Below are 284,689 nucleotides of genomic sequence, written 5' to 3'. Positions count from 1 at the left end.
CAATTTCGGCTCACTGCAAACTCCGTCTCTCAGGTTCAAGCAATTCTCCTGCCTCAGCTTCCTGAGTAGCTGGGATTACAGGTGTGCAACACCATGCCTGGCTAATTTTTTTGTATTATTAGTAGAGACAGGGTTTCGCCATGTTGGCTAGGCTGGTCTTGAGCTCCTGACCTCAAGTGATCTGTCCACCTTGGCCTCCCAAAGTGCTGGGATTACAGGCATGAGCTACCTCGCCCAGCCCCAAATCTCATCTGGAATTGTGGCTCCCATAATCCCCACGTGTCGTGGGAGGGACCAGGTGGAGATAATTGAATCATGGGGTAGGTTTCCCCCACCCTGTTCTCGTGATAGTTCTCAGGAGATGTGATGGTTTTATAAAGGGCTTCCCCCTTCACTGAGCACTCATTCCTTTTCCTGCCACCCTGTGAAGAGGCTCCTTCTGCCGTGATTGTAAGTTTCCTGAGGCCTCCCAGCCATGCAGAACTGTGAGTCAATTAAACCTCTTTCCTTTATAAATTACCCAGCCTTGGGTAGGTCTTTATTAGCAGTGTGAGAACGGACTAATACACTCCGTTGGTGAAATGATTTGAATTTCTTGCACCCCTCCCTCTCTCTATCTCTACTGTTTTCCTCGAGAACCCAAGCTGGTTTGGTGGCTGCTTAGTGGTGTGGAAGAGGACCGGGCAGCTAACCTTGCCTCTTATTGTGCCTTTGAAACTGAGTGTCACGAGTGACGACCCAGCAACCCGAGCTGGTTAGGTGCTGGGTCTCAGTTCACTTTAAAATTTCTAAATGCATCAAGCCTCGGTTTTGCTTCTGGATTCCGGGGCAAAAAATTATGCAAACAGTTAATATCCTTGATTTATCATTTCATCTTCCTCTTTTGTGCTTTACCCATGGCCTGGCATACATGCCCAGTAACTGCTGCTGGCTGGATTATGATGGTTTCTAGATCCTTCCACACAACTGACCACAGCAGGTTACCACGGCAGGTCCCTTGTATTTAGAAAGAGAAAGTCCAGTGCCAAACAAGAACCCTGTGACAGTCCCAGGACGCTGGGCAGAAATCTGTTGTTGTTCCAGAGCATTCATTTCACCCTCCTTCCATGCGCAGCAACATCATTAATGATCTGACCGCATTTCACGTGGCTTCCTGAGGCCTTTCCTTTGCGAGCGAGGCCTGGCCTCTTCCCCGAATCAGGAAAACTCTGAATTTAACCTATAATCATGCTGTTCTTGGTAACACCAGCGTCTTCCCACAAAAGCTCTAGAAATTGGTTAGACTTTCCAAGCTTTTTGGAAGATTAAGTCCATTAATTTTCATTGAGAAGAATATCAATTTTCAGTGTTTTCAGAATCCTTGGATGAAATTTTAGATCGACAATCTTGTGATACTCATGTACTTTCCCTACCCATCCCCCATGCCCCTTAGGAGACCTTTTCTAAAAAGTGAGACATTAGTTTGGGTTGCAGTTCACAAGGAGTAGTGGGAAGGGCCAAGAAGACTTGGCTTTGAATCCCAGTCCCACCATGAGTACGAGGAATGCATTTAATCTACCTGGCCCTTCGTTTCCTTATCTGGTCAGTGAGTAAACTATTGCCTCCAAAGTTTACATTGAGAATCAAATAAGATTTTTGTAAGGTGCTTGACACAGATTTTCAACAAATGCAAGTCCCCTCATTCCTGTGATCTCCTTTTTCTTGTGCCCTGTTTGCTCATAACAGTTTTCCAAAATCGAGTCTATTGAGAGTTTGAAAAAGCAGGAATTACGTGTTTTCTATTTGATGCTTTATATTTATTTATTTATTTATTTATTTATAGAGATAGGGGTCTTCTGTGTTGTTCGGGCTGGCCTCAAACTCCTGGGCTGAAGTGACCCTCCTGCCTCAACCCCTGTAGTAGGTGGGACTACAGGTGTGAGCCACCCCACCTGGCTTGGTGCTTTATTTTTAAGCACGTTAACCTTTCAGTAGTATTTAAAAAGCACCTTACCCACTGTGCTGCTATTATATACAGGCATCTGGAGACTGATAGGTTAAGTGAACTGGGGGCTCACTATGGAATATTGTGCAGTGGTTAGAACCAACATATTAGGTCTGCAAATTATAACATGGATAGATATTAAAAGCATAGTACATAGTGAAGAAATAAAAAATACAAAGTGGCATTTAACTTAATACCATTTATATAGGTAAAAAATTTATGCACCCTCCTGGAAATCTACCCTATAGATGTAAAAGCCCCAGTATTTATGGATTCACGTGCATAAATATGCAGCTTTATTTGTAGTGATAAAAAACCGTGTGCAACCTAAATGCCCGTCAGTAGAGGGATGGTTGGGTGAACTGCTGAACATCCATCTATCCCATGAATTACTAGACAGCTATTAAAAAAGAATGCCAGAGATCCGGATCTACTGCCCTGGAAGGATGATCATGACATATTCTTAGATGAGAATAGCAAGCCACAGAGCTATGGATTACGAATCCAGTTCATTAAACCAAATCTCTCTCCTCTCTCTCTCTCTCTCTCTCACTTTCTCTCTCTCTGTCTCTCTCTCTCTCTCTCTCTCTCTCTCTCTCTCTCACACACACACACATTTCTGTAACTACCAGTTTAAAGGATTGAGTGATCCTGAAGACGTGTGGAGAGATAGACCCTGCCCATGCTGTTAGCAGTGGTCACCTGCTGGGGGTGCAGGGAGATAAGAAAAAAAGTCTATCAAAGACTAAAGAAAAGAAAAGCTCATTATAGAAATGTTAAAAATCAGGACACAAATATTCTATCATGGATATTACTTACAATGCGTAAACAATGAAAACGCAGATGGACAAGGACCTGATTGTAACAGGAATAAAAGTAATACTTGGGTAAGAGGATTATGAGCAAAAGGAAAAATACATGAACACAAGACAGAGATATCCAGACAAACAAAATAAACATTAAACACCTTAGGATAGCAGCCTATGTGTGGGAGGAGAGAGGATGGGAGTGAGTAGGAAGATCAAAAGGAAATTTAAAAAATATTAAAGAGAAGGCACGTGTACAGCCCAGTGACATTGAATGGAGGTGGGAGTATGATGAACTCAACACTCTGCACCTAAGGTTAAAAAAAGTCAAATAAGAACTTTCCCCTAGAGTAGCTTATGTAAAGAACAACAATACTAGAACTTACATAGAGCAAGATGTACCCTCGACTTTAGGGTCCACTTTTCCACAGAGCGTAATTCAAGGATGACTGCGGTGAGCCACGTCCCCAGAGGTAGAGTAACTAAAATTTAGCAAGAGTCTGAGTAAGGACTAGTAAGTGTCATTATTATTCCATGCATGGGAATTCCCAGATCTGTCCTCCATGGACTCAGGCTAGCGTTACCTGTAATGATCAGCAAGAGAAGGAACGAACGTTCAGCCCATCAATGCCGTTGCTCTTGTAAACCAGACTAGATCACCCTGGGGAGAATATTAGCTATTAATTAGTTCCTTTAAATAGTGCCTTTGAACTTTTGGAATTAAAATTAATTGATGGTCTAAAGGAATGCCATGTAATTTCTATGGCATTGAGACTTTCTTCCCCTGGGATTAATCTGACTTTGTTCTTTCCCCCTCATTTTCCCAAGCTTGGATCTTTTTAACAGCCGATTGCACTTATCTTTTGAGCTTTGAACCCTGCCCCAGTGGATAAGTAATTTCATTTAGGTAAACAGTCTCCAGAAATAGATTCAAACAGTGAGCAAACAGCTTGTTTGTGATAACAGGCCCTGCCTTGCAGCCTGGTGTGTGAGGCTAACGGTCTCACGTCTGCTGATGGCGGTAGCTGACTTCCCCTCTTTGTAAACTGTCCCCCAGATGTGTTGCATTCTCTCAAGGTGGAAGGCAGGTCTTGTAAATAAACTGGGTTTCTCCAGGACTGATGCAGGGACCAGAGAGTCACATATAACGGCAGAGTGGTTTGTCCTGTCGGGAGGGTCTCACTGTCTGGTGTCGACCATCCTTGTCATGAGCCCGGGGGTTGCTCAAAGACCGAGATAACACAGTTGCCTTCCCTCTGCTGGAACGCATCCTATATATGACACTCATTATAGTTAATGGGCTGTTAGCTTTTCCATTAAGGGATTCTTCTAAGGGTTTATAACCTGGTAATAACAATAATTTGCTTCAGGCGGAAACTCCTGTAACAGGTATGAACAGCCCAACTCTTATCAATGTTGCTTGGGCTGGGGGAGTTGGGTCTGCTCCATACAGCATGCAAAAGGAAACTTGTCCAGGAACTAGAGGTTTTTCCCTTATTTATTTTCTTTTACAGTCACAATTGTAATAGCTGTATTTGGTATAAAATATTTCCAGAGAGGACGGTGTCATTGAGAGTCCTGAATGGGGCCAGCACATCTGCCATGAGAGCTCTGGGAATGTTGTGTGATTGGTGGTTGTGAGAAGCCAGATGCGGAGATCAGTCAGGAAACCCGAATGCTGATTCCAACTCCACAGTATATTAGCGTGGCTACCTGAAGAGCAGAGAGAACCCTAGCCCCCTTCTTAGCACAACTCACAAAGGCCTGAGTGGTCAGGCAGCCCACACAAAGTCCATGAAGGATCCACATTTATCCAAATACTGAAAGCTCTGGGCTTTGAAGAAGGCCATCCAGCATCCTATAGACCACAGGCAATGTTCTTGAGTGGCTTGGCCTGAGACACTTACTAACACAGGGCTAGGCTTCATGCTTGAAAAGAAGGTTACATGGTGTAATATTATGATATAATTATAATGATGTAATATTATGGTATAATAACCAAATATATACATTTGGTTTCTGCTTCTGGTTCCTGGCACATAGCTCCTAAAATCCTTGGAATCTCCAAAGTGATGTGTATTTGCATGCTGTCACGATGAACTGGTATATGTGTGTGTTTTAGGGTAGTGGTGGGGCCTGGATAGCCTCAGGATGGAAGCTGGTTGCCAGAGGAACCAACTATGTGATTAGAGGGTTGGAATTTATAGTCTTCTGTCCTCAACCCCCACCCTCGACCTCTGCCCTGAAGGAGGAGAGAGGGACTGAAGGTTGAGTTGATCACCAATGGCCAATGATGTAATCAGTCATGCCTATGTAATGAAGCTGCCATAAAAACCCAAAAGGACAGGATTCGAGAGCTTCTGGATTGCTGAACACATGGAGGTTCTTGAAGGGTGGCCCATCAGGAGGGGGCATGGAAGCTCCGTGCCCCTTCCTGGGTACCTTGCCCTGTATTACTTCATCTGGATGCTTATCTGTGTCCTTTGCAATACCCTTTATAACAAATAGGTAAATGTAAGTAAAGTATTTCTCTTGAGTTTTTTTAGAATATGAAGAATATATATATATATTCTTCATATATATATGAAGAATATATATATATATATGAAGAATATATATATATATATATATATATATATATATATATATATATAAAAGAGTTTTTTTTTTCTCATGGTTCTGTGAGCTGAGAAGTTCAAGGGCATGGTGCCAGCTTCTGGTGAGGTCTCACATGCTGCGTCATGATGTGGTGGTGGAGGTCATGGGAGAAGCAGACATGTATGAAGATGGAAAAACCTGACAGACACCCTTGTTTCCCTGAGTTCTGTGAGCTGTCCTAGTAAATTAATCCAATGTGAGGAAGGGGTCTTGGGAATCCTCAAGTTCTGCTGATTGGTCAGAAGTACAGGTAATACAACACAGGGCTTGCAACTGGCATCTGGAGAGGGAGACAGCCTTGTGGAACTGAGCTCCTAACCAGTAGGAGCTCTTAACCAGGTAAAGAGTGTCAGAGTTGAGTTAAATTGTAGGACACTCAGTTAGTGTCTTCTGGAGAATTGCTTGATGTGTGGGGAAAACCCCACATACGTTTTGGTTATCAGAGGTGAAATATCTTGTGTTGAGTGTATGAGAGTGGGAAAAACAGTTTGGTTTTTCTTATCTCTTACACAAGAGGCACATTAGGAGAGCCTTGTGCCTTATGAATATGAAGAGTCCCTAAACTGAGTGGAAGAAGTGGTTAAAGAAGGCAATCAGGGAGGTGAGGAGTTCATCCTGGATAACAGATTGACAGGACAAAGGACGTGAGGAAGGGTGTTCTATCTATGGAGGAGGTGAATGGCTCAGAGTCCCACATGGCACAGAACAACATCAATGGTGCTGTCAGGAATGGACAGCCCTGAAGAGGAGAGGCTGGTTGGGAGAAGCACTGATTTCATGTTCTAAGGTGTGCAAACATAAGTTACCCTGTGTATGGGCTTCAAAGAGGGTGTGACAAGAGGAAAGAGGTGGTGCCAGGACCTGGCAGGCCCAGTCCTCACACTTTCTGCTGACTATTGGGGTAATGCCTGCTGGAGTCAGAAAGAAACCTGGAGTGTCTAGGGTTCCAAATCCTGGACAGGTTTTAGAAGGATTGGTAGGTCAGATTGCCCTTTCACCTCTACATCCATGTTTTCCTGTGGAAGAGCTGGTCCGGCCCTGGGCAGACTGGCTCCCATCCCAGTGAGGTGAGCTCCCCGTGACCTGGAAGACATGCTTAACAGGAGAGTCTCTGACCTAATTAAGAGGATTTTAATTTAAATCTGAGTCTTGAACTGTTTAGTATGTAAGAAGAGGCGTTCCAAGATAGAAAAAAACAGTAAATGGAAGAGGCACGCATTTTTCAAGAGAAAAGTCTGCTGTAGGGGCCATTGCCAAGACAATACTTATGTTCTCAGATGTCTGTGTGTTAATTGCATTTTTAAATAGGCTTCACCTTCCAGTTTTAAAATAATACACATTCACTATAGAAAATTTAGGAAAATATAGGTAAGGGTAAGAATGAAGCTGAAAGAGCTCATTATCTCCCCTTCCCCCCTTTAGCTGTAACTACTGTTAGTCACTTGCTAGATTTATTTTTCATATTGTGTTTTAAAATGACATTTATACCACTAAAAGTTGTGATATTTTAGATAATGGGAAAAGCAAGAAGAAGAAAAATATACTCATTTACAATGCCATCTCCATGTTAACATAGTTTTTAACTTTTTATTTTGGAAAACTTCAAACATATATAATCTTTTAACTTTTTTTTTTTTTTTTGAGACAGGGTCTCCCTCTGTCAGCCAGGTTGGAGTGCAGTGGTGCAATCATGACTCATCGCAGCCTCGACCTCCCTAGGCTCAGATGATCCTTCCCCTGAAGCCTCTCAAGTAGCTGGGACTACAGGTGTATGCCACCACATCCAGCTAATTTTTGTATTTTGTGTAGAGACAGGGTTGCGCCATGTTGCCCAGACTGGTCCTGAACTCTTGGGCTCAAGCAATCCTCCTGCCTTGGCCTCCCACAGTGCTGGGATTACAGGCATGAGGTACCACGCCTGGCCTCCTGTTAACATTTTGATATATTTTATTTCTGTCTTGAGTGTGTGTATATTATCTATATATGTATATATAGGCACATATCCATATAGCTATACACACAGACATATAGGCAAAACTAGGATTATATCACATATTAAAGAGTTTCATTTATTTTTTTTGAGACAGAATCTTGCTCTGTCGCCTGGGCTGGAGTGCAGTGGTGTGACCTTGGGTCACTGCAACCTCTGTCTCCTAGGTTCAAGTGATTCTCATGCCTCAGCCTTCCAAGTAACTGGGATTACAGGCTTCTACTACCATACCCAGCTATTTTTTTTTTTTTTTTTGTATTTTTAGTAGAGTCAGGTTTCATCATGTTGGTCAGGCAGGTCTTGAACTCCTGACCTCAAGTGATCCTCCTGCCTCAGCCTCCCAAAGTGCTGGGATTACAGGCATGAGCCAGTGTGCCTGGCCAGATACTAAACAGTTTTGTATGCTACTTGTGCTGCTTGAAATGACATTGTGATATATCTCTAAATATTCTTGGAAACATTTGAACAGGGGAAGCAAAACCGTTTCTCAGATTACCCTAGACTTGGTGGGAAAAGACTCATAATGACACTCAGTAGTAGTGAGGGGTGGGTATTCTGACTCTAGAATGTAGAAGGCACTCAATCCATGTTGTTGAGTGAATACATTATTTGCTCAAGAGAAGTAGACTTAATATAAGGAGTGAGGAGGCCGAGGCAGGTGGATCATGAGGTCAGGAGATCGAGACCATCCTGGCTAACACGGTGAAACCCCATCTCTACTAAAAATACAAGAAAATTAGCCAGGCGTGGTGGCATGCGCCTGTAGTCCCACCTACTTGGGAGGCTGAGGCAGGAGAATGGCATGAACCCAGGAGGTGGAGTTTGCAGTGAGCCGAGATCACACCACTGCACTCCAGCCTGGGTGACAAGAGAGAGACTCCGTCTCAAAAAAAAAAAAAAAAAAAAAAAGTTGCATTGTAAGTAAAGACATACAATACGATAAACCGATAAACCTTATGTCTCATGGAACTTGAATTTTTAGGTCATGGATTTTATATTTTCAGCCTAGGAAAGGGACAGAAGAAAAACACCTCCAACTTCTTGGCTACAATGTTGATTTCTGGTGGTCAGGAATATTCTATTTCCCACCTGCAGACCTTTCTTCAGGGCCTGCTATTCATGTTTCTTTGTGCAAAAGGCCACCTCAGTCCATGGCTGTAAGTAGGTCATTCTGGGCTGCTGGAATCCTGGGAGAAAATGGTCACATCAGGAAGGCAGTGAGGAATGTGTAGTTGCCATTGGAAGGGCATTCTGGATGGAGCGGTCTAAAATACCAGCATAAGGAAGTTTTCCTCTGAGCAGAATGTGGCTCCGTAATTGTGATGATGGGTAGAGTGGGGTTGCTATTTTGTTCACTCATTTTCCATCCAACATGTATTGAGAACTTAATATGTGCCAGGTCAAGGGATGCAAGGATGGAAAAGACAAATCCCTTTCTGAGGCAGCACAGAGTAAAGTATAGGTAACTGCAAAACACAGGAAAGTGCTCTGAAAGAAGTGTGTGAATACACATTGGGGCATAGAGGAGAGAGTGTCCAACTCTGCCTGGGTTGGATGAGAGGAGGTGATGCTTCAGCTGCCTGCGAGCTGGCTGGAGGAAGTGCCTGTATGGTAGCAGCTGAAGAAATACCAAGAACACAGCGTGGCGCTTAGTTGGGGCCAGAGACTATTGATTAGTGTGTGATCGATTTGTATCCTACATCCTGATTAGTAGCTTCACTGTGTATCCAGACAACCATCAGAAATCTGAGCATCTTCCTAGATTCCTATTCCTTATGCCTCTGGTATTGATGGATGATATTGTGGCATTGGATTGGATGGATGGATGATACCCATCCCATCAGGTATCAAACCCTGGTGCTGCCACCTCTGGAGAGCCCTTGAGGCAGCCTCATTCTCTTTACCTCCACTGCCTCTGTCCTTGTTGAGGTCTTCATGCCTTTTTAACTAGAATACTGTGCCTTGAAACTGGCCATCCTACCTCCCATCTCATATTGCTTTCATTAGTTATCTACTGCAAGGTAACAAAACATTTCAAAATGCAGCAGCTTAGAACAATGGGCATTTATGATCTCACAGAGTCTCTGAGGGTCAGTAATCTGGCTTTGGATAGTGGAGAGGAGTGATTTAGCTGGGTGGCTCTGTTTTTCATGAGGTTGCAGTCAAGCAGCTGCTGGAGCTGCAGCCTCTGAACTGTTGACTAGGACTAAAGGATCTATTTTGATATGCATTCATGTGGCAAATAGCAAGAGGTTTCATTTCCTTGCCACTGGGCCTTTCCATAGGGCTGGTTGTGACATGGCAGCCAGCTTTCTCTAGAGTGAGTAAGGCAGAGGGTGGGGACTGAGGGACAGAGATTGACCAAGATGGAAGCGGCAGTGTCTTTAGAGCTTAGTCTTGGAAGTGACATATCATCCCTTCTATTGGTCACACAGACCAACCCTGGCACACAGTGGGAGGAGAACCAGACAAGGCTGTGAAGGCCTGGAGGTGGGGTGCATGTGGTACCATTTTGGAGGTCCCTGTAACCCATCTTTTTCATCATTTACCCTTGCCCTTTGGATCCAGTCCAGACTCCTTATCACAGCACTTAAGGCTCTTCATGCCTGACCCCTGATGAAAATGTCCCCTTTCATTTATTGATTCAGAAACTCAACAAGGCCAGGAGCGCTGGCTCACGCCTGTAATCCCTGCACTTTCAGATCCCAAGGCAGGAGGATTGCTTGAGACCAGGAGTTTGAGACTAGCCTGGGCAACATAGAAAGACCCTGTCTTTACAAAAGTTAAAAAAAAGTAGCCAGGGTGGTGGCCCATGCCTGTAGTCCCAGCTATTCTGGAGACCAAAGTGGGAGGATAGCAGGAGCCCAGGAGTTCAAGGCTGCAATGAGCTACGATTGTGCCATTGCCCTCCAGCCTGGCGACAGAGTGAGACTGTCTCTAAAAAAAAAAAACACAAGAAACTCAACAAATGTTTTTTGAATATGACCATATTTTAGACACCGGAAACAAAATAGATTAAAATCTTCCTTCTTGGGGGTTTTACAATCTCATGAGGGAACACAAGAAACACAATAAGCAAATATGTAAGTGATATATTTATGTAAAAGTATATAATATAGTAGACATTAACATTCTTGGCTGTCAGAAGATGATAACTACCATCTAGGGAAAAAATATATTGGGATAAGAAGGATCAGGGTGTTCTTGGGTGGAAGTCTGGCTGGCAGTGTTTTTTTGTTTTTTGTTTTTTTTTTTAGATGGAGTCTCGCTCTGTTGCCCAGGCTGGAGTACAGTGGCACAATCTCGGCTCACTGCCACCTCTGCCTCCTGGGTTCAAGCAGTTCTCCTGCCTCAGCCTCCCAAGTAGCTGGGACTACAGGCATGTGCCACCATGCCCAGCTAATTTTTTGTATTTTTTTAGTAGAGATGGGGTTTCACCATGTTAGCCAGGATGGTCTCAATCTCCTGACTTCGTGATCTGCCTGCCTCGGCCTCCCAAAGTTGTGGGATTACAGGCGTGAGCCACCGCACCCGGCCTGGTTTGTAATTTTTAAAGACAGGGTAGGGCACTAAGTGGGAGACAGTTAGATACAAATTGGAAGTGGTGAGGGCATGTGCCATATGGATGTCTGGGGAAGAAGCTCTGCAGAGGCCCTGAGATGGGTGTGTGCCTGGTGAGTTCACAGACCAGCCAGGAAGTCAGTGTGGCTGGAGTGGAGTGAATGATGGGCAGAGTAATGGGTGTGAGGTCAAAGCAGTTGTGGGGAGGGGAATATCAGGTTCAGGGACCTTATAGGTCATGGGGCACTCTGAGTGAAGTGCAGAGAAGAGTTATGACCTGACTTCACATTTGTGGAGGCCCATTCTGACGCTATGCTAAGAATGCAGCTAAGGGGTCAGAGATTGAAGCAGAGTACCCTGTTAGGAGGTTATTGGAAGAATCCAGGTGAGAAAGGGCAGTGGTTTGGATCAGAGGGTTGGCCAGGGAGGCGTGAGAAAGGAAATGGTACCGTGGTACTGCAATTATTACCTAAAATCCTATTTCTTTTCAAAGTGGTGCTACTTGTTGATGGCATAGGGTGGCTCCGATGTTACTGAAAATCATACCCAAAGAAGATGATCCATTTCGCTAGTACTGATTGATCAATAAAGGATTCTTTATACCTTAGGGTTAAATTACTTGTTTGTTGAAACCTCTGCAGCTAAAGGCTCCCTCTTTGGAAAATGTTAGTTATTTGAGGGCCTGAAATTGCACAATCAGTTTTTGACTTGCCCTGTCCCTTCGAACGAGAGAGAAATACAAATGTAGTTACTTGTGTATGCAGTTGTGGTACCTGGTGTTGGAAGCTGTATGGGGGAGGCTGAGAATGTTGATCATAACTCACTGGCTTTGTAATTAAACTCTCTTTTTATTAAAGCTGAAATTCTTAAAGGCCCCTGCCTGTGTGGGACTGGAAATTATTTATCATAGAAATTGTCTGCTTTGCTATAAAAATGTTGATATATTATTCTGTTCATAAGATGTAGACACTGTTTTTTAAAAAATATCTCTAGCTGTAGATGTGCAGACATCATATGAACTTTCTTACTAATGTCACATTTATTGAGCTCTGTATGTGTGTGTGAGACTAATGTCTCAACCTTTCTTTTAAAATTTTTGCTTATTTGTTACAATGTTGGCTGTGGCCTTGTAAAAAAATAAATAAAATAAAATGTTTAAGTATCTGAAGCACCGAGTGGATGTTTCAAACTCACAAGAGCGGTTAGGGATCAAAAAGAAGTATACAATATAACATATCCCTTTGCCAAGTCCAGTCCATTTCATTCCGTGTCCCTAGCACTCCAGTGAAGGTAGCAGCCATCAGTTAAATAAACAAGCATTTCTACTGATGGCAGCAGCCTCAGTATGCTTACATCCACCATGTTACTCTCTACTGAGGGACTTTTGCTGATAGAGCCTTAGTTGAGATTATCTAGAGAGTTTTTTCTTCTATGTGGAGCCAATTACCATGTAACACATATGAAACTACAACAAACAGACATTGAAATATATTAAAAAAGATTTATTTTAAATAAAAGGATGTGAAATGGTGGACAATGTCCTTGTTACTGATGCATTTCTCACAATTTTTTTTTTACCACCACTTTAATTAGAGTGTTTAATATGTTTGGATGCAAGTCCATCACGTTTGTTTTGTGTTTGTTCCAACTTGTTTGTTTCTTTCTTCCTCCTTTCTTGCCTTCTTTTGGGTAAATCGAACATTTCTTAATATTCCATTTTATCTCTTCTATTGAGTTTTTAGCTATACACACTTACTGTGTGTGTGTGTGTGTTCAAGTGGTTGCTCTAGACATTACAACATGCATCTTTAACTTATTACAGACCACCTTCAAATAATAATATATTACTTCTTTACCATTACTGTAGATAGTTAATTTTACACATGATCACAAGGGAAAAAATCAATACTATACCTATTATATTTATGTGAAGATTAGCTGTATTCAGATTTGCATTTTATAATCAATGTGGGTGCAGAGCTCTCCTCTGCCTAATCACAGAATTGATTATGCAATTCACAGACATTTGTGTGGTTGTTGGTTGCCCGCTTACCTGAGTATTTCATTTCTTTGAGACAATTACTCTTTTGTTTTTCTCTTTTGAAATAACTAATGCAAATTAAGAAGAAGAAAATGAGAAATGTTAAGCAGAAATCTTTTTTTTAAAGGGAAGTTGAATCAGGGCCGGTGAAGTAGCAGCCACGGTTCAATGGCCCTTTTTACAATGAAGGCGATGACAGATTTTACCTCACAGTCACTGGTACCATTTTATTGAGGTTTGAGTTGACTTAACTCATAGTCTGAGAATGTGAACGGATTTGAGAGGCTCATCTTAGGGGTTGACTTCCCTTGGCATAGATCTATGTGTCTTTTGCAAATAAATCCCTTCTTGCCGTCCTACATGACACATGTGCCATGTCCTATTTAGCCCCTATGTGTCTATCACAGAAGTCAGTGTTATATGGATCAGGGGGCATAGGTGACTTCTGGCCCAGTGTCATGTAGCTAACTGGTTAGCACATATTAGTAATCAAAGGTGGATCTTAATGAATCCACTATTTTATTTGGATATATTGAATGCTCTCTTTGCAGACTGGTCCTCTATGGAAACCAGTTCTCTTGACTACCAAAGGAATAAATTAAAAAAAAAAAAATGGTACCTGTACAAATAGCATGGTGAAATGTTGCCCTTGCTCATAAAAGGCTTGGTTGGAATCTCGTGTTGAATCTTGTAAAATTCCATTTGTTATTATTTTACAATGCACAGGAGTTCATGTTACATATCACTGTGTGTGCATTTAATTTTCAAAGTTGCATTTTAGTGGCCTGTCATATCTTATGGTAGGTTAGACATGAGTAGTTACTTTGGCTGATTAGCAAAATTAAAGGTAGAAAAAGCTATACACAGTGAATGTGTATAGCTAAAAACTCAATAGAAGAGAAAAAATGGAATATTAAGAAATGTTCAGTTTACCCAAAAGAAGGCAAGAAAGGAGGAAGCTGTAATTGGGATGACTAAGAAAGGAAGGAAGGGTATGCCTTCTTATTCAGAATTGACTTTTAAAGCACTTTTGCCTGTTTAACACATGTACACAGTCAGGTTCCTAATGTCATCTGATTACTCTTTTGCTTTTAACTGGCTACCTGGTATAGTTGCTTTCCAGGTTCTTATCAGGAAATACAATCTCAAACTCACTGCCATTAATACCTTTCGAAAGCTCTGCAGAGGGAAACAATATTTATGGAGGATTGCCTGAAGTATTTGTTGTCCATCCATTTTTTAGATAAGTCATCATCAACCTGTTGTCTTACAGACCCCTGGGAGAATGCAGAGTTATTGCAAGGTTGTCTGCAAATCCTCTACTGAAGGTATTATTATTTCTGTCATAGTTATCTGTAAGGACACAACAGTGACATTGAATATTTTGTTTAAGGGAACAGAGTCTTTTCCAACACCTAGGTCTTTACTTAAAAGGAGAAAATCATGTGATAAATGCAATCAATAATGGGATCTGGAATGGGAGTTGCCAGGCTTTGAACTTAACTATTTGTGCTTTGAGCCTCACTTGAGCATCACAGGACCATGGAACATTGAGTGCTGGAAAGGACCCCATGGGGTCTGTTAGGCCACTGATGGCACATTTACATTGTGAGTGCGGGCAGTGTGGCATTGCCTACTGGCGGTGGTGCATTTTCTGGGATGCTCAAAACTGTTATTTGTAGTTGACAACAATAGTGATGGCAAAAACATTTGCTTTAAGCATCAATTTTTACAATGTCAGTAAGGAAAGTAATTTTATTATTTTATTTTATTCTGTTTTTTGAGATGGGTCTCACTCTGTTGCCCGTGCTGGGTCTCACTTTCTCCTATTCAGTGCCGTTCACATCGGCTCCTGGTGATTATCATTGCCACCAGCTAATCTAGATCTCAGAATTCAAGATTCTTGGATTATTGTTCTGTCTTCCAGCTATTCATCCTGCCTCCAGATTCTTTCCTCATTAGTCCACTCTACACCCAGCTTCCAGAATAATCTCTCTCTCTCTTTTTTTTTTTCTTTTTTGAGATGGAGTTTCGCTCTTGTTGTCCAGGCTGGAGTGCAATGGTGCGATCTCGGCTCACCGCAACCTCCGCCTCCTGGGTTCAAGCAATTCCCCTGCCTCAGCCTCCTGTGTAGCTGGGATTACAGGCATAGGCTACCATGCTCAGCTAAGAATAACCTTCTCAAACACATCTTTGTATGAGTTCTTTCCCATCTTGCCAGCCCCCATATACGATAAATTCAATACCAAGAAACCTGCTTTTTACCGTTTTCAAAATTGCACACTGACCTTTCCACTTTATCCTTAGCTGTGTGCATTCCAACTCATTCCCCTATTCTGAAGAACTGACCTTTTAGCTATGGGTTGTTGAATATGCCAACTGCATTTCAGCTGCTTAGGCTTTGCAACCACCATTGCCCTGTTGTAAATTTTTTATTCCACGTGACCACTTACTTGCAACCTGTTCTTTCTGTATGAATCATGTCAAATTCTAAATACTCCAAAAACCATTGTTGAAATGAAGATTTCTCCTCTGAACACTTGTACCATTTTTTAGGCATATATGGTCTTATAGTCTTATATATTTCCACACTCACATCTAGGTCAATATGTGCTATGGTGCCCTAATGAAAGCCTTAACTTCTTGGGGCCAGAGATGGTAGATATTTGGCAAATATTTCTTGCCGATGGCCAGAGCTTGAGGTACTTTAGAGCGGGGTACTCCCTGATGGAGTTGTGTTATTTGACCAATTAGTTTCAATACATTTTTTTTTCCCTTACTGTTTATTTCTTCATCCTTAGCTTCTCTTTGTAATGGATGGAAATATGAGGCTTCTTTGTACATTGCCCTTTGTATCAGTCTACTTGGTCTGCCCTGACAAGGTACCATGGACTGGGTGGCTTAAACAATAGACATTTATTTTCTCACAGCTCCAGAGGCTGGAAGTCCAAGGTCAGGGTGTTGACGGGGTTGGTATCTGGTGAGGGCTCTCTTCCTGGCTTGCAGACAGTCGCCTTCTCACTCTGTCCTCACATGGCCTTTCTTCTGTGTTTGTGAAGAGAGAGAGTTCCCTGGTGTCTCTCCCTCTTTTTTTTTGTTCATTTCTTTTCCCATTTTTTTTCTCTCTCTCAGCAGAAATAACTACTTCTTCTTATAAGGATACCCCTCCTATCAACTTAGGCCCACTCTTTTGACCTCATTTAAACCTAATTACCTCCTTAAAGTCCCTATCTCTAAATACAGTCACACTGGAGGCTAGGGCTTCAACATGTGAATTTTAGGGGGTATAATTTAGTCCATAACACCTTTCAAATTGAGTTCGTATTTTTCAAAATAGCGTTTTATTTCCCTTTGATTATAAAATAATACTGTATCTTCCTCTCCTCCACCCCCGAAACAAAAGCCAAACAACTGAGTGAATTTATTATTAAAATCAAGAACAGAAAGGCCCTGGTTGTGGGGGCAGCTGCCGTGCACCAGTAGCAGCAAGGAGGCAGTCACATGGTGGTTTGGAGCTCAGGCTTCCCAGCCGCACTGCTGTGGTTTCAACCTGACTCTGCCATTTGGCAGCTGTGTGACCTGGAACATGTTACTTAACCTCTCTTTGTTTCTGTTTCCTTATGTCCAAAATGGGAATGATAACAATGGTTCTACCACATAGGAAAGTGTTGAGTGTTGTAGGGGAGACTAAATGAGTTAATATGTGTAAATCCCCTGCAACATTAGCTATTGTTATATTTACCTTAGATCTCTCCTCATTTTAAATGCCCGTAGAAGTATGTGTGTGTCTCTATAGCACCCCCGTCAGGCAAGCAATAGTAGGGGAACATCATTGAATGCTTCTGTTGATTCAAGGGTACCATATTGCTTTCAAAAAAGTGCCAGTCTAAATCTGTAGAAGCCCTGATGCGGAGGATTCTGGCCAAGGTCACACATGCCTCACCTACCACGTGTGCCCAATTCCCCAGAGTTCAACAAGTGTTTATTTGTAACTAACATGAAAGATTATGGCCAGTGCACAAAAAAAGGTGTGTACAGTCACTACTGTGAGCACAAAAGAGGGGCTCTTGGGCTTAGGTTGAAGGTGCTGGTGGCATCTGGAAGGACTTTCTGGAAGTGGTGGTGTCTGAACTGAAGTTTGAAGCATGAGTAGAAATTGGGATTAAAGTATCCATTACCAATAATATGCTGAATTGATATTGTTTTCAGAAAAAATTCAACGGTAAAAAATTCAATAGTATTTCTTTGCAGTGAAAATTATCTTATATTAGAATTAGCAGCTGTTTAGAAGTAGACAGCAGAAGAATCCAGCAAAAATAGCAGACACCATGACTTGTAAAATATTCCTAATTTTGGCCAGGTGCAGTGGCTCACACCTGTAATCCCAGCACTTTGGGAGGCTGAGGCGGGCGGATCATGAGGTCAGGGGTTCGAGACCAGCCTGGCCAATATGGTGAAACCCTGTCTCTAATAAAAATACAAAAATTAGCCGGGCGTGGTGGCGGGCACCTGTAATTCCCACTACTCAGGAGGCTGAGGCAGAAGAATTGCTTGAACTTGGGAGGTGGAGGTTGCAGTGAGCCGAGATTGTGCCACTGAACTCCAGCCTGGGCAACAGAGCAAGACTCTATCTCAAAAAAAAAAAAAAAAAAAAAAAGAAAGAAAGAAAATCCTAATTTTAAAATTGATTTGTTAAAAATGAGTCAAAATCTTATTTTTATAGGACAAACAGGAGAAAGCAATCCCTTATTTAGTTGGTAATTTTAGATATCATCCAACTATGAATTTCATGTATTCATTCCATGGATATTTTTGGCTACCTACTGTGTACCAGGGGACTGAGGATAGAGTGGGGACTGCATCAGACTTGTGGTCTTTGCCTTCATGAGTGTATGGGAACTAGAGGAAGACAGATTAAAAAAAAAAAAGTATGATGACTATTAAGCCAGGAGAAGCAGAGGACATAGTAGGAGAAGGTCCTGGAAGCCTTCAAAACATAATAAAAATTACTCATAATTCTGTTGTTCTAACCACACTTAATTTCTTCTCTATCTCTTCTTTTTTGCATTTTTTTCCTCTTTGCATGCTCACTGTTTACACTCTTCCAGTCATGGTGTAAGGCTTCCTCGGCATTCATTACTGTGGCTTCATTACCATGGCTAAATAAATCCCAGCTGTTATTCACCCTGGAGCATGTTACAGAGTTGCCAAAGCGAGAAGCATCTCCCGTGTACATCAATTTTCAGTGGTGGCTCTTATTTGTGACTTTGAATTTGGGGCTTACATTTGATACCATTGTTTGTTGCCTCTGTTCACAGTGACTTCATAATTGCTGCATGTCTCTCCAAGCTGGCAGTGACCCTGGCATCTCATTTTGCCTCAGATTCAATTGCTTTGGAGCATGACCATCTGTGATCATTTAAATTATTGTTCAGCAAATAATCCCTCCTCTCCCCTCCCACCACAGGCAGAGTATACTTCTCTGTCTTGTTGACTTTGGACTTGGCCATGTGACTTGCCTCGGCCAAAAGACTAATAGCAGAGGTACCATGAGCTGAGGCCCTAAATGTGCTTGCACATTGCTCTTGGATCTTGTGCTCTGGGGATCCAACCTGGGGAGTGATTGTCCCAGGTAGCCATTGGTCTGGGGAGGATGAGAGACATGTGGAACAGGTCTATACTCAACCCATACGCAAGTTCAGCTGATCTTACCTAGAGTGGAGTCACTTAGGGGAGCTCAAACTCAGTCAGTGTTTTGCTGTAGAGCACTGAGTTTGGACAGTTTGTTCTGCAGCACTGTGGTGGCAAGAGCTGACTAAATTCAGTATCTCTTTGATGCCCCTCTCCAGGGCACCTCTAAGTGAATTTTGTATATGCCATAGGGGCTGCATATTAACACTACTTTAAATGAGTCTAACCATTTTTACATTATGTAGTACTATGAATTTATTCAACAATCATCATATTAAACCTTTACTAGAGACAGGCAACATGGGAACAAGAGAGATGAAGAGTACAGCCCCCGATCTCTTGGACTTTAAAGTCCAGTAAGGAAGATGGGCTTAAGTGACCACATACATAAATGCATAATTACAATGTGAGATCAACCCCCGAACACAATTCTGTAAGTGCATTAACAAGGAAACCTGACCTAGACTAGGGAGTCTGAAGGTTTGCTATGGAAATCTATGGGACTAAGTTCCATATTTATCCATATGGATGAGGAATAATACTAATATTAGCAAAATATTTAATTTAAAAAATACCTTACTTTGGGAGGCTGAGGCGGGCAGATCACGAGGTCAGGAGATCGAGACCATCCTGGCTAACACGGTGAAACCCCGTCTCTACTAAAAATACAAAAAAATTAGCCGGGCATGGTGTCAGGTGCCTGTAGTCCCAGCTACTCAGGAGGCTGAGGCAGGAGAATGGCGTGAACTCAGGAGGCGGAGCTTGCAGTGAGCCGGGATCGCACCACTGGACTTCAGCCTGTGCCACAGAGCAAGACTCCATCTAAAAACAAAAACAAACAAACAAAAAAAAAACCTTACTTGTTGCTAGATGTTGCTTTAAGGGCTTTAAAAATATTGACTTGCTTAGTCCTCAGAACTCCTTTGTCACTGGCAATTAGTCCAGCAGAGAGCAAGGGTGGTTTCCGAGGCTACATCCTGGGCTGAAGGAACCACGAAAGGAAAGGCCTTGGAATATGTGAGAACTCTGCACATTTGGGGCACTGAAAGATACTCATTGTTGCTGAGGGCAGAGAGCCTGACGGAGAGGATGAAATGGTGAGGATGGCAGGGTTAGCCTTGGAGGGCCTTTGTTTGCATTAGCAAGGATTTTGATCTTCCTGAGAACAACGAGAAACCACTGAAGGGTTTTAAGTAGGACTCGGAATAAGTGGTGTGATAAGATTAACATTTAGTACAGATAGTTTAAGATGCTCATTGGAGAATGAATCAGAGAAACTCAAGAAGGGATGAAGGGAGATCAGTAAAGGGGATCTTGCAATAAACCAGGTGTGAAATAATGATACTTACATTAGGGTGATAGACATGGAAATGAAGATAAGACATATTTGAGTGGTATTAGGAGATGACATTTGCAAATTTAATTATCGTCGTCATCATCATCATCATCATCATCATCATCATTCTCACTCTGTTGCCCAGGCTGGAGTGCAGTGATGTGATCATAGCTCACTGTAGTCTCAAACTCCTGAGTTCAAGTGATCCTTCCACCTCCTGAGTAGTTCAGACTACAAGTGCATGCCACCATACCCAGCTAATTTTTAATTTATTCTATTTATTTATTTTTTGTAGAGACAGGGTCTTACTTTGTTGCCCAGGCTGGTCTCGAACTCCTGGCTTCAAGTGATCCTACTACCTTGGCCTCGCAATGTACTGGGATTACAAGTGTGAACCATCGTGCCCAGCCAGAGTTTAATTATTTAGTAGAAACTCTCAGTATTATTTGTTAGATTCACTGTTGAATGTCAACATTTTACACATATCTGTGTAATCTCCATGTTAGGCTTCCCACGGGAGGCACAGAGCTTGGAGAAAGAAGTGGTTTTCTGGTTCCTCTTCAGAGGATGGAGAGGAGACCTTCTGCCTGCAGTGAAGGTGGGTGCTGGTGGCATTGAAGGTAGTGAATGAATCTCTGACTGGAGAGAACATGTTCTGTGTTTGCCCCTAGTGGTCACCACTTGGAAATGATATAAATCTGACATATAGAAGTCCATAACATTTCCACAATTCAGTATTGAAAGCCCCATCTGGTTTTTTTGAGATAGAGTCTCACTCTATCGCCCAGGCTGGAGTGCGATGGCTCAATCTCGGTTCACTGCAAGCTCCGCCTACTGGGTTCACACGATTCTCCTGCTTCAGCCTCCCAAGTGGCTGAGATTACAGACACCCACCACCACGCTCAGCTAATTTTTGTATTTTTAGTAGAGACAGGGGTTTCACCATGTTGCCCAGGCTGGTCTCGAACTCCTGACCTCGAGTGATCCACCTGCCTCGGCCTCCCAAAGTGCTGGGATTACAGGTGTGAGCCACCGTACCTGGCCTGTTCTTGAAATATTATCATTTTAGATTTTTGTGAAGGAATCAAAGGCTTACGTTGAGAACACTGAATAATCTTGAAGGATGTTTTCAGTGCTGAGGCTTCCCACAGTGATTTAGGATGGATTTCATGTTGCTTTTCCTAGGTTTGGGAGGGTATTCAGCTTTTCTCTGGGAGCTAAGTGTTTGTCCACTTAATGTTCCTTAGTCTTAAAAGTGTTCTTACCTGAGTGTAAGCGCCAAACCTAAAATAAATGCAAATTTAAGTGAATTTAACTCCATTCTGTTTGCCTTCTCCATCTAAAAGGAAATCTGATTTTAGATTGAAAGGCATTTTGGAATATATTATAATATTTTAGGTGATAAATAGGTTATGAATAGTTTGCTTCTGGTAGGTTTTTCCTGAGCATTTAAAAATTGAATTTCCAAGTAGAGTTATTTGATTATAATTCCGAGATACCAATACCATTTCATATAACACCTTTAATACAAAGCTTTCTAAGAAAAAAAAGGGAATGTACCTAATATACAAGGCATTTTGTATCAAAAACAGTTTTAATATTGAAATAATGATATTTGTTATATGAATATATGTACATCATGTATGTATTAGTTTCCTGTTTCTATGACAACACATTCCTGCACATTTGGTGGCTTAAAACTTATATACATTTATTCTTTTACAGTTCTGGGGGTCGTAAGTCTGAAGTCAGTTTCCCTGGGCCAAGATCAAGGTGTCGGCAGGGCTGCACTGGCTCCGGAGGCTCAGGGGAAGCATCCGTTTTTTGGCTTTTCCGGCTTCTGGACCCACATTCCTTGCATTCCCTGGCGCTGTCCCCGTTCTCCATCTTCAAAGCCAGCAGCGTGGCACCCACTCTCTCTGACTCCGCTTCCACCGGCTGGCATCTCACAGCTTTCTTCTCTTCTGTGTCAAATCTCCTGCCACCTCTCTCTTATAAGGACACTTGGATTGCATTAAGGTCCCAGCTAGATTATCCTGGATTATCTTCCCACTTCAAGATCCCTAATCACATCTGCTAACTCTATTCCGCGATGAATGGTAACATTCACAGGTTCCAGGGACTGGGACGGGATGCTTTTGCAGGCCATTACTCAGCCTGCCGCAAGGTCTGAAGGCAGTGCTGTCCGATTCCATTGGCTAGTTATGACTGTGCGCCGAGGCAGACTCGACAACTAGATACCTTTTTATAAAAATGTGGTAACATGCATATAAGATTTCCTATTTTTACTGTTTCCAGGTGTAAATTCAGTGGCATTAAGTGCTTTCACACTGTTGTGTAACCATCACCACCATCCACCTCCAGAACTTTCTCGTCTTCTCAGACTGACACTCTGTACCCATTAAACAGCCATTCTCCATTCTCCCCTCCCCCAGCCACTGGCAACCACCATTCTGCTTTCTGTTTCCATGAATTTGCCTATTCTAGGTACCACATATAAGAGGAATCATACAGTATTTAGCCTCTTGTAGACACATTTTTAAAAGATTTTTTTGAACTTGTTCCCTTAATGTTCCTTAGCCTTAGAATTGTTCTTACCTAAGTGTAAGTGTTAAACCTAACATCTATATGTAGATCTATACAACAAATATTCTCAAATCATTTAATTTGTGACATGCCTGCGGGTCAGGGCAACATCTAATGTAAAAGTTAGATGCACCTGAAAAGAGTCACCAATATTCCTGCCTATTAGAATTTCCAAGGATAGGCAGGGCGTGGTGGCTCCTGTCTGTAATCCCAGCACTTAGGGAGGCAGAGGCAGGCAGATTACCTGAAGTCAGGGTTCGAGACCAGCCTGGCCAACATGGTGAAACCCCATCTCTAATAAAAATACAAAAATTAGCCGGGCATGGTGGCACGTGTCTGTAGTCCCAGCTACATGGGAAGCTGAGGCAGAAAAATCGCTTGAATCCAGGAGGTGGAGGGTGCAGCGAGCAGAGATTGTGCCACTGTATTCCAGCCTGGGTGACAGAGTGAGACTCCGTCTCAAAAAAAAAAAAAAAAAAAGAATTTCCAAGGATAATTTCTAGAATCCGCAGGATGCCCTGACTTTTATTATCCCAATAAAGAGAAGGAATGTCAAAATTTCCTTTTATTTTATTTTATTTTATTTTTTGAGAGTCTTGCTCTGTCACCCAGGCTGGAGTGCAGTGGCGCGATCTCGGCTCACTGCTACCTCCACCTCCTGGGTTCAAGTGATGCTCCTGCCTCAGCCCCCCAGTAGCTGGGATTACAGGCACTCACAACCATGCCTAGCTAATTTTCCTATTTTTAGTTAGGGATAGGGTTTCACTATGTTTGCCAGGCTGGTTTCGAACTCCTGACCTCAAATGATCTGCCCACCTTGGCCTCCCAAAGTGTTGGGATTACAGGCGTGAGCCAACATGCCAGGCCCAAATTTCCTTTTAAAGGCAGGATTGATGACAATGGCAAATATTATTTGTGGAAACATTCCCAGGTTTCCCATAATCTACTTTTGCTTTCTCTGTTAGAAGAATTGGATGAGGATGGGATTGGCTTACAGCACAGGTGCAAAACAAGTAGCTCCAAAATAAACACAAACTATCCCAATATTCCTCTCACTCAGCAGAAGTGTGGAATAATGATGTAAGCATAAGTGGTCATGAAAACTCCTGACAACTGTTTATCTGGTAAAAGGAGAGATAGGCAAAATTTCCTCACCTTTTGACTATGCAATTTACACAAGTAGACAGAACACGTTCCATCTACCCCCACCAATAAAGTTATTAGTGGTGAATTTGTTGAGCTAGAATGTCACATTGTAGGTTATTTAAAAAGTGGGTATCAATAGATTGATTGGCTGCTCATCCATTCATTGATTCTTTTATCACATATGTATTGAGAGTCCACTCTGCCAGGCTTTCTGTTCTAGCTCTGAGGATTCAGCAGTAGGGAGACAAGGTTATGGCTCTCATGGAGCTTACATCCTTTTAAGGTAGAGAAAGATAGATACATAAGTAGGCAATAATTGAACATATTATGCCGGACTGAGATAAGAGCGGTGAAGGAGATAGGGTAGTATACTAGGAACCGTGTGGGTTGAGAGACGAGGGGTTCTGTTATAAAAAAAACAGTCCCGGCTGGGCACCATAGCTCATGCCTGTAATCCCAGCACTTTGGGAGGCCGAGGCGGGCAGATCACGAGGTCAGGAGATTGAGACCATCCTGGCTAACGTGGTGAAACCCCCATCTCTACTAAAAATACAAAAAGTTAGCCGGGTGTGGTGGTGGGCGCCTGTGGTCCCAGCTACTCCGGAGGCTGAGGCAGGAGAATGGTGTGAACCCGGGTGGCGGAGCTTGCAGTGAGCTGCGATTGCACCACTGCACTCCAGCCTGGGAGACAGCCAGACTCCGTCTCAAAAAAAAAAAAGCTGTCCCACATCATCCAAAGGAACCAGCCAAGCATGAGGAGAAACAACAACCACAATGGCCATGAAATGGGAGGAGCTTGGTGTGTTTGAAGAACAAGGCCAGTGTGTGAGGAAAGAGTTGACTAAGACAAGTTGGAGAGGTTGGCTGCAGTCAGATCCATCTATTCATCCGTCCATCTGCCTATATTTAACCACTCGTCCATTTATTTATCTACTCCCCCCATCAAAAATCATTTGGGACAACTTATAAAAATATACAAGATAAAACAGACAAATGAGAGAAGGGGAGGCCAACTGGAAAAATAAAGTTGGGAGAATATTAATATGTAAACAAACACATGTCATGACACCTGTAGTTACGAAAAGTAGTCTGAAAATTCAGTTCTGAGTTTCCCAGCGGTCAAAACAAAAGAAAAATACCACCAGATATGTGATTCATAGTGTTCATGACATAAAAATAAACTATTTTCTTAGAAGAAACATTTCACCCCATCCTGAGAGTTGAGAGCAACTTCTTTATGGCATCCGTGGTGGTTTTGTATTGTGTCAACTTGGCTAAGTGGAACCACAGTTCCCAGGACCCCCTTCCCTCTGTGGCTCTGGGCAGAATTGGCTGAAAGAGAAAATGGTGGAAGACTGAGAAAGCAGAAATGAATCAACAGCTATTTGCTGTAGGTTAGCAGAGATAGATGTAGTTGAGGAAGAGACACAGAGATGCCAGTAGGTTCCAACTTATTTTTGCTCTCCTCTCTCTCTGCATCTAGCTCTTTCTGCCTGAAGACAAGAGCAACTCCACTTTACCACCAGGTGCAGCAGCAACAGCCTTCTATAGTGTCTCCATGCCAGCCTCTAGCATCTAGATGTTCCCAGCTTTCTACAGTGCCCTGTAAGCTCGCACTCTCTCCCTCTGCCAGTGTCACAGGAGGGTCGGTTAGTGACACATCCCTGATCTTTCAACCTCCTGCCTCCCTCAACCGTGTAATGTCCAAGTCCTATAATAGATCTTTCAATCTATGATGCTTATCGTGGTTCTGCTTCCCAATTCAAACCCTGGCTGAGATGTGGTCTTATGAGGGGACATTCCATGGTGTGCTGAAAGTCACCCCACAGTATCCCCATGATAAACATACAGAATAGCTGTGAATTTCTCTTAGAGAGCCCAGGACATGATCAAAACTGGATTGTCTGCCAGGCTGAAGAGACCCCAGGGTGAACAGAAAACGATGGAAGCTGCTCTCTGGCCTGCCAGCCAATCACATATTCCTTTAAGACTACCTACCATGCCAGTTCCGAACTCAGCTGCAGGCAGCCATCAGGTACTTATAAAGTAGCTGTCATGACTGGGGAACTGAATTTTAAATTTTAATTAAGTTTAAATGTAAAAACTGATAACTTGAGTCTGTTATTGAAAAACCTTTAGGTATGGCTCAGAACAACTTGGGTATATTTTCAATTTGAAATTTTATGAAACCTAAATCGGCCGGGCATGGTGGCTCACGCCTGTAATCCCAGCACTCTGGGAGGCTGAGGCAGGCAGATCACTTGAGGTTGGGAGTTCGAGACCAGCCTGGGCAATATGGTGAAACCCCATCTCCACCAAAAAATAAAAAAATTAGCTGGGCATGGTGGTGCATGCCTGTAATCTCAGCTACTCAGGAGGCTGAGGCAGGAGAATTGCTTGAACCTGGGAGGCAGAGGTTGCAGTGAGCCGAGATCACGCCATTGCACTCCAGCCTAGGTGACAGAGGGAGACTCCGTCTCAAAAAAAAAAAAAAAAAGAAAAGAAATCTAAATCCATATCAATTATTTCTGTTGAAACAGTTGAGATGGCCTGTGAGTGTAAAATAAATTCTGTATTTTGAAGACTTTGTATGAAAAAATATCATAAAATACCTAATTCATAATTTTGTATATAAATATTTTAATTAAATAAAATATATTGGTAAAAATTCAACAGTTTCTTTTTACCTTTTTACAAGAAAACTTACATTACGTATGTGGCTGGCATTGTATTTCTACCAGACAGCTACTCTGGAACTCAAGGCACCCTGGGTGGGATGACTTGTTATTTGTACGTCTTTCCGTCATCCACAGGGACTGACTCGCCTCCTGGAAATATGGCTGGAATTAGTCTGACACTGTAAAGAGGCACTGTAACTATGGGCTATCCAGTTTGGGTCAGACCTTATCTACATGCCATGGGTAATATTTTCGCTGAACCTAAGACATGAGTGAGAGACAAAAATACAAGCTAAGAGACACATTCACAATGGAGGCAAAGAAGAAAAAAAGATATCTATCTCACTTTTTTTTTTCCTAGGAAAATTTTTGTTGGGGAATTTAAATCTCCATATTCATTGCTGCTTGAGAGTGATCAAGCCTCTACGGGGACATCTCAAAATTCTGGTATAAAAAGCCCTTCTTTGTTGAAAAGAAAAGGAGACAGAGGACATTTTTATAAATGCAGACGTTAAGTAAGCACAAATTATATGCAAATAGAATTCCTTCGGGTATGTAATATTGAGTCTAGAGTAGAAATAGCTTTGGTAATGTGGCTACATTAATTGGTGCTTGTGAGGGGCAAACTGAGGCACTTTTGGATAAGAACACAGCTGATGTGACTTCTAAAACTTTCTTCATTCATCAACAGACTTTTTTGGTCCATTAGGCCCAGGGCCAGGCAGGGTGGTTGGAAGAGGGGCTTAGGGGAACCACCCTGATCATTGATTGCTCTGATTTTTTACCATACTTACCTGTGAACTCTTCTTTCTTTTTTTGAGTTAGAGTCTTGCTCTGTGGCCCCGGGTGGAGTGCAGTGGCTTGATCTCGGCTCTCTGCAATCTCCACCTCCTGAATTTATGCAATTCTCCTGCCTCAGCCTCCCAAGTAGCTGGGATTACAGGTGCCCACCACCACGCCTGGCTAATTTTTATATTTTATATTTTTAGTAGAGATGGGGTTTCACCATTTTGGCTAGGCTGGTCTCGAACGCACGACCTCATGATTTGCCCGCCTCGGTCTCCCAAAGTGCTGGGATTACAGGCGTGAGCCACTGCACTAGACTTCTCGTCTTTCTTCCCAATTATGTGTGCGAGTCTATTTATAAAGGCATTGCGCGTCCCTAAGGAGTTAGGGGGCTGGCAGGCTGGCTTGGGTAGTGGCTCCTAACTGTAGATAATTTGCACTTTTGTGTTCTCTGTAAGAGGAGGGAGGGGTACTATGAAGTCTGTATCTGACCCAAACTGGATGGCCCATAGTTACAGGATAGGAATGAGTGAGGAGGGGTGGGTGGTGGTGGGGTCTACTCCGCTTGGGTTTCTAGCATTGTCACTGGGTGAGCAATCAATGATCAGAAAAGCACCACCCTTGTCTTCTAAGTGAGGAAAAATAAATATAAGCCAAAGGAAAAATTTAGAGAAAAGGAAATTATAACACTTAGGAGTAGTCTAGGTGTTCCCTGACATCATTAATCATTCATTTGGCTTCCTTATGGTTCTTCTCATTTAAAAAAAAACAAGTGTGTAAGAGGGAACAAGGAATTGGCCATCGGGGTTGAAGGAAGAGCCACTTATGATGAATGGTGGCTCCTTGTGGAAAGTGCTTTGTGTTACAATTTTAAACTTATTTCACTGAGGATTTCAAGCAAAAAATATACCCTTTATCGATGTGCTTCAGCCTCTTTTGCTTCTTTATTCACCTGGCTCCTTGGGGATAACAGAGGTCACTCTGGGAAATAGATTATTGACTCGTACTAAAATGTTACTACCAGAAATGGTAAGGCTGGGTCAATTCTAGTGAATGCTGGTCACTTGGAAGAGTTTTAACAAACACGAAATTTAAACTGTGAGTGTAGTCCCCTAGGTGATTAATCAACAATCAGTTTGGCAAAGGAATTGTTTTCTTCAATTCATCGTACTTACCTGCGAGTCGTGACGTCCTTTCCTCTTTCTTCCCAATTATGGGTGTGAGCCTATCTATAAAGGCATGGCGCACCCCTAAGGAGTTAGGGGGCTGGCAGGGCTGGCTTGGGCATTGGCTCTTAACTGTAGACAATTTGCAGTTTTGTGTTTTCTGTGAGAGAAGGAAGGGGAACTATGAAGTCTGGCTCTGTGGCACTGCCCCCTGAATATTAGCTCATTCTGCTCGGGGAGGATTTAAACTGTGCTTACACCTCTTGTAGCCTTGCTTAGGAACTAGCATGGAGTGGTTTCCGAAATACAGTGTGTGCGCTGTGGGCATACAAAAGGAAAATGTTAGAATTTCCTTTTCTATTTTTATCTCATTCCCCTTTATCTATTTTTTTAAGCAAATGTTTTATGCTGTACCTAATCTAGTAGAGTACATGTTCACAATCCCTTATCCACGATCCTGATGTTTAAAAAGCTCTGAAAATCTGAAGTTATTTTGTAATTCATTTGGCCATTCAGCCTGAACTGACCTGAACTGGTGTGGCAATAGTCTTTATTTAATGCAATTGGTAGGAATAATTAGAATAGTCATGCATTTCTTTGTAGAACTCTTAATGTGTTTTCATTATGTGACGCTGCCCTGGATCCCCACTGGGGTGTTACATAATGTATGTTATTTGCACCCTATTATCTTGCTAAAATTGGAAAAATCTGAAGCATATTTCGTTCTAAGCATTTTGGGTAATTATTGTGGACATGTAGTTGAATATAACTTATAGATGAAAAAATAGGCATATGTTGTGGGTGCAAGCTCAAGGGTTTTTTGTTTGTTTTGTTTTGTTTTTTTTTTTTTTTTTACTAACACGGCGTGTGAATCTTGGAGCCCACTGCACCAGACCATGGTGACTCTGACGTTAACCTCATCAGGACCCAGGCCTCCTAACTCATCCAGCAGGCCAGGCCAGGCAGTGACTCTTACTGAGCGCCCTTTGCTTACCCACCTTGCTTAAAGACAGGTGGGAGAAGGACAGATGCGCTGTGCAAACCAAAGACAAAAAGAATAAAAGGTTCTATATATCTTCGTTGGAAGAGTCTCATAGCCTAGAGCCTGACAAGACATTTCTTAGGATGGAGAACTCATGGCTGAATTCTAGAAATTAAGGTCTATTTTCTACCCATGCAAAATATTGTGATATTTTTGGACAATTAATGGAAGCAATTGTTTATATTTTGAATGAGAGACAGAAAGAGACAGAGAGAGAGAGAGAACAAGAATATAGGTTTGTAAATTATGAATTAAGTAGAAATTTCCAGTTTCTTAACTCTCATGATGTAATGATGAAATCATAGTAACAAGAGGAATTGAATGATTTAAAGGAATGTGAACAATTGGTACAGTATCTCGAAAATTTTTTTTTTTTTTTTTTTTTTTGAGATGGAGTCTTGCTCTGTTGCCCAGGCTGGAGTGCAGTGGTGCAATCTCGGCTCAGGGTTCACAACATTCTCCTGCCTCAGCCTCCTGAGTAGCCAGGACTACAAGCGCCCGCCACCACGCCCAGCTAATTTTTTTGTATTTTTTTTTTAGTAGAGACAGGGTTTCACTGTGTTAGCCAGGATGGTCTTTATCTCCTGACCTTGTGATCCACTTTCCTTGGCCTCCCAAAGTGCTGGAATTACAGGCATGAGCCACAGCGCCTGGTCTCAAAAGTGTTTTTAAGGAGACTTCCTCAGCTTTTTCATAAGTCATCACAATGTTTATTTTATATTCAGTGCCTAACAAAAGAAACTTTGTGCAATTCTGAAGGATTTTGCCTACAAACTTTTGCATTTGCCTTTGTGGCCAGGATGCAAAATCCTTTCTGCTAAGGGGCTTGGACATTTGTGATGGTATTTATTCCATAGTAGCAGAATGCCTGGTGTAGTATTTGCTCCTGGAGTTTTTTGGTTGACTCTGGGGGCACCGAGTGTCACTCTGACTCCAGTAAGTAATGCCAATGGCACAGGTAGATGGATCTGACAGGTCTGAGGACTAACAGCATCTCAGTCGCCTTTCTCCAATGAAGGCTATACATCAGCACTTGGAATCTGCTGGAGCCGAAGAGGGTGACAAGGGAATAACATCCCTTTCTCTTCCATCGACAGGGGTAATAACTCCTCACTCCCTAGGGACAGATTGTAAAAGCCAATAGCCAGGAGCTGTGAAGCAGGGAGGGTAGAAGAATTGAAAATTAAAGAGGGAGTGGAAATTTTGCGTAAGGCTTTAGTGAGATAGAATAAACCATCAAACGTCAATCTTTTAATTGCCTTGTTGTTGACACGGGTTTGCAAATGTTCGTTTTGATTGCTTATTTTAAGTCGATTGTTAAAAGTCATGTATATTACATAAATGTGGGTTTATGCTTTATTGTGTAGGTTTTACTAGTGAATGTTATAATAGCCTGATATTTAATATCTAAATTTCTTCAAGTCATTGTTTTAAAGTCCTTATTGACAATATATTTTAAAATATCTTTTTAAGTAAGATGCATCAAATGCATTAGGCTGCTTAGTTATTTAATCTGATGTCTTTATTTCCTCTTGCATACCTGTGTATTTATTACAGCTGAACATGAGGGTATTTGGTGTATGCATATTACATACAGTATTTCCTGAAGGTTAATAAGAATTTCTATTTTCAAATAACCATCACAATGACTTCAGTGCCCTGTGGACATCAGTCTTCTGGTGGCAACCAATAGCAAACAGATAGTTCTTAAGGTCTGTAGTACTAAGAAGAGTTTCACATTCATGGCACCACATGAATAAGTGAGTTTTGGGACCCAAATGTTGCTTTGAATTAAATGTGGTACAAAGAAAAATTTGACTTTTTAGAATATCGTACTGTTTGGAAACAGATACCTTTGGACGCTGCCTGCTTTGCAGGAAACACACTTATTTAGTTTTTAAACTAGGACTGGTGTTTAGTTAAATCTCCTGCGGACTCAGTTCACTGAAGGTGACAGAAGTACTCACTCGAACTCAATGAGAAGTCGACGCGACTGTAAATTTTTCAGGCAGCGACAGGAGATCTTGTTATAGGAGTCAGAACGGGGGTCAGGGCAGAGCCTGTTGATGATTGAGGAAAAGAGAAGTAAATTCATTCTGCTTCAGGCACTTTGTCAAGTGCCAGTAGCTTACCATTGAGAGCTAGTCACCCGTTCTAGTCTTACAGCCCCAGAGGTCACTCATTTGATATAAATCATAGCACCGCATAGGCGCGGCAACCTATTGCCACTCGGGATGAAATAAAAAAGAGGAATGCTGCTTTCGGAATGGAAATGACTACGAATATCCCACCACATGTTGCTGTTTAATGCAATATGTGGTTAGATATTGATCTCCCGAATCAAGTCATTAAAATGTGCAGTTTTTGTTTATTGGAATGAAGCAATTAAATGGTTCAGTTATGCCAGACCTTACCTTTTCTGATGAAAACTATTGATTTCTTGCCACAGCTTTATAAGCGACAATGTTTTTGATTACTCTTGACAAACCTCCTTGGAGTGTTAATTAAAATCGTACCAGATGAGCAGGTGTGGGAGATCATTAGATCGCCCGGATCACACATCTCCACTTCATATTCTGCAGCCTTGCATAATGAATAGGGCACAAGAGGGGAAAAACAATATCTTCATCAGCAGAATTAGCATCTTCACTTTTTAAAAAACTAGGTGACATTACATTTTATAGTACAGATGCTGTTGAATCATTGGCTCATTCCTACCACTACATTTGATCAAAATTTGCTTTTTATGTTTTGCTTTAATTTTTTGAGTATCTAATGAGTTGCTGTTGTTGGTTCTGAGGTAGAAAATATTTAAACACTTATTTACACAGAAAATTGAGGAATCAAATAAAGCTCTTTCACTGCTTATGCAGATGAAGTCATGAATATTAATGTGGTTCATTTAACACTTAAAAAAATCCCCTCAGTAAGATAGCCTCGATGTGATTTTTAAAAATCTTTTACTACTTATTTTTGGGACCTGTATAAAATATGATTATTTAGAAATATGCTCTCTTGAAGACTGCAGTCTGTTGATTTACAATAGAACTTTTTTTGTGGCTATTAAAAGATTGTTACATTTGAAAAATCAAAAATACTTAAATGATAATTTATAAAATCAGAAGCAAATGATATTCAGTTTTTGAGAAATGAATAATCTTTACATTGATGCCATTTATTATGGAAGATGATTTAATTATTACTTCATTAATATGGGCATTGAAATGGACTTTTTTTCGTTTTTGTATAATGCAAGGAATTTAGCTAATTGGAATTAGATTTAAAATCCTCTGTGAACTGGTGTCTATAGATAGAAAGACAGCTTGTATTTCTCAGAATCATAGGACCTGAAGAGAACTTTAAGAGGTCATCTAATCCAATCCCCTGCTGCCAAAGTAGCTGTTTAAAAATGCACTATTTTTCATTAGTCTGGAATTTTAAAAAGGATTAATGAATTTATAAATGTATTATTTACAATGTTCTGATCATGTACGTCTAACTGGAGCTGTTAGATTTTGAAATAATAAGTTGTATGTGTGTGTTTTAAAATATTGACTTCTTCTAGTAGAATGATTTATGGTTTACAAAGTGTTTTTCCATTTATATTCTTTCATTTGATTAATAACCAAGTTTTACATCTCAGGAAATGTCTTATAATTTTTTAAATGAAACTCTGGCTCAGTTTACCCAACTGACTTAGAAATATTTATATAATCAAATTATTTGATGTTACATTGTTGTTTCATAGCTGCTATTATGGATAGCTTCTAGAAAGCATAAATAAACCCTAAATTGTTATTTCTATCTTATAGGTGAATGTTATTTATGTTTTGTAGGTGAAATATAAAGTTCAGATAGAGCTTCAATCCAATTTTCTAGTACTAAAATCTCATTTCCTATTTCTAACAAGTCCCACAAATACTAATTGTGCTCTACCAACCACTTAAGCAAAATATTACAAATAATATACATATAACTTTGTAGAATCTCAGAATTCTAATCTTAGAAACTATATGTGCTTTGTATTTCTGCATAACAAGCCACCACAAAACATAGTAGTCTATAAGAAAGAAATTATTTAGTTTGCTCATGAATCTTCAGCTTGGATCTCATCTCTGCCCTATGTGGCATGGGTGGGTCAGCTGACTCGGGGCTAGAGAATCCGTTTTCAAGATGGCTCACTCTGATGGTTGGTGAGTTGGTCCTGAATGTCATCTAGGAATCAAGCCAGAGCTGGGGCCAGGGACTTTCCATGTGGGCCTATCTGTGAGGCAGCTTGCGTCTCCTCCCAGCCTGATGGCCGGATTCCAACAGAACAAAGCAAAAGTACATGGCATTTAAAGAAATCTAGCCTTAGAAGGTGCACAGCATCATTCTCACTATATTGTTCGTTGAGGTCGTCGTAAATGTCTTCTCAGGTTCAAAGAAAGGGGGCACAGACCCCAGCACTTGCAGAGAGGAGCACCAAGGTCAGAAGAGCTTCTGGAATGGGAGACGTTATGGCCATCTTTTGAAGACACAATTTGCCACAGAAACTATTTGTTCACTCCCTTCATGTTACATATATTATCTTGGATATGGCTTAATTTGAGAGAGGTAAAAGTAAATGGAAAAAAACAAACGTGATTCTAATAATTCAACTATAGTTATTCTTTAAAACTATATGCTTTAAGTTTTATTTCAAAGAAAAGGGCATAAAGATAGGTCATTTTAAATAAGTTTTGAGTATAAAAACACTTTGAAATCTATTATGTTAGATACAAAGGCAATAAAGACTATGAATTTTTAAAAAATCATAATAATTGTTTAATCCACATCTACTTCACCATCCTTTGGAAAATCAGTTAAGTTCTGATGAAAATTTCTGTTTCTGAAAATTTTAACTATTTGGTCATTTGTTACTGTTGTTTATTGTTATATTAGAAACTCATAGTGGTTTTTTTTTTGTTGTGACAATTGTGCTTGATGTTTGCTAAGACTCAAGATTGCTGCACTGTAGAATTACAGATGCAGAACCCTTAAGGGTTTTTTCATTCATTCAATGAACATTTATTGTGCTTCTATGATGTACTGTTCTAGGCACTTCAAAAGTTATCCTGAGAGTAGTGCACAATACATGCAATAATACACATATACACATGTATATTTTATTTACCAGACGTAACAGAGAATACTCTTCCAGTAATCTTCTCTGTGCTCTTTTTCTTTTGAACTATCGAACACGGTTTTTTGCTTAATTTGTAATCATGAAAAAATTAGGAGATAAACGCAATCTTTAGAAACTATTGGAAAAGTTGTCTTGCTCTTGACACGTAATTAATCCATAAGTGGAACTAAGAATCTTTGGTATAATTTGTTCAATACAACATAGAGATCTCTCTCAAAAATAACTTATTTATCTGTCTATTAATGTATCTTAAAAATATATTGTCATAGATCCTTATTTGCCTATATAATGACTTTACATAATTAAATTTTCAGTAGATTTTTGTCTAGTGACCAATTTTGATCAATAACCATTTGTTGAAACAATTCACTGTAGCAGGCATCTTTGCATGCACTGTCTCGTTTAATCCTTAGATGAAATCTATGATGGGATATTAGTATCCCCATTTCATAGATTAGTCTATCTGGTTCTCAACGTTTCCCCCTTTCCTACAGGCTTTTCCTTACCTGTTTCGTGCCACCTAAGATAAAGAAGGAAAGGGTGACGATTGTGGTACTTGTTAGAACCAAATGTTATCTAAATCATGGTACCCAGAGTTATATCAATCATAGATTTCACCTATACATAAACTTTCTCCCCTTCATTTCGACTTTTCATTGAGATCTGGCAGGACACCAAACACAAGAGGTATCATTATGTTTCCAGCATGAACAAGAATCTGAGATCAAGTTGTTATGATACAGGTTGAGCATTCTGAATCAGAAAACCTGAAATTCAAAATCCTCCAAAATCCGAAACTTTTTGAGCACTGACCTGATGCTGCAACTAGGAAATTTCACACCTGACCTTATGTGACAGGTTGCAATCAAAACTTTGTTTTATGCACAAAAGTATTAAAAATATTGTATAAAATTACCTTCAGGCTATCTGTATAAAGTGTATGTGAAATATAAATGAATTTTGTGTTTAGACTTGGGTCCCATCCCCAAGATATCTCATTATGTATATGAAATATTCCAAAATCCAAAAGAATCCGAAATCCTACAACACCTCTTGTCCCAAATATTTCACATAAGGGATACTCAACTTGGACATCATCTAGTTTCTATGTTTTCTGTAGTGAGGTAAAATTGCATTTATTAAATCATTTTTAAATGATGTAGTAAAAAAAAAAAAAAAAGAAGTCAGAAATATAATTGTATCTCAAGCGATCCCAGCTCCATCATGCCTCATCTGTGTTTCACCAAGCAGCAGCAACAGCAGTGGGTTCGAAGAGCTCCAGAAGTGCAAATTTAGCATTTCGCAGATGTTCCAATAAAGCCAAACTGGCTGGTAAGTGAGTCAGGGCAGATTTTTAAGCCCTTTCTTTGCTCTGCAGGGCGCCAACTGTGCTTGTGTAATCTTTATACAAAGTAATGTTGATCTGTTTCGTTCTCTTTTTGCAGTGGCATTTTTCACTTGAATGATTCTGCTTCGTGCAACATCAGGATAAGCACGCGGAGGCTTCTTTGCATTAGAAAGTAAACATACGTATGCACAATTGCACACCACACAGTGGTTCGTGCGGGTGGAGGAGATTGTGCTTTTAAGGAATAATCTCTCCTCTTCAGAAAACTAACCGCTTTATATGTTTATCGGGCAGATTTTCTTTGGTGGTGTTTTAATGGCTTGTTTGTCAGACATGTTGCATATTAAACAAGCAAAGCCTGGCTTCTCTTAGGATCCAAGGTCCTCTTTATTCTCTCCTCCATATTGGAAATCATTCCTGTCAGCTCGTGCTCTCCAAGCTGCCTGGAAGAACTTTGGCATAGTTTTCCTAACCTTTCAAACAGTAAAAGCAAAACTCTCCTTTGATAAAAAAGCCGGAGGACTTTGGCATGTAGCCATAAAGGATGCAGGCGACTCGGCTGCGATCTGACAGAATAATCCACAAAACACTGAAAAGTTCTCGTTAAGGTCCCCAGAGTGGGCTGAGGCACTTTGCTTGTACTTAACATATATCAACTGTCACCCGGCGGCAGTCAGTGTTGAACTGAACACAATGGAACATCCAGATGGTCTAAACAAAGCGAACAAATGTTCACTGCTATTAAAAGCTGTTTACATCAACTTCCAGGATTTCATGTAGTGAAGTTTATATTGTGTCACTACTGAGGTGCTTAGCTCTGTCTGCATTGAAGAGCGGCCTTTTAAAAACTCCTGTTGCTTATATGCTCATGCTCTCAGCACCTAGTGGAAAGTGAAGTTGAATAGTAAGTTAGGAAATTGCATAATGTCAACTAGTCATGCAATTTCAGACATTTTAAGTGATTTGCCCCCATTCTGTTATATTGGTCATCTATTGCAGCCTCAGCTCCAGACCCAATAAACACAAAGCAGACCCTCTTCTCTGATGGGGGTGTGTCATGGATGGATGGATGGGTGGGTGACCGCTATCTGCTTCTGCAGACAGGGCCTCTGAGTCTCGTTGGCTCCTCACTGGGGATGTTTACGCAGTAATGGTTTTGTTTTCTTCCTCTAAGATGCTGCGATATCAGATCCTGTCTTATTGGGGATTAATATACATGAGCGATAAACCCACACTTTTTCTGTCTTCTTCCTTTGACCTCTTTATGGCATCTCTTTTACAAATTCCAGACACACTGCCTACATTGTTAAAGATTTGTTGTTGCCATTAATAACAATACTCATATAAAAGGTGTCCAGCTTATTTATGGTTAAAGAAGAATCTACAAAAACTGTCCCTCTTTATTAATCACTACCAATTCCTCTTGGCATAACATAGCTAAACGAATAAGTAAATACTAAAAGAATACTATTTATTAATTTGCTCTACAAATCATAGTATAACAAAATAGACCCTCATACATGCAAGCTCATTAATTAAAATAATTATTTTCTATATAAACATCATTTTAACTCAATTTTATGTTACATTTGTGTTAAATTTTACACACCCCCAAAATAATCGTATATCATTTGTTGTCATTTTTGTTGTTACCATACTTTTTTATTACCATGAAGACTTTTTAAAGAGACGTGATCTCATAAATGATTAAACTCAAACGTTTAAGAAAATATGATTTGTTGGCCTTATTTTCACCAGAAATGAACTTTTGTTTTAAGATCAAGATGGATATTGAATAATGTCATATGCCATGATACACAGCTGAATTTTACTGATGATATGTATGTCCTCAAAGAAAGATTGATGTGGGCTCCTTATGAGCTCAGTAAAAGTGGATTGATCTCTATTGCATGGGGAAACTTCTGTCTTCACAGTTGTTCTGGTAAATGGGATCATTTCAATACATTTGGTAAGGAACGGGTTTGGATCTGTATTTTTTTATAGGGTTATAGGCCTCCTTCCTTGCATAATCACATGAGATTCAAAGTTTCAGATCCCTTGCTTCAGTTTAGAGAAAAATATATTGTCTATAAAAAGCCAAACTAGTATAGTAGACGGCGCGTACACAATGATACTAATACACAAGGAACAGCACAGCCCTCTCTAGAGAGCTTTTAAGAGTTGGGAACTTTTCACTGACAATAATTTTGTTAAATACTGTGTCAAGAGGCAACATGAAAGCTATGAAAACATCATGTGCACCTCTATAATTTGGATTAGGGAGATACTTGTATTGGTTGTTGGTATGTGTGGTATTTTTCACAAATGTCTCAGAGCAATTGGATAGGATTTTGGAAATATGGACCGTACAGATGTGAAAATAAAAAGTAACAAAACAAGAGCTTCAGCTTTTGCCGGGGGTCAAGCACTATGCCCACTTCAGACGAGCCATTCCAAGCCTGTCTGTCAGTCCCAGCGCAAGCTGCTCCATTTCCTGTTTATGCCTGTGCAGAGTTCCACATCCGGGCGAGCTTGCCTTCAGCGGCAGGTTTTTCCGCACGCCCCAGGAGAGCTCTTCCTTAAAATGGCTCATTATTTATCATCTAAGTAAGCCATTGGAATTTTGTTAATTCCTGTTTTACTTAGCACATGCAAAATGCTATCATTATCTAGGAGAAGATAATGTTAACTTAAAATTGTTACCCAGAGTACTAATTAAGTGACCTTTGCAAAACAAATCTGGTCAGGGAGTCTATGAAGTAGAGAAGACAGATGCCAAGTTTATTGCCTTCCAGGCCCTTGGGTATATAACCTAGGGTTAACAGCAATTAAAACCTGGCTAGTTATTTGAAGAAATGCTAGCACTTTATCTTTACTCAATTGCTTAAAATGTAGAAATCTCTTTGGCTTTGGCCAAATATTGAATTAGCTGAAATTTACCCGGCATCCTCCTCGTTCATCTCGTCTCTTTCTAACTCATAGGTATCCAGGTTCTTCGTTATTTCTGTCCCATCTACACGTGGAGAGATTAAGATAAACTAGTTCACACTCCAGTGTAAATGATGCTTGGCTTAATAGCCTTTCCTAGGGATATTTGTATTTTAAAAGAAGACAAAAGTCTAAGCTAAGAAAATAAAATTCTCAAATTTTAGGCGTTAGTTTGCTTGGTAGGAGAGGTATTTCTGAGGGTAAGCAGAAACTTCTTAGCACCCCTGTATATCAGTCCCCCCGTAGATCAGCCCCTGAAATTGATCCTTAAAGCCAGGTCTACATTGTATTGCCTTCCATTCATTAGATGGTATGGCACACTTAAAAAAAATTCAAATTTAGAATTTAGTACATGTTTATGTAGTGAGAAGCTACAAACTTGAGGTTTCTGTTTTTTCCCCCCCTGAAAATCTTCTGATGACCTCATTTCTTATTTATTTATTTATTTTATTGTTTTAGAGATGAGGTCTCCCTATGCTGCCCAGGCTAACTTGAACTCCTGGCCTCAAGCAGTCCTCCTGCGCAGCTGGGACTTCCAGAGGGCACCACCTCACCTGGCTCATTTCTTAATTCTATCTCAAAAGAAGGAGTCCCTTGTTTGCCATTTTTTTAACTTATTCTTTCTAAAACATACTACTTCTTTTCAAACATTTTTTTGAATTACATAATATCATTTTTATCAATGTTACATTTTCTTTTAAATTTTATTGACTCTTTAAAAAGTACCACAATAAGTTGAATTATCACCCCAGTTTCCAATTTTTCCCTTTTCACTTACTCCTATGAGCCAACCAAGGGTGTTTTGGGTAACATGTGCCATTCAAAAATTTGGGGAATGAAAAAGTATGAAGTGTGTAAAATGTTTGCTGATAGGCTGTTATTAAAAAGCAGGGTAAAATGAACATTCTGATTGAAGATTTTTGCTTATTAATGATTTTGATTCTATGACATTCACAATATTTATTTACAGCTTCTGCCTTAATTATTACACTAAGAAACATTTTTGCTTTGGAGTAATTGATGGAGAAATCTTTCAACACATTGCACTCTGATTTATAAAAGAGCACAAGATTAAAGTTGGGAAGATTGTATTAATCTGACACTAGGTCTCCCTGTAACATACCTGATATATGGTGTGATCACAGTAAAGATGTAATTAAAAGTCAAGAGAGTATATCCCAATATAATTGCAAAAAAAAAAAAAAAAAACCACCAAAGATTTAGTGGCTTTGCAAATAATTAAAAATGCAACACTTATTTATCCTTTTTCTCTTTCTTAAAATTTTTTTTTGTTTTACTTTGCCTTTTCCCACACATTCTAACACTCATTTATTTTATTAGGGCTGAAACACATCCAAGTCCAAATATAAGATTTGATGGAATTAAAAAGCTTGTAGCTAGAATATTATGGTACCCTCTTGTCACTGGGCCTTGAGAATGTATTTAGTAATCAAAGGCTTGTGGTCTGTAAGGGGTCTTCTAGTTCTAATACTGTATGATTTGGCTACTTCCCCCAAGTTACTTCCCCACTCATCTGTAGATCTTTTTTCTGACAGTCCTTATTGTACCAAGGTTGCCCCATTATCTACAGCTCAGAACTATTTACATTTAGAATACTGAACAATATTGCTTACTTACTGTCTGTTTTTTACTAAAAAATTATTCACGAATTGTCATGATTCTGTGTTATATGGCTAATTGATTAGAAGGCAGTAAAAATTCAGTATCTCAATGAGTACTCCACAATCAGCCATATTTATAAACTTAGTTTCATAAAAATAGAGTATGATGCTCTGTTGGCCATAGAATGACTAAACACTGAAATCCTTCGAGAATCACACTCATGTTGCGTGACGCATCAGCACACATGTTTTATCTATCATCAAAAGGGCATCCCATTTAAGGCTTTTCCCCATGGTAATCAAGGTTAAAGTCAGAGAAAAATTGTATTCCCTTCAGAGGGTACATCAAGATGAGCTGAATAGTTTCAGAAGACTGGCCTGCTGGACCAATTCTTTTTTATGATAATATCATTTTAACTAAATTTGACTTTCCCAACTCACTGCCAAGATGTTTGTTGACTCTTTTCTCAAGCAAGCCTTGATTTCTAGTAACTTTAGCATGGAGGAAGGAGTATAATAAATATTTCTCTTATTATTACAATTTATCTTTTTTCAATTGCTTGTTAAAAAGACTGTTATAAGATTTATTTGCTTCATTGCTCACAGTTTCAACAGATTTTTAGTATTTTAAAATCATTTTAATTCATTCTTTAAATGTTAGAAGCTGTAAAATAAGTTGTAGTGTTCACAAATCAATTCTTAGAAATGGCCAGTTTTCCTAACTTTGCTTTTGACACTTCACACTTCTTGTCCTTTGGAAAGCCATGAACATTTTTTCAGTCCACGAACGGTTATTTAGACCTATTATGTGCCATTCATTAGGGACACAGTGCACAGTGGAGTAAGTCACAGTTTGGGAGCCTAATGTTTAATTAGGGGAGGTAACAACATTCACATTACAGTGTGAAGGCAAGAGGAGCAAGTAGGTGCTAGGTGCTGGCTTTTAGTGCAGGTTGAGTAGCCCTAATCGGAAAATCCCAAGGCTGAGACACTGCAGAACGTTTTGATCTCCAACATGATCCTCAAAGGAAATGCTCATTGGAATAATGAAAACATTCTGGGCTGGGTGCGGTGGCTCACTCCTGTAATCCCAGCACTTTGGGAGGCCAAGGCAGGCGGGTCACCTGAGGTCAGGAGTTCGAGACCAGCCTGGCTAACATGGCAAAACCCTGTCTCTTCTAAAAGTACAAAAATTAGCCAGGTGTGGTAGCAGGTGCCTGTTATCCCAGCTACTCGGGAGGATAAGGCAGGAGAATTGCTTGAACCCAGCAGGCAGAGTTTATAGTGAGCTGAGATGGTGCCACTGCACTCCAGCCTGGATGACAGAGCAAGACTCTGGTCCCAAAATAAATAAATAAATAAATAGGATCCTGAAATCAGAATTCTGAAGCATTTCAGATCTTCTGAAATCAGAAGATCCCAGGCATTTCAGGTGAGGGATATTCAGCCTGTACCTGGAAGAGTTGGGGAGGAAATGAAACCTGACTGAGTCAGTAAAAATTAGTCATGTGAGTGTGCACAATATGGAATAAAAATTTCTGGCGGAAGAAGCAGCCTGTACAAAAGCGTGAAGGTAAGAGTGCAATGTAAAGAACTAACTATGGTGCACGCGGGAGAAGAGGAAGAAAGGGCTTCAGTCGGCAAGGCAGGGCTTGAATTGTGAAGGCTCTTTCAGCAAAATAAGGAGTCCCTGAAGGATTTTAGGTGATCAGATGATGTGATTAGAGAGGGGAAGGTTCGTAGTTAAGAATTAAACCATGTGGGTTCGAATCCTATCCCTGCCTGTCACATTAAATGCTTTTGTTTTCCTACTTGTATACAGGGTATAACACTGACTCGAAGGGCTGGTGTGGGGATTAGATGAGTTAATACATGTAAAATACTTTAATAGTGCCTGGCACACATGTTCAAGAATTCTGTTGTTATAACTCTGGATTGGATGGTGAGAAGCTGGGGTGGGGAAATGGATTACCCTTTTGTATTAATCCAGGGGAGAAATGATGAGGATATTACTAAGGCAACGGCAATGAGGATGGGAAGAGATGGTAACAATGGATTAGTGATGTAGAAGGTACAAGCAGCAGGATCTGGTGATCCACTGGACGTGGTGGGGGGTGGCAGGGAGAAGATCTACTGCAAGAGAGGAAGGGTCACAGCTGGCTCCTAGGATTCTGGCTAGGGTTTCTGGGTGGGTGGTGGTGGTAATCAACTGAGATAGAGAATGTAGGAGCGGGAGCAGGTTTTTGAAGAAAGACACTGAGCTCAGTTTCTCTTTGAAGTGTTGGTGCTTTGTCACTTAGTATCTGGCATATGGGATTGAAGCTTAGGAAAACGGTTCTTGCTGGAGATATAAATTTGAACTCATCAGCTATGGGTGGCAATTGAAGCCATATGCATCAGAGTACTTTGGACCGCAAGTAATTGCAGAAATACAACCCAAAAAACAGAAGAGATTTATCAGCTCAGAAAAATTAAAGGGCACCAGAGGTAAGGTGGTGGTCAGTCTTATTTCACTTGGGGCTCCAGCCTTGCTTTTCTGATGTCCTCTGGCCTCTGCATGCCTTCTCTGTGTTGCCTTCTCCTCTGACTGGGGGCTGATGGTTCCATTAGCTCCACGCCTCATCAATGGGTGCATTCAACAATGCCCCCCAGAAAAGAGACCATATTTTGAAATGTCTCTCTTAAAAGAACAATGCACAGAAGCCTTTTCCAGGACACTGACCATGGGTCCCATGCCCATTTCTGAATCAATTTACTGGGTCAACAGATCACTGCGGTTCCTGAACCTGTCACTGGCAAAGAAGACAAATTAGCCTAAGACCAGGCCCACCTCCCAAGCTCTGGGTGGGCCCACTGTTCTAGGCACATGAGGGAGAGATGGACGGTTGAATGAGAACTGACATTCTGTCAGGAAAAGGAAAAAGATAGCTAACTCACAAGGCACACCATACTGTGGAAGTGGATGAGCTTCCCAAAGACACCGTGAAGCATGAGAAGAAAAGAAGGGCTAGGACTGAATCCAGAAAAGAGTCAAGCTTCAGGGGTGTTTGAAAAAAGATTCTTGGGTCATTTGGAAAATGCACCTTAACTTTTGTTTGACTCTCTGGTTATATCAAGCAGGGTTATTTTGCATGCTACAGAGTGGGTTGAGAAAATCAACACAGGGGCTGGGTGAGGTGGCTCACGTCCATAATTCTAGCACTTTGGGAGGTTGAAGCAGGAGGATTGCTTGAGCCCAGGAGTTGGAGACCAGCCTGGGCAACATAGGAAGACTGCTTTTCTACAGAAAATTTAAAAAATTAGCTGGTTGTGGTGGTGCATGCCTGTGGTCTCATCTACTTGGGAAGCTGAGGTGGGAGGATTCCTTGAGCCCAGGAGTTTGAGGCTTCAGTGAGCCACTGCACTCTAGCATGGGTGACAAAGCAAGATCCTGTCTCAGAAAAAAAAAAAAAGAAAAAGAAAAAGGAAAAGAAAGAAAAGAAAAGTAACATAAGAAATAGGTCATCGAGAAAAAAGGGTATTATTGAGTACAGCGAATCATGATAACTTGTAGGAAATCTTGTTAGGTCATGTGCTAATATATGAGTAATAACTGCATTTATTGAGCTTATATGTTTACAATATTAGTAATACCTGCATTTATTGAGCTCTCTGTGCTAGGTTTGATGTCAAGTCCTTATTTAGTCTTTCCAGTAACCTTTGAGAATTTTACACTCTTAGGAACATCATCATTTACAAGTGACAAGACTAAGGCTCACAGATTATGTAGCTCAAGGTCTCATACTTAGTAGATGGCAGAGGGGAACTTGAACCCAGGTCTGACTGCCACCAACATGTGTGCCTAAGCACTGCTCTTCTGCATTTTTGTAGGAGGAAATTAGCTCATTATTTAGGATCTGCTGTGTCTTCCTAACTCTCTGATCTCCTTGGAGCCTTTGCCTTGGCCACCTGTAGAGTCTTTAGGTTGATGCTTACATGTTGGTGGAGTTTCTAGGCATTCTGCTTCTCCCTCTGATAGGTCACTACAGTTCTTAAAGTTGAAGGGGAGGCAGAGGCTATTGGCAAAGGCAAGATACTGTGTGGATTTCAGAGTTCCTTGTCATTTGTTGTATTTTCAATCTGAACAGAAACCAAACTGAAGTCTCCAAATCCTAGGATTCGAGAGGGAGTCATTTTTGCAAGGAGTCTATGATTCCCTATGTTTGTGGGGAAGCATTTTATGTGGAAAACCAAAAACCCATGGCCTGGTATATACAGAGCTTTCAGGAAATGGCAGCTGTAGGCCCATGACTGAGAAGTTTGGCTTCCCACAAAAGCTGGGCCTTGTGCTGAATGTGACTGATACTGATGGAGTTTCAGAAGGATTGCAGTGGAGACGAGTGTATGGTCAGAATTACATTTTCTAGCCAGATTATCAGAGTCTATTATGCATTTATATGGCCAAGAAGGCAGGCAGAAAGAGCAGTTGGGAAGCAATTTGTGATAGTGTAGGAGAGATTTTGGGGGCTATTGTGTTGATTGTAAAGATGGAATTGGTGATCAGGAGTAGGGTGGGGAGAGAGGGTACAGATTCATGCAACATTTGGAAGGTAAGAGGATTCTAGGCTGGCTTTCAGATTTCTGGCCCAAGTTACCAGGGGAATGGCAGTAAGAACACTGAACTATCTGTAGAGAGAGGCTGGGGAGATGACGGCGAGGTCAGGTTTGGACAAACTGAGTGTGAGGAACCCATAGGGCAGCCATGTGTAGGGGTCCGGGCGGAGGTGGCCTCATGCACAGATCCTGGGCTCAGGGGAGCAGGTGGAAAACAGTGCTGTGTGGAGTATTTGCCATTCAGTGAATCTGGGCAGGATGAGAAGCTGGGCCTCTACAACTAGTTCTTGACTCAATTATTAAATTGGCTTGAATTTTCTCTTTAAAAATTTCTGGAACCCAATCCGGTACCTTTCGGAGAGGAAGCAGAGGAAGAGAAGGGTTTACGTTGTTGATTGGCAAAGTAATAAGAGACAGCCTGCCATTTCTTCCTTAAAAATGCGAACCTTTAAAAAAGCCCTCCATAGGAAGTGGTGGGTGAGGCAGGGAGGCGCGTGTGTGTCTGAGCTCCTCAGCATGGCATGTCCCTTGGGCTCCAGGACAGTTTCTTTCTCTTCTTGGAGGCGATCGGCAGGTCTCTCTCTTTTTCTCAAGTGACTCAGCTGTCTCGGCATGTCGGCTTCCTGAGTTCTCTTGGTCCAGAGAATGATGCGTTATTCTGGGAAGAGCCCGTGAGCACATTAAAGAAAGACAGAAGATTAAAAACTGGCTGTTTTTGTTTTCCTTTCAGGCTCATTTTTACAAGGTTGCAATTCTTTAAAATGTTGTATTTTAGAAAAATAAAATAATTTCCTACGTACTGGAGCCTAGCTTGTAAATAAGTACCTCTTCTCCAGATTTGGGGATAAATAGACTTCTCCACTCACACTGACAACTGTGTGAGGAAGAGCCTCGTGAGATGATGGAACTCCATTGATTTTTCATAAAAGCTTAATAAGATGATACAGGTCAAAAGCTTTGTAAAGTTTGCTATAAATTGTAGTGAGGAATTGAGCAAGATGTAATTGGATAAGAAAATGTAAATGAAACTTGTACAAGTGTGGCAGAGTTGATGGAGAATATTGAGAACAAGGCCCCTCTTGACCATCTCAGTGGTATTTTTCTAAACAGGTGTCTGACCCTTAAGTGCAGGGGCTTTGACTCCAGTCAGCCCCTTATCACTGATGGGTTAATATATTGTTACCCATCGGTTTTTTTAATGTCATTAAAATTCATCAGATACAGTTTATGGGTGCAGATCAGATAGGACAATCAGTGTGTTTGCTTTTCACTCAATTTTCAGGTTGTGCTTGTGGTGATGTTGTCCAATGCCATGTTAAAGAATAGTGTAAATGCTCTTTTGTTAACCAGCTACTGTTCAATTTCTAGTACCTGTAATTGATGTAGTATTGATTTGCTTTAGATTCTCTGAATAAATGCAAATACATTTCATTTTTATATGATACTATTTCTTTTTTGAATGATTGCTATGCTTTTCACTTTCCTAATGTATCTTTTTAAGATTTTCAAAAGTGTATTTTCTTGCAATGGCATTGAGAGTGATATCAATCCTAGCATTCCTTTTTTTCTTCTTATTAAAAAGTGATGCTGCTCTCTTTAAAGATTGTTGGATAGCGTCTGTCATTGATTTAAATTTTATTGCTCAACAGTGTACACTGTACCTAATCGATGTCTTTATAATCAATTTAACATGAAATGTCATGCACCAACTAATAATATTTCTTACACACACAAACTAATGATATTTCTTACAACTGTTGTTTCTGAGGAGGTATGAAAAAGGTTTGTTAAAGCCAATTCCATGTGAATTTGTTTGCCATAATCTTTCTTGATTGTCACATAAACTTTCTCTTTCCCTTGGTGAAATTTAGGATATCGTAATATGGATGATTTCAGAATCTGTTCTCTGATCTGCAAAAAGCAGCTAATTCCTATTCTAGTTTAAGAGACCCAGACTTAAGTGAGACTGAGAGGGAAAAATGACTCAGGCAAAAACATTTTCAAATAGCAGCCTTATAATTTAGGCTACCAGTAAATTACTAGGAAGTTGTGCAACTGCTATTTAATGGACATGAACTAATTATAGCCTAAGAGTGGTGAGTCTCATCCTGCGGATATACAATATAATTCCTTTTAGAGAAGCAATAACATATTGTTCATAACATGCCATATTAGCTTATATACCCAAAATTTCAAAGAGATTTCTCAAAAAGGGGTATGGCAAAGAATTAGCATGTAGCAATCTGAGCTTTGGACTTTGAACTATTCTTTGGTAGCTCTTTTGTAAATGGATTCACATAACTAAAAGTTCTGAGCCACAATTCTCTAGTCTCCAATATTTTTATCTATAACAACCACTTTTATTTACAAATGACAGCAATAATTACAATAGTCACCAATGATTAAGCCTTTTCTCTTTTGCTAAGGGCCTGATACACCTTGGCTCACTTAGCCCTGCCAATAACCCTGAAAGAGTATTATTCCATTATTTTATAACCGATGGAAAAAATAGTAGCTCTGAGAGGTTAAGGAACTTGGCCAAGTTCACACAGTAAGTGGAGGAGTCTGGATTCAAACCCCGGTCAGTCCATGCAGTATCACTCATTTCAGCTTGGGATGGGTAATTATAATTGTACCATTACTAGTTCAGGGGTTGTGACAGTGACTTTTCCTGTGCCTTGTAACTTTCAAGGGTTTTGGATGCTTTTGGAGGGATAAAAGGTTTCCTCTTAAGCTCCAAAAGTGATGTGTTTTGTAATCTTGATCAAAGATTGTCCTCAGAGCAGGAGTTTCATGCCATTGTATCTCCTGGGTGCTGCTCCAGGTCTTGGAACCTGTGGACAGGTTCCAAGAGGAGAAAGGTTTCTAATGTCTCCCTAGTGGAAGGCATATGTATCTAGATATTGCATTTATGTCTCACAAAATCCAGGAAATACCTAGGAGTACAAATTTCTGAACCTGTTGGTTGATTTGAGATACTCTGGTAAAACTCAAGTCCTTTTGGCTCCTGTAAGAACTCAACTTCTCCATAGTTCTTCTTGCTAAGAAACTTGTCCATTCTAGACATCGATCCTTGTCAGGAATTGAGATTCCTTTTTGCTTCTTTGGGTAGATCCTCACTTCTTTATGTGCTCAGGTACAGGTAGAAGATCCTTTCTCCAAGGAGTGCTCCCCTTCTACCAGGTCAGCTCCTCAGCCATCACCTGGACAGCTGCTGAATGTCACCTAGAGTTTATTCCTTCCTTTCAGAGTGTAACAGCCTTAGTATACTCCAGGGTGACTTGGGTGTAAAAGAATGCAAAGTGAATAATGTTATTATCAGTAGGTGTCATGTAAACCTAGTGGTTTTTCTAGCTGATTTTTAAGCATGTCTGGAATTTTTCATGACTTTATTTATTTATTTATTATTTTAATTTTTGTAGAAATGGGGTCTTGCTTCATTGCCCTGGTTGGTCTCAAACTCCTGGCCTCAAGTGATCCTCCCGCCTTGGCCTCCCAGACTGCTGGGATTATAGGCATAAGCCACCACACCTGGCCTCATGAATTTTTTTTTTTTTGAGACAGGGTGTTACTCTGTCACCCAGACTGGAGTGCAGTGGCATAGTCATAGCTCACTGCAGTCTTGAACTTGGGCTCAAGCAAATCTCCTACCTCAGCCTCTGAGTAGCTGGGACTACGGGTGCATGCCACCAAGCCTGGGGGATTTTTTTTTTTATTTTTAATAGAGATGAGGTTCCTCCATGTTGCCCACGATGGTCTCAAACTCCTGAGCTCAAGCGATCCACCTGCCTCGGCCTCCCACAGTGCTGGGTCATGATTTTTAATTGTTTAAATTTTTCGATACTTCAATCCTTCATTCATTCATTCATTCATTCAGCGTCTACTATGTGCCAATGAAGTTTTAGGCTCTGGGGACATGGCTGTGAATAAGACAGAGAAGCCTCTACACTCATTGAGCTAACATTCTAATGATGGTGGAGTGACACAATAAATGTAGAAATAAAAGATCAGGTAGTAATATGAGCCATGCAGAGAAGTGTGACAGGTGAAACAATACCCAATGCTTCGGTAGCGCATTTAGACTGAAAGGCCAGGGGAGGCCTCACTGACCTTTAAGCTGAGATATGAATGGCAAGAAACATCCAGCCATATGAAGACCTGGAGGATGAAATTTTAGGCAAGAAAGAGCCATGTCTCTCTTTTCCTTTTTCTTTCTTTCTCTTTTTCTTTTTTTTTTTTTGAGATGGAGTCTTTCTCTGTCTCCCAGGCTGGAGTGCAGTGGTGCAATCTTGGCTCACTGCAACCTCTGCCTTCCATGTTCAAGAGATTCTTCTGCCTCAGCCTCCCGAGTAGCTGGGACTACAGGTGCGTGCCACCATGCCCGGCTAATTTTTTTATTTTTAGTAAAGGCAGGGTTTCATCATATTGTCCAGGCTGGTCTCGAACTCCTGACCTTAGGTGATCCACCCACCTCGGCCTCCCAAAGTGCTGGGATGACAGGCGTGAGCCTCCGCGCCAGGCCAGCCATGTCTCTTTAAGGAATGGAGAGAGGACAGGGAACTGGAACATGCTGGATGACGGGGAGCAGAATTTAATCGAGGTTCAGCTATTTGTGTAGGAATAATTCCCCACTCCTCTCATTGTATGTACTAAAAATTGAGTACATCATGTTCACTTATTCCAGAAAAATGTAGTGAGTGTGTCTGCTATGTGCCCAGCACTGTTAAGTGCTGAGTGTATAGTAGTAAGAAAGATGGAGTACCTGTCCCCAAGAAACCTCAGCCTGGGGAGGGGGCTTGAGAAGGAAGCAGACATTTACGATGAAGGGTGATAGATGGTATGATAAGGAAAAGCGCAGTGGGCTGTAGGAAAATCATCTACCCTCGTCAAGCGCTGGACTATTGAGAGAGGCTTCCTGGGGTAAGCAAAGCCTAATTTGAGACTTGAGGTACAAGTAATAATTGGCCAGACAAAGGATGAAAAGACAGCATTTTGGTGAGGAATCACCTAAGCCAGGGTCAGGATTTGAATGAGAACAGAGCTTATTATGGGGATTGCATAGTGCCGTGTGAATGGAGTAAAGGGGTGGGTTTTTACAAGATGTGTTAATTGCACTTAATAATGTAATACATGGATCCTTTTTGTTTGTTTGTTTGTTTGTTTGTTTGTTTTTGAGACAGAGCCTCACTCAGTCACCCAGGCTGGAGTGCAGTGGTGCCATCTCGGCTCACTGCAACCTCCACCTCCTGGGTTCAAGCGATTCTCGTGCCTCAGCCTCTTGAGTAGCTGGGACTACAGGTGTGTGCCACCAAGCCTTGTTAATTTTTGTATTTTTAGTGGAGACAAGGTTTCACCATGTTGGCCGGGCTGGTCTCGAACTCCTGACCTTAAGTGATCTTGGCCTCCCAAAGTCCCAGGATTATAGGCATGAGCCACTGTGCCCAGCCCATGAATCCATTTTTAAATTCCAGAAACAGTGTATCATCACGAGAGATTACAGAGCATAAAAGGAGGAAAGAAATTTAAAATGTTTGTAGTTTTCATAGCAAACTTTTACTCTGGGGGTAATTCTTGTATCCTAGTGACAGTTTTATAGGCTCAAATTTTCTTCATGATAGAAGTCAATGTTCAGAAAGGAGAGTCTGTAGTTTCTTGCTCGATCCTGGCATTTACTTTTGTAATACACCCCAGGTAAATCATGTGTCACTTGTTTTCAGTAACTGATACAGCACTTTTATAAACAAGTTATCTTGGTAACAAAGGATATAGCACCAGCAGGAAGGAAGGTCAAGAAGAGACGAGGGTAACTGGGGAAACATATAATGCCTGACCACGTTTTTTTTTTTTTTCCTGGGGAGAAGTGTTTTGCCTCAGAAAAGTGTCACGTGGGCATCACTTTGTTCCATTTAATGTATGCATTGATGCTGAGATTTCGGAAGTACAGAGTTCTGTTGTTTGTATCTGCCTGACACACACAATCATTGGAAAGTGAAAAAGGAAAGGAATCTGTTCATTGTATGTGAAGCAAAAATGCAACATCCTGACCCTGACGGGAAACTCAATTTTCGTGTTGTTCTTGTCAAGCATTTGAGTGCGTTGGAATACTCCAAGGGCTGAAGGCACACATTCGGTGTGGTGAATGGAATTAGGTTTAGTGAAACTGATTCATTGTGCAGTCTTGCTAGATTGGAAAACTATGGTATTTAGTCTTCTGTTAATATATGCAATACATTAACAGAGTAGCTGGCAGATCCTTTTTGAAAATATCATCTCACAAGGACATGTTTTACAAATTTAAAGATGAATGCTTTGCAATGAATGTGCCTTTTCTTATATCATGAAAATTCAGTTGACTCTGAATGATTATCTGAATGGTTTGCAGGAAAAGTTGGAATTAAGGCAGAGTCTTCTGTTGATGAGTGTGAACTTTTGTGTACTAGAAGTAATTACTCGTTTATGTGTGTACAAAAAGACAAGTCTCCTTAGGAGACTGCATATAGAAATATCTGTTTCCCAATAAGAGTTCCAGAAAAATCCATTGATTTCTAATTTTCTATGAAGAGTCCAGATGAAAATTACCAAGTATTTTGTAGTCTTTATTTTAGTGTGTATTTTAAACTATTATTTATGAAAGATAAAACTGCAGTTTTGTATATATCTCTATATATCTAACTATATCTGCATATACCTGACTATACATAAAAGTGATACGGTACCATTTCAACTTAGAACTTTAAAAAGAAATGATTATAGTAGAATGGTGAAAAGAGGAGCCAGAAGTTCTGGGACACAAACGTTTTCTTTTGCACTCTGATTTCAGGAACTTATGTCAGAACTTCCTTCATTTGTACAAATAACCAACATAGTCAGGTGGTCCACAAAGTCTGGACCCAGGCAAATATACAGGATGGCATTAGGAACATCTTCAATCTTTACTAAGAATTGTATTATATGATTTGTTTCCTGACTTTATGGACAGCCTGTATTAAACAGCTGCTTTGTGAAGGTGCTGTGCAAGAGAAGCACACAGCATGTTGCAGCATGCCTGCTCCTGCAACCCAAAGGCTGTGTCTTCACCTGCTCCCACCACTCTTCTGCCTGCCCGGGGCAGGTGCATGTACCCTTTCCAAAGTTTCTGAACTTGAAATTATTGGGCAAATACATCTTAGAAAGGGAAAATGATAATACAAAGTAGCAGATAATGAAAATGAAGGGACAGTCAGCTATAGGGGATCAGAGGCAGGGGGAAGTCATCACAGGCTTGGGTGAGTCAGGAAGGCTTCCTGGAGAAAGTGGGACTTAGACTGAGCATTTTGGGTTAAGTACAGATGATGAGGATGGGGTGGCCCTTCTGGGCAGAGAAAAACGTATGCTCCTGTTTGATCGCCACTGAATGTAATTTGTGAACTTCTCTAAAGGTGCTCCAGGAATCGCAGGTGCTACCCAGCACTTCCTGTGCCTCATTTGTAAAATCGGGGATTGAGTCTAATCTCAGAGGCCCCTTGTAGCTCTGTGGTTAATTGTGATTTATAAGCAACAAGGCTTCCTGCCTCTGGTTACCTTCAAGAACAAACGACAAAAACCATTTGACACATTTTTTTCTTCAGTACCATCTTATTGCAAACCTCACATTTCTGATGCGAAGATCTTTGTCATTCTTCCCTTTGCCAGGGCGAATCTTCTTGTCCCTTCCCCGGGCCTTTTCTTTATCTGCTGATTGAGACTAAACTGATCATTTAGCACATGGCAGGAAGCCGTGGGTGCTGAATCATCATTTCTCGCCTAATCTATTCTCATGCAGCTGGCTCCCTTGCAGTCCTTCAGCCTAGATGAAGAGAGAAAAGAGGGTGAGAGAATTCAATTCCCAAGTCAGGCACTCGAAATGAGAAAAGGCTTTCCTGCCTGAGAGGTGTTCAGAGGAATCTGGTATGACAGATTTGAGCCAAAGCTGTGAAAAGAGTGAAAGACACCAGGATAGAGAAATCGGGGTGTTGCAGAGTGGTTGATTGGGTGCTTCTAAATTTCACAACGTGAAAAACACTGACAGTATAAAGCTATGTCTTAGAAATTTCAGAAGCAGGCTGTCACCTCTGCCTAGAACTGCATTACCCCTCCCTAAATAACACGAATTCTGAATTTTCTGAAGAATTAAACTTTTTTTTTTTTTTGAGACAAGGTCTCACTCTGTCACCCAGGCTGGAGTGCAGTGGCACAATCTTGGCTCACTGCAGCCTTGACCTCCTCAGGCTCAGGTGATCCTCCTGCCTCAGCCTCCCAAGTAGCTGGGACTACAGGCATGCGCCACCATGCCTGGCTAATTTTTGTATTTTTCGTAGAGAAGAGGTTTTGCCGTGGTGCCCAGGCTGGAAAATTAAATTTTAACAATTGAATTCAAGGGAGTGTGAGTATTAGAATATTAGGGCCTTCTTAAGAAGGCTTGCTTTGAGGTCAGATCTCTGGCCCCAATGTCTTGTTCTCCCATTTTGTGTGTGTGTGTGCATGCACACGCACACAGGAAGCATGTGATTGCTCTTCAAACCATTTTCAAGTGAGTGGAACTCTTGTTAGACAGTCAAGATTTGTCATGAGGATACGGACTAAAACATTTTCCTGTTTTTATTGATACTGATACTGTTGCAATTGGTGCAACTCCAGTAATCCAATTTCTTGGTCAACTTTCATTATGCTAAAAATAGTGAATGCTTAAGGCTGTTACATGGAAGATCTGAGATTTAGGTCTATCTCTAAATCCGTCTTACATATTGGAAATCTCTCAGAGAGGACATACAATGTTATATACAACACACACACACACTCTCTCTCTCACACACACACTGATATGCCAACAAGGAGGAGAAGTTAGAGATACAGGGGATTCAGACATCTTATACAAAAAATCAAACTTGCCCAAGAGTTTCTTGAAGGACATTTTGGCCTGGACAGTGTAGAATCCTTTGGAAAGGTGGGTAGAAAATGCTTAAGCTACCATTGGAAAAACAACTGCTCTATAAATGTGCAGCTGTAACATTAAATTGGAGATCCCTGGGATACTTATAGAATCATAAATTCAGTAGCAATATTACTTTTAGGAGATTTGGATAAAGTGGTTTAAAATGAACTTAGGAGCCAGGTACGTAGTAGACAGTGGGAGGAGGATGACCAAGGAAGCATCTCGTTGCTTACTTATCAGAGGCCTTGCATCCTCGTATTTCGTTTGAACACATATTTTATTGTGGAAACTTAAAAAAAAATTATATTTACTGAGAATAAGTTTTAAAAATACAAAACTTATCTTGATCTTTCTAGCTGTTGCTATGGTCTTGAGTAATACATCATTAAAGCTGTGGCACTCCAATGATGTATTAAAGTAATATATCATAACAATGCCATGGCTTTGATGATATATTAATGTAATACATCGTTAAGGTGCCATTGGCCTCATGATGTATTACTCAAAACACTACCAATTTGTTAGATCAACACACAGAGACCCGTGTGTTAGGAACAGAAGAATGGCAAATGATTTTGGTCCAAAACACAATTGAACTTCTTAGAGATGTCTCACCCACAAAAGCAGTTCTGTTAAGATTGGATGGGCTTCAAAGACTTGCTCAAGAATGGTGGGGTTGAATCACAGTGAAGGGCAACAAAGACGTCTGCTGTGACTGCATTAGCAACCTGTGCCTGGGGCCAAGTTTTCACGCGGGGGAAGAAGAACATGCCTATGTTTTACCTAGCAACAAACAATGTGGTTTACTTGCATGATTTCATTAAATCCCCACTGAAATACTATAAACAAACTCAATTTTAGAGATCAGGAAGCTGAGGTGCAGAGAAGTAAAGTGAGGTCTCATAGCTGATAACTAGTGGAGCCAGGACTTGAGTCTATGTCTGCCTAACTCTAGAGCTGGGTTGGGTGGGGTCATTCTAATTTTGTGCCCCCAATTTAGGAATTATTTTTTCTATCTTTAAAGAAAAACTTGGGAGTGAGCTGGCTTCCTGTCTTCTCCCATACCCTCCCTCATCCTCCATCCTTTTAGGTATACAATATGCAGAGAAGATACTTGGAAAAATAGATCTGGAAAAACATAGGCAATGCTAGACAGGTATTTGGCAGTTGTTTTTTGTATTTTCTCAGGGTCCTACCAAATGCCTAAACAGTGGTTGAGGGAGGAGTGGCCCCGCGTAGGGGGGACTCTGCTGGTGACCAAAAGCATAGCTTTGCCCCAAGCTCCCCTATTGTTCAATTGAAAGGCCTCCTCCCTAGCTTCCTTGCTTCCACTCTTGCTCCCACTACAAATCCATCCTCTACACAGTAGCCAGAGTGATTACTTAAAAATGTAAAATGTCATGTCATCATTTTTCCCTAGTTCTTTTCAGAAACTTCCCACTGCACTTAGAATAAAATCCAAACTCATTACCCTGGCCTCCAAAGCCTGGACTTTCTTGTGGGGCTTCACTGGTCTTCTTTCTGCTCCTTGAACAGGCTCGTTGCTTTTGCACAAATCAACGGACTTTTGCACTAATCTATGAAATTGACCAGCTTTGTGTGGTTGTTTCTTTCTTGTCACTCAGGTGCCACTGAAATGCCACTTTTTCAGAGAGGCTGTCCCAGATCACCTGTTCACTCTTGACCACATTCCCTGCTGTTCTCGTCTTCTCACTCCCTAATATTTGATAGTTTATCTATCTGTTTATTGTCTTTCTCCTACAACTACCAGTGGAAAGTTTGGACCCTGCCCCTCATGTTCCTGGCTGTATCCCCAGGGCTTACCACAGCCTGGTACATAGGAGGGGCTCAACAAAGATGACTAAAACCAAAGACTTATTTATTTAAAAAACAAAAGACTCGTTTATTGTGTAATTGACCATAGTGAAGATTCAAACATAAGGTTTTACAGAGCTAAACAAAAATGAGATAGAAAATAATACAAAAGGAGTCTGAAAAAGACATTTGACACATGTGTATAAAATAAGAAATGGGCCCTCTCCACAGGAATTAGAAGAGACTGAGAGAGAGCTGAACTAGGATTTACTGAATGCCGAGGCAGACTTTGCAGGGCTCCTTCCATGCATGACCCATTCTGAGCCTCCGGGGGAAGGGTGTGTGTGTGTCACACGGTTGTATGTGATTACATTTATTTTCACGTGGTCATATATTTGTGTGACATTTGGTGAGAAATTTTAACCATACCACTCCACTCTCATACTTCTTCCCATGTTGGGTGATTTGGGATAGCTGTGGGTATTTTGTACCCACAACCATCATGGGTATTTTGTATTTGTACTTTTATACATTTTTCTTAAAGAAGATCCCTGAATTATACTAGTTTCAGGCCCCCCCCAATTTAGATCCATTCCTGGTTGAAAGTATGTTATGGAAAGGTTAGAATGGGAAAAAGGAATATGGTTGCTAACATCTTGATCAATCTATATGGTAGAAACTTAATTAATTTTAAGTAACCATTTCATTTTACAGTGAAAAGGAATTATAGCTTATGACTTATTATAACTATTTCTTGTCAGAGAAAAAGCTCAAAGCCTGGAAAATATTGGGAGGTTTCTAGAACTTTCTTCCCCTTTACAACTCACATGTTCTTTACCTTATTTTCTGGGGGTCTTGTAAAGCAATTGACTTTTTAATCTTGGATAAATTAACTCACATTAAGATGTTATTGATTTAGTGTTTCCCTTCCCAGAGGAATTTGTGGTTAGGGAATACTCGAGGGATGGCAATGGAGTACGAGTAATTTAGGGCAACATGGTACTTAGAGGCAAGAAAAATTTAGACAGTCCTCAAATTAAGATAAGTCCTGACTGAACTGGCCCTTAATTACTAAATGAACTAATTAAGGCAATATTTGCTGAGTGTCTTCCCTATGCTAACTGTTGGGGATTCAATGGTGACCTAAATCAGAAGCCACCCCTGTTCTCATGGAGTATCCAGTATAAACTATCATCCCCACCCCTCATCTCCCCAAGAGAAAAACCAAAAACTGTGTGACACAGACCTAGGCAGAGCTTGGCAGGCAGAGCCCAGGCAGGACTTTACTGGACAGTGACCTGGGCTGGGCACCTTTGTGCAGGGCACAAACCCAGTAGGGTTGGCTCTGCCCACAGTCAGCTGTGGGAGACACAAAAATCAAATAATTGCTCACTCAGCCAAAGCTGGGAGGGAAAGGTATAAGGTCCCTACTAGCTTATGACCGAGATCCTTGCCTGGACAAGGGCATCAGCAAAGGGTTCCCTGAGAGGCTGCCCATGGCACGGAGATTTGAGAGATAAAGATGAGAGTCTGAGGAGAGTTCAAGGGGAGGATGTGGTTTGGAGGTGAGACCTGGGGAGTGTACCAGACAGAGGGAATAGCATGTGCAAAGGCCCAGAGGTGGGAGGGAGCACGACAAACTTGGAGGACTTCCAGAAAGCCTGTAGAGCTAGAGGGCACAGAGAGATCACGGAAGCTGGGGGAGAAGGCAGGGCCACAGCATGCAGTCCTGAGACCCTACTCAAGGGCTTCATCTGAGGGGCAAGGGAATATTTTTTGAAGGAATGGTGACATTCAGCAGACATCGAAAAGATATATCTGGGCCAGGCGTGGTGGCTCATGTCTGTAATCTCAGCACTTTGGGAGGCCGAGATGGAAGGATTACCTGAGGCCAGGAGTTTGAGACCAGCCTGGCCAATGTAGCAAGAACCCATCTCTAAAAAATAAAAAAAAAATTTTAAAAAGACATTTCTGGCTTCAGTGTGGACATGTGGCAGTAGAGGTTGTGGGGAGACTAGTGGGAGGCTCTTACTGTATCATGGTTTGGGTGAGAACACTGGCTTGGACTAGGGCAGTGACACAGGCAACCCCTTCAGCTTTTTGTGGTTACCTGTCACGGTCATTATGTGTATCCTGGACTCTTTTCTCAAACCAAACAAATCAGTAAGACCTCAAATAATAAAGTCTTCAATATTATTTTCTTTTTTTGCTTGAGTTTTAAAGTATTTTCTTCATATTTCAGATATAAGTTCACTCAATCCATCTCACTACAAGAAACTTGTTTTTCCCTGATTGTCTTTTCACAAGACTCTTTTGATCTGTACTTACAGCATTCTAGTTTGTCATAGAAACTCTCTTTTTATTATTTACATTAAGTAAAAATTTCTATCTTCAGATATATTAGTCATATAGTAAAATATAGCAAATTACTCCAAAACTTAGTAGTTTAAAATAACAGTGAACATGCATAATATACAATTCTGTGGGTTAGGAACACAAATGGTTCTGGCTCCAGTTCTTTCAAAGTGATGTTGACCAGGCGTGGTGGCTCATACCTGTAATCCCAGCACTTTGGGAGGCTGAGGTGGGCAGATCACCTGAGGTCAAGAGTTTGAGACCAGCCTGGCCAACATGGCAAAACCCCGTCTCTACTAAAAATACAAAAATGAGCTGGGTGTGGTGGCAGATGCCTGTAATCCCAGCCACTTGGGAGGCTGAGGCAGGAGAATCATTTGAACCCTGGAGGCGGAGGTTATAGTGAGCTGAGATCACACCACTGCACTCCAGCCTGGGCAACAGAGTGAGACTCCATCTCAAAAAAAAAAAAAAAAGTGATGTCAAGTACAGTTGAGGCCGCTGACATCCACCGATGCGGAGGGTCTGCTTCCAAGTAGCTCGCTCACATGGTTGGCAATTCAGTGCTGGCTGTTGGCAAGAGGCCTCAACTTCCTGTCCTGTGGACCCCTCTTTGTGTGTCCTCATGACATGGCACCTAGCTCCCCATAGTGAGTGGCCCAAGAGAGAGCAAGGGAGAAGCTGCAATGTCTTTTCTTTTACGATCTGGCCTTGGAGATCACACTCCATCATTTGTACGATACGTTATTGATGATGCAGGCCAGCCCTACTCAATGTGGGAAGAGACTATGGACTACTTGGAGCATGAGTACCAGGAGGCAAGAATCCCTGGGGGCCATCTTGAAGGCCGGCCACCATAAAAGGTGAGACACAAAATAATACATCCTCATATGCACATGGACAGATATCAAAGACCAATTAGACGATGTATCTTTCCTAATCTTAGGAATTACACTTCAATTTCTAAATTGTGTATAAAGTACTCAATTTAGAAATAAATTAGTACTATAATTAGCACTATTTATAGTACTATAATTAGTATTATAAATTTAGTACTATAAAGTACTAAGTTCAGTACCAAAAGGTCATGTTTCATGTGTCATTCACAATTGCTAAAAGATGAAAAGAGAAAGCTTGACTTTCCAGTGTAAAAAAATGTGAAATTACAAAATTCTAGCATGTAAAAATAAACCTATTTGGTTTTAATTAATAATGAATATCAATTACCTATAAGTAAACAAGATACATAATTAGAATTAATTCTAATATTCTAGAATTAATAATACTAATATTCTAAATTATAGTGGATGAATATTGTTTGTACTTTTTGTGAGACCTATTTAAGACTTTAGAGATGGTGGTAGGGAAAAAAAATTATATGGTCCCTGAAGAGATTAAGCATAAACTCATAAAAAATAGAACATACCCACAAAAATTTTCCAATTTTTTTTTTAATTTAAAAGGCACAATACAATAGCAAAAGAATGATATCTCATGGTGTGTTGCTGAATGGATTGCACAGCCAATAGGTGCCCGTTCAAAAGAGGAAGGGATCCCTGCAGGCAGGTGGGCGATGAGCTCCTATGGAAGCAATGGACTCTGAGCTGTGTATCACAAGGCTGAAGAGAAGTCATCAATCAGTCAATCCAAGAATTAATCACCTATTATTCTCAAACATCAAGTTAGATGGGTATAAAATGATTCCTTCCTTCAAGGTGCTTTCAGTTCAGTACTGAGGTAAATAAAAAAGAGGAGGCTTTCTGGGCAAATGGAGTAGTATGAGCTGCAGTACAGTGGAATGGGGGTTTCATGAGTGATGAGGGAGAATCAGGTAGTGAGTTGACAAGGGACTTTGAGATTTTTTCTGCAGATGCTGAAGAATCAGTTACATAATATGATCAATATATACTGTACTGTTTTTATAATATATATATATATACACAGACTCTTTATATGCATACACACACACAGACGCACATGCACACACTCTTTTAAGTGATCTCAGCAGGTGGTGACCTGCTGATCATAATGCTAACATATTTTATGGGTTGAGGAGAGTAACATGAATAAATACAGGTCTGCCTGATTCCATGTATTCAGATGAGGGGCTATTCAGGTAGAGGTGGTGGTGTGCAGGGTGGACCTAAGTAAGGAAGAACTGACAGCACAGAGGGCAGGTGCAGCAACGCAAGTGAGGGAAAGAGGAGTGGATTCAAGAAACTATATGCAGAGCAGAACTGAGAAAAGCATACCTTTGAGCTAAATAGCATTAACAAAAAATTCTCAAATCTTGATCCTGAAAACAGGATCAAGGCTCAATTGCCAGTAGCTTTTCCTTGTAGGCCACCATGGCCAACATTTCATTATTCTTGGGTTCAGTGTTTTCTCCAGCCATCACTGGGAACACACAACTGGAATCCACTGGGCTGCCACCAAGGCCAGGCTTTGCCTTGTATAAGTATCATGGAGTGTTATGGACTGAATGTTTGTGTCCCCCTCCCATTTCTTTTTTGAAATATTACCCCCAAAGTGATAGTATTAGGATGTCGGGCCTTTGGGAGGTAGTTTAAGTCATGAGGGTGCAGCTTTCATGAATGGGATTAGTGCCCTTATAAAAGAAATCCCAGAGAGCTCTCTAGCCTCTTACTACCATATGAGGATACAATGAAAAGACGGCTTTCTGCAACCTGGAAGATGGCCCTCCCGGAACCCTACCATGAGGGCACCCTGATCTCAGATTTTCAGCCTCCAGAACTGTGAGAAATAAATTGTTGTTATTCGTAAGCCACTCAGTCTGTGGTACTTTGTTACAGCAGCCTGAATGGACCAAGGCATGGAGCCGTAGGAACAGCTGAGTGAAATGTATCAGTGGTATTTTCCTCTTGGGTTTTCCAATTCCCTTTTGTGTCTGCCTTTGATTTTATTGATACCAAAAGATCGAACACTGAAAGGCGAAGGCTACAGCCTTTTTGGTCCCCAGGACTCCTGCAAGTCATGACAGCCAGACACAGTTAGGGCTGCTGTTACATACTATATTTGCTGTGGGTCACAGCCAACCTGTCCTGCAGCAAAGGGATGAGAGGTGTGTCCAGAGCTAACAGATGCCTCTTCACTGTGCACTGCGCACACCACACCCCCTCGTAAGGTGTCTCGTTGTAACTGTCACTTTCTGTTTCAGGTCTTGTTGGATGACTCTGAGTCTGTGGTAGGTGTGGCAAGGAAGTGTGGTGTCTCCTTAGGGTGAGCCCCAGGCAGAGCCCCCAAATCTCCCAAGATTTATGGACAGTTTGAGGAGGTGGCTGGCAGTGAACTTTCACAGTGAGAGGGTGAGCGGGTGCAGGGTGCCCAGAGCCAGCGCTGACCCTGCTCTTGATGAATTAATGTGGTGAGCAGCGTCTCACTGAACTCCTGGCCACTAAGTAGGGCATGTGGTGGTGACATCTGTGAGGAGATAAATGGGAACATCTTCCACTGAGGGATGAGGGTTCCTCCTGCCAGTCACATTTCTGGGATGGTTGTGTTTGCATATGGGTTAGAAATTCACATTTGAAGCTGGGTGTTGTGGCTCACACCTGTAATTCCAGCACTCTGGGAGGCCAAGGTGGGTGGATCACTTGAGGCCAGGAGTTCATGACTAGCCTGGCCAATATGGTGAAACCCCATCTCTACTAAAAATACAAAAATTAGCCAGGTGTGGTGGTGGCTACCTGTAATCCCAGCTACTCGAGAGGGTGAGGTGGGAGGATCACTTGAACCCGGGAGAAGGAGGCTGCAGTGAGCTGAGATTGTACCACTGCACTCCAGCCTGAGTGACAGAGTGAGACTCCATCTCCAAAAAAGAAAAAAAATTCACATTTGAGTGATAAGTAGTGAATATGCTGTTTCAGATGCAATGGACTGATGTGTACCTTGTTTATTGAATTTCCCTGTGACATACAGCAGTTTCTTGGGTAGTAAGAGACTATTTAGTGAGTGTTGACCACTGAAACAGGATCAGGATTTCTACGCCTGGAACTGCAGTTGTCTTATGGCTACAAGAAGATGTTGAACAGCTATTACAACTACGAACTAGGAACTTTCAGAGAACAGGCCATTTTCAATTTTTTCCATTTCGAACATATTTTAAATTGCTAATGTTTAAGAATTTGGTAACAAACTAGAAAGAAATCAAGAACGAGAGAAATAAAAGAAAAAATAAATTGGGCTGCTCACTTAAAGGTTTTTTCTGTCCTTATAATTCTCGCCTTATTATAGTAATTTATAAATATACAGACATCAAGCATTAGAGTAGCAGGTTTGAGTAAGGCTTTGTGTGGTCTGCGGCAGAGCAGCAGAATAGATGATGCAGAGCATAGATTCCTAAGCCTCAACTCTTCTTGCAAAGCTTGGTCCTTCAAGTTTTGCAAGAAGAGTTGAGGCTTAGGAATCTATGCTCTGCATCATCTATTCCAAAGTTTTAATATCTGCAAAGACCCAAAATGTAAGAAAAAAAATAGGCACAAAAAGTATTCATGTCTTACATATATTTAAGACATATTTGTGTCTTACACAGAGGCAATGTTAGGATATTGAAAATTAGAATGATTGCCCCATGCAACAAACATTTCAAGGAGTTTCTGCTCTCTGCTCGACCCTGTACTAGGACTGGGTGGGAGCATAAGGAAACCACAAGCAAAATGATGAAAAATATTTACGGTAAGTGCTGCTGCTTGGGAGTCCACACCGTTGGGCAAAGGCTTAAAAAGGCACTATGGGCTCTGCTGGCTGTTGAAGAAATTACTAAGGTGCTTACATTTATAGAGACTCTTGGATGAAATTAATAGAATAATTCAAACCAGCTCAAGGAAAAATGAGAATTTATTAGCTCATATAAAGTTTAAGATAACAGAAAAGCAATTAAGAAGGGTTCTGCATGGCTGGATCCAGGTGCTCTGTGTCCACAGGAATCTGTCTCTCATCACATAAGCTCTGCTTTCCTCTGTTTTGCTTTATTTTCAGGAAAATATCCACCCAGTCGTGGCAACAATGGTCAAAGCAGTTCCAGACATTTGTTCTAGTACTCCCGCACTTAGAGGGAAGGGGAGAGCCTTGGTCCAGGAGCACTAGCTGAAGTACTGGAGGATGTTCTTATTGGTCATGCTTGAGCCAGTGCCCCTCCTTGAAGCCATTGTGATAGTTCTGTGGTGCCCTGGCCAGCCCAAGGTCAAGGCCCACCTTTGGAACTGGGGGTCAAAGTCCAGTTCCCAACCTGAAACATGGACTGAGAGGTGGAAGAAAAGCAGTTGCAGAAAGGAAAATGGGTCCTGTTACTAAAAGAAGGGGAAAGGAATACTGGGAAGGGAAAAAATAAAAGGTGTGCACCAGAAGGGAGGTCTTAGTGTGTTTTCTGTTGCTATAACAGAATGCCTGAGACTAGGTAATTTATAAAGGAGAGTTTACTGGGCTCATAGTTCTGGAGGCTGTAAAGTCCAAGAGCACAGCATTAGCATACCACATGGCAGAAAGGAAGAAGTCAGAGGCAGAACATAGGGACTATTTCACTTTATAACAACGTGCTCTTGAGATAACTAATCCAGTCCTGAAAGAGAGTGAGAGCTCACTTACTCTCATGAGAAATAACGCATTCCCTGGAGAGTAGCATTAATTCCTCTTAATGACCTAATCACCTCTTAAAGTCCCTACCTTTCCAACTGCCACACTGGGGACCACATTTCCAGCACATGCACTCTGAGGGACATACTCAAACCACAGTGGTGCTTGTGTTCACAGAGTCCCATCATCTCCTGTATGCCACACTGGCAGCCAGGGTCCAGACTGGCCTCAGGGCTAACATCCCCCCCGCAAGGCATCAGAGTGCATGTGGTTATTCATGTAAATGATCATGGTAAAAAAAATTCAAATAGAAAGTATAATCAAATGAGAAACAAAAGATGTGTCCCCCATCCTCTAACCACCAGTCCCAAGTCTTTAAATGACCAAAATGGTAAATAGTTCTAGAAAATTTCTCTTTGAAAACAATCATCCATCCATCCATCCATCCATCCATCCATCCATCCATCCATCCTCAGCCCCCTTAGTAGCTGGGATTACAGACATGTGCCACCATTCCCCGCTAATTTTTGTATTTTTAGTAGAGACAGGGTTTCACCATGCTGGCTAGGCTGGTCCGAACTCCTGACCTCAGGTAATCCACCCGCCTCCGGCTCCCCAAGTGCTGGGATTACAGGCATGAGCCACCGCGCCTGGCCTTTTTCTTTTTTTCTTTCTTTCTTTTTTTTTTTTTTGACTTGCATCACCTTTTTTTACACAAAATAGATTTCAGCCACATTGCACATTCATTCTCGCTATAAATCTGGCTTAAAAAAAATCCCTAGGGATTCAGTGTCATCGATAACATGATTTTCCTTTTATTGGCATCATGCCTCTATTGTAGTCAGAGTCCTCTCAAAGGACAAAAGCAGATGTGGCTCCTTTGGGTCAGCTGCACCCAGTGTGCTCCCGGCCTGCCCGCTGGAGGCACAGCTACCATCATCATCTGGACCGTGACTGCTAGGGACTGTCAAAGCGGCAGCATGTCATCGCCTTCACCAGCCCTTCTCCAGCAGCACAACCAGTCCTCCCAGCTGGTCCTCTGGGGACCAGCCATCATAGCGATGTGGTGGCAATGTCCCCAGGCAGCTGACCATCCTGGGCTTCTCTTTGGGCAGGCCTGGGCCAGGGCCTTAGGGGATCTCTGTGTCTATGGTATAAATCTGAATGAGATCAGACACAATAGTATCAATGATTGGCTTGGTAAGGTCGTCACTAAACGCCTGCCACCACAGCTTCTCAGCCTCGACCTCGGCGGGCACCTCGACTCCATAGACCTGCAGGGCCAGGTAGAGCACCACCACAGCTATGTGCTGGGCCTGGAAGCGGAGGCACAGCCCCCCGTGGTAGCTGTCCCGCAGCAGGGCCCAGGCAGTGACGGCAACGGGGGTCCGCTGCCAGCTGTGGCAGTTCAGCCAGTTCTTGAGGGAAACCAGGTAGTAGAGCAGGTACTTGTGTGGATGCTGGAAGGAGACCTGGAAGCGCAGAACTCTCAGCATGAGAAGCTCACGCTGCACAATGCTGTCCCGGAGCTCCCAGAGGCGGGAGTCCAATCCCAGGGGCTCACTGCTTGGGTTGAAGTACCTGTTGGACACACTGATGATGTCATGAGCCCACAGGGGCTGCTCTTCCACTTTGCCGGCCAAGTAAATGGAAGACATGGCAATCAGGTAAGGGTCAAAGGCGTCCAGGATGGTCTCGCAGAAGAACTTAGGGTAAATGGTGCAAGCAGTGGCAATGGGAATGGACTGCATCCCTAGCTTGACACCTGCCTCCATGATGAACCTCGCCACGCGGAAGTGCACCCTGGCTGCCGGCGCTGCGGCACCCTCTCTGGCGTCCTCTCCGGCGTCCTCTCCGGCCTCCTCTCCGGCGTCCTCCATGCCTTCCATGAGGCCACGCGGCTCCGGCGGAAGGAGGGTCGTTCCGACGGAAGGAGAGTCGGTCCGGGGCGCAGACTGGCCTTTTTCTTCCTTTCTTTCTTTTCTTTTCTTTTCTTTTTTTTTCACAAGTTGTATCATATTATGCATATTGCTCTCCCACATGAGTTTTCACTTAATAATATTCTTGGCATCGTTCCCTATCAGCACACAAAGTTAAAAAACAAAACAAAACAAAAAAACAGCTGCATAATATCCCATAAAATGGGCCAGGCACGGTGGCTCACGCCTGTAATCCCAACACTCTGGGAGGCTGATGCGGGTGGATCACTTGAGGCCAGGAATTTGAGACCACCCTGGCCAACATGGTGAAACCCTGTCTCTATTAAAAATACAAAAATTAGGCCGGGTGCAGTGGCTCACAGCTGTAATCCCAGCACTTTGGGAGGCCGAGGTGGGCAGATCACGAGGTCAGAAGATCTAGACCATCCTGGCTAACAGGGAGAAAACCCGTCTCTACTAAAAATACGAAAAATTAGCCGGGGGTGGTGGCGGGCGCCTGTAGTCCCAGCTAGTCAGGTTGCTGAGGCAGGAGAATGGCGTGAACCCGGGAGGCGGAGCTTGCAGTGAGCTGAGATCGCGCCACTGCACTCCAGCCTGGGCGACAGAGCGAGACGCCGTCAGAAAAGAAAAATTAGCCAGACATGGCGGTGCATGCCTATAATCCCAGCTACTCAGAAGGATGAGACACAAAAATCCCTTGAATTTGGGAGGCAGAGGTTGCAATGAGCTGAGATCGCGCCACTGCACTCCAGCCTGGGTGACAGAGCAAGACTCTGTCTCAAAAAAAAAAAAATTTTTCATAAAATGATATACTATAATTTATTTAACCACTTTTCTGTTAATGAGCATTTATGTTATATTCATGGTTGTTTTTCAAACAATTCTGTCCTGTCAGTTTATGGATATACTTGCAAAAGCACACTATGCTATGTGTACAGGAATATAACCACCGGTCCCAAGTCTTTAACATGACCAAAATGATATAAACTTTCTCTTTGAAAATGTACAGGAATGTACACATAGCTTAGTGTGCTTTTGCAAGTATATCCATAAGCTAAATTCCCAGAAGTGAAATTTTGTGTTCAAGGATATGTTGCCATCATGCGCTGCGTAACAATGTTTTGGTCAATGACAATCCTCATATACAAGGGTGATCCCACAAGATTGTAATGGAGCTAAAAATATTCCTATTGCTGGGTGAAGTCACAGCCTTCATAATGTAGCCCATGATAGACTCACACAAATCTAACATGAAAAAAGAAACAAACCACCATGAGCATCTTTCTGAAAAGAGTGATACCTCCTTAAGAACAGTCTCAGATCGGTCCTTCAGGAGGCATCCAGAAGAAGACATTGTTATCGTAGGAGACAACAGCTCCGTGTTGTGTTACTGCCTGCTGAAATTCATCTAGTAGGATAAGACATAAAGGTGGAAGACGGTGATATTGATGATCCTCACCCTGTGTTGGCATAGGCTAATGTGTGTGTTGGTGTATTCGTTTTTAAACAAAAAATTTGGCCAGGCATGGTGGCTCACGCCTGTAATCCCAGCACTTTTGGAGGCTGAGGCAGGAGGATCGCTTGAGGACAGCAGCTCAAACCAGCCTGGGCAACAAGGTGAGACTCTGTCTTTACAAAATTTTTTTTTAAAAAATCAAGCAGGCATGGTGGCTCATGACTGTAGTCTTAGCTACTTGGGAGGCTGAGGTGAGAGGATTGCTTGAGCCTTGGAGTTTGAGGTTACAGTGAGCCTTGATTGTGCCACTTGCATTCCAGCCTGGATGACAGAGCAGACCCTGTAGCTAAAACAAAACAAAACAACAAAAAGTTTAAGAAGTAAAAAATACTTAAAATTTCTAGAAACAGAAAAAAGTATATAGAATAAAGATATAGAGAAAGAAAATATTTTTGTATAGCTGTATAATTTGTGTTTTAAGCTAAGTGTTATTACAAAGAGTCAAATGTTTGAAAAAAAGTAAAATTTATGAAGTAAAAGTGATAGTAAGCTAAGGTTAATTTATTATCGAAGAAAGAACATTTAAAAAATCAATTTAGTGTAACGTAAGTATACAGTGTTTATAAAACGTACAGCAGTGTACAGTAATGTCCTAGGCCTTCACATTCACTCATCACTCACTCATTGACTCACCCTGAGTAACTTCTAGTCCTGCAAGCTCCACTCCTGATAAGTGCCCTATGCTATACAGACGTACCATTTTTAATTTTTTTTTTTTAATTTAGATGGAGTCTCACTGTGTCACCCAGGCTGGAGTGCAATGGCGCGATCTTGGCTCACTGTAACCTCAGCCTCCTGGATTCAAGTGATTCTCCTGCTTCAGCCTTCCGAGTAGCTGGGATTACAGGCAAGCGCCAACATGCCTGGCTAATTTTTGTATTTTTAGTAGAAATGGGGTTTCATCATGTTGGCCAGGCTGGTCTTGAACTCCTGACCTCAGGTGATCCACCTGCCTTGGCCTCCCAAAGTGCTGGGATTACAGGCATGAGCCACTGCTCCCGGCCTCCATTTTTAATCTTTTACACTGTATTTTTTACTGTATATTTTCTATTTTTAGATATACAAATACTTATAATTGCCTGCAATATTAATACAGTAACATGCTGCACAGGTCTGTAGCCTAAGAGGAATAAGTTATACAATACAGCCTATATGTATATAATATATAATAAGCTGTATCATTTAGACTTGTGTAAGTACACTATGATGTTCATACAATGATGAAATCGCACAAGGATGTATCTCTCAGACATATCCTCGTTGTTATGTGAGCGTGACTGTATTTTAACTTTGGATACATATTAACAAGTTGACCTTTGAGAAGACCACCAATTTCCATTCATATAAACAGCATTAAAAGTACCAGTTTCCCCACACTCAGTCACCACTGAATATCTTTAAACTTTACATTGTTGCTAATCTGATAGGTGAAAATGGTATTTCATTGTATTTATTTGCATTTTAAAATTACAAATGAAGTTGAGCTCCTATTAATATGTCTGGTCCATTTTGATTTCATTTTTGGTGAACTTAAAATCTGTTCTTTCTATCCACATTACAATATTAGCATTTGGATGACTACATCATGCATTTTGCCCATTAGAGTTCATTTAATCCTGATCATGTAATATTATATTTGTAGATTTACCAGTCGTTGAATCCTAGAACAGTAGAGCTCTAGATACACTTGAGATGATCCCATGATACGTTCTTATTTTCAGATGAAGGGACTGGGGTGTCTAGGGAAGCAAAATTAGCTGTCCAAGGTCACACAATTAGAGGCTGGGCCTATACCAGAATGCACACTGCCTGAGGTATTATGTAAGTCTGTTACTCTGCTGTTTACTAAAGCGGGAGGTCTGTCTTGGAAGTTTAAACCACTCGTCTTAATCTATTAGCATCCCAAGGAGCTACTTATAACTGTAACCGCCGACCCAATGAGCCAGCTTCTCCATCCAATGTTTCACTTAATGGTGTAGTTTATTACAGTTCAGCAGTCCCAGAGACTGGACGTCTGTGCAACGTGTTAAAACTCCTCTTCAACTGCTGCAGTAAAACTTTCTGCATGGCAGTGCCCAATTCAGGGAACGGGAGTTTCTTATGCTCAGTTAACGCGAACTCAGGACAAATCAAGCGAGAAAAATCAGTAGTCTCATCTCTGCCATTACTTACAGTTTTTATGGATTGTTTAATATAATGAAATAGTCACAGGGAAGAAATTCAATACCTCCATATTACATTCGCATACTTTCAAAGAGCTTTTTCAAATTCCTCATGAAATGATACCCATTTAATTTCAGTCTTGGAATTAGGGTTTTATCTTTCTTACACTCCTTACGGGGCCCTTAAATAATTACTAAAATCCACATTAGTCATTAGGGAACTTTAAAGATGAGAATTGCTCTGTCACAGGCTTTAATCCAGGGAGCCCTAAGTGCAGGGGTCCCAGCCTTCACTGTCTCTACACTATCATGTTGGCTTTTCTTCCCTATGAAAACACTAAGACTCTTTATTATGCTTATAACTTAGGTACATCTATGTCTTCTCAAAATTTAGTTTTTAAGAAAATATTTAAAGAATATCTAACTGTTTTTTCTTGCTGTTGTTTGTTTGTTGTTATTTTGAGACAGGGTCTCTCTCTCCCAGGGTGGAGTGCAGTGGTGCCATCACAGCTCACTGCAACCTCGACCTTCTTGGGCTCAAGTGATCCTCCCACCTCAGCCCCCTGAATAGCTGGGACTACAGCCATGTGCCACCATGCCTGGCTAATTTTTGTATATTTTTTAGAGACAGGGTCTCACTGTGTTACTCAGACTGGTCTCAAACTCCAGGGCTCAAAGCAATCCTCCCACCTTGGCCTCCCAATGTGTTGGGATTATAGGTGTAAGCCACCGCACCAGGCTCAACTATAAAGTTATTGATAGAACTTCCCAAATGATGGAAAAGACATAAGATTTTGAAGAAAAGAATCGAGAGAAACAAAAATAACTGGCAATGTAAGAGTTAAGCTACATGTTGCCACATCATCCATGTTAGGAAACCAAAAACCCCCAAATAGATTAATAAAAATGAAAAATAGGTTTAAATTTTAAAATAGGGGATACGTATCTTCTAAATGCTGTAATTAATAGAAAATGCTTTAGTACATGGTCTTTAATTTTTTTCTTTTTTAGCCGAGTATATGCAGGTAACTGCAGTTCAGCTGTGAATCTGTGCTGAAGGATCTAAGTGCACTATTTCTGTTTTCCGAGAGAGTTTAAAAAAAATTTCCCCCGCTTTTTCATTTCCAGATTATGTTCAGTTAATTATTAGAATGCTGAACATTCTGTCCTTAATACTCAAAAGTTCCTGACTTCTGGGTAGGCAAAGGGAAGCATAATGGATCCAAGGGAAATTCTTCCAGCCCTATTTTACTGGCCTTCTCTTCAAGTACATTCGTAAGAAATTCTGTTTAAATAAATTGGATTGTACTTTCAATTTCAGCTAAATGCAATTTGGAAGTGGCTTATTAGATACTCATAAAAATGTTCCGGCTTTCGGAAGTTAACTTTCTGTGAAAATAATAGCAAAAAATGGGTTATGTTAACTATGTATTTGGGGAGAACTGATTTCTAACACAGAGGCTCAGGGAGGATGGAGCAAGGGGGTGCACACTATTGTCCTAGGGTGCTGCTTTTGACTGGGGTAGAGCAGCAAAGAGCCGACCTGGGAGTTGTGGGAATTTAGAATGTTTTGGCCTAAGAGAATGCTTAGTCAAGGTGCTGACAGGGTTGGTTTCCTTCTGAGGCCTCTCTCTTTGGATTGGAGATGGCCGCCTTCTTGCTGCTTCTTCACATGGTCATCCCTCTGTGCATGCACATCCCTCATGTCTCTCGTGTGTTCAAATTTCTTCTTATAAGAACACCAGTCAGAGTGAACTAGGGCCTGCCTAATGACCTTATTTAACCTTAACTACCTCTGTAAAGCCCCTAGCTCCAAATATAGTCATATTCTGCGGTTTTGGAGGTTAGGGTTTCAACATACGAGTTTTGGGGCAACATAATTCAGCCCATAACAACAGTGAAAGTGATTTTACATGGTGTGTGTCTGATTTCAAAGCCTGTGGTCTTAACAACATTACAGTTACTACTTGTGTGTGTGTGAAGCTACTAAGGAGGTTGAAGGAAAGGGAATTTAAGCACATCTTTAATCATCAAGAAAGGTTTAGGCCAGGCGTGATGACTCATGCCTGTAATCCTAGCACTTTGGGAGGCTGAGGCGGGCGGACCTCAAACTCCTGAGGTCAGGAGTTTGAGATCAGCCTGGCCAACATGGTGAAACCCTGTCTCTACTAAAAATACAAAAATTAGCTGGGTGTGGTGGCGCATGCTTGTAATCCCAGCTACTTGGGAGGCTGAGGCAGGAGAATCGCTTGAACCTGGGAGGTGGAGGTTGCAGTGAGCCAAGACCGTGCCATTGCACTACAGCCTGAGCAACAAGAGTGAAACTCCATCTCAAAAAAACAGGTTTAGCAAAGCAGCTCTCCATGTGAGTAGAGCTTTGAAGGATGGACACACTTTTTTTCAATTTAAATTATAATTGTTTAAAAACTTAATACACATTTTTCTTTTTTTTTACTTTTTAACAATTTTTTCTTTTTATCACAGTTTGTCCAAAACAAGGAAGAATTTTTCTTACTATAAAAGTAAATGTGTTCTTTGTATAAAAATTAGAGAATTAGATAATAAAATGAAAAAAGACACTCAGAATTGTGCCATCAAGAGAAATCTCCTTTTAACAACTTGGCGTATATCTTTTAAAATCCAGTTTTCTTTATTTCAGATAGATTGATGGGTAGATAAATGGAGAAAGCAAGAAGGAAGAAGCAGGATTCTACCATTGTACTCACATATTCATTTTTGTTTCCTGGGTTTTTTTTACTCAATGTAACATGATGGAAATAGACCACGGATTTTGAGGGGTGGGGAGGGCAAAGGTATTTTTGGCAGAGGATTAGTTTGCACAGGATCATGGCCACAGAAGGATTGTAAGGTCTGACTCAGGAGGAGTGGTGCAACTTGGGCTGGCATTTAGGGTGAAGGGCCATAAATTCTAGACCATTGACTTGGTTGGTTTAATGCCCTACAAAACATGGAGTCAGATTTGTAGGGTTTTAAACTATCTGAGTTAGGGGTCTAGAATTTATTTGGTAGAAGAGATGAAACATAAAACTATTTTTGAACTTTCTAAAGCTCTGCTCTTTGTATAAAAATTAGAGAATTAGAAAATAATTTAAGGTTAATTTGTGGTAGAATGCCTAGTGGATAGGAATGTGAGGAGATTGAAGGGTTAAGAGCTTGCTAGAGAACTATTATCTAGGGGAGAGGAATCAGGAATAAAAACTAGGTAGAGACAGTAGGAAGGCAAATGAGTCACAGATGAGGAAGAATTCATAGAGTAACTGGGTAACTGACTCATATGTATGATGGGGAAGGGAAAAATCATAGAGTAACTGGGTAACTGACTCGTATGTATGATGGGGAAGGGAAAAATCCAAGATGGGCGAGGGCAACAAATGACAGGCCAGCAATCGCTATGGGGAGGTTGGAGGAAGAGTTGGCCCCTGGTGTAATAGGATAAGGTGTTGTCTTTGAGAGGTCAGTGACACATCCAGAGAAGAGGTGTCTGTCAGGCCATCACAAATATGAGTGTGTGGTAAAATGGCACATGTCTCTCAATTATCCATAAAAAGTCTCTCAAAGCCAATGGTGGACAATATACCAAAACCTTTAGTCCAGATCTTTGATTTTTGTTGCACTTTGTAAGAGACTGCCTCTTACAGAGTGTCCATGCCACCCATCCAATTCACTTGACCCCAGTGAACCCAATAACTGGTCAAGTTTAACTGAAATCTATATTCATACTTGGTTCTGGACTATAATTTCATTTTTAGATCCCGTTTTTGGAATAAATAGATCATTTCGTTCTTCTTGAAAGTAGTGAAGCAACTAAACCTCAGTTACTTACCTAAATGAGAAAGAAATATTATGAGCAAAAAGAGAGTGTGGTTGTTAACTTGCTGGCCCTGCTTTAAGCGCCAGACGGTCCACATTCTGGAATGATCGTGTCTATGTCTTACTCTCCCTATTATAACACCCCTCAGCCAAATTTCTGCTTATAAAAATGGCATGAATCTTATCCCAAGTCATTAAAAAGATTTCATACTATAAACCCAATGTTTAATGAACCATTGTGAGATTTGAGATTATACTGGTGTCAACCAGGAAGATGTCATTAACTCTTTAAGTCCTTAGGGTCTGAACTAGCAAATGACAAGCTTTAAAATGCTTCCACCATATCTCTGGAAAAAGATTCTCAAGGCCTTGTTTCCAGAAACACTGGCTGTGTGCAGCCAGTCCATTTACGGATTTGGCCACTGAATCTAAAACCGGAGTTATGCTTTCTGTTGATTCTTAAGACCCAACCTCATATACAAAAGGTTTCTTGAATCTATTTTTGTGTTTTCCAATGATCACTGCTCTCTGGTTTAATTCAATCCTCTTAACTCTTCTTGACCTTGACTGTTGCAATAGCAATAGCTTAACTGGTCTCTCTGCCTCTAGTCTCAGCCCACTTCATTCCATCCTCCATACTGCTGCCAGCATGATCTTTCTAAAACACAGCTCTCAACATGTCCCTTCCCTACTCAAAACCTCTAAAGACTCATATTGCTTGTAGAGGAGAATGCACAGTTTGTTAGTGTACCAGAGCAAAACTTTCTGTGTCTTTAGTTACCTTTCCAACCTTGCCTCCAGCCACTCCCTTGTGGCTTTTCACATTTGTCATTCCTCCATGACTTTGTGCACACTGATTTCTGGGTCGGTGATGCCTTCCGCCTGGTGAATTTTTCATTCTTCAAAGTCCAGCTTGCGTGTCGTTTCTGTGACTCTTTCTGTTTCCTCTTCCTCTCCCTTTCTGTGTTGGCTGAATGAATTCCTCTTTTATCTATGTTCCATTAGCTCTTTATTCACCTTATAATAATACACCTTGTGTTGTGGTATATGGTTAGCTATTTACATGTCTTCTTCTCTGGCTAAGCTCTAAGCTCCTCAGGGGCAGGAACTATATTATATTTACCCCTTCACCTTTGATTTCATCTTTGATTTTATTTCCTTTTCGGAGACTTAAAATAAGAGTTGTTAGAAAAGGCAGGAGAATCATATCTTAAGTAAACCTCAATCTCTAGTTTGAAGTTTGTTAGTTACAAGGCAAACTGAACGAAAGGGTTAAGAGTTCTGCTTAACAGCAAGCACACATATTTATAATTCCCATCTTTCTATAAAACTGAGATTTTTTAAAGAATATTTAGAAAATGGGATATAATATGAATTTTTTTCTCAACTCCAAAACCCCCTCTCTAACCATTCATTTAAAAATGTTATTATATTTTAAAAATAAAAATAAATTTTTATTGTATACATTTAAGTTATACAATATAATGTTATAAGATGCAGGAAGATAGTAAAATGGCTACTGTAGTGAAGCAAATTAGCATATCCATCATCTCACAGTTACCTATATTTTGTGACAAGAGCAGATAAAATATATTCATTTAGTAAACATTTAATACAATACAATGTTATCATCCATAGTCCTCATGTTGTACATTAGATTTCTAGACCTCCGTATCCTACACATGTACTATTTTGTATCCTTTGACCTACATTTCCCCCATTTCCTCCCTCTCCCTCCAGTCACCCCAGTTAACCACTGTTTTATTATCTGTTTTTGCATACTTAACATTTAAAAAAAGATTCCACATATAAGTGAGATTATGCGGTATTTTTCCTTCTGTGTCTGGTTTATTTCACTTAGCATAATGTTTTGTAAGTTCATACACTTGGCAAATGGCAGGATCTCCTTTTTAAAAGCTGAATAATATTCCATTATAGATATGTAATACATATATATTACATATATATACACACATATTACACACATACCCCACAGTTTCTTATTCGTTCATCCATTGATGGACATTTTGCTAGTTTCCATATTTTGGCTTCTGTGAATAAAGCTGCAATGAACACAAGAGTGCAGGTACCTTGAAATGGTGGTGATTTCATTTCCTTTGGGACTATGCCCTGAAGTAGGATTGCTGGGTCATATGGTAGCTCTATTTGTACTTTCTTTAGGAATCCATACCATTTTCCACTATTTCCACCAATGACACTAGTCTACATTCCCACCAACAGCATGCAAGGGTCCCTTTTCTCCACACCCTTGCCAACACTTGTTACCTGTTGTCTTTTTGATAATAGCCATCCCAACAAATGTGAGCCCACCCTTCCTTTTAACTGTCATTTTAAATATAGCCCAGTGGCTGGGTGCAGTGGTTCACGCCTATAATCCCAGCACTTTGGGAGGCTGAGGCGGGCAGATCACCTGAGGTTAAGAGTTCAAGACTAGCCTGGCCAATATGGTGAAACCCCGTCTCTACTAAAAATACAAAAATTAGCTGGGTGTGGTGGTGGGTGGCTGTAGTCCCAGCTACTTGGGATGCTGAGGCAAGAGAATCTCTTGAACCTGGGAGACGGAGGTTGCAGTGAGCCGAGATCGCATCACTGCACTCCAGACTGGGCGACAGAGCAAAGTAATTTAGTCTTTTGTCAATGATTGAGAATTTTGATAACATGTATTAAGAATCTTTAAAATGCTTCTACATCTTGATGTGATAATCTATAGTAATCTAAGGAATCAACTTTAAACACAGAAAAACTTTTTTTTCAAATACACACAAAGTTTGAGCTGAGGTCTTGTGGCAGGCATGGAGGTGTCACACAAGAGGACCTGATGAGGGAAGTGAGTTGGCCGGCAGCCTCCAGCTGCTGCACCTTTGGGATCCAGCACAACATTCAGGCCGAGGCCACACGGATGCTGGTAGCCATCAACCTGGCTGAGACTTTCTCAGAGCAGTTTGCTGCTCTTTGTATCCAGCCCTCTTTCCTCCCTTCTTTCCTTTCCCAAGCATCAGACCTTCATCATGCTCAAAGGCTCTCTTGGTTTATGCCAGCTCCCTCCCCTTCATCCTTCAAGGAAGTTTTCCCTGCTAATTCTCCTGCACTTCTAAATCCATCTTGGCCTCCACTTCCTAGAGGATGTGAACTAGCAGGCCTATAGGATGAATAGGATTTACACAGGTAAAGAGGGGGTTCTGAGAAGTCCACGTAGAGAGGAGCACAGGATGACCTTGAGGGACTGAGAGATGCCAGTGTGTTGAAGTCGAGTGAGTGGAGGGAGGGCAGGTTGTGAATAAAGCTGGAAGAGGAGGCAAGACCACACCCCACAGGCGAGGATTTTTCACTTTATCCTATCAGCAAAATCTGTTAAGGATGTTCATTAGAGAAGATGATCAGACTTGCATTTTGAAAAGATTATCTGGGCACCCATGTAGCAAAGGCGCCATTTTGAGAGGCCAATGCAGTAGTCTAAGTCAGAGTGAATGGTAGCCTAGACTAGGTTGTTGGTGGGGGGATGAAGCCATTTAGATATATTTGAGAGGTATTTATGAAATAAAATCCATGAGACTTGGTGATGAGTCAGAAATAAGGGGATGAGGGAGAGGAAGCTTAAAGGCTTCCATGTTTGGGCTTTCATAACTTAATAGGTGGATGTGCCATATGTTGAACTTGGGAACCCTTGAAGACAACTGGGAGTAGAGGGAAGACTATGCCCATTGAATCTGAACAAACTGCATTTGAGGTGTTCAAGAGGTAACATTCAAGAAAGGAGTCAAGTAGGCATTTGGCGTTGGACCAGGACTGGTGAACAAAACATGCGCTTGCAAATATAATTGCAGTTTTTCCCATTGAAAGTAATGGCAAAAGTCACAATTATGTTTGCACCAACCCAATACACCTGTAGATCATTGGTGGTGCTGCAGAAGGTTGTGATCCAGGAGCCAGAGTCTTCTTTCCTGAGAGCTGAGGAGTGACTGAGAAGCTGGTAGAGGATAGCAGCTCCTCTGCAAGCAGGTGCATGGCAGGGGTGAAGGACTAGCCCTGGAGGAATAGGTGTTTGTCTTTGATGTCTTTTTGTGGCTTGGCAAAAGGATGAATAAGTAAAGGTCTGAAAGTGACCACGAGGAACAGACACTCATACACACACACACACACACACACACACACACACACACGTGCATGCACACACACCCCAAAAGATTTATTTTAAGGAATTGCTCATGCACTCGGAGCTGGCAAATCCAAAATGTGTAGGGTAAGCCAACAAGCTCAGGCAGGAGTTGATATGACAGTCTTGAGGCAGAATTTCTTATTTTTCTGGGAAGCCTCCGTTTTTGCTGTTAAGGCCTTCCAACTGATTTGATGAGTCCCACCCACATGATTGAGGGTAATTTCTTTACATGAAGTCAATTGATTGTAGATGTTTACCACATCTACAAAATACCTTCACAGAAACACTTAGATCAATGTTACTAAGTACCTGGACACTACAGCCTAGCCAAGTTGACACATGAAACTAACCAACACAGGAACTGTGGTGGCTGTGGGGAGGTGGAACTCTTGACCTCAAGGTTCCAATGAAGACCAGTGGGAGGCGAGAACATTCTGCTAAGTTTGAGGATTCAGGGAGTGTGCCAGGTAAGGATTAACAGTTCCAGAAAGCCTAGTGGAAGGATCTGTGAACTCAGTGAAAACTGAAGGCTAGGGAAGGAAAAGGGGTTGCAATGGAACCTCCATTCCAAGCCATCACAATGGCTATGGAGAAAAAAGTGTGTCCAGGCTCCCCACTTCATCTTCATACCTGCAGGTGGGCTGAAGTCCAGCCTGCCTTCTCTGAGGTCTTGCCTGTCTTCAGGGGATTCTTCTCTGGACATAGTGAAATGGAGAGTTCCCTGACCCCCCCTTGAAGGACGTGCAACAGGGGTGTGGCTCACTGTTCAGTTTCTGTGCATGCTCAAACCCCTTAGAGGAGAGGGAGCATGCAGATGGGCAGGTACAGGAACCGGGGACAGTGCTTTTTGGACTCTGGCCCCATAATAGTGTCTAGAGGTGGATCGCTGTGACTCCCTAGTGGGCATGCTATAGTGCTCTTTTAGCTCTGCTGTCCACAGATGGCTTAAGTGTTAACCAGCTCAGTGCCCTCTTGGCACCCAGGTTCTTGTCCAGCATCCAGGAAGAATCAGGTCACACATGGACTTGAAGGATATTGAATGCAGGGGTTTTACTCAGTGGTGGAGGTGGCTCTCAGTTGGATGGATGGGGAGCTGGAAAGGAGATGGAGTGGGAAGATGATCTTCCCTTGAAGTTTGGCCATCCAGTGGCTGATTTCCTCTCTGACTGTCCCCAGCAGAACTCCTCTCAACGTTCAGATGCTCCTTCTCTTCTCTCCTCTCAGCTGCACCATCTTGCCACTCTTCTGCTCTTCTGTTCATCTGCCTGTCTGCTTGTCTGCCCATGGAGCCTGGGGTTTGGAGTTTATATGAGTATAGGATAGGGGGATGTGGCAGGAGAAAAGGCAACTCCTGGGTGCAAAACAGGAATGCCTGTTCCCACTTAGGGCCACGGGTTTCCAGGCTTGAGGGTGGGGCTTTTGCCGAGGAATCGCCCTCTTCTACCCAGTATTTCCATGTCTCCTGTCTGTATCAATAGTGCCCCGTGCCATGCCACCCCCCATCTACCACTGCCCTCATCATGTCTATTAGGCTGGACTCATAATTCTGCAATGCTGATTTTCTAGCACAGACGGCTGTGTTTTTATATGGCATTCTAAATTGTTTATTAACTATTGCCACCTATGCTGTGATTCAGAAAGGAAATGGCTTTCAGGAGTGTGGAAGCCAATCAATCTAAGCAGGAATTGCCACCTGTGGGAATACAGAAGTTAAAAATTGCCAATACTTTTGGTGGTATAAATGTTTATACTTGAAAAGCACAAACTTGCTTAGAAGGAATGAAGGTTTGCTCTATAATTTCTCAAGAACTAAATGTCACACAGAGTGGGGAATAAAAAAAGTCTATTAGCATGATAGATTTGGTGCAAATTTCTTGTCTTTAAACCCCAACTTTAATTTTTTTATTTATTTGTTTGTTTGTTTGTTTTTAGAGACAGGGTCCAAGCTGGTCTCGAACTCCTGAGCTCAAGTAATTCTTCTACTTCAGCCTCCTGAGTGCCAGTTTTCTTCTCTGTAAAATGGGTGGAGAATCACTCCTGCCTGGATTATTCTAGATTATTCTCAGGAATAGATCAAATTAACTGATAAAATTAATCCATTAGAAGAGTTTAAAATACTAGGCAAATGGGAGCAATGGTTGCTATTACAACAGTTCTTGCTACTTTTATTATTATTCTCCTTATTTTCGTAGAATCAAAATGCAATTTGGAATTTTAATGTGACCTCAACACAAGGGAAAACAGAATGCATGGAGTAGTGCTTGGGTCTTTCCATATTAAAAATTGCTTATCATTGATTTAGATGTCTGATTTTTTTAATCAGTCTAATGTTTATTTAGATTTTCTCTCCACAGTTTGATTCTCACCCTGTTGGATTAAAGCCCAGGGTGGCCAGGCTTTTTGACGCGAGGGCCACACAGTGGTTTCTGATTGAGCCTCTGGGCCTCCCTGTCCCAAGGCTGCTCCTGTCTGCTGCGGACAAATTGCACTGCCTCAGGATATTGACCATTTGTCTGCCAATTCCTTTTATTCTCTCTTGGTTCAGGAGGCAGAATTTGTCTATCGCTTCCAATTTGGGAGGCAGATTTCAGTCTTGGAATTATTTACCCTCCTCTAAATTCATTACACTGAAAGTTCACAGGAATTCAAACAGTAACGTAAGTGGTAACATGGTTTCATCGGCCCCACAGTTACCTGAGCTGCTTGCAATCTTTAGCTGATGCTGCAGGCTCTTAGTGCTAAGAGCAAACCATGCATCCATCCACCCTAGCACCTGCTTACACACAATGTCTCGACACAGCAGTATGAAGAGCAGGCAGGAAGTTATCATTTGCATCATGCTTGATTTGATGTATCCATTTGGAATTTGTGATTTTTAGGGCAGAGATTGTCTTGAATTTTACTCTTAAAGCTTTACAAAGCAAATTAATTGTATTGGGTTAAACATTTTTGTCTTTATAGAATAAACCTTTTTTCCTCAAGCACTAGTAGATGACTATTTGGAAATCATTGATATGTTATTTCCATACCAGGTACTGGGTATACTATTTATGCAAGTAAGGTCATATAAGCTGCTTACTTGTTTTAAAATGTGTATGTTTCATCTTGTGAGTGAGATACAAGGCTCCGGTGTTTCAATGGTTCTTAGAGCATCTGCCCCTCTTCTTTACTCCCTTATCCTAGATTGTGGCCAGAGTGGCCTTTCCAAGATACAAACCTGATTCTCTTCTGGAAAAAAAATCGTTCAGGGTTGTTTCACCACCTTCAGGTGCCTCCAGCCTCTCAGTCCTCCTTGCTGCCCATCGTCTGCTTCATTTTCCACCCTCCCCCCAAGGCACTTGCCTTCCAGTCTGGCTGAACAACCTGCAATTACAGAGGGATTTATGAGCTCTCAGAGCTGTGCCTGTGCTCCTGCAGCTCTCTACATAAGAAACATCTTTCCCTTCTGTGGCCTCTTCCTCCTGTGTTTCAAGGCACAACTCACATGCCGTTTTTTTCAGGATGGTCTTTCTAGTTATGCACCTCATCCTGCCCCACCCTTTCTTTGGTCCCCCAAGAGCCTATCTATCCTGGCACCCATGGCTGCTATAATTGTTTTTTAATGAAATTTCTCTCTCAGAGGGAGAAAGCCCAGCATCTATCACATGTTGTGACTCTTAACAGGTACTCAATAAATATTCCTTGAATAAATGGTTTCTTAACTGTTTCGTTAAACAGTTAAGTTTAACAAAACTTAACTGTTTCGTTAAAAAAAAAGTGTCTCTTCTTAGCCTTCACTTATATGTCTCTGCTTGTTAAAGCGTAGTTTGAGAACCAGCAGCATCAGCATCACCTGGGAACCTGTGAAAAATGCAGAATGTTGGCCCCATTCCAGACCTGCTCATCAGAATCTGCATCTTAATAAGGTCTCCAGGTGATCTGTGCCCACCTTCAGGTTTGAAAAGCACCACTAGAGGTAACTAAAAGGAATGCAATTTTATTTTAGCCAGGCATGGTGGCTCACGCCTGTAATCCCAGCGCTTTGGGAGGCTGAGGCAGGTGGATCACTTGAGGTCAGGAGTTCGAGACCAGCCTGGCCAACATGGTGAAATCCCATCTCTACTAAAAATACAAAAATTAGCCAGGCGTGGTGGCGAGCACTTATAATTCCAGCTACTCAGGAGGCTGAGGCAGGAGAATGGCTTGAACCTGGGAGGCGGATGTTGCAGTGAGCTGAGATCGCACCATTGCATTCCAGCCTGGGCGTCGCAGCGAGACTCCATCTCAAAAAAAATAAAAACAATAATTTAGTCTTTTTTTTTTTTTTTAAAAATACAGATTCTCATTCCATTGCCCAGGCTAGAGTACAGTGGCACAATCTCTGCTCACTGCAACCTCTGCCTCCCGGGTTCAAGCAATTCTCCTGTCTCAGCCTCCCAAGTGGCTAGGATTACAGGCGCTCACCACTATGACCAGCTAATTTTTGTGTTTTTAGTAGAGACGGGGTTTTGGCCATGTTGGCAAGACTGGTCTCGAAGTCCTGGCCTCAAATGATCTGCCTGCTTCAGCCTCCCAAGGTGCTGGGATTACAGGCGTGCACCACAGCGACCGACCTAGTCATTCGATTTTTAATGCCTTTTCTGAATATTAAAGTAGTCTAAGGCAATTTTAAAAGTTTATTAAAACTCTAGTATGCTAATTTTAGGAGTAATTTGTAATGAAAAATACAAATTGTCATTTACATTTGATACTACTGCAGATACAGGAAATTTTTGCTCATAAAAGTGACATAAAGCCCGCGAGGATGAGTGAAGTATGCCTAATAACAAAATTCCCAGAATTTCTAGGATCTCCAGAATTTCCTCATAGAGGAAGGGGCTTAGGGAAGGCCATGTGTTTGGAAGAGCAGGTTGAACAATTGGCCTTGAAGTTGAATCTGTATGACAAGCATGCATTTTTGCTTAGATTATGTTACCAAGTTCATATACAATTTTTCTAAACATGAATTTATCCACATCTTATATAGAAATGAGCAAATGTCAATTGCCCGTAACAAAGAATGAGTTAACTTCCTCACCTCTTTTACTGTGAGACTCTACATCTGATTCATTAGCAGATCCTCTAGGCATTACCTTTGGAATGTACCCAGAATGTGACTGCTTTTTTCTATTTTTCTCATGATCACTCTACACCAAGCCACCTTTATCTCTTGCCTGAATTATTACACTAGCCTCCTCTTGTTTTCCTCCTTCCACCCGACTTCCCGACAGTCTCTTCCCCACTCAGTTGCCAGATCATGCCCTCCTCTGCCCAAAACCATCCAATGGCTTCCCCTCTTACACTAAAGGACACTGAGGCCCTTGCTGAAGACTACAAAGTCTTCCATGGCCTGGCCTCCAACCCCCTCCAACTTTATTCTCTTCTTTCCCCTTGTTTTCCTTCCTTCCTTCCTTCCTTCCTTTTTCCAAGTTAGAGTCTTGCTTTGTCGCCCAGGCTGGAGTGCAGTAGTGTGATCTCGGGTCACTGCAACTTCTGCCTCCTGGGTTCAAGTGATTCTCCTGCCTCAGACCCCCGAGTAGCTGGAGTTACAGGCACCCTCCACCACACCCAGCTAATTTTTGTATTTTTAATAGAGACGGGTTTCACCATGTTGGGCAGGCTGGTCTTGAACTCCTGACCTCAGGTGATCTGCCCGCCTTGGCCTCCCAAAGTGCCGAGATTATAGGCATGAGCCACTGCGCCTGGCCCCCGCCTTACTGTCTTTCTCTTTTGTGCTTGCACACAGGCTTCCTGGACGTTTCTCAAGCCTGGCCAGCAATGCTTCTGCCTCAAGGCCTTTGCATGGATTCATTCCACTGCCAGAAAGCGTTCCAGATATCCTAATGGCCTATTTCCTCCTTCTTCAGGTTTCCCTCAAATGGCAGAGAGTCCTTCCCTGGTCTCCTGCCACCCCTTTCACCTAACCCTCCACTGTCACTTTTTATCGCTTGATCCTGCTTTATATTTTATCATGGCAGTTATCACCATCATCTGATACAGTACTTAGTTATTTTATCTATTTTTGTATCTTTCCACTAAAATTCAAACTCCGTAAAGTAGGGGATTTTTCTTATTCACTGTTTTATCCCCAGTGCCCAGAACAGCCTTGCATATAGTAATTGCTTAATAAATATTGGTTGAATAAAGCCATGAATGACAGCACAGAGGGTCGGTGTTGAGAGGATGTCACTGATGAAGATTAGTGGAGAATGGCTCAAGTCCATTGTCACTACATCAGATGTTACCTACAAGTGTTCAATTCTTTCTTTGTAAACCTGAATACCGGAGTTGCTAATAAATTGCAATATTGTCAGGTTAACAGATCTTTCTGTCCTTATCGATGTCATATAATACTCAGAAGACTATATGTTAGAGGCAAAGGGAAAGAAAGAAAAGGTCTTAAATAATCCCTAGTGCTTAGTCTCTGTGTGTCCTATCCTCCTTGTTTATTCTCTTTCCTGCCTAGTTTACCTTTTTATTTTATTTTTGAGATGGAGTCTTGCTCTTGTCTTCTAGGCTGAAGTGCAGTGGTACGATCTTGGCTCAATACAACCTCCGCCTCCCGTGTTCAAGTGATTCTCCTGCCTCAGCCTTCCCAGTAGCTGGGATTACAGGTGCCCGCCACCATGCCTGGCTAAGTTTTGTACTTTTAGTAGAGATGGGGTTTCACCTTGTTGGCCAGGCTGGTCTCGAACTCCTGACCTCAGGTGAGGAGGTACCTCAGGAGCCTTGGCCTCCCAAAGTGCTGGGATTACAGGCATGAGCCACCGCACCCAGCCCAGTTTATGTTTTTAAACAGTCTGTGCCACTTTGAATGGATAGGATATTTGTTTTAAATTGAAGGTTTTTAAAGTGACCCAACTATAGTCCCAAACTATAACCTAAACCAAAGATCAGCAAACTTTTTCTGTAAAAGGTCAGATCGAAAATATTTCAGGCTTTGCAGGTAACATGTAGTTTTTGTGGTGACAACGCTGCCATTGTACTGTAAAAGCAGACACAGGCACTACTTAAACATACGGGTGTGGTTTTGTTACAATAGCTTACAAAAACAGGTCTGCTGGAGTTGGCACATGGGCCATGGTTAGCTGATCCCTGGCCTAAACCAAAGTCATACATCTCTAGACTGTGAACCCTTAGGGTACGACAGTGTCTAACATGTATGCTAGGTACAAAGAAATATCTGTCGAATAAGGAAATAAATAGACACACCCTAAGAAATCCATTGGTAATTTTAGATTCTGTTAGTCATGGTTGGAATGGTTGGTGCCGTGATCCTGCCATGGCCTGAGCATTCGGGCTTCCGGAACGTGGCTGTGAAGAACCTGTAGCCAGGGAAGTAATGCTTCATCTCACCACTCCTAAGACACATTTCTCACTGTTTAACTTCCTTCAAGTCAGGATATATCGTATACCTTTCAATGATATCAGAAACACGTTTCCTTTTCAGTGGTGCATAAGATAATGGTGTGTCTTACAATTGTTGGCATCTTAGATTTGAGGAAATAAGGTATTTCTCACTTGGATTTTCAGATTAACAAGTGACCAAACAAAATGTCCAACTAAGAAAGAACTATGCTGTCTGTGATGTAATAATCTCCAGGGCTGATGAAGGTAATAGTGTCTGGATCTAGGTGCAAAGGCTCTTGCTCACTCTATCTTTCAAGCAATATAGACTTTCATGGTGAACGGATAGACAATGAAAAGGAGGTTTCCATGTGTTGGACCTTAGTGGCTTTAAGAATTATTTTTCAAGTCATATCTGCTTTATCCTAGATAATCAAGAATTTACTGGCCCAGAAATTATCAGCAAAAATATAATTTTAAATGATTACATTCTCTTTTAAAGTAGTTATAAGAAAGGTAAAGAGGAAGATTTTAATACGAATCAGATCTTTTCATCGTGACACGAAAAAGGAATCTTCCTTTTTCACGGTGACAAGATCATTAATACTGCTTTTCAAATTATTTGCTTTCAAATACACATTAAAACAGGATAAAAGCACTTAAATATTTGATTCAATCTGAGAAATGTTTTTTGAGCATCATTATGAGTAGGTATCAAGTTAAAAGAAGTTAAAGCTGGGAGCAGGTTTAGGATCCCTGGTGGAGTGCCTGGCTCCCTAAAACTTCATGATGGAAGAAACAGAGGACGTTCAGTAGACTTCTAATTCCCTTTTAATTCTTCCCATGTGCTGACACATTACACTACTGAGATGTGCATCCTATTTATGCTAGGAGATTGGTGACATATTTTGTAAGCTTGGCTCTGTCTCTCTCTCTCTCTGAAAGCAAAGTAAGTCATTAGAAAATAAGGAGGGAGAACTCAGGGGTGAGAGAGGGAAGGAAGGATTACTGTTTTTGGGCATCTGGGCCAGGTCTTAATTTCCAGACCATAGATGGGTAAATACCTGTTTACTTTCCTCTGACCAAGAACAGTAGATATCTGAAATTGTCTAAGCGAAGACACAGAGTAGGATTTGGCAACCTGGGAATGGGCAGGGTACTTGATTTGGGGGGCATAATAAACTGATTTCAGGATGGCTGGTAACACAGTGGAGGGCAGGGGAAGAGGAGAGCCTTCCCTGTTGCCCTCTCCTTCCTCTCACCCTCCATCCCTGGGAGCCGGATGGTTTCTCTGGGGTGTTCCCAGATATATAAGTGGCAGATGCCCCTCCTCCATGTTTATAAAGCCACTGTCAATCCCATCTTCCACACTCCCAACCAAGGGCTGAAGGAGGCCTTGACCACCTGAGCTGCTGATGCCACAACCCACCATCCCACCCCCGTGTAGGCACTGATGGGATGGATGATTGGAGCTGTTTTCCATTCCCAAACACCTGATGGACGGACAGAAGGAAGGGCACATGGCTTTATTCTGTTTGGAGAGCTCAGAAGCAAACAGGTTATTAATAACGGGTATTTTACTAACCGATAACAAAATTAGTAGTTTTTGGCTTTCCCTATTCCTACGTAATCACAATGAATTGTGTTCAAACATATAAAAATGTTTGTAGTCCCACGTTCCCCTGAAGTCCCTTTCTTTTTCTTTTTCTTTTTTTTTGAGATGGAGTTTTGCTTTTGTTGCCCAGGCTGGAGTGCAGTGGCATGGTCTCAGCTCACCACAATATCTGCCTCCTGGGTTCAAGTGATTCTCCTGCCTCAGCCTCCGGAGTAGCTGGGATTACAGACATGCGCCACCACCCCCGGCTAATTTTGTATTTTTAGTAGAGACAGGATTTCTCCATGTTGGTCAAGCTGGTCTTGAACTCCTGACTTCAGGTGATCTGCCCAACTCGGCCTCCCAAAGTGCTGGGATTACAGGTGTGAGTCACCGCGTCCTGCCTGAAGTCCCTTTCTTGAGACTACAACAGTGCGCCCCTACCATTGTGTTTTAGGTCCTCTCTCATATCTTTGCTTCTGCTCTGAGACTTTGTTGCATGTCACATTATATTTGGGAAAGTTTTCTGCTGTGCTTGAAACACAGGACATTGACATCTCTGTGGATTGTAAATCGAAGTGTAGATGGAAAACCCCTTCCTTTGACTCTGGTAGTTAATAGTATCTGGATCTGAAGTGCAAAGCTCCAACTGCACTTTATGAAAATAAACACAAACATTCTGAGGATGCTTCAGTCGAGTTAAATATAAAGATATGTAATCATTTAATATCAGCTCCCAACACACTGATACCTTATCTACCCACAGAGTTTTCCACAGGATGAGGTAATTAATACAAGGACAGTTTTAATCTTAGGAAAAAAATTACATTTCTTATTGTCCCCGGTCAATCCTAGCTCACAGGTGTTTTTTTCTTTTTCTCTTTTTTTTTTTTTTTTTTTTGAGTTAGAGTTTCACTTTGTCATCCAGGCTGGAGTGCAGTGGCCCAGATCCTGGCTCACTGCAACCTCTACCTCCCAGGTTCAAGTGATTCTCCTGCCTCAGCCTCCTGAGTACCTGGGATTACAGGCACCCACCTCGATGCCTGGCTAATTTTTGTGTTTTTAGTAGAAACAGGGTTTCATCATGTTGGCCAGGCTGGTCTCAAACTCCTGACCTCAGGTGATCCACTTGCTGTGGCCTCCGAAAGTGCTGGGATTACAGGCATGAGCCACCGCACCTGGCTAGGGTGTTTCAGTGTTGCAGCCTCATCATTACGTTTCTTTCTTTCATTTTTTTTTTTTTTAAGCCCTGCATGCTTTCAGCTCATTCTCTTGCCCCTTCTATGTCCTTGTCTTCTGGTCTCTTATTTATTTATTTATTTATTTATTTATTTATTTATTTATTTTATTTTTTATTTTTATTATACTTTAAGTTTTAGGGTACATGTGCACAACGTGCAGGTTTGTTACATATGTATGCATGTGCCATGTTGGTGTGCTGCACCCATTAACTTGTCGTTTAGCATTAGGTATATCTCCTAATGCTATCCCTCCCCCCACCCCCACCCCACAACAGTCCCTGGTATGTGATGTTCCCCTTCCTGTGTCCATGTGTTCTCATTGTTCAATTCCCACCTATGAGTGAGAATATGCGGTGTTTGGTTTTTTGTCCTTGCGATAGTTTGCTGAGAATGATGGTTTCCAGCTTCATCCATGTCCCTACAAAGGACATGAACTCATCATTTTTTATGGCTGCATAGTATTCCATGGTGTATATGTGCCACATTTTCTTAATCCAGTCTATCATTGTTGGACATTTGGGTTGGTTCCAAGTCTTTGCTATTGTGAATAGTGCCTCAATAAACATACGTGTGCATGTGTCTTTATAGCAGCATGATTTATAATCCTTTGGGTACATACCCAGTAATGGGATGGCTGGGTCAAATGGTATTTCTAGTTCTAGATCCCTGAGGAATCGCCACACTGACTTCCACAATGGTTGAACTAGTTTATAGTCCCACCAACAGTGTAAAAGCATTCCTATTTCTCCACATCCTCTCCAGCACCTGTTGTTTCCTGACTTTTTAATGATCGCCATTCTAACTTGTGTGAGGTGGTATCTCATTGTGGTTTTGATATGCATTTCTCTGATGGCCAGTGATGATGAGCATTTTTTCATGTGTTTTTTGGCTGCATAAATGTCTTCTTTTGAAAAGCGTCTGTTCATATCCTTCGCCCACTTTTTGATGAGGTTGTTTGTTTTTTTTCTTATAAATTTGTTTGAGTTCATTGTAGATGCTGGATATTAGCCCTTTGTCAGATGAGTAGGTTGCAAAAATTTTCTCCCATTCTGTAGGTTGCCTGTTCACTCTGATGGTGGTTTCTTTTGCTGTGCAGAAGCTCTTTAGTTTAATTAGATCCCATTTGTCAATTTTGGCTTTTGTTGCCATTGCTTTTGGTGTTTTAGACATGAAGTCCTTGCCCATGCCTATGTCCTGAATGGTATTGCCTAGGTTTTCTTCTAGGGTTTTTATGGTTTTAGGTCTAACATTTAAGTCTTTAATCCATCTTGAATTTATTTTTGTATAAGGTGTAAGGAAGGGATCCAGTTTCAACTTTCTACATATGGCTAGCCAGTTTTCCCAGCACCATTTATTAAATAGGGAATCCTTTCCCCATTGCTTGTTTTTGTCAGGTTTGTCAAAGATCAGATAATATTAGATATGTGGCATTATTTCTGAGGGCTCTGTTCTGTTCCATTGGTCTATATCTCTGTTTTGGTACCAGTACCATGCTGTTTTGGTTACTGTAGCCTTGTAGTATAGTTTGAAGTCAGGTAGCATGATGCCTCCAGCTTTGTTCTTTTGGCTTAGGATTGACTTGGCAATGTGGGCTCTTTTTTGGTTCCATATGAACTTTAAAGTAGTATTTTCCAATTCTGTGAAGAAAGTCATTGGTAGCTTGATGGGGATGGCATTGAATCTATAAATTACCTTGGGCAGTATGGCCATTTTCACAATATTGATTTTTCCTACCCATGAGCATGGAATGTTCTTCCATTTGTTTGTATCCTCTTTTATTTCATTGAGCAGTGGTTTGTAGTTCTCCTTGAAGAGGTCCTTTACATCCCTTGTAAGTTGGATTCCTAGGTATTTTATTCTCTTTGAAGCAATTGTGAATGGGAGTTCACTCATGATTTGGCTCTCTGTTTTTCTGTTATTGGTGTATAAGAATGCTTCTGATTTTTGTACATTGATTTTGTATCCTGAGACTTTGCTGAAGTTGCTTATCAGTTTAAGGAGATTTTGGGCTGAGACTATGGGGTTTTCTAGGTATACAATCATGTCATCTGCAAACAGGGACAATTTGACTTCCTCTTTTCCTAATTGAATGCCCTTTATTTCCTTCTCCTGCCTGATTGCCCTGGCCAGAACTTCCAACACTATGTTGAATAGGAGTGGTGAGAGAGGGCATCCCTGTCTTGTGCCAGTTTTCAAAGAGAGTGCTTCCAGTTTTTGCCCATTCAGTATGATATTGGCTGTGGGTTTGTCATAGATAGCTCTTATTATTTTGAGATACGTCCCATCAATACCTAATTTATTGAGAGTTTTTAGCATGAAGCGTTGTTGAATTTTGTCAAAGGCCTTTTCTGCATCTATTGAGATAATCAGGTGGTTTTTGTCTTTGGTTCTGTTTATATGCTGGATTACGTTTATTGATTTTCATATGTTGAACCAGCCTTGCATCCCAGGGATGAAGCCCACTTGATCACGGTGGATAAACTTTTTGATGTGTTGCTGGATTCGGTTTGCCAGTATTTTATTGAAGATTTTTGCATCAATGTTCATCAAGGATATTGGTCTAAAATTCTCTTTTTTTTGTTGTGTCTCTGCCAGGCTTTGGTATCAGGATGATGCTGGCCTCATAAAATGAGTTAGGGAGGATTCCCTCTTTTTCTATTGATTGGAATAGTTTCAGAAGGAATGGTACCAGTTCCTCCTTGTACCTCTGGTAGAATTCGGCTGTGAATCCATCTGGTCCTGGACTTTTTTTGGTGGGTAAGCTATTAATTATTGCCTCAATTTCAGAGCCTGTTATTGGTCTATTCAGAGATTCAATTTCTTCCTGGTTTAGTCTTGGGAGAGTGTATGTGTTGAGGAATTTATCCATTTCTTCTAGATTTTCTAGTTTATTTGCATAGAGGTGTTTATAGTATTCTCTGATGGTAGTTTGTATTTCCTTTGGGATCGGTGGTGATATCCCCTTTATCATTTTTTATTGAGTCTCTTTGATTCTTCTCTCTTTTCTTCTTTATTAGTCTTGCTAGCGGTCTGTCGATTTTGTTGATCTTTTCAAAAAACCAGCTCCTGGATTCGTTGATTTTTTGAAGGGTTTTTTGTGTCTCTATCTCCTTCAGTTCTGCTCTGATCTTAGTTATTCTTGCCTTCTGCTAGCTTTTGAATGTGTTTGTTCTTGCTTCTCTAGTTCTTTTAATTGTGATGTTAGGGTGTCAATTTTAGATCTTTCCTGCTTTCTCTTGTGGGCATTTAGTGCTATAAATTTCCCTCTACACCCTGCTTTGAATGTGTCCCAGAGATTCTGGTATGTTGTGTCTTTGTTCTCATTGGTTTCAAAGAACATCTGTATTTCAGCCTTCATTTCGTTATGTACCCAGTAGTCATTCAGGAGCAGGTTGTTCAGTTTCCATGTAGTTGAGCAGTTTTGAGTGAGTTTCTTAATCCTGAGTTCTAGTTTGATTGCACTGTGGTCTGAGAGACAGTTTGTTATAATTTCTGTTCTTTTACATTTGCTGAGGAGTGCTTTACTTCCAACTATGTGGTCAATTTTGGAATAGGTGTGGTGTGGTGCTGAAAAGAATGTATATTCTGTTGATTTGGGGTGGAGAGTTCTGTAGATGTCTATTAGGTCTGCTTGGTGCAGAGCTGATTTCAATTCCTGGATAGCCTTGTTAACTTTCTGTCTCATTGATCTGTCTAATGTTGACAGTGGGGTGTTAAAGTCTCCCATTATTATTGTGTGGGAGTCTAAGTCTCTTTGTAGGTCACTAAGGACTTGCTTTATGAATCTGGGTGCTCCTGTATTGGGTGCATATATATTTAGGATAGTTAGTTCTCCTTGTTGAATTGATCCCTTTACTATTATGTAATGGCCTTCTTTGTCTCTTTTGATCTTTGTTGGTTTAAAGTCTGTTTTATCAGAAACTAGGATTGCAACCCCTGCCTTTTTTTGTTTTCCATTTGCTTGGTATATCTTCCTGCATCCCTTTATTTTGAGCCTATTTGTGTCTTTGCACGTGAGATGGGTTTCCTGAATATAGCACACTGATGGGTCTTGACTCTTTATCCAGTTTGCCAGTCTGTGCCTTTTAATTGGAGCATTTAGCCCATTTACATTTAAGGTTAGTATTGTTATGTGTGAATTTGATCCTGTCATTATGATGTTAGCTGGTCATTTTGCTCATTAGTTGATGCAGTTTCTTCCTAGCCTTGATGGTCTTTACAATTTGGTGTGTTTTTGCAGTGGCTGGTACTGGCTGTTCCTTTCCATGTTTAGTGCTTCCTTCAAGAGCGCTTTTAGGGCAGGCCTGGTGGTAACACAATCTCTCAGCATTTGCTTGTCTGTAAAGTATTTTATTTCTCCTTCACTTATGAAGCTTAGTTTGGCTGGATATGAAATTCTGGGTTGAAAATTCTTTTCTTTAAGAATGTTGAATATTGGCCCCCACTCTCTTCTGGCTTGTTGAGTTCCTGCTGAGAGATCAGCTGTTAGTCTGATGGGCTTCCCTTTGTGGGTAACCCGACCTTTCTCTCTGGCTGCCCTTAACATTTTTTCCTTCATTTCAACTTTGGTGAATCTGACAATTATGTGTCTTGGAGTTGCTCTTCTCGAGGAGTACCTTTGTGGCGTTCTTGGTATTTCCTGAATTTGAATGTTGGCCTGCCTTGCTAGATTGGGGAAGTTCTCCTGGATAATATCCTGCAGAGTGTTTTCCAACTTGGTTCCATCCTCCCCGTCACTTTCAGGTACACCAATGAGACATAGATTTGGTCTCTTCACATAGTCCCATATTTCTTGGAGGCTTTGTTCGTTTCTTTTTATTCTTTTTTCTCTAAACTTCCCTTCTTCCTTCATTTCATTCATTTCGTCTTCCATCGCTGATACCCTTTCTTCCAGTTGATTGCATCGGTTACTGAGGCTTGTGCATTTGTCATGTAGTTTTTGTGCCATGGTTTTCAGCTCCATCAGGTCCTTTAAGGACTTCTCTGCATTGATTATTCTAGTTACCCATTCATCTAATTTTTTTTCAAAGTTTTTAACTTCTTTGCCATTGGTTTGAACTTCCTCCTTTAGCTTGGAGTAGTTTGATCTTCTGAAGCCTTCTTCTCTCAACTCATTAAAGTCATTCTCTGTCCAGCTTTGTTCCATTGCTGGTGAGGAGCTGCATTCCTTTGGAGGAGGAGAGGCGCTCTGATTTTTAGAGTTTCCGGTTTTTCTGCTCTGTTTTTTCACCATCTTTGTGGTTTTATCTACCTTTGGTCTTTGATGATGGTGACGTACAGATGGGTTTTTGGTGTGGATGTCCTTTCTGTTTGTTAGTTTTCCTTCTAACAGTCAGGACCCTCAGCTGCAGGTCTGTTGGAGTTTACTGGAGGTCCACTCCCGACCCTGTTTGCCTGGGTATCAGCAGCGGTGGCTGCAGAACAGCGTATATCGGTGAGCTGCAAATGCCGCTGCCTGATCGTTCCTCTGGAAGTTTTGTCTCAGAGGATTACCTGGCCGTGTGAGGTGTCAGTCTGCCCCTACTGGGGGGTGCCTCCCATTTAGGCTACTCGGGAGTCAGGGACCCACTTGAGGAGGCAGTCTGCCCGTTCTCAGATCTCAAGCTGCATGCTGGGAGAAGCACTACTCTCTTCAAAGCTGTCAGACAGGGACATTTAAGTCTGTAGAGGTTATTGCTGTCTTTTGTTTGTCTGTGCCCTTCCCCCAGAGGTGGAGCCTACAGAGGCAGGCAGGCCTCCTTGAGCTGTGGTGGGCTCCACCCAGTTAGAGCTTCCCAGCTGCTTTGTTTACCTACTCAAGCCTGAGCAATGGCAGACACCCCTCCCCCAGTCTTGCTGCCACCTTGCAGTTTGATCTCAGACTGCTGTGCTAGCAATGAGCAAGGCTCCGTGGGTGTAGGACCCTCCGAGCCATGTGTGGGATATAATCTCCTGGTGTGCCGTTTGTTAAGCCTGTTGGAAGAGCGCAGTATTAGGGTGGGAGTGACCCGATTTTCCAGGTGCCATCTGTCACCCCTTTCTTTGACTAGGAAAGGGAATTCCCTGACCCCTTGAGCTTCTCAGGTGAGGCAATGCCTCACCCTGCTTCGGCTCACGCACGGTGTGCTGCACCCACTGTCCTGCACCCACTGTCAGGCACTCCCCAGTGAGATGAACCTGGTACCTCAGTTGGAAATGCAGAAATCCCCCGTCTTCTGCATTGCTCATGCTGGGAGCTGTAGACTGGAGCTGTTCCTATTCGGCTATCTTGGCTCCACCCGCTCCCACCCCCGTCCCCTGCCGTGTCTTCTTTTCTCTATCTGTGGGTGGCCCTTCCTTGGCTTTTTGATTCTCACTTCTCATGTCCCAGCAGTCATCTGTTATTCAGCCTTTTATGCCTTTGTAAGCAGCATCCACATTTAAATCTTGTACCTTCTGTAAAATTATCTTTGGCTAATAACACTTCAGGCACAAATATGGCTGGATAAAGAGCCTGAATGTTAGTGTTGAAGACAAACAAGCTCCTCATTTGAGTTTCCTTTACATTAAAATGAAACAAAGCAAAAACAGAAAAGAAGCACAAAAAGCAGAAACCACTGTCATGCCACTTTTATTTTTTGCTTAGTTTAGCCAAGATGATTATTTTTAAAGATGTGAAATAAACCCATGATAATGGTGTGTTTTATTGCCTTTTCTTTTACTGGTAGGTTGAGGAAAGGCAGGTTCTTCCCCAAAATCAGATGATGAAACGAAAAGGGAGAGATGGAGTTTAACAATCCATCTCTTCTATGTTTTGTTTCCTAGATTCTGCATTAATCCATTACATGCCTGTAATCCTTGCACTTTGGGAGACTGAGGTGGGAGGATCTCTTGAGCACAGGAGGTTGAGACCAGCCTGGGCAACACAGGGAGACCCTGTCTCTACAGAAAACAAAACAAAACAAAATGTTAGCTGTGCATGGTGGTGCACACCTGTGGTCCCATCTATTCAGGGGGCAAAGGTGGGAGAATTACTTGAGCCTGGGAGGTCAAGTCTGCAGTGAGCCATGATCATGCTATTGCACTCCAGTCTGAGCAACAGAGAAAGACCTTGTCTCAAAACAAAAAAAAAAGAGAGCGAGAGATGACAGGCTTTCTCTCTCTCCCCAGGTGGTTGTGCCACTTTAAGACTTCTTTAAGGGAAGTAGAGAGGATGAGTGAGCACTGATCGGGCATTGCCCAAGGAGCTTGGCTGGAATCCAGGCCACACAATAGTTGCAGGAACATTTGACACTCAAATAACACAAGGCCCCAAGGCAAGAGCAGAGGCGAAATAAAGCCTGTTACAGCAACACTCAGGGGGAATGTAACACGTGTTTCCACACTTATTTATAGAAGCTTGTTCCACCTCTATGGCAGAGACCTTTTGGCAGTCTTAATTTACTTCTGGGGAAAATCTTTGGGACAAAATTTTTTTAAACAGCCAGTACCTTGCTAACTGCACTGATGGCAAAGTAATGTGAGCAGAAATGATCGACACAACATGTTTTCTCTTCTAACATAATTGCTTTCTATTTGTGTAGTCTGTAATAATTAATGTATAGAGAACATGGCTCAAGTGATTTTGTGATAAAATAAACAGGGAAACTACTAATCAAACCAAGGTATAAAAATTAGTATAGCTCTTATAGTTACAACATAGTCAGGGCTAATAAGTGGTGGTTATGCCAATGTTTCCCGTTGAGGTGGTATAGAAAATAAAGGTCACCACCTCAAAATTCTCATTTATGTAAGACTCATAGAATGTCTGTGTTGTCAATGCTCCCACGGCACTGAGCAGCTGACCCTTGTTTTGGATGTCTGTGGTTATAACTGTGCTTGTCTAGGCTCTTGTTAAGGTCAAGAAAATTTCTAGTTATTTGGTGTTGCAATTATTAGAAATGTATCTGTCACTATTGCTTCTTTTCTTTTTAATTTGTTATTATTATTTTTTTGAGACAGAGTCTCACTCTGTTGCCCAGGGTGGAGTGCAGTGGTGTGATCTTGGCTCACTGCAACCTCCGCCTCCTGGGTTCAAGTGATTCTCCTGCCTTAGTCTCCCAAGTGTCTGGGATTATAGGCATGTGCCACCACACCTGGCTAATTTTTGTGTTTTTAGTAGAGATGGGGTTTTGCCATGTTGGCCAGGCTGGTCTCGAACTCCTGACCTCAGGTAATCTGCCCACCTCAGCCTCCCAAAGTTCTGGGATTACAGGCATGAACCACCATGCCCAGCCTGCTTCTTTTAGGTCCTAAAGAAAATGCTCAGTTGTTGGAGTGAATGTTGACTCTACAGGACACCTTGGTGTGTGCTTTCAGGAAGACACTGTAGCTAAGTGGTTCAGGTTCCGAACTCCTGAGGTTTAGAATCAGAACTGTTTTTGAACCCTCACTCTGTCACTTTCTAACTGCAGGACTTTGAACAAGTTATGTACGTCTGTAAGTTTCAGTTTTCATAGTCACAAGAAGGGGTCGTTATGAGGATTAAATGAAATCATGTTTGCATATTAAGGTAAATGCTAAGCTTTGGAAATAAAGAGACCCCAAGATATAGTGGCTTAAATAAGAGAGCAGTTTATTTCTCTGTCACTTGAGGCTGGTCTGTGGACACTACCAGGCCATTCAGGGACCCAAGGTTACAGCTTTCTTGTTGCTCTTCAATCACTGGTCATCTTGGATTGCTGTCTGCACCTCGGGTCCAGCCAGGGAAAGGGCTAGGCGCCAACGACTAAGGAAAGTGACTCGCTTTTACCGATGGAGAAGACTGAAAAGGTATGCTTGTCACTTCAGCTCACATCCCATTGCCACAGCCCCATCTTACTCACTTGGTCGTGCCTCACTACAAAGGAAGCCGGAAAATATAGTCTTCAGCTGGGCAGCTGTGTGTCCAGGAAAAAAAGAGAGGATACATTTTGGGGAGATAACTGTCTGCCATAGCATATCGCACTCAAAACTCAGCACGTAGTGCTTAAACATAGATGCTATTATTTTCATGAAATCTCTCTAGTATGTGTTCTTTGGGTCATTTCCTCAACTAGATCATTGCCTGGAACAATTAATATTTCTCAAGTGAGAAATATTGGATATGGGATACATTGTTTTTATTCAACTAATTAATACAAATAAAATTAATAAAAATATTAAGACATTTTTATGGATGTTCTGGGTTTCTCCAGTGCAACTTTTTCTTTTCTTTTCTTTTTTTTTTTTTTTTTGAGATGGAGTCTTGCACTGTTGCCCAGGCTGGAGTGCAGTGGCGCGATCTCGGCTCACTGCAGTCTCTGCCTGCTGGGTTCGAGCAATTCTCCTGTCTCAGCCTCTCCAGTAGCTGGGACTACAGGTGCATGCCACCATGCCTGGTTAATTTTTGTATTTTTAGTATAGACGAGGTTTCACCATATTGGTCAGGCTGGTCTCAAACTCTTGACCCTAGGTAATCCACCCTCCTCAGCCTCCCAAAGTGCTAGGATTACAGGCATGAGCCACCGCGCCCAGCCCAGTGCAACTTTTTCAATTGGCTGTCTTTCATCAGATGGTGGGGTGAGCTGTGAGGAAGGGCTGGGAGGACAAGCACCAGCAATGTTCCTAGGTGACATCATCTAACCAGAGAATGTTTTTGACCCTCACACAGAGGAGGTATATGCATGTGGGAACCAGCACCTTGACCATGAGCTTCTTCCCACTACATATCAGATACTGGAGAAGCAGAGGCAAAGACAGGAATACAATTTTTCCAAAAGGTAGACACATTTTCAGAATGCTAACTCTTTCCTGTTTGTAAACATGAATTGGTCTAACATGTTTGGCAGGCTGTGATTTTTCTCATGCATCATAAATAAATACTAAAACAAGCTTCATGAATTTCTCCCTTATATACTTAGGTCTCTGGAGTTGGTTGGATTGTGCCTCTCAGTATCTCGCCATTCTAGCAGACTCTAATAGCACAAGCAAATCTTCCCTGCGGGGAGAAGTGAGCAAAGAGGACCTTCCTGAAGGTTTAGACCTGTCTGTTTTGTTGGCCCTGCTGGAATCTTAGACTGTCAGTTCTGGAGGGTCATTAAACATTACCCAGCCACTCCATGTAGGAGTCACATCCCCAACACTGTTGTCAGGTCCAGCCTCAGGTGGAGCAGTTCCTAGGAGGTCACCAGCCTCTAATATAGTTAGTTCCATTTTTGGACAGCTTTGACCATTAAGCTTTCTTTTTCCACATTGTGTCAAAATCTTCCCCTTCAAAATATTTACCTACCTTACGGGTTTCTACTCTCTGAGCCACAAAGCACAGTTCTAATCCCCTTCGCAGCTCTTTCTTCTGATGTTGTGTAATGACGCTAAACATTTCATATGAATGGCGTGATGCCACTTTCACTGTCTAGTTTTTGGATGAACAACATACTTAGAGTGGGAGCTGACATGCAGTCACACATGTGAATCACCCCTGAAGCAAACATAAAATATGTTTGTGATACAGGGTGAGATAGAAGAGCATATTGGATGGACACTGGATTATCCCAGTCTGGGCCCCATGAAGATGTACATGGTCAAGTCAAGGAGACCACTGGGGAGCAGTATGGTCCACAACTCGGGAAACTTCGATTCTTTTGTGGAAATCATGTGCCGTGCCTGCTCTATGCCAGGCACTGGGCCAGTGGTTTATAAATGACTGAGTCACTGCTCTTGACCTTTCGCTCACAGTTTAGAAGGGCCACCCTGGGAAACAAACACAATGAGACCAGAGCATAATGAACATCAGACATCTGGGGGCCCCAGAGATGGGGGTGTACTGGATGGGGAGGGGCAGCCTCCTTGCCTTGGCTTCTCTAAGCCTGGTTTTTTTTGGCTAGACCATTGGAGAACAGTGAACAGGAAGGAGCAGGCTGTGCTCATGGTGTGGTTGATACACCAGTGGGCCTGGAAAGGAGGCTGGAAGGGGAGGCTGGGAGGCAGGCAGAGGCTGGGAAGGTAGGCAGAGGCTGTGCCAGGAAAGACCTGGATGCCATAGTAGGAGTTGACTTTTTCCTGAAAATACCAGGCATTGGAGGACTGTAAGTGAGCGAATGACATTATCAGCTTTGAATTAGGGAGATGGCTCTGGGTGCTCTATGGAGTGAGGTTTGGGGTATGTTCAGATTGATAGCAGATCAGCCCAGAGGCTAGTGCATAATTCAAGGCAAGAAATGCCAAAGGCCTGCTCCAAATCTGCAAGGAAGGAAGGGGGAGACTGACTGGGGAGAAAAATAGGAAAAGTAACTGGTAGGGCTTGGATACTGAGGCCATGTGGGAAGAAGGAGAGGTGAGGAAGAACAGCCTGTGACGGCTTCCGTGCGGGAGATGTCCATGGTGGCAGGGGAGCGGGAGGGACTTCAATTCCTGTTACTAAAGTACTGAGAGGCCCCAGCCCACGCATAGCTCCCTGGGCTGGGCTTCACACTCTGAGGGGTAGGGTGCCCAAGCCCACCGAGGACAGGGGGCTGCTGCTGGGTCAGGTGAGACGAGAGAGTGGGCGTGCTCTGCAAAGTAAAAGTTAGACACGAATCAGGCATCCACACCTTGTCTCCTTGGAAGGACAACTCCTGTCTCTCCTTGGCTGTGACTAACATGATCCTAAGAACAGTCTGGGATCTGATCTGGTGTCTATGGAGCTTGGACCAGGATCCCCAGTGCCTTCTGGGGCCGACTCAGGTCTGATCTGTGCTCCCATCAACTCAGGAAGGGCATGGAGACTCCAGTGCTTTCAAGCCTCCTCCCTTCTTGATAGTTTAGTTTCAAACTCACTCAAGGGAATACTCAGCAATTAGTCTAATTTCATCCCCCTTTGCCCCTTTCTCTCTTTTCCAGCAACAAACATACAATGTTTCTTAGATTGGTTCTTAGCTTTTCTACAAACAAAACCACAATCACAGTCTGTTAGTCACTGAATTATTAATTCCTAACTTAACATAAAACAAATGCCTACATGAAACAGCAATAAAGCATTGCAAGAATATTTATTTTGAGTGACTAAACTATACACTTCCTGTTCAGTGTTAAGGAAAATTGGTCTTTATTATTCCAGGGAAATGTCAAAATCACTAAGTATTGTAGCATTTTGACCTGCGTTATGTTGAACAAACTTTCCACATGTTTCTCATAAAAATATACATCAGAGATGGCTTCAAACTGAACGTCAAACTTAGTTAAAAGTACGAACCTCTTCAAAGTTATTTTGAATATCAGATATAACAATCAAATGCATATCAGCATGGGCCGGTTTTTCTTAGAGGCTGCCTCATGCTGATGGATTTAGCATCTCCGTGCGTGGAAGGGAGGCCTCTGTACTCATCAGAATGAGCCCTGCCAATTGCCAGGTTGGGCTTTGGAGAAACGCTCTCTCCACCAATTTTTTTTTTTTAAAGTATATAACCGCTTATAAAAACATTTTTTAAAATCCATGTGCTTTATCTTGCTTGACCTGTGTGATGATTACCTGGATGTATACATATGTAAATATTTATCAAATTCTACACTGTTCTGTATGATAATTATAGTTCATTTAAATATGAATATGTATTTTCATATTTCATGGAATGTCAGCAAGAATAATTTAAAAAGTTCTTTCTAGTTACAGGTTGAAAAGGGGGATGCGTTTTGTAGCCCGCTATTTAGTTGCTTAAAAATCTTAGTTTTGGCCAGGGACAGTGGCTCATGCCTGTCATCCCAGCACTTTGGGAGGCCAAGGCAGAAGGATCACTTGAGCCCAGGAGTTCGAGACCAACCTGGGCAATATAAGAAGACCTCATCTCTACAAAAAATAAAAAATTAGCTGAGTGTGGTGGTGCATGCCTGTGGTTCCAGCTACTCGGGAGGTGGAGGTGGGAGAATTGCTTGAGCTTTGGAGGCAGAGGTTGATGAACTGAGATCGTGCCACTGCACTCCAGCCTGGGCAAAAATAAAAATAAAAATAAAATAAGTTTAAGTTTCATACTCACTGGACTCTAAGTGCAGTATTTTGGGTTGGACTCCATGGTATCTTTTTGTAGGATCCTAAGAAAAATTGGCATCTGCTTGGGAAAGAATGAGCACTTCCTGCTTATCTTGGCCCAGAGTAGGGATGGGAAGGGTGGAGTGTAAAGTGGGAGGCTGGACCGTAATGTTTCCTAAACATTGTTAAGTGTTTTGTGGCTGTTACACTATTTTGTAATAGAGGTTTTATTAATTTTGAAAATGGATTTCATAGTTATTTTATTGCCTTAAACATCTGCAAAGCCACAATGGTACTGAAGGAGGCTAATTTCTAGAACATGGGCATCTTACTTTTTAGGCTTAACATCCATAAAGTATAAAGGCTTTATGTTTGGGTTATTGATAAATATCTATATACTTTGAGGTGACCTGATGTCTGATTTTCTCCAATATCTTTGCCTTTTTTTTTTTTTTGACTGAGTTTTGCTCTTGTTGCCCAGGCTGGAGTGCAATGGCGCGATCTCAGCTCACCGCAACCTCTGCCTCCCGAGTTCAAGGGATTCTCCTGCCTCAGCCTCCCAAATAGCTGAAACTACAGGCATGTGCCACCATGCCCGGTTAATTTTGTATTTTTAGTAGAGACGAGGTTTCTCCATGTTGGTCAGGCTGGTCTTGAACTCCCAACCTCAGGTGATCTGCCCGCCTCGGCCTCCCAAAGTGCTGGGATTACAGGCGTGAGCCACCGCGCCCGGCCTATCTTTGCCTTTTGAAGCAAATCTGAAGTGTCCTCCTGGTCTAGAGACAGAATGGTGTAGTGTTTAAGAGTGTTGATTCTGGAGTCAAACTGCCTAGGTTCAAATTCCCGCTACTCCTCTGACTAGTGTATCAAATCCTTTTGTGCAAGGGGCTTTAATATGAGAATAATAATACCTCCTGGATCTGTTCTGAGGACCAAGTGAATTAAGAAAGCACTTGGGAAAGTTATCAGGACAACATAAGCTCTACAAAAAAGTGAGATGCTATTAAGATTTTTCTGCTTATTGATTATAACAGTAAATGATATAAAATACTTTGTTTCACATGTAGAGATGATGCTCAGATTGAATTTAATGCTTCAGGTATCCATGGAAGGACAGCCAACCACTCTAGAAGTTATCTAAAGGGAAAAGTATCTATTCCTGTGGGATTCTTTTGATTTCACTCCTAGTCAAGTCTCTTATTTAGAAGCTTTAGTATCCGATAGAATGAGGACAACATAAAAACTTTTAAAAATTATCAGGCTGGGCATATCAATATTTATTGAAATACTGAAAAAAAAAATTCCATTTTGTTGAGAAGTTCCTGGCAAGAACTGACATGACAATATGTATTTCATTGATACAGTAAGAAAACATCAACAAGTAACTGACTTCACACTCTAAACATTGCATGGATTCAAGTCCAAGGCAGCTGCAGATCTGTGATACAAATAATCAGACATTAGAGATTGTCTGTTTACAAACATAGAGCAACTATAATAAACCAAGTTAAGCCAAAAACCTTTATATTTGAGTCTGCTTTTACCGGCAAATCCTGTAATTGATAAGGCAGTTGCTAAGTAAATGCCAGGTTACAAATCGGCTAACAATCAACATTAGAGAAACTTCACTTGTCAACCTTGGGTGAACAGACGCTGGCTGTGACGCTTTCTTGCTTATCAGCTCCTGTCGTTGGTGTGATCAGCAGTGTGGATGTAACCCGCTGTGTTGCCCGTCTTTCTAATCATTCTCATGATTTAATCTACCAGGTTAACAACATACCAATATGTGACATTTTTTAGGTTTAATTTTCAGTGGGGAGCACTGTATCTTTAAAATAAGAGAACATAGATTTTAAGAGTCAACGTAGCCAGGTATGCTGGCATGCACCCCTAGTCCCAGCTATGGGGGAGGCTGAGGCAGGAGGAATGCTTGAGCCCAGGAGTTCAAGGCCAGCCTGGGCAACATGTGAGATCAAGATCCCGCCTCTTAAAATAAAAAATAAAATAAAATAAAAATCAACATATTTGTTTTTTTGGCAATGTTAAAGACCCTCCAAATAGTTATAGTCAAATCTTATAATTGTCTCCATCCACATTACACATGCATGATAGAACCGTTTCATTAACTGTTGACCACACCATTCCTCTCCATGTATCTTCTAGCCAACTTGTTTTTCAGCTGGGGAGGGCAATGATGCTGCTGTTCTCTGTAATGCTTTGGGTATGAGCTCTGATCGGCGATTTTGCATTGTCCTTTGAGCCACGAAGATAACACGGGTGACTGAGACTGCGCATGAGTCAACGCCCAGCTTACCTAATGTGTACCCTTCATGTGGATGAGTATTAGAGGTGATTAATAAACATAATAAAATAATCCTCTTTGTACACACAGAAGTAATAACTAATATCTTTGGTATACAATTTACAATGCTTGGAAAGGAAAACCAGGTAAGACTCCACCTTGTTGAGTTTACTTGAAAACCAGAGGAAGCTACAAGTCACATAATTTACAATAGATATTAAATAAACTACAGTAGGAATGATGAAGATTTACAGACATTTAATCAAGTGAATGATTTTAATTCATTAAGACTCTTCTATGTCCCTGAACTAAGTTCCACTAATTTGAAGACATGCTACAGTAAACACATATATTTGGTTTCTTCAGTCTTGGCTATATCTTATACAAAGGTGAAACCAAGAAACAATAAATTAGCATCATAATTGTCTACAGTTGAAAGTATGATATACAATATAAATACACTACTCAAAAGCCAGAAATATTTATGAAAAAATTAAGGGACTAGGAGATACTTTTATTTTTTACAGTTTCTACAAAGTGATTGTGCCGCCGATAATCTCAAAAAAATTAAAGTCTAAATGAGATTCCCGTTTTTGATTTTAGTGTCTCACGACATAGAATAATTAAGTACTGTTAAAAATAATTACCAATCAGAAAAATAACATTAAGGAAATTACCGCTTTTGCTATTTTGTTATATCACAGATCCCCCTGCCCCTCAGGACCTAAAGAATGTAAACACTATATCTTATTTGACTTTAAAGTATTAATACTTTATTTTAAACAAATGTTGATCCACATCTGCACAGCTACCTTTTAAAATTGTGAAATAAGGCAAGACTTTCATACCTGTGGCATCGCATGTTAATAATACTGATAATAGTCATTTGAAGAATTTGCGATTCTTTGTCCTCCCATATTTGTTCTACAGCAGACTTTGGTCTATGACTTAAAAAGGTCAGTATCACTCTCTTCCTTTCCCCTTTGGGGAAGATTTGAATTACTTTAATATCTTTCCAGGACACATGTAAAAATCACCATTTCCATCCCAACTCTTGAGGATGTTCAATTGCAGCAAGAATGAACCTTGAGTCAATACATCACCTCATCCTTTCCTTTCTCTTTGCATAGATTAACATGCGTCAATTTTGTTTCCAACTACTTAGAACTGTGACTATTTGACATCCTAGCAAAATGTGTTTAATGTTGTATTTTTAAATGAACTACAAACTTGGATGATGAAAAAGACTGATGTATACTAACAAGACTTCCTGCCAGAAATTTTTTATGAAATCCAACAATGCCAAAGCCACATTTCAGCAACAGTAGCAGAAATAAGGTCTAAGTTGCTTTAGCTATGGAGCATTTGCTTTGAAAGTTTGTAGTCATTTCCCTTAATATTAATTAACACTTACATAAGATGAGGGATACTGCCTGCATTTTCTTAACATCATGAACACGAGACAAAACAACCCTCAGAACATATTTAAAATGGCAAGCTAACATATTAATAGAATTTCCTATTAGCTGTTTGCAGGTCTAAGACACAGACACTCAAAATTAGGCTGTTCATGATTTGGTGGAGCTACCACTGGGTGTGGCTGAACACAGGTCCTTAGTACAGATTCGGTGACCACAGGGCAGAGGTGCTGGGGCCTTCAAAGGAAGAGGGAGGGGCTATTGTAGGTACAGCTGATGCATTCTTGAGAATTGTTTCAGTTCAGCTTTACCATGGAGGAATCCTGTAAGCTCAAATCCCCCGCTGTATAAGCCTAATTAATAAGATTAGTTCCTAAATTTCTTCATAGTGGAGATCAGTTTAAATATACAAGAACCGTTCTGTCCGTTTTTCTTCTGACCGTGTTGGTATCCATCTGTGAGTTCAATCCACTCCATTACAATGTCTTTTATATGGAATCCTCTGGGGCTGTGAAGCCTTTGATTCACAGTTTGCAATACAAATACCCTGATACATCATTTATTTGCTATTAAGTATTTGATTATTATGCCTTTTTAAATTCAATATCTTTAAAGCAAGTTTTTAATTAGCGTTACTTGGAGCAGTTCAGAGTACTTTTTTTCTTCCTGTTCTTCTTCCCCCTCCCCACTCCCCCAATCTCTTTTTGTTTTGAAAGCAGAGCTCCTAGGGGTTGTAACTTATGCTCTTTTGGCATGCAACATTTCAATGAGAAGGTTATTATAGGGCACATCCCCGTTCAGGTGCTTGTAGTAGAGGTATTCTTCAGCCTGCATACTGATGGCCCGGATTTCGGGTAGTCGAAGAAGTAGCTGTCCAAATTTCTCTGTCTGCTGCGGGTAGTTACACATTGTGTAGTCCAGCAGGGCGGCATTGACTTGTTCCTGGACACCTTCTACCAGCTGGAAGTTTTCAAGGTTTTTGACATCTGCATTAAAAAAAAAAAAAAAAAAAGCAACATTTCAATAGCATTTCAATTCCTGTTTACTAAAGCAATGTGTTCAATTAATGGATGTATTTTCCTTTTGACATAAACATACTTTACATGCTGCTGAATATTCAGTAAACCCCACTCACCAAACTTCCTGGGAAAAGGATCACAAAAGAGCTTTAGAAGAATGTCTTGTTGAAATTCTGCATATACCTCAAATCAATTAGACACCAGTGGATTTTGAGCAAGGTCAACTCTTTTCATATCTTACAAAAGGAAAGGATTGAGGATTCCTAAAGTAGAGGGATCTTAATATATTGCCAGCAAATGAGTCCCTGGAGAAAGACCTATCTTAACCCAGTATATTACACAATTCATATAATTCTGTATTAATTTTTCTGACCCAAGGTGAAATCTGTGTCCAGGGTATGATGTAGTTAATTCTAATAAAAAGTGACAGGATTCTTGTTTCTGTTTGACATTTTCTAAATGATTCTGAAAGTCTTTGACTTGTCTAGCCTATGCTAATGAACCATCTGGTACACTCCAGTGACTGCCAACAGAATATTCGCTACTGGGAACTCTCTAAAATATATATCTTGGTGACTAATGATCTTTATCAAATGAGAGCCTTGTCCTTTAGGCAGAACACAAGCCAGGATGGTCAGTGCCCTTTAACCTGCATGTAGTTTCTAAAGTCTGATACTCTGTGTTTCTTTTTTTTCTTCTGGTCACTCATGTAGAGAAGATGAGCAAAGGCATTTCATTCCGCCTAACTCCTGATGACTATGCAGTTGTTTTTAGACATCTGCCCTAAAGGTCCTTATAAATACTGAATAAGAGAGAAAGCCAGAATAAAAAAAGACAGACTGACATACAAACACACACACAGACAATAGGCAAGGGAAAACGGTATGCTGGAATTTCTCTTCTGGGGTTGATTTATGTTAACAGTATGACTTTTATATGATGTGTACATAGAAGCCTCTGGAAAAAATAGACAGATACGTGTGTGTGTTTACATACACCCATGCTCAGAAAGTAAACAGATGCAGCCACCCTGCCCTGCTTTATTTTCTAATTGGACAAAAATAAATAAGAAAGAGAATATGGAGAAAACCACACAGTACTATGACTAAAAGGATAAAGATACTAAACTCGGTTCAAGTAATTCATACCCACTATATACTGTTTTGGGCATTATATACTGTTGAACTTAACCTACATATGTGTACATGTCCATCTTGTTATTTCTAAATGGCTTTACACTGGGCTGTCATACATTCGCTGTTGAAGTGTGTTCAGGACGATTTCAGTGTTTACATTTGGGCCATAGCTTTGCATTAAACATGCTTCCCCTTTCCATCCCCAAGTCTCTGACCCAAATTAAAAACAGTGAGGAATTAGTACTGAAATAGTTATGTAGTGAGTTGGTACCATATCTCTTTCAAAGTGAGATGGCAGACTCAAACATAGTTGATTATTCATTGATGAGTTGTACAAACATAAATACTACACAATAAGGAGCTCTGAGTCTTCCGGTGGCATTTAAATTGGCAACCACATTGGTGTGCTCTGGACATTTTACCCATGCGGCACTTTACAGTTAGTAAAGCATATTCCACCTGTCTTATTTAATATATTTTAAAAATGATTTTAAGTTACTTAAAAATATTTATAAGTATGGCTATGTATCCAGAGTCATACTTGGTTCAAAATTGCAAAATATAAACAATCAGAAATACCTTCAATATGTCCTACCTTGGTACATGATAGAAAAATCTACATTTGTTTTGCATTATAGTGATTAAAACATGACTATTAAAAATTTGAAATGCAGTATTATTTTACGCTACAGTGAAAAATACTCTCACCAGCAAGCAAAGCTAGTAACAGTCAGAGATTAATAGAGAGGATGTAGAAATTTGCATAGAATGAATGTAAAATGTAAGAAAAATGAAGAATACCCTTTTTAGAAAGTTGTTTGAAACTTTCCTTTTTTGATAATTGTATTTTTTTGAGAACCAGTTTTAACATTCTGTGATAAACTATGCTGCTCTGTTAAGGAAAAACAAAAAGAAAGAAAACTACCAACAAACATAAAACAAAGGCTAGATCATAAGTTTTGGTTTATCCACTTACTATTATAGAATGATAATTTAGAGTCTTCAGCTCAGCATTCAATGGTTAACTTCTTTCTTTTTTTTATTTTGAGACAGAGTCTTGCTCTGTTGCCAGGCTGTAGTGCAGTGGTGCGATCTCGGCTCACTGCAACCTCCACCTCCTGAGTTCAAGCAATCCTCCTGCCTCAGCCACCTGAGTAGCTGGGGTTACAGACTTGTGTCACCACACCCAGCTAATTTTTATATTTTTAGTAGAGATGGGGTTTCACCATGTTGACTAGGGTGGTCTCAAATTCCTGACTTCCAGTGATCCACCCACCTTGGCCTCCCAAAGTGCTGGGATTACAGGCGTGAGCTACTGCGTCCAGCCTCGATGGTTAATTTCTATGAATACTGGTCCAAACTGACACCCTTTTCCCCCAAAACTTGGGAAATATGTGCAATTTTCCTTCTGGCAGGAAAATATATAGGTGTCTCATATTTTGGCTAAATATACTATTTTTTGCTAAAGCTGATCAGAATTGAATCCACATGCCTGAGTTAATTATCCCATTAAGCTATTTTGATGAATGTTATCATGAAATAATAAAACATATGCTGCTAATTGTCCCAAAGATTCTTACTTGCCGAATGTCTATTTTGTTTCTACATCTATACACATGGCAATGATCCTGAAGAAGTTCTGAGTGAATTCCTCTCATTTACTGACCATGCCATTCCAGGATCATTGCTCTGCTGCCTGCCTTGATGCTGGCTTCTGTCTATTTAACTGTCTGTTTCCCTATGCAGACCGTAAGCTCCTGGGGATAAGGGATATGCTTTAGTTCAGCCATCCCCAGGGAATACACCGGTAACTCCTTGCTTCACATTATTGGTGCATTTGTCCAAGATTGATACAATTGTGAATTTGACCTGTTAAATTATTTCACAAGCCAATTTCCTTCCTTTTTCTAACTAGAAACTGATTTTCAAAAATTTGGCATATATGTAATGGATCTCTCCCTGAAATAAAATACTGTACTTTACATGTAATAGTCTTTTCTATTCAAAAAGTCCTGTGATGAATCCTTTTGTGATCTGAATAATCAAGTTCTAATTTACATGTTTTGCAAATGAGGATTTTCACTGGTCAGTTTTGTGTTAAGGGAAACGTGCTTATGTTCTCATTTGGACTGGAATCAGTCCCTGGGATGCTGCGGACTGGACCTGACAGACAGGTAGACCCTGGATTTTCCACTGTAATTGAGGTAGTTCACAGATAGTTCACAAGGACCTAAAAGCAATGGAAGAGATTAAGTGCCAAAATACAAATGATAACACCTCCCAGAAGACCTGGAATTTTCACTCATTTATGTGGTTCACTTGTATTTACTTTTTAGGAAGAGTTTAGAAACTTAAGTGTGTTTCCTCGGTACTCATGGAATTAGTTTTGATGAAAATGCATACTTTTTCATGAAAATTAAAACATGAATCCCATATAAATAGAAATTTAAATTCTCAGAACTTGGGGATGGAAAGGGAAAGCATGTTTAATGCAAAGCTATGGCCCAAATGTAAACACTGAAATCGTCCTGATTTCCATTTTCTCTGGAATGTCCCTCCAATAAAAATCAAGTCCTATTCCATATTAAGTAATGGATAGTAGCTGGCAACTTGGGAGTCTGAACTCATCTATAGCAGGAGTCTCTAACAACAGAAATATACAAGTGAATTGATATTAAATTATATTAAAAAAACCAAAATCTAGACAAATGATTACATGTTCTGGAGTTCCCAGAAATACATGTTTTTGAAATTTGCTGTTTGGTTCTCATATTAAATAGCATTGTCCCACATCTGGATTTTAGCAAAAGACCCCCAGCTGGAGGAAAAGAGATGGATATGAGATAAAAATTTCCACCAGTTCTTCTGTGGCATTTTAGGCTGGATTGCAAAGGCTCCTGCATTTGGCACTCTGTGCGTTCCTTTGAAATTTATATAAGCTTCATTTTCATACAATTTAAAAACACCAGTTAATAAACCCTATCATTACAAATTCTGAGTTGGAAATAGTATGTAAACAGACAGAGGCATCCCCAACCCTTTCTCTATAGCCTTTAAATTTTGATGACTGGCGAGAGCATTTTGTGCTTCTCTTAGTATCAATCTGTTATCATCTATTCTACTTTATTCACTCAGGGACTAATTACCAACTTTTTATATGAAGCAGCATTACGATAAGCTCACAGTGGGGTGCTCAGATTTTTTCCATCCTTATTGGAAAGTAAACCCTTAGGTCTTCTTGAATATATTATAGTACTGACTTTTCAGTCACACACAACATTCAGGCTCTCTCTGAAGAGGAAGATACTCTTCTCTGCCTCCCTGGTAGCTGCCATAATGGTGCAGCCTATAAACCTTGTCATTCAACACACTTTTTCAGAAATGGGTCCTCTGCTGAGCCAGGGGGCTGGGGGCTGTGAGGCTCACATGGAGTGTGTTGACTTTTGCTGATAAGGTAATTATCTTTGTTAATTTTTCAAAAGTGGGAAAAAATTCCTTAGTCTTTTTTGTCTTTTTAAAGATTTTAAATATTTTTTATTTTTTAAAAATTACTAATATTATTGTCTGATTTTTTTTTAATAAATAGGGACAGAGTCTCGTTCTGTCACCCAGGCAGAAAAGCAGTGGTGACATCGTAGCTCACTGTAGCCTTGAACTCCTGGGCTTGAGCGATCCTCTGGCCTCAGCTACTCCCGGTCCCAGTAACTGGGAGTTATCTGGGATTAATTACAGGTGCGAGCTGGTTTATCTAATCTTTTAAAGGACATAAAGGTGGAAAAAAGAGGTACCGTTTTGCACATAGAAAATACTTCTTTTCCTTGAGGTCTTTAGAGAGATGACAATCTATAAACTGTCACACGATTTGCCCTCAGAAGGCCCTTTCCTCTAGAAAAGGAGAAAGAAAATAGATTTTCTGTAAGGAGCTAATGTTCAAAATTATTTTTTAAAGGGCTAAATATGGATAATCTGCATAACTAATTTTGTAAGAACTTCTGGAAGTTGCAGAACATGTTCGTTCTTTTCATACGAACAAAGTTCACTTTTAAAAAGAAATCAGGGCTGTTTAGGGATTGGGGAGGGGAGGGCAGGATAATTTTGGTGCTGACACCTAAACTGAGATTCTGTCTCCAGTTTCCAGCAATATCTGAAACTCAAGATTTTAAATTCATTCCCATAAGTCCCTTAGAATAATATAGGTGTGTACACACACACACATGCACACACACTAACCCAAGAGTTATTTTTACCAACTAGAATGTATAATTTTGTGCTTTCATAGGCAAATTAATAATAAGAAAATGCTGCCCTTGGCAGGAGCTGTCTACAAAAATGGAGGATTGCTTCAGCCCAGGAGTTTGAGACCAGCCTAGGCACCACAGCAAGACCCTTGTCTCCCCCTAAAAATAAAAATAAAAAGTTGGCTGGATGTGGTGGTGTGTGCCTGTAGTCTCAGCTACTTGAGAGGCTGAAGTAGGAGCATCATTTGAGCCCAGGAGTTCAAGTACAGTAGGCTGTAATTGTGCCACTGCACTCCAGCCTGGGCAACAGAGTGAGACCCTGTCTCTTAAAAAAAAAAAAAAAAAGTAGATATAAAGTGTATATACTATATATGTACACAGAAATAACAGGCCCTTACAACTGATTGGTGCTTTGTAGTTTACAAAACATTCTTAACATGCTTTATTTATTATTTCATACCTTCGTGTATACACAATGTATACACATTCATTCATTCATTCATTCATTTATTCATTCAGTCTTAACAGCTCTGGTCTGGGTGTTGGAGATATGGAAATAAAAGGCACAGTCTCTGTGTACAGTAGCTCAATTAATGTGATACAGATAAGCAGTGCCCTTACAGGATGGGCAGCTAACACAGGGTTCAAGAGAAAAGAGGGGTCCCTGGGGAAGGTGACACCTGAGGAGTTTTGAAAGATGAGTTAGAATGAGCTGAGCAACGCGTGGAAGAGAACGCACATCCTAGCAGACAGTGGTCTATATACAAACCCTAGAGAAGGAAAGAACAGAGAGGTCTTTGGTACACTGTTAAACAGCTCAGCCTTTGTGGAGAAGGAATAGGTGGGCAAGATGAAGATGGGCCCTAAGGTTTAAGACTGTGAAGAGTGCTGCATGTCAGATGGTCTGGATTTTGTTCCAAAAGCAAGGCAGAAACACTGAATGGTTTTAGGAAAGAGGGAAATGGTCAGCTTTCTGATTTAAAGAAAGCATTCTGCCAGAAGTGTGTAGAAGGGACTAGTGTGTGCAGGAGGGTGAGGGGAGAGCAGGCTCATGGAGGGAGACCAGCCAGGATCCTGCTGCAGGAACACAGATGAGAAATACGGCGGCCAAGGAGGTGGGGAGGGACTTGAAAGGCATCAAGATGGTTGATGCAACAGGGTTTGCTGGCCTTGGGTTAATAAAAAATAGGAGAGACAGAGAGAAAGAGTGAGGGTCCTGGATGGCTTCCAGGTGTCTGTTAAGGGAAGAAGGTGGTGGCTGTCACCAAGAGGAGCAGCAGATTTGAGAAGCAATATTTAAGGAGTCTAGGTATGGCCATGTTGAATTTAAGGGGCACATGGAATATTGGGTGAAGATGTCCAGGAAATGGCCAGACATAAAGGTCTAGACCTCAAGAGAAAGGCTTGGGCTGGAGGTATAGATTTGGGACTTATCAGTGTACAGCTGATGGGTGATGGGTGAAATCCCAGGAGTTAGTGAGAGTATGTAGAAAACTGGCCTAGGAGTGGGATTCAGGATAAGCTAAATTGTAAAGGATTCTATCCTAGAAGGTGTTATAGGTATGATGAAATTAAGAATCAGAGGGATTAAATGGCTTTCCCAGGATCTCAAAGTCAGTAAGAATGAGGGAGGAAATAACATTTACCAAACACCAATTAATGTGACAAGTGTCTTTAACATATGTTTTCTCATTTAATCCTCTTAAGAATCTTATGGGGAAGTTATTATTAATATCATTTTCCCAGTGGAAAAACAGAGGCTTAAAGGGGTTGAGAAGCTCATCTAGGATTTTAATGCTAGTAAGAAGATCTTGAATTTATGACCAGGCCTGTCTCACTCTAAAGTCCTTGTATGCTCTACCATGAGACTTCCCTCGGGCGGAGCAGGAATCTGAACCCTGCAGGGCTCATTATTTTAAAGTCCTGGAGTTTTTTTTCCCCTATTGTGTCAATGCCTGCAAGTTTCTGTCACTTGCTGGAGTTGGAGAATGGGAAGTGCTGGTTAGTCAAGTAGTTCCGTTTCTAAAGGGTCTCATGATATGCGAATGAATGGTTTTCAGATAATTTGAATGAAATAATATACATTTGACATTTAAATTGGCATGTAACACAACTTAATGTTTGAGATTTTGAAGGAAATTTCACATCTTAAATGCCACAAATCACTATTATAAATAATAGTCTCACGATGGAGACTGAGTACAGTCTAGTGTTATGGGGCACCTTTGTGGGGACTTCTCTGGACAAGCCCCACCCCAACCCCTTCCAATTGTATTGTACAGGTGCCAAGGCTAAGAAATAAGAATTTCTCCACTTTTGACTTTTTTTGTATACATGGTTTAGAAAAAAAGCTCCCACGGATCAAAAATGTTTGAAAACCACTTGATTTTGTGGTACAATACCAATGTTCAAAGGGAATGGTGGGCTACTCTGGTCTCTGTCACACTGAAGACATTATGCTAAGTGAAATAAGCCAGTCACAAAAAGGAAACGCTTATGAGTCCACTTTTAAGAGGCACCTAGAGGCACCTGTGTCAAATGAATTTGTTAGGCACAGAAAATAGAATGGTGGTTGGCAGGAATGAGGAACAGAGGTTGTTGTTTGATGGGTATAGAGTTTCAGTTTGTCAGATAAGAATTTTGGATATTGGTTGTATAACAATGCAAATGAACTTAACACTACTGAACTGTATACGTTTAAATGGTTATGAAGAAAATGTATGTCTGCACAAAAACATGCATAGGGATGTTTATAGCAGCTTTATTCATAATTGCCCAAACTTGAAAGTAACCAAAATGTCCTTTAGTATGTGAATGGTTAGACTGTGGTGTATCCAGACCATGAAATATTGCACAACACTAAAATGAAACGAGCTGTTGGCCCATGAAAAGACATGGAGGAAACGTAAATGTGTATTATTAAATGAAAGAAGCCACTTTGAAAAGGCTCTATATTGTATGATTCCAACTGTGTGACATTCTGGAAAAGACAAAACTATGGAGACAATAAAAAGATGGGTGGTTGCCAGTAGTTGGTAGAAGGAGGGATGACTGGGCAGAGCACAGAGGACTTCTAGGGCAGTGACACTACTCTGTATGATACTGTAATGGTGGATACATGTCATTACGTGTGTCCAAATCCATAGAATGTACAACATCAACAGCGAGCCCTACCTACCTAATGTGAACAGCGGACTTTGGGTGATGAGGATGTGTCAATGTAGCGGCATTCATTGTAAAGGTTTCACTCCAGTGTGGAATGCTGACAGTAGGGGAGGCTTGTGCTGGTAGGGGAATGCTGACAGTAGCGGGGCAGGGGTTATGTGGGGAGTCTCTGTACCTTTTGCTCAATTTTGTGGTGAACTTAAAACTACTCCAGGGCTGGGCACGGTGGTTCACGCCTGTAATCCCAGCACTTTGGGAGGCCGAGGCGGGCAGATCACCTGAGGTCAGGAGTTTGAGACCAGCCTGGTCAACATGGTGAAACCCTGTCTCTACTAAAAATATAAAAATTAGCTGGGTGTGGTGGTGCATGCCTGTAATCCCAGCTACTCGGGAGGCTGAGGCAGGAGAATCACTTGAATCCGGGAGTTGGAGGTTGCAGTGAGCTGAGATTGTGCCATTGCACTCCAGCCTGGGTGACAAGAGTAAGACTCCGTCTAAAAAAAAAAAAAAAAAAAAAAAAAAACTGCTCTAAAAAATAAAGTTGGCCAGGTGCGGTGACTCATGCCTGTAATCCTAGCACTTTGAGAGGCCAAGGCGGGTGGATCACTTGAGGTCAGGAGTTTAAGACCAGCCTGGCCAACATGTAGAAACTCCATCTCTTCTAAAAATACAAAAATTAGCCGGGTGTGGTGGCTGGCACCTGTAATCCCAGCTACTCAGGAGGCTGAGACAGGAGAATCACTTGAACCCACGAGGTGGAGGTTGCAGTGAGCTGAGATCATGCCACTGCACTCAAGCCTGGACAACAGAGCAAGACTCTGTCTCAAAAAAAAAAAAAAAAGTCTATTAAAATCTATGGAAAAGTGGTTAAGATGGTAAATTTTACATTGTGCATATTTTACTATAATTAATGTTTTAAATGTAATGTATATGTCAGTTTTTAAACATAGTATAGTGAATACCTATGAATCCACCACTCATCAGGAAGACCAGAACATGGTCAGAGCCCTTCAGGCTATCTGTGTGTTCCTCCCAAGAACGAATTCCTGATGCCCCAGAGGTGATCATAATCCAGAATTCTGTATTTCCACTAGGCCGTTCTTGCACTGCTATAAAGAAATACCTAAGACTGGGTAATTTATAAAGAAAAGAGGTTTAATTGGCTCATGAACCTGCAGGCTTTACAGGAAGCATGGTGTTGGCATCTGCTCAGCTTCTGGGGAGGTCTCAAGAAGATTAAAATCATGGTGGCGGGTGAGGGTGGGGCAGGCACATCACATGGTGAAGGCAGGAGCCAGAGAGAGAGAGTATGTGTAGGGAGGTGATACACATTTCTAAATTACCAGATCTGGCAAGAACTCACTATCACCAAGACAACACCAGGCCCTGAGGGACCTGGTGTTTTGGATCATGACCCCATGATCCAAAGACATCCTACCAGGCCCCACCTCCAGCATTGGGGATTACAGTTCGACATGAGATTTGGGCAGGGACAAGGATCCAAACAATATCACCTGTTTTCTTATATCCCTAAATGATGTGTTCTTATTATTGCTTGTTCATGACTGACCTTACATTATGCATACATTTGTCTAATTTTAAAAACTGCCAAGCTGGGTGCAGTGGCTCACGCTTGTAATCCCAGCACTTTGGCAGGCCAAGGCTGGAGGATCTCTTGACCCCAGGAGTTCAAGACCAGCCTGGCCAACATGGAGAAACCCTGTCTCTACAAAAATACAAAAATTAGTGAGTGTGATGGTCTGCGCCTATAGTCTCAGCTACTTGGGAGGCTGAGGTGGGAGAATCACTTGATCCCAGGAAGTTGGGGCTGCAGTGAAGCAAGATAGTGCCACTGCACTCCAGCCTGGGAAACAGAGTGAGATCTTGTCTCAAAAAAAAAAAAACAATAAACAAAATTGCCCGTCACCCCCACTAGAATGCTAGAATGAAAGCCGTGTAGGCAGAGACTTGGTCTTATGTGCAGCTGTATTCCTAGTGCCTGGCCAGTGCTCAGCACAGAGGAGATCCTCAGGAAATATGAGAATAAGCTTTTTTGTTTAAATTCTTGCCCTAAACCAACATTTTTCTTTTTTTCTTTTCTTTCTTCTTCTTTTTTTTTTTTTTTGCCTTTGACATGCTGCTATTCTTCCATATCAAATTCATGGCCAACTTTATTTTTATTTTGTGTAGAATTGTTTTATAACAGCAAGTGAAAAGCACAAACTCCATTATAGATTGTACTTTCTTGGGAAATGGATTCAAAGAGGACTTTTTGGCTGGGTGCTTTGGCTTGTAGTGCCAAGCCTGCTTGTTTTTCTCAAATCCTTTGGACTTTTCCATGTGTTGAACATTTTATTTCAGTGTGTTCAATGCTTTCACCAGCTCACTCAGTGACCCATGTGGAAGACTGCAGCATATAACTTTATTTGGTTCTGTACATATGACTGTTTACTATTTACTAGATGTCTCTACCTGATAGCCAGGGGACATCTCAAACTCAGTGTCTAAAATGTAGCTCAATCTGTCTGGCTTTCTAAACCTGCTCCTTCTCCTGCTTTTCTTATACCAATGATTGGACTAAGAATCCATCCCGTTACCCAATATCTACCTGGGATTTCAAGCCTGAGACCCAGATTCATTCATGACTCCTCCCTCTCCTCTTCTTTTCCAATCCAGCCATCACCGAGTTGCTGCCTCTGCTTTCTAATTGCGTCTTGAATCTGTCCTTTATTCTCCATTGCTGCAACCGTAACTCGCCTCTGTTCCTTATAACTGATTCCTCCAATATTGTCCCCGCCTCCAAATGCATTTTCCTCACAACAGCATGAGTGATAACTTTAAATGTGAATCCAATTATGTCCTCTAGTTCCCTCTGCTTAAAATCATTCAATGGCACCCCACTACCCTGGGTTAAAGATTAAACACATTTATCTGGCCTGTTTATCTATCCCGTTTTATTTCACCCCACCCACCAACTTCTTTCAGTTTCTTGAATGTGCCTGGCCAGTACCTGGAACTTTCTTCCCCTAACCTTTATTTGGATAATTTTGACCAATCTCCTGGGCCTCAGCGCAGATATCATTACGTCCAGGAAGCCTCCTTGAAGTCCTCTCTGCTGTGAGTCTACAGCACACTCTATTTGCCCATCATGCAGGGCATTGGGTATTACATGGTAATTTCACTGTCAATTATGAGGACAGGGATATGTCTCTCTTGTTAATTATAACCTTTCCCAGGCCTAGCATAATGTCTGGACAAAGGAGGAGCTCAGTTCACATTTGTCGAATAAGAGAATCCGTTTTGTTTCACACGCCAGTCTTCTTGCTTGCTTGTCTGTGGAACATCTTCCACATATTTGCAATTGCATCTTCCCAGGCAAGCTTTTCTGGATTCTCCGGTTACTGGTTTATGCCTTGCCTCTCCTGCTAGATTGCATTCTCTCAGAAGGCAGAGATTCTGACTTATGTTTCTTATTTCCTACACCACACAGGTATAGCACCACACACATAAAAGACAACCAATGCATTTATTATTGAATTGGCTAATTTGTATTCAGTGCCCATGAATACAAAGCATATGCAAATTAATTCAATAAAAATATATTGAGCACTTTCTATGTATCAATACCCCCAGCTATTAGACTCTTAAGCAATTTTAAAGTTCCTCACCTTGTTAAATTCCTAACCAATTTCAAATATAACAAAGCTCTTTTCCTATAATGTGTCTCTAGAAAAAGTGTAATTTGATTCAAAATTGAAGTAATTGAGCTCAATGAGTAGAAGGAAAACCATTTGATATGTTTGATGTTGTGAAGTGGTAATCTGAGTATTTTCAGGAAGCCTGTATTTTGGGGCTGTGAGCTGTGTTAGGGACCACATCACGGGCATAGAACACTTCCATTTTCCCTCTGTATACACATTTGCAATTTGCATTCTAGAATTCTTAGGGATAAAAATGAGGACAGAATGCTATACTAAAGGGGTTTATGAAACAGATCGTACATTGTATCAACTTCTGCATATCAGATGATAGTGAAAACTACATTAAAATATACGGAAAATCAAAGAAAAATAAGGCCTCTGGCTGGAAATCGATGGGATATTCTGAGCCAGGAAACAGAATTTAAAGGGATATAGGATGAAGCAATTTCCTAGTTTGCCCCTAAACCTCAAATAAAGTTGTATTTAAAATAGATTTAACAATAAGGCCAAATACATACGGTGTTTGATAAAATAGGTAGCATGCAGAATTTCAAGCTTGAGACACAATTGCAGCTGCCTTGGCTGGTCTTGGAGGTCTTAGTCCTTATCCTGCTAAAGACCATCTGCTCCCAAAGCATAGGAAACATCCACATTCGTAAAGAGCAGCCCTCCCTCAGAGAAAACCTCTTCACTATTTTTTTTTTTTTGTACTCACGTCCTGAAACAGTTTTTGAGCATCACTTTGTATTTGATTTCCATTCAGAAACTTTGGTGGTTTTTGCAAAGTTTTATTCTCTTAGAATAAGATATGAGGTTCAGTTTGTTCAGGTGGCAAGTCAAGACTATGAATAAACCAACGTTATCATATGAAAGAGAATTAAACAGGCAGATCCAAGTGGGGATATATTAAGCCAAATTTAAGCTCCAGTTGTTGAATTTAGCCCATACTAGATGTCTGGTTTGCCTCGGGATAAATTCAGCTTTCCAGCTAATCGAATGAGGAAAACTGCCTCAGGTATGATAAAATTTACAAGAGAGCGCTGTGGAACAGTTCTTGTTAAAAATATTAGCTTAAAGGCATTCTTATCGTCTTTGGGATGAAGACTGTATTTGCATTTAATTATTTGATTTCAAACTTTTATGAACTTGGATCAAATATTAGCTTAGCCAATTAAAATATTATTTTGTGTGAGTGAGGCTAAGAGCCCGATTCAGCTCCACTTTCTCAGCTTTGGTAGTGCTCGACATGTTTCTTACTGACTTTTGGAGAGATTATTTCAAAGAGAATCTTTAAAAAGGTAAATTTGAGAATGTAATGTGCATTTAGTGGACAAGGTGCTATCTTCAGAATAAACCGTTGACTGGAAACACTTCTCCATGTCAGAGCATTAGACTAGAAGACAAAAGATGTAGTCTTCTAGATATTTCTACTCACACAATCAATACTCCTTCATAATTCAGCATTTTAAAGAAATCCTCTTCGTGTAAACTATTCATGATACTCCATGGACACAGTGCAGTTGGGATTGCTTGTAGCAGCTTCCTGTTTCTAGGCTTTGCTCCCTGCAGAAGGCAGGCTAGAGCCCATTGTTTTCTATCCCCTAGGTCTTAGAGGGTAGCAAGCGATACCAGCTCACGCAGAAAAGGGACATGGATGACAGTGAGGAGGGTGCCATGGGGAAAATAAGTTTACATGAAACTAAAGAGCAGCAGAACACTCTTAAAAAAATCTTCTCAGACCAGGCATGGTGGCTTATGCCTCTAATCCCAGCACTTTGGGAGGCTGAGGCGGGAGGATTACCTGAGGTCAGGAGTTCGAGACCAGCTTGGGCAACATGGTGAAACCCCGTCTTTACTAAAAATACAAAAATTAGCCGGGTGCTGGTGGCTCGCGCCTGTAATTCCAGCTACTTGGAAGGCTAGGGCATGAGAATCACTTAAACCTGGGAGGTGGAGGTTGCAGTGAGCCGAGATGGCACCATTGCACTCCAGCCTAGAGGACAGAGCGAGACTCTGTCTCAAAAATAATAATAATAATAATAATAATAAATAATTTAAAAAATCTTTTCAAAATGAAAATGTTGAACGAAAGCATTCAACAATCTCTACAAAATAACCAGTTTATTTGGTATAATGTATATTACTCAGCAGTTGACTGGGCAGGAAACTTCATAAAACGTTTGCTTGACCTTAGTGCTCAAGCACGAAGGCAAAGTTAGGTGAGGTCTCTACTGTCCCGTTATGCTCTCGCCCAACCCCAGTATCCCTGGGTGATGTGGCCCTGGGTGACATCTTTGCAATGAGTTGGTTTCATACCTCCTGTGGAGGGGTAGGATTAGATGTGAATGAAGGGAAACATCTGGAGAACCTCTGATTCCCTGGGCCTCAATTCTCATCTTGTTAATTTAAACAGAAATTGGAAACCAAGATATGACTATAATATATTTGTTGTTTGAAAGAACAAGTATTCATGATTTTAAAAGAATCAAATACATGGCCAGACACAGTAAGTGGCTCACACCCGTAATCCTAGCACTTTGGGAAGCTGAGGCAGGAGGATTGCTTCAGGCCAGGAGTTGGAGACCAGTCTGATATAGTGAGATCCCATTTTGACAAAAAATTTAAAAATTAAAAAAAAAAATAGCTGGGTGTGGTGGCATGCAGCTTCTCAGGAGTCTGAGGCGGGGGGATTGCTTAAGCCCAGGAGTTTGAGGTTGCAATGAACTGTGATCGGGCCATTCTAGCCTGGGTGACAGAGACCCTGTCCCTATTAGGAAAAAAAAAAAAAGAATCAAACATATTAAGGTCAGGTCAATACCAGAATGCAGAATAGGATAGGGAATTTTGCTTTCCTAACAGCAAGAAATACACTATATGGCAGCACCATGATGTTCTACAGTGTTGGCTGATGGTTCACTAGGTAAGACTCAGCAACTTGAACTCTATGCTACTTCGGAAATTGTATTTGGGTTTATTTTGGATAAGAAGTTTAAAGAATGCCTTTCTGTGGAGGTTGCAGAGAGCTGAGATCACGCCACTGCACTCCAGCCTGGGTGACATAGTGAGACTTTGTCTCAAAAAAGAATGCCTTCCTGTTTTAGCCTTTGAGTATGTAACTGATGAAAAATAAATTCTATCTAAAGTCAGCAACAGAATCAGAAATTCAAGGAATGAAGAGTATTATTAATGTATCACCAATTTTAACATCCAATTTTTAAATGTTGAAGATGTTTTAGAGGTATTTTATAAAATGCAGGCTAATTGTGAATTGTAATCTCTGAGAATAATACTTTATATTTATGTCATTCTTTGAATTTTTATTAAACCCCTTGCATCTACTTTATCTCACTCCCGCCAACACCTTTGGCAGGTCTGGTACTATCCTTTCTGAGACAGACACACAAAATAGATTAATTGGATTGGAAAAAAACTAGGTATTTGAATATTATAGCTGATGCTCCCAACTCCTTTTTAATTGTGCCCCACTGTGTTAACATGTTACTTTAATTAAGCATTAGACTGAGGTTACTAAAATTGCATTTCTTTAAGTACATATAAATTGAGCTTTTTGTTGCCAAGTTGAAATGTCCTGAATTAGTGAAGTTTATTGTACTTGGTACATTCTATTTGTGCTAAAAGTAATACATCACAATCAGTAAAATTCTTGCAATTTTATGCCCATATGAGAACTGTTACTATCTACATTCATTCTAAATATCCAATATTTTATGAGTTTGTAGAGTTAAATTAAAGCTACTCTTTAAGAGCTAGATATACTTGTTACTTATTATTACATCATTTCCCTTAGCTATTAAAATTCTGCTCAGTAAGATCAGAGGTTGAAATGAAGGGGGAAAAATCATGCAGTGGATCAACACTGATTCTGAATTATTTGCTTGAAAAATGAAAAGAGAGGGTCTCTGGAGTTGAGAACTATAAGGGAAGGGAAACTAGTTGCCTAACAAGATCATTAAAGCCAAATACTTATCCATTTTTGGACAAAACAAATTAATAATTCATTCAATTGCTCAGGGATATGTATTTGTATATGAAAGACAGAAAATCCATATTTCCAATTTGTTTTGTATTTGTGTAACCATGTGGCAGAGAAAATAACAAGAAAGATTATTCTAAGAACTTTTGGAGCTTGAAACATTTGCAAAAGAAGCTATCCTATTTTTTTTTCAGTGTAATGACAGATTTTGCTAAGACAGTGATAATAGTAAGATATCTTATTATCTGATCATATTGGTTTCGTAAGTGCTATGCTCAATTCTAAGGTTTGCATGGAAGGAAACTAAGACTATGTGGTGACCATTCCCTTTCACACCCAGAAATCATTAATTCAAGTGGGGAAAATTGTTTGGTTTTTGCAGATTAATTATAGTCAACTCCTGATTATTTAGCAGAATTATTGATACTTGCATTGAAGTGATTTTAAATCCGTGAACACTGCACTGGCCATAAGACATTGAAATTAGTAAATTGCTCTAAGTTTCAGTTTCCTAATCTTTTAAATGTGTTTTAATAGGAATTACCACAAGGTAGGACAGTGCCTGGCTTATAAAGTATCATCTGTTTCATCTTTCTGCAATGATGACTTAATTGAACAAGAAATATCTCTTCCACCTTTGAAGTCCACCCAGTGCTATTATAAGGAAAGGTCAGATATGATTTATCCCAAGCCTAATGTATCAGTCAGCATATACAGAGAGCGGCTCTGTTAAGATGTCGGCAATATAGATGCTCCAACTTACGATGGGGTTATGTCTCAATAAGCCCATCGTAAGTTGAAAATATTATCACAAATTCATTTACTACACCTAACCTTCTGAACATCATAGCTTAGCCTAGCCTGCCTTAAATGTGCTCAGAATACTTACATTAGCCCACAGTTGGACAAAATCATCTAACCAAAAACTTATTTTATAATAAAGTGTTGAGTATCTCATGTAATTTATTGAATACTGTACTGAAACTAAAAAACAGAATGGGCCAGGTGCGGTGGCTCACACCTGTAATCCCAGCACTTTGGGAGGCCGAGGCGGGTGGATCACGAGGTCAGGAGTTCAAGACCAGCCTGGTCAAGATGGTGAAACACCCTCTCTACTAAAAATACAAAAATTAGCCGGGTGTGGTGGGGGGGCACCTGTAATCCCAGCTACTTGGGAGGCTGAGGCAGGAGAATTGCTTGAACCCGGGAGGCAGAAGTTGCAGTGAGCAGAGATCACGCCACTGCACTCCAGCCTGGGTGACAGAGTGAGACTCCGTCTCAGAAAAACCAGAATGGTTGTATGGGTACTTGAAGTATGGTTTCTACTGGATGTGGATTGCTTTGCAGCATCGTGAAGTCAAAAAGTTGTTTCAGTAGTCATAATATTCTGAGTTGCTCTGACCTCTCCCCTGAGGGAGGATGCAGGTTTGCTGACGTTCCCACAACTGTGGGTGCCACTCCTATGCCCCCTACAGAAGCCCTCTTTGGAGTTTACCCTATAGAACTATTACTGTCTTATAGGGATTTTCAAAACTGAAGTGTTAAGGATGTAAAACAAAACCCTAGACTCTTCACATGACCCCCATGGTGGCTCAGTAAATATACCCACAGCAAGTTCAGAGGCAGCCCACGACCACTCATAGTTCTCTAAGTTTCAGTTGGTAATAAAGCTTTCATCTTGGGAAGTAGTGGATTTAAGTAACTGTTGAAAATTTGATTTTTGGGCCAGGCGCGGTGGCTCACCTCTGTAATCCCAGCACTTGGGGAGACTAAGCGGGTGGATCACTTGAGGTCAGGAGTTCGAGACCAGCCTGGCCAACATGGCGGAACCCCGTCTCTACTAAAAATACAAAAATTAGCTGGGCATGGTGGCTGGCACCTGCAATCCCAGCTACTTGGGAGGCTGAGGCAGGAGAATCGCTTGAACCCAAAAGGTGGAGGTTGCAGTGAGCCAAGATCGCACCATTGCACTCCAGCCTGGGTGACAGAGTGAGACTGTCCAAAAAAAAAAAAAATTTTTTTATTATTATCTGTGGATTCAGCATTGTCATTAATCCTCCATTAACAGAAGGAAATCAGGAATAGCTTTGTAAGTTCCAAAATAGTGAAATACATCACAAATAGCAAACTGGTAGTCGACCTGGCAGTGGCCAAAGCCAATGATGACTTTACAACATCTCACTTCTACATGAGGCTTTTTCAAGATTTTAAAGCAAACACTTCTTTAAGGCATTAGACACATCTCTAAAAACCAATTCTTGAAAGGCCTGTCTTTCTCCAAGTCTACTGTATAATTATTACAGTAAGATTTATAATTTATATAATTATAGAGTTGCTTCATTTTATCTCTATCTTTTGTGCTTCATTTTAAACTTAATGAATGTGCCATTTGGATGCAGAAAGGTTTTTTAAAGAAAAAATGCATAAATGTTAGATTGTGTGCACAGAACAACTGTTTATCTGATGTGATTATTATGGATTGCATGCCTGTATCAAAACATTTAATGCTATCTCAGGATTATCAATCTTAATCCCACTTCTGCATTGGTTGGTGGTGGAAGTGGGATAAGAGCCTAGTACTTACTCTCACTGTTCAGATGACCTTAAGAAGTCCACTGGATTCTAAAGTTTTGCCCTCACAAGCTGCACTTCCACCCTCCTGAAGCTTTATTGAATCTTAGTCCCGGAGTTGTAAACATAGATATTCCTAAATCTCAGTTCACAAAGGGGAACCACCCCTCCTTGGAGGCTGGAATGCGTAGAAACCTTGTTGGGTAGGTAAAATAAAAGCATCTTTTTAAGCTTCTGAGAGAGCTTCCAGCCACTAAGGCAGGTGCCAGAAGAGAAGACGTGGGTAGATAGCAGTCAACATGAACTGGACATTAGTGTGTGAACAAGCAGCTTACTGACTTGTCCATCATTATCTCTAGAAGACCCTTCCTAAATGTTCTGCTGAAACTCTCATAATGCCTTTCTTTTTAAAAATTTACTTATTTCTTTATTTTTAAAGATAGGGGTCTCACTATGTTGCCCAGGTCAGATTCAAACTCTTGGCCTTGTGTGTTCCTCCTGCCTCAGCCTCTGCAGTAGCTGGGGCTACAGGCATGTGCCACTGCATCTGGCTCTCCACAGCTCCTTTAATGACCAGTTTATCTACTTGCAAGTGGTGGACAGTGGTGGGGCCACCAGAGACCACCACCATCTCTCTGGTACTTGAGTATCACCCCATTGCTCTCTGGTGACTCATCAGGGCTGGTGATTATTGTTATCAACTGAACCCAATGCACAGCCACAGGTTCCCTCCCACACTGCAAGACTTTGCATGTTTTGGTCTAGAGGCAGTTAAGAGAGGATGTCAAGTGTGAGCCCAGCTATCAGTAAGTAGGAAGTCTAACACAGGAAATAACACCATCTGTGAGGCTGGCAATAGCACACTCCCACAAAAGTACTCTTAATCATGCTTACACACACACACAACTTCAGGACTGCTGAAACAACCCTGAAAGGTACATATATTGAGGAGCTGGAGGAAGCAAGAGCAGACAGGGAACCCCTGTGGAAGGAAAGATACTTCTGGAAATAATGTGGTGAAAGTGAAAAATATATTTGTAAAACAAAAATATCCAAAATTATTTTTCTTACCATAATTTGCATAAATAACACACCAATTTAAGAATGCAACTGAATCACAGAATAACATTTATGTCAGTGCAATTTTAGAATCCTCTTTTTGACATATGAACTAATTTTGTTCTTTTTTCTTAATTAGAAAATTCAAATCTTACATGATTAGGGAATGAAATAATTATAATCATAATTGTCTTTGCTTTCATCTGTGTTTGATTTTCTATCTACTTCTCTTTCCTTTTCTTTTCCCTCCATCCCTCTATCTCCCCCTCCATACCTTTCCTCCTTCCTTTTATTTTTTCTTACCTAAAGTAAGAAACAAAGTAAGTACTTGCTCATACATTATTGTCTCATTCTTAGTACATTTTCAATTCCTGCTTAAAATGCATTCTTTCACTATACCTGTTTTAAAAAATGTATTAAACAGCTACTAGATGTATAGATGTCTAACCAGCAACCTCTCTGGCAGGGAGCCGTAAGGTTGATGGCATAATTACTGTCATTCTGGATTTCCCCATCATTTTGACCCTATAGGGCTTGGAACAGCTGGGTTGGAAAGCCCCTACTGTGCATAATATCCTGTTCTGGGTTTTCTGCCAGAGCTCGTACCCTCTGTTGACTGCACATCACAGCAGTGCAGGGATGCTGCGACATTCTCAGAGCCAACATTCTCCTATGTGGCTCAGGGGAAGCACCAGCTTATTTGGTATTAGGGTTCAGTATGTCATGGAAGGATTTCTTTTTAACTATGTGAAAAAAGCATGTGGAAAGAATGTACTTTTAACAGGAGCATGAGTGCTACCTTGAGGAAAGTGTTAGCTGAATTCACAGAGAATCTGTAATCATCCAAATGCTATTCCACTCTACTTAGACTTCCATTTCTTGTAAGGACAACTACTCTAAAGTAGGCTTTAGATAAGTACTACTGCATATAAGTAACATGCAAAACACCAGCCAGGAAAGTAGCAAAAGGAATAAACGAAAGCAAGAGTGTAATTAAGATTGGCAATGCATGAATTATTTTCACTGTTTTAATTGTCAGGGACACTGGCAAATAGAAAGGCTAACCTTGCAGATGTCATTGCTACCTGGTTTGCTGGGGAAAAGAGGATCTTCCTCTTGGGCTGTGGTGCAGGAGAGAGCCTGTTGCCAGTTTCTCAGCATCCTCTGATGAAACCAGCAAAGACTAATTAATCTTTTCACAGTCCTTGCAGAGCATACCTTTTGGAGCATTAAACTCTCAATGTAGTGACCATAGCTGAATGGCAGTTCATTCTGTTGTTAGAATGTCAAAGGCAAATGCAAAATTCTCACATAATTTTTGGGTGCATAGAAAAACGAAATAGAAAAAAAATCCACAAAAGTTGGGAAAACTATGAAAAAAATGGGATATTTGAAAATTTTATCATTTAAATATTCCTCCCTTCCCCTAAAACAAAACAGATGCCCAAAAATCAAACCACTTGTTCAAATTCATCAGTATTTTAAAATGGTATTTTGGGGAAGTTAACCTGGTACTCAAGGTTTTAGTTTGTTTCCTGTTTGTTACTGTAATATTTCAAAACACATTTTTGTAGTTTCTTAACATTCTTATATGAACATAAAAATTATCAGGCACGTTTTTGCCTTCTTGCTAAATATATTATCTCTAAAGATAAAAAATAACTGGAGTTTGGACTTGGATCATAACAGTAACATATGGAAAACCTTTATGTAGATCATAACTATCAGAAAGTAATGAACTAATTACTTAAATATATAGATCTGAATACATTCATTGCACATGTTAAGATTGGGAATTCCATGGGATTTATGATTTGTACATGGTTCAGATTCAGGACTTGTTAGGATTTGCTTTGGAAATCTCTTTATGTTGCCCAAATTGATGCTGAAATGCTAGAGAACTTCTGAGGCCTTGAGAGTCCCCCACCCAGACTATCAGTTCATACATTCTCTTTTTCAGCAGTCTCAATTTACATGCACTAATTGGTAGCTAATGTGCTCCCAAAGGCAAATAAAGGTATTTGTTGCTTTAAAATCCTAAGTCTTTTTCTTTTTCCAACATGTGCTTGGAAAGAGAATAAAACTTTGCATATGTATGTCTGGGACTCCTGGATCTGATTAAGACCCTGGTAATATTACTCTGTATTCACACAGTTCTTAGGGTCCTCATTGCTTGGCTGGGTGTTGAGCGCATGACTATTGCAGCATGCACTTCAGCCAGTGGTGACTTTCTGCTTACGCAGTCAATCTAGTAAATACTAATTCAGTATTTCCTCCCACTATCCTGATGACCTTAAGAAGACAAATGCAAAAGAAAACCAGAAACAAAAACCACGTAGGAATCGCATTAAATACCTTTATATTCACTTTGGAAATGCTGTGCTCATTTTGAAACATGATAATGCCTCCTGTCCATTCCCTTTGAGAGATTTTATAGGGTCTCTGTGCTTCCATGTAGAATATGATACTATTTTATAATTTTTCTATAGTTGATTTTTCTAATGCAGTCTGGGAAAAAAACAGTTGAGTGTTGTACACCTTCCATGGTGAGCATCTAACAAGTTGTGCTCTTGCAGCGGGGGGCTCTTTACTTGATGTACACAGTAATGAAAGCTCGCTATTGATTTTTCTGTAGCTGCTTGTAACTATTATAGTTGATACATCAATAGAAAAGGAAAGCACAATGTTTCATGGGAGGCAGAAAATCAGAATACATGATGCTCTGACAGTAAATCATGGCATAATCTTAAGAATTGATAGATGGTTCCTGCTAACTTGAAACCCATGGCTTTCTCTAAAAAGACAGTCCTATAATCGCCCAATATGTCCTAACAGACTGACTGCCCAGAACGATGCTAAAAGACACAAGACAATGTTTCATCTTCTAAAGAAGGCTTTTTTTCCCCCTTCCAGTGGGATGAGTGAAAGACATTTCAGCTAGATGGTTTGCAGTCAAGGAGACCATTTTCCTCCCAGCCCCACCTTTCTAGAATTGAAATGCCTTACACTCCAAGAAAGCTCAGAGAGCAGGTCATTTCTGAGAACAGCAAACAACAGGGAGGAAAAACAAACAAATGAACCAACCAAAAAATCAACTACCTTCAATTCTTAACTCCCACGGGTCCTGGAATGAAACAGAGCACTCTTGTGGAACCTGGGCGTTGCTAGTGAAGAGGCGATTAGGCTGAAAGGACTTGCACTGCAGCGGTTTCTGACCTCTAAGAGTACCCAGAGTCCTATGACTCATGGGTGATGTTCTTCTTATGTGATTAGAGACATGGTTGGAAAATGCCTGGGGCATTAGGAAGGCCTGCATTCTGCCTTTCCAGAGCCTTTTTAGAAATCTTAAATCAATAGTGAAGACTTCTAAACTGGTGTGATATCTTATGATCTCTCTTCTCTCTCCCAACCCTCTACTCATCTTCACTGAATATTTTTTTTGACATTTAAATACACAGGGTTAACTCTAAAACAATTATACCTACACTGAACTTTCAGTGTTTAAGCCATTTTACAAGCATCTCGTAATTAGCCCATTAATTACTGGAGCTTTGAGCATTGTTTGAAGCTCTTCCCCATCAAATGTATGAATTATTTAACAAGAAGCTCTAATTCTAAGTGGTACTGATAATCATCCAGAGTCTTACTGTTGTAGCATAGAGGCATTAAATATAGATGATAGTTACTAGAGTTCAAGATTGTTTTTGTCTTTACACCATGTTGATGCTATAAAAACAAGTTAGTGATGGATAAACTGGTTTACCTATTAACTCCTTGAATGAATAGTACAATTTCATATTTCCTCCACTAAATGTCTACCAAGGATGACACAAGATGGTTTAGGTTCATAAGTTTTAATTTGATTTTGGTTTCCTTTTATGTGTCATTCTGGGGATTTCATGAATTGACATAACAAAACAAGAAGTATAGGAGAGAGTGCTCCTTCAAATTGCTCCACTTGGCTTCTAAGCAATTAATGTTTATCCATCCAACCAACCATCCATCCATCCATCCATCCATCCATTATATGCTGCTTGAACACCTATTGCAAAGCTTTGGAGTTATACGCTTTACATAAGTGATATAAACTCTGGAACGAATGACTTGGATATTATCATTACTGCATGGAGGTAACTACAAAATGCCATAGGGGATTCAAGCAAATATCTTCAAAGAAGCAACATTTAGTGAGACCCTAAATGATGAATAGTAGTTCATATGTAGAAATATTGGTGAAATCATTATAGGCACAGATACCTACTGTATGGTTAGTCTTGTGCTAAGTACAGTTGGGATATAAAAGCAATGCAGGATGAGTTCCCTGTTGATGAGGAGCCCACAATATGTGCACTCCCGGCATTGTGATGCACACACACTGCTGGCGTATGGTTTTCTGAGTGTGTGCTATTACCGCCTACAATTGGCCTCAGGTGCTACTGCTGACAGCTGTCAGGTTCCTTTGTGCATGGGCCTTTCCTTGGTCTCACCCCAATTTGCTGCGTGTTGAGGGGAATACGTGGATGTGACAACATAGCTGTGGGTTGCTTCCAAGTACTAGTGAGTCAGTGGCCAACAGACTAATATAATGGGTCACAATCAGAATAAAAAAGAGGCTGTTAGCCTCGGCAGCAGTCAAGTAATCCCAGGACCCATGAAGGGCAAGGCATAACTACACGGTAGCCAGTGCAGAAGATACACGGTGAATCAAAGCCAACTGTTGTGGGAAACACCTTTGGCCACGCATCAGTTATTGCGACCCACACTCATCAGCCATGGTCACTCTTTTGAATATGTGTGCCAGTAAACAGCACCAAGAAGTGCAAAGTAGACTCTGTCTAAAAGTGTACTGCGTGTGGCCGGGTGAGGTGGCTCATGCCTGTAATCCCAGCCTTTGGGGGGCCGAGGCAGATGGATCACCTGAGGTCAGGAGTTTGAGACCAGTCTGGCCAACATAGTGAAACCCTGTCTCTACTAAAAATACAAAAATTAGTTGGGCATGGTGGCAGGTGCCTGTAATCCCAGCTACTCGGGAGGTCGAGGCAGGAGAATTGTTTGAACCCAAGAGTTGTTGGTTGTTTTAAGTTGAGATTGTGCCACTGCACTCCAGCGTGGTGACAGAGCGAGACTTGGTTTCAAAGGAAAAAAAAAAAAAAAAAAAAGTACCGCATGCCAAAGACTGGGCTAGGAGTTGGAGACAAAAAGATGAAGAAGAAAAAACCTCCACCCTTATAAGGACAGGAAATGCTCATAGGATCCTTCACGTTTCCATTTGTCTGGAGTTCAATTTTTAAATCTCATTTGTGTAGATTATTTAGCTACTAAAATATATTAAAGAAAAGAGAAAATCATCCACATAGAAATGATTTTAGTGAATTTGAAGTTTACCAGGGAGATTTTTATTTAAAAGTTTTTTTCCCTCAAATTTGCGCTTCACTTAACTTCTTTATTTTTGACTAATTTTCCCCTACATATCCTTATGTATGTATCCTCTCTGGCCCCCTGGCCTGGGGAAAGCCTCCAGACTTACTGCAAGTCTTGTCTAGAGTCTGAGTTTGTGAGATTATTGGGGGGAGAGTGGGCGAGTTGCTGGCAGGTGACCCCCAGGAGGGGGCTGCCTGGGGCTGGTGTCTTCTCCCAGCTGCTGCTTCCAGTGGGCCTGGGCCCAGGATTGGACTCCTGCTGGCAGCCCGAGTGCCTCCCTGCTAGGCCATGCTGCAGTAGGCCCTAACTGCGTCTTTCTTGGCCTAAATGGCCAAGAAAAGCCTGTCCCCAAGAACAGGAGAGCCATGGCTGCCCTCCGAGGGAATGCTGTGGCCGGCTTCCTTTGGATGCTGCCGCTGTGGAGTCGGGGCGGCGGCTGATAGGCCCAACGGACAGGTTGCAGAAGCGTCCACTACAATCTGGTCTTCCTCTTGGACACCTCCTCCAGCGTGGGCAAGGAGGACTTTGAGAAGGTGCAGCAGTGGGTAGTCAACCTGGTGGATACCTTCGAGGCGGGCCCCGACTGCATGGGGACCGTGCGCTCCAGCGACCTGCCCAACGTGGCCTTCGAACTGGGCGTTTTCGGCTCGCGGGAGGAGGTCAAGGCGGCCGCCCGATGCATCGCCTACCACAGGGCAACACCAACACCGGCGAAGCGCTGCACCACATCACAGCCCGCAGCTTCTCCCCGCGCGCCGGCCACCGCTCCGGGGACTGCGCCTACAAGCAGGTGGCCATACTGCTCACCAATGGCTGCAGCCAGGACCTGGTGCTGGACGCCACGGCGGCTGCCCACCGTGCCGGCATCCGTGCCGGCATTCGCGCCGGCATCCGCGTCTTCACCGTGGACGTGGGAGAGGCGCTCAGGGAGGAGCTGGAGGAGATCGCCTCGGAGCCCAAGTCCACCCATGTCTTCCACGTGTCCGACTTCAACTCAATCGACAAGATCCAGGGCAAGCTGCGGCGCTGCCTGTGCGAAAATGTGCTCTGCCCTAGCGTTCGTGTAGAGGAGATCGCTTTAAGCACACCAATGGAGAAACCAAGGAAATCACAGAAACAGCAAAAGCAGCAGAAATTTTAAGGATGAAGAAACAGATCAAATTGTCCCTTGCCTCAAAGAGCTCTCCGTGTACTGGAGGAGGCAGCCCCATAAACAGATAAGCTGCCTGCATCTCGCCCAGACCCATACAGACTCCGAGAGGAACTAAGGTGGCCTGGGGGAGTCAGCAAACCTCCATGTAGGCCGAGCTTTGCTGGATGAGGAGAGGAGCGCACAGTAGGCGCCTGGCACAGCAGATGCAGCCAGCGAACCTGGGCCATTGCTAAGGTCTCCTGACACCACGTGGTGCAGCGGCCTCGCTGGCTTCAGCGAGGTGCCCCCCTCTATTTTTTGCGTGAAACAATTGCTTCTTTATCTCACAGTACCTTGCATCACAGCCCACTTTTTTCGGAAACATTTTTTATTTTCCTCACCAGCCCTTATTTATTTTGGGCAATTTATCTTTTCTTTTGGTGCCCTTTGCTGCCACCCAGTTAATTCCTTGTTGTTCCAAGTTTTGCTGTGTTCAACTCTTTTATTGGTTTCAGTGAATAAAAACAAAGTGGAACCAGAAAAAAAAAAAAGGATACAAGGATAAGGATACATACATAAGGATACATTTTCCGTTCTCTATCCTTATGTATCCTTACAAGGGAATATGAGTCATATTATGTAATTTTTTGATAAGTAAATTATTATGTAAATTTTTAATCAGTAAAAACTTATTTAGCCTTTGCAACTTTATAGCAGACAAATGTGTAATTTCCAAATAAATTTTTGAAAGTACTAAGAATATTTGGGGTAATTTGTTCATTAATTTTGACTTCCAGCCCCAGTTTGAGAACCATAGGTCTGAAAACCATGATTCCCAGAGAGCTAGAGAAAGGGCCTAACCTAGTAATTTGCTATTTAATAATTATTTGTGATTTAATTTTATTTAATGTTTAAAATGCACAAAGACCTTTTTTATTACTTGGAAAGATCTTAAATATGTCTTCAGTTGCTGTACAAAAGCTCCAGTACTTTCTAGGACAGAGATAAAGAATTCCAGGTGGTTTCCATGGTACCCACTGATGGCTATTTATACAGCCTGTTACAATCACAACTGTATCACATTAAAAAACCGACTATCCTGTGTTGGCCTCCACAGAAAATTTCTGACAGTAGTTACAGCTAAACAAGTAGAGCAACAGAATCCACTGAGTAGGGTTACAGAAAGTGAAACTATCATTATTTCTTCTTTATATTTGGAGTGCTGTAGACAGATCAGATTCACCTAGAATCTGAGGCCAATTGTAGCAGGTAGATGAATTTCTTTATCTACCAATGCAAAACTCACAGGTGAACTTCTGCAAGTGAATGGCAAATTAGAAACTCAAGAATCTCATGGTTGATATTTAGTAACCTTGTTAATATTTACTAATCTTGTTTCTTGTACTTAGTAGTCTTTAATATTTAGGAATCCTATAATTTTATTTCATTTACATTTTAATTTTTATTAAAGGGAAGAGATTATGAGGTATCTTCAATAAATTTTTGATAAGTAAAATTTTTGAAGAGTAAAATTGTATTTGGTAATGAATCTTTAGTAAAGCTTATATTCATTTATCTGGTGTACTTATATCTGTGTACAGTGTTCTCCTAATATATGAATTTTTCCTTATGTTCAGGCATAAACTGACTGCCCTTCTTGCAGTTACTTTCATTATTAGGGACATCAAAGTATCAAGGCACCTAGAAACCTGCAACATGATAGCCTATAGGTGTGGTGGCATGCACCTGTAGTCCCAGCTACTCAGGAGGCTGAGGCTGATTGCCTGAGCTCAGGGGTTCAAGGCTGCAGTGAGCTATGGCCATTGCCACTGCACTCCAGCCTGGACAACAGAGCAAGACCCTGCCTTTAAAAAATAATCAAACAAACCTGCAACATAAGAACCTAGTGTAACCCGACCTTCTAATTTTTTAGAAAGAAACTGGAATTCATATTTTATGTGGATTCTCTTGATTTTAAATGTTGAGTCACCTTTATAACACACACACACACACACACACACACACACACACACACACACACACAAATTCTATCAATGGCCTACCAGTTTCTGACATTTGCCTAGGTATATTTCACACAGGAATTGGTGAACCACCTGCTTCATACTCATCTGAGAAACTGGTAAAAAAAAAATTGCCATTACTCTGGAAATTCCAATTTGGTAGTTCTAAAAAAAATTTTTTTTTGAGACAGTCCTGCTCTGTCACCTAGGCTGGAGTGCAGTGTCTCAGTCTCAGCTCACTGCAACCTCCGCCTCCCGGGTTCAGGCGATTCTCCTGCCTCAGCCTCCTGAGTAGCTGGGACTACAGACACGTGACACCACGCCTGGCTAATTTTTGTATTTTTAGTAGAGATGGGGTTTCACCATATTGGTCAGGCTGGTCTTGAACTCCTGACCTTGTGATCCGCCTGCCTCAGCCTCCCAAAGTGCTGGGATTACAGGTGTGAGCCACTGCGCCCGCCCAGTTCTGAATATTTTTAAGCCACCTCCCTCAACCCCCAGATGATTCTGATGAGCAACGAGGTTTAAACAGTAGGAGTGCTAGAGCATCATATAAAGAGGTGGTTAAAATGCAGATTCCTGGGCCCCATCCTTAGCAATTCCTATTTAGTAGGTCTCAGAGAGGTCTTAGGAATCTGCTAGTTTCATAAGGACCTGGGTAAGACTTACTCACGCTCAATTTCCTTATCTGTAAAATGAGCAAATTTCACCTCATACCGTAATTGGTGAAGGAATTAAATGAGATAACGATGTATCTAAAAAGGCCTTGGACAGCATCTAGTACACAAGAGTTTCTTAATAAACAGTTAACATCTTCAGTATAAGACTATGTTAAGTGTTTGAGACTGGGTAAGATGTTTTAAAATGGTATTTTGATCATGGCAAATGTAATAAAAATTGGAAACAATGTAATGGGTTAATAGAAGAGGGAAATTCTTTCCCAAATGGCAGATTTGATAGGTCTTTCCATAGAGGAAGAGTTTGTCTGAGCTTGAAAGACTGGGGGTTGTTTTGAATGGCATTTCAAGAAGAGAGGCAGAACACAAACTAGCCCCAAAGTAGTAAGATATAGAATAGGCTCCAGGAAGATCAAATTGCTCAGTTTGTTGGGCAACAGTGTGCTGACATGGGCAAGGAGAATGGTGAGACACAAACTTGGAAAGGCAGACCGGAGACCCACGGCACAAGGCTTTAGGAGATCCTGGCCTTGAGTGTTGTTCTGTGTGTGTGTGTGTGTGTGTGTGTGTGTGTGTGTGTGAGAGAGAGAGAGAGAGAGAAACAGTGCTGGGATGATGGTGGCGGTGGTGGTTGGTGGTGATGGGAGGATTCAAACATTTCAGGCTCTTTGGAAACAGAAGAGTTATGCTGTGCTTCTTGTCAAAATATTGTGGTGAATTCTCATTTTGGTGCACTCTTCCTGTTACAAACATATCAATGACAGAAAAATACAAAGGGAGAGAAAAGGACATAGCTAGGCTCAAACAATGTCAACATCTCTGTCACAAACAGAGCAGAAATGCAGAGCAGTGGCCAGGATTTAAACGGTGAACAGTAGCCGGGCATGGTGGCTCATGCCTGTAATCCCAGCACTTTGGGAGGCCAAGGTGGGTGGAACATGAGGTCAGGAGTTTGAGACCAGCCTGACCAACATGGTGAAAACTGTCTCTACTAAAAATAAAAAAATTAGCTGGGCCTGGTGGCGCGCGCCTGTAATCCCAGCTACTCGGGAGGCTGAGACAGGAGAATCGCTTGAACTCGGGAGGCGGAGGTTGCAGGAGCCGAGATCGCACCACTGCACTCCAGCCTGGGCAACAGAGTGAGACTCCATCTCAAAAAAAAAAAAAAAAAAAAAATTATGAACAATAGCTGGAGTCCAGTGAACAGTAGCTGGAGTCCAGCTTCTGAAGGGTGTTGGGGCCTAAAGTGTGGCAACCATGCATGTGGCAACCAGAGCTAGGTCTTGCTTAAAGTAAAGCATGGCGCAGGGCTGGGGCAGGAGTTCCAAACTTCCACTCCTTTTGTAAAAGGAGGCTATTAGAAGGAATGAAAGAAGGGGGAAAAAAAAAACAAAACTAATCCTAATTTACTGCCCAAGCTATAGATTTGGTAAGCTGTGGAACTAGGCAAGGTAGCAGGGCAAAAATATATCCCCGGACTGGGAGTTAAAGCAGGGCCCCCACTGCCTCTGTGACTGGATCTAAAGTATCTTCAGTATGACCACAGTGCAGAAGCCTAAACACCATATAGGACTTGCCTCTGGACTCAGGATCTCATAGAGTCAGACAGAAGCTAATACAGAAATGCTAAATGCAGAGGAGTGAGCACAGTGTGTGTAGCAAAGAAAACACAAGACAGGAGAAAGAGACGGAAACAAGAGCAGCCACCAAAAGTCTTACTCAAAGTAAGTCTGCAACTAATAATGTGAAAAACCACACACACACACACATACACACACACTTTTTACATACAGCATATACAGCAAGATATATATTGCTAAGGAAAAAGTCAGCAAAAATAAAACATCAACTCACTCCAGAAGAAATTATTTCTATGGAAGAATCTGACAAAAACCTCAAAATCAGTTTGCTTGAGGTGTTTAAGAGAGAAATAGAGATATTATTCATCTAAAAAGAAAGATATCAGTGCCATAAGACAAGGCAAGAAGAAAAAAATCTTAATAAATAAATTGATTAATTAAAAAGGAAAAAATGAAAAAATTTAAAAGATACGTAATGAAACAATAGAAGCCAAATTTAAACATTAATGGGAAAACAGGTCTATTAGAAATCTTTAAAGCAAGACAGACATGGTGGCATGCACTTGCAGTCCCAGCTATGTGGGAGGCAGAAGTGGGAGGATTGCTTGAGCCCAGAAGTTTGAGGCTGCAGTGAGCCATGATCATGCCATAGCATTCTAGGCTGGGTGACAGAGTGAGACCCTGTCTCTAAAGATAATAATGATAATAATAATTTTTTTTTAAAAAAAAGAAGTCTTTAGGCTGGGCGCAGTGGCTCACGCCTATAATCCCAGCACTTTGGGAGGCCGAGGCGGGTAGATCACGAGGTCAGGAGTTCGAGACCAACCTGGCCAAGATGGGAAACCCCATCTCTATAAAAATACAAAAATTAGCCGGGCGTGGTGGCAGGCACCTGTAATATCAGCTACTCAGGAGGCTGAGGCAGGAGAATCACTTGAACCCGGGAGGCAGAGGTCGCAGTGAGCTGAGATCGTGTCACTGCACTCTAGCCTGGGCAACAGAGCAAGGCTCCATCTTAAAAAAAAAAAAAAAAAAAAAAAAAAAAAGAAGTCTTTAAAACAAAAAACAATTATTCAAAACACTAAGTTGATGGTATATGTGCTAGACTGGATATAGTTGAAGAGGGAATTATGCAAAAAGCAGCACAGTGAGATAAAAGGGGGAAAAAAGCTTAAAAACTAGAAGACACAGTAGACTGTGAGGCTCCAACATATGCCTGATAGGAGTTAGCAGAGGGATTTGCATAGAAGTGACATATGAAAAGAGAATAGCAGAATTCTTCAGTGCCCTCTAATTGGATGTGCACTTCCGGTATACTCAGACACCTTGTAGTAAAAGTATATAAGACACTGGCAATAAAGAAAAACCTTAAAAATTATCAAAAAGAAAAGACAGTAGACTTCCAAAAGACTTCCCAAGTGTTAAGAGACTATATTGTCAACTTCAAGTTTTATATTCACCTAAACTATCTTCCAAGAAGTGGCCAAATTTAAAACATTTCCTACATACAAAAACTAGGATGGTTTATTAGTAAATAGATCAAACTCACCTCTTAAAAAATAGATTATAGACCTATGTTTCCCATATGACCCAACAAGTGCATTCTTGGGCATTTATCCAAGAGAAATGAAAACTTATATTTACATAAAAACCCATACATGATATTCATAGCAGCTTATTTGTAGTACCCCAAAACTGAATGTATACAACTCAAATGTCTTTCAATAAGTGAAGGGTTAAGCAAACTGTGGTATATCCATACCAAAGAACACTACACAATCATAAAAATGAACAAACTATTGATACACTTATGGATGAATCTTAGGGGAATATTGCTGAGTGAAAGATGCCAATTCCAAAAGGTTACATACTATATACTTATATAACATTCTTGAAATATCAAAATTACAGAGATGGAGAAGAGATTAGTGATTGTCAGGTGTTAAGAATGGAGGGAGGGGTGGGTGCTATAAAAGGGCTAGCGCAAAGGAAACTTGTGGTGATGAAAAAGTTCTGTATCATGATTATGTTGGTAGTAACATGAACCTACATGTGATAACATTGCCAGAACCCACCCCCCAACACATACAAACACACAAACGAGTGCATTTAAACTGGTGAAATATGCAAACTGAATAATTGGTAAAGTCTACAGACTATACCAATGCCATTTTCCTGGTTTTGTTTGTTTGTTTGTTTGTTTAGAGATGGAGTTATCTCTTGTTGCCCAGGCTGGAGTGCAATGGCATGACCTCAGCTCACTGCAACCTCCACCTCCCAGGTTCAAGCAATTCTCCTGCCTCAGCCTTCCAAGTAGCTGGGATTATAGGCATGTGCCACCATGCCCGGCTAATTTTTGTATTTTTAGTAAAGACTGGGTTTCTGCATGTTGGTCAGGCTGGTCTCAAACTCCTGACCTCAGGTGATCCATGCACCTTGGCCTCCCAAAGTGCTGGGATTATAGGCGTTAGCCACTGCGCCCTGCCTTTCTGATTTTTAGATTGAGGATAGTTATGTGAGATGTTGCCATTGGAGAAATTGGATGAAGGGTACTTGGGACTCCCCTATATGTATCTTAACATCCAACTTCCTGTAGATTTAAAATGATCTCAAATTTAAAAGTTTAAAGGGATTGTAGGCTAGATTAAAGAAAAGCCAAATAAAATATAGACATCTGCTGCTTACAGGAAAACCACCTAAATCACAGAAACACAAGAAACTCCACTAAATCAACTGAACAGGAGAAAACAAGGAGAATGGGAAAAAAGATGTCAATCTTAATTTTAAAAAGCTGATAAAACATTCTTAATATCAGACAAAGCAGATTTAAAAGATCAAAACATTAAAAGAAAATAAGTGGCGAGGTGTGGTGGTGCTCGCCTGTGATCCCAGCACTTTGGGAGGCTGAGGCGAGAGGATCACTTGAGCTCAGGAGTTTGAGACCAGCCTGGGCAACATAGTGAGACCTTGTCTCTATAAAAAGAAAAGAAAGAAAGAAAATAAGAAGCACACGATAATAATAAAAGAAATAATCTACACAGAAGATATAACAAATTTATCAATAATGATATAAAGAAATAAATACTGACATCTAAAATTGAGACTGTGTCATATATGCCATATTTATTAAAATTAACTAAATATCACATCAAAAGAAAGTTTCAGTAATATGCATAACCTCATAGTGAAATCATCTTATAATCCAAAAATAAAAAGATAATCAAAACCTCCATTTGTTTGGAAATTTTAAAACCCATTGTGAAATAAATCTCGATTACAATCGAGATGACAAAATATTTAGCACTGGACGTAGGGCTACCAGACAGGGCTACTGGTGTTGTGTACCACACAACTCTTAGGGATGCATTGATATATACTATAGTGTGAGTGGTGCCCCCTAGAGTTCTGTACAGTGACTTGCATAAACCCACAGCAGCCTTGAATGTCTGTCTCCAATATCAAAACTTCCACAAATACAACTATGGCTGTGCCAAGAGGCAACTTTCTAATACTAAATGCTTTCATCAAATGAGAAACAAAACAAAACAAAACAAAAGAACAATGAAAATGTATGGCTGAAAATTAGATGAATAAAATCGTCAACTGAAGAAGCTAGAACCAGAACAATAAAATAACAAAAGATAAGAGAATAATTTGTTGAAATAAAAGGCAAAGAAAAAATAGCTGTTGGATCTCTCTCCAAGATCAATAGCTTCTTCTCTTTTTTCTACTAAAAAGAAGACTACTAAAATAGACAACACTTTTCATATCAAGTCATTTGACTTTAGAATGATTCCTATAAAAGACTGAAATAAGACAAGAGTACCTGTTATCACACCAAGTCAATATTGTCTAACCAACAAAATAAGATCAGAAATGGAATCCAGAAAAGCAAAAGATAAATCTGTATTTATTTTCAGACTATGAATGTCTACACAGAAGGTTGAAGATAAATTACAGAAAAGCCATTTCAAATAATAAGGGCATTTAGTAGATTTGTTAAATAAAAATGCAATATAAAAATATCCAGCCACATGGATATTAACTACAGAAAAGGTTTGCATTATAAAAACCAACTCTATATAATAGCTAGAATAAATTAGTAACAAATGATGTACAATACCTCTGTGGAGAAAATTGTATGACTTTATTGAAGGACATCAGAGTACACCTGACTAAAGGAAAGATGAACTATGTTCATGAACGGGAAAGTCTCAATACTCCCAAGAAAATAATTTTTCTCCAAATTAATCTCTAAATACAATGCAATTTTACTCAAGACCCCACTGGGTTCTTTGTGGAACAACAGCAAGCCAAACCTAAAATTCATGTGGAAAAGCAAAAGCCTAAGACTAATTAAGACTATTTTGAAATAAAAGGTGGAGGGACTACTCAAGCAGATATTAAGATTTATTATAAAAATGCATAAAACATGTGAGATTAGCACTGAGATAATCAAATAGGCCAAAGGAACAAAGTAGAAAGTCCAGAAAGAGACCCACACATATACAGATCTTGAATACATAAGAGAGGTGGCATTAAAAACAGTGGGAAAGACAAGCGATTCAGTAAGCAGTGTGGGAAAAACTGACTACCCTTAAGAAAAATAAAATAAAAACTAGATCTCCCCCTCACACCATACACAAAATTAAATTCTGGACATTAAAGATTCATATTAAGAAAAGCAAGGCCTTAATACACTTGGAAAAAAATTAAAGGAGAATGTACTTTAAGACCTCCAAGGTTGGGAAGGATTTCTTAAGAAAATTTAAAAAGCAAAAATTATATGGAAAAACATTGATAAACAGGTACTTCAAAGAAACAGAAAGATGTTCAATATCACTGGTAATCAGAAATACAAATTAAAACAGAATAATGACAGCATCTGTATTATAGTGCTGGTGATGACATGGAAAAATAGAAGCTCTCATTTACTACGCCTAGAAATGTAATTTGGTACAGCTACTTTGGAGAACACTTTGACAGTTTCTAGAGTTGCAAGTAATTGTCCAACAATAGAGTGATTGTCCAACAATATATTACAGGAAGACATGGAGAAAAATGTTCTTTTAACATTGTTTGTAATAAATATCCACCAATCGGAGAATGAATCAATAAACTGTGGGGTACATTATATAACGAAATACCATGGATCAGTGAAAATCAAAATAGAATCTAAAATACATAAGTTGGAGGAAAAATGGCACATCAACCTGTTTTTAAATCCTAAAAACCCTATTCTTTTGTAAGACAAGAATAAGTTTCTTAGCTACCTCTTTGAGAGAGGAATTTCCTTGAAGTTATAATTAGAAATGATACTGTTACAGTATCATGGACCCCAATCCCTTTTGATATGGGCTGTCCTGGACAAATGCCAGCACATGTGGTTATCCAATTTGTCCCATAATTTCTTGTAGCAAGTAACAACAATAAACTTTTTTTAAAAAAAATTAGAAGAAATTGCTAATTACTAAACTCTATCCTGTCTATATCAGAAACATACTAAGAAATTCATATGACACTTTTATTTTGGTATTCTTAAAATACTTAAAAACGTACACAAATTCATGTTTTAATCTTCATTCCTTCTTCTTTCACTCCATTGAGTTTGATGCTGGCAATATTAGGAAAGGGAGAATCTGCTAATAATCTAGGCTAATAATCTGGTAATGATTTTCAATCAATTATCAAATTCTGTTCACAGTAAATATTTGTAAGAGGATAGGAATTTAGACAGCAGATGTTTCTTCATATTAAAAGTAAAATCTGGGCCAGGTGTGGTGGCTCACGCCTGTAATCCCAGCACTTTGGGAGGCCAAGGTGGGCAGATCACTTCAGGTCAGGAGTTCGAAACCAGCTTGGCCAACATGGTGAAACCTCGTCTCTACCAAAAACATAAAAAAAAAAAAAAAAAAAATTAGCCAGGTGTGGTGGTGTGCACCTGTAATATCAGCTATTCGGGAGGCTGAGGCAGGAGAACTGCTTGAACCTGGGAGACAGAGGTTGCAGAGAGCCGAGATTGTGCTACTACACTCCAGCCTAGGTAACAGAGCAAGACTCTGTCTCAAAAATAAATAAATAAATAAATAAAATAAAATCTGGCCAGGCACAGTGGCTCATGCCTGTAATCCCAGCACTTTGGGTGGCTGAGGCTGGCGGACTGCTTGAACCAGGGAGGTTGAGGCTGCAGTGAGCCAGGATCACACCACTGCATTCCAGCCTGGGTAACAGAGTGAGGCTCTGTCTCAAAAAAAAGATAAAGAAAAGAAAATCTGCTTAGAGTAAGTAGGCCAGCATAAGGGATTAAATACCCTATAATTTCAGCAGTGCTTCTGACCGTGGTGATAAAAGCTGTGATACTTCTTGAAACCGATCAATAGAAAGCAGCTCTGACTGAAACCATGGCATGTTGATGAGGGGGAATTATTAAGCATTTAAGAAGGCAGGATTGTTACTCAGCCCTTGTACTTTCAAGTAGGATCTAGAAGGATCAGATTTAGAATGGGTTAGCTTCATCATAAATGACAAGCACTGGTATAGTGCCTTCTGATCTACATACTTAATCAATGAACCAGAAAAGTAGCAGTGAATAGTGGAGAAAACCTAGACTTTGATGACTAAAGTGTGCAAATCCCAGTTCTATTACTTACTAGCTCAGCAATTTTGTATAGTTGTTTGACTTCTCTGATCTTAGGGAAAGACAGTAAAACAGGAATGGCAAATGATACTTTCATCGAAGGCTTGCTTATGAAGATTAGAAACAACAGGTATAATGTACTCTGCTCATACAGGACAATAAGATGTAGCTATTATAATCGAACATACTGAGTATTGTTTTTTAATATGAACTTTATTCCAGGCATGATGTTAAGTGAAATCCTTATCTGTGCTCTTTCTTGTGTGTGTTCAAATCGCCCGAACCCAGGAAGCGGAGGTTGCGGTGAGCAGAGATTGCACCACTGCACTCCAGCCTGGGTGACAGAGTGAGATTCCATCTCCAAAAAAAAAAAAGAAAGAAAAAAGTGAAGAGCTTCCTAGCATAGGCATTCCCAGAGGGCAGGTGTGAGCCTAGCCATTCCACTTTCTCATCATCTAGGGCCTGCACCAACCTAGGAAGAGGCCTAATTGTTTATTATTAGACCTTGGCTTGATTTTGGGATTTATGATAGATGAATTAAAGTGAAGCGGCTTGAGTCTGCTTACTCTGACATATTCCAAAACATCAAGGATAATAATGATGCCTTTGGTTAGTAGATCAAAGATTTCAAACTATGGCTTGGTACTGAATTAATGTATCAGTTATTGCTGACGTGAGAAAGATCTTTTTCACAGAATCTGTAAACCAAAGATTGTATCTGAGAAGAGGCATTTCCCGATAAGCAGCCTTCATTTCTATGACTTTCACAGATGTTTTGAGTAATAATCACTTATTAATACTATGTGCCAGCCATTATGGTAAGTTCTTCCTAATAATTATTGCATGTAACCATCACAATCATGCTTCAGGTAGATCATTATTATTTCAAGTTTACAGATGGAAAAAAGTGAGGTGATACACGTTCCTAAGGATACAATAGAACAAGAATCTGAATTCAAGTTTGCAGTCATCACCATTAGGCCATATCACCTCAATAGTAAGAAACTTGTCATGAACGCCTCTCTTTTTCCTCATTCATGCATTCTTCTTCTTCTTCTTCTTCTTTTTTTTTTTTTGGAGATGAAGTTTTGCTCTGTTGCCCAGGCTGGAGAGCAGGGGCGCAATCTTGGCTTGCCGCAACCTCCACCTCCCAGGTTCAAGCGATTCTCCTGTCTCAGCCTCCCGGGTAGTTGGGATTACAGGCACATGCCACCACACCCGGCTAATTTTTGTATTTTTAGTAGAGACGGGGTTTCACCATGTTGGCTAGGCTGGTCTCGAACTCGCGACCTCAGGTGATCCACCTGCCTCGGCCTCCCAAAGTGCTGGGATTACAGGCGTGAGCCGCTGCACCTGGCCTCATGCTTTATTATTTCAGGCCCCAAGTCAAAAGACTTCCTTGCCTGTGAGTGACGACAGCAGATCTGGAATCAGTGGCCCTGGCTTGGAGCATGGGCTCTCTCAGATGCCTAGCTGTGTGGTCATGAGCACGTTAGCCATGCTGAGTCCAGTCACATTTTGTATTATAAAATCACTAAACTTTCAATGTTGTGTTATGTGTAAAGGATAATGTTATAAGAATAGGGTACTTTGTAAATAAAATGTTCTCCACAGAAAACAGAATGACGGCTGCAGGGGCTGAGCAGTGGGTGAATTGGGAATTTACTGTTTCATAAGCACAGTTTTAATTTTGGAAGACAGGAAGTTCTAGAGACAAATGGTGGTAACAGTTGCAATGTGTGTGGACTTAATGCCACTAAACTGCATACTTAAAAATTGTTAAAATGGTAAATCTCATGTAGATTTTATCACAATTTTAAAAATTAAAAATTAAATAAATCTGCACTTAAAAATTCCTACATAGATGTTAGCAGTATTAACACTACTATAATAATTACTTTCTCTTGGGATAAATGGTACAGAGAAAGGATTATTTCAGGTGTGCTATCAATTCTTATATACACAGTCATGTGTTGCTTAATGACAAGGATACATTCTGAGAAGTGCACTGATAGGTGATTTCGTTGCGCGATCATCATAGAGTGTACTTACACAAACTTACTACACACCCGGGATATGTGGTAAAGCCTATTGCTCCTAGGCTACAAACCTATACAGCGTGTCACTGTACTGAATATCGAAGGCAGTTGTAACACAGTGAATATTTGTGCATCTAATCATAGAAAACAAGGTATAGTAAAAATACAGTCTATGAGATAAAAAATAGCACACCTGTATGGAGCACTTATCATAGGTGGAGACTGCAGGACTGGAAGTTGCTCTGGGTGAGTCAGTGAGTGAGTGGTGAGTGAGTGGGAAGGTACAGGACATTCCTGTAGACTACTGCAGACTTTATAAACAGTGTACACATAGGCTACATTAAATTTATAAAAAATATTTTTCTTTCTTCAGTAATAAATTAACCATAGCTTACTATACCTTTGTTACTTTATAAACTTTTCAATTTCTTTAAGCTTTTTGACTCTTTGTAATAACACAGCTTAAAACACAAATACATTGTACAGCTGTATGAAAATTTTCTTTATATGCTTATTCGATAAGCTTTTTTCTATTTTTAAATTTATTTATCTACTTTTTAAACTTTTTTTGTTAAAGATGAAGACACAAACACACACATTAGCCTCTAAGCCTATACAAGGTCAGGATCATCAATATCACTGTCTTCCACCTCCATATCTTGTCCCATTGGAAGGTCTTCAGGGGCAATAACACACATAGAGCTGTCATCTCCTATAACAATACCTTCTTCTGGATACCCCCAGAGGGACCTGCCTGAGGCTACTTTATAGTAAGTTTTCTTTTATATACATAGGTATAAAGAATATGCTCTAAAATAACTTCAAAGTATATAGTAGGGTAAATACTAGGCAATAGGAATTTTTCACCTCCATTATAGTCTTCTATCATATATATGACCATATATATATAATGTATATATGTACATATATACGTGTGTGTGTGTGTGTATATATGTGTATATATATATATGTGTATATATATGTGTATATATATATGTGTGTATATATGTGTATATATATATATGTGTGTGTATATATATATATATATATATAGTCCATCAGTGACCAAAACATCATTATATAACGCTTGACTGTATAACCAAGATAGGACAAAATGAATATGATCATTCCTGCTGAGGGATTAGGCAGAATTGCCCAATTTGAGTCCAGCATGGCCACTCAGGACACACTGACCTTTATGGATGGCACAGAGCTCCATGTACCCAGAGTAAAGTGGAGAGAGTCAAAGTGTGAGTGACTGTAGGAGAGATTCTGCCCTCCAAAGTTCAGGGTACCCAGCATGCAGCATGCACAGCTGAGTCCTAAGGCAGCAAAAGGCAATGTACATTCCCCACGTTTCTGGGAAATCACTTTTACACTTCACAATGAAAATTTTAGATTTAGTTGAAAAGGATGGCCAAGAAATAGTAAGTCTAATTTTGAAACAAATGCAAAAGCACTATTTCTGTAATATAGAAATCCATATCTGTGCTCTTTTCCTGCGTGTGGAGTTCAAAAATTTCAGTTCAAATCCTGACTCTACATGACTGTGTACAAGTCACTTAACCTCCATTAGCTTAAATTTTCTTACTCAGAAATAAGACGTGTTTGTATTCAGCAACAGCATAGGTTCTCTTCCATGCTGATGTTCTGGGACTCAGTTCCTCCAGGGCTGAGGCCACATTGGTGCTGTCCAAAATCTGGGTAACTTGGGATGTGGGTGTTAGGGACAGTGCCCCTTGCTAAGGCTCCTGGAGGTGATCCCATGCAGTTTCCCAACTCCTTTCAGAGGAGTTGAACAGAGTGGTTGACACAGCTAAAGCAGCAAGAAACATCAACCAAGAGCACATGGCATTCTTACTTGATTTTTCTTGCTGGTTATTCCTAGTTTGCCTGGCCAATATGTCTCTGAAAAATCATCTCCTTTCAGAGGAGTTGGGAAACTGAAGAGGCATGAAGCCTCTGATTGCTGTGAGATTTATGTAACATGGGGGTTGACAAAGGCTTTCTGATTAATAAAATGTAATCAAGGAGAATAGCATGTGTGTGGAACGTGCATTAGTTCAGTGAAAACAAGGAACAGAAAGAAAGACAAGAGATGCATGCAGCATTGCTGATGGCATGGCATGTTTTGGACTCTTCGCTTGGTGTACCACGCCTTATTCAGAACAGTGTCCTGGGGATCCAAAATGCAGCTCTGTATCACAGGAGTTTCCTTCTCTTTGGAAAGACTATATATTGCCAGTTCTTGCCGGGCACATTGGCTCACACCTGTAATCCCAGCACTTTGGGAGGCCAAGGTGGGCAGATCACTTGAGGTCAGGAGTTTGAGACCAGCCTGGCCAACATGGTGAAATCCCGTCTCTACTAAAAATACAAAAATTAGCCGGGGGTGGTAGCAGGCACTTGTAATCCTAACTACTCAGGCGGCTGAGGCAGGAGAATCACTCAAACCCAGGAGGCGGAGGTTGCAGTGAGCCAAAATTGCACCACTGCACTCCAGCTGGAGAGAGAGAGACTCCATCTCAAACAAAAAAAAGACTCTATGTTGTCATTTCATAGCTTGCCTAGTACAATGGTTCTGCATAGTGGCCACTCAATATATTTTGTGTGATTTAATGTTTCAATACTGATGAGAGGCCTTGTACTTCTATTTGTTCTTCTCTCCTGGCTTTGGATTGGTCTGTTTGAAATTTAACCTTCTTAACCAAACACAGCCACAACTCAAGATAAGACTTATCAGATTTTTATCAGTAAACTAGAAAGAAGATCTAATGCAAGACTCAGATGTGAGTCACTGATTTGGTCCATTGTAGAACAGACCTGAGGCCCTGGGGTGTCCAGAGTCCACTAGAGTGCAGCATCTGGGCTAACCACGTTAACCAACTACGCTCTTCTGAGCTGGTACTAAGACAGCCACTCTATTCTGAGATTTGAACAGAGTGGTTGACACAGCTAAAGCAGCGAGAAACATCAACCAAGAGCACATGGCATTCTCACTTGATTTTTCTTGCTGGTTATTCCTAGCTTGCCTGGCCAATATGTCTCTGAAAAATCATCTCACTAAATAGCAGTAGTTAGCAAAATGACAAGATAAGCATTAACAGCTAAAATATGACAAATATTTTTAGGCATAAGGTATTCAGAAATATGCTTAAATAAATGCTATTTAGGCAATTATATTCTTGTGCCAGCAAATAACAAATGATAATCACTTCTTCCATGGCTGTAAGTTCATATTGATTAAGTTCAAACTTAGAACTCCAAAATGAATTACATCTGGTCATTGCTAAACTGCTTTGCTCACTGGAAGAAAAAAAAAATCCACAACACCTATTATACTGCATTTAATTAAGACAAGCATCAACTTTATATGCCATTATTTGCTTCTGCCAAATCTCTATGGTGTAAATATTGAACAGTGGCATCTCTTGAATGCTAATCAATCCTTTCTGAATTTCAAATGATTACATAAATTTTAGGAAATGCTTATTTGCCAGCATTACCCTCAGGTGCATATATATCAGCAAGGCATTAGTATGAAGATATGTGCAGTTATTTGACAAGTGTCTAGTGAGTGTTTTTCTAAATTAGAATATTACATATGAAAAGGTAAACACTGAGAATGAATGCTAATTGTACGAAGAACCCTGGGATATTTCTTTTGCTTATCTGACTTCATGAAGAACAATTTAACCAATGCTCTTGGGTAAAGATGTGAGGTAAATGTTCTGCTTCACTAGGCTTTGCAGTCCAGCCAGTGGCAGTGTGTGTGTGGGTGAGTATGTAATCATATTTAGAGGAAGCCAGCAATAAAGCAAATATTGTGACCAGCTTCAGGAAGGAGAATTGCCACATAATAGGAAAATCAGGTTTTGCTGTTTCAAAACCAACTTTTATGCAGCTACCAAGCAAAAAGAATTTTATGATGTTTAGACTATAATGCTTATTTCAGAATTAATAAGCATAAATTTTGATGCACAATTGGACATTTTTTACTAGTTTTCCACCCTTCTGAAGCTCTTACAGCACTTCCAGTGATGAGGTAGTCAACTAAGGGATAAGAACAGGCACTGCTATTTCACTTTCTAGAGCAGCTGTAGATTTGCCATATAGCAAATGGTACACCTGGTACTGTCACCTTCTGACTTACAGTGAATGAATCGTTCATCTTGCTTTAGGCACTGCAAACACAATTTAAATCAGTGATCAAATTTCTCTGTTGGATTTTTTTTTTCTTCTTCTTCTTCTTCTTCTTCTTCTTCTTCTTCTTCTTCTTCCTAGTTAGTTCCTGCAAGCAGATCTCTGTTGGATTTGTAAGCCTCTTTTATTAACTGGATGTAATGTTGCAAAAAAGCAAAATGGGGATTCATTTTTCCCTTTGTTTCAGTTGCTTTACTTATTAATAGATTTGTGCTCTCTTTTTCACCTCCCACACAATAGGAACACCTAATTTGGTGGCAGAAAAACAACACAACACAACACAAACTCAACAAGTTGCTGTGCCTCTTCTAGAGAAGTGGACAAAAAAGTACTCTCCTTTTGTAAGCCCTTTGAATTCTCTTCTCCAAAACTGTGTCTACAGTATTTCCAGGCTTCTCCAGAAGTGCTGAGGGAAGGGAGCACTCAGACTCCAACAGTGCCCCCCATACACTTCCTTTCTGGGGGGTTCATCGCTTAGCAAAGGCAAAATGTAGGCATCCTGAGCACAGCCCAGGTCAGAACAACTTTTCTTTTTCAAGAAGACAACCCCACAATGGCCAATCATCAGGTGATCCTGCAAAACTGTTTTCTCTCCACAGGAAGTGGCAGAAAAACCCCTTCATGATTTACACCACAATGTCACACTGACATCAGGACTCCGATTAGCTAATGGAACTGCAGTTAAAGCAACGAGTTCACACCCTCCACTGCACAATTAGAACATCCTTGCCAGGGGTAGCAAACAACTGAGCAGTTAGGGTGAAGAGGCTATGCATGGTGAAGTCTTTTCCTTTTATAAGAGAGCACATGCCAGCCTTGCTGGTAGATTCAGAATAGTACTTCCTATCGGACAAAAAGGAAGGGTCCTCTTTTAAAGAAAAACAGACAAGGAGAAAGACGTTCTGATTGAAGTGCCGTGGTTTTCTGGGCTATGTTAACACAGCAGCCTTTTGTATGCCTCACTTAATGGCTGAATGTTTGCTATTCCTACAAATCTCTGTTGTCTCTTAAGTGAGATGTGAGATCAGTAGTTGCTCTGCAGTTCTTGGCTTGTTTATAAAGCCTTCATTTTCAAATGAAGTGTGTGTGTGTATGTATGTGTGTGTATATATTCAGAGAGAGAGAGAGTCTCAAAAGTGATGAGACAGAGTTCCCATATATGATGGCTTGTGCTGGAGTTATAAGCTCTGGGCAGAGGTCCTGACTGGGCCTGGGGTATGGGGCCAGTCTCCCTATTTGCATGTTGCCTTACCAACCACTCTATAGGGAGCTTTGACAGCAAACCTCTGCCAGGTTCTGATATTGAATGCCAGAGGACAAATGGCACACACTTAAGTAAAGGGAAAAGAAGCATTAGATATTTCTTTAAATGTCAAAGCAGAAGAAATAATGGACAAAATTCAAATAAGAAAAACATTCCTATAGCAGAAACTAAAGACTATTGGAAAACTAACCACTGCAAATAAATTTCCCTATCTAAAAGACTTTTATCCAAATCTTTCAGCTAGTAAACATTTTATTTACTATTAACAATGTCAGTGTCATATTGCAAGAGCCGAGTTATGATTGAACCCTTCAGGAAAGCGGACGGCTGTACTTGAAAACAGAATGTACAAACTTACTACACTCCTCTCTGCCTGCCCACCACCCCCACTCCACCCTGCCCTGCCCCAGGGAGCTCGTCCACCTAAATCTTAGAGATGCAATTGGCTACTTTAGGATTTTTAATGCCAGTGACTGTCAGAGGGGAAAAGAATGACTATTTGTTTTGTTATTATTTTTCCTTTTACCATCACAAGCAGTTAAAATACATCCTAAAATAGACATATATATAACGAAAGCTATGATCATTTGGCTTTCCTAATGTCTAGTGAATGGTCCAAAGAAAACGTCATACCTAAGAGGTGACAATCAGCTACAAGGAGGAAGTCTTTAAGAAAGAGGTACCAAAGCTGTGAGGCAAATGCATTCTGGGAGCTTGCTGGAGCTCTGAAACCCAGAGTTCACATAGAGAAAAACAAAACTGACAATATCCAGTTGACCCTTGCACAACACAGGTTTGAACTGCGTGAGTCCACATCTTATGCAGACTTTTCTCAGCCAAACACAGATAAGAACACAGTATTCACAGATACGAAACCTGCCTGTATGGAGGACCAATGTTTTGTATGCTCGGGTTCTGCAGGGCCGACTGCGGGACTTGAGTGTGTGCAGATTTTGGTATAAACAGGGGTGCTGGAACTGATTCCCTGCATATACTGAGGGATGACGGTATTTAGAAACTGAGTGAATTAAGAGCTATATAATTACTTAGCATATTCAATAAAAATTGGAAATTCAGGTGAAGTATTTCTCTGCTTCTACCAATAGATATTGCTTTTATTTTTGTCCACATTCTTCAGATGACTGTCCTAATTTCTTATATCATTTTGCCTTAATAAATAAATAAATAAATAGTGTCTTAGTAAGTACAGTCCTCCCTTGGTATACAAGGGGGATCAGTTCCAGGACCCCTGCCTATACTCAAATCTGCAAATACTCAAGTCCTGCCATCTACCCTGTGAAACCTTCAGATCTGAAAAGTCAGCCCTCTGTATATGTGGATTTTGCATCTGATGGATACCATATATATATATATATATATATTTTTTTTTTTTTTTTTTTTTTTTTTTTTTTTTTGAGACAGAGTCTTTCTCTGAAGCCCAGGCTGGAGTGCAATGGCACAATCTCAGCTCACTGCAACCTCCGCCCCCTGGGTTGAAGTGATTCTCCTGCCTCAGCCTCCAAAATAGCTGGGATTACAGGTGCCCACCACCACACCTGGGTAATTTTTGTATTTTTAGTAGAGACGAGGTTTCACCATGTTGACCAGGCTGGTTTCAAACTCTTGACCTCAGGTGATCCACCCGCCTTGGCCTCCCAAAGTGCTAGGATTACAGGCATGAGCCACTGTACCCGGCCTTTTGGATACTGTATTTTGGACTTGCATTTGTACACAGAACCTGCAGCTACAGAGGGCTGACTGTATTTATTGAAAAAAAAATTTTGAGCAGAAGTGGACCCACACAGTTCAAACCTGTGTCTTCAAAGGTCTTCTTTACACAGTATTTTTAATATGCTCATTGATGAGATCCAATGTCTCCGAAGAGGAAAGTAGGCTGAATCAGAAAAAGTACTGACTGTCATTTGGGGTTATTAGTTCTAGACCTGGATCTGAACCTAAAATGTTGGATAAATCATCTAGTTTTGTTTTTTTAATTACAAAACTGGAGGAGAATGTTCTCTTAGGTCTCTTCATTCTGTAAGAGAGAAACTAAGTGATTTATTCACCTGAGGACATTTTATTATTAACATTACTGAAGAAAAGCATCACCACCACTTCCTTCTATGGCTCATTTTGGTGTTTGACACTGTTAGTGTTACAACTTCAAATAGAACCTAAATGCTGATCATCAGTAATTAATTTCATTTATTATTTTATTTGCAAAGAGGAGGGACTCAGTTTAGTCTCTACATTACTTATACTAATCCCCTTCATAGGCCAGGCAGAGTGGCTCATGCCTATAATCCCAGCACTTTGGGAGGCTGAGGCAGGCAAATCACTTGAGGAGTTCAGCCTGGGCAACATAGTGAGACCTCGTCTGTACTAAAAATTAAAAAAAAAAAAAAAAATCCCCTTCATAATGTGAAGACTTATCTCCCTACTTTCTAAAGGGGAAAAGAAGATGCCAAATCCTCTAATAGTTATCCATAGAATCTGTTTTCTAGTCTCTCTTTCTTCAAATTTTGTGCTTGCATTTTTTTTAGCTAATTATTTTCAATTCCCATTATTTTTTTCTTTTTAATCTAGAAGTTGGGAGGAAAGGCATTCTTTCATTCATGAAAGCAATATTTATTAAAAGCCTATATGCCAGGCAGTACATGAGGAGTAAAACATACACTGTGTTCATGAACCTTACAGTTTATTAATTTGACAGATAAAAGAACTTTGCTTCACTAAGAAAACAAGAACATTTCACTTAGCACAGAAAAAATAAAAGAATAAAAAGAGAAAACCAGAACAACCATAGAGCCCTGCCCCCAACTTTGTTTGGGGTCAGACTTATACAGTTTAAAGTAGCCACAACAAAGAGAAAAATGTTCTGCTCTGCCTTAGAAATACTGTTTTTTTCCTTCCAAATTATGATTTTAAAGGTCTTTCAAGGGAGGGCCAGATGTTGTGACTCATGGCTGCAATCCCAGCACTTGGAGAGGCCAAGGAGGGAGGATTGCTTGAGGCCAGGAGTTTGAGACCAGCCTGGGCAACATAGTGAGACCCTGTCTCTATAAAAAAATTAAAAAATTAGCCAGGCAATGAGTGTGACCTGTAGCCCCAGCTACTCAGGAGGCTGAGGCGAGAGGATCATTTGAGCCTAGGAGTTAGAAGCTGCAGAAAGTTATGATCATGCCACTACACTCCAGCCTGGGCAACAGAGCAGGACCCTGTCTCTAAAATTAAGAAGAATAAATAATAAAATAAAGTTCTTTCAAGCCCTGAAGGTCTTACCCATCCATTTTGAAAATCCCTTTCAACTTGTGTTCAAGTCACATTTTTTATTAATAAACAATACTGTTTATTCTGAGACATTATAGTACTTGCTTAGATGACCTTTTATAATTTAAGATAATGTTCTTAATTATTTTAAGATAAAGAAATCATGACTAGACACTACAGAATGCCTGAACTGAACCTGTGGATGAAACAAGCAACTCTTCAATCAGTTTTGTTCTTGAATTATGCCCGTTGCTTCTCTGCAGATGAGGATCAGGTGACAGGCTGGTGAGGACATTTAGCATGCAGTAGCTTTTCTGTCTGGGCCAGTTGAGTCATTCCCTGAGGCAACCATAACCCATCTTCCCTGGGGTGTTTGTCTCCATGAGGACAAAACTTACCTGGGATGTGTATAATCAAATGTCACATTCAAAATTTGGAAGTTTAGTATGAAGCAAAGAGCTATCATGATGAACAAATATAACATTTTCTCCATTCATTTTGCTGGAAACAGGATTGTATCAATGCCAAGAAAGAATTGTACAACATTGTCTTAACTACTATTACTTAACATGGGCTGAAAGCCTATCATCTTGCATTTGCTTGGAACAGAAATGCATTTGCCACCTGGTTTTAGTCAGTAATATTCTTTCTAATTTTTCTTCACGTTAGCTTTCCCAAAGAGCTTATGAATAAACATCTCCTCTCATAAACTGGGAGAATGCAAACTGATAACAGAAATAATTTAATTTTGAGGAGTTATTTATTAGAGAGTTCTTTGGAAAAAGTGGTCTCTGAAAAATAACCTGTATTTGAATACGGCTTTTAGCTAAACCACCTCCTATTACCTATCACGAGTTGCTTCGGTAAAGGCTTCGCTTTAAGTTTCAAACTATTTGTTTATTTTTATTTTTTAATTTTCTAAGACAGGATCTTAATCCGTTGCCCAGGCTGGAGTGAAGTAGTACGATCTTGGCTGATCCTCCCACCTCATCCTCCCAAGTAGCTGAAACCACAGGTGTCTGCCACCACACCTGGCTAATTATTTTGTAGAGATGGGGTCTCCCTATGTTGCCCAGGCTGGTCTCAAACCCGTGGGGCTCAATCAGTTCTCTCACCTTGGCCTCCAAAGTGGTGAGATTACAGGTGTGAGCCACCATACCTGGCCCATTTATTTATTTTTATCAGTAAACATTTTGTAAGTCCCTACTATGTACCAAGCATTGTGCTAGAAATGTAAAGAAAACATTAAAACTAACAACTAACAGAGATTGGGCCTACAGAATCTATGATGTTATACACAGAGAAATGTGCTGAGAGGGCATTTTTTACTTATTTCCTTTCTTGACCAGCTTACCCAACTGATGTCTGCTCATGGATACAATCTGAGGGGGGAAACGTCAGAGAGCAAACTAGAAGGACTTGAGTCCACTGTACTTTTCTTTTGAGTCCTGTCATGAGCTTTTTGTGTCAGCAGTAACAAACTTTAGTGAAGAATGACTTTTAGATTAGAAAGTGATGACTGCTATTGGGACCCGCTTTGAATCAACTGATCAGTTACTGTTCCTGTAGATGTTTCTATTCCAGCTAGACATCCAGAAGCCCCAAACACACCCTAGACTTTTCCCTCTCAACTCTGCCACATCTTGTGGCTTGAAACCTATAACTGGTTTGTATCCTTCATCTCAGTCCAACCACATGGAGTATTAAAACCACCTCTAGGCCAGGCGTGGTGGCTCACACCTGTAATCCCAGCACTTTGAGAGGCCAAGGCAGGTGGATCACCTGAGGTCAGGAGTTCGAGACCAGCCTGGCTAACATGGAGAAACCCCGTCTCTACTAAAAATACAAAAAAATTAGCCAGGTGTGGTGGCAGGCACCTGTAATCCCAGCTACTCAGGAGGCTGAGGCAGGAGAATCACTTGAACCCAGGAGGCGGAGGTTGTGGTGAGCTGAGATCATGCCATTGCACTCCCGCCTGGGCACCAAGAGTGAAACTCCGTTTCAAAAAAAAAAAACCACCTCTAAAAATAAATCACAGCATGCCAGGAATAAAAGCAAAAAAAAAAAAAAATTAAATAAGTAAAATAAAAATAAAACTTCTGAAAACAGGGTTTCTAGCACTGTTCTTGGTCCAGTCCACTTTCCATGCTGCTACCAGAAAGGCAAATCGACTTAAGTTATTCACCGCATCCCCGTCGCCTTAAGAACACTGCTATACTTCCTAATTGTCTAGAGAATGAAAGCCATGGCACTTACTTCTTCTTGCCACTATAGCCCCAGTGCCTTCTTCAGTGCTGGACACATAGTAAGCACTCAATGAGTATGTGTTGAATGCATCTGTGGCTTTCATGTCCATGTCCAGGCTCCTGTCTATGTCTCCAGCCACATCTGCTGCTTCCCTCAAGCCGTATCCATCAACTAACAGTTCCCCAAACTCATTTTGCTCTCTCTTGCCTTTAAGCTTTCACACTGGTAGTGCTTCTAGCTTGGAACGCTGCACCCGCTTGGGACCACATCCCACCTTCTCTCACCAAATCTATCTGGAAAACACTGTTTCATCTCTCACAGGAGAATACTGCTGCAGTCATCTCTCAGAATAGACCCTGGCCTCTGACTAGTCCACAGAATCTTCATTTTTCTCCAGGACCAAAGAGTCTCAAGGCTGGGCTGAGACAAAAATATAGCAGGCTTCAGACTCAGGGGACTCGAGGCTCAGGAGGAGCATCTGGGACAGCAGGTACCAGCTTAGGACTTGGCCTTAACTTTCAAGAGTGACTCTGGTATGATTTCACCCTTAATCACAGGTAAAACCAGCATTTGGGGCTAGCTGAGGCACCTAAAGTTAATTATCTATATACCTCAATAAAGGTGAAATTCAAAAAATTGATTAGCCACTGTTTCTACAGAGTAAAAAGTTTTTCCACTCACAAATTAGAAACTACTTGAATTTTACTACTGGTTACTTTTCTCCTGCTTCTCTAAAAAAATAGACTCTCGGCCAGAATTCTATTTGCCTCTGATCTGAAAGCCATGCTTTCCTTTCTTCCTTAAGCAACAAATAGACATGGATTTAATGGACATTTAGGCCAGCTATTCACTGGTGTACTGGGCTCCTGAAACAATCGAAGTGCTCATTAAACATCAGAGTGTATGACTAAAGTTCTGGTAAATACATGGCCCAGTTGTTCAGGAAGATAATTTTTGAGGTTCAAAAGTTGAAAGCATCTCAGATCTAGCCCAACCCCCTCCTTATAGTATTAGCAGAGAATATAATAATTTTGGAAGATGATGAAGGAAAGTTAAAAGTGCTGAAAACTAAAGATGGCTCATGGTTAATATGTACATCTTCAAATGTAATACATTTCTTCAACTAATTTAAAATACCATTGAAATGAGATGACCCTGTAAATATTTTATCACTAAGATGCTATACAGTTTCTTATACATATATTACCACATTTTCCATTTAATTAGTGATCAAATGCACTAGTTTAAAAGACTAAGATCTTAACATAAACCAGAATAATTTGTGCGATTACAGCAAGCAGGCGTATGCTTGCTATCTTCCTTTTTAACATTCTAAACACTGTTCTCGGGTAAAAGATGCAGACTTACTTGAACAGAACTTTCCTTTTTATTGTGGTTAATACAGAAACCACACAGGATCCAGTCTTGGCATTGTAAACCTTTGAACGTTACATCCATGAAATTCTGTTGTCCATTTAAATTTTCAGTAACATTTCTTTTTGCTGTATTTATCACATTTTCCAAAATATGAAAATGCTCTTTTTATTTTAAATGTTGACTATACATGAAAAATTAACTCTGGTTCTATTACTTCAAACTACCCCTTTATTAGCAACAGTTGTGCAGTCCTGTCAAGAAGAATTTTAAAAATAAAGTACCAAATTTGGAGAGTAGACACATCTGTTTTACTTTGCAGTTTGTTTTATTGTTTTATTCCCTAGAATATGAATTCACAACTATCTTATAACTGAAGACTAAAGAAAAAACATATGTTGGTGAATCTGATTTCTGCATTTTTTTCATTCAAGGGAAGTTGCCTCCCTCAGCTGTCTGCCAATAAGTAATAAATGGACTTGGCAAAAAGTTTATTTAAGTTGGCTTTATTAAGCCAACAAAATACAGAAATCAAGTAAGGGACAGACAGGAAAATCTGTTCCTTTGAAGTCAATAAAAATCCATCTCCTTAATCCTTTTTTTATTCCAAGCTGTGGTGATTTTTCTCAACTGACTCACTGAGAACCTTGATTTAGCTAATCTGTCTTGCTTAGTTATCTTTCTTTTCCAAAGCTTTCCTAAAGAATCATCCTTTCCCCTTGACAACTGTCATCTTTTGTACTTGCATAGTGGTGCATCTGGTTATAAACATTCTCTAGTTAATCCCGATAGAGATTTAAATACAGGTTTTTAATTACGATTCATATTTTAGAAGAATAAAAACAGAAGTAAATAGCAAGTTGAAACGAAAGGCACATAGAAATTACCAATGGGAGAAAGATGGCTAAAATTTGATACCATACATCTTTCCTAAGCTGTCTGTTTTAAACCTTTGTCATAGCTTTATTTGGTTATTGCTTATCTGTATATTATGGAAGAAAAACCAGGACTCATTTGAATGAGTCAATTGAATAACTCATTTTCCATTCCCCAACGTATCCACTGAAGGGCTATGCATCATGCAGAAATATATATGAAAATATATTCACGTTTGAAGATTTCATAATTTGACAGGAAGGGCATTATATTGATAGAACAAAAACATACATGGACCACAAGATATTTGAACTTCAACATCATTTAGCAATCGTTGGTTGAGCACAGCATGAGAAAAGGATTTCTTACCTAAACTAAAGAGCACCAAGAATTTCAGACATACGAACTCTCGTTGATCAAACTGGAGAGAACGAAGTTTTGCCACTAACTCCTGTGCATGACTCATGAGGTTGTTGAGGGTGGCTCCGGCTTGTGATGCTATTATGGAATAGTCCACCTGCAATACAGAATCACAGTTTTAAGGACTATCAGAATCAGCAATATGTATTTCACCTGAGTCGTAAGAACTATGGGTAAAATCAGATTGCAATACAGGTTTTTAAAATAGAATAGAGATGTGGGGTCTCACTATTTGACCAGACTGGTCTTGAACTCCTGAGCTGAAGTGATCCTCTGGCCTTGGCCTCCCAAAGTGCTGGGATTGCAGGCCCAAGCCACCATGCCTGGCCACAATACAGATTGATAACAGAAGGGATTTTCCCCATGCAAGTAGTTTGAGGCACATTCCATGATTCTAAAATGCATCAGAATTACTATGTCTGATAAATATAATCACTTTTGATAAGCTTTGTAGGAAAGAGGTTTTGGCTACCTAAATTTTTCAAGTATATATGCCTTTTTTATATTATGAAATTACATCATCACATAAGATAAAAAATTTTAACTCTCATGAATAAGGTGAAAGAAAAACATACTGTCCATGAAAAGTGAATCCAGGAGAGTGTTCTATGTATATACAATATTAACTAGTGCATGAGGAAAATAAAGGCAGATATATTTCTACTTGTATTATGAGACTACATTTTAAAGTAATCATAGTTCAAGATTGGATGTTTGTGGATGATGAAAGAATCACATTTAAATTATTCTTTATAGAACAGCAGAAGTGTTAATTTAAAAATTTAAAATAAATACAAATAAATTATTCTTTAGTTTTCTGTTTCCTAAAAAGCATGACATAAAACTGCTATTCTCAGATGATTACATTAGATTACATCAGATTAATGTGTTTCTCTCTAAAGACAGCAATAACTTTATTTAGGAGAATAATTCCGTTGTCTGGAAGCAAAAAAAGAAAAGGCTTATTTCCCTTTTCATTAAAAAAAAAAAAGTGCTGGCCGGGCACGGTGGCTCATGCCTGTAATCCCAGCACTTTGGGAGGCCGAGGTGGGCGGATCGCTTGAGGCCAGGAGTTCAAGGCCAAACCCCATCTCTACTAAAAATACAAAAATTGGCTGGGCGTGGTGGCATGTGCCTGTAATCCCAGCTACTGGGGAGGCTGAGGCAGGAGAATTGCTTGAACCTGGGAGGCGGAGGTTGCAGTGAGCCAAGATCGTGCCATTGCACTCCAGCCTGGGGGAAGAAGCCAGACTCCGTCTCAAAAAAAAAAGTGTTGCTAGGCACCAATCTTAGATTATTCATGGGGACATAAGAAGTTCAATTTATAACAAGTTAAGATGTTGGGATGGCTGTCAGTGATAGCACTGGCTTTGCTGCTGCGATTACAGCATAATGGGAAAGCCCAGTTGGTACCTGACGCTCCCATCCTTTTTTTACTGGAGAGCTCTCAGGCAACCAGATACTCTTTTAGGTGCATTTAATATTTGCAGCAGCAGCAAATTTGTCTGGGAGGCAAGTCCTCATCTGCCACTCACCCAGAGCAGACTGTATTAAATTTTTATATTTATTGACATTTCATTACCATAATTGACTGCACTTGCTTCTCTAGGAGAAGGCACAGGGCTGCCTCCTAAGCAGGAGAACTAGTCCCTTGAGTAGAATTTGCAATTAAAAACAAGGCAGAATGGATTTTTTTTATTGTGTAAATATGATGAGTTGAATTTTCAGCTTTAACTAGAGAATACTGGGTGTACAGAAACCTTTTTCAAGAGTGAGAAAAATTATGAGTCAGAGGAAAGATGACCCCCAAAGGTGTCAATCAGTTTATATAGAGTCAACTATGCATGAAAAAGCCACAGTTAATGTGTGTTAGAGGAAAGCTCTTGCATCATGTACAGCACTGTCTACCTGCTTTAGCCAGGTGCTGGCATCTACGCACTAAATTTAAACATCAAGTGTTGTAAGAACTCCTGTGGTTTCTGTTTCAGAATGTGTGAAAGAAGGGTCAGTACCTGGGCAACCTGAACCCTGAGCTGGAAGGAGGCAGGACACACTGTTGAACTCTGTGGGGCACATTGGGATTATTTGCAGAGCACACAAAGTGACGTCTCAACTATCATTTTGCCAGTTCTCTTACAGGGGAACTTTCTACTTCAAGGAAAGTCCTTACTTTAAAAAGGTGCCTATGCTATAAATTCTTTAAAAACTGCACATAGTCAACTACTTCAGATAATAATAATACAAATTTTACTGAGACTAATGGGATAGATGAGTGAATGAGAGCAGGAAGGCCTGATGGTACAACAGTGGTGGCAAAAGCCAGAGACTAGGTAAGAGACCCGAGCCAATGCTGCCTCTTACAAACGAAGAGCCTTGGACAAGTACGTATAAATCTCCATCCCTTGGTGTCCTTATCTTTAAGTAAGGCAGTTAAGTTAGGTGATGATAATAAGGTACCTCTCACTTCTATGATTATCAAGAATCATAGATGGGACAAGATTAACAATTTAAGCTTGGAATCAACGGAATGCGCTGTAGCTGTAGCTTAATATATACAAAGTATATTGTAGTAAATACCACTAGTTAAGATCCAGGTGCGGTGGCTCACTCCTGTAATCCCAGTGCTTTGGGAGGCCGAGGTGGGTGGATCACCTGAGGTCGGGACTTCAAGACCAGCCTGGCCAACATGGTGAAACCCCATCTGTGCTAAAAATACAGAAATTAGCTGGGCGTGGTGGTACATGCCTGTAATCCCAGCTACTCAGGAGGCTGAGGCAGGAGAATCGCTTGAACCCAGGAGGCAGATGTTGCGGTGAACTGAGATTGCACCACTGCACTCCAACCTGGGCAACAGAGTGAGACTGTCTCAAAAAAAAAAAAAAAAAGAAAAAGGCGAGGTGCGGCGGCTCATGCCTCTAATCCCAGCACTTTGGGAGGCCGAGACGGGTGGATCACCTGAGGTCGGGAGTTCGAGACCAGCCTGGCCAACATGGTGAAACCCCATCTCTACTAAAAGTACAAAAATTAGCCAGGCGTGGTGGCAAGTGCCTGTAATCCCAGCTACTTGGGAGGCTGAGGCTGGAGAATCGTTTGAACCCAGGAGGCGGAGGTTGCAGTGAGCCGAGATTGCGCCATTGCACTCCAGCCTGGGGGACAAGAGCAAGACTTCTCTCAAAAAAAAAAGAAAAGAAAAAAAAATCACTAGTTAAGGCCTGAATCAGGAAGACCATACTAAAATGAAACACAAATATGTTGGTATTAATTTTCCATTATTAAGATGGAGTTAATTAAATATTGTTGTGTATAGTTCTAACAGGTGTATAATAATAAGTTCAAATACAAGAATTTCATATGTGAAAATGTAGTACACTATAACGGAAAGGAATCTGTTTCATAGGATTATATATTTAGTGAGAGACCTTTAGTGAGATGGACCTCAAAAAATCAATTGGTTTACCAACAAATTTATAACTATACATTTATTTACATGCTAATTTGAAAGCTCAAACATGCTTATTAAATGGGGGCTTAGAAAACATTTCTTTCAAGGATATTTATCAAATTGCACAGCTCTAAAGAAGGATAGGTGATTTATTCTTGAAACAACATTCAGATCTCCAACTTCCTTACATTTTATTACAAACATAATTATATTTTCATTGTTGAATGCAGAGTTTGTGCTCATTTCAGGAGCAGTTGGCCTTGTCTTTTATGTACTTAGTAAAATTAATTTTTTGCTCTCTTACATGTAATCTTTGTGTCATTAAATTCAAGGGAGATATTGAAGCAATACTCTAAACTGATGTCCCCTTTAGATAAATTTCACTCATCATGAAAAAGTAGAAAACAGTTTTACCTAAATTGCTTTTAATTCTAATCACTGAAATTTTGATGACTTGTATATTATAAGATGCCTGTCATTTTAATATGATACACAATAATAGAAGATAATAAGTTGCCAGTAGACCTTTCCCTTAGGATGATGTTACAGTGGCTGTTAATTAGCAACAATATGCAAATACTAAAACCTGACCCCACTTCAAAGTACATTATTATTTTATACATACATAGATATATGTGTGCATATGTGCGTGTGTAGTTTTTAAAATATTGGATAGGAAATAATTCTTTTCATAACTAAGTTGCGACTATATAGAACATTTGAAGTGCTTAATATTACTGATAATCATAATTTCCTTTTTGCTTAACAAGGCTATTTAATATACATTTATGTAGATGCCTGATTCAAAGACGCAATTAAAACATAATAGCTAACTTACAGGGTTAAGTGAAACACTGAATCCTCATTTCAATATACAATGTACTGGTGTCCTGGGCTGCTCTTTGCAGTGGGGCTATTTTGGTTTCTCTAGTTCTGAATGAACTATGAACAGACATAGTTCAATTCTGCAAACATTTATTAAGCAAACTTGTGAGCCACTGGGCTTAAGAGAAAGGCTGTGCTATTTTATATTTCTTCTCTTTTCAAGCTCCAAGGAGCAATTTCCTGGATAGTCACTCATTTTTTAAAATCCAGGCTAGTCTTTTTCTTTTTTCTCTGCTATGACAAATTCACCACATTATTTACAGTGAGCTGTGTTTAGTAAGAAAAAGCCAGAAGATTGGGCTACGGAACACCTGGGGTCTTGCATTCCTCTGTCTGTCCAAAGGGTCACTATAAAGCAATGTGTAGACATGACATACATGCTTTCAAGGTGAAACAAAATCACTGTCTGGTGTTCCCTTTGTGTTGGGACTTCATTCCTGATATTGTGGACTGAGGCATATTTAATATTCCTATTTGCCAATCTCAAAATACTCAGTATAAACATTTTCATTTGTTTCAGAAGTAATCATTTTCTCAACAGGGCAGTTGAGAAAATACTGTAAGTAAACCTGGAAATCTATAATGAGTGAATTGTATTTCTTCTGGCTGAGGCTGAAAAAGGTGGCGAGTTTAGTTAAAGTTTCATCTAGTAATTGCCTGTCACTGTTCCTCTGACCTAGAAGGATTTTAAGCAATGGTGTTTTCCTCAACTTACAAAGGAGAGTACAATCAAATATCCTCACTTTAGGGGTAAGGCACTTCCTTATAGAAGCTGAATCATCTGGACAGCTTAGAACACCCATCTTATTCTCCTTGCACTTCCTCCTCTGAAATTTCCCCGCACTTTCTCTGACCCTGTGTAATGGGGCTTACCTGTGAAAGTACACAGTGAAAAGCACTATGCAAAGGGCAGTCATTAATTAGGTGGATGAATTATGCCTCTTATCACTATTGGCTGCAGAGCTGTGTCTAATGTTTTTCCCCTTACATCTTTGATTTCCCTTCATTTATCAGGCCATCAGAAGCATTTGTTTTAACTAAATTAAAAAATGTATTTATCTCCTACAAGTGAGTACCAAGCTGCCTTTAGGGGAATTTTGCATGCTGTATTGGGGTAATACCATTTACTTTTTCCCATGATATCAACAACATGGCCTCAATACAGTGCTTCATGGAAACACACTTCTAGCAGTGTTTGAAAGTTCACATTCCACACAAATCCATGATAGCAGGTCAATATGTCTCTGGGGCAGGCGAGTTATTTTATTTAGAAAAATGAGAAAAATCCTCTTTTAAGATACATGTTTTCCCCCAAAGATTGGAAGAGAATTCAACAAAAAGTTGATTCAAGTGGTGGCATTATGAGTGATTTTTTCATAGTTTTAGTTTTTTCTTAATATTAAAATAATTTCATAACACTAAGCAACAATCACATTAAAATTGCTTGTGAATAACTTAAATCTACTGTAACAATGTGCTTACAATGCCATATAGAAAATTCCCCCAAAAACAAACTACTAACTAACTAAACCACAAAAAAAGCATATCCATTTAGTCTCAATAAAAAAGGAAATGAATTTGTTTTGCTTGGAATTTCCATAGAGTCTGTCATGCACTGGAATTACACATGAAGACCATATTAAATGCCGGCGTGAAGGCAAGCTCTGCAGCATCTGTGAGTTAATCAGATAAACGGTATGGCATGTTGGTAAAGAACACAAACTCTAGCACTAGTTGGCCTCGATCTGACCATCTGTTCTGCCACTTACTAGATGGGTCTTGACCTTGAATCAACCACTTCATCTTTCTTTGCCTTGGTTCCTCATCTGCCAAAGAGGGATAATAGTCCTTTCTTCGTGGGGTTGTTGACTCCATAAATGTCACCCTTGCGCTGGCCTAGTTTTGATGACTTCTAATTTTTGTGTCAGCATTTCACAGAATACTTCCTGTAATTCCTACTGCAATTCTCTCTGGTAGATAACATCATAGTTGCCACTGGACAGGTGAGGACACTGAACCTCAAAAGGTAAAGCGACTTGCTAAATATGACACAGCCAGGAAGTTTTGGAATGGAGACACGAAAACAGGTTGTTCCAATTCTAAATTACACCTGTATGTGTGAATTTTACACACACACACCAGAGAGCACATGGTCTGCACTAGTGAAGAAAATATACTCTAACCACAGCTCAATTGTTATTGGATTATAAACATAACAGGAAGCAGTTCTTTTTTTCTTTTTTTTCTGCCTCCTTCAACTTTCATATCATATATATGTGTGTGTATATATATGTGTATATATATGTATATATGTAGATATATTTGTGTGTATGTGTGTGTGTGTATATATATATATATATCTTCTAGCTTCCACCTCTTTTCTATTATTTTTTTTGAGATGGCGTCTTGCTCTGTTGCCAAGGCTGGAGTGCAGTGGCACGATCTTGGCTCACTGTAGCCTCTGCCTCCCGGGTTCAAGCGATTCTCCTGCCTCAGCCTCTCAAGTAGCTGGGACCACAGACGCATGCCACCATGCCAGGCTAATTTTTTTGTATTTTTAGTGGAGATGGGGCTTCACCATGTTCGCCAGGCTGGTCTCGAACCCCTGACCTCAAGTGACCCACCCGCCTCAGCCTCCCAAAGCGCTGGGATTACAGGCGTGAGCCACTGTGCCCGGCCTCTTTTCTTTTTTATAAATCCTCTTTTCCTCTAGCATATTGCTTTACTCTTATACTTAATATATTCCTTTCCTTCCACTCATCATTGTTTTAACTACCTTCTTAAAATTTGTGTACACAAAGTAATGTTGTTGTAGCAAAAATCTAATTTTCCCATTTTTACACTCAGGGAAGTATTTATAATTCTCAAAAAAATTATACTTAATTTGTTTTAATCAAGCAACCAGGAGAGATACAATAGTTCTCATTTAGTTCAATCAGGTAATATGTATCATGTGCCCAACATATTCAGCTTTGTGCTAGGTACTGTGAGGATATAAAAGAAGTACATGTATATGACCCTGCTTTAAGATATCTGTCTCATTCTGATAGAGAGGTTACAGGCTTTTGAAGTCTTCCTTTGCAGCACTTTTGCTTCCATCCTATGAAACGCAAGAAGCACAGAGATAAATTCAAAACGTTTTGTCTAGATATTCCGCAAAAGAAAATAAACATGTCTACCATAATTGCCATAAATGAGAATGTCTGATTACAATTAATCATTACTAGGGTAGCCACTGGACTGGATGAAAAAAGTGAAGGGAGGGGTTCTGACAGACCTGTGGCACACTTTAAAGGGTGGGGAGGGGAGCTGGAAGAATCCAGGCTGCAGGAAACATATTTAAAGAGTGGGGAGGGGAGCTGGAAGAATCCAGGCTGCAGGAAACATATAAGGAAATAACTATTTCTCCACCATGGAGTTCCTCATTCAGTTCTGATGACAAAACACAAAGCACCAGTAATTGATCCAAAAAACTATAATACCATCCATTCCTTGATTGTTCTTGGTTTTGAAAATCAGACAGCAAGAAATGCACTTTTCTCTATTTTTTAAATAGTAATTACCCTCACCCACGGGCAGCACTTAAGGCAAAATGAAATGTGAAATAAGAAATATTTCTAAAGAGCAGGAATGGAAGTGCTTTGAGAAAAAGAACGGCACAAACCCATTTCATTTCTGAAACTCAGAAGGAAATGAAATCAAATTAATTAGTGGGCCCAGTCTTGTACTTCCAATGCAGCTCCTAGTTCGGTGAAGGTGGGAGGCACACCCAATGATTAGACTCTGAAAATGGGTACATTTTCTCCAAAGACTTGGGTCCCAGAATGAAAATGCCAAAAAAAATTTGAAAGCACAGGAAGTCAAACCCATTGAGACTTTATTTTCTCCTCTGCAACGCTTTTCTCCTGAGAGGTGCAGATAGCAAGGACCAGATAGTGATGGAGATGCTTGAATTGACCCAATTTGCAAAAACTCTGAAATAGTGCTTGCTTTTAATTTGATTGGGAAATTTTGATTTATTAATAATACAGCAAATGATGTGGAGACAGCCCTTCATTTCCAAATAGCATTGCTGTGGTTTCACAGCACATAAACATTTATGGCTGAACATAAAAGATCATGGTGCCGAGTACTGAAGTCACCATTGCTGAACAATGCAGTGGGACCCTGAATAGGTATGACCCAAAGGATTGAAGGAATCACTGTGTCCCACACATTTATTTAAATAGCACATCAGTTGTAGAACGGAGGGTTAAGAAACTGGAGAGACTTGCCTAAATTCCTGTAAAGTTGCAGTTAGGTCTATTAAGTAGACTCTCTCCAAAGACATTCACAAAGCTGTCTCTCCTCCTTTAAGACTTTGCTCAAATGTTACATTTCCAATAAAGCCAAACCAACCATTCCTATTTCACAGTGCAACTTATGGGTCACACTGCAACACATGTCTGTGGATGAGTGTTGATTTTCTTTTCATTGGTTCTTTCCTTTTTTTTTTTTTCTTTTATTCAGTAGCACTTTGACCTTTAACATATTACAGGCTTGTTTCTTAGGATTATTGTTTAATGTCAGCTTCTCCCTGCTACAACATTAAGTTCCGCAGGGGCAGGAACCTTTTTATTTTGTTCACTAATATACACCAAAGCCCCCAAAAAGTAACTAGCACAGAGTAGGATGCTCAATAAATTTTTGTTGATCGAACAAACATCTGTTCAGAAAGGTGTAGGACCTAACAGTAATTTTATTCTCTCTATCTTTCATTTGAATGACTGGATCTTGAAAACTGAAATTCCCCTCCCTTCTCATTTGCCTTTATACCAACTATTTCAATTATTCATGACATCCAAATCCATCTCGTTCACCAATATTTTTCCAAAATAGTAAGGACTCCACAAGTTATAAGGTTTTAAAACAGCTGACAAACAAGTGTCTTGGGTTAAAGCAGAAGCTCGAGGAAAAAGAAAACCTGGGTACTAATCATTACGTTTCATTTACCAGTTCTTCGGACCCTTGTAAGCAGGACTTTCAGTCCCAGCAGACTGGAAGCAGCAGAATGTTCATGATTATGTTTGCTTTTACAAGTTTAACTATAATAATCAGAGCAGGAACAGAGTGCACCAAGTCATCTTTTCTAAATTATTGGCAGCCAATCTCTCCCTTTCAAAGCACAAGAGTGCTTCTGACCTAGTTAAATTCCGGCCATTCTGAACATGCTTAATAAAAAGATGCTTTTTTTTTTTTTTTGGTCTCTACACTCACTTGTTGCCCAGTAACCAGGAAGATGGATCCTTCCTTTCCATGTACCACTTGTCGGTAAATGTGGTCGAGGATTAAGAGCTCACTCCAGCAGTTCTGAAGCAGCTTCATTTGGTCATCAACCTGCAAAAGAAATAGAAACAAACAAACAAAAAAAACAAAAAATGACACTGTTATTCACTACTTTTTTGTTTTTGTGTAATTTTCAACATAAGAGGACTACATATAAACAAGAAAGTCTCCACCCATGGTCACTGAAGCACAGGTGCCCAGAATTCATATCACTGCTCCTGAAAATCAGGATTTTCATTCGGACAAATAGTTTTTTTAGGACACACGTAGGTACTTAAGCTAAGTATTTATAATCAATGAACTGCTAGGAGAATGCACTCCATTAAACTGGTCTACCTAACATTAATAGAGCTATTAGAGTTAGGTCCAGGTGCCTCAGGTTGTCCTGAGTAGGCTCCATTAGAATGACCCCAGATTGCCTATGCTTATGTATCTAAAAGTGAATACAGTACATTAAAGTGAAGCTGAAATAGTACACAGATATTAGCAAACTGCCAAGCCAAAAGAATTCATATAAAAGAAAATTAGCATTACAGCCCATAGGACTTTTGGAGACAAAGACACACAGCCCGTTTTGTAACCAGTGTTAACTGAAAGTCCGATTGTGCTGGACTGAAGAGAACACTCACCAAGCATGATGTCGGTGCTAACTGGAATTTCTTTTATAATTTGGACAATTTTGCCACAAACTCTCTAAACTTCAGTTTTCTGATCTGAAAAACGGGCCCAAGAACAGTAAGTATCTTCCTGACAAGGTTGCTATGAGGATTACAATGAAAAGTGCTACATTATAATGGGGATCTTATGCACGTTCCACCTTCCCCGCCAGGGAACTGCATTCTTCAATGACAAATGCACATCTGTCTCATGTCCAGTCCTCGTATTTAAATATGGACAGCATATTTATCCATTTCTATAGCTATTTGTATCAGTTTACTTTTTGTTTTGTGATGTTTACCGGACAAAAACCTTGGTGTACCCAAATGCAATGGCCATATTTAGACATACACTATACATTATTGAAAAAGCAACTGCCATTTATATGTTGTGTAATATTTTTAAGAGTTTTGTGTATTTTAGATTTGACATGCAAAACATGCCTTTGAAGTTAGCAGAACTGGTATCCATTTTTTCAGATGAGAAAACAGGGGTGTCAGAGAGGTTCAGGGGTATGTCTAAAGACTTATTGGCTAGGCACAATGGCTCATGCCTGTAATCCTAGCACTTTGGGAGGCTGAGGCGGGCAGATGACCTGAGGTCAGGAGTTTGAGACCATCCTGGCCAACATGGTGAAACCCTGTCTCTACTAAAAATACAAAAATTAGCTGGGCATCGTTGTGCACACCTGTAATCCCAGCTACTTGGGAGGCTGAGGCAGGAGAATCACTTGAATCCGGGAGGCAGAGATTGCAGTGAGCAGAGATCATGCCACTGCACTCCAGCCTGGGTGACAGAGCAAGATTCCATCTCAAAATAAGAATTCTCATTCTCCCTCTCACAATCTAGGCTGTCTCCAAATTATATCAAGAGGCTCTATAATTTTATAAAACAAATACATTTAATTCACTTTATCAAATTCATTTTTATGTGGCCATTCCATAAGACTCTGAATAGCTGTCACTGATATATTAGTAGTGATAAGAGTTTCTGGCTAACTTTATTTCCACAATTTCAGGACACAGTGAGCTCAAGAAACCACCAAACACAGAGCAAAAACAAGGATTTGAGGCACAGTTCCACACTTTCTAGCTATGAGAGCTTGGCCAAGCTACTTAATTCTCCAGCCTTATATTTTCTCGGCTAAAAATATATGGGGCAAGTCTTGTGAAGATGCAATGAGATAATGGATGGGAAAGCCCTTTGTGAAGTGTAAAGCAACACACAAATGCAGAAATAACAACTAACAGAAGGCTCCCAACTGGAGGATCATGTAAGTGCTGTTTAGAAGAGAAAAAGAAATTACTTACAGAAATTGAAGCTATAATCAAGCTCTGTGATCAGGAAAAGGCATCCCCCAGCACATCTCCATCAGAAATGTTTCAAACCAGTATGTTCTGACCAAAACAGTTACATTCATTAAGTAAATAGCTATTGTTGAGAGCCAATTCTTTGGTGGTTATAAGTGCCAGGCCCTAGCATATAAGGGTGGACAAGATAAACGCAGTCACTGCCTTTTTGAAAATGATTCTGGTGCGGGAGAATGTTCACCCAAACAGTATTTAGTGGTTTAGTGGACAGTGAGAGTTCACATTTTTCTTTGAAGGAAAGTCTCCAGAATGGCATGTGGTTTTACAATCCAGGTGGTGGGCAGCAGCTTATGCAGATCTGCCCAAATGTTCCCTGCCCACAGCTGACCCAAGGAGCTGTGGCCTAACGTCCTAGCAATATGCATGTCATTGCATACACAGCAGATTCCAGGAACTGATCCTCTCAGGTGCTAAGGAGTGATTTCAAAGCCAGGTGTACTTTGCTCTCTCTGGGTTTTATTATATTCTCATACACTATCAGCATCTTATTTCAGATTTATTAGTCTATGATGGTAATTTGGTTTTGTTATGTTGTTCTGTGATGTGAAGTATTAGTTGTTTATTTAGCACTTATTTCAGGGAAGCCCAAAATACTTTACTTTGAAATTGGCTCCCCAGAAACAATTACCATACATGTTAATGTTGCATCAAATTTCTAAGTGGGTGGGGGACTGTAGAATCCCCAAAGTCTATTTATGGACACCTAAAAAGGATTCCAGCTTAAGAACCTATTTATACAAGAAAATTTATTATTCCCATTTTGCAGGTGGAAAAATGGAAGAACTGAGACTATCTTCTGGCCATGAACAGAAGGAGAAAAGGTGGGTGAAAATTAAGAGAAGTATGTCAGCCAGGTGTGGTGGCTCACAGCCATAATCCCAACACTTTGGGAGGCCGAGGTGGGAGGATCACTTGAGTGCAGGAGTTCAAGACCAGACTGGGCAACATAGGGAGATTACAAAAAAATGTAAAAATTAGCTAAGTGTGGTGGCACACACCTGCTACTCCGGAGGCTGAGGTGGGAGGACTGCTTGAACCCAGGAGGTTGAGGCTGAAGTAAGACATGACTGTGCCACTGCATTCCAGGCTGGGTGACAGAGCAAGACCCTGACACACACACACACACACACACACACACACACACGTATGTCTTCTAGAGCCATCTCATCAAGGGGTCTTCCTCTTCATTTGCATTTGATGGTTCCTGTCCTTCATATATAACTTGACAGAAATAGTTACGGTAACAAGACCTTGCCACAATTAAGCCATACTAAAATTGTAAGACAACAATCTGAGGCCGGGTGCCATGTCTTATGCCTGTAATCCCAGCACTTTGGGAGGCCGAGGCTGGCGGATCCCTTGAGGCCAGGAATTCAAGACCAGTCTGGCCAACATGGTGAAACCCCGTCTCTTAAAAAACTAGCCAGGTCTGGTGGCAGGCGCCTGTAATCCCAGCTACTCGGGAGGCTGAGACAGGAGAATTGCTTGAACCCAGAGGGCAGAGGTTGCAGTGAGCCGAGATCGTGTCACTGCACTTCAGCCTGGGTGACAGAACAAGACTCTGTCTCAAAACAAGCAAAAAACAGTCTGACTTTTCCTAGATTTCTTTTCTTTTAGGATGCTGAGGACACACTTCAAAATCTGCATATCCTCTGTTCCTCTGCTTCTCTAAAAATTGCAGGAATAGGTGAAATTGAGCCTGTCTGTTTTCTGTAATTAGTACTTCATTTTTGTTTTGTATTCTGTGCTGTTCACATTATCCTGTCTTCCTTTGTGTCTAACACGGCATCTCCTATAATCTCCCTGCTTTCGCAAAGTATTATGATTGTTTGCTTATTGTTCTGCCTTCCCTGAGGGCAGGGACGGATTCTGAAGCTACAGCTCCCAAGTGTCTTCCCTGGTGCCTGGCAAAAAAAAAAAAAGCCACTTAATAAATGCTTGCTAAATGAAGGAACAAATGACTGAATTACTTTCACTTCTGCAGTTTTCTGTGTATCTTGTGCATCTAGCCCACAACATAAGCAAACAACTCTTTCATTGTTTGTTTGTAGAATTAATGACAATCTTTACAGGGCAGTGACTACCTCAGCAACTTGCATCTGACCCTTCTCACACGTGCCCTGCAGGTCTGCACCCACAGCTGGCCCTTGGTAAAGACTTGACTGATTGTTAATTTTAACACCCAACGCCGCCCCCGCCACTCGAGCAATTGATTCCTTGTTTTAATACTCTCCGAGGAGGTTTTCTATGCCAACATTCCATTTCATTATTTTCCATAATTGATTATGTGGTATTTTATATTATCTTGAAATTGGTGAGTGTGCAGCTTCATGGTGCTTTGGATAACATAGTTTTTACGCAGCTCTATGAATAAAAAAAATAGGGTAAATGTGATGCCTGGCTTGTTCCCTTGTTCTCAACAATTGAGCAATGTTGACAATTTTGAAGATTTTTTGTTTTTTAAGAAAAACAGAGTTATGGGGGTGTGGGTAGAAAAAGGAAGGGGAGAAAAATAATCTACTTCTTTTAAGCAAATTCTCCAGGTATTAATGCTGTCAATAAACAATTTAGAGTGGCATCTAGGCAGTTCTGGGAAGAAGACCAAAGAAGTTTAAGTTCCACATTATATAGCAAAACCTCTCACTAGTGGTTAGCAATACCACCTCATATAATCGTGTGTTATCAGCTACAATAAAAGGAAGGGCTTATCTCAGAAACCTAGTTACTTATCAGAGAAACTATTTATATTGATATTATAGATGAGAGTGTAAAGGAATACAAGTCCCATATTGTTATGAAGCACAACTTCCCATAACCCAGAAAGTTAATCATTAGAAACTTGTACTTTTTCATAAGAAGAGTGAATCTAGGCCGGGCATGGTGGCTCACGCCTGTAATCCCAGCACTTTGGGAGGCCAAGGCAGGCAGATCACAAGGTCAGGAGTTCGAGACCAGCCTGGCCAACATAGTGAAACCCCGTCTCTACTAAAAATACAAAAAATTAGGTGGGCATGGTGGCGGGTGCCTGTAATCCCAGCTATTTAGGAGGCTGAGGCAGGAGAATCACTGGAACCCAGGAGGCAGAGGTTGCAATGAGCCGAGATGGCACCACTGCCCTCCAGCCTGGGCCACACAGCAAGACTCTGTCTCAAAAAAAAAAAGAAGAGTGAATCTGGCCAACAATTAGAAGAAAAATGTGTAGATCTTTGTCAAGCCCACATTTAGCCTATCAAAACCTTTTTGCGGCCCCCTCCCATTTCCCTTTTAATAGTCCAGCAAGTGAGCTGTTATTTTACTTTCCTTATTGCAGAGGCTTTTTAAAATTGACGTCATAGATCCTTGACCTCCTGGGCTCAAGCAATTCTCCCATCTCAGCCTCTTGAGTAGCTAGGACCACCAGAACTCACCACCATGCCGGCTAATTTTTTTTCTTTTTTGTAGAGACGAGTTCTCACTATGTTGCCCAGACTGGTTTTGAACTCCTAGACTCAAGGTATCCTCCTGCCTTGGTGTTCCAAAGTGCTGGGACTATGGGTATGACCCCCGGAGCCTGGCCAGTGATTAAACTTTAAGAAAGAGATTTTTAAAGAAAACATTCTACAATATGGACTGGTAGTTTTAAGTAGATATGAACTAATTTCTTATTTCTGATCGTTAATTTTGGTGTGTCAGGTCTTGTGTTAGAAACTTGAGGGAAAACAGATTATTAAAATACAATCCCTGCCTTCATGAAACTCACACTCCAATGAGAGGAGACAGAAGTGTGAATCCATTATTATAATGCCATATGCACAAGGAAAACGGGAGTAGTTTATACCATTCCATTTCTTGGGGAGGCTTCCTAGGGGGTCAGAGAAGGATGTGCTGAAGCAGGTTTTAACTTGTAGAATCACTTTTTTTTTCTCTCTCAGTGTTTCCTGTTAGAATGCTCTTGGAACAAAGTATAATGTAGGGAAAAAAATGAGGCTGGGCAAGGTGGCCCACATGCCTGTAATCCCAACAATTTGGGAGGCTGAGATAGGAGGATCACTTGCATCCAGGAATTCAAGACCAACCTGGGCAACATAGTAAGATCCTATCTCTACAAAAAAATAAAATAAAAAGCCAGGCATGGTGGCACACGCATATGGTTCAAGCTACTCAGGAGGCTGAGGCTGGAGGATCACTTGAGCCCAGCAGGTAAAGATTGCAGTAAGCCATGACCATGCCACTGCACTCAGTCTGCGCAACAGAGCAAAACCCTGTCTCAAAAAAGTAAAAAAAGGCCAGGCATGGTGGTTCACGCCTGTAATGCCAGCATTTTGGGAGGCCGAGGCAGGCAGACTACTTGAGGTCGGGAATTCGAGACCAGCCTGGCCAACATGGTGAAATTCCATCTCTACTAAAAATACAAAAATTAGCCAGACATAGTGGCACGTGCCTGTAATTCCAGCTACTCGGGAGGCTGAGACAGGAGAATTGCTTGAACCCGGAAGGCGGAGGTTGCAGTGAGCCGAGATCGCGCCACTGCGCTCCAGCCTGGGTGACGGAGTGAGACTCTGTCTCAAAAAAAATAAATAGAAAAGGAAAGAAAATGATTTTGAAGATGCTTCAGAATCATTACAAATTAAGTCCAGCTATTATTCCTTCTTTTTTTCTTTCTGGCAAAAAGAAAAAAAAATCCCTAAAGATGAATTTCCATCTCTTTTTGTAACAATGATGACATTTATAGAAGTTTGTTCTGAAGAGGGGAGAGAAAAATTAAAACCCAAACAAATCAAAATCAACTTACCATATCTTAATGAGAACCTGCTCTGGGCAGGACAGACACACAACTGCATTAATCCTTTACTGTTTTCATAAAGAACACTGATGATTATCTGCAACCTCTATAATAAACTGCTACAAAGTCCAAGAAAAAATGATTTCACATTAACAATGATTAAACAAGCACTAAAAACACTACTGTACAAGAGAACTAAGAGCCAGTAAAACGCCCTAGTCAATTGTTGCAATACTCAATAGATTTATAACCAGAAGTTCTTCCCTGCCCAGAGATAACTGGGGGTGATTCCAATGTGCTTTCTAATTGTGCTGCTGCTGTTCCATAATACAAAGTCCTATCTATCAACACTTCCTTGGATAACTGAGCTATGCTGGCCCCTTTCCATGTTTCTCCAATGCAGCACAAAGGACCTCCCCCTAACCTCCTTTTGCCAGATCTGGACTCTCTCTTTTCTATTCCCACCAAACCCCAGTTTTCATTCATTTCATCTCCCATGTACGTCACGCCCAATAGTCCCCCAGAATCTGGACCTACACCATCTCCATACTTCTCCCTCTTGTTCTGTTTTATCATATACAGTTACTACAACTATCTGTTTTGGTCACACTGTTCCTTTGGACAATCACCTCTTCCAAATTCCCTAGACTTCTCTTCGAAAATCTTCACTAAACCAGATCTCCCTAATCAGTATATGCTGGGAATAGATTATCCGTATGCCTCCTTCTCCTCTAGCCTAGGTTGGCCTGCAGCAGCCAGAAACTGAGGGCAGTTGCCTCAGACTGCGAGCAACCCGCTTTGTTGATACTGCTGTGACATGTAAATATTATTTTTTAAATATGAGCCATATAATGAAAAAGATGGAGAAGTTTTTCTTTAAATGTCCTTTCCCATGTCAACTTCAGCTCTTATTACATCCTAGTTCTTTGGTAAGCATTGCCTCTTTGCTGTAGGCATCTTTCTTATGACTTGTTACTTCTACTACCACTATTGGGAAACCCTTACATTGTACTCTCAGGCACTGTCCTAAAAGCTTTACATGCAGGCCAGGCACGGTGGCTCACATCCGTAATTACAGCACTTTGGGAGGCCAAGGCGGGTGGATCAGGTCAGGAGTTTGAGACCGGCCTGGCCAACATGGTGAAATCCCCTCTCTACCAAAAATACAAAAAATTAGCCCAGCGTGGTGGCATGTGCCTGTAATCCCAGCTACTTGGGAGGCTGAGGCAGGAGAATTGCTTGAACCTGGGAAGCAGAGGTTGCAGTGAGCCGAGACCACTCCATTGCACTCCAGCCTGGGTGACAGAGTGAGACTCCAACTCAAAAAAAAAAAAAAAAAAAGAGTTTTACATGCATGAACTCATTTAATCTTCACAACAACTCAATGAAGCAGAACTTATTATAATCCTCATTTTACCAATGAGGAAACTGAGGTAGAAAAGTTAAGTAACTTTCCAAATGTCACACAGCAAATAAGCAGCAGAGCCAATATCTGAAGAGTTCATGGTCCTAGCAACAAGGCATATAGCATTATACCTTACCTAAAATATCCATCAATGCATTGAGAAACCATTCTAAAAGGCGCCTCCTTCAGGAAGTCTTCCCTGATCAACTCCATCCCATACTATCATTCCTATATTCATGTAACCTTTTGTAATATGTTAACCTGCATTAATGGATTTGGATTGTGCAAAATTCTTAGAGTAAGCGGTTCAAAACTTGAGTGCATATAGACTGAAAATTAAATTGTACAAAATAAGCTTTCATTGTCTTGGGGCCAGATTTTGGGAACTTCATAAATTGGGAATGGGAGTAAAGGGAAGTAAAATTGGAAGTAAAGCAGAGGTAGGGGTGGAGTTTAGTGGCTGTCATTCTGCTGACATCCTTAATCTCCATGGAAGCAGGGCCTCCTCGGTCCTGCCCAACGTTCACATGTTTAGGTGTAAAGTGAACGAATAGCACAGCAGTTGGGAAATGAACATGATAGCTGTCAGCAGAAGGGGTAGACAGAAAGCAAAACAGGCTGGTCCTCTGCTTCTTGAACAGCTCAATCCAGAGTCACTCAGTACAGGAAGTCAGAGGCCTAGACTTCAGGAACCGCTAAAGAAACCACTCTGTAACCTAGGGTCCAACAGTGAGCATTCACAACCATGACAAGTCATTGGGAACAGGCTTATCAAATCCTCTGTTTAAAAAGTCATGGAATGGTGCGATTTGTATTAGAGAGTCTTTATCAAAAATTTTAAAAATTCTTTCAAAGTGCAATGTTTCCAAAGTTAAGTTTCATTCATCCAGAACATCCATCCGCATGGTATACACGATATACCTAGTCCCCAGGGATGTTAAATGTAACACTACTTTATATAAAGATATGCTAGTGTCACTTATTAAATGTCAGGTTTTTCATTTATATAACTGTGAGGTAATTACATAAGTGAGTGACATCTTTGAGGTTTACAGTATTGTATGTAAATGTTAAACAGCACTGTGAAGAAACATATAATCACCAGGGTATATAATGTAACTTAGTCTGCTTCTTTTGCATAGAATTATAGCTACATTCTCAGAATTTATCAAACCAAAGGACAAAGTTTGGCCAGCTTTTATTCTTCCTCTTAACCACGTTTCAAAAAGCTTCTTGTTGAAATATCAATTAATTACAAACTAATGATAAGTTCATCATATCTGGGGACTCAGGAATTTTGTCACCGCAGTCCTGGTAGACTTTTCTGTTTCTTAAGTTTCCATATATAGCCACATATAATTTATATGATCTGATTAAGGTGAGCACTAACAGGTAATGGGACTATTTTTGAAAGTGGCTTATGGAATCAATCACATTCCATTGCTTCAAAGTCAAAGCATGTACACATGTTAAGATAGAGGAGGAAAAGGAGGTCTCTGCCACTCCTGGGTTAGCTTTCCCATACTTCCCTTAAGAGTTGTGCTCAACATGATGATTCAGCTAGTGCAGTAGGGTGACTCTTTCATGAAGTTGCAAAGTAAAGAACATAGCAATTCGTGTATTGACAAACTTCATAGCCTACCTAGCCCCTGATTTTTTGACACTGGTATGAAAAAGGATGATTTGTACAAGGGCATGTTTAACCTAGGAATCATTTATCTTCTCAGATTGTGGATATACTCCAATCAACAATAAAGCGAACAACATATATTAGTGCTGGGGACTCTCAAGACTTGAATGAATATAACACCTAGTTGTTATCCTCAAGGAACTTATAAATGAATTGGACCAACAAGACATAGCCCTGCAAAATACTTAGTGCATCAGGAAGCATACAAAGTATTACACTCTGTGGAATCAATAATTCAACAGTAAATATCTGTATGTATGCATATATAGATATGGATAATGTCACATCCTTAAGAAAAGATTTGGAAGCAGTTTACATGTGAGATGAATAAACTCACATATAAGATGAATGGGATAAATGAAGACATGAGGATAAAGGGAAATAAAGGCAGGAAAATAAGTCAAAGCCAAGGATCAGGATCAGCCCCAAAATAAGCTCCATAAGGGTTGTTTCAGTTGTTGGAAATGAGCCACAATTTGGTTCCTTGTAGCCAGAGCCCATTACTGACATGATTTCTTTTTGTACATGAGATAACAATCAAAGCACTTTTTTGCAAAACATCTTCTCCTACTACTGGACTCCTGAGCAAAATTTGTGGGTTTTTCCAAGACAGAGAATTCCAGATTATGTAAACAGGGCTCTAACAATATCCCCACAGTAGATACAATATTTAGCCTCACAGAGAGTGTTCTTTTGAATGCCCTCAGTGTACGCTGATGGCAATGTTAAGAAGAGCCAAGACGATTTGGTCCTAGAGCACAACTTTCTAATGGTCTGTTTTATTACAAAGATAAACCAAGACAACACAGACATGGAGAGAATGCATATATTTTAGGCTCCATTATAGCAGATGCCAGGGCTGCTAAACACTATAAGGAAATGCATAGCTTTGGAGCTCAGAGACCTGGGCACCCATCTTGGTATTCTCACTAACCAGGTAACTTTGGGCAAAGAACTAAAACTTAACAGACACCCTATTAAAAACACCACATAGCAGACATCCTGTTAAAAATACTTAAACTGAAATCCAAATAAATAAATAAATAAAGGCAAAATATGAAAGATGCTAAATGAAGTACGAAGGAAAATATTTCAGGTGATGCAAAATGTTCATGAACTAGAAAAGAAATATTTTAAAGTAGATTAATGAGAAATATTTTCCAGTGCCTTCTCTTTCTGGGTATTGTTTCATTTATGACCACTACCTGTTTCCTGTTCTCCAGTTTAGAAATCTCTTATGTATAATTAAAGCAATGTTCTCACATGTCTAACCTGGCAGATAATATTCAAGTAATAAAAACAGAATCCTTCTCAGCTTGATATATTTTCCTCTGGGTTGCTTGGAATGTCAAGAAGGCAGTTGTGAATATGATGGTCATTTTTCTAATAGCATAATGAGGTTATGTTTGTAATTCTCATTTTCCAGACACCGCCTTAAAGGCAACAATGCCATCAGCCAAAAAAGAATTCCAGGTGTGGCCAGGCGCGGTGGCTCATGCCTGTAATCTCAGCACTTTGGGAGGCCGAGGTGGGTGGATCACGAGGTCAGGAGATCAGGATCATCCTGGCTAACACGGTGAAACTCCGTCTCTACTAAAAATACAAAAATTAGCCGGGCATGGTGGCACGTGCCTGTAGTCCCAGCTATTTGGGAGGCTGAGGCAGGAGAATCACTTGAACCTGGGAGGCAGAGGTTGCAGTGAGCTGAGATAGCGCCACTGCACTCCAGCCCGGGCGACAGAGCAAGATTCCATCTCAAAAAATAAAATAAAATAAAAGAAATCCAGGTGTGCAGCAGACCCATCATCTGGATATCAGTGATTATGGCATAAATTAAGGAAGATTTTGGTTGCCCTCCAGCTTGTAAAATAGATGCACAATGAAGGTCCTTGGCATAGTAGGATTAAGAAGAAAGGGAGAAGGTGAGGGATATTCCAGAGGGCATGCTCCGTGGCTCCCTTGAGGTCATTTAATGCAACTTCTTCCTTCATAGGTTGCTTTACAAAGCCAGGAAAAAAAAAAAAAGGCTTATAGAGGCTAAAATGTCCTTGGGTCCTTTTTGGCTGGCTGCTTCCATCAGGCAGTTGGCCAAAGAAAGGAGAAAAGAATTCGAGTGGCCTAAATATTACTCACCAAAAGTACAACCGAAATTAGGGCAGAGGTAAAGGAGAGGTCCCTAAGGACTGTTCAGTGATGGGAATTCTCTGGGTACAAAGGCTCCTGGGAGAATTCCTCTGCTCAGTTCCCCAGGGACAAGTAGAGGACTTGTCCCTTCACACAATTTAAATGTCCCCTTAATGTCACAGTGCTAAGTGTACAGTCAGTCTATGCCTTCAGAGATTCCCAGAAATGGATTCATAGAAAGTAGTAGCAATTGAAGATGGAGCTCCAACAGTCGAAGTTTGGCCCTAAACTACAGAAAGATTAAGTCTAGGTAAACAACAATTTTTGCTTTGTTAAAAATTTCTAGATAGTGTAGAATATTTAGTGGGAAATATTTATGCCAGTGCCCTAAACATAGCATGCTAAGAGTAATAGGTCCTATCTAGTTTTCTGTCTTTGACACTGTGAATGGTCTACCCTTTCATTACCTGGACTGGGGACACCCCCATCCTGTTACATGCTGAATCACACCCTGGTACTAGGCTCACCGCAGGTGCTTAATTAATATTTGCTGAATCAATGCTGAAAGTATCTGATAGCTACATTTCGTTCAACTACATCATTTTATAGAAGAGGAAACTCAGGCTAGGTGGGCTGTGGTTTATATAAGGCTACTCAGGTGCCAGAAACAGGATGGGAATCCAGGTGTTCTGAATCCAAGCCCAGTGCTCTTTCACTATGCCTCTTTCATATAAGAGTAAAGAACAATCTTCCTATTTTTTTCTGTAAGTTATTTTTTTAAAATATAATATTGCCCAGTTTCTTTCCTGCAAAGAAATACATTAATGATAATTTGATTTCTCTATTTCAAATGTAAAGAAATTTGTGATTTGGGAAATGAAGTCCTTTGGAAGTTTACAAAATACAAAACCATAGATACCAAATGATAGAACCTTGGAATTATCTGGACATAAAATCTAGATAGACACTCCTTCCGATTTGGGGGAAAAACAAGAGAAAGTGATTCTGTTTGGGAGATGAACTGAGGCCTAGCATTTATTCTGGGTCTCAGTCCCAGAAGACTCAGAGGTGAAGTTGTCAGTGGCCCCTCTTACAATTGCTTACAGCTCGGCAGGGTGGAGTATGGGCACCCACTCCCACTAGATAGCTTAAATCTCAAAAGGAGGGACATGGAAACATCATTTACAACATTGTAAGGCACAAGTTTTGACAAATATTTTAGTTTCCTTGTCCTGGCCAGTTAAACAGGGGAAAACATTCTACACAAGCTGCAAGGTAATGATTTTGAAATCAGAATCACATTAGCTAGATTTTTAGCAAAACCACACCTAGCTCTTTTGCACTGTCTGAAGAGGGTGTGTCTTATGGCATATTTCTTATTACCTCTACTTTCATATTCTTCCTATTCTAGATTAAAGGAGAAGAATATGCAGGCTATGATACTATACTGCCTTTCCCATTCCCACCCAACATACACACCGCCTACACACTCCCTTCCTAAGACGTCAGCATTGCCCTGTTGAATCTGTCCCCATGAGGCAAGGACTCTGTAGGTCAGTCCCAAGACAATCCCTTTATGTCTTCCATATTTCTAGATAGCCTTTCCTTTACTCACTGTTAGTAATCTCTACAACTATTGGGTTTATATCTGAATATAATGATGAAAGATAGCATATCAAGATCTGTAAGAAGTTATGCATAGCACAGCCATCCTGATATACAAAATATAAGTTCCCCAAAGGTGGCTGAGAAGTGAAAGATAAAGTATTGAATTTCTTTTTCCCAATTATTCTCATCATAAAATGGGAGAAATACTCTTTGTATTAAAGGAATGCATTTCTAACAGAGGTGAGTGACGAAGGGAGTTCTTTTGTCTCCCTTGTAAGAAGGGAGAGAGACAGAACTGTATCCCTTCCCATTGCCTTTGGATTTCACACAGTAGGAATAATATTCTGGAGAGGAGGAGTGGCAATAAAAAGAAAAAAAGAAGAAATAATATTCTGACAAAGGTTTATTTTAAAAAAAGAAATAATACCCAATTTAAGTGTTGATCTTGTGTGTGTTTTATTTGAAATATGAATCACAGAGAAAATGGGTTTGATATTTATAGAAAGAAATCGTTTACATTTTCCATGAGCATGCACTGTTCTTTGAGGGAAAGCATTTTTCAGAGAAAGAAGAATTGTGTTTCTAGAGGTATTCTCATGGCTTCTCACACACATAATTACTCATGCATGCAGGTCATGCTTCGCTTAATGATGGGGACATGTTCTGAGAAATGCATCATTAGGTGATTTCATCCTTGTGTGAACAGCAGAGAGTGAACCTACACAAACCTAGATGGTAGCACCTACCATGAACCTAGGCTATATGGAATAGTCTATCGCTCCTGGGCTACAAACCTGTACAGCATGTTACTATTCTACACTGCAATACTTATAATGGTAAGTATTTGTGTTACTAGAAAATGGGCAGTAAAAATACATTATTATAATATGTTGGGACCACCATCATATATGCAGTCCATCATTTATGAAGCATCGTTATGCTGTGCACGATGTACTGTGTGTTTGGTTGTTCAATGACACGCTGCTTCTACAGAGTGACTGAGTTGGTTGGCTGTTTTGCTGGAGTGGGCTGGTTGACTCATGTCAAACAATAAGGTAATTCAGCCAACTCATTAAATCAGTTAATTTTTTAATTGAACTGACCAACAGTTTCTGCTTGTGTAGACAGATACAGGCCTAGAGAAGGGTTGTTACCACATATCAGTCATACATACATACCACAGTCTGTTTTCCATAGCTGATCATACAACTCATACCCTGTTGTGTTTGAGTGTCAGGAAGGCAGCACAGGCCAGGCACAGTGGCTCACGCCTGTAATCTCAGCACTTTGGGAGGCTGACATAGGTAGATCACCTGAGGTCAGGAGTTCAAGACCAGCCTGGCCAACATGGTGAAACCCCATCTCTATTCAAAATACAAAAATTAGTCAGGCATGGTGGCGCACACCTGTAGTCCTGGCTACTCAGGAGGCTGAGGCAGGAGAATCACTTGAACCCCAGAGGCAGAGGTTGCCATGAGCTAAGATAGTGCACTCCAGCCTGGGTGACAGACTCCACCTCAAAAACAAACAAACAAACAAACAAAATAAAGCAGCATTGTGGTATGGGTGTAGATTGATAACTAGAATAACAAAAATGCAGTAACATGAGAATAAATTTTCAAAATTAGTCTGTCACATGTCCTTGTCTTAATGATGTTGGCCATTACACACAAGTTAGAGAACCAAAGCATTTTCAGGCCCATCTAGTAGTACTTTTCCTATTATTTCTTTATGTCTCATTAGACTTTTCACTGCCAAAAAATTTTTTAAAAAATATTACTTGCTGGCCGGGCGCGGGGGCTCACACCTGTAATCCCAGCACTTTGGGAGGCCAAGGCGGGCAGATCACAAGGTCAGGAGATCGACACCATCCTGGCTAACGTGGTAAAACCCTGTCTCTACTAAAAATACAAAAAATTAGCTGGGCATGGTGGCGGGTGCCTGTAGTCCCAGCTACTCGGGAGGCTGAGGCAGGAGGATGGCGTGAACCCAGGAGGTGGAGCTTGGAGTGAGCTGAGATGGCACCACTGCACTCCAGCCTGGGCGAGAGTGTGAGACTCCATCTCAAAAAAAAAATATATTACTTGGTGATGGTTAAGGACTTTTACTTAGAAGATACCAAGTAGTAATCATAACCCATTCGTAGGAGACAGTATCTAACAACATTCACCAATGGACATCCAGCCAGGTGCTCAAGGTCAGGTGAATTTGTGCAGCATTGTTCTATATTTGTTCCCTGAAGTCTCATGCCACTTTATCTGAAGTGCCTATGCATTTCTCACTAGGCTGAACACAGCAGTTCAAACTGAGGACTCTGGGCATCTCATTGCTATTTCAATTACTCAAAAAGAGCTCAGCCAGGCATGATGGCACATGCCTATAGTCCCAGCTACTCAGGAGGCTGATGTGGGAGGGTTGCTTGAGGATAGGAGTTTGAGGATGCAGTGAGCTATGAGTATACCACTGCACTCCAGCCCGGGAAACAGTGAGATCTTTTTTTTTTTTTTCTTTTTATTAAAAAGGAGGTCAGATGGAGCCTGATTGAAGGGTAAACTATACCCTCTTCCTCATTGTGACCATCTGTCTTCACAAAGGCTGGGGACAGAATTATATCCTAAGATTTGGAATCTTACAAATATGTCCAGTCTTCTTGTTATGTTTAACATATTCCTTTATGTTCTTTTCTATCTATGAGAACTCTAGAAGAACACTACTTTTTCTGAAAGTTATTTTGGTGCCTGGTGTCTAAAAAGGCTATTTTTTCATCTGAAGAACAGTCATATTTTGACATTCAAAGTGGCATTTGGCCAGGCGCGGTGGCTCACGCCTGTAATCCCAGCACTTTGGGAGGCCGAGGCGGGCAGATCACAAGGTCAGGAGATCGACACCATCCTGGCTAGCACAGCGAAACCCCGTCTCTACTAAAAATACAAAAAATAAGTCAGGCGTGGTGGCAGGTGCCTGTAGTCCCAGCTACTCGGGAGGCTGAGGCAGGAGAATGGCATGAACCCAGGAGGCAGAGCTTGCAGTGAGCCGAGATCGAACCACTGCACTCCAGCCTGGGCGACAGAGCGAGACTCCTTCTCAAAAAAAAAAAAAAAAAAAAAAAAAAGTGGCATTTAATAGATGTGTATTTTAGAAATACCCATCCAGGCTGGGCGTGGTGGCTCACATCTGTAATCCTAGTACTTTCGGAGGTTGCAAAAAATGGACTGCTTGAGTCCAGCAGTTCAAGACCAGCCTGGGCAACATGGTGAAACTCCATCTCTACTAAAAACACAAAAATCAGGCAGGTGTGGTAGCCCGCGCCTGTAACCCCAGCTATTCTGGAGGCTGAGACACGAGACTCACTTAAACCCCTTGCTTAAAGGTTGCAGTGAACAGAGATGGCGTCACTGCACTCCAGCCTGGGCAACAGATCAACACTCTGTCTCCAAAAAAAGAAAAAAAAAAACCAATTTTTTTTTTGAGACAGCGTCTCACTCTGTTGCCCAGGCTGGAGTGCAGTGGCGTGATCTTGGTTCACTGCAACCTCCGCCTCCCGGGTTCAAGTGATTCTCCTGCCTCGGCCTCCTGAGTAGCTGGGACTACAGGCATGTGCCACCACAACCAGCAAATTTTTGTATTTTTATTTTTGTATTTTTAGTAGAGACGGAGTTTCACCATATTGGCCAGGCTGGTCTTGAACTCCTAACCTCGTGATCCGCCCGCCTCAGCCTCCCAAAGTGCTGGGATTACAGGCGTGGGCCACTGTGCCCGGCCAAGAAATTTTTAAAAATTTAGAAATACCCATCCAAAGAATGAGGTTAATTCAATTTTGCGAAAGTTTGGGCTAGATACTTGCCTCAGACTCGAGCTTCAAACTCTTCCTCGAGGCAAAATTTGACTTAAAATCTAGGAAAAGGAAGTCTAGGAGGAGTCTATAGACTACAAAGCCACCTGCTCATGTGCACAGCATTGTGCTTAGATTGGAAGAGATTCAAGGATGAACCGGAAACACTTTTCAACGAGCTTGTAACCAAGCGTAATGAAAATATCAAGTCTTGGCGGCTTTGGAGGCTGCTGTTTTCTCAATATTCATAGTTTCTCTGGAAAACCGTGTCTCAAAGTTAGAAGGGATCTGAGTCTGCTTTTATCCAGTTTGCATCTGGAATCTATACATCTTTTAAAAATTGGAAATATTTGGCTTGTTGGCTTGTTTCTACCTCATTTCTAGAATTATTTTGGCCCATTTCTTCAAGGAATTAGTACCCATGTGTGTGTTTTATGAGCCGGATTCACCAAGCCCTACTTCCTTGGTGTTTCTGCAATTAAATGACCACATATATACATCAATAGCATTGAGTTTTGACAAAAAGGAACATAGGGGAGACTCCTGAGTCCTGAAGATTGCACTGAGCAGGTTATCTTTTCATTAAGAAATGACCTATGTTGGCCGGGTGTGGTGGCTCATGCCTGTAATCCCAGCACTTTGGGAGGCTGAGATGGGTGGATCACAAGGTCAGGTGTTCAAGACCAGCCTGACCAACATGGTGAAATCCCTAAAACTACAAGTCTAATTGTACTAAAAATACAAAATACAAAAATTAGCTGGGTGTGGTGGCATGTGCCTGTAATCCCAGCTACTCAGGAGGCTGAGGCAGGAGAATCGCTTGAACCTGGGAGGCGGAGGTTGCAGTGAGCCAAGATTGTGCCACTGCACTCCAGCCTGGGCGAGAGAGTGAGACTCCATCTCAAAAAAAAAAAAAAAAAAAAAAAAAAAAGACCTGTCTTTTAGTAATATCAATGTTACACTTTAAAGCAAGTCATCTGCCTGTATTCAGATAAATGTGATCCATACTTTTGAGCACACATGATTCATAAAAACTACAGAAGAAAAAGAATAAACCCATGGTAGAAAAGCAACTTATTTATTTTAAAACCTTTTTTTTTTCTGACTAACTGATATACCAGCACAAGAGCCTAACACCAGAAACCAAAAGGGCCACCCAAATGAGGATGTAAAAACATCCACCTTTTGCCCTGGATGGCACCCCAGCTAGAATTCTCAGGCCCAGAAAGCTATCTATCTCTCTCCATTCACACGTGAGCTAACCAGTTCACGGAGGGAAGCGCCAATGAGCTATCAGATCAATATGGTGAAGTATGGAGATTGATTTCATCCCGGAGTAAGTGCATTAACGAGCTCCTCTGTGTGACCTTTGCCTAGTGGTACAAATTAGACTCCACCGCAGACCACATACTTAAATGGGATCCTTCAGTATTTGCTCGCTTTTAATAAAGCACACTACAGACAGACCTCAAAGATGACTACAAAAACTTATAGTGCGTCTTTTTATACAGGGAAGGAGGTCTTGTAGAGTTACTATATTATGTCTGAAATTATATAGCATTAAATAGACAAGATAGCATAAATGCAAACTTTCAAAGTAAAGCATATTCTTTTAAGAAGCGGGCTTTTTGTTTTTTACTAAAGGTGTTGAATATGTGTCTATGCAGGAAACCCTACTAATGGCTTCACTTAATTCTCTCAAAAAAGTTCAGAGAGATACAACTGTGCTCAAGATCCATGTTTCTCAAACTTGAACACACTTAGAGTTCACCTGGGGGTCCTGTTAAAATACACAGTGATCCAGCAGTTCGGGGGACTGTGATTCTACATGTCTAACAAGCTGACTAATGAAACCAATGCTGGTGGTTCATGTACCGCACTTTGAATAAAAAGCTCTAGAAAATTCTAGCAAACCAATGCTCCCCACTCCACATGTGCACATCAGTCCTCCACACACACTCACACACCAAAATGTTAGACACAGGAATATGGGATGAGAACAATAACTAAGATGGCAAAGGGGGCCAGGTGCAGTGGCTCACGCCTGTAATCCCAGCACTTCGGGAGGCTGAGGCGAGTGGATCACGAGGTCAGGAGATCAAGACCATCCTCACCAACATGGTGAAACCCGATCTCTATTAAAAATACAAAAATTAGCTGGGCATGGTAGTGTACACCTGTAGTCCCAGCTACTCAGGAGGCTGAGGCAGGAGAATCGCTTGAACCTGGGAGGTAGAGGTTGCAGTGAGCCGAGATCACGCCACTGCACTCCCACCTGGGTGACAGAGCAAGACTCTGTCTCAAAAAAAAAAAAAAAAAAGAAAGAGAGCAAAGGGTAAGGAGGTGCAAAATCAGACAGGTCTGGTACAGAAACAGGCTCCACCAGTGGCCAGCAGATCAGTGTGAACTCGGGCAAATAACTAAACCCCCTGAGCTTTAGTTTATTCTGGCTGCAGTCAAATTCTAATTAATATTGACCCTCCCCACTCCCCTTGTTGTAAGGGTTTAGTGAGCTAATAAATGAATAGAACTTAAGGCTTGAGCTCAATAAATAGTAGTCACTGTTAGAGTGCATCACTCTTCTATAAAAGTCAGTCTAGTCCCTAACCCTAGCTTGATCAAATATTACAAAGCAAATAATAATTTAATGCAAATACTGGAGTTGCTGCACGTTAAAGCAATAACTCCAGTCTTTTATTTGGACATGGTCTCCCCATTAATTCTCTTAATTGTCTTGGGGCCAAGCAGAAAGACCATAGCTGCTGGGGAGACCCAGAGGGATATTGATCTCAGAAGAATGAATGCAATGGCACCTACTTTAAAAGCCAGTCAATGTGGTCAAGGCTCAGGATGGCACCAGAACACAGGTTAAGACAATGCTGAAGTTCTTGGAATTTCCATCGCACTCCAGGGTGATTTATTGTGTACGTGAATGTGAGTGTGTGTTAGGGAGGGGGCAGAGGCTGACACTCAGGGAAACCTGTGTCTGTTTGTCAGTTACCTAGAGACATCTGTGCTGTCCTCAAACTGGCCCTGGTCTCACTGATGCCCCCTACCTCCAGGAGTACAGTCTCACAGCCACTGGGAGAGAAATCCCAGGACACTGAGAAGGGTTTTTGTTCCCCTGGATGTCCCTGATCTTACTTACTGATTTGAAAATTCAAGGTTGGAAAATGTATTCATTTGGCATCAATCTTTAATCCCAATGAAAGAGTAGACACCCATAGGAGTGATAATATTTAAATCAGTGGCTTTACGAGTATGGTCCAGGGAGTCAAGAGGTTACAACTATTTTTCCAATTACACCAAGATGTTATTTGCCCTTTTCACCCTCCACTTGTCAGGAGTGTGCAGAGGCTACAGGATGTAATGACATCATCACTCTGGTGACAAATGGAATGTGTATTTGTGGATGCTTGATTTGTAACCATATCTCTGTTTTTAACTCCCAATACATTATATAAACTAAAGGTCTCCATAGTCCTCATTTTCAGAAGTGCAAAGCGTCCTGAGACCAAAAGGTGTGGGAACTACTGCTTTAAATCAACACAAGTCATTTGCATATAATCATAAATGAATTTCTGACAAGTTAAAAATTTTGTGGTGTAACTACCAAATTCAAAACTCTGTGCTAGAGTTTGTGAGAGGAAACAGTGACAAGAAAGAGGTTGGAAAGAGTTGAGGGGGTAGACATATAACTAACAGAAACCAGGCTAGGAGTGAGTGTGCAATTGCGATCATCTTACATCCCATCCCAGATTTTGCCAGATAGTCCCCATTTCAAATAGTCCCCATTTCAAATAGTCCCCATGTCAAATACGTCCAGGCCTACATTTAGACTAGTCAAATCAATGGCTTTGAGTTTGGCAGGTGAGACGAGATGGAGAGGAAGACAGTGATGATGAGATACCTGGTTGAGGAATTCTAATTTTTTCTGCATATGCAATAGAAAGTTGTGAGTGATATGATCAAACCAGACAACCCAGGATAATAACTGCAGAGAATGTGTTGTTTGACAGTGCAAGAAAGAAACAGGGCCAGGTGCAGTGGCTCACGCCTGTAATCCCAGCACTTTGGGAGGCTGAGGAGGATGGATCCCTTGAGCCCAGGAGTTCAAGACCAGCCTGGGCAACATGGCAAAACCCCATCTCTACTAAAAATACAAGAAGTAGCTGGGCTTGGTGGCACACGCCTATAGTCTCAGCTACTCAGGAGGCTGAGGCACAAGAGTAGCTTGAACCTGGGGGCGCAGGCTGCAGTGAGCCGAGGTGGTGCCACTGCACTCCATCCTGGGCGACAGAGTGTGATTCCTTCTCAAAAGAAAGAAAGAAAGTTGTACAAAGTTGCAGGCCAGGTGTGGTGGCTCATGCTTGTAATCCCAGCATTTTGGGAGGCTGAGGCGGATCACTTGAGGACAGGAGTTCGAGACCAGTCTGCCCAAAGTGGCGAAACCCAGTCTCTACTCGGGAGGCTGTAACATGAGAATCTCTTGAACTCAGGAGGTGGAGGTTGCAGTGAGCCGAGATGGTGCCACTGCACTCCAGCCTGGGTGACAGTGCAAGACTCTGTCTCAAAAAACAAAACAAACAAAACAAAACAAAACCCAAAGTTGCAGAACTAAATGAGGCTTATTGGAGGTGATGATCATTTATGTTTCAGCAAGCAATTCACGATGCTGCTGTGGAGTTTGCGAGAGAAAGTATGGCATAATTGTGTTTGTGGGAGAAATCACTAAGAATGTGTGGATGAGAAAGTAAGGAAACCAATAAGAGAAAACTAGAAAAAAATATTGTTTAAGATTGGGTAGAGGGAGAGGAGCTAGTGAAGAAACCTAGCAAGGTGCACTCAGAGAGGAGTACTGAGTAGTGACCAAGAAGTCTGGGCCAGAAGGAATTTCAAGGATGGCCAAGGATTAAAATGGGGAGAGAGGATGAGGGCTGAGAAGATGTGGCTAAGCTCCTTGATGATGTTTAAGATTCACAAGAGGCATTTCCCATGGAGAAGTGCAAATGCAGTGAGCTTGCTGCCCGGCTTTAGCACTGCAGTCCTACAGTATTGGCTGTGTTAACACCAAAAAGAAGAGGTGGAGAAAAGGGCAAAGGTGTCATGATGAGAAAAGGTAGGACGGTGACAGACAGGGAGACCCATGTAATGTGGTGTTCTATTTTCAGGAGGGGAGCTTTGCACATTCATGTGGACTGATGAGAGCCAGTGGAAGAGGAAAGATTTAAATAACAAGGGGCTGGGCGGTCAGGCATGGTGGCTCACGCCTGTAATCCCAGCACTTTGGGAGGCCGACGTGGGCAGATCACCTGAGGTCGGGAGTTCAAGACCAGCCTGAGCAACATGGAGAAACCCTGTCACTACTAAAAATACAAAATTAACTGGGCGTGGTGGCACATGCCTGTAATCCCAGCTACTCAGGAGGCGGAGGCAGGAGAATCACTTGAACCCGGGAGGTGGAGGTTGCAGTGAGCCAGGATCGCGCGACTGCACTCCAGCCTGGGCAACAAGAGCAAGTGGGATGAGATGGAGAGGAGTTTTTTATTGTTTCAATAAAAAAACAAAAACAAAAACAACAACAACAAAAAAAAACAAGGGGCTGGGCACCATGGCTCACGCCTCTAATGCCAACACTTTGGGAAACCAATGTGGGAGGACTGCTTGAGGCTAGGAGTTCAAGACCAGCCTGGGCCACACGTGAGACTCCATCTCTAATTACAATAAACAAACAAAATTAAAATGTTAGCAAGGGGCCGGGCATGGTGGTTCATACGTGTAATCCCAGCATTTTGTGAGGCCCAGGTGGGCAGATCACCTACGATCAGGAGTTCAAGACTGGCCTGGCCAACATGGTGAAACTCCATCTCTTCAAAAATATAAAAATTAGCTGAGCATGATGGTGGGTGCCTGTAGTCCCAGCTACTCAGGAGGCTGAGGTGGGAGAATTGCTTGAACCCAGGAGGCGGAGGTTGCAGTGATCCGAGATCACACCATTGCACTCCAGCCTGGGAGACAGAGCAAGACTCTATCTCAAAAAATATATAAAAATAAAAATAAAAAAAATAAAATGTGACTAAGGGATGAAAGAACAGATAAAAGGGAAATAAAGCCGGGCGCGGTGGCTCACTCCTGTAATCCCAGCACTTTGAGAGGCCGAGGCAGGCAGATCACGAGGTCAAGAGATCGCGACCATCCTAGCTAACACGGTGAAACTCTGTCTCTACTGAAAATACAAAAAAATTAGCCAGGTGTGGTGGTGCGTGCCTGTAGTCCCAGCTACTTAGGAGGCTGAGGCAGGAGAATGGCCTGAACCCAGGAGGCGGAGGTTGCAGTGAGCCAAGATCACACCACCGTACTCCAGCATGGGAGACAGAGTGAGACTCCGTCTCAAAAAAAAAGGGAAATAAAGTGGATGGAGAGTACAAGTAGGAGAATTACAAAAGAAGGGACCTGACAAACTCCATGAGGAAAGATGGCTATTGAACTGAAAGGACAAACTTAAACCTTTCTTGAGAATAAGCTTTAAGAGGAAGGGTGTGTGTGTGTGTGTGTGTGTGTGTTGGTGAAGAAGGGTGTATGTGTTGAAGGGAGAGGGACATTTGTGGATGTATGAATATTGGAAGAGGAAGAGTATGCATGGGCTGCAACAAGGCAGATAAAGGTCAAAGCTGAAAGGCAGAAACCACCTGAACAAAGACCCTTCAGCTACTTTAGAAACTAAAATTTGTCTACCCGATATTGTCCCCAATTTTTTATTTTTATTTTTGAGGAGTCTCATTCTATATCCCAGGCTGGAGTGCAGTGGCACCATCTCGGCTCATGGCAACCTCCACCTCCCAGGTTCAAGTGATTTTCCTGCCTCAGCCTCCTGAGTAGCTGGGATTACAGGCATGTGTCACCATTCCCAGCTAATTTTTGTATTTTTAGTAGAGAAGGGGTTTCACCATGTAGGTCAGGCTAGTCTTGAACTCCGTACCTCAGTTGATCTAGCCGCCTTGGCCGCCCAAAGTGCTGGAATTAGAGGCGTGAGCCACCTTGCCCGGCCTTGTCCCCAATTTTAGCACAGGTCAGGATTGCAGAGAAAAAGAGGACTCACATTTGTTGAGATTTTACTCTCCTTAGGGAACTTCTATCACTGCACTCAACATATCGTAGTCTATTAGCTGAGTCTTTTATTTCTAAAAAAGTTTCCAGAAGTCAGGCCGGCGCAATGGCTCATGCCTGCAATCCCAGCACTTTGGAGTGCTGAGGTGGGAGGATCACCTGAGGTTGGCAGTTCAAGACCAGCCTGACCAACATGGAGAAACCCCGTCTCTAATAAAAATACAAAATTAGCTGGGTATGGTGGCGCATGCCTGTAATCCCAGCTACTCGGGAAGCTGAGGCAGGAGAATAGCTTGAACCCAGGAGGCAGAGGTTGCGGTGAGCTGAGATTGTGCCACTGCACTCCAGCCTGGGCAACAAGAGCAAAACTCCCTCTCAAAATAAAAAAAAAAAGTTTCCGGAACTCATTCTCTCCCCACCCTCTTACCTCTCCATTAATAATAGACTTAATTGTTTGGCATAAATAAGGCTTGTTTGACATAGTAATTAAAGGAAGGCAGAAAGTCTTAACAACAGTAAGTGAATCATACTGGACTCTGGGAGTTGGTCACATTTTCTCCACCCTAACTCAAACCAGTGTTTCAGCATCTTTTATCACGTAGTTAGCCTGATAATCTCCAAACGACTCACGAGTAAAAACACCACCCCCCATCTCACCACCCTCTATTCTAGAATGGACAGAGGTGACTATGGACCAAACAGCTCTTACATTAGGCGCAAAGAAAATGAGCACCACACAGACTTAAAACAATTGTCTCCTAGCATCCTATATAAGTATAGAGATATCAAATGCACATAGATCAACACATTTGTTAGTTTGAAGATAAATTGTGTCGGTCTTTTGCAGATGTTTCTTATCTACTGAGTTTCTGAAATGTAATTTTTGTTTTGGAAATGCTGAGATATATGTTCAGGAACAGCATTCGAACACATTCCCCACAAAAATCGCATTGGGATTCACAGTTTTGTACATGTGTATCCCCCTCTTTAAGGGTAGAGACCATTTCTTTCTTTCTTTTCTTTTTTTTTTTTTTTGAGATAGGTCTTCATTCTGTTGTGCTCTAGACACCATCTCTAATCCATCTCTCTGTATCCAGATATTCTAGCACACTGCACTCTACAAATATTTAATTTTTTAGATAACCACGTAAGTTATACATTACCCCTATTTTTAGAGAAGGACAGTGAAGTTACATGCTGAGCTTATGGGAAGCAAATGGAAGGGGATTTGAAGCCAAGTGTGACTCCAAGGCCTGCCTAATTTCCACATCAGGAGGCTTCTATGGTGATGATAAGAGGGAAGTAACTGTATAGCCAGTGCCTTGTGCCAAGCCCAAGTATTTGTTGAATCAATCAAATACAGCACCAGGGGCTTTTAAGCATCAATAAAGGAAGGAGGAAATTGACTTTTCTTGAATATATACTATCTACCAAGGACTTAATTTGTGTTAAGTCATTTAATCCCCAGTAAAATACCTGAAAGAGGTAATGCCATGTTTTACAGATGAGGACACAGAGCCTAAAACGAGCTAAGTAAATAATCTACAAGTAAAAAAGGGTACATACATGTCACTTCTGATCCTCCTCCTCCTATCTCCACTAGACGGAAGCATTAGTCCCCCACTGGCAGTAACCCACCCTGGAGCCTCCTGAGGGTAGAGCCCCGGATACTTCTGCCTGTCTTTCATCTTCAAGTTTCAACAAGTCATTTAATCTGGAAGAATCAGATCCGGTACAAACGGCTCACAATGCGGCACTATGATTGAGTTCTTAATGTATTAGACTGTAGCAGTATTCGACCATAGCATTATTTAGTGGCTGGAAAACCTGATCCTCCTTTGATAAATGTATTTGTTTTCCTGTTACATTTTGTATTTATGGATACAGTATGCTTTGATACCACATTTTTGTTATGCCAGAAATGTTTACTGTTCTTGTATTATCGAATCAATGAATTAGGGAGAGGTTACTACAAAGGGATTAATGCATTTTTAATGAAAATGCATGATAAAACTTGTTATTCATTACGAATAATGGCAGATCTATGAGATTTACATGGGTAAGAGCTTTGTGAGTTTATCTGAAAGCATACATAATGGGTCTCATTTAGCTGTAATATGGAAAATATTATTCTTAGAGATTCTAGTAAGTGTGAAAATCCATTGTTTATTCAGATGATTTACACCCTTCTCTGTGATCAGTTCACCTATATAAAGTTACTAACTATAAATCTACCTTTAAAAAACTATTATTTTTCCCTAAATCATTATTGTTCTTTTTTTCCCTTGATTCCAAGCTTCAGAAAGGAATACAATTAAGATAATCCCTGAGCATATGTGGGAAATGTACTTGAACTCACCATATGCCAGTTGGGAAAACTGGTATGATCTCCTGAAGGCTTAAACAGAAAGAGAGCAGAAACATTCCATTGCTAAGATTAGGCTAGCTTGCCAGATTATAAGTGCTTTTTAATTACATGAGTGCAATTGTCTTAAATAAATGCTCTTAGTCACTAAAATAGATATAAATATGATCCTCAAAAGCAGGGATTTTTGTCTATGCTCTTCATGTTGAATCTCTAAGTCCTATAATGTTACCTGGCATACGACTAATACTTGATAAGTATTTACTGAATGAAAGAAGGAATCTTAAGAATATCTGACCTACCCTATGGTATTTAAACTGTACTTTATTATTATTATTATTATTATTATTATTATTATTATTATTTTGAGATGGAGTTTCGCTCTTGTTGCCCAGGCTGGAATGCAATGGTGTAATCTCAGCTCACTGCAACCTCCACCTCCCAGGTTCAAGCGATTCTCCTGCCTCAGCCTCCCAAGTAGCTGGGATTACAGGCATGAGCCACCATGCCCGGCTAATGTTGTATTTTAGTAGAGACGGGGTTTCTCCATGTTTGTCATGCTGGTCTTGAACTCCCGGCCTCAGGTGATCCACCTGCCTCAGCCTCCCAAAGTGTTGGAGTTACAGGCATGAGCCACTGTGCCCAGCAATACTGTACATTGCTATACAATATTGCTGTACAATACTGTACAATACTGTATATATATATACTTCAACTGTGTAAATGTAAAGCAATCTGGAGAGTTCATATTGCTTAGTAGGTCTTTACGATACACACATGGCGAAGCCTTTCATTATCTAATGACAATGAGGAGGCTGTACAGGAATCCATAAAATGCATAAAAATTCTTATCTCACCATTTGAAATGGTTTTTAAAATGTACACATATATGTAATGTATGGATTACTTATTACTTGTGTGATAAGAACTTTAGAGGCAACATCAAATGAGCATTGTATTGAAAATTACTTGGACAGCAAATGATGACATTTGTTACTTAAGAAAAGCCAGTTGGAGTTAACTTTTTAGGATGAAATGAATTGATTTGAATTTCAGAAATAAATAAGCTGAGTATTATAAATTTTTCTTTAAATTATTTTTCTTCTTCTGTGACTACCACATTTGTAGGTAAACCCAGAAAAATAAAATTGCTTATACAATAATGACAGTGAAGTCTCAAAACTACTTTACATTGTTGATAGTTTGATATCTGTAACCCATTGTCTTGCTTAACCTTACTATTAGAAATATGAGTTCTGAAAAACTTCCATAGAAAAACTGTGACATTTTTATCTTTAAATAAAGATAAGTGTTATGATTTTTAAAAATCAGAATTTCAGTCCAAAATCTTCTAGACTGAAAAACTCAGAGACATATAGCCTTAGTTTCTTAGGGTATATGTTGGAAGGGTCATCTTAGTTCCAGAAAAAAAATTAAATGCTTTTCAGGTAGGTTGCATGCCTTTTTAGGTTAAAAACACTAATAAATATGTAAGACCTTTGTAGATGCACAGCAGGTGTTTTGAGGGCTTTACACTGAAAAGCTGACAACTAATTATAAAAGCCTGACTGGACTAATCAATTATTCAGATCAACATTAGATGCCTATTATATACAGAAACATGGGAATTATATCTCCCTTAATTAATATACTAAAATCATGAGTTTAAAACATTCTAATGTGAAATGTGAAGACATATAAGTCTTAATACTAAGACTCATTCCAAATAATAAGTATTTGTAATTTGTTGCCTCTCATTCAAGAATTAAATTCCTATTGACCCTACATTAGTCACACAAAAGACATTTTTTTCGGTTTGACTCATATGTTTGTAATTTGTTTTATATTCTTAAAATGAAAAACGTGAACCAAATAATTGATACAAAGTACTCTGTACAAAGACACCAATGGCCAGATGATGCAAAACACCTAATGTGATGTTCTTCTCATAACAGCAGCAACAAAATATATTTTTTGTTCTTCAAGGAACTTTTAGAATTGTATACAAAAATATGATCATAATTTTTAGAATGTAAACCTATTCATCTTTTAAATAGTGCATCTGTTTTATCCAAGTCTGTTTTAAGCATCTTTCCCCTAATCAGGAGATTTTTTCTAGAGTAATGAAAACAAAAATTTCCTCTTACAAACAAGCTTTTGGGAAGCAGTTGCCTGTCAAATAGATACTGCTTCTTCCCTCCAATGAGAATGCTGTCTCTGGCATTTGGGGTTGGTGTGGAGGGGAGGACGGGGTTGTAGCAAGTTCTTAAATAGATTCAAACCATACGAAAACCAGAAATAGATGCAACCAGACACCTGCTGACAAACAGTGACAAATCCCACTGACACTGCGGTGACCCCCTGTTAGCTGAGATTTAATTAAGGGGCATAATTAAGTCAGTAGAACAGAACACTAATGAGTGGTGTTTTTTTTTTAATATGGGTAATTACACGTAAAAATACAAAGTGTCAGGGAGACCTAAATATATCATTAAAATGAACAGTATAGAATAACAAACAGAGTGCTAAGTATGCCTCTTCTATTGCTGTTAAAAAAAAAAAAAAGGTAGACTATGTTTCAGGTTGAATAATACTCAGGCAAGTTTATGTTGGCTTCATGCTGGGAACATTTGTTATTCTAATTTTGCAACAATAAGCGACTATGTGTATTGAGATCCTGTTTTCAATGCAGATTCCATTGCCTTTGAAGTCTTTCTGCATTTAGCATTTTGTCCAACTGCAAATGAGCAATTAAGAGGCTGTTTGCAAGTATTTGGCTTCCTATGGATCAGCTTATGGAGGTGTCCATCTGAGCTGGGAGACTTTGACAGATGTGGAAGACAGGCGGGCATTATTTACTAATTCGGAATGAGCTTTCATTTTAACCAGTTATGTGGTATGCTTTGATTTGATCTCTGCTTTAGGCATTGATATAACCCACAGGACTGTGGTCTACTGACTGGGAAATACCACAGAGGAAGGGAAATAGGACTGAAATAAAGTTGGTAACTTTTCAAACATGAAAATGAGGCATTTAGGTCACAAGCTGAAATGACGAAAACAACTACATTTTATTCTGTGATTGAAAAGCATGCCTGTGTGGTTTGGGACCTGCCCTTCTGTTGGGAGTATTTTAGCTATGGTACCCTCAGCTGGTGGACTGAAGTCCTTGGCAGGCTTTTATCCATTTATCCAAGCAACAAGTGGAAAAACAGATTCTTTTGACGGCTAATGCTCCTCATTCAACTCAATGTAACTGGTGATTCTGAATCTTTCCTCTAAGAAAGTTATTAAATATCTTCTTGCAGGTACTAAACATGCCTCTCCAGTCTTCTTGCTTCTGGTCTAACCTCTACTTTGCAATATTCCAGAGGAAAAGAAAAGGACATCTGTGTAATCATTATTAACAGGGGCCAATGGCCAGATGCTGCATGTTTCTACTGAGGGCAATATGAATAGGGATTGTGATAAGGATCCCTTGTAAATATATGTGAAAAGTATTTGCAATTTGTTGCCTCTCATCCAAGAATGAAATTCCTATTGATACTCAGATATTATCTGATCATTTGTCCAATATTAACTTCTTGTAGTTAAATGCCAGTGTATCTGTGATGATAATGGAAAGTTTCTCCAGGTGAAGAATTTGTTTTTGACAAAGCTATTCGAGATAAAATGTCCACAAATAGGATTTTGATATTTCATACAGTGGTGTGAGAATTCACCAAACACAAGGGTAATGGAACACAAAAGAGCTGGAAAGAAAAATCGCCTTTTGTTTAGATAGTGAGTTTACAGAGCTCATTTTTCCTTAATGCTTGCCATAAAATAAGCATTCTCTCTCTGACAAAGCTAGTATCACAATTACCAGGAACTATAAAATCAAAGATTTTATATATATATATCTCAAACCAGAGTTAATAATTAAATTTCAAAATACTATAAATCAAAGCATATTAGAATCCAAATATTTTCATGAATATTAAGTCTATGAACATTAAGAGGCTGAGGCAAATGATTTTTGCAGTCTTAGACTCTATAGTACAACTTTGAGAGGCCACACAAGGTTAATTCGGGTGACTGGTTCCATTAATCTAGTGACCAGTTCTATTTGATTGTAACATTTGAGCCATTAGACATATTTCTTGGTAGCATTGCCTGATGGTTCTTGTTAGGCAAATTAATCATGGATCTCTGTGTAAAGCACCTTTTTCCAACTGTCTGTTCTCCTTCTTTCTCCAAATCACCTCAAACTTTTTGGAAATAATAAAGAAAAATAGAGTAAGCCATTTGCTAAAAGCCTGGGGAGTGCAAAACAGTAATAAAGTCAAAAGCTATTTGATAGTATCTAGCTTTTATGTAAGCAACTTTTTGAAACCCAAATGACTAAATTTTGGACTGAGCCTGTCTTCCCAAAATGACACATATGTTTGATTCCTAACATCCCTTTCACCATTTTTTTTTTTTATAACAAGGCCACCCTTATCAAGTCATGTATGAATGAACAGAAGTGTCTTTCATTCCCCACTTGCCTCACGGTTCAAAAGGAACTACTAAAATAGCAGCAAAAAAATCCAACAGCCTGCCAGTGGGCTTGCACCGGTCCCATTCCTAAAGGCATGCAAAAGGTTGGAGAGCTCAGCAAAATTTTTATGTATGGGAGCAGGCCCAAGGAAAACTCACACGCCATAACCAATTGTGGACAGAGGATCATCTATCAGCAGACAAATGCAGGAACTCCAGAATGTCTCTCCTCAAATGAAATAATATATCTTTGAAAGCCAATGCCCGTTTTAGGCCCCAGGCCCATATATCAAGCCTGAGAGGCTTGTGGAATCGCTCCAGGGCCATTAACCTTCCACCTGTTTCCCCTTGTCCTTCAGGATGAGACCCTGCCCTTGATTTTACTCCCTTCCCCTGTTCATCTTCCGACAGAGTGTAAATGTAAAGCAGCGGGCCTGTGAAATAATTCAAAGGCAATGGACCAGGGGCATGGTTACAAATCTCTGCCACTGGCACTGTGACTTATGCAGGCAGTTTGTCACACATGAGCCAGGTGACCTCAGTGACATAACAGAGAAAAATATCGCCAGAGATCAAAGATGGGATTCGGAGCACTCTAAGTAACTCTGCTCCATAGAGTGAGCAGGTTATATGGTATCCAAGGATTTCCCCTTATATCAATAACATTTGTTCTGGTGAAACAGAAAAGGTAGCCCAGAGACTCCCTAATTGAAATCATTTCTGTCAAGTAGAATTGGGGCCATTTCTGTAACATGAGGATTAGAATTTCTGTTTTCTTGATCATGCCTTATAGTTGCTATGAATGCCAGGAATAGGCAACATAAATCCATCTAATTCAACTTTAATACAGAGAAATTAATAGAAATTGAAAAACATAAAAGTGAGTCCATGAAGAATTTGTCAGCCTGAGTACTTAAAAGCTATTATTGTAAAGGTAAAAGGAAAGTTTTACTATCGCTTATAAATTTGCTAGGTCAAAGAAGTGGTTAAGTAAATTTTTTGAGGCTTACACTATTCATTAAAATGAATTTCACATGTTTATTATGTATTATGTATAACATTAAAGTAAGGTAGTAAATAAAGGATCTAATGAGAGCACATGCATGAAGTTACTTTAAAGAAGTCCAAGACATTCTCCAGATCATATTAGAACTTAAGAAAATGTAGAATGACCCATAAATGGCTAAAAAAAGTAGAGGGGTATATTGGAAGAAAATTAATAGTTGAAATAGTCTTAATTATGAAAGAATTAATTTCTAGTTTGTATTTGTTACTTAAAGTATGATTTTCCTCAGTTGTTCTGTGCATTCAAGTATTCTCTGTTGGGTCTAGAAAATGAACAAGACTTTAACATAGTCCTCCCTAGGCCCATTGTCTTTTCTGTAGCATTAAATTTTGAATTTTTCATAAATTAAAATAACTACAAACAATCAGTCTTGATTCACTGGTTGAGACAGGCAAGTGCACCTTAGTTCATTCCTTTCCTGTTCTAAAGCAAGGTAGCTGGGATGTAGGTAACTTCCCTTGACATGCCATACATAACACACACGAGTATCTCTTTCCAAGTGCTATTGAAGTCTTTAGTGGACCAACTCATGTGTTTTTGCCTTCTCCAAGTGTGCTGGTATCAATGCCAAATTTCTAACGTAGATATGTTAGAAAATAAAAACAATCAACTTTGTTTAATAATCAGAAAGTTCTGATGCCCACGTTTGGAGCAATTTGAAATGCTTGCTTGAATCTTCACAGAAACGTGAGGATACTAACTTTCTTTAACTAGCTTCTTTACCTGGGACTATCACTAGGCTTCAATGAGTCCATGAAGCCCTGGGATTGCATGCAAAATTTCTGTTTTATGCATTTTTCTGGGAAAATTAGTACAAGCTATCATCAGATACTCAAATAATGTTAACAGTGACTGCTAGAGAACAGAAGTCAAAGCCCTAAACTAGAATCAAAAACTGCGAGAGCCCTAAAGGTCATCCAGACTGACGTACCATCTTGCAAATGAGAAAAAGAAGTCCGAGGAAGACGGAACCACACAACTACTAAGTTGATGCAAAATTAATTGCCAGTTTGTTTGTTTTTGTTTCTGTTTGAGACCAAGTCTTGCTCTGTCACCCAGGCTGGAGTGCAGTAGCACTATCTTGGCTCACTGCAACCTCCGCCTCCCAGGTTCAAGCGATTCTCCTGCCTCAGCCTCCCGAGTAGCTGGGATTACAGGCACCCACCACCATGCCTGGCTAATTTTTGTATTTTTAGCAGAGACGAGGTTTCACTATGTTGGCCAGGCTGGTCTTGAACTCCTGACCTTAGGTGATCCACCTGCCTTGGCCTCCCAATGTGCTGGGATTACAGGCTTGAGCCACCCAGCCCAACCTAATTGTGGTTTTAATGGCAAAAACCGCAATTAATTTTGCACTAACCTAATACAATTTATTAAACATTAGCTAGTGAAAATGAGTTACTGAAACTCCGGAATTTGCTTCTTAATTAAGGACCTCTTCCTCTACATGTGATACCAATCTTTCCTTTGGCTGTTGTTTAAAAGTCAGATTTTGTTGTATGACCCTTAAAATAATTTTTCTGTGATGCCGAAACCTAATTATGAGAAATACATATGTTTTTAAAACAACATAAAACATTTTATAATTCTGGCCTTAGGCATCTGTTGGTATGAATAAATGTTTAAAAGACTTTCATTTGTAGATTAAAATTTATGTTTTATAAAAACGGCACTAAAGTAGTAGATATTATGCCTTAAACGCTTGTTAGGTTTTTTCTTGAAAAAGGATAGTTTGTATACATGTCACATGACATGGTCTACCTAACTTTTAAGTAGCTTTGTTGTATCAAATTCATTTTAAGTACATTTTAAACTTCTCTATAATTAATATTTAATTTATACAAATTAATCTATTATCTCTAACAGTGAGTGAGTTAGTGGAAGTTCCTTTGTAATATTTATGAAAATCTCAAACCAAGATCATGCAATGCCACCTATTACCAAAAAATATGTTTCTACTTAATGTTTATTTTGAATTCTCCAAACCTCCAAATTATTAACAAAAATGCTAAGCAAGTCATGCTGTTCATTTAAATGGCAACTCTGTACCTACTCAATAGTTAAAACACTAAATCTGAAAAGATGTCAGCTGCTTTTGAATTCTCAAATCAAGTAAGGTATTTACTATTCTCAGTAAGCTACCTAAATTAGTCACTCCTTTTAGAAGTACAGGACAAAAAATGAAAAAGATACTATAATAGTAAGTTAACCTAAAATTTTTAATCCACTAATGCTCTGCGATTTAAAACAAATAAGATACGGTTAGCCTGCAGACAAAAAAAAAAAAAAATTCCTGGGCATGAATCACTGCTTACATTCTTTTCCATCCACAAACAATTTCATTTGGGAAAGTTGCCACATAGTATCGACAGTGACAACAAATGGCATTGTCCCGTGAACATCTGTTTCCGACTCCCACACTGATACTGCAGGCTGGGTACTTAGGACTTAGTTGGTCTTCACAAGTTGCTGAGCCACAAAGGAACTGGAAATCACTGGTACGTTGAGGTTTTATTATTGGAACACAGGAAAACTTTATCATCATGCTGGGAAGTTCTGTATCTTTTGAAATATTGGAACCGGGGTTATGTTAGCACATTAAACCATGCGGAAGACTACTTCTGAAGAAAGGGGAGGAAAAAAACTGTTTCTTGTCTATTATGTCCTTGGGTTGAGGTTCCCACTCAATCTTCATATAACTTCCTCACCCACCCTCAACCGAAAATTGTTTTGTTTTTAAAAGATGTTATTGAGTTTAGCTTCTTGTTAAAATCAAGAGAACAGAATACCAAAGGAATTCTAAGCAAAACATGATAAATAAACACTATTGTTTCTTAACAAAAAAAAAAGAAAAGAAAACAGAAGAGCTTTTATACACACTTTTATTTTTTCTAAATTCACACTACCATGCTTCACATTTTCTGAAAGCCTGGCGATATAAGGCTCGTAAAGACTCTTGACTAGAACATCCTCACCTCAGCCCACAGTGTTAAAAGGAGGAGGGCAAAGAGCTGCTGGGAGAAAAGCCAGCATGAGTGGATAAGTGGAGAGGTGGCGACAAGACACAGATGTGCGACTTTGGCTTTTGCTGCTCAACTTGTGCTACAACGGTAACGGTTTATGCACGTCTTTCAAGAACCCTTCAAGTGCACGCAACAGATTACTACTCTGTTTTACACCTCTTCTCTGTGTGGCACTTAGTTTTAATGAAAGTCTAATTCTAAACTACTTGCATGCTGCAACTATTTGCATGCTCCAAATTAATTTGCATATTGCTGAAGCAAAGAGGCTTCCTTTTTTGGCGCTTAGTTTTAACAAAAGCAGTAATAGAAGTGAATGTTATTCACAATGGTAATTCTGAATCAACCTATATTAAAACTACTGGCATGCTTCAAATTAATTTGCATATTGCTGAAGCAAAAAAGCCTCCTTTTTTTGCAAAGCGGCTTTCCTTTTTCCACTTATATTAATGGAAATGTTCAGTGGGATATGCAGTCAATGTCTGACTTATGTATACTTGGTAAATGGTTCATTCTAAAAAATATATATTGGAACATATTACATAAAACACTGTTTACTTCATTTGGCATCACACAAAATAGGCACTCCAAAAAATATTTATTAAAGAGATCACCAAATGAAATTACCACAGAGCTGTCTGGCTGAAGATAGGACAATAATAAATTCCTACTGGAGAGAAATAATTCTAAGACTTATTTTTCCTAGAGGACAATCTTTCACCAGAATACACATATAGTTTATAAATAAGTAATACATGTTTTTAAAAAGAATTATTACTAAATTCCATATCTTCATAATTTCACGTGTAAACCCCTAAAAATGTAACTATTTAAAAAATAATCATTCAGTCTATCATGACTACTTATGGGAAAATATATCCATATTTGGAGAAGTTTTTTTTTTAATTCCAGTCCATAGTGATTTAAAAAAAAAAAATTAAAGTGTTTGAGATTTGTGTTTCTCTCGTGTTTTTTTTTTTTTTTTTTTTGAGATGGACTCTCGCCCTGTCGCCCAGACTGGAGTGCAGTGGTGTGATCTCGGCTCACTGCAGGCTCCACCTCCTGGGTTCCCGCCATTCTCCTGCCTCAGCTTCCCGAGTAGCTGGGACTACAGGCACCCGCCACCAAACCTGGCTAATTTTTTGTATTTTTAGTAGAGACGGAGTTTCACTGTGTTAGCAAGGATGGTCTCGATCTCCTGACCTTGTGATCTGCCCGCCTCGGCCTCCCAAAGTGCTGGGATTACAGACGTGACCCACCGCACCCGGCCCTTTTTCTTCTTTCTTTCTCTCTTTCTTGTTTTTTTTTCTTTTTTTTTTCTTTTCTTTTAGATTAAAGACAGGGTCTTGCTATGTTGGTCTTGAATCCTCCCACCTCAGCCTCCCAAAGTGCTAGGATTTCAGGTGTGAGCCACTGTGCCTGGCCTCTCCCACTTTTAACTACAGTCTTACAATCAGTTCTCAAATAACTGCACTCATAATTCATTATCAAAAAGAAAAAAACATTAATAAACAGGCAATCAAAAATTAGAACTAGATCTGTAATATTCATGCCCATGAATCATTTCATTACTAATAGACTATTTATATTGTTTTTTATGCTTTTTAGCATACTTTTATTATGTCATTGATTCCTCACGAGGACCAAGTATAGCCATTTTCATCCAAATCAGTCTTGAAGAAAAATTCAAGAGGAATTCTTTAAGATTGAGTTGATTCAAATGGCACCATCTCTGCAAAGTTTTCCCTGGTGCCCCCTCCACAGACAGAAAAGCTCTGCCCTGTGTTCTTATAACAGCTATCGTCTCTGTTATACACCCATTGCCCATTCTAATTACAGGTTCAAAAGTCTGTCTCCCAGCAGTGCGAGGCTAGTAAGCAAGGACTGGGTATCTTAACCGACTTCGTATCCCTGCTGCTTAGCAATGTGCCTGGCATATTGAGGCGCTCCATATATGTTTGCTATATTAATTAATCAAGAAACTGTGGCTCAGAGAAGATGTGTGTGCATATGTGTGTGTGTGTGGTGTGTGTGTGTGTGTTTCAGTGGGGCCTACGTATCTGTGATTCTGTATCTTCTACATCCGTGGATTCAACCATGGATCAAAAGTATTTGGGGAAAACAAATTGTGTCTGTACTAAACATGTACAGACTTTTTTGTCATTATTCCCTAAACAATACAGTGTAACAACTACTTATACTCTCTTAGGTATTATAATTTTAAGATGATTTAAAGTACATGGGAGGTTATATGTAAATACTGTGCCATTTTTATACCAGAGACTTGAACATTCTCAGATGTTAATATCTGTGGAAGGTCCTGAAACCAATCCCCCACAGATATCAAGGGACAGCAGTATGTGTGCGCATATATATATAAAGGGGAATATATATATATATATAAAGGGGAATATATATATATATATAAAGGGGAATATATATATATATATATATATAAAGGGGAATATATATATATATATATATATATATGTATGTAAATGCTTTGACCAAAGTCATAGAGCACATTAGTGGCTCAGGTGAAACTGAAACCTGACTTTTGGTTCAGGGCTGTTCACGATGCACTAGTTCTTCCAGTTTCAACTATGTTAACTGATCCTCTGTAGATGCAAACTAATAGTAACCAAATAAGTTAACAAAAAGGCAAGCAATCAACGCTGATTTTCGTAAGGAAGTAAAGATAAAATTCTTCATCACATCTTGTGTCACCTAGAGGAAACATCAGCCTGCCAATTTTACAAACATGCTGGTAAAAGAATTTCCTTGGCAAATTGACAGCATGGAAATGTCCTTTCTAAAAATCAATTAACCCTCTAAATTCACGGGCTTGCTAGAAACATTTCCTATGCCATGGAATACAAGGCTCATGGAGATGCTCTTCCCCTTTCTATTTCTGGACATCTTCTTTTGTTCATACTTGCTAATAATAGTAGCAGAGATGGAGGTGCTATTTATAGTCCTGAAAGCAGCATGACTCTGTGCACACTTTATTCATTTATATTTCCTGTGTTTATTGTAACCTTACCTTTTTAGTAATTAAAAGTGTTCATCCAAGATTTTATTTAGCAACAAATCAGTTGTAAATAGCTTTTCTTTTAATACATGAGAGCCTATATATAGGCTCACTCAAATATTTTACTCCCACTTCCTTATTAACTAAAAACAGATTTCAATGGTGGGTAGGGGTATACAACGGTGTTTTCTTTCCAAGTTTTATACAAGATCTAATTATTTGGCCTTCGGGTGTTTTGATTAAAAGGGTGTCACATTATGAGGTAAATCATGCATTCTCAAATCATTCAAATTTTGTCTTAGATACTGAAGCAAAATTGCTATTATAGCCAACCCACCATGAATTTATTAATCAACAGACTATAACTTTAAATTTATCTGATTGCTATATAATATGGTTAGAATATATAATAATTAAAAATGCTTCCTCTGCTCCATAAAAAATTGCTTGCTGGAATACAAGTTCTCTAAAAATGGTCTCACCTAGAAGTTCCCTTTGAAACCAATAGGGTTTCCCAGTATTAGAAGCACCTAAAAACAGAAAAATTAATTTTCCTAGATTTACTCCTGGTATTCCTTTACCTCGATTTATATAAATGAGTTAGGCCCTACCTCTTTATAAGCAATTCCTTGTGAAGATAGTCATACCAAACATGAATCAATTTCCTCACTAGATCTAAGACAACAAAAGTGCATATTTTGTCAGCTTGAACCAGCATTCCATATCTATCTGTTCTTTATCATATAGTATAGATTGTTTTCATCAGAAAGTAAAGCTCAAGGTAGTTTGTGTGCATCTATTTTAAAACTGATCAATTTTTAAGACTTTCCAATAAAAAAAATCTGCTAAATATTATAATTGGTTCTGTCTCTGAGCAGAGAAATACTGAGTAACACAGGCAGTGCTTGATCCTGTGGTCCCACTGAATATCGGCTCTGCTCTTCATCACAACCTCAAAATCCACTAGAATTGAGACAGTTAGGTTTTTAATCTAAAATAGCCTAGTTAGAGAAGTAATTAGCAGTTAATTAGAGCATTCAATCTCAAAAGCTCTCTTTTAATAAATGTATTTTTTACCTCTCTGCTCTAAACCTGATCAAACCAAAAGATTCAGCAAAAGTGGGAGCAATTATGTAAACATTTATTCAGTTATTCTCAATATGGGACAATTTAACTTCCAGATTTGCCTTATACTCAAGTGTAATGAAACAACAGATTTTGGGCACTGTTGTTGTTTTAAGTGCCATTTCAATGTGTTTTTACCTAGGGTTTTGTTTCGATAAAGTTGATGCTACATAAACACCTCTTAGCTCAGAAACCATTGTGAAACATTACAGCTGTGCAGCAGAGTGTTTTCAGGTCTAAACTAATTATTGATGTGTTAGTTATTTTTCTCTACCTCCTAAGGTGAAATGAGACAGGGCTGAAAGCTGTGGAAAAACCTAGAGCAAAAGCATATGAAATAATATTTTGTGGATATTAATTCCTCTCTTTGAAAGTGTTTGGTCTGGTACATTTGATTTAGAAATCAAAGAACATTAATCAAAATAGTCCTACAAATGATTTGACCTAATCTCAAATTCTCGTTAGGCAGCCATCTGGGTAAATAATTTCAAACCAAAGAAGTCAATTGCTCTAAAAAGGACGACTTGTAAAAGGACGTATATATCTGGAAAAATAGGTAGCTTTGCTCCCATTTCAAAAGATAAATTCATTTTTACTCTCTCTTATAAAGTATTGCCAACACGTTTCTAGTATTCCCTGCAGATTCTTCCAGAATTCTCCCTTTTACCTGAGAGCCTGCACATATAAACTGAAACTCTGCTATGCATCCTAACTGCTCAGGTACATACACAGGCGTGGCACATTGACACAGAGCAAAAGCCAGCCACTTAAACCAGCTCTAAATCAGGTTTGTGTATATATTTGGTGGGGGGGATGGGGCTGGGGGGTTGGAACAGATTTTTGATTAAAAGTTATTATGCAGGAACAGTGAGTGATTTTTTTTTTTTTTTGAGACAGAGTCTCACTCTGTCACCTAGGCTGGAGTGCAGTGGTGCAATCTCAGCTTACCGTAGCCTGGACCTCCTCAGCTCAAGCGATCATCCTGCCTCAGCCTCCCAAGTAACTAAAACCTCAGATGCATGCAACTATACCTGGCTAATTTTTAAATTTTTTGTAGAGACAGGGTCACTATGCTGAGACTCCTTGTCTTAGGCTCAAGTGATCCTCCTAATTCGGCATCCCAAAGTGCTGGGATTACAGGTGTGATCCACAGCACCTGGCTGATCATTTCATTTAAAGTATATATTCTTGACTTGTAGATGATTTAAAAATAAAAATCCTCAGACACTCCCAAATATGACTGGCTTATAAGATTTGCTAGGCTACCTTCTCTGTGTGCCTTAACTATTCCTCAAACCAAAAGACCGAGAAAGCCGAAGCCCACAGCAAATGCACAAAGGGGCTCTGCCATCCATTCATTTAACTAACATATACTGACAGCTTATTATGAACAGGAAAGTAGATGCCTGGGAAAAATTACCTAAAACCAACTGTATACAAAACTACTACCCTGCACAATTTATATCAGTCAAACTACCTCACAAATGAAAAGTACTTAAGGATGTCACTTTATTTTTCGGGCAAAATTAGAAGTGAATAAAGACGACTTAAAAAAAAAAAACTTTCCCTTAGCCTTCCAAATTTATGTTGAACTTACAGCTCTGGAGAGCAAACTTTTCATAAAAATATCTCTAACATCCTATTTTAAAGCCAAATGGAGTTCATCTTAGAGATAACTATTCATGGACACGTGTAATATTGAGACATAATTAGAGATTATGTTTTCCAATGTTCCTCTTAATTAGTCACTTAAGAATTCTAATCTTTTTACTTTGGCATGAAGGGCAAGACTGGGTAAATAAAATCAAATAGGAAATGTAAGATAATTTAGTAGTTTTTAATGTGATTCCTTTTACGAATAGAAAAATTAAATTTCTGCAGTATGAGGACCTCCAAAACCTTTATGACATACTTTATAATCTTACCATAGGAAACCCCACAGTTTCCTAATTAGATAATAGTAAAACTTGTATCTATATGCAATACTATATTGCTATTGTAGAATATGAATTGTTTGGCCAAGTGTGGTGGCTCACGCCTGTAATCCCAGCACTTTGGAAGGCTGAGGTGGGTGGATCATTTGAGGTTTGAGACTGGCCTGACCAATATGGTGAAACTCCGTCTCTACTAAAAATACAAAAATTAGCCAAGCATGGTGGTGCATGCCTATAATCCGTGTTACTCAGGAGGCTGAGGCAGGAGAATTGCTTGAACTCAGGAGGTGGAGGTTGCAGTGAGCTGAGATCATGCCATTGCACTCCAGCCTGGGTGACAAGAGCAAAACTCCATCTCAAAAGAAAAAAAAAAAGAATATGAATTGTTTATAAATTCTTCATCAGAACTAAAAGAGAACTTACAGCATTTTCCATTTAAATTTGTTTGATATACATATTAAAAATTTCTTAGGGTAAGGAGAGTGAAATTGAACTAATGGGACTATGCCTGGTATCAGCTAGTCTAGGTGAGCTTAGGAGAAGGTGGAATGCTTAAGACTGAATAACCACAGAGTGTCTAATGAGGCTATAAATGCTGAACTTAGCTCAGAGAAAAATTACTTCTTTAGTCTCCAGGCATGACTTTCTTGATAGTCCCTGGGTCAATGAGAAATTATTTTTAGAAAGAAAAACTCACTACAGATGTCTGGGGTTAATATTTATTTTCAGTCAGTTTGGGTAGTATAGACTTAAATCCTATTTTACCAAATTTTAAAATATCATCATCTGTGTAGATTTCTATCTTTATTTCTACCTCCTCCTAGCCCAAATGATATTCTACACAAGAAATACCTTAGCAGAACTGCAAATCGGAAGCAGATTTACCTGAAACTAATGAGCTTCAGCTTCAGCAGCCTTTACTTGCACAGAAAATCCCATGGCTTTTTGAGGGACTCAAGCAATGTGTATGCTCCAGGTCTAATGTTTTTGTAAAATGTGCAAAAGAAAGAGATTTTTGTGGTCTTTTTCACTGAGCGCTTCCTAAATTGTATAAAATTTAGAGTCCGCAAAGCTGGGATTAATCTCTGCTGCAAGGGACCACTGACTTGGGCTAATAAGTAAACTGGCAAGAAGCCTTTTCAACTTCAAAGATATCAGACAAAATATTATCAATTTTTTTTTCCAAATGACTAGAAGTAAATTAAGTAAGTTTCGAAGTAGTGGGAAACTAAGTCCTGTTGGAATATTGGGAGACTGAAGAATTATAATAGATGAAACACTCATTGCTATTAGCAGGGTTATTGATTCTGATATGTATGACATATTTATGCTCATCTGTAATTTTGTAGATAAATCCCTGGATTTGATTTCTAATCCAAACCCTGACACTGCTCTGCCCCAGGAGGAGAGAAGCCTTGGAAAGACTATAGCTTGGATTCTTGTGCTACTATAGAAAAGAAAGTTGAAAGAGTTCTTTAAAAAGCAACAAAGATCATTAAAGAATTGAAGATAAAGCTTACAAAAAATATTTAAAATAACTAGCAACTTTACCCTCATAAAAAGGACAACAAAGGAAAACAAATTGGGTCTATGCCAAGACACTGATGCAAACATCGGATGAAATTCATCTATAGGTTTCATACTGAAGGAGAAAAATACCTTTAAAGGTAATATTTCACACTTTAAATACAAGGAGTGCAAAGTTTCCTGAGCTCAGAGCCAACCTCAGAATCAGGAACTTCAAGGGAGGAAGCACTAAATGTTCTCAGCCATTATTTCTCTGCATACGTAGCCAACTGAATTTGCACACTGGTGTCTGCATAGGCACTTAGTCTTTTTTGTGTGTTTTTAAACATTTATTTTAGGTTCGGGGGTACATGTGAAGGTTTGTTACCTAGGTGAACTCTTGTCATGGGGGTCTGTTGTACAGATTATTTTATCACCCAGGTATTAAGTCCAGCACCCTGTAGTTATCTTTTCTGCTGTCTCCCTCCTCCCACCCTCCAGCCCCAAGCAGACTCGTGTCTGTTGTTCCCTTGTGTTCGTGAGTTCTCATCATTTAGCTCCCACTTCTTCTTTGAGACAGAGTTTCACTCTTGTTGCCCAGGCTGGAGTGCAATGGCACGATCACAGCTCACAGCAACCTCCACCTCCCAGGTTCAAGCAACTGTCCTGCCTCAGCCTCGTGAGTAGCTGGGATTACAGGCACCCGCCACCCTGCCAGGCTAATTTTGTATTTTTAGTAGAGACGGGGTTTCTCCATGTTGGTTAGGCTGGTCTTGAACTCCCAACCTCAAGTGATCTCCCCGCCTTGGCCTCCCAAAGTGCTGGGATTACAGGCGTGAGCCACCGCGCTCAGCGAGCTCCCACTTATAAGTGAGAATATGAGGTATTTGGTTTTCTGTTCCTGTGTTCCTTTGCTAAGGATAATGGCCTCCAGCCCCACCCATGTTCCTGCAAAAGACATGATCTCGTTCTTTTTTATGGCTGCATAGATAGGTGATCAGTCTTAGTTATACCCCTCTGTCTTAATTACTGAAATAAATTTAGATTCCCTAATGTCTAAATTTTTTAGGTTTTCACATAGCTGCAATTCAGCAAGTCATCATGTAAAGGGTTATGATGAAGCAAGGGGTAGCCACGTGTTCCATCTCTATTGACAGGTCCACAGGGAATGACACGTGATGCAGAAGGAAGGATTTAAGTTGTACATAAAAGAATGTCTTGACTACTGCCAAACTTTAAAATAGATGGCAGGGGCCAGGCATGGGGGCTCACGCCTGTAATCCCGAGGCCGAGGTGGGCAGATCACTGGAGGTCAGAAGTTCGAGATCACCCTGACCAACATGGTGAAACCCTGTCTCTACTAAAAATACAAAAATTAGCTGGGCATGGTGGTGGGCACCTGTAATTCCTGCTACTCAGGAGACTGGGGCAGGAGGATCACTTGACCCCAGGAGGCAGAGGTTGCTGTGAGCCGAGATCGTGCCATTGCACCCCAGCCTGGGTGACAGAGTGAGACTCCCTCTCAAAAAAAAAAAAAAAAAGATAATTAATTAAATAGATGGCAGGGAATGTATAGAGGATCCCCACCCCTGAGAAATCTTTGGGAAGAGCTTGAATTTATATCTGCGTGGAGTGGTCGAGCTGTGCCTTCTTGAATAAAAATAAGGATTAGAATAAATGAATAGTTCCCAAAGGTGACATCTGAGAACTGGCTCTGGCACCTGGCTCTATCTGTTTAGGGAAGTTTTAGAACATGTGCAGGATTTTCCCCTAGATGGTCTGGTTCCCCTTCTCCACAAATGGCTCCCAAAGGCTTAAGCCAAAAACCTGAGTCCTGCCTGCCTCATCTTCTCTCAAAGTCTTTTTGGCAAATTCTATCAGCTTTACCTCAACATGTATCCTGGGTCCATCAACTTCTCCCCCATCTCCATTCTCCTGCCCTGATCTAAGCCACCATCTCTCCATCTCTCCCCTGGGGTGATGGACCTCCTGTATACTCTCTTGCTTCCCTTCAACTTTTTTCCCATCTGCAGCCAGTGCAATAGTTTTTCTACTGAGAATTCGATGAAATCACTCCATTGCTTAAAATCCTCCTATGGCTTCCTATTCCAAACAATAAAATCCAAGCCCTCCAGGAGCTGGACCTTGTCAAACTTTTTGACATTTTCAAGAGCCCTATTTCCCCCACAATCATTGATTTTTAGGTAGTGACCTTCCTTTATTTTCTTGAAAATATTAAGCTAGCTTCTACCTCAGGATTTTTGCATATGCTATTCCTGTGCCTGTAGTGCTGTGTGTCCAGATTTATCAAGGCTGTTTTCTTTCTTGTTATTTGGATTTCAGCTGAAATGTCAGCTCTTCACATTGGTCTTCTCTGAACCCCTCTAACTGCTCCCTTCCTCCTCACTTGTTTCTTCCCACTTCTAGAACAGGGCTTGACACATACTGGATACTTAATTAATGTATGTTGAATTAATAAATATATGAATGGATGAGCAATTCATCAGGTCTGGGGTAGAATTTGGGAATATGTAATTTTAAAAAGCTAGTGTGGAATCACTTTAGGCACACTGGGCTAGACTGCCCCCTCGATGTGTGCATATACTGGAAGGATGATTTGGTGTCATTAAAATAATAACTATGAAATAATCAGCAATAAATCAGTTCAAGGTTAAAAAGAAAAACTTGGCTGGGCATGGTGGCTCACGCCTGTAATCCCAACATTTTGGGAGGCCGAGGTGGTGGATCACCTGAGGTCAGGAGTTAGAGACCAGCCTGGCTAACATGGTGAAACCCTGTCTCTCCTAAAAATACAAAAGTTAACTGCATGTGGTGGTGCACACCTGTAGTGCCAGCTTCTCAGGAAGCTGAGGCTAGAGAATCACTTGAACCCAGGCAGAGGTTGCAGTGAGCCAAGATCACACCACTGCACTCCAGCCTGTGTGACAGAGTGAGACTCTGTCTCAAAACAATAAAAAAATTAAAACTAAAAAAGAAAAAGAAAACTTTCTGGTCAAAAAGAATGTTATACTGAAGAAATCTGAAGGCTGGGCATGGTGGATCAAGCCTGTAACCCCAACACTTCGGGAGGCTGAGGCAGAAGAATTGCTTGAGCCTAGGAGTTTGAGACCAGCCTGGGCAACATAGCTAGGCCCCATATCTACAATAAATAAATAAATAAATAATTTTTAAAACATTACATTTCTTTAAATTAAATATGAAACAAGGACCAGGACCTCAAATACATACATGTCATCAATAACCAAAATTTACCTAGAGGAAAAAGGTCTGTTGGAGACAATAACAAAAATAACTAAGGACATAAAAGATACCAACTCCTTTAGTACAAGTTTAGATAGTAAATTAAAAACAAAACAATATTTAAATGCACTTTAAGCTAAATGCTGGCAATTAAGGAAAATCCTATACCAGGACCGAAATCATGACATTATGTGGTGGGCATATGTCCCTGGTACATTTTCAATCCTTCTGGCCCCCGATGCTTAAGTTTTTCCAGTGGCTCCCCTTTGCTTTGAATAAAATCCATATTAGAACCGTATGTATAAATGAGCTGCTCACCTGTCCAGCTTTACCCCTTGCCCCTTCCCTATCCTTGTCCTTCCAGCCATAGGAATTACTTGAAGTTTCCAAGAAGTGCTATGCCAAAGCCTCTGTATTTTTACACGAGCTGTTCTCTCCTAGTGATGCCGCCCTGAACCCTCCCTTACTCTCACCTTGTTGTCTATGGGAATTAAGTTGTCCTTTCCAGTTCAAACATAATCTTAAACATTGGTGTAAACAGGGCTGGGGTTATTAGTGTGCTGTCATAACCAAGTACTTGCACAAGATTTCAGGGTCAGAGTTTGCCATTGTGTTTAGTGCCGCATCAATGTCAGGAGGGGTTCTACTTTAATTGAGAAAACTGCCATGAAGACTTAACTTGTAAAGTGAAGACGGCTCTCGTCCTTTTTTTTTTTTTTTGAGATGGAGTCTCGCTCTGTCGCCCAGGCTGGAGCGCGATGGTGCAATCTTGGCTCACTGTAACCTCCACCTCCCAGGTTCAAGCAATTCTCCTGCCTCAGACTCCTGAGTTGCTGGGATTACAGGCATAAGCCACCATACCCAGCTACTTTTTGTATTTTTAGTAGAGACGGGGTTTTGCCATGTTGGCCAGGCTGGTCTTGAACTCCTGAACTCAGGTGATCCTCCTGCCTCAGCCTCCCAAAGTGCTGGGATTACAGCACTTGCTTCTGTCATGTCTCCAGCAATTTAGCATAGGGATTGACACACAGTACAAACTTGATAAATGTTTGATGAATGTGTGAGTGAATAAATGAATATGTGAATAAAATTTGAATTTGGCCTGATCCTAGGTCAGGACTACCCATTTATGGCTGAAATGTTTTAGGGGCAGCTTTAAGAGTGTGATTCAACAACAAAGAAAAATACTACACCCCAGTAAAATGCAGGTGTAATGTGGTTTGATCCTTTCAAAAGCTAAAAATCTCAGCTGGACCCTTCCAAATATGACTGAAATGAAGTTATTTTTACTAGATTATAACACTTCATTGATAAACTCATAAAAGCAATTCTCAATGGTCAAATAAAACTCCTTCAATAACACTCATCAGCAGGAATACCAACAGATGAGTGCAACATAGTAATGCTTTTAGGCCGGGCGGGGTGGCTCACACCTGTAATTACAGCACTTTGGGAGGCCAAGGTGGGTGGATCACGAGGTCAGGAGTTCGAGACCAGCCTGACCAACATGGTGAAACCCCGTCTCTACTAAAAGTACAAAAATTAGGCCGGGTGCGGTGGCTCACATCTGTAATCCCAGCACTTTGCGAGGCCGAGGGAGGTGGATCATGAGGTCAGGAGCTCGAGACCAGCCTGACCAACATGGTGAAACACTGTCTCCACTAAAAAAAAACAAAAATTAGCTGGGTGTGGTGGCATGCGCCTGTAATCCCAGCTACTTAGGAGGCTGAGGCAGGAGAATTGCTTGAACCTGGGAGGCAGGGGTTGCAGTGAGCCGAAATCGCGACACTGCACTCCAGCCTGGGTGACAGAATGAGACTCCATCTCAAAAAAAAAAAAACACGCCAAAGTGAACCAGGGCCATTGTTTACACTGCAGGTATCTGATGTTACTTGAACTAAGTGTTAATAGCAATAGTGCTGTTATTGCACTCAGGTGTCTTCCCCCCACCTTAATTTACATGCCAAACAGATCCATAATTTTTTTCTCCAAAGCTGGAGTAAGAATCAATTAAAGTACATAATAATGTGTTAACTAGCTAATACAGCAGTTAACATTAAGGGGCATTTCAAGCCTCTGAGTTTTTAGCAGTAGAGCTTTTCTTTCATTTGCTCTGTAAGATCTATAATTGAAAGAATACCATGAGAGATGGCTTTCATCAGCTCTGCGAGTTACATTTCCTGCTTTGATAACTGTACAAGGAAAATCTAAGGCACTTCAAGCTCCCCAATTACATTTGATTAGCTAGTCAAAATAATATAACAGCTTTTCATCACTCAACGGAAAACTTTTGAAGAATTCTGTTGCCAACACTTCTGCACAAACACTAATCTATATCATTATTTTATAAGGGGAAATGTAATATTTGGTAAGTTTTTTAAAAATTAGGCAACAAGTAAAGCCTCTTATTCATCACAACTTTAGATCAAAAAGGCACACAACTGTGCTGATAAGATGTGTGGTGAAGAAGCATTTGTAGCAGTTTCAGAGTCCACAGGATACAGTGATCGAAATGAAACAACAGCCCTTAGAATGAGCCAACATTTCAGAGAATGTGTGTGAAAACAGGATATGCACTCAAAACACTGCGATACACACATGGACACAGATACACACACACACACACACACACACACACACAAAATCTGCCAGGGAGAATTATTTGGGACCCTGAACTTGTGCATGCAGATAATTGTTTTTAGCAAATGAATATGAGTGTGCCTGTATGAAAATAAGGAACGCTAATTAAGAAGTCATTTAAAACATTATTCTGGGAATTTTCAGGTTATTGACAATATCTATGGAATGTTGCTTAAAAGTAAAGCAAAGATGTCTACATATTGCCTTTACCATTGAGAAATCTGTATCCGTCCTTTATGTCTTGAGCACGTTAATTCAACATGTATCCAGTGTCTACCATGGGTCATTCCCATAAAAATATGTTTTTAATTTAAATGAAGTAATTATCCTGCTCTCTCAGGTAAAACATGCTATAAACAGGGCATTTAGACATGTGACAGTCAATTCATAGGAGGTGGTTCTGTTATAGAATTTAATAACGAACACTACTAAACCATTGATGAAAGGCCAGTTACATCTGTGCTCCCAAAAATGAAAGACAGAGACCAGGACCTTAAGATCTCAGGTTGCATTCCACCTTTGCGAGGCTCTTATTGCACAATAAAGGACAGACTTTAGACCTATTGGCCAATTATTCCATCTGTCATGTAAAGAAATGGTATTCTTACAGAATTAGAAGTTGGATCAAGTTTGGTTGTAAAGTTAATCCCGGGTCGGGCGCAGTGGCTCACGCCTGTAATCCCAGCACTTTGGGAGGCGGAGGTGGGCGGATCACCTGAGGTCGGGAGTTCAAGACCAGCCTGACCAATATGGAGAAGTCTTGTCTCTACTAAAAATACAAAATTAGCCAGGCATGGTGGTATACGCCTGTAATTCCAACTACTTTGGAGGCTGAAGCAGGAGAATCGCTTGAACCCTGGAGGCAGAGGTTGCAGTGAGCCAAGATCACGCCATTACACTCCAGCCTGGGCAACAAGAGCAAAACTCTGTCTCCAAAAAAAAAAAAAAAAAAAGTTAATCCCGAATGTTGTGCACTCTGAGTGACATTGACATTTCCAAATATTCAAAATAATGTGGTTTTCTGTTAGTTTTCTGAGAGAAATGATCAGGCAGCATTTCAACAAGTCCTGGGTACTTCAGACTTAATTTTTTTTTTTTTTTTTTTTTTGAGACGGAGTTTTGCTCTGTTGGCCAGGCTAGAGCACAGTGGCGCAAATCTTGGCTCACTGCAACCTTCGCCTCCTGGGTTCGACCAATTATCCTGCCTCAGCCTCCTGAATAGCTGGGATTACAGGTGGCCGCTGCCATGCCAGGCTAATTTTTGTATTTTTTTTTTTTTTTTTTTTTTTAGTAGAGATGGGGTTTCACCATCTTGGCCAGGATGGTCTCGAACTCCTGACCTCGTGATCCACCTGCCTTGGCCTCCCAAAGTGTTGGGATTACAGGCATGAGCCATCACACCCAGCCCAGACTTAGTTATTCTTGTCAAAGCTTTTGGCTATTCCTTCCCAGGACACATACGTGAAGAATTCATAGAATTTGTCCTGGTAGGTCAAGAACGTAGCATGTGAAAATTATTTCCAAGGAGGAAGTTAAAGGTGAGGAAGACACTAGTGACCATCTCTGGGACTGTGTGGATACATGGTTAAAAGACTGAAGTAGAACAGCCTTGTCATGGACAGAAACCCTTACACCTATTTGAAAAGCAGGGATTTTCAAATTGCTTTTGCATTGACTTCGTGGGATCCATGCATACTCACCTTGCTAAGCCTGCAGCCTCAGTAACCTCTCCTGCCCATACCCATCCAAGCTGAGCAGCTACTCCCTCTGCACTCACCCTTGGAAAATGCCACTGTGTGGAAGTCACTTGGTACAGTGGAAGGACAGATAGAAATCCTATTATCATTAACTGCAGCCCTTCTCTGGGGTCTATTTAACCGTTTCTCTTGCCTGCTCCACCCATTCTCAGACTTGTAGGGAACGAGTTGCCTTCCTTGCTCAACCACATTTCACCTGAAGGGTAAATGAAGATGCAGCTGAGGACAAGGTAATGCCTAAGCGTGCTTCCTGAGGTATTAGAAGGAAAGGAAAAAGAGTTAATGAAGTAAGAAAAGAAAAAGCGAATTGGGACAGAAGAAAAGTGGACAAGGAGGAGAGAGGAGAAGATAAAGAAAATGATGTGCAAGGTTAGTGTGCCCCATGAAGCCAGCCAGGGCGCCCATGCCACTGGCTGCCTGATGTTAGCCTACTGTATGGAGAGGACACAGGTGTAGAGGGGAGTTAAGTTTTAAGTATCAGATATTCAAGAAATACCTAACTGCTGGGTTAGGTGACGTGGTTTATGTCATTTTTGTTGTTCTTGGCTGTGGGTGGTTTTCTTGGGTTAGAGCTTAATGTCTTTAACGTGAAGAATAGTTTAAATGGCCAATTTCCATGGAGCCATTCTGCAAATGGATGTTGAACTCTCAAAGATTTGTATGATCTACTTCCCAAGCTGCAGAAGAATAGGTCAGAGCAAAATCATTCTTTATTTATCCTGGAAAATAAAAAAGATCTATTTTACCATATAGGTTCAGAGGGCAAAGTCCTTCAAAAGTGTGTTGAGGGATGTCACATATGAGTCATGTTTTCTGTGTGTGTTTGTGTGCATGTGTGTATGTGTTTAACTTATTCTGTGACTTTGTATGACAGTGTGCAGACAGGGAACAGGGGGCTCAGGCTTAGTGGGCTCTACCTCCCCAACACTGAGGAAGTAACACTGGCAGCCTTTCCATAAGATCTGTGAGCAATCTGTGTGCCTGCTGGAAAAGCATAAGTACTGGAATAAGCAGGGACCCTAATTATTCTCAGCAAACAAGCATGTGGCTACTTCTAGGCAGACAAGCTGACAAAATTGCTTCTACCGATTGTTCAGTAGGAACCAGTGCCGAGCACTGGGAGGTTGGGAGATAAGGTAAGCCTACCCAGGTATTCACAAGCTGGGGAGGACCTCACTGCTAATGCATACCTGACTGCCTCATTCTGTGCCCCTCCAATTATATATAGCCTGGTTTTGCAAAATGAGGCTGAAGTCTCTGCAACCAACAAGACCCTGTTCCTGTTCTGATGGGGACATACTGAATTATTTTGTCTTCAGTTTCCTACGATGGTCTCCTCTAATTATTATTATTATTATTTTTAAGACAAAGTCTCACTCTGCCGCCCAGGCTGGAGTGCAGTAGTGCGATCTTGGCTTACTGCAACCTCCGCCTCCTGAGGTCAAGTGATTCTCCTACCTCAGCCTCCCAAGTAGCTGGGATTATAGGCAAGTGCCACCACGCCGGGCTAATTTTCATAATTTTTGTAGAGAAGGGGTTTCACCATGTTGGCCAGGCTGGTCTCGAACTCCTGACCTCAGGTGATCCTCCCACCTCGGCCTCCTAAAGTGCTGGGATCACAGGCATGAGCCACCGCACCTGTCTGGGCCTCCTCTAATATGAAAAAAAAAAACAAAAACAAAAAACAAAACCCAGCCCAGCGCGGTGGTTCATGCTTGTAATCCCAGCACTTTGGGAGGCCGAGGCAGGTGGATCACCTGAGGTCAAGAGTTTGAGACCAGCCTGGCCAACGTGGTGAAACCCCGCCTCTACTAAAAATACAAAAATTAGCAGGGCATGGTGGCGTGTGCCTGATCTCAGCTACTCGGGAGGTTGACGGAGGAGAATCGCTTGAACCGGGAAGGCGGAGGCTGCAGTGAGCTGAGATTGCGACACTGCATTCCAGCCCGGGCAACAGAGTGCGACTCTGTCTCAAAAACAAAAAAAAACAAAAAACCAACATAATAAATGTATGTATCTTCGGGTAAACTTACGAAAAACCACTCTCTTCGGTAAAAAATAATACAAGTCCTTTAAGACCTGTTGGAATATGGTAAAGAGGTGAGCATATTGATAATGGCAATTATCAATTATAAAGTACTTTAAATATCCTGCTCTTGCAGGTACAACATGCTGTAAACAGGGCATTTAGACAGGTGATAGTCAATTCATAGGAGATGGTTCTGTTGTAGGCTTTAAAAAACAACACTACTGAACCATTGATGAAAGGCCAGTTACATCCATGCTCCCAAAATGAAAGACAGAGACCAGGACCAAAAAAATGTATATGGAAGTTCTTTGTAAACAGTAAAGTACTTTACTGAAAGTACAATTTGGCTGAGCGTGGTGGCTCACATCTGTAATCCCAGCACTTTGGGAGGCCAAGGCGGGTGGATCATCTGAGGTCAGGAGTTTGAGACCAGCCTGGCTGACATGGTGAAACCTTGTTTCTACTAATAATACGAAAATTAGCTAGGCATGGTGGCGCATGCCTGTAATCCCAGCTACTCGGGAGGCTGAGGCAGGAGAATTGCTGGAACCCAGGAGGTGGAGGTTGCAGTGAGCCGAGACTGTGCCATTGCACCCCAGCCCAGGCAACAAGAGTGTAACTCCATCTCAAAAAAAGAAAAAAGGAAAAAAAAGCACAATTACGGCCAGGCGCAGTGGCTCATGCCCATAATCCCAGCACTTTGGGAGGCCGAGGCAGGCAGATCACCCTGAGGTCAGGAGTTTTGAGACCAGCCTGGCCAACATGGCAAAATCCCATCTCTACTAAAAATACAAAAATTAGATGGGTGTTGTGGTGCACGCCTGTAATCCCAGCTACTCGGGAGGCTGAGGCAGGCGAATCACTTGAATGCAGGAGGTGGAGGTTGCCATGAGCCAAGATCGTGCCACTGCACTCCAGACTGGGCGACAGAGTGAGACCCTGTCTCAAAAAAAAAGAAAAAAAATTGATTTAGCAAACTTTTACGAATCAATTAACTTGACATCTCTATGAGTCATTATGACTGACGGACGTATCCTCCACAGAGAACATGTTATACGAGAGCGATGGTCTTTTACTCCCACTCTGACCAAATGACCATACACTGTGCTCTCATCACTGGACTGTCCTAAAGATCAAACTAGAAAATGGCCTGAAAGCACCTAGCACTAGAGTAGGTGCTTAGTGGGTACCCAAGAAAAGTTACTTCTCTTCTCCTTTACCATATGACCTAGAGCAGAGCAAGGAAAATGCTCACGTCTGTACCATTTTCCAACAGGTCTTAAAGGACTTGTATTACTGAAAAGAATGGTTTTTCATAAATTGACCCAAAGATATGTAAATTCATTATGTTTTCTTTTGTGTAATTAGAGAAGGTCATCGTAGGAAACTGAATACAAAATAATTCAGTACATCCTCATCAGAACAGGAACAAGGGCTTGCTCTTGGCTGCCGAGGCTTAAGCCTCAGTTTGCAAAACCAGACTATATCGAACAGGAGGGACACAGAATGAGGCAGTCAGGTATGCGGTAGCAGTGTGGTCCTACTCTCACTGTTCAGATTCAGACACCTGACGATGGCCAAGCTAGTTAAACATGGATTTCTTGGGTGTGCCTCGCTATTCTCATGTTCTCCCCATGGTTCCAGTAGATAACATACAGGTTAATACGAACAGGACGCTCATAAGACATGTGAACAAGCAGACCCAGTGTGAAGTTATGATCATCACTACTCTCTTACCAAATATCCCAGCGCCCCATGGAGGATATGTTTCCATGGAAACTATTAGTGCTCAACTACGCTGAAACCATAAGTTTCAGGGAGCTTAAACTGAGTTTGCAGTTTGTAAATGTATACTCAACGAATAAAGCAAATTTACTTCTTTTTAAAAGTAACAAAAAAAACTCTAAGGACAAAAACAGATCAGGATTGGCAGGGACTGGGGTGGGGAGAGGAGTTTATTACAAAGGGACACAAGAGAATTTTAAAGTGTGAAAGAGCTGTTTTATCATTTGTACATTAAAAACAGTAAATTTTAGGGAGAGTAAATTTTACCTTAGTAGAAGTAACTAATGCATGGGAGTTTTGAGGTGACTGGTGTACTTTCAAGATATCCCAGTAAAGAACAATACACATCCCCACAGTAAGTGGGCATGTTCCACTGCCCCACAGTGAGTTGGCCATAGCACAAACAGGCATTGACTGAGAAGAGCTGATTCTTTCAGTGAATTGTGAGCAAGAAGAAAGCTCAGAAGAAAGCAAGAAGAAAGATAATGGCTTTCTGAGTCTACAATAGACACATGCAATATACGTATGTAAGCAAGAAAGGCTGAAATAACATAAATTCTCATCCAACACTATCAGCCACACCAAAGCCTTCTGTTTCAGGTCTGCTTGGAAAAAGATATAAAAGCAGATGCTTAACACCTGAAGAGACCTTAGAGACCATGAATCAAACCTGCTGATTCCAACATTCTCTCCAAATTCACAAAGACAGAACACTTTCATATCTACCTTCAGCGGAAGAAAAACCAGTTTTATCATTTCCTTGTAAACCTATGCAGGTTCGATTTATTTCATTCTGGCAACTTTGTGATGAGTATGAGAACTGGCAATAGATGGCTTAATGTGCCTTGAGATCAAATTTTGATTGGAAAATTTTCATTCATTGAAAAATTTGACTGGAAAACAAACTTTAATGTTTATTTTCTTTGTGTCATCCTTGTGCTTCCCAGATTAGCTACTTTGCATCCAGAGAAGTGAAAACAAAGGTAAGTAAAGTGGCTATTGCTCTGTGACATCACATGGCAATGAGGAGTGCTCGTGTTGGACCCATGATTCCTGACCCCAACTCTCAGGAGAAGGCAAAGAACAGCCATATGGCAAGTAAATGTGGTAGACACCGAGCAGGATCCTCTCTCTCAGTTTCTCTTTCTCTCCCATAGAAAAGTAGGGCTGGCTGGGCACAGTGGTTCACGCCTGTAAACTTTGGGATGCCGAGGCTAGTGGATCACCTGAGGTCAGGAGTTTGAGACCAGCCTGACCAACATGGAGAAACCCCATCTCTACTAAAACATACAAAAATAAACCAGGCGTGGTGGCAGGCGCTATAATCCCAGCTACTCGGGAGGCTGAGGCAGGAGAATCACTTGAACCTGGGAGGTGGAGGTTGCAGTGAGCTGAGATTGCACCATTGCACTCCAGCCTGGGCAACAAGAGTGAAACTCCGTCACAAAAAAAAAAAAGTAGGGCTGCCAGGCACAGTGGGTTATGCCTTAATTCCAGCACTTTGGGAGGCCAAGGTAGGAGGACTGCTTGAACCCAGGAGTTCCAGACCAGCCTGGGCAACGTCGCAAGATCCCATCTCCACAAAAAATAAAAAATTAGCTAGCGTGGTTGCATGCGCCTGTGGTCCCAGCTATTTGGGAAGCTAAAGTGGGAAGATGGCTTGAGGCCACAAGGTCAAGGCTGCAGTGAGCTATGATCATGCCACTGCACTCCAGCCTGGGCAACAGAGAGAGACCCTGTCTTAAAAAAAAAAAAGTAGGACTAAGTAAATTTACTAAAGAATATAGCTTAAAATTGGGGCAGATTCAATAAAGTCTGAGATTATAGGCCTGCATTGGGAAAGGTAACTGTGATTTAGGAAAAAGGATCTAGAATGTTAAAAATAGATAAATAATGCTGCTCAGATAGCTTCCATAATTGGCTAGAGAAAAAAGAAGGTTTGCTCCTCCCCTTGTGCCCTCGCTTTAGATAAAGCTATACTTAAAAACCAACTTCAGCATGGCTAAATTCCTTTGGCACAAACTCCCTGAGTCTCTGAGACCTATTTTCCACAGAAATGCTAGTTGGGAGTTTCAGTCAGGATTAATTTAGATTTTTTTTAATACGTACATGTATCAGAATCATTCACCGAGGGGAAGTTCTTATATATCCATTCCCAGAATTCTCTTAAGACATCTGGTCTCATTAGAAGATCAAATAGATCCTCCAGATTCATTAGTTGTTTAACAAAGTGGGAATTATTTTCTCACTGCTCTTGTGTTTGTGAGATATTCAAGACACAGGTGAAAAAAAAAATAACTGAAAAAAAAAGCCAATCTTCTTGACTCACAAGGACAGCTCTTTCAGCAGAATACAAAAGTCTCGAATTAGCTCTTAATTTCTAAAAACACAAGGAAACAGTCAAGAGCATAGGTCACTCAACAGATTTGGTTTAAAGATCAGAAAATTTTATTAGTGGCTCACCTATCACCCGGTTACCATCCTGTGTTCTCTTTTTTATGGACAGTTTCATGAATGCCTGTGTCATCTTTGTGCAGGGGGTCATGCTAATCTCTGTATCTTTCCAATTTTATTGTATATGCTGCCAAAGTGAGCTCCCTGCATTCTTTTTCTGCTATCTCGACAAGCATACGTAACAAGAAACCCATACTGAACATGCCCAGCTTCTAGTAGAGCACAGGATATAATCGTGTTTGGCCGCTTTAACGGCAGAGCACAGCCCATATGCCGTCACTGAACCAGATTCACCTGGAGAGTAAACTATCCGCAGAGGGTAGGGCACTAGAGAATGCTTCAGAAACTCAAGGCCCAGAAGTGCTGAATCCACTGTACTGAATGATACCCCAGTGGCCTGAAAGAATTATTGTAGCTTTTTAAAGTGACTCATTCACTCCCACGGGGTCATCTGGACTCAGGGAAAATCTGTCTCACTGATTATTAGTGATTTGGTAATTGGATGGTAGTGATGGGCTTCTGATAACCTAGAGATTTGCTTTAGCTTCACTGGCAAAGGACTGTTTTCTTTGGAGTCAAAGATTACACTGCCTCTTTGTGTGTGTGTGTGTGTGTGTGTGTGTGTGTGTGTGTGCGTGTGCATGCTGGGGGGGATGAGGGAATGCGTACAAGAGGACTGCTTCTTTGAACCTGAATCTACCAGTCCCAGTTCTGCCATTCAGTAGCTGGATAATCTTGGGCAGATTACATTCCCTTCTGCCTCAGTTTCTTCATATGTAAAAAGAGGTAGGGTCAAATGATCTCAGTGATCTCTTCTAGCTCTGAAAAACCTTGTGATTTCTAGGCAATGAGTATCTTTTGATGCACATCTGTTGTTGCAAAAGCTACAAGTTTCAGAGTATTAATTTCATCTTTCTCAAGCCATTATTTTGGATGAAGACCAGAATTGTCCTTTACAAGTGTGTTAAAAAAACAAAGCAGCTCGCTTATATGTGTCCTCTAGCCCTTTTCCCTTTCATCTTCCAGCTCTGAAATTCCACGGTTTCTATGAGAGTTGGGGAGTTGTAACTTCTTCTTTTTCATTCCAATCTTTTGAATGAAAACCAGAATACCTTTTTTTGCACCTTGTAGATGTATAGAAAAACAAAACAACCTACCAAATTTCCTGGCCCTTCTGTTCCCTTAACTAGTAAACAAATGAAATTCTCTTTTTTTCCTATGTGGTAGAGAGTGTAATTTGTCCTGAGAGAGTGAGCAAGAGGTAGGCCGGGTGCGGTGGCTCATGCCTATAATCCCAGAACTTTGGGAGGCCAAGGCGGGCGGATCGCAAGGTCAGGAGATCAAGACCATCCTGGCTAACACGGTGAAACACCGTCTCTACTAAAAATACAAAAAATTAGCCGGCGTGGTGGCAGGCACCTGTAGTCCCAGCTACTCAGGAGGCTGAGGCAGGAGAATGGCGTGAACCCAAGAGGCGGAGCTTGCAATGAGCCAAGATCGCACCACTGCACTCCAACCTGGGCGACAAAGCAAGACTCCGTCTCAAAAAAAAAAAGAGAGTGAGAAAGAGGTCATTTCAAAATTGCCTAATTAGGAGCAAATATGTGATTTTTCATCTTTGGGTTTTAGAGGTATAAAAAATCTGTCCAATAAGTATATCACTTGATAGGTAATTTGCTGTGAAGTTACCAAGGAAAAGGACAGATATTTAATGAATAAAACAGGCACAATGGCTCCTGTCTGTAATCCCAGCACTTCAGGAGGCCAAGGCAGGAGGATTGCTTGAGCCTAGGAGTTTGAGACTAGCCTGGGCAGCAGAGTGAGACCCCTGTCTCTACAAAAATAATTAAAATCAAATTGAATAAAAAAGAGCATTTATCTTCCCAAATGATATTTTAAAATTACAACCTTTACAGAAAGATAGGGTGGGGACTCAGGCTGTGGGTTTCAAAGATGTCTTATAGGCCACGCCAGGAGGAAGAGACCTTTTTCCGGAGTTATTATCCTTAATTGTAGCAGGTAGGCAACGCCAATGGATGGCCGATAAAACCTCCTCTAGAGCAGCAAGTTTTCCTGAATTGCAGGTCATGCCTCATTAATGGGCCGTGAAATCAATTTAGTGAGTCGTGACCAGAATTTTTTTAAAAACATGAAATAAATTAGACTAAAGTAGAATAGATAGAAAATATCAGAGTGCGTGGCTTGTAGGTTATGTACTATCTGGTGAAACTTTGGTTTAGTTGTGTGTATGTGTTTGTATGTTTGTGCATCTCTGTGTGTGTGCGCCCGTGTGATGTGTTTGGTACACTATGTCCTGCCATAAAATACATTTCCTACTGTGGGTCATGATTAAAAAAATTGAAAGCCACAGCCCTAGAGATGTCTCAATCCTGGCTTCAAATGAGTTGGTTTGCTTTCTGACAAAGTAAATTTATAAACGAAAGGAAAAGGAATTCTTCCAAATGTCAATAGTCACCTCCCAACTCTCTACTGAAACTATCCTTAAGTTTTTCTGAATTCTACTCTTTGTTCACCAAAAAATACTTGAATCACTCCTGGTCAAAGTAAGCCCAAGGCAAACTGTGAAGTGGGTCAAAATTATCTTTCTCTTCTGGGAACATCTCCCACCCCTTGTAGACGACCCTCACGTTTGTACTTTTTTCCCTTTTCCTTTTTTCGTATTCTATGAAAGACTGATAAATGCATTAAACAACACCGTAATTGATTGAAAAATGCTTTTATATGCCCCATTCTCAAAGATATTTATGTTTTAGCCAAATATTTAACCTCATGCTATATAAAGAAGTCACTGTAAAATTTATCCACAGAGGAGGGAAAAGAGAGGAATAGTGGAAAAAGTTTTCCCAGCCTTCTTAATGCCTTACAGCCGCTAGCTGTATTTACTTCATGTTTCCTTTTTTACATGAAAATAATATGCATTATTTCTTTCCTTGTTGATTTGTAAAATATATTTTTATTCTCTGCGGCTGTCTTTATTTTTTAAAATAATTATTTATGAAACTGTCTTATTATAAACTCTGAGAGGAAACATGTTGTTTTATTCAACGTTGTTTTTACCTTATACCCAACTTACCCCTTGGCCAATTTTAGGTCCTTAATTAGTACTGATTAATAACTGTTAATTATAACAAAATCATACTACTCTATAACACATGTAATAGTTTTTGCCAATGTTAAACTAAGAGACTATAATTGCATTGTTTTGATCCTAAATATAAAAATTATGTAGATTCTGCACATTTTTCATAAAACAACAGTGATAACATCAATTTATTTATTTATTTATTTTTGAGATGGAGTTTCGCTCTTGTCACCCAGGCTCGAGTGCAATGGCAAGATCTCGGCTCACCGCAACCTCCGCCTCCCAGGTTCAAGCAATTCTCCTGTCTCAGCCTCCCTAGAAGCTGGGATTACAGGCATGTGCCACCAAGCCCGGCTAATTTTTTGTATTTTTAGTAGAGACGGGGTTTCTCCATATTGGTCAGGCTGGTCTCGTACTCCTGACCTCAGGTGATCCGCCCGCCTTGGCCTCCCAAAGTGCTGGGATTACAGGCATGAGCCACTGCACCCGGCCCCAGTAATATCAATTTAAAACAGCACCACACTTTACTGAGTATGTAGTATATGCCAGACTCCCGGTACTGGGTGCTTTATCTGCATATTCTCATTTTCCTTTGAAAACCTCCTCAATATAAGTAGTTACATCTGTGCTCCCAATACTCCTCCACAAACACCACATATACAAGTTACACATGAGAAAAACCAAGGCTCAGAGAATCTAACAACCTGCCTATGAAGACATAATTATTAAGCAGTTCATTTGATTGTAAAAAGTCTGTGTTTTCCTCATTTTTACATTACCTAACCTTTCGACAGTATCTAAAATTATCATTTTAATTTTCATTTTCAAATACTTTACCTGTTTGATTAAGGACACAGTTTTGAATGTAAGAATATCAGGAAAGTGTTTGCATGGTTTGTTTTTTCATGAAAAATGTTCTGATTATCATAGAGTGGTTACAAACCCTAACACATACTCGGAAAATATCTGGCCTAATTGTGCTAACGCAGTGCATTCTGCTTGCCCTTTGCAGCCTGAGATATCCTTCAGCCATTTTTAAGCGTAGCAATAAAGGACGTGGAAATAAAGAGCTGGATGTGTCCACAGTCTTAACAGCGTGCTGATGGAATTTTATCAACTTATTTAGGTCTGTTCAGGTAACTTTTTTGCTTCCATGTACAAAGAACAGTGCTTAATGTAGACTGCTATGAAAGCATTATTTTCCATTTGCATGTGGCTTCCACATTCCCCAGACCATCTACTTACACAGACGATTTTTAACAGTAACTCTTAAAATTAAAAGTCGGCTTTGCATTTTCCTTCTCTCAGAAATTTTACAATCAATCTCCTGTCCTAGGTAATCACAAGTCACAGATATTTAGCAGCCACATCTCTCCCCGTTACAGCAAAAGGAAGAAATTGATTTTGTGACAAAATATACTTGGAAATCAAATTCAAGACTCACTTTTAAAATAGGAATGAAACCACTGACTACCAAATGTGTTTTGGTAGCCCCTCTTAGATTCCAAACTTCTAAATAACTTTCTCACATTCATTCAGACTTAAGTTTCAGGAAATAAAATAATTATTAATTTAAACATAGATCCCTATACAAACAAGTACTATGTTTACAATGTACCAGTCCACTAAAATCAACAAGACATAGATTATGAGAACTACAACCCAAACCAAGTAAACTAGCACTCACCATTTGCCCATTCCCCATCCAATGACAGTAAACATCCTATTGGAATCTGCTACGAAAACAAAGGCTTTACCAACCTAATGTCAAGGCAAACAGTAGTAAATACCTACTTGATACTACTAACCAGTGGTATCATTTTCATTCCTTAGAGTCTAAACACTACTAAATGTTGGCATTTTTTCCTTCAAAAGAAACCTTCAAGATGACACCATTATAATATAGCTCTTTACATGGTAATTTTCAAGAAAAATAGTTTACTAGGCGCTATTTCACATTGACTTGAAATGTTTTAAGCCACAAACCATCTGAATTAAAAGGAATACAGATATTCTACTATTTAGAAAAAAAAGCCCGAGTTTCCTATACTTTATGTTAAATGCCAGCCCCCCCAAACTAAGAGCTACACAAAATCAAAGCCCCATAAATTTAAGCTGCCACAGTCCTGAAGTCAAGGTAATAAAATTACGTCTACTCTGTAAATCATACAAAGTAGAAAATTAAGGAACACATATTTTCAGCACCAAGAATGTATTAATTAGGAACATAGTTAGGTCTCTCTTAAAAGGGGTGCTGTAAGTTGTAATAGCTGGTGGCATACCTTAAGTTCTCTGAAGAAGATACTACTCCTGGCCCACTCGACAATGGAGAAGAGAGTTTGATCTGCCATTTTGCACATAAGCCCAAAGGTGCTCAGCTTTTCGTGCTTGCTTCGGTTAGCCTGCTCTTGCTGCAAATAGGCCATGATTTTAGCCTGGACTTGAGGCTCATCTGGCTCACACTTCAAAAGTTCCAGTATCAGATGTGGGATGCTTGCTGGAGAGCTCGTCTGGTAACTATCCATATATGAATAGCCCATTATGGACTCGGGTGAGCTGGTATAGGGGTCTGGGTACTCAGACTTGATGGCCCGGCTAGGAAAGTGGCCATATGTTTGGTAACCTTGCAGGCTGCCGTGAGGGGGCATTGTCATGCTAATGGGGGATGTTACAAAGGGACTTCTGTCATAGTCTGTAGGAGGCAAGGCAGCATGGTTCAGAGGTAGGCCTTTGGAGGCAGAGTGGATGTTTTGAATTGCAGAGGAAATGGTCAGGTCAGAGGGCATAGCTTGGATCACCTGAGACATGGCTTCTAGCTTAAGTCCATTGGCTCGGATGAGGGCTTTTTTCTGTTGCTTCAGGGCCCTGTCTCTCTTGTACATTGGCCCAAACTTATTCCTTCCTCCACGCATTCGGTCGGCCCTTACAGCTGTTGGGGGTGGGGTGGGGGGAAGGAAGGAAAGGTATAAATAAGGTGCAAATTATTAGCATTCTTCAGATATTTAGAAATGTAAATCGACAAGAAGTGGTATGTGTGTGGTTGTTTTCGTTACAATAGCCCACAAAGATTTCCCAAAAAACCATGTCCTCTTTATTTATGAATTCCTTCCTCCAAGTGTGTGTCGTCATCAAAAAAATACTTTGGCCACATAGGGACATATTAACCCTTTTGTGGATGGAGGAGAGTTCATAATTTTTGTTAGACATAGAAATATTTCACATAGGCGTGGTGCGGTGGCTCACACCTGTAATCCCTGCACTTTGGGAGGCCAAGGCGGGTGGATCACCTGAGGTCAGGAGTTCAAGACCAGCCTGGCCAACATGATGAAACCCCATCTCTACTAAAGATACAAAAAATTAGCCAGGCGTAGTGGTGGGTGCCTGTAATCCCAGCTATTCAGGAGGCTGAGACAGGAGAATCGCTTGAACCCGGGAAGTGGAGGTTGCAGTGAGCCAAGATCACACCACTGCACTCCAGCCTGGGCAACAAGAGTGAAACCCCTGTCTCAAAAAAAAGAAAAGAAATATTTCACATTGCTAAGAAAGAGTATCAGTCGTTCTACTAAGAGTATATGCTTTTATTATGCCAGTTCCTTATGGAAACCCAAACTGCTTTGGGGTTTTCTTTTGCAGGGGTGTGGAACTGAGTTACCCAATTTTGGATTAAATTGTGAATACTTTCCCACAAGATACCTTCCTCCCTGAAAGCCATTTTGGCCACCTTGTTGCAATAACAAAAGGGGTGGGGACATGTTCTTGGAAAATCATGTTCACCTGGACTTGATGAGCCCACATCAGATGACCACCAGTTACTGCTTTTAATTTAAGTAGAATTGGACATAATTAAAACAAATTCATTTCAGAAGCTGTCAAGAGAGTCTTCTGCGACAGTGGTGTGTGGAGTCTGCGGCCATGACTAATAAGTTAGTTAGCAGTTCCCTCTAAGTCCATAGTGGCCAATGGCAATTAGACAGAAACTAGAGACCTCTGATAGCTTGTGACATATTGAACTTGCTGGAGGTTAAGTTTTTGAGCTTTTTATCTTGGATTAGTATCACATTAAAAATTTATTGTAAATTCTAAGTATACAGAATATTGCACAAGATTATAAAGAGTTTTTCATCTGGATGATAATTTATTGAATATTCAGTTGTTTCATATCACTCCTAAGGAAGCATGAGCATGTACCACAAGTGATTTACAATTGTGAAAGCTTAACTTAAAAAAAAGAAAGTTTAATTATTTAAGGTAAAGAAATGCAGCCTTATTATTTTTGTTGAAAAGGAATTAAATGACATCATGCAAAATCACAACATTTACTTATCTTCTGAGTCTCTTACTGTATGTAGTAAGCATCTACCACAATATTTTGCTATTTGGGAAATAATAGTGATTGGTAATAAGAAAATTAATAAGCATCAATTATTTCCTTTCATGATCTCTTAAAAATGATACTGACATTAACAGTCCTCATAATAACCAAAGTGGCTACCTCTGTTCGGAAGAAGCGTGTTAGCTATTCAGCAGATTTATATGATTTTTTTTTTTAGTATTTCTATCAAGTATGAGTTCCATATAACAGAAAAGTTCCAAATAAAAATAGCCTGTGCCTCATTGATCAAATAAAATGCACTCTTGTATCTAGCACCATCGGTGATATGTATCCCTGTTATTGCTTTATTTGCAGTATATTTAATCCATGGAAAGCAAGCAGGTCAGAGGCTAGAAAGCAGCAACATACCATAGTAGTCCATGAACTACAAATTATTTACAGCAGTCACATATTAACTTTACTGCCTGCCAATCTGTACATTGTAGTATAGGGTCTGCTCTTTCAACAAAGTTCAAGTGTGGCTTTTCAGGAGCCACTTTCTTGTTCTTTTCAGACCTTTGCTAATGATTTAATAGTTCGTTATTTTTCATGTTTCCTGATTCTCAATTTTTTATTTTGCAGCCTCAGTCATTATCTTTTAAAAAAATACATTTCTACACTATCAAAGATAATATCCTACATGAGAAACTCCTTTTCACCATTAAAGGCTTTAACTCTTAAGAATCATGAAATTAGTAGTTAACACTTGTGACAAGCACACCTCTTTTAAAAAGAATTGAAATCAAACTTTTCCAAGGGTATCTTGATTTAAAAACTCAAAGAATATTTTACTTTTAATAGTTTTACAAATTATTCTTGTTTTCAGTTGGATTGCTTTAGTCTTATTTTCATAACCTGATCTTTTTCCCTTTTTTGTGTCTAATGCATCTGCTCCCCAGACTAAAAAAAAGGGGGTGGGCAGGGGAAAGACAACTAATATTTTAAATTTTTTTCCTAGTAGATTTCACCATGATTAAATGAGACTCAGACTATTCTGCAGATGAAACATAGAAAGATCTTACAGTATTGTCGGTAGTGTTAAAATGCTGGGAAAATAATGTTACCATGCTATAAGTACAATGTTGTTTTACAGTTCATGTCCTTGGAGAGTTTTAATAGGCAGTAGTCTTTAGAAGAATCTTACCTTCTAGCTTCATTCCAACACTTAGACATTTTTGAAAACGACAGTAAGGACAACGCTTTCTCTGTGTTTTGTCAATTTGGCAGTTCTGGTTTTCTATACATGTGTACCTTTTATTATTTTGGACTGTTCGCTTAAAAAATCCCTATAAGACAGAGAAAATAGTGAGACGTATTATAAATCTAACACCCGTCTTTTCCATTGTTTCATTTTAAGAAAATCACCAGTAAATCCTCTCATTGCACTATTTGAGCCCTTATGTGGTTCTGTGGTTTATTTTACATTTCAGCAACATCAACCTTCCCAAACTGTGCCAGGCCATGGTGGAGATTTTTCTGGCATCAGTTTTATTCTTGAAGAATTACGTCAAATCCTGGGGAGATTTGGCTACCCACCATTTTATCCCAACAGTCAGAAAAAATACACTCTATATAGATAAATTTTTTTTTAATCTATTTTCCTATTATCCCACATGTTCCTGATAGAGGTACTCATGAAGTCCTGGCATTGTTTTTAAGTAGTCTGATATAATTTCAGTGATAAACCATTGCAAAATGCCAGTGGAAAAAACTGAATAGCAAAACACCTCAGATTTTTTTTTTTTTTTAACAAATGTCAACACTGGATAGTTAAAAGCAAAAGGATTTAAAGAGTAAAATGGGAAAATGCTCATAATTCCACTGGAATACATTCAAGTATGGGAACTGTTCTTAAAAAGGCAAAACTAATGGAAGGAAAAAGCATGTATCACAGATAGCTGAATTGTAGCACACAGGGTATGAGCTTTCCTTATATTTTATATAAAAGAATTAATCAAAAATAAAATGTGTAGCTTTATAATATGAGATTTACCAGGATAGTATTCATATTTAACCCACTTGCCACAAAGAGAAACATTCTTACTTTGTTATAGAGAATGGAGGGATTTTCCTGGTGGTGGTTTAAGTAATTGTACTGAGTTTTCCACTTAAAAACAAAAACAAACAAACAAAAAAAACTTTGAAAAATAGTGAATATTGAATTTACTGGGAATGTATTAAAAAGTCCTGAGATAAATTCTTAAAGTATAATTTATATTTTTGGTAACAATATAGCATATTTTACATATTAAAATCCATGCACTTAAATAGGTCATATATTTATAAAAATTATTATATTAAAAACTAAAATCTGATTTCTTGGTCTTTATGATATAAATTTCAAAAAATCCTTAAAATTATTTTGGAATAAATCAAGATGAAATCACACAGTTGGGAATTTAGGCTTTTATGTCTGTGGATAAAGAATGTTTAGACTTATAGCACAGAAATACTCTGAAGTTAAAATGTATTTGGGAAATAGTTTGTCATATTCCCTTTCAAGAACAACGATGCTTTAAATATATATAAGTCAAGCAAAATCAATATTTAGGACTGTTAGAAATGGAAGTCTTTCTACAGCTATATCACTTTACTACAATAAAGTATTTTAGAACCATGAGACTGGCAAAGTTTTCTAAACAGCATAAATTTCTTTGCCTTTTGAACTAAATCAGACACACACTTCTAAGAATCATCTCCCTAAGACTCTCTCTTTCTCCCTCATTTTTAGTTGAGTCTTTAAAAAAGGAGCCTAAATTTAGCTTAAAAGAAGTAATCCACTGGTTTATTTTGGTGTTGGACATTATATTTTTCAGGTAGCAATGTGTGAGCAAACCTTGCAGCTTTCACAGGTGAGGAGCCCATAATGGTACCCAGACACTTTATCTCCACACACGGGACAAAGCTCTTCCAGATCTTCATCATAGGAGTAATTCACCATTTTAAATTGAGACACTGAAACAAAAAGAGAAATGTATACACATATTCAATTAATTTACATGTAGGTGTTAATCCTGCAACAAAAAGCATTTTGGTGATTGCTGGGCAAATATCACATGGTAAAATATAAAATAAAAACAATTTTTAGCAAGGTCTTACTGAACTATTTTTACAAGTAAAACATCTTTTGTCATCAATAAGCATGGACCTCATATAATTCCATGTGCCACAAACAATTCCAACTTCTTTTGTTAACATTTTAAACTGACCGCTTTTAAACACAAGTCTCATAACTCCACAAAGCAACAAATAGAGACATGAATTGCATAAGGTGACAGTTTAGAATTTCTTTTAAATCCCTATGAAGTTAAATTCCAAAATGTCACCTTCGCCTAAGGTAGAGAAACAAGCGCAGGCTTTATTCCCTCCCTCTTGAAGTGGTTTGCTGCAAGTGCACCTTGCTTACAGGGACAGCAGCACCAATTTGCAAACTCTGTCCGACAGAGAAACTGAAGCCCCAGAAACCCGCTTCTCAGCAGCAGCCCACTTTAACTAAACAGCCTGAGGCTCCCAACTTTCAGATCTGTTAGATAATCGAAACATTCAGTTCCGTATTGACAGTACTTTTCTATTCTGGATACTTTCATCTCCTTACGTTTGAAAATCTGTGAAAATAAAAAGAAGGAAAAAGAAAATAGAGGACGCCCGTACGGGGAAAAATACCAGAAGAGTAAAAGACACACAGAAGGGTTTTGGTTTCAAAGTATTGAAGCCCTGTAATGAACCTCACATGTTTCCGATCATCATAGCAAAATATAAACACCTCGAGATCGCCCTATTAAAGTTAAACAGAAATCAGGCCGCCACGACGCGCGGCGCGGCTCACTGCCGGGATCGGGTAACCGCCTTGCTCCGGACGCAGACCCACGAAGGCGTCTTCGCAGCTAAAAAGATGACAAACTATGCACAGGAAGGGCAGTGACCAGGAGACCCCAGGAAGTGCCTGATCCGGTATTTCCCGGAGACTCCACATCCACACAGGTCAAGTATGGGAGCGCGGGGCGCGGGTGGGCGGGCACCCGCAGGTCTGCGCAGCCGGGACCCTGCCCGCACTCCCCCGGGCACTCTTCGGCGAAACCCGTGGGCGCACCAGGCTCTCGCCTAGGCTCTACCTCCTGCTACCCAACGGCGCACAAACACGCAGCCGAGTTTGTTTTAAGTTAATCAGTGGCGTTTGCAGGGGGTGGGGCAGGTGGGGGATGGAAAGCCACGGCCGGGCAGAAGTTTCCTCTGATTTGTTTACCAAAAAGGAAAGAGAAATAGCCCCCACCCCATCGCCAAAGTCCTCCGCCACAGTATCGCCGCAGTGATGACTTGTTCTTTTGAAAATAAAGTTATTTTTTTTCTCTTTGGTTCCCGAGCTCTTCGGTCGGAAAGGGCCGTCAGGGGGGTCACTTGCAGCACTTTGCGGCTAAGGACTGCGCGCAGACCCGCGGAGTTGACGCGTCTCTTCCCGGGCCACAGAGCCCTAGGATGGCTCACAGGGGAGTGAGTTAGCCAGAGTTTGGGAACATTCCGAGAAAAGAGGCTCCAGAGAAGGCAGGAGCCTGCCTTCGTGAAATATTAATAAAGGGATGCTAGGCGAGGTCCTCCCAGCGGTGCCAGCCTGAATCCCAGCCCCAAGAGACCCCCACTAGGGTTTTAGGAACCTGGGGGTTTGGGAAGGGCCGAGGGTTCAGAAATTCCTTTATAGCCCCTAGACGTTGATAGCTCTCCTAACAATCGCGATGACAGTCTTGAGGCATGTTTTAGGAACAAGGCGAAAAGCGCACTTTCCCAACTGTGATCTTTTCTACCTCCCCTTCCCCCAACAAAGTAAACTCTAACTTTACACCAAAGGGGCACAGATAGGCAACTGCTTTCAGAGGGACTCCGTGCCTACCTCGGGGACCCGACATCGAAGAAAGACCGAGGCATGAGGTAGAGACTCTCTTGAAAAAACCCAAAGACAGAGGCTGAGTAGGGAGACGCTGCTGTGTGAGGCCTGGGCACCTTTCAGAGTTTCCCAGATGCTCTGGTGCAGCCGAAGTAGGCGTTTGGGGAGGCGAACTCATCGGGGCAAAGAAGCGCCCACACTCTTCCCCAGTTTCGGTCTAGGGAAAGAAGAACGGACGGCGGTGCCTTGGAAAGCTAGGGCCTCAGAGAGGCGCACAAAGTTCCCTCAAAGTTGGGCGCGCTGCTCTGTCCCGGGACCATGTAGTGGATCGTCTTTCTGGGCTCCTACGGAGGCGTCCCAGGTGGGAACCAGAGCAAGCAGGAGAATGGGGTCCCCATCCCCCAGGGGCTCCTCCCGACAGGCAGGCCTCTAGTCTCCGACGAAGCCTTGCCCCGGCGCTTCCCATGCTGATTTCGAACCATGGGCTGAGTGAGTGGCGACTTCTGAGCCCAGGCACCAAAGAAAAACTACTTCTCTGGTTTGGGGGCACTAGGTAGTGTGTCCAGAAGACCCCTCTCGAACTTTCCAAAGAAAACGTTACCAATAACATTTCTCTCTCCGCTCTCAAAATAAGTCTTTGGCTTCTCGCGCCAGAACAAGAAGCAGAAACTTTCCTTTTGGAGCCAAGAATCGTGCCGGCCTCACCCAGCGACCCCAAGGGTAGGCCCTCTCCGGAGCTGCCGGCTGAGGTCCCCCAACCCAGCCCCCCAGCGCCACTTCCCCGATGCCCCACACTAAACTGGAATTCCAGGTGCCCGGAAGAAAGGCTTCTTTGGACCAACCGGGTTCCCATAGCAGCCAGACCCACAGGTCAGCCTCCGGGGCTTCAGCTCTAGGGGACTCTCACAGCCCTACCTAGAGGCTTGGGGAGACCCCAGGATGACCGATGGGGTAACGGATCACAACCCGCACGGCGCACGCCCTCCAGCTACGTATTTTCCCCTCCGCGGTAGGGCGACTACAGGTCCCCCGGCCTGAGCGCCCGGGCGCGCCGCCCACTCAGCACCGCAGAGTGCACCAGCCCTGAACTCTGCTCTCAACACCTCCCAGTCCTTTCAAGTTCGCGCAAGGGGATGGCAGGAAGCGTTCCGGGATCACAGGCCCGCCGGCCCGCACATCCTGCACCCTGGAAGGGGCGAGGATGGAAGAGCACCGGTGACTTTTCCTAGCATTGTTCCCTCCCTGGCCCAGAGCAAATGAGATAAACTTCTGAAGGGCTTAATACAAGCCATAGGGTTGCTATTTTGGAATGAGGAGAAAATGTAGCCAGCGGGATTTGTTTTTTTGTTGGCAATCAAGAGCTGGGAAAACGAATGGGACCTCCATATTTTCAGATCTCAGATTTTAAAAGGGGGCAATAAACGAACCGCTGTCCTCCCACCCCCAACTCACTCAGCACTACGCGTACAGGGGATGGGGTTGGGGTAACTTGTTCCCTTCAGTTCTGCCAGCAATGTTGAATTGTCCAAATCCGAGCTGGCTGCGGGTGTCCGCCTGGGCTTTTGGTGTGGTCACATGTATTCTAATAGCGCTAAGACAATCCTTTCGGAGGTCACCTCTTTCTGTAGTTGACTTTCCTAGACTGGGTCGCCTCCCTCCACACAAGAGTACTGGTTGAAGTACAGTACACACCAATTCCAATGACAGAGAACCTGTTCGGGTGTCCAGTGAGACATTCCATTTCTTAGAATGATCTTATTATTCTAAAGTACCTTTAGCCTGAAGCTGCCCTGCTTGGGTTGCCATAGAGCTGGAAGCCTCTCTTTCCTTAATTAGAAGCGGCCAATTAGACGTTGCTTGGAAAAACCTCTGCCCCGCATTGTTCAAGAGCCATAAACTTTTATGCCTGCACCTGGGGAGGGGGCTTGACTCCCGCGGCTGCGAGCGCCCAGCGGGGCTACTCCCGCGCCCGCGCGGGGCGGGAGGCTGAAGCCTGCAGGGCGAGCCCGGGGGTGGGGAAGCAGCGGGAGCCGGAGCGCCGCGCGGCGCCTCCTTACCTTGCATGTTTTCCGGCATCTGGCCCTGTTCCCCATGCGATCGAGCCAGTCCCAGGGCTTCCGTCTCCACTTTGGGCAGCATGACAAGGCGACCGCGGGCGGGGATGGGGGATCCGTGTCGGTCCGGAAGCCCAGCACCTGGACACGGGCAGCACAGATTCAACTCCGGCGAAAAGAAGGAAGGGGCGACCGGGATGCCTGCTAACCCAACCCTCTCGCCTCGCCGGAGCGTGCCTCCGCCTCCTCGGGGCTGCCGGGCAGGACCTCTGAGCCCTGTCCGGTCTCGCAGCTCCGGAGCCGCCCCCAAGCTGCGAGGAGGAGGTCAGGGTTAAAAAAGGAGGCGAGGAAGACAGCGTCCCGGCCCTCTGGTTCGGCTCCGCAAGGGCGCAGGCGGCGGCGGTGGCGAGGACGCAGCTGCCCGGGGCGCGGAGCCGTGAACCGCCGAGCTCCCGGCGGGCAGCGGAGGCGACCGCGGGGCTGCTATTGCCGCCCCGGCTGTGCCGCTGCCACTGCTCCCGGACGGCTCGGGCGACTCCTTCCCCTCCCTCCACCGCCCTCTGGCTCAGGATCGGCAGGGGTCTCTCTCCTCTTTCTCTCGCCTCCCTTCTCTCTCCCCTCCTCTCCGCCCCTTCCCCCTATCTCTCTCTGCCTCTCTCTTGCTCACTATCGCAAGTGTGGAGTTGTGAAGTTCCAACCTCCCTCTCCTGCCTGGTCCACTCCCCGCGCGGGACCGAGAACGGCCCTTCCCAGCCCCGAGGGTGACGGTGCTGGGAAGGACAGGGGGGAAGACGAGGGGGAGAAGGAGGTAAGTAGGGCCAGGGGTTGGGGGAAGGCTGGATTGAGGGGTGAAGACAGTGAATGCGGACGCGGGTTCCGGACTCAGGTCGGACACTAGCCGCCAGCCAATAAGGATGAGGCTCAGGCTCCAGTCCCCCGGCCTGCCCCAACCTCTTCACCCCGCCTCACCCCCTCCCACCCCACCCTGGCCCGGGGCGGGGGGATGTAAATGCAGCCGGGTCTTACAGCTAGTCAGAAGCGACCTCTGTCTGAGCGTGGCGGCGAAGGAGAAGCAGCCAGAGCGGCAATTTCCTCGATCTGAGGGGAAGCAAGAAGAAGGGATGGGGGCGCGGGTGGGCGTGTGCCCTTGCTAGTGTGTCGGATGAGGAGATGAAGGGAGTTAAACACCCACTTAAACCATTGAAAGGAGAAAATTTAGCTGACCGTTCTTACATGCAGAGTTGGTCTGCGGTCAAGGGTCCTCCAGCTTCAACTCCCCAGGGCACTGAGACCCTGAAGAGGCGACACGTGGGCCCCGGCGCCCTGAAGGGGCCGAGGGTCAGCTCAATGAGAGGCGGGCCACAAGCCAAGAGCTCACTCATAGAATTAGAGGAAGGGGCAGCGACTCCTCTTTCCCCAGTCTGCTCCCTAGTCCCTTCGTTCACTTTTAAAAGACCCTCGACTGGAGCCCAAGATCATCTAAGCGACAGACTTTCCAGTTTTAGTGACCTGTGTTTCCACACGGAATACAAGGATCAGTCCAGGCTGTACTTTTTCATTCTGTTGTCTGATGGGACCATCCACTTGAGGCCGAGGCCCAGCATTTAAAAAATGTTTTAAAGAACCATCTGTTACGCAAGCTCTTCGACCACCAGCCCAGCCGCATCTTCAAAGTTTTCAGATCTCCTCCCAACAAGATGAAAAACATTCTTTCCAGCCTCCTGACTGCATGCGAAATGCCTCATATTTAGAATCTGCTGTGCAACGAAGTAATTATCAGAGTCCACCCACAAGGGGGTGAATTTGAATCTCAAAAGATCTAAGTTTATTCTATTTGAATGGTATAGAGATTACACATTGAAACTGCCCAATCCGGTATTTGGTGACTTGGAAATTATTCCAATCTTTGCAGTGCATAATGTACATAAAATGGGTTGTTCATCACCCACCCACACCTGGCAATTCAGGTACTACTGACTCTTAATTGATTTGTCATTTTGCTCTTCAATATATATTCAGGATCAAAGTTATTTAGACTTCAGCTTTAGTAGCAACTTCAGGTTTCGTGGAAACATTTAAACTTATGAAGGCCTGTCCATTAGTTTGTATGGAGAAGTGGGCTGAAGTTGCCAAAAGCTCCAATTTTTGTGATAGTATCAAGTATCACTGTCACTACATTTCAGTATTCCTAGTTGTTTTAAGTATCACTGAGAACTAAGAAAATAAAGAAAGGGAGTCAGTTTCAGGGCTCACTGCAGTGGTTGCCCTGCTTTGCTCGTGAACTTTGAAAATCAGTTTATTTCAAAGCCTTAATTAAGAAGAACCTCCTCCCACAGCAATGCGAAGAATTTATGGGTGCACTTATGATACAGCACCTTTCCCAGACCCTAGCATGGCAAGGATGCAGGACTCCAAACGCTTGGTCCTAAGAGGAAACCTCCAACCCCTAGTGTGTGGTGGTGATTTCACCTCTGCTTGGTGAAGCCGGGGGAAGTTAGGAGAGTTGAAAGAAGTTGAAAGAGGGTCTGACAGGACCTTGAAATTGTAGTGTATCAAGAAACCCTGCCTTGGCTTGAGGCTGAACCTGAGGCTGAGGCTGACCTAGTGAGACAAGCTTTGTGACCATGCTCATAACGCCAGCTGCCAGGGCCAGAAGGGACTTGCTTAGGCCACACTAGCGACTTCTTGGTCCATGCCAGTCTACCCTCCCACCACATCCCCGAAAGATGGAGAGTGGTGGTGGCAAAAGGCCAGCTGGCACTCATTTATCTCTCCACAGGTGGACTTTCCAGGAAAGAAAAATCCTCACAAAATGGGAGGGGTGCGGGAGGGAACGGTGGCTGGGGACTGGGTTTTAAAAATCCATGCTTTAAAAAATTAACGCAGGAGCTTGTATCACGGAGGGAAGCCCTTTCCTTTGCTTTGAAAGTCTAGTCCAGGCCAAAACCTAAGCGTAGCAGCGAAATGGAGGGGGACTGAAAGAGCAGAAAGTCTCGAGCGAGAGAAAACGACCTTTCCTAAGAACCAAGGGAACTCCTAGCTCAGAAGCCTAAGCCCTCGGCGCTCCAGGCCTTTAACTCGACGATGGGAAACGCTCCCTGGGGGCAGCCCTATTTCAGATCCCCTGGAAGGATGTCAAGATCCCCGCCAGCAGTGGACAAGGCAAGGAATCTTCCACTGGAATTGATTCTTGCCAGAGACCCGAGGGCACACAAACCTTCCTCAGGTAGCTCTGCAAGGGATTTAAGGAAGCAGCTGGGTCTCCATCCAAGAGGCAGAGGCAGGGGCGGCGGCACCAGGCTTCCAGCGTCAAGCTCATTACTGCCCTCCAAGTGCACCCTTTCTTCTCCCTCAGAACTCCCTCCTCCCTCTGAGCACTCACTCTGGTCCTTTGACCCTTCAATTCTGCTGGGCAAGGGACCCCTGTTGAAGCCGGGGACCCGCTAGCTCAGTGACCTTGGACGGGTCTGGGCGTCCCCCAGAAAGCCCTCTCCGAAAGGAAGCTGTGGGAGGAGGAACCCGAGTTTGCGGTGTCTAAGATGGGTTATTTGAGAATGGTTCTGGGTTCCCGAGGCCACAATATGAAGACAGCCAAGTGGCTGCGGGAAGGGAAAGCAGTTGAGATGTAAGTAGGTGGAACCGGGTCTGTGTGGTCTAAACGCCGGCGCCAGCGGTGGTCTGCACTGACCCATAAATACACCTACCGCGGGTGGACAGACGCATCTCATCCTCCGCCGGGGACATCTTAGCAACTGCCACTGTACCTCTTAGTGTAAGCACACTTAGGAACCCACCCCGTACTTACCGCTGCGGGAATTGTAACTGGTGGCGGAGACCAGAGACTAGAACCCGGGAGGCCTGGGAGTCTGTGGTGAGACCGGGGGACAGCTCTGCTCAACTACCTTGCGCGTTCTCAATTTCTTTGCACTCCCTCTGCCAACTTCTGGCAAACTTCTCTCCTTTTCCCCCACCTCCCCTCCACCTCCTTCTTTCCGACGAGACAGGTCTCCAGGGCTCGCCCTTCCCGGTTCTGACTTTGTCTTAAAGTGTTGATTGACGGTTGCAATTACGAAGGATGATGGCTCGGGGAGGCTCCCGCAGCCTTGATGAGCCGGAGAAGCGCAGTCCTAGCATATTTTATCCACGCTCGGCGTTACGGGGCCGTGCGCGCCCCATTCACCCAGCTGGCTGGAGCTGAGGAGGCCTCGCACTCCCCACTCGCGAGGATGCAACTGCCTGCCTTCCTCCCCACCCCCTCCTTCCCGTGGTTCAGCACCGCATTTCGGAGCGTGAGCTGGGAGCAATCAACTCGACCTGACCTGGAAAGTGTTGGTCAGCCCCCGCGCGCTTGACCCGTGCGGGCTGCAGCGGGAAAAAATATCAGGATTTTCAGGAGCGGTTCAAGTTTCCTGGGCTCGCAAAAGGTGTGGCAGACACATCTTTCCCCGCGCGCCTGGGTAGATGACCCACCCAAACTTGCACAAAACTTGCAATACCTTCCTCCTTCGAAACAATTTCTCCCGTCTTCTCTTCCATTCCCACTTTTTGGTGCTTTTTAAGAAACCAGGACAATTACTTTTTTCGTCCCACATATCTACCTTTTAGACCCCGAAAGAAGTCTAGATTTTTTTCAGATCTCCATTACTAGGCCAGGATAGCCCGAGGGGGAAGAGGAGCAAGTTTTTCAGCCTACGGGAGCTCCGGGTCTGCCTAATTTTTCCGCCCCTCCCAGCCGAAAAACCCATCAGAAGCTGCTTTTGCCTTTCTCTGAAAAGTTTAGCCAGAACTCCAGTTTCATTCCCTGGCTCAGAGGGCTGGGCTACCCGCCCACGCCCGTAGGCTCCACCCGCCCTCATCCCGAGCGCTTTGTATTAGAAACAGACGGGTTAAATTTCAGTACAGCCATAGGAATTACCAGGGAGCGTCGTGTTGATCGAAGCTTTAAAAAAGCAAACCTGAATAGGTGAGCAGTCGTGCCTTGTTTAAAAAAAAAAAAAAAAAAAAAAAAAAAAAAAGCCTTTCTGCTGCACGTGTGAATAACTACTTAAGACATCAACATCAGCCCCTAGAGCAGGATGGCGATTGATTCACAATCACTATGAGAGTATCTCGATCTGGCGTGGCGCGGTTTTTATCGCGGAGGAAAACGAAAGCCGAAGCAATTATCTGGGTAATCCAACCTACCCCCCACCCACCCCCCCGGGCAACCTCCCACCCTTGCCCCAGAGGAAAGGAGGGCTTTTTGGAGAGTTTGGCCTGGATATCGGAATCTACGGCTCTTTGTATAAAAAGAGTTCACTGAAGAACCTTTTCACTTATTTTCTTTACAGCACGTTGTCCCAACCCAGGGGTCCTGGAGTGCCCCGCCAGGGTATAGTCGGTGCCCTTAGAAGAATGTAACAGGGAGATCCGGTCTTAAGAAAGGAGTGGGGCAGGGGAAATAATCTCGGGTAGGTGGTCTAATCTATCTCTTCCTCTCTGTAATTGAAATGGAAATTTGAGCCAGTTCCAGTTCAAAACTATTGGGACTCCATCCATTGGAATCAATTCTGTCCAGCCTCGGGGCCAACAGAACGACGATCCCGGCGCTAGTAGGCCACAAAGCACCTTGTGAAACTAGCTGAACACTTGCAGTTGCATCCTTTACACCCTCTCCTCCGCTTCAACCTGGGTCAGGAACAAAATCCTTAGCACGAGATTATTCTAGGCTGCCATTTAAATGTATCCGGCGATACTGGAAACTTCTTGATGGAAGGGGAAACATCCTGCATTGCTTCAGAATTCCTCGGCTTTTGCAGCGAGGGGATGGATCCAACCAAACTTCTTCCTTCAGAAAAGCCCCTGCCTGAGCTTCTGATTCTTAAGGTCAAAGAGTGCCGGGACCGCAGAGGTGCGGAGTCCAGCAATTTGGGTCTCACTTGGTCAGCAAAGAAAGTGGGAGCTTGGAAAGGCAAGACTTAACAGTGGTACCGTCACACTCAAGCATGGGGCGTGGAACTAGGGAAAGTGTTATGGTCTGGGCAGTTACAGAGGTTGCACAATTAGAAGGGCGTGGGCTTTTCCAACATGGTGATAACTTTCGCGATTACGAGATGGTGTACAGTGTGTGCCAAGGCTTGAGAGAGATTCACTTGTTTTCTCCAGAGTTTCTTGTCTGGAAACTGGGAAGTTGATTCCAGGACCCAGCAGTGGATTCCGACCAATTTTCTTTCCATTCCTGTAGAGGCCGCTGGAGCAGGTGGAGCTTGCAGAAGGCCGGGAAGCAGAGGCTGCAGGCATCCAAACCCTGAGCAAGGAATCCAGCACTTACCGTGAAAAATGCTAGCATGGGTGTGGGACTAGCATATCTCACTGCAAGAGGCACAGCTGGGTTTGTCAAAAGTGCTTTTTTTTTTAATTGACACCTAAATTGTCTTTCCCTATCCCCTCCTCTCATGGTACAACAGTATGTTTGTTTATGCTATCTAATTCAGTCACTCAGTTTGAGTGATTTCCCTGCCCTCCTCATACTCACTGACTCTATAACAAGTACATGCTCTGAATTTCCTCTCAGTTCCTTCTCACCATCTGTTGGTAACCCTGCGAGTTGTTACCATACACCACAAATTCACAAGCTAAACTTCATCCAAACTCCAGAGATCCTTTCCAGGAAACTCCAGAGTAGGGGACCAGAAGTGCCTTTGTCCCACCCCACTCAGACCTCAGTCCTCCCAGATGTGATTTCCACTCTGCTTTCCATACACCACTCCCTGTGCCACCCTTCTGAATTCTAGAAGGATCCAAATATGGTTTCTACCGTGGAATGGAAATGAAGATTAAAAAGCCACTTACAAATATGTTTCTTAAGCTCGAAATGTCCATTGGAGGAAAGTCTGCATAGACCAACATTGTATTAAATCATAATTCCTTTATATCAACAAGAACAAGTGGTTACCACTTTGGAGAAAGAGTATGTATTTCAGAATATTTCTTGGGTTCTATTTACAGTTCATTCTCTTGACAAGCTGAGTAAATTGCTTGACCTCTGATTCCATTTTTTAATCAGTAAAATTGGGTTAACAAAGTAAACTTTATAGTTAAATGAGACAGTGCCAGGAAAGAAATATATTACGCTGGATATATATATATATATCAGTTCCCCTTTGTCTTTCCCCTTAGCTTCACTCAAACTCATCATTCTGTAAGGAAAGTAAAAAGGGAATCACTAACCATTCTAGGATCACCTTCCAGTGGGATGTGCTTGCTAACTTGATTGTCTTGCAGGGCTTGACAAAGTCCTTGGGGACAATTACATTATCACCAGATAAAACTGCTCATATAAGTGCTCATGGTCATCTGCATTCAGGTTATTTGGTGTTTAAAAGTTACACTCCAAATATCTTTTCTTACTTATCAACCACACAAAAACATACATAACAGCTTCCCAAAAGACTAAAGAAGAGACAACCTTTATCAGCTTGCCTGGTCAGTTCCAGTTCACATGGTTTTCTCAAGCTTGATCTCTCAAGATCATATTGGTCACATTTCAACACTTCCCCAGGGCCTCCCCAGAGCACAATGCCCTCCTGAAGTTCCTTGAAGCCAACTGGATTTTTCCAAGAAGTCTGTTCCAATAAGGTGAAGCGTGAGGAAGTGCAACTCAAAGAACTAGTTCTATCCTAAGGTAGACTCTAGAGCTGCGGAGTGAAGTTGTCTTGCCTGCCTAGTGCATCCCTGGGGGTGGGGATTGGGTTGGGCCTGTAGGTGGAAGTCTGACAATGTGCCCTTCTCTAGCTCAACTTATGCTCAAGGCTGAATCCAAGATAATCCTAGACATTGTGTCTGGTAGAGGGGTCAAGTAAAGGAGAGAAGCATTAACAAGCCTCTGTTCTCCCTTCCTCTATAAATCTCTCTTGGTTTGTTAGAAGAGGTGTTAAAGATGCCAGGTGTGGTGGCTCACATTTGTAATCCCAGCACTTTGGGAGGCTGAGGTGGGTGGATCACCTGAGGTCAGGATTTCGGGACCAGCCTGGCTAACATGGTGAAACCCCATTTCTACTAAAAATACAAAAAATTAGCCAGGCGTGGTGGCGTGCACCTGTAATCCCAGCTGCCTGGGAGGCTGAAGCAGGAGAATCTCTTGAACCCAGAAGGCTGAGGCTGCAGTGAGCCAAGATCATGCCATTGCACTCCAGCTTGGGCAACAAGAGTGAAACTCTGCCTCAAAAAAAAAAAAAAAAAAAAAAAAGGTGTTAAAGAAAAAGAAATCCTTTTTTTGTTTTGTTTTGTTTTGTTTTGTTTTTTTGAGATAGGGTCTCACTTTGTTGCCCAGGCTGGAGTTCAATGGCACAATCACAGCATCCTCAACCTCCCTGGCTCAAGTGATCTTCCTACCTCAACCCCCAAGCCCTAGTCACTAGGACTACAGGCACATGCCACCACACCCACACCCAGCTAATTATTTATTTTTTTATTTTTTGTAGAGACTGGGTCTCACTATGTTGCCTAGGCTGGTCTGGATCTCCTGGGCCCAAGTGATCCTCCATCCTCAGTCTCCCAAAGTATTGGGATTACCAGTTTGAGACACTGTGCCTGGCCCAAGAACTCTGTTAACTCTGGTCACTACCTGTGGATCCAGGCCAGAAAAGAGGAATCTGAGAAGCACTGTTTTGGAGATGGACTCGGGCATGGAAAGAAGGGAGGCTCTAGAGTTTAGCTTCATAGAAGAAACTGGCAGCCTAAGCCCCAACTATGAGAATCAGAACATGGGCTTGTGTGGCTGGCATTCTAAATAAAGCTCGCTGGAGGTTAGGGTGACATAATGGCTATCACACTTTCCGCTGATGAAACGTCTACTTTCAGAGATCCTTATGAGCACAGAGCTTGCTGGAGGTTATCACTGAAATAAAATCAGACTCAGAGTGTTCAGGGGACCAGATAGCAAGACTCACATTACAGACTCAATACAGTGTTTGCACTGTGTATCATGTACCCCTAAGTATGCAGACATAACCTTCTGTGGATAATATGCAATATTATACTGAGTGCATAAAATATTCTGCAAATGCAGTTAATTTGAAGAATTATGGAAATTTAATATGAATCAAAGCATAATATTGGGCACTGTGGGAGTGGTCAATAAATATTTGTTTTATGTATAACATTTCCTACCACACAGATATGGCTCTTTTCTTGATATAGGTAAGTATAAAAAGCTTCTAAAGTTAGTACTGCATATTATTCAATAGAATCATCCCACTTGGGAGAAAGAAGTAAACCAAGACCAGAAACCAAGAGTCTGGCCAGTGTCCCAGAGTTAGTTAACTTTAAGGGAACAATCTAGTTATAACCTGAGTGTGCTGCTTTTACACTACAATGAATGATTATCTTGCAGGTAGGCAGAAGGAACAACTTTATCTTAATTCTGCTTTTCTATACAAGCACAGACATCTATACAAAACTTTCATGTAACCATCAGTGTGCATACAAGATGTAGCCCCTAGTTAAAAACCATGGAGACAGCTTTTTAAACAAAAGGAGGCTCATTTCCTAGTACAACACAACTGAATTAAATATAGAATTGTAAACCCTGACTGATGTCTACATACACCGGGCTCGGTTTTGTGAACCACTCAACACAGCCCAACTTGCAATTTGCCATCTGAAAGCTACCCTCGAGACCCTCAGACACTCTCTACAGCTGCACCCGTGGGTTCTTCCCAGTGGGGCTACCCTGGGCAATCAGAAAGACCCATTCAAGGGGCATCTCTCCCTCAGGAATCGGGTCAGGCCCTTCAATCCAATAGTTCAGTCCGAAGGCTCCTCACCGCCCTCTGTTCCTCTCCCTCAGCCCTTTGGATGGCTCCGTCCAGCCATTCACCCTGGGAACGACCGTTAGCACCCTCGTGGAGGCTACGAGGTAAACAGATTGTCTCCCGGTGCCACAGCCGCCTCAGGGTCACTAAGATGTTGCAGGTGCGGACACCTCACAACCACCTGCGGGGCTGCAATACCAGGAGGCGGAGGGGATGTGCTTGGGTTGGGAAGGGGCGGGTGGCTGCGAACAAGATCCTGAAAGAGGTCTCTTTTACCGGCAAATTGACTGGAATTTTGTTATCCCGGAATCCGGCGCCCGGAAGTGCCTGCACAGGTTTAGGATGTTGGGGTAGTCTCGCTGAGGCCAGGGGAGAGCCTTCTTCGGTACTTTTCTTGAGGTTTAGTCCCCAGCAGCCCCTTATGGGCTGGACCGACAGTCCTCCGGTTCCCAGCCCTCTGCGGTGGGACCGATTCCAGAGCTGCAGGTGTTCTCTGTTTACGCTCAGAGTGTACCGCCTCGGTCCCTTGCGATGTGAGTTGCGCGTGCGGTAGCTGGAAACACAGTTCTTCCAGGGTTGCAGAGAAAAGTGCAACAGCGTCTCTTTCCCCTACCTTACCCTCTTTAATTCACCCATGGGGTGTGGGGGAGACTGTGAGGGATCGGCGTGCGTGGTCTCCCGACCCAGCTCAACTCTATTTTGGCAGCGGCCAGCTGGGGCTGCGCGCAGCAGGAGCCCAAGACCGCCCGCGCGGGCGCGAGCCCCCGAGCGCGCGTCCCCCGTGCGCGCGCAGTCCGCGTCTCCGGCCCGAGCGCGCTCTAGCTGCGGCCCCGGACGCGGAACCGGAGCTGCGCGGAGCTGCCGGGAAGGACTCCTTGCCTGCGCACCGCGGCGGTTCTGCCCGACGAAAAAGATGCGAAATGGTTGTGTGCTGCTCTCTCATCTTTCTTGTGCCTGTATTTTCTGTGTTATCTGCAGAACAATTGATTGTGTGTTACACCCTGCTTACCTTCCCCATGTTTTCTTTTTCGTAAGTATAGAACATTTTTGGTAAACATTTCCTCAAGTGATATACTTTAGGGTGTAGTTGGCCCATAAAAAAAGCAATCTGTGACTCCACTGCATTCTGTGGAGTCAGCTGACTAGGAAGGAAAAAAGAGGAAAAACTCAAGCCTTGATTTTCTTTCTTGTTATAATGGAGCTGAGACTCAGAGAGCTCATGACAGGCCCCTGCAAATTCGGAGGGAAATTCCAGTCTGAAAGCCTAGGCAAATGCTGCCAGAAAAGGCACAGGTCCTTCAAAAACTGGGGAAAGGCAGAAGGGCCTGACTTCCAACAGACAAATAATTACAGATCACTGGGAATCACTTCCCTTCAGTCCTTTACTTTTAGAATTAATTGAATGTAGTCTTGCTATAAAATTCATAAGTTTGTAACTCTATTTTTTAAATGAATAGTAGCTTTATTTACTTATTTCTGTTTGTAAAAACAAAATATACTAATTGTTGCGAGAAACAGTAGCTCTTCAAATCCTTTACTAATGATGGTCTAGTTTTTTTGGTTTTTTTTTTTTTTTTTTGGAGGTGGGGGCATGACTTTCATTCCCCAGGAAAATAAAATGAAAATTTTTTACGGTATAAGCAGAGAATAAGACACCATACTTTTGTGTGGGTTGAAAAGTAACAAATACTTGACAGCTATCTGTTAAAGTTTGATCAATGATCACTCAATATGATTAACTTGTTTCAAATTGTTCAAATTTTAGCTTATTATTTCTGATTAAAAATTATCAGAAAATATTAAAGTTGAAATTGATAAAGTATAAATTATATTTTCTGGCTGATTAGGGTATTAGAATGACACCAGTAAACACTAGATATAATGAATAATATTCATATGTTGAAATATCCATTTGCTTTTTTTGAACTGCAAGAAAGATAAATGTGTGATATATATACATAGGCTTATTGTGTGCTTTTAATAAACATAATAGGAAAAGCCATGACTTAAAATGCAAAATCCATCAACAAGATTAAATTATATGTATGTAGTAGCAGAATAAATAGATGATCAATAGAGAAACTCCTACTTACCAATAGGTGTAAGTCCGTGCTTTAAAGACTCTTGTAAATCCCCAGTATCTGAATTAGAAGACATTCTTAGTGAAATTATAGGCAGTTCTTTGGCTTAAAGCAGAAATCATTGAGCAAAAGAAAAGTGCAGCTTGTCAAATTTCGTGGCCTTGGGAAGGACACATCAGACTACAGTAACCCTTAGTGAAAGTTAAGAAAAAGCAAAGGAAAAAAAAAAATCCAGAATTCATAAAGTTACAAGCAAGTCTTTCCCTGGACTCTGTACTTTTTCCAACATTAGTGACCTGCTGTAAACCATGTATCCAGTTTCATGATGGTTTCTAATCAGAAGAATGGAAACTTTTGATAGGCTTTGACTCATCACATGACTCTATGCAGGTTGATAAGAGGACCCTGTTATAAAGTGACAGCAAAAGAGATAAGAATTCTTGCCAGATAATGGCAAAGAAATGATTAACTCAGAAGTGGAGAGGTGCTATGCAGCACAGAGAGTGGAAAGTTGTAAAACTGAGGGGTCAGAAGATCAGACTTAGTGGATAAAAACTGCAAACCAGCTAACTAACTTAGGCTAACTAAACTTTGGCTTGTGACATACCCCTTGATGTCATCACCTCTTTGCATAGAGGAGGACAGACATAGCTCTTCTGACCTCTGTAAATACATTTTAGATGATAACATTGGCAGACATTAATTCTTTAAGTGATGACTACAAATGTGATCGACACTCTGAAATACTACAGGTAGCATTTCCAAGCTTATGGTTATTTATTTATTCATGTTGTGGTCAACCAACTTTTTTATCGGGCCTATTCATTAGATGAGGAGTTAACCTTAGCTTGTTTCTACATTGGTCATATGGCTAAAACACAATCTATCTCTTTATCCCCAAAAGGTAAAACTTATGCTTTGAGATTAATGCTGGCAAAATGGTGAATATGTAACACATTTTTCATAGTTATAAAGTTATTATTCTTAGGCTGGGCATGGTGGCTCACACCTGTAATCCCAGCACTTTGGGAAGCCAAGGCAGGCGGATCACCTGAGGTCAGGAGTTCGAGACCAGCCTGGCCAACATGGTGAAACCTCCATCTCTACTAAAAATGCAAAAATTAGCTGGGTGTGATGGTGCACTCCTGTAATCCCAGCTACTTGGGAGGCTGAGGCGGGAGAATTGCTTGAACCTGGGAGGCAGAGGTTGCAATGAGACGCTGTTGCACTTCTCTCTGCAACCCTGGAAGAACACAATCCAAGATCATGCCACCGCACTCCAGCCTGGGCAACAGAGTGAGACTCTGTCTTCAAAAACAACAATAACAACAAAATAACAATTTTTTTTTTTTGAGATGGGTTCTCGCTCTGTTGCCCAGGCTGGAGTGCAGTGGCACGATCTCGGCTCACTGCAGCTTCTGTCTCCCGGGTTCAAGCAATTCTCCCGCCTCAGCCTCCCCAGTAGCTGGGATTACAGGGGCACACCACCATGCCCGGCTAATTTTTGCATTTTTAGTCAAGACGGGGTTTCACCGTGTTGGCCAGGCTGGTCTCAAACTTGTGACCTCAAATGATCTACCCGGCCTCCCAAAGTGCTGGAATTATAGGCGTGAGCCACCGCACCTGGCCAAAATCCTCAATTTTAATATTGACACTCCTTTTAAATTAAGTAAATGCAGGTTGTGTGTATGGGTACAGATAATTTTTAACTCAATATATAAACATTTGTTGTAATAAAACTTCATATATCAGATGATAGATTTAGCAGTCTTTGTCTAAAGATTCACATTACAGAATTTATGGTCTATTAATTTATTTAGAGATGGGATCTCACTCTGTCACCCAGGCTGGAATGGAGTGGCACAGTCATAGCTCACTGCAACCTCAGACTCATGGACTTAAGCAATCCTCCTGCCTCAGCCTCCTGAGTAACTAGGACTACAGATGTGTACCACCACACCCAGCTAATTTTTTAAATGTTTTGTAGAGACAGTGTGTTGCTGTATTGCCCAGGTTGGTCTCCTGGGTTCAAGCAGTCCTCCTGCCTCAGCCTCCCCAAGTGCTCAGATTACAGGTGTGAGCTACCTGTAAACCCAGGCCAGTCCTTTTTTTTTTTTTTTTTTTAATGACAGAGTCTTGCTCCATTGCCCAGGCTGGACTGCAGTGGTACAATCTTGGCTCACTGCAACCTCCGCCTCCCAGGTTCAAGCAATCCTCCTGCCTCAGCCCCCCTAGTAGCTGGGATTACAGGTACGTGCCACCATGCCCGGCTAATTTTTGTATTTTTAGTAGAGATGGGGTTTTGCCATGTTGGCCAGGCTGGTCTCGAACTCCTGACCTCAGGTGATTCACCCGCCTCGGCCTCCCAAAGTGCTGGGATTACAGGCATGAGCCACCACACCAGGCCCTTTTTTTTTTCTCTTTTGTTTTTTAATCAGATTACTGTTAGTTATTTCCCCTCTTGCCTCACTTCATGTCAGTTGAAATGTTGGAATACAGCATCTGAAAGTGCTGTCCACTGCCTTTCAGCTGTGCTGCTGGCTCTGAACTTTGCCCAAGGTGAACTTGCCTTTATCGGGTTGGGGTGGCTTGGGGTCTGGGTGACCCCTGAAGTCAGAATCAGAAGTGGCCACATTCGTGACTTGTGGTCTTCTGAGTATAAGAAATGTCCCCATTTGGATATCCTCACAGCCTCATGAAAGTAAGATTTTATTGAGTAGACCTGCTCATGGAAGGTGGGTAGTTTCCAAGTAGCACTGGTACACACCAAGTGAAATAACTGGTAATCCTGGCTGTCAGCGGAGCCAGGTCAACATGCTGGTATACGTGCTGTTTTTCCTTTGAGCTTTAAGTTCTTATGTACACATAACCAATCCAACCTACTTTTCATTAACACCATGTTAGGTATTATTTTCTTAGATTGATATTTTTCTTTTAAAGAAAAAAAAATCATAGGGTGGATTTTAAAATATTATTATTGAAACCAATGATTTCTTCTTTGATTTTAGATGGAAACCCAGAAGGGACCTTCCCCATCTTCTCTCTCTCTCTCTTTCTCTCTCTCTCTCTCTTTTTCTCCCTCTCCTTTCCTCTCCTCTCCTCTCCCCTCCCCTCCTCCCCTCGCCCCTCCCCTCCCTTCCCCCTCTCCTTCCTTCCTTCCTTCCTTCCTTCCTTCCTTTCCTTCTTTCCTTCTTTCTCTTTTCTTTCTTCTTTCTTTCTTGACAAGGTCTCACTCTGTCACCCAGGCTGGAGTGCAGTGGCATGATCTCGGTTCACTGCAACCTCCACCTCCCGGGTTCAAGTGATTCTTCTATGTCAGCCTCCCAAGTAGCTGGGATTACGGGCACCCACCACCACGCCCAGCTAATTTTTGTATTTTTAGTAAAGATGGGGTTTCACCATGTTGGCCAGGATGGTCTCAAACTCCTGACCTCAGGTGATCCACCCACCTCGACCTCCCAGAGTGCTGGGATTACAGGTGTGAGCCATGAGGCCCAGCTAATTTTTGTATTTTTTTGTAGGGACAGTATATCACCATGTTGCCCAGGCTGGTGTCGAACTCCTGGGCTCAAGCGATCCTCCTGCCTTAGCCTTCCAAGTGTGTGGAACATATATTTCTATGGACGTATTTTGCATCTGTAACTGCTTTGAAATATGTAGGTCTTCTTTTACACCTGCCAAAGTGTTGGATACACATTTCCTGAGGCCTTTCATATCATTCAGTCCATAAAATTACATAGTCCATCGGATCCTCTCAATGCACTGGTTGTAGCTCTGACAGTTTTCCTGAGGAAACCAGTCAGTTTGGGTTGCTGAATGCAGCCTATATAAGCACAAATTATGAGATCATGGTAAGAATGAAGGCAGGGTAGCAGGGTGGTTAAGAGCCTAGGATTTGAGGTCAGAAAGCTCAGGGCTTCCATTTGTACTTTGCCTCCTTCTTGGTGGCAAAGTAATGCTTGGCTTTTTTAAGGCTTGAATTCCTCATAAGTAAAAATGACAAAAATGATGAAATCCAGTAGTTTTTGTGGTAAGATGTAAATGAGAAATAAAGTACTCAGTATCATGTCAGAGAAAGAAAGTACTCAACGTGTCATCAAAAGTGAATATGGAGGTTGGGCGCAGTGGCTCACACCTGTAATCCCAGCACTTTGGGAGGCTGAGGCAGGTGGATCACTTGTCATCAGGAGTTCAAGACCAGCCTGGCCAACATGGTGAAACCCTGTCTCTACTAAAAATACAAAAAATTAACTGGGCAAGGTGGTACACGCCTGTAATCCCAGCTACTCTGGAGGCTGAGGCAGGAGAATTGCTTGAACCCAGGAGACGGAAGTTGCAGTGAGCCAAGATCGTGCCACTGCACTCCAGCCTGGGTGACAAAGTGACACTCCATCTCAAAAAAAAAAAAAAAAAAGTGATTATGGGCTTTGTGACTTGGGATCTTAAGTGAAAGACACATCTTCCTTAGTGGAATTTTAGAAGACATACGAAAGTTTCTGTTTTTGGGTTTTGTTTCTGACACCAGTTCTATCCTAGTCACATACACTATTAGAGACCTTATAGAAGACCTCATAGGATTCATATAATTAAACAGCATCATAAAGTGATTTGTGGCTGGGCACGGTGGCTTAACACCTGAAATCCTAGCACTTTGAAAGGCTGAAGCAAGAGGATCACTTGAGGGCAGGAGTTTGAGACCAGCCTGCACAATATAGTGACACTCTATCTCTTAAATAATAAATGAAATAATAAATAATGAGGAATAAGGAATAAATAATTATTAATAATAATAAATCCAAAAATAAAGTGATTTGCTTTTTTTCTCATCCTTATTGTACATGGTTAACAAAGCATGTAATAGCACAAAGATTGAATTTCATGCTATACTGTCTGCCTCTAATCAGACATAATTATTTTTAAGAATGTACAAAAAATTGGGGGTGGTAGTATTACCAGCTTGCCTAATAACTCCTAACAGAATCTTTAAAAGACACTATTTGCCATTTGTCACTCTCTTGCTTTCCTACAAAACTCACTGGCTTGTTGAGGAAACATTATATTAATGAGTTACTTTGGTCCTTTGAAGCTTATCCATCAGGCTGATTGAATAGAAATACGTACTCAGTACTTTGTGAGAAATGAACATATTTTTCTGAAAGTGAGGCTAGAGTAATGTTCACATGTGGTACAAATAACAGATGCTTGGGACTCAGCCTCAGTGACAGTTAACAAGCAATTTATGTTCTGGCCATGCGGGGGGGAGGACACAAAACAAATCACACCCTCAGTTTTTGTATTTATTTTTTCTCAATCAAGGTATCATCTGACCCTTTCCATTTGGCAAGTGTGGGCATTTTCCATTACAACATTCTGTTTTAAACACCTTCACTACCCCATTGAACTCATTCGATACCACAACATGGAATACTTCTAATGACTCACATTTACAAGAATATGTTTATAATGATAAAAAATATTTGCTAACAGATTTCAGAAAGGATTCGTAAATTATTGACAGATAACTAATGACTCTAAGGCATCTTTGCCAAAATCCAAAAAGTATTCAACAATGTCACCTGAACCCATATTGCATGATGATGTTAAAGTTTAGTTAATGAATTACAGTCAGTGTAAACTTCGTGACAACACTATTCCAAGACATTATGACATATCTATTAGGAATTGATATTCCTGCAAAATTGGATTTATCATTAACCCCTTGCATGAACAAACTAGAAAGGCCCTTTCAGTATGTTTATAATATGGGTTTATTAACAACAAACACCTTAAAATTTTCATCATTCAAATAGACTGATTGCATCAGATATGGAGGAGTTTTTAACAGAAGTCTTATAAGTACTGAACCAGTTAGTTACTGCCAAAGCATTGCTTAGTAGTGCATTTTTGCTTGTACCCTTTGCTAACATAGGCATTTGTCACTGATTTTGTACAGAACCTGAGCTAGGGTTGGCACTTTTTATTTTTTATCAACTTTCTTAATAATCCTCTCCTCTGCCAAATTATATAAGATGATGGAATGGTACATTTTGGAAAGGAGTGACTGAGTAAAGATTTCTTCTCATTCTTTTAAATAACTGTGAGAAATGTGGCACCTGGCAGGAAAGATAAGTGACTTTTACACAATACGATTATGGCCAGGTAAATATTACTCACTTTTTATAACACCAATAATTAAACAGAGCCTTAGTCAATCTTTTGGCAATTGAATGTTTAAGACTTTACTCTCTTGTAGGCTTGTGCTGAGTTCCCCATGTTTATCACAATCTATGATCTGTGTCTGATGGCTCATAGTTCATATCTTTATTTAGAGTACAAGAAATAAACTCAATATCATTTTGTTTCAATTTAAGGCCTTTAAAGACATTTAAGCAAACAACTAAATGATCTAAATTGTTTTTAAAAGAGGAAACTGTAGCATATCCAAAGTGATTTCCCTAGGAATCACAGCATAATTATTATTAAAACACAAAGCAACAAAATAGATCTCAAGCATTTTTTTTTTTTTTTGAGACAAAGTCTTGTTCTGTTGTCCAGGCTACAGTGCAGCCGCACAATCTCGGCTCACTGCAACCTCCATCTCCTGGGTTCAACCTATTCCCCTGCCTCAGTTTCCCAAGTAGCTGGGACTGCAGGCACATGTCACCATACCCGGCTAATTTTTGTATTTTTCGTAGAGATAGGGTTTTGCCATGTTGGCCAAGCTGGTCTCAAACTCCTGACCTCAGGTTATCCACCTGCCTTGGCCTCCCAAAGTGCTGGGATTACAGGCATGAGCCACCACACCCAGCCATCTCAGGCACTCTTAATTCATGAAACTGGATGTTATATATTACCTAATAGTCTGGCAGACTACATAAATAAAACAATCATTCAAATAATAGATTTTCCTCTAGACTGAAATATTTCATATGGGTGAAACTTACATGGGGCTATATAACTCAATTTTGATTTATGTTTCAGTGATTTTAATCAACTTTTTTTTTTGCCCTCTCAGTCTTTTGCGAAATAAGAAAATACAAATAATATTATTTTTAATAAAAAAAAATGTATCTGGGCATGATGGCTCACACCTGTAATCCCAGCACTTTGGGAGGCTTAGGCAGGAGAATAACTTGAGCCCAAGAGTTCAAGACCAGCCTGAACAACATAATGAGACCTCATCTCTATAAAAAATAAACAAAATTAGCTATATGGTGGCACACACCATGTTGGCCAGGCTGGTCTCAAACTCTTGACCTCAAGTAATCCACCGGCCTCGGCTCCCAAAGTGCTGGATAACAGGCGTGAGCCAACACGCCCAGCCAATTAACTCTTTCCTTTTTGGTTTTATCCTTTCTTTCTTAAATATAATAGAACATATAACATATCTGCATTTATGCTATTTTGACTAATCACAGATCTACAGGTGTGTGGCACAGGTGTGTGCCAGCGTTTTACATGGTGAAACCCTGGCTCTACTAAAAATACAAAAATTAGCTAGGTGTGTTGGTGTGCACCTATAATCCCAGCCATTTGGGAGGCTGAGGCACGAGAACTGCTTGAACACAGGAGGCGGATGTGGCCACTGCACTCCAACCTGGGTGACAAAGCATCTCAAAAAAAAAAAAAAGAAAAGAAAAAGAAAAAGAAAGAAAGAGTTAATTAAAAGACACTGAGGATACTTAAAAAGGTCACTTTATACTATATGAAATTGTAAAACCAAAAAGAGTTTCAAAAACATAGGCTCAGTTTCTACCTTTTTTATTTCCATGAATCTGACAACTTATACCCTCAAGCATTATTTTGATACTAAATATTAGCATTTTAGATTTTCCTGATCCGTTTGCATTTTTCAGAAGGTCACGACCTATCCACTTTTTCTATATTTACCTAATAATTTTTTTAAAAAGAGGCTTATGTGGTGGCTCATGCCTGTAATCCTAGCACTTTGGGAGGCCGAGGTGGGTGGATCACCTGAGTCGGGAGTTTGAGACCAGCCTGACCAACATGGAGAAAACTCATCTCTACTAAAAGTACAAAATTAGCTGGGCGTGGTGACACGTGCCTGTAATCCCAGCTACTTGGCAGGCTAAGGCAGGAGAATCGCTTGAACCCGGGAGGCAGAGGTTGCAGTGAGCCAAGATCGTGCCATTGCACTCCAGCCTGGGAAACGAGTGAAACTCTGTCTCAAAAAAAAAAAAAAAAATTGTGCCTTTTTGCTTTAAGACCATTTAGTATAATCTCAAGCTTTAAGATCATACTAAATGATCTTAAAACTTTATTTTACTTATACTAATATTAGGATACATTAGAATTGGAACAGCTCTGTAAATAGAAATGTGATTTTTGACTACATTTTCAAGCCTTCTTTACATCTGTACACTCACATATTATTTCTACACTTTTTTATCTTCATTTTTTCTTTTTGCCTTTTTAAAAAATAGAGATGAGGGTCTCACTATGTTGCCCAGGCTGGTCTCGAACTCCTGGCCTCAAGTGATCCTCCCATCTCAGCCTCCCAAAGTGCTAAAATTACAGGCATAAGCCACTGTGCCTGGCCATTTCTACACTTATTGAGCACATAATTATGCCAGACGCTCTTTTAAGTGCTTTACATACGTTCTATCACTTAGTTTAAAAAAAATTTATTTACCTCTATTTTATATATGAGAAAAATTAATGCTTGAAAATTTTAAGTAATTTGACCAATGCTACACAGATGGTATATGATTGATAGAGCTGGACTCAAATCCATGTCTGACTTCAATGCTATTATATTGCTTGAAATGCTATTATAATGCTTGACAAATTATTTTGTGAATTTAATGGTATGTATGCCTGGAACATGGCAGCCAATACATTTGCTATCAATATTAATATTGCTGGTATACACTGGAGAAACTCAAAGAACTGTAAACAGAGTTGGTAATGCACTGTGTCCTTATATATGTCCTTCAGTAAACATATGCATAATGCCCCAAATGAAACTCATTCATTTTCTTTTTTTTTTTCTTTTTGAGACGGGGTCTCCCTCTTGTTGCCCAGGCTGGAGGGCAATGGCACGATTTCAGCTCACTGCAACCTCTGCCTCCCAGGTTCAAATGATTGTCCTGCCTCAGCCTCCCGAGTAACTAGGATTACAGGCTCTTGCCACCACAACCAGCTGATTTTTTGTATTTTTAGTAGAGACAGGGTTTCACCATGTTGGGCAGGCTGGTCTCGAACTTTTGACCTCAGGTGATCCACCTGCCTTAGCCTCCGAAAGTGCTCGGATTACAGGTGTGAGCCACCATGCCTGGCCAGATATTTTTCATTTTGAATGCCACTTAAAAAAAAAAAAAAAGAATAATAGGCCGAGTGCAGTGCCTCATGTCTGTAATCTCAGCACTTTGGGAGGCTGAGGTGGGAGGATCACTTGAGCCCAAGAGTTCAAGGCTACAGTGAGCTACAGTGAGTACAGTGATTATGCCACTGTACTCCAGCCTGGGGGATATTGAGACCTTGTGTTGGAACAAAAAAAAGAGTGAAATATCAGGATTCATATTCTAGAAGGAAAAAAAGTGAAGTATTCATGGGAAGAATTTATTGTTGCATGAGCAATCAAGCAACTACATGAGTGAAAGAATCAAGCAAAAAAGGAGAAAATAAAGTATAAATTTATGATCACATTTATGCATTTATATAAAAGTCTGTATGCAAAAAAAGAGATTAAAACAATTTAGTGGACAAGCAAAAGGAAAGATACATGAATCACCTGTAATCCTGACATTCTGAGATCATGTTTTAAAGTATTTTCTTCTAGGAGATATCTGTGTATTTAAATATTTAAATATTGGCTGGTCGTGTAATTCCAGCACTTTGGGAGGCCAAAGCAGGACGACCACTTGAACCCAGGAATTCAAGAGCAGCCTGAACAGCAAAATGAGACCCCATCTCTACAAAAACTAAAAAAGTTAACCAGGTGTGATGGCATGAACCTGTGGTCCCAGCTAGGCAGGGGCCTAAGGCAGGAAGATTTTTTGAGCCTGGGAGGTTGAGGCTGCAGTGAGCCCTGTTCTCTCCACTGCATTCTAGCCTAGGTGACAGAGTGAGATGTTGTCTCAAAACAAAAAACAAAAGCAAAACCCTAAATTAAATATAGACAAAACTATAACATATTGTGTATATTGTTTTATATCCCGCTGTTTAAAACAGTTACCGTGGCTGGGTTGGATGGCTCATGTCTCTAATCCTAGCACTTTGGGAAACCGAGGCAGGAGGATCACTTGAGCCCAGAAGTTTGAGACCAGCCTGGGCAACAGAGAGAGAGCTCCTCTCTATTAAAGAAATTTTAGGCTGAGCATGCTGGTTCACACCTGTAATCCCAGTACTTTGGGAGGCCAAGGCAGGCAGATCATTTGAGGTCAGGAGTTTGAGACCAGCCTAGCCAACACGGTGAAACCCTGTCTCTATTAAAAATACAAAAATTAGCCAGGTGTGGTGGTGCACATCTGTAGGCCCAGCTACTCAGGAGGCTGTGGTTGGGAGAATTGCTTGAGCCCAGGAGTTCGAGCTGTAGTGAGCTATGATTGTGCTACTGCACCCTAGCCTAGGTGACAGAGTGAGACTCCGTCTCAGAAAAAAAAAAAAGGGACAAGAAAAGCAAAGAGTTTTAAATTAAATTATTTCCCCCAAGGTCCACTGGCTAGGAGGGACTGGGGCTGAGATTCATGGGTCTATCTAGTCCTAGAGCTCGAGTGCTCATCACTCTGCTGTACTCTCTTCTTTATTGAGCTGGGACCAGATCTGGCTTCAGGGTTTGTCAAATAAGGTCAGTGTGTCCTGTCACTCACCATGGTAAATTACATAGCCAGTTTGGCTCCTAGTCTTTTCTCCTTTTATAGTTTGGCAGATGGTTATTGACATTCTTGTAGTACTATACGGTGATCTTAGACAAATCCTGTAGTAGGAAACCAAATCAAAAAGGTCAGAACGTCCTTTGAGAGTCAGTAGAAAGAACCTGGTTTCTGTGTACCAAGCTAAAGATATGAAGTGGTCATGCCCTTTTTCCTCCCCAGTTGTGAGGCTTAGGCTGTCTGAGAGTTACATCCATCATCTCTTTGCTTCTGAATCATCAGTGAACAGAAAATTGAGGACAATCAGTAGACACAGGGGACAAGGGGTGGGATTTTCTATAATAAATGGTGGAAAGGAAGTACAGTGTCCATTAAACAGGCAGGTGACATTAACCAGGTATATGACAACACTGAAACCTATTTTGTTTTTAAATAAGAGATGTGAATCCTGAAACTCCAACAGTTGACAAGCTAAAAGTTAAAATGCTTGAGAATATATTTTGTACAATCCCAAATATATAGGCTTCAAGAGAACCACAACCTAGAGTGCCAGGAGCAAACTACTTTAAAGACATGAGCTTTTTCTTTTTTCTTTTTTAGAGGCAAGGTCTCACTTTGTTACCCAGACTGGAGTGCAGTAGCATGATCACAGCTCACTGCAGCCTCGAATTCCTGGCCTCGAGCAATCCTCTTGCCTCAGCCTCCTACTACAAGCAAGCAAACAACACATCTGGCTAATTTTTTTTTATTTTTGTACAGATGCGGGGGGTCTCACTATGTTGCCCAGGCTGGTCTTGAACCCCTGGCCTCAAGTTATCCTCTTGCCTTGGCCTCCCAAATTGCTGGGAATACAGGTGAGAGCCACTGCACCTGGCCAATGTGCACTTTTTAACTGAGATGCCCAAGCTTTCTAATCACAGTTCTAGTAAAATGGCCATGAGTAGTCCATTTTGGTAGAGGAATTAGAGCAGAATGACAAATAACTGCACATTCTTGCTGGCCCTGATTCTGCATTTCTTTGTTCTGATATGATGAAATTTTAATTTTTATAAAGTGGTTGCCCAACTGGAGGGAGGTTTAAGGAATGCTTTCCCTTTAGTTAGTTCATTAAAAGTAAACACACTTTTGCATTCTTTCCCAAATCCAGTCTCAGTACTGCGGTTAGTTAGGCTTGTCTGCAGCTAATCATTGTATCAGATTTGGGGAGTCAGTTAATGGGCTAGTTATTTGAACAATTGACACTGAATTTCTTTTCATAGTAACGCCTAAGGTAAGCTCCATACCTTTATGATAAAGGATGGATGCCAGATTTGACTTCTGATTTGGCTATCTGATGAATTAGAGGCATTTAACAAAAAAATTAATGTGACTTTGGTCTACACCATCTTTGAATAAAGTCCTCAGTTTTGTATTCAGTGCAGCACTAAATATTCTTTACACAGTTTATTGAGAGATTATTTTAAAAAATCAGCCTTTATGTAAGTAAAAGGAGAGGTTATTCTTTCTTTCTTTCTTTTCTTTCTTTCTTTCTTTTCTTTCTTTCTTTCTCTCTCTCTCTCTCTTTCTTTTTTCTGAGATGGAGTTTTGCTCTTGTCACTCAGGCTGGAGTGCAATGGTGCAATCTCCGCCTTTGGGATTGGAGCAATTCTCCTGCCTCAGCCTCCTGAGTAGCTGGGATTACAGGTGCCTGCCACCATGCCTGGCTAGTTTCTGTATTTTTAGTAGAGACGGGGGTTTCACCATGTTGGCCAGGCTAGTTTCAAACTCCTGATCTTAGGTAATCCGCCCACCTCGGCCTCCCAAAGTTCTGAGATTACAGGCGTGAGCCACTGTGCCCGGGCAGGTTATTCCTTCTCTCTTTCTTCCCTCCCTCCTTCCCTCCCTCTCCTCCTCTCTTCCTTCCTTCCTTCCTTCCTTTCCTTTCCGTTTCTTCCTTTCTTCCTTTCTTTCTTCCTTTCTTCCTTTTCTTTCCTTTCTTTTTGATGGAGTCTCACTCTGTCGCCCAGGCTGGATTGCAGTGGCAGAATCATAGCCCACTACAGCCTTGAACTCCTGGGCTTAAGCAATCCTCTCACCTCAACCTCCCAAGTAGCTGGGATTACAGGTGCATGCCATCACACCCAGCTACTTTTTGCATTTTTAGTAGAAACGGGGTTTCACCATGTTGGCCAGACTGGTGTTGAACTCCCAATCTCAAATGATCCGCCTACCTCAGCCTCCCAAAGTGCTGAGATTACAGGTGTGAGCCACCTCGCCTGGACAGGTTATTTTTTCAATTAAAACAATAGATTAAGTGCTCACTCCAGCAGCACATATACCAAAATTGGAACAATACAGAGAAGATCAGCATGGCTCCTGCGCAAGGATGACATACAACTTCATGAAGCGTTCCATATTTTAAAAATTAAAAGAAACACACACACACACACAAAACCCCCAATAGATTAAAATATGTCCTGAATCTGGCCAGTTGTGGTGGCACACACCTGTAATCCTATCACTCTGGGGGGCTGGAGCAGGCCGATTGCTTGAGCTCAGAAATTCTAGACCAGCCTGGGCAACATGATGAAACTCCTCTTTTTTTGTTAAAATTTTTTAGTTTAAAATGTATATTTAAATTTTTAAAAAATATATATCTTGAATCCATCATTAAGCAGCTCATGTTCTCTCTCTGTCTTACTCTGCAGGCATATCATTAGGTTATTTTCCTCTTGAAGACATCAATTTTGTTTTGGTTTTCTTTTTGAGACAGGGCCTCACTCCTGTTGCCCAGTTTGGAGTGCAGTGGTGCAATCTTGGCTCAACCTCTGAGTTCAGGTAATCCTCCCACCTCAGCCTGCCTAGTAGCTGGGCTACAGGCGCGCACCACCATGTCTGACTAATTTTTGTATATTTTTGTAGAGATCGAGTTTCACCATGTTCCCCAGGCTGGTCTCAATCTCTTGAACTCAGACGATCTGCCTGCCTCTGCCTCCCAAAGTGCTGCAATTATCCTCATGAACCACTCTGCTCAGTCGCCCTTGGTTTTCTTAAGTTTCAAGTAACAGAAAGCCCAGACAACTATCTTCAACAATAAGAAAAATATACTCTCCCTCACTCAATAAGACGTTCAAAAGTGGGGCAGCCCCAGTGCTGCTTAATCCATGGCTCAGTGACCTCATCAGGACCCTATTTCTTTCTGTCGCTGCCGTTGTCAACATGTTGACTTATCCTCTGATAGCTTTCGTTGTTGCGGAGTGGCTGCAGCAATTCTAGGAATCACATTGGAACAACAACAACAACAAAAACAATATCCAATGCAAGAAATTAGGGTATTTGGTATTCTGTTTTATCTTTTTCTTTTTTTCTTTCTTTTTTGAGACAGAGTCTTGCTCTGTCACCAGGCTGGAGTGCAGTGGCACAATCTTGGCTCACTGCAACCTCCGCCTCCCAGGTTCAAACGATTCCCCTGTCTCAGCCTCCTGAGTAGCTGGGTCTACAGGCATGCACCACCATGCCCAACTAATTTTTTATATTTTAGTAGAGGTGGGGTTTCACCATGTTGGCCAGGATGGTCTTGATCTCCTGACCTTGTGATCCACTCACCTCAGCCTCCCAAAGTGCTGGGATTACAGGCATGAGCCACCGTGTCTGGCCCTCTTTTTTCAGTCCAGAAAAGAAATACTCCAAATAAACCCCCTGGAAGATTCCTTTTTTTTTTTTTTTTTTTGAGATGGAGGCTCGCTCTGTCACCCAGGCTAGAGTGCAGTGGCGCAATCTCAGCTCATTGCAACCTCTGCCTCCCAGGTTCAAGCAATTCTCCTGCCTCAGACTCCTGAGTAGCTGGGATTACAGGTGTCTGCCACCATGCCTGGCTGATTTTTTTGTATTTTTAGGAGAGTTGGGGTTTCACCATGTTGGCCAGGCTGGTTTCAAACTCCTGACCTCAAGTGATCCACCTGCCTTGGCCTCCCGAAGTGTTAGGATTACAGCGGTGAGTCACCACGCCCAGCCAGGTTCCTCTCTATGTCATTGATGAGATACTAGTCACATGCTCACCCCATAAACCAGTCACTGGGAAGGGGAATGGAATGGCCATTAGAATATACAGGACTTATCCCTGAGCTGAGCTCACTATAGGGTTACTTTTCTTTTTCTTTTCCTTTTCCATTTTTTTTTCCTTTTTTTTTTTTTTTTTTTTTGAGACGGAGTCTTGCTTTGTTGCCCAGGCTGGAGTACAGTGGTGCAATCTTGGCTCACTGCAGCCTCCGCCTCGTGAGTTAAAGCTATTCTCCTGTCTCAGCCTCGTGAGTAGCTGGGACTACAGGCACACGCCACTATGCCTAGATAATTTTTGTATTTTTAGTAGAGGGGTTAGACCATATTGGTCAGGCTGGTCTCGAACTCCTGACCTCAGATGATCCACCCCCCCCTCAGCCTCCCAAGGTGCTGGGATTACAGGCATGAGCCACCACGCCTGCCTGGCCTTATAGGGTTACTTTTCTAGAGAGGAAAAATTGGGTGTCTGTTGGCAAGGAAGAAAGAGAATAGGTTGGGGTAAGCAATCAATACTGTGTGCCATGTCCCTTAAATATTTTTCTCTTGCCCTCGGTAACACCTATGACATTTTAGCGATCATTAATTTCACATAAGTAGGCAGGACAGAGTTTGCAGAGTTGGAATGGGACAGTCTGTTTGTGGAGGACTTAACATCCTGAGGCAGAAAGGAGGCTTACATGCAATGAGGCAAGAGAAATGTAGGTGGATCATTGAGGTGGGTTAGCTTGAGTTCACACCTATCAACGAACCACCATTTCTTAACCAACTGTGTTAAAATATGATGTACAACAGGCGAAAGCCCTGGTAACCAGAAATAAACCTGAAGCCATACAAAAAGCTTAGAAAGCCTGTATTTCCCTAGGATTTTATGCCAGCAATACAGAAGCTGTAAAAACTGCCACCAACTGACCAGGGCACCATAATGACCTGGGCAGTCATTGTCATAATGCACAGAGAAATTGCAGAAAGGAAACAAAATTGGTGGCTGGGTATGGTGGCTCGTGCCTATAATCCCAGCACTTTGGGAAGTCAAGGCAGGAGGATCACTTGAATGCAGGAGTTTAAGACCAGCCTGGGCAACGTAACAAGATTCTGTCTCTACAAAGAAAAGAAGAAAAATTAGCCAGGTGTAGTGGCAATCGCCCGTGGTTCCAGCTACTTGGGAGGCTGAGGTGGTAGGATGGCTTGAGCCTGGGAGATGGAGGCACAGTGAGCTGTGATTGGGCCACTGTACTCTGCCTGTGTGACAGGGTGAGACCTTGTCTCAAAAACAAAAATAAAAACAAAAAGAAAGATAAAAGAAAATTGGGCTTGTCAGAACATTCACAGAGAGCTGGCAGAAAGTAGAATAAAAATGTATATTGTCCTTATATATAGATATTATCTCATTTGAATATTCCAGTCCTATCTTCTGTCTCACTAATAATAATAGCAAATGTTGGCCAGGCTCGGTGGCTCACGCCTATAATCCCAGCACTTTGGGAGGCTGAGGCGGGTAGATCACGAGGTCAGGAGATCGAGACCATCCTGGCCAGCATGGTGAAACCCTGTCTCTACTAAAAATAAAAAAATTAGCTGGGCGTGGTGGTGTGCGCCTGTAGTCCAAGCTACTCAGGAGGCTGAGACAGGAGAATCACTTGAACCCAGGAGGCGGAGGTTGCAGTGAGTCAGGATCGTACCATTGCACACCAGCTTGGGAGACAGAGTGAGACTCTGTTTCAAAAAAAAAAAAAAAAGCAAACATTTAAATAGGAATTACTGGGGACCTGACGCTGTCCTACACACTTTATATTAACTAATTTGTTCAACAACACTGTAAGGTACTACTGTTATCATCACTCCCATTTTAAAAATGAAGGAAGAACTGAGGAACAGCCAGTCATAGTCGCTTACGCCTGTAATCCCAGCATTTTGGGAGGCCGAGGTGGGCAGATCACTTGAGGTCAGGAGTTTGAGACCAACCTGGCCAACATTGTGAAACCCCATCTCTACTAAAAATACAAAAATTAGCCGAGCAGGTGGTGCGTGCCTGTGGTCCCAGCTATTAGGGAGGCTGAGGCATGAGAATCGCTTGAACCCAGGAGACAGAGACTGTGGTGAGCTGAGATCATGCCACTGCACTCCAGCCTAGGCAACAGAGCAAGACCCTGTCTCAAAAAAAGAATTGAGGCACAGAGAGATTGTGAAGAGATCGTAAGTGGAAGAAACGGAGACTCCATTATTTATTTTTTGCCCCTAGCCACTATTCCCTATGGCTTCTTTTAGGAAGATTGAGCCTGTCAAAGATGCCACTTTGATAAGCTTTTGCCTTAACAAGTTATTTCACTTAACTCTAGTAAAGAATGTTATACTATACGAGCATGTTAAATAATTCTTTGACCATTAGTTTTCTTACTAGTTTTTTTTTAATGATTGTTTTGTGTTTAACAACATTCTCTAAGTTTAAATAGAAAATTCAAGCAAGACTTCAGTTAACACCAGTGACAAACATAGAGCTAGAAATCATACATTATTTGTGTGTGTGTATGTTACGGGGGACTTTCTACTGTGACAATAAATAATCTTAGAGGCAATGATAATTATATTTGAATGTGCAAGTCACTGTTTTTCTAGAATACCTTTAAACACATAATTAGGTCTTTTATTCTTATATTCTTTTTTTTTTTTTTTTTTTTTGAGATGGAGTCTGGCTCTGCCACCTAGGCTGGAGTGCAGTGGTACAATCTCAGCTCACTGCAAGCTCCTCCTCCCGGGTTCACACCATTCTGCTGCCTCAGCCTCCCGAGTAGCTGGGACTACAGGCGCCCACCACCACACCCAGCTAATTTTGTTTTGTATTTTTAGTAGAGACGGGGTTTCACTGTGTTATCCAGGATGGTCTCAATCTCCTGACCTTGTGATCTGCCCGCCTCGGCCTCCCAAAGTGCTGGGATTACAGGCATGAGCCACCGCGCCCGGCCTTTATTCTTATATTCTAAAAATGTTTAATTAGAAAAGGTCTGTTCATCAATGGATGAATGAACAAAATATGGCCTATATACACAATGGAATATTATCCAGCCATTAAAAAGAGTGAAGTTGGCCGTGTGTGGTGGCTCATGCCTGTAATCCCAGCACTTTGGGAGGCTGAGGTGGGCAGATTGCCTGAGGTCAAGAGTTCGAGACCAGCCTGGCCAACATGGAGAAACCCTGTCTCTACTAAAAATACAAAAATTAGCTGGGCGTAGTGGTGGGCACCTGTAATTCCAGCTACTCGGGAGGCTGAGGTGGGAGAATTGCTTGAACCCAGGAGGCTGAGGTTGCCGTGAGCGGAGATCACACCACTGCACTCCAGCCTGGGTGACAGAGCGAGACTCCATCTCAAAAAAAAAAAAAAAAAAAAGAGTGAAGTTGTGTTATTTGCAGCAACATGGATGGAACTAGAGGTCATTATGTTAAGTGAAATAAGGCAGGCATAGGGAGACAAATAGCTCATGTTCTCACTCATACGAGGGAGCTAAAAAAGTAGCTCTTATAAAGATAGAGAGTAGATTGGTGGTTACCAGAGGCTGGGAAGGGTAGCAGGGAGAGGGGGATGAAGAGAGGTCGATTAATGGGTACAAATACACACTTAAAAGAAATAAGACCTGGTGTTCGATAGATCAGTAGAGTAACTACAGTTAACATTAATTGACTGCACATTTTATGTTTGTTTTTGTTTCTGTTTGAGACAGGGTCTCCCTCTGTCACACAGGCTGCAGTCCAGTGACACAATCAGGCCTCACTGCAGCCTCAACTTGCTGCACTCAAGCAATTTTCCAGCCTCAGCCTCCCAAATAGCTGGGACTACAGGTGTGCACCACCAAGCCTGGCTAATTTCTGTATTTTTCTGTAGAGGAGTTTCACCATGTTGCCCAGGCTGGTCTCAAACTCCTGGGCTCAAGTGATCTGCCCTCCTCGGCCTCTCAAAGTGCTGGGATAACAGGGGTGAGCCATCACACCCGGCCAGGATAGAATAATTAAAATAGCTAGAAGAGAATAACTTGAATGCTCCTAGTTAAGGTGATGAATATCCCAATTATCCTGATTTGATTGTGTAAATGTATCAAGTTATCCCATGTACTCCGAAATATGAATCTCTAATATGTATCAATTAAAAAATAGTGCTCAGGCCAGGTGTGGTGGCTTATGCCTGTAATCTCAGCACTTTGGGAGGCCAAGGAGAGTGGATCTTTTGAGGTCAGGAGTTCAAGACCAGCCTGGCCAACATCGCGAAACCCCATCTCTACTAAAAATACAAAAATTAGCCAGGTGTGGTGGTGCACACCTGTAATTCCAGCTACTTGGGAGGCTGAGGCATGAGAATCACTTGAACTCGGGAGGTGGAGGTTGCAATGAGCCAAGATTCTACCACTGCACACCAGCCTGGGTGGTGAAGTGAGACTGTCTCAGAAAAACAAAAAAAAAAAATAGTTCTCATATACTAAAAGCTGGAACAATACAGAGCAGATTAGCATGGCGCCTGTGCAAGGATGACACACAAATTTGTGAAGTGTCTCATATGTATTAAAATTTTTTTAATATACATTTTTAAAAATAAAAAAATAGGTAAACAGCAGTGGCTCACACCTGTAATTCCACTACCTTGGGAGGTTGAGGCAGGAGGATTGCTTAAAGCCAGGAGTTTGAGACCAGCCTGGGTAGTATAAAGAGACCCCATATCTAAAAAAAAAAATTTTTTTAATTAGCCAGGTATGGTGGCACATGCCTGTAGTACCAACTACCCAGGAGGCTGAGGCAGGAGGATTGCTTGAGCCCAGGAGTTTGAGGCTGCAGTGAGCTATAATTGTGCCACTGCACTCCAACCTGGGTGACAGAGCAAGACCCTATCTCAAAAAAAAAAAAAAAAAAGATAAATAAATAAAATGACAGTCAAATTGAAAAAATAAATAAATAAAATACCCCCCAAAACACACAAAAGGTCAACCTCAATTTTTAAGTGATCTAGCAATACAATGGAGCTATGGCATGGGACTCATGGTAGCTATTTTAACAACTGGAAATGATTCAGATAAACTTTTGCAAATGTAATTAAATACATACTTTGCTTTATTTGATGGATTTGTTTTTAAAAATTTAGATGTAAGCCAAATTTAGCAAAATAAAAACATCCTATTTACTGTTCAATGCAAGCTTGTATTCCTTGTGTAAAATGGAAAATCCTTCTGCAGTGTTGATATCTACTTTCTGATTGATTTGTCTTAAAGTTTGCAACTTTGAATCCTTTCTCCTCTTTTCTCCTCTCATTTTCTATCCCTCTCCAACTTTTTTTGTGTGTTCACTCACTTACTTGAACAAAGTGCATATCCAAATAAGTTACCTAAGATTGATTGCCATAAATCTGAAGCCTTTGGGCCATATTTTTAAAATTATTAGGCTGGGTGCGGTGGCTCACACCTGTAATCCCAGCACTTTGGGAGGCAGTGGTGGGTGGATAACCTGAGGTCAGGAGTTCAAGACCAGCCTGGGGAACATGGTGAAAACCCATCTCTACTAAAAATACTAAAATTAGCTGGGCACAGTGGGGCATCTCTGTAATCCCAGCTACTCAGGAGGCTGAGGCAGGAGAATTCCTTGAGCCTGGGAGGCAGAGGTTGCAGTGAGCCAAGATTGCACCATTACACTCCAGCCTGGGTGACAGAGAGAGACTCCATCTCAAAAAAAAAAAAAAAAAAACTCAAACTGCAACAAAAGCAAATCTGCAGTCACATCTTACTTCCTTGCTCTCAGGGTATTTGGTCCCCACTGTGTCTGTTATCCAGAATATCTAGCTGGACTCCCAGCAGCTACAGAAAATTTTAGCGTTGGGCTGTTTTTTTTTTTTTAAGTCCATCATCCACTATCCAGGATTACTACAGTCAAATGAATAGACATTCATTGAGAACCTACTGTGTCCTTCCAGAGTTGTCCTAGATTTTGTGGGAGACACAAAGAATCAGAATGACAGAGCAGTGGGACTTTGGAGCTGAAAGGGTCATCATAGTTTCAGTTCAGCCTCCTTGATTTAGAGTTAAAGAACCTGATAACCAGAGGTGTGTAGGGCCTCACTGAAAAGCCCACATGTGGTCACAGAGCCAGGAGTGGAGCCTGCAGCTCTGGACTCTCACATGGTTATTTATTACCTGATTACAGGAACATACTTAGGCGTTTGCTTCATGGCATGCACTGTGTAGGGCACTGGAGGTTCAGAAATAAAAGCCTTCCGGGAGAAAGGTAAGGACTTTCCCTTCTGGGGAAAACAGGAGGCAAGTGAAATCAGTGCAGTGGGGTTTTTTTTATTGTTGTCATTTTACGGTTTTTATTTTTATCTTTTGAGATGGAGCCTTGCTCTGTCGCCCAGGCGGGAGTGCAGTGGTGCGATCTCGGCTCACTGCAACCTCCATCTCCCAGGTTCAAGCGATTCTCCCACGTCAGCCTCCAGAGTATCTGGGATTATAGGCTTGTGCCACCATGCCTGGCTAGTTTTTGTATTTTTAGTAGATACGGGGTGTCATCATGTTCACCAGGCTGGTCTCAAACTCCTGACCTCAAGTGATCCGCCCACCTCAGCCTCCCAAAGTGCTTGGATTACAGGTCTTAGCCACCACACCCAGCCTATTTTGTTTTTGAGACAGAGTCTTGTTCTGTCACCCAGGCTGGAGTACGGTTGCGTGATCACGGCTCACTGTGACCTCAACCTCCCAGGTTCAAGTGATCTCCTACTTCAGCCTCCCAAGTAGCTGGGACTACAGGCGTGTGCCACCACATCCAGCTACTTTTTGTATTTTTAGTAGAGACGGGTTTCTGTCACAAGTTGAGGCCAAGTCTGCGAAATCAGTGACACTCCCCAAGGCACCCCCACAAAAAAATCCCAAGATACACTGTCCTCCTTCACCAGACCACTCTCTATATTTCATTTTATGCTGTGTCAACTTGATATCAAAAAAGGACTGTAAAAATATTCTTTACAAAAGAAACAAACAAACAAACATGAGTTTTGCCATGTTGGCCAGGCTGGTCTCAAACTCCTGTGCTCAAATGATCGACCCATCTTGGCCTCCCAAAGTGCTGGGATTACAGGCATGAACCACTGTGCCTGGCCTTATGAGGATGAACTCAGGCGGCTGTGGAGGCCCAGGAAGTGCACCAAACACAAATTCAAGGTGGGGATGAGGCAAGGAAGCCTTCTGGGAGTAAGTAATGCAAGACCTGAGTCTTGTGGGATGGGTGAAAACAGGAAAAAGCCAAGTGAGGAATGGTGTGTTACTTATTACTGAAAGGGGAATAATATACCCATATGCAAATTAAGTTGCAATAAAATAATAGAGGTGGTATACCAAGGCCATATATAGCTAACTTCCAAATGAATTGAAAACCAGTCATTTTTCATGGAATTCAGAAGAGGAATATGTGGACAGATTAAAAACATGGGTAGAACAGATGCTCCAAGTTGTTTGGTTACATGGTTTTGGTTTTTCGTTTTCTGTCGCAGTAAGTCCCGTGGTGAGGGGAAGAACCCACTTTGGAGGTAGAAGATAGGAATCCCAGTTTTTCTGTGTACTGGACAATATGGCCTGTCTGTACACCAAGTATAATAATGCTGAGCTCACTGGACGGATGGTGGTGATGATTAAATGAGATGCCGAAGTTCTGAGTGCTCCATTACGACCCATCAGCTGTGATGTGTCATCCATATGTCATTAGCATATAACCATATAAACCCATCTTTAATCAGAGCACTGGACTGTAAACACCCCCTCTGGTGTTTTCTTCTCAATAATCTAAGACTGTGTAGTAAGGAGAGATTATGAGGGAATCTGTCAAGGAACCAAACACATTTGCTCTAGGAGAAAATGGCCAGTTCCTCATGACCAAGGAAATGCTGGGGCTATTCTATATCTATGTCTGTATTTTAATTTAATTTAATTTAATTTTTTTAGAGATGGGGCTCTTGCTATGTTGACCAGGCTGGTCTTGAACTCCTGACCTCAAGCAATCCTCCCATCTTGGCCTCCCAAAATGCTGGTATTTAGGCGTGAACCATGATGCTCAGCCCTATATCTATATCTTTTTAGAGACAGGGGTCTCACTCCATCACCCAGCCTGGAGTGCAGTGGTGTAGTCATAACTCACTGCAGTCGCTACTTCCTGGGCTCAAGAGATCTTCCTGCCTCGGCCTCTCGAAGTGCTGGGATTATAGGCATGAGCCACTGCACTCAGCCCTATAGTATATATTAATTAACTTTGTCTCTACTTGTGTTTTGTGTGTTTAGATCACATTGTCCCCTGCATGTCCACAAAGAAGTTACATTCCCAGTATCAAACAGAAAAGAGAGTGCTAGTTTGGAGTTGAAGAACTCTCTCTCTCTCTCGCTCTCTGTGTGTACAAATAGTGCCTGGGTTCAGGAGGCTGGCTCTGGAGGGCTGCTGCATTGATTTAAGCTAAGCTTTGTTGGATGACCTTGGGCAAGTTACTTAACTGCTCCGTGCCTCAATTTCTTTGCAAAATAAGGATAGTAATTGTACCTATGTCCTAGAGTTGTGAGGATCAAGCGAGTTAATTTTATCAAAAGCCTAGCACATAGTATCAGTGAATGTTAGTCATTACTTTCTCCCCATTGTTTGCACACTACTTATGTATCCTAAGGTGAACGTTTTTTTTACTAGAGCCAGAAAACTATTGATTGAAATTGATTTAAGCAATCGTTTATATATTTTAAACCTACATATGTTTTAATAGGAAAAAAAAAAAACCCTAATATTTGCTTGGGAAGAATTGTGGAAAAGACAATTTTGGTAAAGACCATTTTGCAGTTCTTGTCTTGATATCAAGTTGATAAAGCATAAAATGAAATATAGAGAGTGGGCTGGTGACGGAGGACAGTGTATACTGGGATTTTTTTTTAGAGTCTTGGAGAGTGTCACTGACTTCACAGATTTGGCCTCAGCTTGTGAGAAGTAGGTGTGGTTGGCAAAGCATAGTAGGCATCCTCATGTACTCTGGGCTATACATGTATCTCTCATCTACAAACACTGAAGTTATATTTTCTTTTTCTTTTTTTTTTTGAGATGGAGTCTCGCTCTGTCGCTCAGGCTGGAGTGCAGTGGTGCTATCTCGGCTCACTGCAACCTCCCCATCCAGGGTTCAAGCGATTCTCCTGCCTCAGCCTCCTAAGTAGTTGGGATTACAGGTCCATGCCATGACATCCGGCTCATTTTTGTATTTTTAGTAAAGATGGGGTTTCACCGTGTTGGTCACACTGGTCTCGAACTCCTGATCTCGTGATCCACCCGCCTCAGCCTCCCAAAGTGCTGGGATTACAGATGTCAGCCACTGAGCCCAGCCTGAAGTTTTATTTTCTTTCTCTTTTCTTTTTTTTTTTTTTAAATGGAATCTCGCTCTGTTGCCCAGGTGGGAGTGCAGTGGCATGATCTCAGCTAACCACAAACTCCGCCCCCCAGGTTCAAGTGATTCTCTTGCCTCAGCCTCCCGAGTAGCTGGGACTACAGGCGCATGCCACCATGCCTGGCTAATTTTTGTATTTTTAGTAGAGATGAGATTTCACCATGTTGGCCAGGCTGGTCTCGAACTCCTGACCTCGTGATCCACCTGCCTTGGCCTCCCAAAGTGCTAGGATTACAGGGGTGAGCCACTGCACCCGGCTTGCCCGGCCTGAAGTTATATTTTCTATAGAAAGTACCCATCCGTTAATTATTTGATCAGTGAAGGCATGTGAGATTTGTCTAAGTGTAAAAGTGGAAGGCGAAAGGCAACCAGTCTGCAGGAAATGCTTGCACATGTGAAACGACTTAGGAGACTAAAATTATTTTCCTAAAGAGTGGGTTTCAAAGTAGTTTGATAACAAATGAGGTGTTTTGTATGCATCTTATCTGACATCAGTAAAAGCATTATCAAAAGTTGGCCCAATTTAGGGATTCAAAGTACTTTGTACCTCATCTTAATCCTCAGTTTGATAGCTGTCATTGTTCTAGAAGATGGCTGGACAATTTTTTTTTATTTTTGAGACAGGGTCTCACTCTGTCACCCAGGCTGGAGTGCAATGGCACCATCTGGTCTCACTGCAACTTCCAGCTCCTGGTTTCAAGCGATCCTCCCACCTCAGCCTCCCAAACAGCTGGGACTACAGACACATGCCACTATGCCTGGCTAATTTTCGTAGTTTTAGTAGAGACAGTGTTTTGCCATGTTGCCCAGGCTGCTCTTGAACTCCTGGCCTCAAGTGATCCGCCTGCTTTGGCCTCCCAAAGTGCTAGGATTACAGGCGTGAGCCACCGTGCCACACCAAGTTGGACAATTTTGAATTGCTATAATGATCTGTGTTAGTCCTAAAGTCACTAAGAGGCACAAGAGACCTATTGTGCTGACAACTTTTAAAGTTTTATGGTAATTGCTATTGTGTTAACACTTTCAAAATACTTCATTACATATAATGTGCTTCAAGTGAAGCTTCTTTAAAAAATAGTGTTTAAAATCATTTCTAAACCGGGTTCTAAATATCTAGTCTCTTATTTGAATTTGCAATAAATTGGCAAGCTTGAAAGTAAATTTCATTTGTTATACCCAGAGACTGAGAAATAGAATTGAAAAGCTTGTTTGAATTCTTTTCACAATGATATTTTTTCCTCTATTCAACTTCAGTTACCTCATGTGTAACTGATTGCAATTATAAATCTGCCTTATCAGATCTCTGAAAGGATAATAGAGAAAAATGATTCTAAAGCCCTTTATGGAATATTTAATACTTTTCTACATCCAAAATAAAATGTTTTATGCTTTATAACTTTAGAGAATTTTTCTTTATAGCTCTTGTAATCTACATTAAATATTTTCCTCTTCTTGGCTTACCTTAAGATCTGTCTCTATGGCTAGCATGTGACCCCCCACATACATGTGTTAAAAACATTTAATATACTCTCTTGGAATTTTACAGTTTTATAACTTTGCAAAATAGCTAGTGTTTAATTTTTATCATTGCTTTTCTTTTCTATTTTTAATTTGGGAATGAAAATCTTACCTAATGTTGCTCTGGATGACTTGATTTGGTTTATGTATATTTTACACATTTTCTACTCAGATGTGTTCTAGGGAGCCTGAAGAACATCCTTTAGATTGCCAGGATTTCAAAACCTCCCTTCCATTTGCTTATACTCCTCATTGTACTAGGCAGAAAAGACAAATATTATTACCTCCACTTAATGAGTAGAAAAACTCAGGCATGAGTGGTGATGTTGTAAAAGTCAGAGTAACAAATCAACAACAGAGCTGAGATTGAGTGGGTGATGACCTCACAGGGGAATGGCCATCCTCAGCTATCTCTGCCCCGGCATCTGGGTAGGCCTCTCCAAAGGCGTCACCTCCCGGAGAAGGCTTGCCTTCACCATACTGCAGGAAAAGCTCGTACCCTGAAATTGATTTGGCTGAGTTTTTACACTGGCTTAATGTTAAGAACTTGGTTATTTCTTGCCATTTCATCTCTGAAAACCAGCAGGTGTAGATTCTCCCCTAATGGCTTTCAAAGAGCAAACAACTCCCATCAAATCTTTTTTGCCAAAACTGTCACATTAAAACAAAATTCTCTTGCAGCAACAACACATTTAAACAGCTCAATGTTTCTCTTAGTGGAAACATGTTTGTATCTCTGCCTCAAATCTTCTAAAATCTTGTTCAAGATATTGCTGAGTATCAGGCTTTTGGGAAAGTCCACTATGATTTGTTAAAGAGACCTTCATCGTCCCAGAGTCCCCAAATCGTTTTATCAGGAGATTTGCAAGGTTTTCCATTTAGTTGCACCAGGTTTAAGATTTCTTCTTTTTCTTTTTCTATTGTTAAGAGAAACCACAGAAAAGAGAAGACCATTGTACCTGCCCTATGTCTTCAGGACCTGAATGAATCTTTTGGCATTTGGGACTGGCTAACAACAAGGCCCATTTTCTCCCTGAGATATGGCCAAGTTGGTCCCAATTTTTGTTGCCTGTCCAGAAGAGAAAGAAAGCCCATCACATGGCACATCCAGCTGCCTGTGGTTTTTTCTTTTCCCTTCCTTCCTTCCTTCCCTCCTTCCTTCCTTCCTTCCTCCCTCCCTCCCTCCGTCCCTCCCTTCCTTCCTTCCTTTTTTCTTTTATTTATTTCTTTCTTCCTTTCTTTTCCTTGAGACTGTGTTGCCCAGGCCAGAGTGCAGTGGCAAGAACATGGCTCACTGCATACAGCCTTGATCTCCTGGGCTCAATGAATCCTCCCACCTCTGTCTCCTGAGTAGCTGGGACTACAGGTGTGTGCCACCATGACTGGCTAGTTTTTGCATTTTTTTTTATAGAGATGAGGTTTTACCATGTTGCCCAGGCTAGTCTCGAACTCCTGGGCTCAAGTGATCCCCCCATCTCAGCCTCCCAAAGTCCTAGGATTACAAGCATGAGCCACTGCTCCCAGCCTGCCTGGGTTTCAATCTCTACAATATCTTGATTTTGAACTGAGTAGTCAAAAAACTGACAGATAAAATATCCAGAATTTTTAAGCCACCGTCTCTACTAAAAATACCATTGTGCATAAAAAGAAAAACCCTAGCATTTTAGAAAAATGGGCATAGGGCTGGGTGCAGTGGCTCTTGCCTATAATCCCAGCAATTTGCAAGGCCAAGGTGGCTGGATCACTTGGAGCCAGGAGTTTGAGAGCAGCCTGGCCAACACGGGGAAACCCCATCTCTACTAAAAATACAAAAATTAGCTGGGTGAGGGAGTGCACCGCTGTAATTCCAGCTACTCAGGAGGCTGAGGCACAAGAATTGCTTAAACCCAGGAAGGGAAGCTGCAATGAGCCGAAATTGTGCCACTGTACTCCAGCCTGGGTGACAGAGTGAGACTCTGTCTCAAAAAAAATAAATAAAAGGCTAGGCGTGGTGGCTCATGCCTGTAATCCCAGCATTTTGGGAGGCCGAGGGGGGCAGATCATGAGGTCAAGAGATGGAGACCATCCTGACCAACATGCTGAAACCCCATCTCTACTAAAAATACAAAAATTAGCTGGGTGTTGTGGTGGACACCTGTGGTCCCAGGTACTCGGGAGGCTAAGGCAGGAGAATCGCTTGAACCCGGGAGGCAGATGTTGCAGTGAGCCAAGATCGTGCCACTGCACTCCAGCCTGGTGACAGAGTGAGACTCCGTCTCAAAATAAATAAATAAATAAATAAATAAATAAATAAATAAATAAATAAATTAAAAAAAGAAAAATAGGTATAGTAGTATAAAATTTTTTAAGATCAAAGCATTCTTGTAATTTTAGAAACAGAAAAGTGTATTAGGCTTAATTAAAATTGCTCATAAAATTATTATTTCTGATTTATTTTAAAACGAAAGGCTAGAAAGTATAATCCAGGCCAAAAAAAAGTCCTCAATTTTTTTAAATCTCTCTACTATTCTCTCATATTTTTGACAAAATATCAATAGCTCCCTGACTTTCCTCCTCCACATGTTTCTGGGTTTATTTATTTATTTATTTATTATTTTTGAGACAGAGTTTCGCTCTTGTTGCCCAGGCTGGAGTGCAATGGAGCGATCTCGGCTCACTGCAACCTCCGCCTCCTGGGTTCAAGCGATTCTCCTGCCTCAGCCTCCCTAGTAGGTGGAATTACAAGCGCCTGCCACCACGCCTAGCTAATTTTTTTTTTTTTTTTTTTTTTTTTTTGAGACAGAATTTTGCTCTTGTCGCCCAGGCTGGAGTGCAATGGCAGCAATCTCGGCTCACCGCAACCTCTGCCTCCCAGGTTCAAGTGATTCTCCTGCCTCAGCCTCCCGAATAGCTGGGATTACAGGCATGCACCACCACGCCCGGCTAATTTTGTATTTTTAGTAGAGACGGGGTTTCTCCATATTGTTCAGGCTTGTCTCGAACTCCCGACCTCAAATGATTCACCCGCCTTCATCTCCCAAAGTGCTGGGATTACAGGCATGAGCCACCGCGCCTAGCCATAATTCGTTGTCTTTTTAGAAGAGACAGGGTTTCACTATGTTGGCCAGGCTAGTCTGGAACTCCTGACCTCCTCAGGTGATCCACCCGCCTCAGCCTCCCAAAGTGCTGGGATTACAGGCGCGAGCCACCATGCCTGGCTTGATTATTATTTTTTTTTGAGACAGACTCCCTCTTTGTCGCCTAGGCTAGAGTGTAGTGGTGCGATCTTGGATCACTGCAACATCCGCCTCCTAAGTTCAAGTGATTCTCCTGCCTTAGCCTCCCGAATAGCTGGGTTTACAGGCATGCGCCACCATGCCTGGCTAATTTTGTATTTTTAGTAGAGACGGGGTTTCTCCATGTTGGTTAGGCTGGTCTTGAGCTCCCAACCTCAGGTGATCTGCCCTCCTTGGCCTCCCAAAGTGGTGGGATTACGGGTGTGAGCCACCGCACCTGGCCAGCTTTTTTTTTGTTTTTGTTTTTAATGATAGCATTTGGTAGCCTTGTGATATTTTAGTGCCAAAAGTAAGCAAGAGAGAGAAGGTGAAATCCAAGAAAGATAGGTGTTCAATTTGTTAGACTTGATAACCAAGCTGCTGATATTTAAGTATTTATTCTTTGGTATTGTTCATATTTATCGAGTAATTTGTTTGTTTTTTGTTTTTGCTTTTTTTTTGAGACGGACTCTCACTGTGTCACCCAGGCTGGAGTGCAGTGGTGTGATCTTGGCTCACTGCAACCACCACCTCCTGGGTTCAAGCGATTCTCCTGCCTCAGCCTCCCAAGTAGCTGGGATTACAGGCACCCACCACCACACCCGGATTATTTTTTTGTATTTTAGTAGAGACAGAGCTAAACCCTGTCTCTACTAAGTTGGCCAGGCTGGTCTTGAACTCCTGACCTCAGGTGATCTGCCCGCGTCGGCCTTCCAAAGTGCTGGGATTACAGGCATAAGCCACTGTGCCTGGCCCAAGTACTCTAATTTGTGCAAGGTGCTGTAAGCAAAATGGAAACCAAGATGCACTCATGCCACAGGAGCATCTTTGAGAGCATTACCCTCACCTGACCATCAATCCTTATAGTTTATCACCACCACAAAGCATCACAGTAAGGATCTCTGTGTTTGAAGAATTTTTTTTTTTTTTTTTAGACGGAGTCTCGCTTTTTTGCCCAGACTTATTTATTTGATTTTGAGACAGGGTCTTGCTCTGTCACCCAGGTTTGAGTGCAGTGGTGCGATCTTGGCTCACTGCAGCTTCAACCTCCCAGCTCGAGCAATCCTCCTACCTTAGCCTCCAGAGTACTTGGGACTACAGGCGTGCACCACCACACTCAGCTAATTTTGGTGTTTTTTGTACATATGGGGTCTCACTATGTTGCTCAGGCTGGCCTTGAACTTCCGGGATCAAGTGATTCTCCCACCTTGGCTTCCCAAAGTGCTGGGATTACAGGCTCAAACCACCACGCCTGATCCTGATGCTGTAATTTTATTTCCCAAACTAATATTACATCTAAAGTCACTCAATACCAGCCATTTGGATTCTCTGAAGCCCATTGGTAATACAATAGTGGCTTGTATCATCATATTGTTGTCTCCCACATAACCACATAACTAACCCTTGCTCTTCCTATCCTCAGGACTACATTCAGTATGTGTCATACAAGAGGTGCTCAGTAACTGTGCATTCGATGAACATCTCGCAGGCTGGGCTGGTTTAGACACAGCTAGTCGGAGCATAAGCTGAGTGATCAGTCTACTATATTTAAAAATATAACTTGCATCTAGTCCTATGAACATATCCCTATCTAAATATTTGTTACACTGATTCTTATTTTTTTGTTTGTTTGTTTGTTTTTGAGAGAGTCTTGCTCTGTCGCCCAGGCTGGAGTGCAGTGGTTTGATCTTGGCTTACTGCAACCTCTGCCTCCCAGGCTCAAGTGATTCTTGTTCCTCAGCCTCTGGAGTAGCTGAGATTACAAGCATGTGCCACCACACCTGGCTAATTTTTGTATTTTTAGTAGAGATGAGGTTTTACCATGCTGACCAGGCTGGTCTCAAGCTCCTGGCCTCAAGTGATCTGCCCACCTAGGCCTCCCGAAGTGCTAGAATTACAGGCATGCACCACCACGCCTGGCCTATACTCTTTCTTTAAATGTGAATGATTCCCTTTGATTAATGGTTAACTGAAAAAATAAATAAAAATTTTAAATATGATTTAAAATTTAAAATATGATTAAAATGAGTAAACTTGAGAGGATTTAATCTCTTTTAAAATATATAGCCAGGCACAGTTGTGTGAGTGCATACGAGGCAGGGTGATCACTTGAGGACAGGAGTTTGAGACTATCCTGGGCAACATAGTGGGACCCAATCTCTCAAAACAATTTTTTTTTTTTTTGAGACAGTCTCGCTCTGTTGCCCAGGCTGGAGTGCAGTGGCACGATCTCGACTCACTGCAACCTCTGCCCCCTGGGTTTAAGCGATTCTCCTGCCTCAGCCTCCTGAGTAGCTGAGATTACAGGTGTCCACCACCACGCTCTGCTTTTTGTATTTTGGTAGAGATGGGGTTTCACCATGTTGGCCAGGCTGGTCTCCAGCTCCTGACCTCACGTGATCCACCCACCTCGGCCTCCCAAAGTGCTGGGATTACAGGAGTGAGCCACCACACCTGATCTCTACAAAACAATTCTTAAAATTAGCTGAGGGTGGTGGTGGGCACCTGTAGTCCCAGCTACTTAGGAGGCTGAGGTGGGAGGATTGCTTGAGCCCAGGAGTTTGAAGCTACAGTGAGCTATGATTACACCTGCGAATAACCATGTACTCCAGCCTGAGCAACACAGCAAGACCCTGTCTCTAAAAAAAAAATATTTTTCCACCGGGTGCGGTGGTTCACGCCTATAATCCTAGCAATTTGGGAGGCTGAGGCGGGGGGATTACCCGGGGTTGGGAGTTCAAGACCAGCCTGGCCAACATAGTGAAACCCTATCTCTACTAAGAATACAAGAAATTAGCCAGGTACAGTGGTATGCGCCTATGATCCCAGCTACTCTGGAGGCTGAGGCAGGAGAATCACTTGAACCAGGGAGGCAGAGGTCGCGGTGAGCTGAGATCATGCCACTGCACTCCAGCCTGAGCTACAGAGCGAACTTGGTCTCAAAACAAACAAACAAAAAAATCAAATAAATAAATAAATATAGAATTGTGTTGCTGGGGGCACAGTAGGTGGGTCTTGTTTTATTCTCCCTAAGTCTACCCATCCTTGGGATAATTTACACATCGACATTTCTAGATCTCAAGCAGCTGAACCTATGGGAGGAAGGATGAGAACCTTGAATGTAACTGTGACTTTTGTCCTGGGGAGTTGAATCAAGAAAGCTTTTGCTTCAACTTCCAGTCTTAATTTGGGGCAAGGTTTAGAGGCTAGTGGAATAATGAGAGCTGAGCTGTCTGTGAGATTCCCCCCTTTAAAAAAAAATCAATCAGACACATTGTTTGCCCCTTTGGGCTTGATAGACATGTTGTAATAAGGTCCTGAACTGTTCACTACCTCTTTATGTACTTTCTGTCTAAAGGCTTGTTACTATTGTGACCTATATTCATGGAACCACAAACAATGGGTTTAACCATTAACTTTCAAACCGCCTTTAAATGAATTCTTTTATAAGATGAGAATTATATAGGCTTCCACTGGTTGCTTAGAGGAAACAAGAAAAGGACTCAGTTGAACTCAGTTATTAAGGACCTGGGAGTTGATGGTTAGGATGCCCCTAGACCAAGCAGATAATTTGCCTTGACCTGACTATGTCAGATAACACTGTTGAGTTGACATTCCAGTGTCCCTGAAAAACATAACGCATTCCTAAGTCGGTTTGGCTGAAAATAAAGTTAAATTGTAGCAATTCCTTGTACTCATTGAGGAAAATCTCAATCTGTCTCAATACTGGTGTCTATTAAGGCATCATTTGATGTTAGGTACCTATTTCCAGGACCCTTACTAGAGGTCCTTGAGAAAGTTACAAGCTACAAAGGATACATTATTTTCTCAAGTGATAGAAAGGACTAAAGAGAGTAACCGAAACGCTGCCTACTTAGATTCATAATTACTTCAATGAATTTTCTCTTCCATTTTTTTAATTGAGTGACAATCAGAAGAAAAAAAAGTAGCTTTCTAGTAAGCTCTACAATCTAGATAATGCCTGGGTGCTTAACTAATTTTAAAAAGATTTAATGTAAAATAAAAGGATTATCTCATTGGAGTAGTGAACTGACTCTTACTTGGATTGCTTTATGAAACGCTATCAGTCGGCTGGGCACAGTGGCTAACATAGTAGCCAGTTTGGGGTCTTTCATAGTTACTAATTTTTATTTTTTCATGGAGTTTAATTTCCGCATCCTGTTTTGAAT

The 284,689-nt window shown here is 41.2% G+C and overlaps 1 protein-coding gene, 2 long non-coding RNA genes and 5 pseudogenes across 11 annotated transcripts, besides 13 other annotated features; 5 read left to right on the top strand and 3 right to left on the bottom strand.

Annotated features, from left to right (window-relative positions):
• Positions 25,069–25,148: an enhancer, noted in NCBI's record as "active region_2296". NCBI's record gives its function as "activates an Ori minimal core promoter by ATAC-STARR-seq in GM12878 lymphoblastoid cells {active_cell/tissue: GM12878}" and the evidence as "EXISTENCE:reporter gene assay evidence [ECO:0000049][PMID:35858748]".
• On the top strand, positions 30,902–37,716 carry LOC124904479 (uncharacterized). Its single transcript, XR_007066782.1, has 2 exons — positions 30,902–35,970; positions 36,084–37,716. It is a non-coding gene; the product is annotated as an uncharacterized LOC124904479 (long non-coding RNA).
• Positions 51,919–52,606: an enhancer, noted in NCBI's record as "H3K27ac-H3K4me1 hESC enhancer chr1:200195876-200196563 (GRCh37/hg19 assembly coordinates)". NCBI's record gives its function as "activates a minimal SCP1, AML or CMV promoter by ChIP-STARR-seq in naive H9 embryonic stem cells {active_cell/tissue: H9 hESC(naive)}" and the evidence as "EXISTENCE:reporter gene assay evidence [ECO:0000049][PMID:30033119]".
• Positions 54,530–55,048: an enhancer, noted in NCBI's record as "NANOG hESC enhancer chr1:200193434-200193952 (GRCh37/hg19 assembly coordinates)". NCBI's record gives its function as "activates a minimal SCP1, AML or CMV promoter by ChIP-STARR-seq in primed H9 embryonic stem cells {active_cell/tissue: H9 hESC(primed)}" and the evidence as "EXISTENCE:reporter gene assay evidence [ECO:0000049][PMID:30033119]".
• On the bottom strand, positions 64,592–65,822 carry CCNQP1 (CCNQ pseudogene 1; annotated as a pseudogene).
• NR5A2 (nuclear receptor subfamily 5 group A member 2) lies at positions 101,939–251,644 on the bottom strand. 9 transcript variants are annotated; one of them, NM_205860.3, is made up of 8 exons: positions 251,443–251,644; positions 239,559–239,696; positions 235,462–235,580; positions 233,770–233,911; positions 230,536–231,182; positions 168,033–168,152; positions 158,399–158,546; positions 101,939–105,391 (listed from the first exon to the last, which is right to left on the bottom strand). In NM_205860.3, the coding sequence occupies exons 1-8, from the start codon at positions 251,504–251,506 to the stop codon at positions 105,144–105,146; spliced, it is 1,626 nt and encodes a 541-aa protein (NP_995582.1). In that variant the 5' UTR covers positions 251,507–251,644; the 3' UTR covers positions 101,939–105,143. The 9 variants fall into 9 exon arrangements, with proteins under 9 accessions (NP_995582.1, XP_047272709.1, XP_011507683.1 ...); XM_047416753.1 differs by lacking the exon at positions 251,443–251,644 and adding an exon at positions 244,052–244,324; XM_011509381.4 differs by lacking the exon at positions 251,443–251,644 and adding an exon at positions 240,582–242,329.
• Positions 125,679–125,748: an enhancer, noted in NCBI's record as "active region_2295". NCBI's record gives its function as "activates an Ori minimal core promoter by ATAC-STARR-seq in GM12878 lymphoblastoid cells {active_cell/tissue: GM12878}" and the evidence as "EXISTENCE:reporter gene assay evidence [ECO:0000049][PMID:35858748]".
• Positions 130,875–131,823, top strand: LOC100420255 (collagen type XXII alpha 1 chain pseudogene; annotated as a pseudogene).
• Positions 132,953–133,012: a silencer, noted in NCBI's record as "silent region_1668". NCBI's record gives its function as "represses an Ori minimal core promoter by ATAC-STARR-seq in GM12878 lymphoblastoid cells {active_cell/tissue: GM12878}" and the evidence as "EXISTENCE:reporter gene assay evidence [ECO:0000049][PMID:35858748]".
• LOC107985244 (uncharacterized) lies at positions 169,780–178,072 on the top strand. The gene is made up of 3 exons (XR_001738358.2): positions 169,780–170,031; positions 170,895–170,949; positions 178,023–178,072. It is a non-coding gene; the product is annotated as an uncharacterized LOC107985244 (long non-coding RNA).
• Positions 197,184–197,869: an enhancer, noted in NCBI's record as "OCT4-NANOG-H3K27ac hESC enhancer chr1:200050613-200051298 (GRCh37/hg19 assembly coordinates)". NCBI's record gives its function as "activates a minimal SCP1, AML or CMV promoter by ChIP-STARR-seq in naive H9 embryonic stem cells {active_cell/tissue: H9 hESC(naive)}" and the evidence as "EXISTENCE:reporter gene assay evidence [ECO:0000049][PMID:30033119]".
• Positions 197,870–198,556: an enhancer, noted in NCBI's record as "OCT4-NANOG-H3K27ac hESC enhancer chr1:200049926-200050612 (GRCh37/hg19 assembly coordinates)". NCBI's record gives its function as "activates a minimal SCP1, AML or CMV promoter by ChIP-STARR-seq in naive H9 embryonic stem cells {active_cell/tissue: H9 hESC(naive)}" and the evidence as "EXISTENCE:reporter gene assay evidence [ECO:0000049][PMID:30033119]".
• Positions 206,265–206,838: an enhancer, noted in NCBI's record as "heart enhancer 1". NCBI's record gives its function as "activates a minimal c-fos promoter by transgenic reporter assays in zebrafish embryonic heart {active_cell/tissue: heart(embryonic)}" and the evidence as "EXISTENCE:transgenic organism evidence [ECO:0001131][PMID:20075146]".
• On the bottom strand, positions 225,189–225,293 carry RNU6-570P (RNA, U6 small nuclear 570, pseudogene; annotated as a pseudogene).
• Positions 230,155–231,094: an enhancer, noted in NCBI's record as "OCT4-NANOG-H3K27ac hESC enhancer chr1:200017388-200018327 (GRCh37/hg19 assembly coordinates)". NCBI's record gives its function as "activates a minimal SCP1, AML or CMV promoter by ChIP-STARR-seq in naive H9 embryonic stem cells {active_cell/tissue: H9 hESC(naive)}" and the evidence as "EXISTENCE:reporter gene assay evidence [ECO:0000049][PMID:30033119]".
• Positions 238,139–238,941: an enhancer, noted in NCBI's record as "H3K4me1 hESC enhancer chr1:200009541-200010343 (GRCh37/hg19 assembly coordinates)". NCBI's record gives its function as "activates a minimal SCP1, AML or CMV promoter by ChIP-STARR-seq in naive H9 embryonic stem cells {active_cell/tissue: H9 hESC(naive)}" and the evidence as "EXISTENCE:reporter gene assay evidence [ECO:0000049][PMID:30033119]".
• Positions 242,529–243,429: an enhancer, noted in NCBI's record as "H3K4me1 hESC enhancer chr1:200005053-200005953 (GRCh37/hg19 assembly coordinates)". NCBI's record gives its function as "activates a minimal SCP1, AML or CMV promoter by ChIP-STARR-seq in primed H9 embryonic stem cells {active_cell/tissue: H9 hESC(primed)}" and the evidence as "EXISTENCE:reporter gene assay evidence [ECO:0000049][PMID:30033119]".
• Positions 248,979–249,479: an enhancer, noted in NCBI's record as "H3K4me1 hESC enhancer chr1:199999003-199999503 (GRCh37/hg19 assembly coordinates)". NCBI's record gives its function as "activates a minimal SCP1, AML or CMV promoter by ChIP-STARR-seq in primed H9 embryonic stem cells {active_cell/tissue: H9 hESC(primed)}" and the evidence as "EXISTENCE:reporter gene assay evidence [ECO:0000049][PMID:30033119]".
• Positions 249,480–249,980: an enhancer, noted in NCBI's record as "H3K4me1 hESC enhancer chr1:199998502-199999002 (GRCh37/hg19 assembly coordinates)". NCBI's record gives its function as "activates a minimal SCP1, AML or CMV promoter by ChIP-STARR-seq in primed H9 embryonic stem cells {active_cell/tissue: H9 hESC(primed)}" and the evidence as "EXISTENCE:reporter gene assay evidence [ECO:0000049][PMID:30033119]".
• Positions 264,559–264,665, top strand: RNU6-609P (RNA, U6 small nuclear 609, pseudogene; annotated as a pseudogene).
• RNU6-716P (RNA, U6 small nuclear 716, pseudogene) lies at positions 270,747–270,849 on the top strand (annotated as a pseudogene).

The sequence above is a fragment of the Homo sapiens genome, chromosome 1, assembly GCF_000001405.40.
Source record: "Homo sapiens chromosome 1, GRCh38.p14 Primary Assembly".
NCBI classification, from domain to species: domain Eukaryota; kingdom Metazoa; phylum Chordata; class Mammalia; order Primates; family Hominidae; genus Homo; species Homo sapiens.
This window is presented reverse-complemented; position numbering and strand designations above follow the sequence as displayed.

What these genes read in the sequence shown, in the direction of transcription:
- NR5A2 (NM_205860.3), bottom strand. Translation starts at nt 251,506, where the DNA reads ATGTCTTCTAATTCAGATACTGGGGATTTACAAGAGTCTTTAAAGCAC. An exon ending in GCACGGACTTACACCTATTG is followed by an intron (nt 239,697 to 251,442) that starts GTAAGTAGGAGT and finishes GCCCGTGTCCAG; the next exon opens with GTGCTGGGCTTCCGGACCGA. An exon ending in TCTTCTTCAGAGAACTTAAG is followed by an intron (nt 168,153 to 230,535) that starts GTATGCCACCAG and finishes TTTCTTTTGCAG; the next exon opens with GTTGATGACCAAATGAAGCT.